This window comes from Talpa occidentalis, unplaced genomic scaffold (genome assembly GCF_014898055.3).
Source record: "Talpa occidentalis isolate TD23 unplaced genomic scaffold, MPIMG_talOcc4v2.1 talOcc4.3, whole genome shotgun sequence".
Classification (NCBI taxonomy): Eukaryota; Metazoa; Chordata; class Mammalia; order Eulipotyphla; family Talpidae; genus Talpa; species Talpa occidentalis.
In genome coordinates, this window is record NW_023603184.1 from 24,768,733 (window position 1) to 25,057,090 (window position 288,358).

General features: G+C 45.5%; 8 protein-coding genes across 16 annotated transcripts in view; 2 read left to right on the plus strand and 6 right to left on the minus strand.

Moving 5' to 3' along the window:
- Positions 1–1,818: 1,818 nt before the first annotated feature.
- LOC119254570 (olfactory receptor 10A3-like) lies at positions 1,819–2,763 on the minus strand. The gene has a single exon (XM_037521680.1). It carries the CDS (start codon positions 2,761–2,763, stop codon positions 1,819–1,821), a length of 945 nt encoding a protein of 314 aa, XP_037377577.1.
- Positions 2,764–9,903: 7,140 nt separating this feature from the next.
- Positions 9,904–10,848, minus strand: LOC119254572 (olfactory receptor 10A3-like). Its single transcript, XM_037521681.1, has one exon. It carries the CDS (start codon positions 10,846–10,848, stop codon positions 9,904–9,906), a length of 945 nt encoding a protein of 314 aa, XP_037377578.1.
- Positions 10,849–22,459: 11,611 nt separating this feature from the next.
- On the minus strand, positions 22,460–23,404 carry LOC119254573 (olfactory receptor 10A3-like). The gene has a single exon (XM_037521682.1). It carries the CDS (start codon positions 23,402–23,404, stop codon positions 22,460–22,462), a length of 945 nt encoding a protein of 314 aa, XP_037377579.1.
- A 12,673-nt stretch (positions 23,405–36,077) lies between these two features.
- Positions 36,078–37,022, minus strand: LOC119254574 (olfactory receptor 10A3-like). Its single transcript, XM_037521683.1, has one exon. The coding sequence runs from the start codon at positions 37,020–37,022 to the stop codon at positions 36,078–36,080; it is 945 nt and encodes a 314-aa protein (XP_037377580.1).
- Positions 37,023–64,062: 27,040 nt separating this feature from the next.
- Positions 64,063–70,875, plus strand: EIF3F (eukaryotic translation initiation factor 3 subunit F). Its single transcript, XM_037522604.2, is given in 9 exon segments — positions 64,063–64,318; positions 64,321–64,500; positions 67,076–67,146; positions 67,386–67,465; positions 67,908–68,045; positions 69,225–69,316; positions 69,688–69,824; positions 69,962–70,075; positions 70,642–70,875. Coding segments are annotated over 9 exon segments (1,131 nt in total). The 5' UTR covers positions 64,063–64,077; the 3' UTR covers positions 70,720–70,875.
- A 33,749-nt stretch (positions 70,876–104,624) lies between these two features.
- TUB (TUB bipartite transcription factor) lies at positions 104,625–167,890 on the plus strand. Its single transcript, XM_054699349.1, is given in 14 exon segments — positions 104,625–104,666; positions 104,669–104,781; positions 105,340–105,387; positions 151,828–151,879; positions 152,349–152,511; positions 155,776–155,919; positions 157,163–157,330; positions 158,343–158,461; positions 158,811–159,008; positions 159,288–159,400; positions 160,194–160,311; positions 161,788–161,886; positions 162,102–162,273; positions 162,739–167,890. Coding segments are annotated over 14 exon segments (1,683 nt in total). The 3' UTR covers positions 162,873–167,890.
- Positions 166,990–227,476, minus strand: RIC3 (RIC3 acetylcholine receptor chaperone). 7 transcript variants are annotated; one of them, XM_037522612.2, is made up of 6 exons: positions 225,325–225,471; positions 198,737–198,963; positions 197,771–197,843; positions 195,533–195,626; positions 188,213–188,361; positions 166,990–167,541 (listed from the first exon to the last, which is right to left on the minus strand). In XM_037522612.2, the coding sequence occupies exons 1-6, from the start codon at positions 225,446–225,448 to the stop codon at positions 167,528–167,530; spliced, it is 681 nt and encodes a 226-aa protein (XP_037378509.1). In that variant the 5' UTR covers positions 225,449–225,471; the 3' UTR covers positions 166,990–167,527. The 7 variants fall into 7 exon arrangements, with proteins under 7 accessions (XP_037378509.1, XP_054555325.1, XP_037378507.1 ...); XM_054699350.1 differs by lacking the exons at positions 166,990–167,541; positions 225,325–225,471 and adding exons at positions 175,073–177,978; positions 227,386–227,476; XM_037522610.2 differs by lacking the exon at positions 166,990–167,541 and adding an exon at positions 175,073–177,978 and having other exon boundaries at positions 188,213–188,358.
- A 33,928-nt stretch (positions 227,477–261,404) lies between these two features.
- Positions 261,405–288,358, minus strand: part of LMO1 (LIM domain only 1) — a 133,411-nt gene continuing 106,457 nt past the window's right edge. For all 3 annotated transcript variants that reach the window (XM_037522614.1, XM_054699353.1, XM_037522613.1), the window contains 3 exons: positions 266,277–266,490; positions 263,440–263,565; positions 261,405–261,820 (listed from right to left, as the gene is read on the minus strand). In XM_037522614.1, the coding sequence (XP_037378511.1) occupies positions 261,715–261,820; positions 263,440–263,565; positions 266,277–266,490 (446 nt within the window). In that variant the 3' untranslated portion in view covers positions 261,405–261,714. The remainder of the gene's footprint in view (positions 261,821–263,439; positions 263,566–266,276; positions 266,491–288,358) is intronic.

Genomic DNA, 288,358 nt, shown 5'->3' on the forward strand with positions numbered 1-288,358 from the left:
TTAAAGGAAAAATTTTATTTTTATACTGTTGAGTATGACATTAGTTTTTAATATGTGGCCTTTATTATACTAAGTTATGTTTCTTCTATTCTCATTTTATTGAGAGTTTTTATCATAAGTAGGTGCTGAATACTATTAAATGCTTTCTCTGCATCATGTGATTTTTGTACTTCTTTTTGTTGATGTGGTATATTGCATTTAATGATTTGCTTATGCTGATCCATATTTGCATCCCTGGAATAAATCCCACTTTGTAATGGTGTATGATCCTTTTGTTGGATTGTTAAATTTCATTTGCTAGTATTTTATTAAGAGTTTTTGCATGGTCATTAGAGACATTGGTCTGTAATTTCTTTTGTGTGATGTCCTTGTTAGGTTCTGATAATTTTATCTTCATAAAATGTGTTTGGAAGGATAGTTATCTAAAAAGACACTTGTTATGATTGCAATCTTCATAAATTTGTTGTTGTTTTATATCCCAACACATGATCAATCCTTGAGACTATTTCAGGTGCTCTTGTGAAAAATATAAATTTTGCTGTTTTGGAACGGAATGTTCTATAAATGTCTATTAAGACATACTGGTCCTGGTCATCATTTAATCCACTTGTTTTCTCATTCATTTTCTGTATAGCTCCTTTTAGAATTCTCTTTTTAGCCTTAATTTTTGCTACTTTCAATATAATGTGTTTGGTAAGTGTCTGGGTTTGTTTTTGTTTGGAATCCTGAGCTTCTGTATCTAAATGTCATATTCCCCATGTTAAGGAACTTCTTGGCCATTATTTCTTCAAATAAGGTATCTACCACTTTCTCTCCTTTACTCTTCTTCTGGAACCCTATGATACAAATGTTATTCTTTTGATGGTACTCTGTAAGTCTCATGCTATTTTTTGTATTTTTTTTTTATTTTCTCTCCCTTTGCTGGTCTATTCTGAGAGTTTCCACTACATTGCCTACCAGCTCACAAAAAGTTGGGTTAAAAAATTTATAATCCATCCGTGTATCTATGCCTGTTAACTGGTGAGTTAACCATTAATATTTAGGGTAATTGCTGAAATATAAGTACTTGTATTACACATGGAAAATTTTTAAATCAGAAGTCAAAAGATCTGAACTACTTAGTATGATGTGAAGAAATCATTTAGTTTCTCTGGTCTATTATTTTCCCTATGAAATAAATGTTATCAATCTCATGAGATATAGAAAAGATTGAAGAACTCAGGGGTTAGTAAACTGGCTTGAATTATTAATGAGACCATTGGCTCTGTTTCAGCATGGTGAAGAGATGACCGCATCTAACTCTGTCCAATCTGGATGATGTGACCAAATGCAGGTTACCTTGTCTTCCTCTTAAGTTTCTTCCTCGGAAAAGTTCCTTTCCCAAGGAAATCACCTTCCTGGCACCAGTAAGGCTGCCAATAACAGTTAGAGATTCTTTCTGCAATATCTAATCTATGCCTGCCAGTTATCCTGAGGAATTCATCATACAGAAATAAAATTTCAGTACATATAAACATATGGAGCTAGATAATTTATTGAAATTCAGTGATACTAGTAAGAATCCAGAAATGGTCTGGATATTCATATTAGATTAACATATAAGAAATTCTTATAAATATTACCTCAAAACATATGCATCTTTAAAAATCAAAAGACAATCGACTATCAAAGCAGAGGCATCACCAATATATGTTCAAACTTTATAACTCAACAAATAAAATGTATTCATATGAAGAAATACAAACTCTTTTCAGCATCAGTAAAAAGAAATTCAGTTCAGTCAAGCAATAACCAAATATTATGTGAATTTCAGCACAGTCAAAATGTATGTAAATCGACTCTTCTTCGTAATAATTTCATGAAAGCTCTTTTCATCTCATTGTTTCTCAAGCTATAGATCAGTGGATTCAGCAGAGGTGTGAGCAATGTGTAAGCCAATGACATCACTTTCTTGGTGTCTGGGGAGTAGCCAGATTTGGGCTGTAAATAGGTCATAATGGCCGTGCCATAGAAAAGGGTGACAGAAGTCAGATGGGAGGCACAGGTGGAAAAGGCCTTCTGCCTCCCAGTGTTAGATGGCATCTTCAGGATGGCAAAGAGAATTCGAGTGTAAGACAGGAGTATCAACAGGAAAGGAATCAAGATAATCAAAATGGTGCCAGTGAATGCATAGATTTCAAAAAAAAAGATGTCTGCACATACAAGTTCTAGTACTGGGGGAGTCTCACAGAAGAGATGATTAATTTCATTGGAGCCACAAAAGGGAAAACTAAATACCCATGTGGTCTGCACAGTAGCCACCATGATCCAAGTAGCCCATGAAAGCATTACTAATTTTCTGAAAACACTGTCATTCATAATCACTGGGTAGTTCAGAGGATGGCAGATGGCAGCGTAGCGGTCATAAGCCATTGCCCCCAGGAGAAAACATTCAGTCCCACCAAAAAAAAGAATACAGTACATCTGTACAAAGCAGCCTGCAAAAGTAATTGTAGTTCTGGCAGTGGAGAGGACCACCAGCATCTCAGGCACAATGGCTGCAGTGAAACCCACTTCCACCACAGACAAGTTCAAGAGAAACAGGTACAAGGGGACATGGAGGCTCTGCTCCATGGAGATGACAACTATAATGATGGCATTTCCCATCAGAGTCACCAGGTAAATCACCAAGAAAACCCCAAAGAGTTGCTCTTGCAGTTCAGGATAGTTAGAAAAGCCCAAGAGGATGAATTCAACCACAGAGCTCTGATTCTGCCTTTTCATTTCAACAGCTGAGTATTATTATGGACATAGTAATGAAAGTATGAAGTCACAATCCCGTATTTCAGAGTCCACCTCTTCATTCACCCCATAGTCTTGGCCGAATTGTTAAAAAGGAGCCCATCCCCACAGAAATTAACTTGGTGATTTTGGAGACTAGCCAACTAATCAGATTAATGAATCTTTCAAATAAAAATGGAGAAATAAAGAAGTCTGGCTCAGAAATCTTGTTCAAAAAGTATGAAGTAATATCAAAATTCTATTGCAACTTGTACACTATGTAATTTGAGAATTAAACTAGCCTTAAACAAATAGAAATATTTGTACTTAGGTCCCATTCATATCACATTGTTAAAGGTATCATCTATTTTTTTCAACTCGATATTAATAGCACAATAAAAGAAAGGTCAATAGGAAGCACAGACATTCAAATTGATTAAAAAATCTGATAATTAAAAGTATAACAAAGATGATATAGATGTATATATATACATTATAAATATTCATCAGCTCAAAATAACTGTACATAACCTGGCTAAGTGTGATAACACTCAGTAGAAACAAACAACAGGGGTTGTATTTTAGGTATTTCTATTTTAGGTGATCTGTAAATTTTGCAGGTTGACTTTTGGTTTGTTGAGTTTTACTCCGGCTGTATCTGGAGACTATAATGAAGTTGAAAAGAAGAGAAATACTAGCGGCCAATTCTCTAGTGTTTACTTTTATGACCATCATGATATAAGAAAACCCTTTTTTTAGTCATTGTAAACTTGCATTTTAAAATTCCCCTACTCTCTTTGTCTCTATTATCTTGCCCCCATTAAATTTCTTACCAGTTTTCACTTAATCATTAATTATTCAACAAATACCTCTGCAGCTCCTAGCATATTTTAGACTCTTAAGATCAGACATACCTTTGATACCACAGCTCAACAGACAGTTGACAACACTACTTAAAAGGAAATAGGATCTCACTCTTAAATGCAGTCTTTCTAACTCCCAGCTCTTATACGTGGCTCTCTTTTTTCATTGTCTCTTACTTAAATTTTATTTAGATGTGCAAAATCTAACTTCTTCACTATAATATACACTCAGCACAGCAAAGATTTTCTTTTGTTCTTTGCTATATTTACAATGTGGTAACAGTTAACAAATGCTAAACCATTATTTCCAGAATAAATGAGGGGGGAAAATAGGAAAATGCAGACTATGTAGGATAGCGTATCTAAATAAAAAGAAAAAGCAACAATGTTGAAAAGCAAGTGTAATAACAAGCGCTTTAGAAATTTCAATGAGAGAAAGACTGGTGCTGAGTGGGGAAGAAGACTAAAACCAGTCACTAAAAGCTCTGGGTAGAAGGGGCATTCAAAATAAAGAAAGATGATCACTGACTTGCTCAAGTAAAAAGCATTTAAAGGGCCTCCCTAGCGGTGCTAGGGGTTAAGACGCAACCTATGAAGCTATTCGCAGCCACTGCAGCACGAGTTGCAGCACAAGTTTGATCCCTGGCCAGGGAGCTACACACATGGCGCAGCAGACCTCTCCTGACTTACCCGCTGCTCCCCTCAGCAGTGTACTTCAGTCAGTCTGCCTGTTCTGTTCCCCACTCTGTCTCTGGTGAATCTTCTCACCCCCACATCTCTGGCCTGTACCCTAGTTCTGGTATACATAAATAAATAAATCTTTTTTTAAAAAAAAGCATTTAAGGACAGCTTAGCATTAGAATGCATACATACTGGTCATTGTGTGATGTTGTCAGAACCAGTGGAAGTTAACTGTGAGTTTGGGAAACCAGGAAGCAGACTGGTCAAACCGAAGACACAACGTTGTCAAGTGCAAGTCACTGGAATATTAGTAGACAGTAGACATCAAGTTGACTTGTTTCTGAGCATCACCACAGTCATTTCTATAATCAAATGTGTGTATTAGCCTTAAAAATTATTTTGTTGTCAAAATCTCCTAAATTAATACATATGCTTTAGAAATTTAAGTATTTAAACTCATTTCTAACAGACATAAAAAAATGTGTATTCAGATACAAATATTAAAAGTGGATATGTTTTCAAGGTAGAATATGTAGAGACTCATTTAAACAAAAACAAAACCTTTGACTAAATTAAAGCAGGTTAAAGTAACAGAACTTTTGTGCCCAAATACACGAGTGGATGAGGAAGATAGATAGATAGATGATAGATAGATAGATAGATAGATAGATAGATAGATAGATAGATAGATAGATGATAGATAGATAGATGATAGATAGATAGATAGATAGATAGATAGATAGATAGATAGATAGATAGATAGGATAGATACACACAAAAAGGAATGCTACTTAACTATCAAAAAAGATAAACTCTTGCTATTTGCATCAACATGAATGGAGCTGGAGGGGATTATGCTAAGCAAAATAAGTCAGAAGGAGAAAGACTAGATGATGTCACTTATATGCGGAACAAAGAGAAACCCCCCAAAAATCAGATAAAGCCAAACTAAGAACTAACCATAGAAAGCTGACTACAGAACAGAAGCTACCAGAAGGGTTTGGGGGAGAAAGCGTGAGAGTAAGATGGGGAGGGAGCATAGTAGACAGTGGTGGAGGACTATGGTGTCTTGCCAGTGGGTACAGTGTGGTAATGACACCTGAGTGGGGAGAGCCTATACTTCTAATACACAGACAATTATATAAACCAATGTTACCTCAGTTTAAAGAAAAAGGGGGAGGGAGAGGAGACTGACACACACTAAGGATTGAATGTTAGTTGCCGTTGTAATCACATGCAAAACAGGTTTTGTCATGGAAAAAGCAGCTGACATACATGATCCACATTTTCTCTATAACAAATTGTCTTAAAGGACTCACTGGCAGAAAATATTTGGGAAGGCCTCTCCATTAAAGGATTGCAGTCCCCCGTTGAAAAATTTAGTAATTGGACTATTCACCAAGTTCCCTTCTATTTGCAAACTTAAGATTCAACAATAAGTGTATTAAAGCACTTATACCACTAATGTTGCCTGAAACTTTTTCTGAGAAGAGAAAAAGAAACTGACCAGCATCAAAACCAAGTGACTCAAGTGTTTCAGTTGCATCTGATGATTCCTGAGGACAGAATTATCACTTGAACAACCTCTCCCCTTATCAGTAAGACTAACTGTAAACAAGCCCACTGTCACACATGCAGAATTTGCACTTTCTTACCTATTGACTCTGTCTCTTTAAATATCATGCTACTATATCAGAAGTTTTACCTCTAGTCAAAAGTCAATTAAATGATTAAGTGCGATGATTCAGAACATTATATATAAACACTGACTCATGAATCATTTGCCCTGGAGCATCCATCCCTAGAGAACTTGGAGTCACTTCATAAACATTTTCCAGTATTTTTGTGGGATAACTAAAGATACTGGAACTCACCCCCTCAGGTGAGAAAGCTCAAGAGCATAAACCTGGAGCATTCTTGCTTCGTAGTCCTAAAGGGAATAAATGTTTCTTCACACAGGAGACTCAGTTTCACCATGACACCTCCCAACAGCAGGTTAAAGTAGAGATTGAGTAAATACTATGAATGGGGAAATAGAGAGCATTGGGAGGAGGGTGTGAGCAAAAGCAGATGAGGTAGAAGTTGAGGAATAATGGGATGGTGTCAGCTCATAGGAGAAATTTCCCCTACCCTTTTGGATTATTCTCAGGTTGGACAAGCAAACAAATTACACCATACAGATTAATTGGGGGGGAGGGACCAAATTTAATTGTAAATGTATTGAGAATTTATAAGACTGTAATTCTAAAGTAAATACAACAAATCACGGGTTTATATCCTGAGCTGAGGAATGGGGTTGAAATCTGTGGTCGAGAGAAAGAAAAAAGAGTGACTCCTCTTGAGAACACCTTGCCTCTAGATGTTTGCCCTGCCCTCAGATAGGTTTTTATTAAAAAAAGAAAGGTTATTTCTGGAAATAACCCTGAATCTTGGCAATCTAGGGTCATAGTAAAAGTTCTCCTGAGGTCCATAGGGCCTTTATTGACCTTAGTTCTGCAGACCAAGGTTACACTTACTGGAAAAAACCCACTCTGGACAACTTACAGAAAGCCTATCTAAACATTTTTGGGAGGTCAGTCCTACCATGGATGGAAAGCCCTACCATGGATGCTACATTTGTAGCAATGGTGGAAAATAAGTCAAGCCAAGGAGATTGGTGCTTTTTACTAGAAAGCATGCGCGTTACCCTCACCTCATCCAAAAGCCTGTCTTTTTGAATTGAAATGTAGAGCCCCTGCTATGTTTGAGGAAAAAAGTCTTGGAAATTGACTTCAAAGAGATGTTTTAAACTAAGGGTCGATAGAGTTGGACTAGCTGGCATGAATTGAGCACATCATTGAATTTCCTGATGCTAAGACATTCATTGTAGACCAACACAGTGTTACTAGTCTTGTGGAGTATATGTGAAAACCAGCAAACCTGTTTGAACAATGAGAACATGACTCAGTCCAAACAAAGCAAAGAGATGAATTAATGTGTAGGCATGTCTTTTTCTAGAACCAGATGCTGTGGCTCAGAGGGATTACCTTCACTTTTTAAGGTGTTTTCCTGGAGTAGTTCCATTCTCAAAAAGCTTACCTTTCCTGACAGCTGCCAATAACACATAGGGATTCATTCTTTTTAGTCTATGTCCATGCTAAGTAAACTGGGTGTCAGTTACCCCAAGAGAAGAGTTTTCATTCACAGAATCCAATCCATTCCTTCATGTCATCATGTGGGATGATAACCAACGTATGAGCCAGTCACATAGGAAATCAGGTTAATTTAATGCCTACTGCCGTTTGTTTCCCCTAAAATATGCTGCCCCTACTTTATGTATGTTAAATTAGCTCCATGCATATTGCATATACAATTTATATTCATAACCTGCTACAGTTTCATATGTTTTTCTAGTATTAGAGGAAATAATTGACATATGATATTGTGTTAGATTAAGTTTACAATATAATGACCAATGCATTATATAAGGCAAAGATAAGTTACATCCGTCACCTCACATATTAAAATTATTTTTCTTTTGTAGAAAACTTCTAACATTTAATCTGTTAGCACCATAAAAATATAAAATACAGTATGATTAACTCTAATTTCATGCTGTACGTTATTTCCACAGAAATCATTTCTCTCATATCTTGGAAGTGTGTACGTTTTAACCACTTTCTGCTTTCTTCCCCTTCTCCACCCTACTATCACTGGCTGTTTCTGTTAATCATGATTTGTGCTGTTACTGGACTGTTGTTTTGTTTTGTTTTTTTTTTTAATTCTACACCTAAATGAGATCTTCCAGTATTGGTCTTTATCTCACCTATATCATTAAGCATAATGTCCTCAAGGTCCATCCATGTTAATCTAATACTAGACTTGGCTTTTATTATAACTCATTAGTATTCCACTGTGTATGTGTGTACCACTATCACCTTCTTTATCCATTCATCCTTTGATGAACACACTTAAATTATTTCATGTCATGGCATATATAACTACCTCTGTCAGTGTCTCATTCCTGAAAGTGACAAGCATACACAATACTCAAAGTAGCACGAAATCAGGTGGTAACATGACTTGTAGACTGCATCTTGACCATCAGGCTAACTATGTAGACTCTCTCCTTTTTGTTAGGAGAAGGAGGGCAGAAATAATATTGCAGTGGTTTCACCCACTGGGGACAAAATTTCTTTTTGTGAAATCTGATCAGTTTTGCATTTCCACTTTTCATTTTTACCAGAGGCAATATGAAATAAAACATTGTTTTTCCCAACATTTGAATAACAATAAAAATAGTATATAACTCCTTTGTTACCACAACAGGAACATAAACTAAGGACATTAAGCATTTTGTGATATAGATTCAATAAAAGAGCCCTCTTCAACTTACTAATAAAAAGTTAAAATAGAAAATAAGGATTATGTTACAAGTGTGGCAAGATGAGAAATTATTTGGGGAAGATCACACAGCTACACTGTGACTCAGAGAACATAAACCACATATACAAATAGTTAACAACTGAGTTATAAAAATTAATAAATCATCTCTGTTTATAAACAAAATATCGGTAGGCATTTTGCACCTACAAATGGAAATATGACAAAAGTCTCTAAAAACAGAGTTCTGTAAATGCAAAATACGATTCTATCAACTGAGATGTCAGGGGAAATCTCATGTAGTTCTCTAGTAATGAGTATTGCATAAATATATGAAAAATACCAGAGAAGTATTGTTTGGAAAAATAATCTGTATGAGCCCATGAAGTGGAATCAGTTTGGTGTCCCCAAAATAACTGCCCTTTGTTTACAAATTCATGGAATAGATTTTCATTCCACAAATAAATAAATATCTATTGTTTGTCTCCTGGAGTCTACCCTGCTAGTGAATAAGAGTAGAACTTAAGGTCCTCCCTGGCGCAAGGGACGGGACACAATCTATGAAGCTATCCACAGCCTCTGAAGCACGAGTTCGATCTCCCACCAGGGAGATACCCACATGGTGCAGCAGACCTCTACTGACGCGCCACTGCTCCCCTCAGCAGTGTATTTCAGTCAATACACCTGTTCTGCTCCCCACTCTCTCTCTGCTAAATCCTCTCACCCCTCCCCCACACCACTGCCCTGTACCCCAGTTCTTGTATGCATAAATAAATAAATATTTTTAAAAATTCATCTTATTAAAAAAAAGAATAGAACTTAAGATCAGTCTGAAGAAGTTAATATGATTATGAAAAGCAATTCTGTAGGACCTAATATTTCTCATTCCATCAGTCCTACATGATGCATTCAAATATCACACAGAAATAAAACATCAGTACATATAAAAATAGGTGTTTATTAAGCTTTATCTACAATTTTTACATTCTCCAGTAATGACCAGGTAAAACACATTAGAGGAGGTAAATAAATTGTTCTATTATATTTTAAAAATATTGATTTACAATAAATTAATGAAAACAAACACTATCAAAGAGATAAATTTATAATATATTATTGAACATAGAAAAATCAAAAAATCAAATATATTCTTATCAGAAAAGGCAAATGATTGGTCATGTATTAAACTTAGCAGATTTCCATGGGTAATGTCCAAATACAGATAACTTCTCAGCTATCAGAATGTGTGTAAATTCACTCTTCTTTGCCATAATTTTATCAAAGCTCTTTTCATCTCACTGTTTCGCAAGCTGTAGATCAGTGGATTCAGCAGAGGTGTGAGTAACGTGTAAGCCAATGACATCACTTTCTTGGTGTCTGGGGAGTAGCCAGATTTGGGCTGTAAATAGGTCATACTAGCTGTGCCATAGAAAAGGGTGACAGAAGTCAGATGGGAGGCACAGGTGGAAAAGGCCTTCTGCCTCCCAGTGTTGGATGGCATCTTCAGGATGGCAAAGAGAATTCGAATGTAAGACAAGAGGATCAACAGGAAAGGGACCATAACAATCAAAATGGTGCCAATGAAAGCATAGACTTCAAAAAAAAAGGTGTTTGCACATGCAAGCTTTAGCACTGGGGGAGTCTCACAGAAGAGATGATTAATTTCATTGGGGCCACAAAAGGGAAAACTAAATACCCACGTGGTCTGCACAGTAGCCACCATGACGCCTGAGGCCCATGAGAATGTTACTAATTTCATGAAAACGTTTTTGTTCATAATCACTGAGTAGTTCAGAGGATGGCAGATGGCAGCGTATCTATCATAAGCCATTGCCCCCAGGAGAAAACATTCAGTCCCACCAAAAAGAAGAATGAAATACATTTGTGCAAAACAGCCTGCAAAAGGAACTGTGGCTCTTGCAGTGGAGAGGACCACCAGCATCTCAGGCATAATGGCAGTACTGAAACTCACCTCCACCATGGACAAGTTCAGGAGAAATAGGTACATGGGGACATAGAGGCTCTGTTCCAGGGAGATGATGACTATAATGATGGCATTTCCCACCAGAATCACCAGGTAAACAACCAGGAAAACCCTAAAGAGTTGTCCTTGCAGTTCAGGATAGTTAGAAAAGCCCAGGAGGATGAATTCAACCACAGAGCTCTGATTCAGCCTTTTCATTTCAGCAGAGATGTATTGTTTCTGTGGCCGTTGTACCTAATTAAGGAAGTCACAGTCCTATAGCTGAGGGCTTCAATCTGAAGTTCTTGACAGAAGATGCAATGAGACCACATTGTGATGGATCTTCAAGTAGGCAGTTTTGAGAATGGTCAATATGTTGGAACAGTGAATCTTTCAAATACAAACGAAAAAGTGAAGAATTCTGACTAGCACCTTCTTTTATTTTTTTAATTTCTATATGCATATATTTTACATCATAGCACCTTTTTTCAAAAGTATAAAACAATAGCAGTATTCTCTGGCAACGTTTACTGCTAGCTTGAAAATGAATTCTACTCTTACACCATTCATAGGCATTTAATTATTTAGACTCCATTCTCTATTACATTGATGTATGTATCTCTGTTGTTTCGAGTTGTATATGTACATGATTTTTCAAATGAAATGTTGTAAATAAACAGCAAAATAAATCTGGAAAAAATTATAACTAATAAATTTAAAGCAAAAATTTTGATAAACATTTGTTAAAATACCAAAGTCAAAATAGTTTTATATTTCTTTTGTTTAAAATGAAATGTAACAGAAGGACACAAAACAAATACAGAAACATTTAAAGGGGGTGTATTTTGCATGTACTTATCTCAGATCAGCATAAGTAAATAGCTTCAAGCTTATTGATGTGCTCATAGGTTCTCCAACTAATTATACTAGAATTTACCTTGATGGGAAACTTTAGAGATGAGTTTTTCCTGCCCTATCCTTGTCACCATAAAATGAATTTAGGGCTATAGAAAATATCATTTTGGTTCTTCCACTCCCTCTCTCTTTGCCTCTCCCTTTCTGAATCACATTTATTCACACCCTCGCCCCAGACTCACATTAAGAGTGCATTTAAATATTAATCACATTTAATGTTTTAATTAGTCATTCAATATATACTAATTTAGTATCTACAAAATGGGTGCCTATGTACCCTAGATGTATTAATCAAACCATAACCTCAACAAACATCCCATGACCATGACCACAATGATAAAATAATAAACATTTATCCTTACCCCAGCTCTCCCTGACTCACGTCACCCATGTTTATATTTTACCATTACAATCAGCAGCAAATTAAATAGCACATAATTATTTAGGTGCTATTTAGGTTAATTATTTATGCTAATTAACTAACTCTCCCTTCTGAATGCAGCTTCAGGGGCCAGGATATTTTTTTATGTTGACTACAGATCATAAACAGCATAATAATATTCACTGAAAACCTAGAGGAATGAATTTCAAAATTAGGAATTTAGAGTCTGAGGGAATAAAAAATCAAAACCAAGAGAAGGAACAGCACCAAAATTAATCCACGCTTTGGTAGAAGTTTGAGACCCTGAAAGCACTGGAAATAGCACTGATCTGGGGAGTTGGGTCCAGGCCTGACTCTGCCATGACCTTAATTGAGTACCTGCCTCCCCCTGGTCCCCCTGCACTCTGTTCCACTGGTTGGTGGAGCAAGAAAATAACACCAGATCCTTCAGGCTCTGGCATGTTCTTAGAAAACTGTGGGTTGCTGGGCTTGCCTTCAATGCAGATGATCGCCAGAGGAAGTAGGTGGAATAGTGGTGGGTATCACCAGGAGGTTCACATTGTGCCCAAGTCCTTTGAGACCACCAGCCCCTACACAGCTGACCTCTCCCTCCAGTTCAGCTGCTCTTCCCAAGAGCCCTCTGGGCCAAGCACTTCACTTCTCCTCCATTCCCCTCCACACTTGCCAAGCCAACTCTATGTCCCCAGTGTTCCACCTACTGTCAGGCCCATGGAGTCCATCTGGCCTCACCCAATTCAGCCCAAGTGACGCTGCCCAGCCCACTGCCTCTATTCTTGCCCTCAACCCCCCATCACTAAATGGTCTCTTAACTGACTTCCCAAGTTTTGGACCTTATTCTCCAATCTACCCTCATAGCTCTGCAAAATAGTATTACCCCCATCCGGAGCCGTCAGATTCTCCTGTATCCTTCTCAGGATGATTTTTTTAAGAAACCAGAGTGGTAACAATTGCCTTAGGGACTCAATGAGGGAAAAATAATTTCTAAATGCAGTAGAAGAGAGAAAAAAACATAACCACAGTATATCATGAGTGTAAGGGCAAGTAAGTGGAGGGGAAAGGCTAAGGAAAGATGACTTGCTCAAATCAAAGGTCTTGGGTGATGTTTAGCATGAGTGTGGAGGCCTGCTGGCCTGGGATGCTGCTTTGAACTGGAAGATTTCACTGTGGGACACAGGGAAGACAGCAAGCAGAAGGACAAGCAAACCCAAGACTTGCCATGTTTTCTCAAGCCCAGATCATTAGGACATTGGCCTAGGGCAAAAAGGTGTTTTAATTTACTTTCACAATGTGATAGGTCAAAACAAATGTCTGTATTAACTTATTCTATTTTCAATATCAAAACATCACCAGACATTAGTAATGTGAACTCTGCAGGAAAAAAAAAAAATTAAATGCCATTTCTAATGTACAAAAGTAGAAAATTACATATTAAAACCCAAAGGACTAAAGAACAAGTAAAACTTTAAAATAAGAATAGTTAGAGTATCCTGTTAAAACAGGTATATATTAGGAGGCTGTGAAAGTTATGGAATAAAATAAACAGGGAGTAACTAAGCTTTAACAGGAACTACTGCCTTCATGAAATATTCAGAAACCAACAAATGAATCTTGTTGCACCACTTTTTCCCCTAATTCTGACCTGACTGATTCACTAGCATGTCCTGATCACTCACTATGACTTTGAGCCAATCACTTCCTCCTCTAGGGTTCAACTTCCCACATGACTGGTCTTGCTTCTGACCACCTTCCACCCAGCTGCTGTCCTCCATGAGTGGATGATAGATAGCGCAGGCAAACTACTCATTGCTCCAATGTGCTCTGACTTTTCTTTGAACGTGAAAATAAGTGTAGTTGGCATTCTTACCTGAGTCCTGAGTTCTCATCCATAGTCATCTCCAACTCTCAGTGAGAACTATAAGCGGCAACCCCACCAACAGTTCAGACGCAGGCCCTTCTGTTCTTACCTACCGCCTGCCTCTGATACTCATCCTGTTTAATCAGATGTTGCATTCCATTAGTTTAAGATTCCCTCCTAAGTACAACCCATTTCAATACACTGATACTGTAGTAGTTTATGGCATTGAATGGTTTGCCCTGGGAAAAGCCTTCTCCAAAGAACTTCTCTCAATTTATACAGGCTTCCCCATATGAACAAAAAAGATCAATTTCACTGATGTGAAGCAGCACTTGAGGTTTCTGTAGGGAATAACACCTCTTCACTCAAGAGACTCAATTCCACTATGACATCTCCCATTAAGAAATGAACGATGCATGAACATTAGTAAATAAACAAACAGAACAAAAGAGGAGGGTTTGAGCAAAGACAAATAAGCTTAGAAGGAGGGACTGTTTCTGCAATGATAGGAAACATGTTAAGACATGTATATAGACTGACACTACTTTGTGGAAAGCATGGATGCCTTACCAAAGGCTTTTATGTTTTCCACCAGGAAGATGGAAACACTGAAATTTGTGGAAGAGCAAGGTGATGTCATGCAGATAATTATGTAAGTGGGGCTTTTTAACTTGAAGACAAAACATCTGGACTAGTTGTCTGATCGAGCAGTTACATTATGTCTCTGGTTCTTTTAAAATGCTGGCGACGTTATCGATCTCACAGGAATATGTAAGAGACAAGAGGCCTTAGAGTTCAGTCTGTACCGACTTGAGCTATCTATGAAGCCACTGGCCCATGCCAGCAAATGTGAGGAGAATGAATCTTCAGGTTTTGTTTCATCAAAAATTCAGATGAGATGGACTCAGCCTAGGCTCCCTTTCTCTATTTCTCCTTTCTGCTTTCCTAGAATAAGTCCCAATCTCAAGGAAATATCCCCCTCCTAGAGGCAATAAGGCAATCAACAATAGTTAGGGTCACATCCTTTCTCATCTGTGTACAGCGAGTTACCAGTCATCTAGTGGGGAAAAAAAGGTTTTAATTCACTAAAACCCCAAGGAGGACTCCCACACCATTCACTGTAGCACCGTAACATGTGAAACTATGAACCACACATGGTGACTGTGACTGGGATGGAAATGTTGCTTCATAGGCACTTTTCATGGTCTACCCCTAACTGGAGGTGGCATCATCCTAGCCATACATGCCTGGAAAGGTTTAATAAGGAAAAAATCTTAGGGGCCTCCCTGGTGGCACAGGGGTTAAGCACTGCACTATGAATCAGTCCACAGCCTCTGTAGCACAAGTTCAATCCCCAGCCAGCCAGAGGGCAACCCACATGGCGCGGCAGACTTCTCCTGACTCACCCTCTGCTCCCCTCAGCAGTGTATTTCAGTCTGTCTGCCTGTTTTGTTCCCCACTCCGTTTCTGGTGAATCCTCTCACCCCCTGCACCTCTGGCCTGTACCCCAGTTCTTGTATGCATAAATAAATCTTAAACAAAAATCTTAGAGAAATCAAGGCATTGTTGGCAGAACACTCAAATACCTCTGTACACATGGAAAAGCATGTTTCTATTTTTTGTATTTTTATTGTAATTTGGGGTTTACATTTTTCTCCTCCATATGAATAAATGTTTTCCACCCTTCACCAAACCACCCAGGTCAATAGTCATCTACTTCCTTCTTCCCATCCTTTCTTCCCTCTTCCCTGTGGCAACCAATAAATTTTTTCACTAAGTCCAAGATTTCTTTTTTGCTGCAATTTGCCATTGTAAATTTTTTGTTTTGTTATATTCCTTAGAAAAGTGAAACCATCTGTATCTGTCCTTCACTGACTAATTTCACTCAGCATAATGACCACACAGCCCACCCATTTTGTTCCACAAGCCACTATTTCCTCTTTTCCAATAGCTATGTAGTATTCCTTTGATAATATATTCTACAGTTGCCTTATCTTTCAATAAGCATGATTATGAATCCTAGATGTAGGAATGCAAGGAAGTCAAATCAAATGTCATCCTTTTTTTTCATAAGAGACTGGAAGTAATATGAATAGGGTTGACTGATGAGCAAAACAAGAAATGTTCTAGAGGGTGCGATGACAGTCATGGAGTACATCGATACAGTAGGTGAAGAGGGAGAAATATTCTAGCAGAGGAGCTAAATAGACACTTCGCCAAAGAAGACATACAGATGGTCAACAGGCACATGATAAAATATTCATCATCTTTCATCAACAGGGAAATACAAATCAAAAGCACAATGAGATACCACCTCACTCCTGTGAGAATGGACCATATCAAAAAGACAAGGTCAAATGTAACAAGTGTGGGAGATCGTATGGAACTCTAGTATAGAAAAAGGAACTCTAGTATACTGTTCATGGGGAGGTAGATTTGTCCAGGCCCTATGGGAAACTGTATAGAGGTTTCTCACAGCGTTAAAAGTAGATTTACCATATGAGCCAGCAATTCCACTCCTAGGTATCTACCCAAAGAATGCAAAAACTTATTCAAAGAGATATGTGCATTCCTGTGTTCATTGCAGACCATTTACAATGCCCAAGTTATGGAAACAAATGCCCAAGGACAGATGAGTTGTATCCATACTACCTTGTAGAAAACATTCCTGGAAATGTTTCCAGAAGTCTTCTCTAAAATAAACAGGAAAAAAGCAAAGCATAGATAATATTCTCCATACAAATTCATTTGGACAGGAGGACAAAAGAGAAAACCTAAACGAATTTGTTGTTTTTTAAATTCTGTAGTGTTCAGGTTTTCCAGCATACTTTATTCCAAGTGTTGATGATCAGGCCTCTCCCAAAAGAATAACCAGTGATATGAATCTGGAGCAAAGAAAACAGATATGAACTCCAGATTTCAAGATCGTTGTCATATAGATCCAGCTACATCGCTAACAACAGAGAGCATCTCCTAAAGTTAATATGTATAAAGAGAAGGAGGAAAACAAAATCATGCTGACATTTAAGTCTCAGAAGCTAGAGAAGGTACTGATCAGAATCTGCAGAACTAGACCAGCCTAGTCTCCTGAAGTCTCAGAAAGTTTCACAAAGGAAGAGAGGGTCATGTTTACTGTCTCCCACCCTCTAGGAATCCTAAGTCACTTTTTCTATTAAAAAAAAAAAGGAACTAATTTCCATCAGGTCATTTGCCATAAGAAATTATAGCATGATTGCATGAATTGCATAAGAAATTATAACATGAAAGAAACCCTCCAGTTGTTTCTGTGCAGAAAGACATAAGAGTCCATCAAGGATGGAAAAGAGAAAGTCTACGCCTTGGGCATTTTCCAGGAATGAGACTCACAGCATTCAAAAGTGACCCTAAAATGGCAGCTGCAATGAAAACCCCATTTCAGAGCTGTGGACAAAAATCTTGACCTCTGGGTTGAAACAATGGAAAAGAAAAAAAGAGATTAGACTCACACAGTATTTGGGACTAGAAGGTCTGTACTTGGTGGTGCCTATGTGCACTGGGAAAGAATAAAAACTTATAACCAGTTTTGTGCCTCTGTACTCTGGGTCTGGAAAGTTTAATTCCAATTTTACACACATCTGTTCACATACTGACATGGAAAAGACCTACAAACGGCAGGAAATAGGAGCATTGGGTGAACTTTCTCTGTAAGTGCCAAGTGACCTTACATATATGCAACTTTTATATCCCCTGTCATTCACTCCAGAGCTGGCGTCCATGTCACCCCTACCCTGGACAGTGCCACAGTTGTCATGTGGAGCACACTGTCCCTTCCCAATATGCCTGTGAATTTACTAACACATTTGATTTATGAATCTGGGCAACCCTCCCCCAGATATTCACAAGATACTCACATGTATTCACATTTTTTAACTTGCTACAGGAGCCAACCATTTCATAAGTTCCACAAGAGGATATTTCCATTTAAGAGTCCCAGGAAAGGTGAGGAGAGGCAGAGAGGATTTCAGAAACAATCGGGCCACAGCAGCTGATGTCTTCCTCCACAAAGCAAGGGGCTACAGCAGCTGCACCCCCACCCCACTCTCCCCACTTAGAGGCCACAGACCAAGCAAATAAAAATACAGGTCTCCTAGTTCCATTTGAATTTCAGATAAACAACAAGTAACATTTTAGCATAAGTATGTCCCAGAAGTTTCAGAAAAAAATTATCATTGTTTATCTGAGTTCAAATTCAACTAGGCATCTTGTGTTTTGTCTGACACCCTCCTCCCCAGTCACTCTCTAGCCCTACTCTTTCAGAAGGGACGGCCACGGCTGTTTCCTAAGGAGAGTTTCTTCCTTTTGACCACAGTCTCTCTTTCCCATGGTTCACAGCTCCCACTCCCCATTGGGACGCTAAGTAAAGAACATTGGCCCAAGAGCAGACCCAGCCTCTCTGAGCCCCTGAGGTTGCTGCTTCCTCTGACCACGGAGCCCTCAAGCCTGGCTGCACTCAGCTGCCCAGACTTCTGAACAGAGGAATCTCACTGCCCATCAGACACAATGTATCTTTACACATAGTTCTCTGCTCAGAGTCCTCCATTTGGAGACACTTGCATTCTCTGTGTTTCAGGGGTGTTTCTCCCTCCCTTAAGATGTGACCTAGGCTGTGACACTCAGGCCTAACCAGTTAGAGAAGTCCATCTTCAGACTACAGAGATCATTCAAGGCCTCGCCTCTTCCCCGGGTCAAGGTTATGGTCCTCGCTCAATGTTTCTGCTAGAAACACTGATAAAGACATTCTCTTCCTTTGCTGTCATTGACTGTGCCATTGGCTTTGGATGACACCCCTTGTCAATATCTTCTCTGAAAATAGAGGTGACTCAGACCTAAGAGCAAATAAAAGGAGCAACAGAGGAAGTTAAAGTGAAAGTCTTAATGCCATTGTTAGAAAGAGCCAGACATACCAAAAACTAGAAATCAAGGTGAGTGTGTTTGTTTTTTTTTTTAATGAATGTAATTGGGCCATTTCATTTTTCATTGAGTTAATTTTAACTGGATGGGACTTCTTTTTGAAATGTCATATCTAAACTTCAGTTAATGTTAGATCCTTGTTTTTTTAAATAGCCTCCTCTGTCCCATGAAAATCCAGAGTTATAGAGTGGGTGTGTTTTTGGTTCCCAAGCTCACTATGACATTCGGGAGTTGGTCTGTGGGTAATTCCCACCTCTTTAGGGAGCAACATAGCCTAGCTTGGTGGGTGCTTACCAGCATCCTCGGTAATCCAGTTCAAATTTGTCTCTAAAGAGGCAGCTATGCACACCTGCAGAGCATTGCACACAGTCTAAGTGCTCAACATAAGAGGTGGAAGCCATCAAACTTTCTGTGTGAAGAAGAGGTAATAGGACTTTGTGTCGTGGGTCCCAAATACATCTCTGAAGGCTGAGTTCCTTTGAATTAAGATTTCTGAGTGCATCCAGCAGATTGGTACACATAGAACAACTTGGGGGGAATCGTGACAGCAACAAAATATCTGTAAAGCAAAAGGTGGGGTGTCTGTAACCTTTCTGTGGGACACTGAGAGTTCAAGGCAGCCACAACACTCTCAGCTGTTTTGGACTCAGCAGCAACACCTGGGACCATGTAGGTTTGCAGTGCCTTAACAGATGATCCCATTTTCTTAATCCCTTCATCTGCTAATGGTGACTTTTAAGTTGTTTCTATTTTCTGTCAATTGCACATAATGGTCCAATGATCATGAAGGTTCAGGTAGGTCTTCCAGATAGTGATCTTATTTCCTTCATATAAATATCCAATAAATATAAATATTACTGTTCATATCATAGTTCTTCACTTAATCTTTGGCGAAATCACCATACTTTTTCCATAGTGATGCATCAGTTTTCATTCCCACCAGGGAAACACAAAGGTTCACTATTTTCCATATACTCACCAATACTTATCTCTAGTCATTTTATAATAGCCATCTAAACTGGTGTGAGTTGATATCTCACTGTGTTGTTTTTTTTTTTTTTCACTTCCCTGATAAGCTGTGGCATTGAGTATCATTACATGTACCAGTAATTTACTCATCAAATATATGATTTATTTTTTAAATTTATTTATGTATATAAGAGACAGAGCATTAACTCATCAGATATATGATTTGCAAATATTTTTGACAACTCTGTAAGCTGCTTATCTTTTTGCAGATGGATTCCTTTGCTCTGCAAAAGCTCTTTATTTTGATATAGTCTCACTTGTTTATTTTTTCCTTTGTTGTTTTTGTTTTGGATATCACATCCAAAAAATCATTGCAAAAATCTTGACAGATGTCAGGATCTACTCTCATTTTTCACTTGTAGGAGATTTATGGATTCAGTTTTCACTCTCTTGTCTTTAACATTTTTAATTAGTTGTTGGATGTGGTGGAAGTCACCATTTGCATGTAGTTAGTCAATTTGACCAGTACCATTTATTAAAGAAACTATCCTGTCACCATTGTGTATTCTTGGTTATCTTTTCAACTATTCATTAATTTTATATATTTGGGTTTATTTTTGGACTCTTTTTTCCATTTCTTTGATCTTTATGTCTATTTATATGATGTACCATACTGTTTTGATTACTGTACTTTGTAATATAGTTTGAAATCAAATCATGTGATACTACCAGCTTTGTTACTTTCGCTCAAAATTGCAAATGTCACACTTTTCTCAGAGATTCCCCAGGCCAACCAAGAGTCTAGCCATTTCTTTTCCGCTAGGATACCTCCACTGGATGATCCAGACTCCCTGTTTGGTTTCAAGAAGATGTTGCCAGGCCAAGTTGCCTTCAGAAGGTTATTCCTGCCCATTCACGTTTCAGTATTTTTTCCTTATCCAGGGGTTTGTACACCTACCTCTGTCAGTGTCTCATTCCTGAAAATCACAACAAGCACAGACAATACTCAAAATAGTCTTGAAATCAGGCAGTAAAATGACTTGTAGATTGCACTAGACTAACCTAATAGATTGCCTTTGGTAATGTGGAATATAGATACCTTCCATAACAGCAGGGTGCTTCAATGATAAAAGATTTCAGAAATGGTGACTGGCGTTAACTATGGAGAGAAAAGTATTAGGCAGTTCATTGATTCAAGTTTGAAATGCATGAAAGTGGGCAAGAGTAATATTCCTAAAATGGCTTCAATCATTGATTACAAAATTTCTTTTTGTGGAATCCAATCTATTTTTGTATCTATGCTTCTCATTTTTAGCAGAAGCAATAGTAATTTAAAAATTGTTTTTCTAATGACACGAAAATAGTACTTAATCCCTTTATTACCACAATTGGAGCAGAAACTAAAGACTTTAAGCAGTTCTATGACATAGAAACAATAAAGAGGTCCCTTTCAATTTACAAATAGAAAAATAAAATAGAATGCCAGGATTAAATATTACAAATGTGGCAAAATAAATTCTATTGGGGGGCCCTCCTTGGTGGCTTAGGGATTAAAGTCACAGTACTATCAAGCTATTGCTACCCACTCCAGCATGAGTTTGATTCCAGGTCATAGAACTAAGCCACATGGTGCAGCAGACCTCTTCTGTCTCCCCCACTGTGCCCCTCAGCTGTGTATCTTAGTAGATCTTCCTGTCTGCTCCCTGCTGTGTCTCTAGTGAATCCTCTCACTCCCCTCCCCACACCTCTGGCCTACACCCCAGTTCTTGTATAAATAAATAAATAAATTTAAAAAATAAATCTTTTTAAAAAATGTGTCTAATGTCTTCATTGAGATCTAAATAAATAAATAAATTCTAATGGGTTATAATGTGACTCAGGACCATAAAAAAATATGTAAAAACCATTATTCACTAATTTTCTACAACAAATAATAATAAAACATTTTTGTTTATATACAAAATGTTTACAGATATTTTGGATGTATAAAAGGAAATATAACAAGTTCTAAAACACAGTTCTATAAGTGAAAAATGTAATTGTATTATCGACTGAGATGTGAAGAAAAATCTCATGTGATTCTCTATTAAGGAGCATACATGAATATACGGGGAAAAAAACACCAAGAGAAGTACTGTTTTGAAAAATAATCTGTGTGAGCCCATGAGATAGAATCAGTTTCATCTCCCAAAAATAACTGTATTTGTGTACACATTCATTGAATATATTTTCATTCTACCTCATCTATTGTTCAATAAATACCTCATCTATTACTCAATCTTGAGGTCTACCCCACTAGGGAAAAAGTGGGACTTTAGATCAGTCCCAAAATTGTTAAATGATTTAAAAAGTAATTCTGCAGACTATTAAATTTATAGGTGCAAACACTCCATCCCAAAAGACCTAAATTAAGGCATATACAGTACAAAAATAACACATCAGAAGACAAAAAATAAGTGTTTATTTCATCTATGTCTACTATTATGATAATTGAGAGTGATGACCTGGATGATGACAACAGAGAAACAGATAAAGAAGGTATGTTGGTATATGTTATGAAAATTTATAAAACTATAAAATATTAATGAAAATAGACACATTAAATGAAGAGTTCCCTAATATGGTATTGAACTAAACAAAATAAATATATTCATACAAGAAATGCAAAAAGTTGACAATATATTAAACTTAAGCAGATTTCCATGGGTAATGTCCAAATACAGATAACTTCTCAGCTATCAGAATGTGTGTAAATTCACTCTTCTTTGCCATAATTTTATCAAAGCTCTTTTCATCTCACTGTTTCGCAAGCTGTAGATCAGTGGATTCAGCAGAGGTGTGAGTAACGTGTAAGCCAATGACATCACTTTCTTGGTATCTGGGGAGTAGCCAGATTTGGGCTGTAAATAGGTCATACTAGCTGTGCCATAGAAAAGGGTAACAGAAGTCAGATGGGAGGCACAGGTGGAAAAGGCCTTCTGCCTCCCAGTGTTGGATGGCATCTTCAGGATGGCAAAGAGAATTCGAATGTAAGACAAGAGGATCAACAGGAAAGGGACTATAACAATCAAAATGGTGCCAATGAAAGCATAGACTTCAAAAAAAAAGGTGTTTGCACATGCAAGCTTTAGCACTGGGGGAGTCTCACAGAAGAGATGATTAATTTCATTGGGGCCACAAAAGGGAAAACTAAATACCCACGTGGTCTGCACAGTAGCAGTAACAATCCCTGAGACCCATGAGAACAATACTAATTTCGTGAAAACATTTTTGTTCATAATCACTGAGTAGTTCAGAGGATGGCAGATGGCAGCATATCTGTCATAAGCCATTGCCCCCAGAAGAAAACATTCAGTCACACCAAAAAAAAGAATGAAAAACATCTGTGCAAAACAGCCTGCAAAAGGAATTGTGGCTCTTGCAGTGGAGAGGACCACCAGCATCTCAGGCATAATGGCAGTACTGAAACTCACCTCCACCATGGACAAGTTCAGGAGAAATAGGTACATGGGGACATAGAGGCTCTGTTCCAGGGAGATGATGACTATAATGACGTCATTTCCCACCAGAATCACCAGGTAAACAACCAGGAAAACCCCAAAGAGTTGTCCTTGCAGTTCAGGATAGTTAGAAAAGCCCAGGAGGATGAATTCAACCACAGAGCTCTGATTCAGCCTTTTCATTTCAGCAGAGATGTATTGTGTCTGTGGCCGTTGTACCTAATTAAGGAAGTCACAGTCCTATAGCTGAGGGCTTCAATCTGAAATTCTTGACAGAGGATGCAATGGGAGCACATTGTGATGGATCTTCAAGTAGGCAGTTTTGAGAATGGTCAATATGCTGGAACAGTGAATCTTTCAAATACAAACGAAAAAGTGAAGAATTCTGACTAGCACCTTCTTTTATTTTTTAATTTCTATATGCATGTATTTTACATCATAGTACATTTTTTCAAAAGTACAAAACAATAGCAGTATTCTCTGGCAACATTTACTGCTAGCTTGAAAATGAATTCTACTCTTACACCATTCATAGGCATTTAATTATTTAGACTCCATTCTCTATTACATTGATGTATGTATCTCTGTTGTTTCCAGTTGCATATGTATATGATTTTTCAAATGAAATGTTATAAATAAACAGCAAAATAAATCTGGAAAAAATTATAACTAATAAAATTAAAGCAAAAATTTTGATAAACATTTGTTAAAATACCAAAGTCAAAATGGTTTTATATTTCTTTTGTTTAAAATGAAATGTAACAGAAGGACACAAAACAAATACAGAAGCATTTAAAGGGGGTGTATTTTGCATGTACTTATCTCAGATCAGCATAAGTAAATAGCTTCAAGCTTACTGATGTGCTCAGAGGTTCTCCAACTAATTATACTAGAATTTACCTTGATGGGAAACTTTAGAGATGAGTTTTTCCTGACCTATCCTTGTCATCATAAAATGAATTTAGGGCTATAGAAAATATCATTTTGGTTCCTCCACTCCCTCTCTTTTTACCTCTCCCTTTCTGAATCACCTTTCTTCACACCCTCCCCCCAGACTCACATTAAGAGTGCATTTAACTGTTAATCACATTTAATGTTTTAATTAGTCATTAAATATATACTAATTTAGTATCTACAAAATGGGTGCCTATGTACCCTAGATGTATAAATTAAACCATAACCTCAACAAACATGTCTCCCATGACCACAATGATAAAATAATAAACATTTATCCTTACCCCAGCTCTCCCTGACTCACGTCACCCATGTTTATATTTTACCATTACAATCAGCAGCAAATTAAATAGCACATAATTATTTAGGTGCTATTTAGGTTAATTATTTATGCTAATTAACTAACTCTCCCTTCTGAATGCAGCTTCAGGGGCCAAGATATTTTTTTATGTTGACTACAGATCATAAACAGCATAATAGATGCTAAACTAATATTCATTGAAAACCTAAAGGAATGAATTTCGAAATTAGGAACTTAGAGTCTGAGGGAATAAAAAATCAAAAACAAGAAAAGGAACAGCACCAGAATTAATCCACGCTTTGGTGGAAGTTTGAGACCCTTTAAGCACTGGAAATAGCACTGATCTGGGGAGTTGGGTCCAGGCCTGACTCTGCCATGACCTTAATTGAGTACCTGCCTCCCCCTGGTCCCCCTGCACTCTGTTCCACTGGTTGGTGGAGCAGGAAAATAACGCCAGATCCTTCAGGCTCTGGCATGTTCTTAGAAAACTGTGGGTTGCTGGGCTTGCCTTCTGTGCAGACGATCGCCAGAGGAAGTAGGTGGAATAGTGGTGGGTATCACCAGGAGGTTCACATTGTGCCCAAGTCCTTTGAGACCACCAGCCCCTACACAGCTGACCTCTCCCTCCAGTTTAGCTGCTCTTCCCAAGAGCCCTCTGGGCCAAGCACTTCACTTCTCCTCCATTCCCCTCCACACTCGCCAAGCCAACTCTCTGTCCCCAGTATCCCACCCACTGTCAGGCCCATGGAGTCCATCTGGCCTCTCCCAATTCAGCCCAAGTGACGCTGCCCAGCCCACTGTCTCTATTCTTGCCCTCAACCCCCCATCACTAAATGGCCTCTTAACTGACTTCCCAAGTTTTGGACCTTATCCTCCAATCTACCCTCATAGTATTACCCCCATCCGGAGCCGTCAGATTCTCCTGTATCCTTCTCAGGATGATTTTTTTAAGAAACCAGAGTGGTAACAATTGCCTTAGGGACTCAATGAGGGAAAAATAATTTCTAAATGCAATAGAAGAGAGAAAAAAACATAACCACAGTATATCATGAGTGTAAGGGCAAGTAAGTGGAGGGGAAAGGCTAAGGAAAGATGACTTGCTCAAATCAAAGGTCTTGGGTGATGTTTAGCATGAGTGTGGAGGCCTGCTGGCCTGGGATGCTGCTTTGAACTGGAAGATTTCACTGTGGGACACAGGGAAGACAGCAAGCAGAAGGACAAGCAAACCCAAGACTTGCCATGTTTTCTCAAGCCCAGATCATTAGGACATTGGCCTAGGGCAAAAAGGTGTTTTAATTTACTTTCACAATGTGATAGGTCAAAACAAATGTCTGTATTAACTTATTCTATTTTCAATATCAAAACATCACCAGACATTAGTAATGTGAACTCTGCAGGAAAAAAAAAAATTAAATGCCATTTCTAATGTACAAAAGTAGAAAATTACATATTAAAACCCAAAGGACTAAAGAACAAGTAAAACTTTAAAATAAGAATAGTTAGAGTATCCTGTTAAAACAGGTATATATTAGGAGGCTGTGAAATTATGGAATAAAATAAATAGGGAGTAATAAGCCTTAACAGGAACTACTGCCTTCATGAAATATTCAGAAACCAATAATTGAATCTGGTTGCACCAACTTTTCCCCTAATTCTGACCTGACTGATTCACTAGCATGTCCTGATCACTCACTATGACTTTGAGCCAATCACTTCCTCCTCTGGGGTTCAACTTCCCACATGACTGGTCTTGCTTCTGACCACCTTCCACCCAGCTGCTGTCCTCCATGAGTGGATGATAGATAGCGCAGGCAAACTACTCATCGCTCCAATGTGCTCTGACTTTTCTTTGAATGTGAAAATCAGTGTAGTTGGCATTCTTACCTGAGTCCTGAGTTCTCATCCATAGTCATCTCCAACTCTCAGTGAGAACTATAAGCGGCAACCCCACCAACAGTTCAGAAGCAGGTCCTTCTGTTCTTACCTACCGCCTGCCTCTGCTACTCATCCTGTTTAATCAGATGTTGCACTCCATTAGTTTAAGATTCCCTCCCAAGTACAACTCATTCAATGCACTGATACTGTAGTAGTTTATGGCATTGAATGGTTTGCCCTGGGAAAAGCCTTCTCCAAAGAACTTCTCTCAATTTATACAGGCTTCCCCATATGAACAAAAAAGATCAATTTCACTGATGTGAAGCAGCACTTGAGGTTTCTGTAGGGAATAACACCTCTTCACTCAAGAGACTCAATTCCACTATGACATCTCCCATTAAGAAATGAACGATGCATGAACATTAGTAAATACCAAACAGAACAAAACGGAGGGTTTGAGCAAAGACAAATAAGCTTAGAAGGAGGGACTGTTTCTGCAATGATAGGAAACATGTTAAGACATGTATATAGACTGACACTACTTTGTGGAAAGCATGGATGCCTTACCAAAGGCTTTTATGTTTTCTACCAGGAAGATGGAAACACTGAAATTTGTGGAAGAGCAAGGTGATGTCATGCAGATAATTATGTAAGTGGGGCTTTTTAACTTGAAGACAAAACATCTGGACTAGTTGTCTGATAGAGCAGTTACATTATGTCTCTGGTTCTTTTAAAATGCTGGCGACGTTATCGATCTCACAGGAATATGTAAGAGACAAGAGGCCTTAGAGTTCAGTCTGTACCGACTTGAGCTATCTATGAAGCCACTGGCCCATGCCAGCAAATGTGAGGAGAATGAATCTTCAGGTTTTGTTTCATCAAAAATTCAGATGAGATGGACTCAACCTAGGCTCCCTTTCTCTATTTCTCCTTTCTGCTTTCCTAGAATAAGTCCCAATCTCAAGGAAATATCCCCCTCCTAGAGGCAATAAGGCAATCAACAATAGTTAGGGTCACATCCTTTCTCATCTGTGTACAGCGAGTTACCAGTCATCTAGTGGGGAAAAAAAGGTTTTAATTCACTAAAACCCCAAGGAGGACTCCCACACCATTCACTGTAGCACCGTAACATGTGAAACTATGAACCACACATGGTGACTGTGACTGGGATGGAAATGTTGCTTCATAGGCACTTTTCATGGTCTACCCCTAACTGGAGGTGGCATCATCTTAGCCATACATGCCTGCAAAGTTTAATAAAGAAAAAATCTTAGGGGCCTCCCTGGTGGCACAAGGGGTTAAGCACTGCACTATGAATCAGTCCACAGCCTCTGCAGCACAAGTTCAATCCCCAGCCAGCCAGAGGGCAACCCACATGGCGCGGCAGACTTCTCCTGACTCACCCTCTGCTCCCCTCAGCAGTGTATTTCAGTCTGTCTGCCTGTTTTGTTCCCCACTCCGTTTCTGGTGAATCCTCTCACCCCCTGCACCTCTGGCCTATACCCTGCTCTTGTATGCATAAATAAATCTTTAAAAAAAAATCTTAGAGAAATCAAGGCATTGTTGGCAGAACACTCAAATACCTCTGTACACATGGAAAAGCATGTTTCTATTTTTTGTATTTTTATTGTAACCTGGGGTTTACATTTTTCTCCTCCATATGAATACATGTTCTCCACCCTTCACCAAACCACCCAGGTCAATAGCCATCTACTTCCTTCTTCCCATCCTTTCTTCCCTCTTCCCTGTGGCAACCAATAAATTTTTTCACTAAGTCCAAGATTTCTTTTTTGCTGCAATTTGCCATTGTAAATTTTTTGTTTTGTTATATTCCTTAGAAAAGTGAAACCATCTGTATCTGTCCTTCACTGACTAATTTCACTTAGCATAATGACCACACAGCCCACCCATTTTGTTCCACAAGCCACTATTTCCTCTTTTCCAATAGCTATGTAGTATTCCTTTGATTATATATTCTGCAATTGCTTTATCTTTCAATAAGCATGATTATGAATGCTAGATGTAGGAATGCATGGAAGTCAAATCAAATGTCATCCTTTTTTTCATAAGAGACTGGAAGTAATATGAATAGGGTTGACTGATGAGCAAAACAAGAAATGTTCTAGAGGGTGCCATGACAGTCATGGAGTACATCAATACAGTAGGTGAAGAGGGGGAAATATTCTAGCAGAGGAGCTAAATAGACACTTCGCCAAAGAAGACATACAGATGGTCAACAGGCACATGATAAAATATTCATCATCTTTCATCAACAGGGAAATACAAATCAAAAGCACAATGAGATACCACCTCACTCCTGTGAGAATGGACCATATCAAAAAGACAAGGTCAAATGTAACAAGTGTAGGAGATCGTATGGAACTCTAGTATAGAAAAAGGAACTCTAGTATACTGTTCATGGGGAGGTAGATTTGTCCAGCCCCTATGGGAAACCGTATAGAGGTTTCTCACAGCGTTAAAAGTAGATTTACCATATGAGCCAGCAATTCCACTCCTAGGTATCTACCCAAAGAATGCAAAAACTTATTCAAAGAGATATGTGCATTCCTGTGTTCATTGCAGACCATTTACAATGCCCAAGTTATGGAAACAAATGCCCAAGGACAGATGAGTTGTATCCATACTACCTTGTAGAAAACATTCCTGGAAATGTTTCCAGAAGTCTTCTCTAAAATAAACAGGAAAAAAGTAAAGCATAGATGATATTCTCCATACAAATTCATTTGGACAGGAGGACAAAAGAGAAAACCTAAACGAATTTGTTATTTTTTAAATTCTGTAGTGTTCAAGTTTTCCAGCATACTTTATTCCAAGTGTTGGATGATCAGACCTCTCCCAAAAGAATAACCAGTGATATGAATCTGGAGCAAAGAAAACAGATATGAACTCCAGATTTCAAGATCATTGTCATATAGATCCAGCTACATCGCTAACAACAGAGAGCATCCCCTAAAGTTAATATGTATAAAGAGAAGGAGGAAAACAAAATCATGCTGACATTTAAGTCTCAGAAGCTAGAGAAGGTATTGATCAAAATCTGCAGAACTAGACCAGCCTAGTCTCCTGAAGTCACAGAAAGTTTCACAAAGGAAGAGAGGGTCATGTTTATTGTCTCCCACCCTCTAAGAATCCTAAGCCACTTTTTCTATTAAAAAAAAAAGGAATTAATTTCCATCAGGTCATTTGCCATAAGAAATTATAGCATGATTGCATAAATTGCATAAGAAATTACAACATGAAAGAAACCCTCCAGTTGTTTCTATGCAGAAAGACATAAGAGTCCATCAAGGATGGATAAGAGAAAGTCTATGCCCTGGGCATTATCCAGGAATGAGACTCACAGCATTCCAAAATGACCCTAAAATGGCAACTGCAATGAAAACCCATTTTCAGAGCTGTGGACAAAAATCTTGGCCTCTAGGTTGAAACAGTGGAAAACAAAAAAAGAGATTAGACTCACACAGTATTTGGGACTAGAAGGCCTGTACTTGGTGGTGCCTATGTGCACTGGGAAAGAATAAAAACTTATAACCATTTTTGTGCCTCTGTACTCTGGGTCTGGAAAGTTTAATTCCAATTTTACACACATCTGTTCACATACTGACATGGAAAAGACCTACAAACGGCAGGAAATAGGAGCATTGGGTGAACTTTCTCTGTAAGTGCCAATTCACCTTACATATATGCAACTTTTGTATCCCCTGTCATTCACTCCAGAGCTGGTGTCCATGTCACCCCTACCCTGGACAGTGCCACAGTTGTCATGTGGAGCACACTGTCCCTTCACAACATGCCTGTGAATTTACTAACATAAATTTGATTTATGAACCTGGGCAATCCTCCCCCAGATATTCACAAGATACTCACATGTATTCACATTTTTTAACTTGCTACAGGAGCCAACCATTTCATAAGTTCCACAAGAGGATATTTTCCATTTAAGAGTCCCAGGAAAGGTGAGGAGAGGCAGAGAGGATTTCAGAAACAATCGGGCCACAGCAGCTGATGTCTTCCTCCACAAAGCAAGGGGCTACAGCAGCTGCACCCCCACCCCACTCTCCCCACTTAGAGGCCACAGACCAAGCAAATAAAAATACAGGTCTCCTAGTTCCATTTGAATTTCAGATAAATAACAAGTAACATTTTAGCATAAGTATGTCCCAGAAATTTCAGAAAAAAATTATCATTGTTTATCTGAGTTCAAATTCAACTAGGCATCTTGTGTTTTGTCTGACACCCTCCTCCCCGGTCACTCTCTAGCCCTACTCTTTCAGAAGGGACAGCCACGGCTGTTTCCTAAGGAGAGTTTCTTCCTTTTGACCACAGTCTCTCTTTCCCATGGTTCACAGCTCCCACTCCCCATTGGGACTCTAAGTAAAGAACATTGGCCCAAGAGCAGACCCAGCCTCTCTGAGCCCCTGAGGTCGCTCCTTCCTCTGACCACCAAGCCCTCAAGCCTGGCTGCACTCAGCTGCCCAGACTTCTGAACAGAGGAATCTCACTGCCCATCAGACACAATGTATCTTTCACATACCTCTCTGCTCAGAATCCTCCATTTGGAGCCACTTGCATTCCCTGTGTTTCAGGGGTGCTTCTCCCTCCCTTAAGATGTGACCTAGGCTGTGACACTCAGGCCTAACCAATTAGAGAAGTCCATCTTCAGACTACAGAGATCATTCAAGGCTTCGCCTCTTCCCCTGGTCAAGGTTATGGTCCTCGCTCAATGTTTCTGCTAGAAACACTGATAAAGACATTCTCTTCTTTTGCTGTCATTGACTGTGCCAGTGGCTTAGGATGACACCCCTTGTCAATATCTTCTCTGAAAATAGAGGTGACTCAGACCTAAGAGCAAATAAAAGGAGCAACAGAGGAAGTCAAAGTGAAAGTCTTAATGCCGTTGTTAGAAAGAGCCAGACATACCAAAAACTAGAAATCAAGGTGAGTGTGTTTGTTTTTTTTTTAATGAATGTAATTGGGCCATTTCATTTTTCATTGAGTTAATTTTAACTGGATGGGACTTCTTTTTGAAATGTCATATCTAAACTTCAGTTAATGTTAGATCCTTGTTTTTTTAAATAGCCTCCTCTGTCCCATGAAAATCCAGAGTTATAGAGTGGGTGTGTTTTTGGTTCCCAAGCTCACTATGACATTCGGGAGTTGGTCTGTGGGTAATTCCCACCTCTTTAGGGAGCAACATAGCCTAGCTCGGTGGGTGCTTACCAGCATCCTCGGTAATCCAGTTCAAATTTGTCTCTAAAGAGGCAGCTATGCACACCTGCAGAGCATTGCACATATACACTCTCTATATACACACAGTTTAAGTGCTCAACATAAGAGGTGGAAGCCATCAAACTTTCTGTGTGAAGAAGAGGTAATAGGACTTTGTGTCGTGGGTCCCAAATACATCTCTGAAGGCTGAGTTCCTTTGAATTAAGATTTCTGAGCGCATCCAGCAGATTGGTACACATAGAACAACTTGGGGGGAATCGTGACAGCAACAAAATATCTATAAAGCAAAAGGTGGGGTGTCTGTAACCTTTCTGTGGGACACTGAGAGTTCAAGGCAGCCACAACACTCTCAGCTGTTTTGGACTCAGCAGCAACACCTGGGACCATGTAGATTTGCAGTGCCTTAACAGATGATCCCATTTTCTTAATCCCTTCATCTGCTAATGGAGACTTTTAAGTTGTTTCTATTTTCTGTCAATTGCACATAATGGTCCAATGATCATGAAGGTTCAGGTAGGTCTTCCAGATAGTGATCTTATTTCCTTCATATAAATATCCAATAAATATAAATATTACTGTTCATATCGTAGTTCTTCACTTAATTTTTGGCGAAATCACCATACTTTTTCCATAGTTATGCATCAGTTTTCATTCCCACCAGGGAAACACAAAGGTTCACTACTTTCCATATACTCACCAATACTTATCTCTTGTCATTTTATAATAGCCATCTGAACTGGTGTGAGTTGATATCTCGCTGTGTTGTTTTATTTTTTTTCACTTCCCTGATAAGCTGTGGCATTGAGTATCATTATATGTACCTGTAATTAACTCATCGATATATGATTTATTTTTTAAATTTATTTATGTATATATGAGACAGAGCATTAACTCATCAGATATATGATTTGCAAATATTTTTGACAACTCTGTAAGCTGCCTATCTTTTTGCAGATGGATTCCTTTGCTCTGCAAAAGCTCTTTATTTTGATATAGTCTCACTTGTTTATTTTTTCCTTTGTCGTTTTTGCTTTGGATATCACATCCAAAAAAAATCATTGCCAAAATCTTGACAGATGTCAAGGATCTAATCTCATTTTTCACTTGTAGGAAATTTATGGATTCAGTTTTCACACTCTTGTCTTTAACATTTTTAATTAGTTGTTGGATATGGTGGAAGTCACCATTTGCATGTAGTTAGTCAATTTGACCAGTACCATTTATTTTTTTAATTAATAATAAATTTTATTTTTATATTCCCCATATAATTGCAACCCCCCCATTCTGACCCCAGTCCCTCCCCTCCTGCCTCCCACCCCCAAAAAAGTGTCTCTGGTTCATAGTTTTTTTGTTGATTTTGATTTTCACTTTCTTACAGTTATTCATTTTCCTGGTCCCTTATTTAAGTTTTCTAGATTCCTGCTATGAGTGAGACCATCGGTATTTTTCTTTTTCTTCTGGCTTATTTTGCTGAGCATGATCCCATCCAGCGCCATCCATGTTGCTGCAAATTGCATGTGTTTATCTTTTTTGAATGCTGAGTAATATTCCATGGTGTATATGTACCACATCTTCTTGATCCAGTCATCTATTTTTGGGCATTTGGGTTATTTCCAAATATTAGCTATTGTAAATAGAGCTGCTATAAACATAGGGGTGCAGGTGTTCTTTGGAATTGATGTTTCTGTGTCCTTTGGGTAAATACCTAGGAGTGCAATTGCTGGATCATATGGAAGCTCTATGTTTAGTAGGTCAAGAAATCTCCACACAGCTCTCCATAGTGGTTGGACCAGTTTGCACTCCCACCAACAGTGCAGAAGAGTTCCTTTTTCTCCACACCCTCGCCAGCATTTGTTGTTGCTAGCTTTTTTAATATGTGCCATTCTCACTGGTGTAAGATGGTATCTCAAGGTAGTTTTGATTTGCATTTCCCTGATTACAAGTGATGTTGAACATTTTTTCATATGCCTGTTGGCCATTTGCATTTCCTCTTCAGAGAAGTTTCTTTTTAGCTCTTCTGCCCATTTTTTGACCAGTACCATTTATTAAAGAAACTATCCTGTCACCATTATGTATTCTTGGTTATCTTTTCAACTATTCATTAATTTTATATATTTGGGCTTATTTTTGGACTCTTTTTTCCATTTCTTTGATCTTTATATCTATTTACATGATGTACCATACTGTTTTGATTACTGTGCTTTGTAATATAGTTTGAAATCAAATCATGTGATACTACCAGCTTTGTTACTTTTGCTCAAAATTGCAAATGTCACACTTTTCTCAGAGATTCCCTAGGCCAACCAAGAGTCTAGCCATTTCTTTTCCACTAGGATACCTCCACTGGACAATCCAGACTCCCTGTTTGGTTTCAAGAAGATGTTGCCAGGCCAAGTTGCCTTCAGAAGGTTATTCCTGCCCATTCATGTTTCAGTATTTTTTCCTTATCCAGGGGTTTGTACACCTACCTCTGTCAGTGTCTCATTCCTGAAAATCACAACAAGCACATACAATACTCAAAATAGTCTTGAATCAGGCAGTAAAATGACTTGTAGATTGCACTAGACTAACCTAATAGATTGCCTTTGGTAATGTGGAATATAGATACCTCCCATAACAGCAGGGTGCTTCAATGATAAAAGATTTCAGAAATGGTGACTGGAGTTAACTATGGAGAGAAAAGTATTAGGCAGTTCATTGATTCAAGTTTGAAATAAATGCATGAAAGTGGGCAAGAGTAATATTCCTAAAATAGCTTCAATCATTGATTACAAAATTTCTTTTTGTGGAATCCAATCCATTTTTGTATCTATGCTTCTAATTTTTAGCAGAAGCAATAGTAATTCAAAAATTGTTTTTCTAATGACACGAAAATAGTACTTAATCCCTTTATTACCACAATTGGAGCAGAAACTAAAGACTTTAAGCAGTTCTATGACATAGAAACAATAAAGAGGTCCCTTTCAATTTACAAATAGAAAAATAAAATAGAATGCCAGGATTAAATATTACAAATGTGGCAAAATAAATTCTATTGGGGGGGACCTCCTTGGTGGCTCAGGGGTTAAAGTCTCAGTGCTATCAAGCTATTGCTACCCACTCCAGCATGAGTTTGATTCCAGGTCATAGAACTAAGCCACATGGTGTAGCAGACCTCTTCTGTCTCCCCCACTGTGCCCCTCAGCTGCGTATCTTAGTAGATCTGCCTGTCTGCTCCCTGCTGTGTCTCTAGTGAATCCTCTCACTCCCCACCCCACACCTCTGGCCTACACCCCAGTTCTTGTATAAATAAATAAATTTAAAAAATAAATCTTTTTTTAAAATAAATTTTATTTTTATATTCCCCATACAATTGCAACCCCCTTATTTTGACCCCAATCCCTCCCCTCCCCCCCCACCCCCCAAAGAGTGTCTCTGGTTCATAGTTTTTTGTTGATTTTGATTTTCACTTTCTTATAGTTATTCATTTTCCTGGTCCCTTATTTAAGTTTTCCAGATTCCTGCTATGAGTGAGACCATCCGGTATTAAAAAATAAATCTTTTTAAGAAATGTGTCTAATGTCTTCATTGAGATATAAATAAATAAATAAACTCTAATTGGTTATAATGTGACTCAAGACCATAAAAAAAATACATAAAAACCATTATTCACTAATTTTCTACAACAAATAATAATAAAACATTTTTGTTTGTATACAAAATGTTTACAGATATTTTAGAAGTATAAAAGGAAATACAACAAGTCTCTAAAACACAGTTCTATAAGTGAAAAATATAATTGTATTATCAACTGAGATGTGAAGAAAAATCTCATGTGATTCTCTATTAAGGAGCATACATGAATATATGGGGAAAAAAACACCAAGAGAAGTACTGTTTTGAAAAATAATCTGTGTGAGTCCATGAGATAGAATCAGTTTCATCTCCCAAAAATAACTGTGTTTGTGTACACATTCATGGAATATATTTTCATTCTACCTCATCTATTGTTCAATAAATACCTCATCTATTATTCCATCTTGAGGTCTACCCCACCAGGGAAAAAGTGGGCCTTTAGATCATCCCCAAAATGTTAAATGATTTAAAAAGTAATTCTGCAGACTATTAAATTCATAGGTGCAAACACTCCATCCCAAAAGACCTAAATTAAGGAATATACAGTACAAAAATAACACATCAGAAGACAAAAAATAAGTGTTTATTTCATCTATGTCTACTATTATGATAATTGAGAGTGATGACCTGGATGATGACAACAGAGAAACAGATAAAGAAGGTATGTTGGTATATGTTATGAAAATTTATAAACCTATAATATATTAATGAAAATAGACACATTAAATGAAGAGTTCCCTAATATGGTATTGAACTAAACAAAATAAATATATTCATACAAGAAATGCAAAAAGTTGATAATATATTAAACGTAAGCAGATTTCCATGGGTAATGTCCAAATACAGATAACTTCTCAGCTATCAGAATGTGTGTAAATTCACTCTTCTTTGCCATAATTTTATCAAAGCTCTTTTCATCTCACTGTTTCGCAAGCTGTAGATCAGTGGATTCAGCAGAGGTGTGAGTAACGTGTAAGCCAATGACATCACTTTCTTGGTGTCTGGGGAGTAGCCAGATTTGGGCTGTAAATAGGTCATACTAGCTGTGCCATAGAAAAGGGTAACAGAAGTCAGATGGGAGGCACAGGTGGAAAAGGCCTTCTGCCTCCCAGTGTTGGATGGCATCTTCAGGATGGCAAAGAGAATTCGAATGTAAGACAAGAGGATCAACAGGAAAGGGACCATAACAATCAAAATGGTGCCAATGAAAGCATAGACTTCAAAAAAAAAGGTGTTTGCACATGCAAGCTTTAGCACTGGGGGAGTCTCACAGAAGAGATGATTAATTTCATTGGGGCCACAAAAGGGAAAACTAAATATCCACGTGGTCTGCACAGTAGCCATAACAATCCCTGAGACCCATGAGAACAATACTAATTTCGTGAAAACATTTTTGTTCATAATCACTGAGTAGTTCAGAGGATGGCAGATGGCAGCATATCTGTCATAAGCCATTGCCCCCAGAAGAAAACATTCAGTCACACCAAAAAAAAGAATGAAATACATCTGTGCAAAACAGCCTGCAAAAGGAATTGTGGCTCTTGCAGTGGAGAGGACCACCAGCATCTCAGGCATAATGGCAGTACTGAAACTCACCTCCACCATGGACAAGTTCAGTAGAAATAGGTACATGGGGACATAGAGGCTCTGTTCCAGGGAGATGATGACTATAATGATGGCATTTCCCACCAGAATCACCAGGTAAACAACCAGGAAAACCCCAAAGAGTTGTCCTTGCAGTTCAGGATAGTTAGAAAAGCCCAGGAGGATGAATTCAACCACAGAGCTCTGATTCAGCCTTTTCATTTCAGCAGAGATGTATTGTGTCTGTGGCCGTTGTACCTAATTAAGGAAGTCACAGTCCTATAGCTGAGGGCTTCAATCTGAAGTTCTTGACAGAAGATGCAATGAGAGCACATTGTGATGGATCTTCAAGTAGGCAGTTTTGAGAATGGTCAACATGTTGGGACAGTGAATCTTTCAAATACAAATGAAAAAGTGAAGAATCCTTGCTAGCACCTTCTTTTAAAAGTACAAAATAATAGCAGGTATTCTCTGACAACAGTTACTGCTAGATTACTCTTACACTATACACAGGCATTAAATTATTTAGAATCCATTGTCTATTACATTGTCTTATATCTCTGTTGTTTCCAGTTGCATATGTATATGAATTTTCAAATAAAGTGTTATATATTTTTTTTTAAAGATTTATTTATTTATTTATATAAGCACTGGTTATAGTCAGAAGCGCGGGAGGGTGAGAGAATTCACCAGAGCCAGAGCGGGGAGCAGAACAGGCAGATGGACGAAGTACACTGCTGAGGGGAGCAGCGGGCGGCAGGAGAGGTCTGCGCGCCATGTGGGACCCTCCTCCGGTGGCCGGGGAGCAGCCAGGGATCGAACCAGCGCTGCAGAGGCTGCGGGGAGCTTCGCAACCCAGCGCTCAACCGCTGCGCCACCGGGGAGGCCCTCAAATAAAGTGTTATAAATAAACAAATAGCAAAATACATCTGGAAAAAAATAAGTAATAAATTTAAAGCAAAAATTTTGATAGGGCCTCTCTAGTGGCATAGTGGTTAAGTCTCAGTGCTATCACCGTGAAGGCCTAGTTGGATCCCCAGCCAGGGAGCTAACTCACGCATGGTGCAACAGACCTCTCCTGTGTCCCCTGCTACTTCCCTCAGCAGTGTATTTCAGTAGATTCGCCTGTTCTGCTACCTACTCTGTTCTGGTGAATCCTCCACCCCCCGCGACTCTGGCCTATACCTCAGTTCTTGTATGCATAAATATTTTTTTAAAAATCTTAAAAAAAAGTTTTTGATAAACATTTGTTAAAATACCAAAGTCAAATGTATTTATATTTCCTTGCTTAAAATGAAATATATCAAAAGGACACAAAATAAATACAGAAACACTTTAAATGGGGTGAATTTTACATGTACTTTTCTCAGATCAGCATAAGTAAATAGCTTCAAGCTTATTGATCTGCATAGCAGTTCTCTGATTAATTATATCAAAATTAGTTTTAATGGGAAACTTTAAAGGTAAGTTTTTCCTGACCTATCCTTGTCACCTATTTTCTAAAGGGCTATAGAAAATACCATTTTGGTTCTGCCTCTCCTTCTCTCTGTGCCTTTCTGAACATCCTATGCTCCCACACCCCACAGACCCACATTAAAAAATACATTTACCCATTAATCATTCAATATGTACTGATTTATCACCTATGAAGTGGGTGCTTATGTACCCTGAATATACATTTAGCCATAAATTCAACAGATATGCCCTTCCTGACCACAAACCATAAAATAATGAACATTAATCCCTACTCCAGCCCTCTCTTCTCCCAACACTCTGGTGTATGTTTTACTATAACACTCAGCAGCAAATTAAATAACACATCTATTTAGGTTTTATTCTAAGTATCTATGTTTCCCTCCTGATATTTAGCTCCAGGGGACAGGAACTTTCTTCTGGTCTTTCCTGTATTCTCATAAATAGTATAATAGATGCTAAACTAATATTCATTGAATACCTGGAGGAATGAATTTCAAAATTAGGAATATAGAGACTGAGGGAATAAAAAATAAAAAACAAGAAAAGGAACAGCACCAGAATTAATCCACAGCTTTGCAGAAGTTTGAGGCCCTGATAGCACTGGAAATAGCACTGATCTGGGGAGCTGGGTCCAGGCCTGACTCTGCCAAGACCTTAATTGAATACCTGCCTTCTGCTGGTCCCCCTGCACTCAGTTCTGCTGGTTGGTGGAGCAGGAAAATGACCATGGATCCTCTGGCTCTGACATGCTTGTTTACTGAACTGTTCTTTAAAAACTGCGGTTATAGGCTTGCCTTCTATGCAGATGATCGCCAGAGGAAGTAGGTGGAATAGTGGTGGGTATCACCAGGAGGTTCACATTGTGCCCAAGTCCTTTGAGACCACCAGCCCCTACACAGCTGACCTCTCCCTCCAGTTCAGCTGCTCTTCCCAAGAGCCCTCTGGGCCAAGCACTTCACTTTTCCTCCATTCCCCTCCACACTCGCCAAGCCAACTCTAAGTCCCCAGTATCCCACCCACTGTCAGGCCCATGGAGTCCATCTGGCCTCACCCAATTCAGCCCAAGTGACGCTGCCCAGCCCACTGTCTCTATTCTTGCCCTCAACCTCCCATCACTAAATGGTCTCTTAACTGACTTCCCATGTTTTGGGGCTTATCCTCCAATCTACCCTCATAGCTCTGCAAAATAACATCACCCCCAACTCCGGAGCCATCAGGTTCTTCTGTATGGATAAAATACAATGCTCCCTTCTCAGAATGACTTTTAAGAGAAACCAGCAGAATTTCACTGTGGGACACAGGGAAGACAGCAGGCAGAAGGATAAGCAAACCCAAGACATGCCATGTTTTCTCAGGCTCAGACCATTAGGATATTAGCAAAGGGCAAAAAGGTGTTTTCATTTACTTTCACAATGTGATAGGTCAAAACAAATGTCTGTATTGACTTAATCATTCTATTTTCAATATCAAAACATCACCTGACATTAGTAATGTGAACTCTGCAAGAAAAAAATATATTGAAATGCCATTTCTAATGTACAAAAGACAAAATTACATATTAAAACCCAAGGATATAAAAACAATAAAACTTTAAAAATATAAGAATAGTTAGAGTATCCTGTTAAAACAGATATATATTAGGTGGCTGTGAAAGTTATGGAATAAAATAAACAGGGAGTAACTAAGCCTTAACAGGAACTACTGCCTTCATGAAATATTCAGAAACCAACAAATGAATCTCGTTGCACCACTTTTTCCCCTAATTCTGACCTGACTGATTCACTAGCATGTCCTGATCACTCACTATGACTTTGAGCCAATCACTTCCTCCTCTAGGGTTCAACTTCCCACATGACTGGTCTTGCTTCTGACCACCTTCCACCCAGCTGCTGTCCTCCATGAGTGGATGATAGCGCAGGCAAACTACTCATCGCTCCAATGTGCTCTGACTTTTCTTTGAACGTGAAAATCAGTGTAGTTGGCATTCTTACCTGAGTCCTGAGTTCTCATCCATAGTCATCTCCAACTCTCAGTGAGAACTATAAACGGCAACCCCACCAACAGTTCAGAAGCAGGCCCTTCTGTTCTTGCCTCTGATACTCATCCTGTTTAATCTGATGTTGCACTCCATTAGTTTAAAATTCCCTCCCAAGTACAACTCATTCAATGCACTGATACTGTAGTAGTTTATGGCATTGAATGGTTTGCCCTGGGAAAAGCCTTCTCCAAAGAACTTCTCTCAATTTATAAGGCTCCCCCATATGAACAAAAAAGATCAATTTCACTGACGTGAAGCAGCACTTGAGGTTTCTGTAGGGAATAACAACTCTTCACTCAAGAGACTCAATTCCACTATGACATCTCCCATTAAGAAATGAACGATGCATGAACGTTAGTAAATAAACAGAGAGAACAAAAGAAGGTATGAGCAAAGACAAATGAGCTAGAAGGAAGTGGAAGTTTCTGCAATGATAGGAAGCACAAAGCCAAGTCAAGTCCCAACAGAGCCTGCAAGATTAGAGGTCTATGGAAAGACATGCCTCATTTTCAACATGGAAATTCCAGAAATTTCTACAAAGATGGGTAGCAACTACTTAAACAACAATTAATTATAAATACAGAGTGAAAAAGACAGTCCGTTATACCATAGTATAGCATTTCCTTTAAATGCCAGCATTGATATCCTTTACACTATCCCATCTTACAGAATGAGTGCAATTCACCTGTTATTATATTAAATAAGTAATTTTTCATTATTTATTTAAGAGACACTGGTTTCTTAAATAAACTAGAGATAGGGAGTAGAGCATTATGGCCATAAATTACCTTATGAGGTATTTCTATTTAAAAAAAAAACCCCTTGTGCCTCCCTGGTGGCACAAGGGGTGAAGTCTCAGCACTGTGAAGCTAACTGCAGCCATTGCAGTGCAAGTTCAATCCCCGGCCAGGGAGCTACCCACATGGCAAAGCAGACCTCTCCTGACTCGCCTGCTGCTCCCCTCAGCAGTGTATTTCAGTCAGTCTGCCTGTTCTGCTCCCCACTCTGTCTGGTGAATCCTCTCACACACATCCCCACACCTCTGGCCTACACCCCAGCTCTTGTATGCATAAATAAATAAATCTTTAAAAGATCATAATAATAATAAAAAAAAATCCCCCCTCTTCACCTCAGCTGTCTGCTCCTTCAGCGGGAGAACCCTAGAACTCTGGGGCACTGAGCCTCCCAAGGGCAGAGGACAAAAGTGACAAAGGGCATATAGGAGGCTTCACAGGGGAGAGAAAGCTCAGTGCAGCCCTGACTCCCCTGTCCCCCACCATCACACTCACTATTAAGGCAGATGTGGCTGAGCTGATCCATGAGTTCCAACAGGTTCATGACTTTCAAGACATTGAGGATCTCTTTCACTGCCTCATGGGCTCCATACATTAAAATCAGTCGAGAAGCCAGGTCCACCCGACTCAGGCGCTCCAACTCCCCCCGGGCCAGCTGGCACTGGCCCTCAAGCAGGCTTCTATCCCGCAAGTGGAACTTTAATATCTTGAAGTTGTTCTCCTCAAGGTCACTCAAGGCCCAGAGCAGTGCCTCATGGGGACTGTGGGCCAGGGCCATGGTGTCCCAGATGAAGGGCCCGGGCCAGACGGGGCACCTGGAGAAGTGGGCGGAGGAGACGAGAGACAACTGCTGAGGCAAGAGCAGCCTGAGATGAGGCAAGTCACCTTCACCAGGCCTGCTTTCTGGTGGCTCTGCAAGCTGCTGAGTGAGGACCAATGAGAAACCAGACGGGAACAAAGCTCCAAGGAAGGCGAGCAGATGAGCTGCAGAGGAATTTTCTTAGCCGTTCCCCTCTCTGACAGGTGACACGTGTGATTATCTGTGTTGGCAAATAGGTAGGTATGTGGGTGTGTTGATAGCTCTTAGCTACCTATCTCTCTCACCCCTCCCCCTCCCTCTCACAAATACTGTTTATTCAGCCCTGCAAGCCTCTATAGACTATATGGGTGGAGGGGGAAATGTACTTAGATAGCAAAAAGACACATGAAAAAATGTGTTTCATCACTTCTCATCAGGGAAATGCAAATCAAGACCACAATGAAATACCACCTCACACCTGTGAGAATGGCCCAAAGACCAGGAAGTGCTGGTGAGAATGTGGAGAAAAGGGAACCCTCATACACTGCTGGTGGTGATGCAGATTGGTCCAGCCTTTATGAAAAGCAGTACGAAGGTGTCTCAAAGATTAAAAATGGATCCATCATATGAGCTAGGCATCTACCTCTCCTAGGCATCTGCCTGAAAAATTCAAAACTGCTAATTCAAAAGGAGATTTGCACTCCCATGTTTACTGCAGTGTTATTTACAATAGCCAAGATATAGAAACAACATAAGTGTCCCAAAACAGATGACTGGATCAAGAAGTTGTGGTATATATACACAATGGAATACAACTTGGCAATCAAAAAAGATAAACTCGTGCCATTTGCAGCAACATGGATGGAACAGGAAGGGATAATGTTCAGCAAAATAAGTCAGAAGGGAAAAGATAAATACCAGATGGTGTCGCCAAGGTAAGGAATATAGAGATACCAAACTAAGGGTCAGAAAAGACAAGCTTAAAAACTAACCCTTGAGGCCTCCCTGATAGCACAGGGGTTAAAGTCTCAAGCTATCAAGCTATCAAGCTATCAAGCTATCACTAGCCACTGTGGCATGAGTTCAATCTGGGCCAGGGAAGTGACCCACATGGCACAACAGACCTCTCCTGTCTAAGGAGAGCAGTGTATTTCAGTAGATCCACCTGTTCTGCTCCCCACTTTGTCTCTGGTGAATATCCTCTCACCCCCTGTACCTCTAGCCTACACCCCAGTCCTTGCATGCATAAATAAATAAAAATAAATCTTTAAAAAAAAAACTCATCCCTGAAAGTTGGCTATAGAATGAAGCATGTAGAAAGGGAGACAGGAGGCAGGATAAGAACAAAAAGGGAAGGAAGCACAATGGATGCTGGTGGTAGTACCTGATAGGGGCAACATAATGTTACCTCAATTTAAAAAAAGTAATTTATTTAAAAAAAATAAATTAAAGAAAAAAATGTATTTTTAAATTTTAAAAGTGAGTCTCTCCCTGTCTATGTAAACCTGTACAGAACTTGTATATATTTGGGGAACCATTGAAATATGGCAAGAGGATAAAAAAAAAAACCTATCCTTATCAGTTCATTGACTTCACATATCAGCCTCATGGACTCAGTAACACACAGGATTTCAAAACTGGAAGATTGCTAATTCAGATAAGGATTCAAATTCAATAATAAAAACAGGTGCTCATTTTATGCAGAGTGATTTCTATAGATTAGCCCCTTTGATCATTAAAACTGTCTCAGATATCATTCTAGATAAGAAATGTGGCAGTAAGATAAAAATGGTTTCCAGAACTTTCCAGAACTAGATCAGTAGTCAAAGAGGCAAGATTATTTTTAATAAATTTTATTTTTATATTCCCCATACAATTGCAACCCCCTTATTTTGACCCCAATCCCTCCCCTCCCCGCTCCCCACCCTCCATAAAGAGTATTTGGTTCATAGTTTTTTGTTGATTTTGATTTTCAGTTTCTTATAGTTATTCATTTTCCTGGTCCCTTATTTAAGTTTTCTAGATTCCTGCTATGAGTGAGACCATCCCGTATTTTCCTTTTTTTTCTGGCTTATTTTGCTGAGCATAATCCCTTCCAGCGCCATCCATGTTGCTGCAAATTGCATGTGTTTATCTTTTTGGAATGCTGAGTAATAATATTCCATGGTGTATATGTACCACATCTTCTTGATCCAGTCATCTATTTTTGGGCATTTGGGTTGTTTCCAAAGCTTAGCTATTGTAAACAGTGCTGCTATAAACATAGGGGTGCAGGTGTTCTTTGGAATTGATGTTTCTGTGTCCTTTGGGTAAATACCTAGGAGTGCAATTGCTGGATCATGTGGAAGCTCTATGTTTAGTAGGTCCAGAAATCTCCACACAGCTCTCCACAGTGGTTGGACCAGTTTGCACTCCCACCAACAGTGCAGGAGAGTTCCTTTTTCTCCACACCCTCGCCAACATTTGTTGTTGCTAGTTTTTTTAACATGTGCCATTCTCACTGGTGTAAGATGGTATCTCATGATAGTTTTGATTTGCATTTCCCTGATGACAAGTGATGTTGAACATTTTTTCATATGCCTGTTGGCCATTTGCATTTCCTCTTCAGAGAAGTTTCTTTTTAGCTCTTCTGCCCATTTTTTGACTGGATTATTTTCTTTTCTGTTGTTGAGTCTCATCCGCTCTTTGCAGATTTTTGTGATCAGTCCTTTATCATTAGTGTTGGGTGCAAAAATGTTCTCCCAGTTGGTGGGGTTTCTCTTTGTTTTTGTTATTGTCTCTTTTGCTGTGCAGAAGCTCTTTAATTTGATGTAGTCCCAGCTGTTTATCTTTGCCTTCACTATCACTGCTTTGGGTGATGTGTCTGTAAAGATGTCTTTGATGTGCAAATCCCGTAGTGTTTCGCCTACATTTCCTTCTATATATTTTATGGTTTCAGGTCTTATGTCTAGTTCTTTAATCCATTTTGAGTTGATTTTTTGTGTATGGTGTGAGGTAATGGTCAAGCTTCATTCTTTTGCATGTAGCGACCCAGTTTTCCCAGCACCATTTATTGAACAAACTTTCTTTGCTCCAATGCATAGTCTTTGCTCCTTTGTCAAAGATTAGTTGACCATAAATCTGTGGGTTTATTTCTGGACTTTCTATTCAATTCCATTGGTCTGGGTGTCTGTTCTTGTTCCAATACCATGCAGTTTTGATGATTATGGCTTTGTAGTAGAGTTTGAAGTCTGGGAGTGTGATGCCTCCATTCCCTTCTTTTTTTTCAGGAGAGCTTTGGCTATTCGGGGTTTTTGGTGATTCCATATGAATTTCATCAATAATTGTTCTATTTCTTTGAAGAATGACATTGAAATTTTGATTGGAATAGCATTGAATCTGTATATTGCTTTTGGTAGGATGGCCATTTTAATAATGTTTATTCTTCCAATCCATGAGCAGGGGATGTCTCTCCATTTCTTTGTGTCTTCTTCTATTTCTTTTAACAGTGTTTTATAGTTTTCTTTGTATAGGTCCTTTACCTCTTTTGTTAGATTTATTCCCAAATATTTGATTTTTTGTTTCAATAATAAAAGGGATGGTTTTTTTGATTTCTTCTTCTTCAGATTTATTGTTTGTGTATAGGAAGGCTACTGACTTTTGCGTGTTGATTTTGTATCCTGCCACTTTACTGAACTGATTGATGAGTTGAATTAGTTTTTCTGTGGAGTTTTTGGGGTTCTCTATGTATATTATCATATCATCTGCAAATAGTGATAGATTGACTTCTTCTTTTCCTATTTGGATTCCTTGGATGTCTTTCTCTTGTCTTATTGCTCTGGCTAGGACTTCCAGTATTATATTGAAAAGCAGTGGTGAGAGTGGACATCCTTGTCTTGTTCCAGATCTTAATGGAATTGCTTTCAGCTTTTCACCATTGAGAATGATACTGGCTGTTGGCTTGTCATAGATGGCCTTTATGATGTTGAGGTATGTTCCTTGTATCCCAAGAATTTCAAGGGCTTTTATCATGAATGCATGTTGCACTTTGTCGAAAGCTTTCTCAGCATCGATTGATATTATCATATGGTTTTTATATTTATTTTTGTTGATGTGTTGGATAATGTTGATTGATTTTCGGATATTAAACCATCCTTGTGTCCCTGGAATGAATCCTACTTGGTCGTGGTGAATTATCTTATGGATACATTGTTGGATTCTGATAGCTAAAATTTTATTGAGGATTTTTGCATCAGTGTTCATTAGGGAGATTGGCCTGTAGTTTTCCTTTTTTGTGTTGTCCTTGTTCGGTTTTGGTATTAGTGTAATGTTGGCTTCATAGAACGTGTTTGGTATTGTCCCTTCCTTCTCAATTTTTTGGAAGAGTTTGTGAAGGATAGGCACTAATTCGTCTCTGAATGTTTGGTAGAATTCATTTGTAAATCCATCAGGTCCTGGGCTTTTGTTTTTGGGGAGGTTTTTGATTACCATTTCAATTTCGCTGCTTGTAATTGGTCTGTTTAGGTGTTCTATTTCTTCTTTATCTAGCTTTGGGTGATTGTAGAGTTGTAGGAATTTGTCCATCTCCTCTAGATTGTTAAACTTGTTTCCATATAACTCTTCATAGTAGTTACTGATTATTCTTTTGATTTCTGCTGTGTCCGTTGTGATTTCTCCTCTTTTATTTGTGATCCTGTTTATTTGTGCTTTCTCCCTTTTTTCCTTTGTGAGCCTGGCTAGGGGTTTGTCTATTTTATTGATTTTTTCAAAGAACCAGCTCTTGGTTTCATTGATCTTTTGGATTGTTATTTTAGTTTCAATTTCATTTATTTCTGCTTTGGTTTTTATTATTTCTTTTCTTCTACTGGTTTTGGGATTTTTTTGTTGTTCTTTTTCTAGATCTTTGAGCTTCAAGATTTGGTTGTTTCTTTGAGTTCTTTCTTGTTTCTTGATGTGAGCTTCTATTGCTATATATTTTCCTCTAATTACTGCTTTTGCTGCATCCCATACATTTAGGATATTGGTGTCCTCCTTGTCATTCAATTCAAAGAATGTTTTAATTTCTTCTTTGATCTCCTCATTAGTCCAGTGGTCTTCCAGTAGTGTGGTTTTCAATCTCCATGAGGTAGGAAAGTTCCTTGCCTTCTTTTTATGGTTTATTTCTAGTTTGATGCCTTCATGGTCAGAAAAGATGGTTGGTATGATTTCAATCTTGGTGTATCTGTTGATGTTTGTCTTGTGCCTCAGTATGTGATCGATCCTGGAGAATGATCCGTGTGCACTTGAGAAAAATGTGTACTCCGTTTTTTTTGGGTTTAGTGTTCTATAGATGTCTGTTAAGCCCAAATGCTCTAGATCCTTATTTAGAGCTTTAGTGTCTTTACTTATTTTTTGTCTTGTTGATCTATCCATTGTTGATAGTGGTGTGTTGAAGTCTCCCACTACATATGTGTTTTCTCTGATGTCTGTTTTCAGAGATGACAATAGTTGTCTGATATATTTTGGTGCTCCTTTGTTTTGTGAATATATATTAATGAGTGTTATTTCTTCTTGAAGTATTGTCTCCTTGATCATAATGTAGTGACCATTGGGGTCTCTTTTTATTTTTTTGAGTTTGAAGTCTGTTTTATCTGATATAAGTATAGCTGTTCCTGCTTTCCTTTTTGGTCCATTTGGTTGTAGGATTGTTTTCCATCCTTTAACTTTGAGCCTATTTTTATCTTTTGTAGCTAAATGTGTTTCCTGGAGACAGCAAAAGGTTGGGTTTTGTTTCTTAATCCAGGCTGCAACTCTGTGTCTTTTTATTGAAGTGTTTAGTCCATTTACATTTAGAGTTAATATTGATATGTTAGCATTTGTATTTGCCATTGTGTTTGTCTTTCCTTGGATTTTATTTATTTATTCTTTCAATAACTTTTTTTTTTTGGCCTTCTTTCGTTATTCGTCCCTCTGAGGTTCTAGCTTTAGGATTCCTTGTAGTATTTTTTGCTGTGGGGGTTTAGTCATAACGAAATTCCAGAGTTTCTGTTTGTCTGGGAAGGTCCTTATTCTTTCTTCATAGAGGAAGGAGAGCTTTGCGGGATAGAGTATTCTTGGTTGGCATCTGTTTTCTTGGAGTCTGTTGACTATGTCCCTCCACTCTCTCCTTGCCCGTAGTGTTTCTTCAGAGAAGTCTGATGTCAGCCTGATTGGTTTTCCTTTGAATGTTATCTGTTTCTTCCCTCTTGTCAGCTTCATTATTTTTTCCTTGTCCTGGATTCTTGGGAGCTTCACTATTATGTGTCTTGCTGTATTTTTCCTTTCGTCGTGGAAGTTTGCTGTTCTTCTTGCTTCTTGTATATCAATTTTCATCTCCTTCTTCGCGTTTGGGAAGTTCTCTTCAATTATCTCTTGGAATATTTTCTCTGTTCCTACATCTCTCTCCTCTCCTTCTGGGATTCCTATAACTCTTATATTTCCTTTCCTCATGGAGTCAGATAGTTCCCGAAGTCTTTCTTCGTTCTTTTTCCTTTGTACTTCTCTTTCCTTTTCTGTTTTGGTTCTTTGTATTTCTGTGTCTTCAAGAGTACTTATTCGTTCTTCCATTTCATCTATTCTGCTTTCATTGCTTTTCCCAGAGTTCTTTAGTTCCTCCATTAATTCTTTGATCTCCTGTGTTTCTTTTGCTTCCCTCTTTAGGGACTCAATTTCCTTCTTCTGATCATTGTTTTCCTTTATGAGTTCTGTCATTTTTTTTAATCACGGCACTTTTAAATTCTCTTTCTGGAAGGCGCAGAAGTTCTTCCAAGTTACTGTCGTTGCAATCTGGGGGGTGGTTTTCTTTTTGTGGTGTGCTTCTTTCCTGAGGAGTTGTTAGGTTGCGTGTGGTTCTTCTACTCCCTACTGTCTGTTTTCTAATTTGTCGTATGCATTGGGACACTGTGTTGCTCGGACTGGCCGGCATCTTGGGTGAACTTCTCCGCTCCCCTCTGGCTCCTCCAGGAGCCATCTCTGGCTTCTGAAGGAGCTTTCTGCTGGTTTCAGGCAGTCTTTACTGAAGAAATGTCCCTGTTCTAAAATGGCGACGCGGGACTCAGTCCCTGAGCATCCGGTCTCAGGCACACTCTTCTGCGCGCCCGGTCTGCCCCGGCCATGGGTGCCTGTTCCCTCTGTGGGCTCAGACTGCTGGTCGGAAGGGGCCTGGCGTGGGCTAACTTCCCAGCTGGCCACTGTCTCCTCCGGGAGCCTTCTGCCCTTTCAAGCAGTCTTAAGAAATTTCCCTGTTCTATGGGGTGTTAGTGACTTTTTTTTCTGGTCGCTAGGTGGCACCAGAGATCTCCTATTGTCCTTGGGGGGCTGTTTTCCCCCCCCCCCACCCCGTGGGGCAGGGAACAGAGCAGAAATGGTAGGGTAAACCTCAACGGCTTTGGGGTGCTATGTCTGCCTTGTGCCCCACCATCGTGGAGAACCCACACCCCGAACTTTGTGCCCCGGGTCTCAATTCCAAAGCCCTCAGGACGCGGGCTGTAGCCCAGTTCAGTGGCGCGGGAATGGCGCCTTTTGCACCCGCTCCCGTGCCTGGGCGCCTGGCGCCAGGTTCCTGCTTACTCTGTGAGGGACTTTCACCTCAGTGAGGGCCTCTGCGCGTCTCCCTGCAAGCCTAGGTTGCAGGCGCGGGGACCTGGGCAGCCGCGATCCCGATCTGCGTTTGCTTTTCAAGCGCACCAAGCGCGCTCCTTCCCCCCCCCCCCCCCCCCCCCCCCCCCCCCGCCCGCAAGCTTACCGGCCGGCCCGGGGCTGTGTGCAGGTCTCCTCCAGAGTCTCTTTGTTCTGTAATGGCGCCGGGAGCCGTTCGCTCACCGCCGCGGTGAATCCTGCAGGGTTCTCCACAGCTCCAGTTCACGGGGTGTGGTGGCTGCAATAGTTCCTTTCCACTCACAGTCCCGCTTGCTGTGTAGTTTGTTCTTGTTGGTCGTTTTAGTTTGTTGTTTTCCTCCTCTCTGCTGGTCGGAGAGTGCCGACTCTGTGGGTGGGGGAGGGGAGCAGGGTTCTGCGCTTTCCTCCCTTCTGGTCCTCTTTTATAGCAACTTTCTTCTTCGGGTAGTTTGTTGGAGTCGTCTGTTTATCTTCCGTGTCCCAGTTCTCCCTGGGACCTGCTGCTTTTCCTCTCTATTAACTTTTTTTAATGGGAGATCTTACTCGCAGCGTCTCCTCGCCGCCATGTTGCTCCACCCTCCTATCAGCTATCTATTTCTTGTTTCTTGATGTGAGCCTCTATTGCTATATATTTTCCTCTTATTACTGCCTTTGCTGCATCCCATACATTTAGGAAACTGGTGTCCTCCTTGTCATTCAAGTCAAAGAATTTTTTAATTTCTTCTTTGATCTCCTCATTAGTCCAGTGGTCTTCCAGTAGTGTGGTTTTCAATCTCCATGAGGTAGGAGAGTTCCTTGCCTTCTTTTTATGGTTTATTTCTAGTTTGATGCCTTCATGGTCAGAAAAGATGGTTGGTATGATTTCAATCTTGGTGTATCTGTTGATGTGTGTCTTGTGCCCCAGTATGGGATCGATCCTGGAGAATGATCCGTGTGCGCTTGAGAAAAATGTGTACTCCATTTTTTGGGGGTTTAGTGTTCGATTGATGTCTGTTAAGCCCAAGCGCTCTAGATCCTTATTTAGAGCTTTAGTGTCTTTACTTATTTTTTGTCTTGTTGATCTATCCATTGTTGATAGTGGTGTGTTGAAGTCTCCCACTATGTATGTGTTTTCTCTGATGTCTGTTTTCAGAGATGACAATAGTTGTCTGATATATTTTGGTGCTCCTTCGTTTGGTGAATATATATTAATGAGTGTTATTTCTTCTTGAAGTATTGTCTCCTTGATCATAATGTAGTGACCATTGGGGTCTTTTTTTTTATCTTTTTGAGTTTGAAATCTGTTTTATCTGATATAAGTATAGCTGTTCCTGCTTTCTTTTTTGGTCCATTAGCTTGTAGGATTGTTTTCCATCCTTTAACTTTGAGTATATTTTTATCTTTTGTAGCTAAATGTGTTTCCTGGGGACAGCAAAAGATTGGGTTTTGTTTCTTAATCCAGGCTGCAACTCTGTGTCTTTTTATTGAAGAGTTTAGTCCATTTACATTTAGAGTTAATATTGATATGTTAGCATCTGTATTTGCCATTGCGTTTGTCTTTCCTTTGATTTTATTTATTTATTCTTTTAATAATTTTTTTTGGCCTTCTTTTGTTGTTATTCGTCCCTCTGAGGTTCTGGCTTTAGGACTCCTTGTAGTATTTTTTGGAGTGGGGGTTTAGTCTTAATGAAATTCCAGAGTTTCTGTTTGTCTGGGAAGGTCCTTATTCTTTCTTCATAGAGGAAGGAGAGCTTTGCGGCATAGAGTATTCTTGGCTAGCATCTGTTTTCTTGGAGTCTGTTGACTATGTCCCTCCACTCTCTCCTTGCCCGTAGTGTTTCTTCGGAGAAGTCTGATGTCAGCCTGATTGGTTTTCCTTTGAATGTTATCTGTTTCTTCCCGAAGAGGCAAGATTTAAACTGTGGTTTATGGCCCGGGTAGGAAGAGAGAGACAGAAAGAGAAGACAAATATATAGAAACCAGACTCAGAAACCAGATCATTAGGCAAAGGACTACCTAAAGACTGAAGTCATTTGAAGATACTAAAGAAACAGAGAAAGGAGAGAAGGGTCTCGAATTGTGTTTAAAATACAGAACTAAAATGTTGGCAGGGAGGAAGTCTTCAGAAGGAGAAAAACAATTAATAAAAATCTCAAGTCCAAGGGGCCTCCCCGGTGACACAGCAGGTTGAGCACCACGCTGTGTAGCTGTCTGCAGCCTCTGCAGTGAGGATTCAATTCCTGGCCAGCCAGGGAGAAACCCACATGGCATGGCAGATCTCTCCTGTCTCACTCATTGATCCCCTCAGCAGTGTCTTTGGTCCATCTGTGTGTTCTGCTCCCCGCTTTATCTCTGGTGAATTCTCTCACCCTCCTGCACCTCTGACTGTACCCCAGTTCTTGTATAAATAAATAAATCTTAAAAAAAAAAAAGCTTGAGTTCAGGTTTACAGCAGTGATCTGAAGCCAATGTGGAATCCATCTCACAGCAAAATAAGAGGAGCAAAAGCTATTATGAAATGGCAAAATTCATTGAGGTTCAAATACCATTGTTTTAACTCTGAACCCAAAAGAAAGAGAAGTTTTAAGAATATGTTAAGACACACGGGATTTTGGAGGAAAGTTATGAGGCAGAGTGGAAAACTGGCCTGTCAAGGCAGAAACAATTGACATAAGTCCTCAGACTCCCATGAAAATCTATGCTGTTGACAGAGCTAAAAAAGCAACACAAGACAGCACTAGAGCTTGTCAAGAAGCAGTCTAGGCTGTTGGATCCACTCAGATTTAGAGAGCTGGAGTTGATGTAGGATGACTCAGCTCCTTGATACAGGAACCCAGAAAACAAGGTCCTGGGAGCTGAGCTGAAGCACATCTGGGTTTCTGCTCATGCAGCTCCCCAAGTTTAGGCCCACCTAACCCAAACCCACTAGTTCACTTCTGCTTGGTGGTGCTGGTATTAAAAGGATGGGTGTGACCACCCAGACACCTCCCCTTTGACATCTAACAGGCCCTGGTACACATGGGGTTGGGACAGATGGAGGACACCATACAACTTGGAGAAACAGAAACACCTACACATTTCATCTGAACATCAGTGGATGAGCCATGGTCACCAGTGAGGAACTTGACGTCATTCCTCCATTTAATAAAGTTGAAAAACAAGGGAGGGGCTGAGGGAATCATCGTTTCTGCCCCTAAGAGGTTAAAGACCCAGTATCCCTCTCAGAAACCCCAACCCTTTCCTACCAGTGACTCCAGTCCAGGCCAGGGCACTTTGACTCAAGAGACAAATGAACCAGGCTGTTGTCACCAACATGTCCTGAACCATGGCACCATTTCTTTAAGTTGTTCAAACCATTGGAGGATGGGCTCCAACGAAGTAGGAAAGTACAGAGACAGGAGCACTATGAAGCAGGAATCCAAGCTGGGTCTCCTGGTGGCCTAGGGGTTAAGTCTCTGTGCTATCACTGCTGTATTCTGAGTTCAATCCCTGGCCAGGGAGGTGACCCATACAGCACAGCAGACCTCTCCTGTTTCACCTGCTGCTCCCCTCGGCAGTGTTTTTCAGTAGATCTGCCTGTTCTGTTTCCCATTCTGTCTTTGGTTAATCCTCTCACTCCCTGCACCTCTGGCCTATACCCCAGTACTTTTATGCAAAAATATATAAAATTAAAAAAAAAAAAACAGGAATCCAAGCAGGAAAAATGAGTCCTACCAGGCAACAAGTCAAAGCACCCAGAGATATGTCAGAGGAGAATGGGGTCTCCAGAGAGACCACCTCCAGGGGACTAAATGGTTGACAAATTAGCTGATGCTACTGGCCTTCTAAAAGATCCTAGTGAGAGGCCAGTAGAAGGTATGGAGAAAACTATCAACACATACCAAGAAACCAGACAAATGAAAGTCAAGCAAGGAAATCACTAGCTGGAAGAACAAAAAATAAGAAAGGCAGAAGTTTACTTTAGTAAACTACAACATTCAGGTATGAATAAACTGCACAGAAATCATAACATACACCCTGAGTATTAGCCTTATGATAATGTATAACACATAATGAAAGCATAGCAATAGAATGCACTGGCTGAGGGAGTCCACAGATGATGCCTACAATTGATAATTCAAAAGGTTGCAGTATCCATGTATCATTTAGAAGTGCAGAAATATAAAAAGAAGCAGTTAAATATCTAAAGTAGTCACAGGGAAGAGGGACTGGGCATATTGGAGGTGAAAGGTAGACCAAGGAACTATTACATTTAGACCATAAGATTTTAATGATAATTAACCTTTTTAACTATGACCATATATTACTTCGATAATATAAAATTCAACTCAATAAAGAAAGAATAGGAGGTAAAGAAGTGGAATTAACAAATACAGACAAGTCTTTCAGGGAACTTGTGAACAAAAGAAATCAAATCTTTTTTTTTTTTTAAGATTTATTTATTTATGCACACAAGTGCTGGGGTACAGGCCAGAGATATGGGGAGTGAGAGGATTCACCAGAGACAGAGTGGGGAACAGAACAGGCAGACTGATGAAACACACTCTGAGGGGAGCAGCGGGTGAGACAGGAGGGGTCTGCTGCGCCATGTGGGTTGCTCCCTGGCCGGCCAGGGATCGAACTCGTGTGCAGAGGCTGCAGATTGCTTCATAATGTGGTGCTTAACCCCTTGCACCACCAGGGAGGCCCAAGAAATCAAATCTTAAGATGATGTGGAAGATGTGGAGTCAGAAGATTTTGTTGGCTTTCACATGGGATAGGGTAGAAAAAATTGGACGTTGATAAAAAGCATTCAACAGAGAGGGCAGGTTAGAAATTCAGGAGATGGAAAAAGGGAGGGAGCAAGGAGTGGGGGTGTGGGGGAGGGAGAGAGCAGAGATGGGAGGAGAAAAAGAAGAAGAAAATGGAACTGAGGATGTGGCTTGGGAGAGGATTTTTTCCATTCTGTAAAGATTCATTATTTCCAAATTATAGTGAAATAAACGAGATAAATTTCCGGGTTCTGATTTCTATTTTTGCTATTGGACCAATGTTCTATATGAATAATTAGGATGTAACCACTGAACACTCGAGTTGAATATGTCTGTGATGATCAGCTTCAGCACGGTCACTACCGTATTACATTCTGCAAAAGGGACAGGATCAAAAGCCATTCACTGCAACATGGATGGAGCTGGAAGGGATTATGCTAAGTGAAGTAAGTCTGAAGAAAAAGATTAATATGGGATGGTTTCACTTACATGTGGAATATAGGGAAACTATACAAAGGGCCGGGGGAAAAAATGCAAAACTTGCAAGCTGACCACAGATCTGAGGCAGACAGCCTGGGAGGGGCAGAGAGGAGGGGAGAGCATGGGGACTGTGGTGATGGATCACGGGTGCTACAGTGGTGGGAGAGCTGCAGGGACCACACCTGAATGGGGAATCAAATACTGTCCAAAAATGAACAAAAATATAAGAAAATAAATACATAATTTAAATATATATATTTTTTATTTATACAAGCACTGGGTACAGTCAGAAGCGCAGGAGAGTGAGAGAATTCACCAGAGCCAGAGCGGGGAGCAGAACAGGCTGACTGATGAAATACACTGCTGAGGGGAGCAGCGGGCAGCAGGAGAGGTCTGCGTGCCATGTGGGAACCTCGCCCAGCTGTTGAGGATCAAACCAGGGCTGCAGAGGCTGCGGGCAGCTTTGCAACCCAGCGCTCAACCGCTGCGCCACCAGGGAGGCCCTTAAATATATATTTTTTTAATCATGCAAATGCAAACAATTGGCCTTTGACGCAGGATGGAGACATTCTCCACCCTTGCCTGAGGAAAGTGAAAAAGGGTCTATTTGGCCACAGAAGTCGGGTCTGTGTGTTTTATGGTCAGAAGCTGAGGGTAATCATGTCTGGGTGGCTCTGAACCCTCTATGAAGGATGAGTAAGAGCATCTCCCAAGGGGGAGAGGGCTAATCAAAGAGGGGAGAAATTAAGAAGTGGCCTCTGGGAGTCTCGCTCCAGCCAAGACCTCCATCACCTATAGGCAGAAGTGGGAACAGGAAGAAGTGGGAACCGGCCTCTCCTAGAACCTTAGCCAAGCTGAGGCTAAAGACAGAAGCAAGGAAGCAGAGAACAAAGCCCAGACCAAAATGGGAAGCTGCAGGAAACATGGCCATGTAGGCCAGGTGACAGGGCAGAGAGGACACTTACTGCGAAGGCTCTGGGCTTGGCTTGCCCTAGAAGTCTCCAAGTCTGGAGATACCAGGGCCAGGGATAGAAGGGGGTAGAAACGAGTTTCAAAAGAACCCTTTTTAATTGGAGGGTGGAGGCAGGAAATGAAATTTCCCTCTCTGTTAACTCTGGCCTGGCTGTGAACAAAACGAAAACTGGAGCAATGGAGTCCTAAAAGGGAAGGAGTGGAGACAAAAGAGGCAGAGACTGAAGCAGAAATAGAGAAGAGATACAGAGACACGAGAGAAAATGAGCTGACAAAAATGGAAAGTTAAACAGAGATAGAGACAGAAAAATGAAGCTTCTGAGGGGTATGGGTCTCTCTCTCTCTCTCTCCCTCTTACACACACACGTGCACACACACATACATATTTATACACTCACTCCATAAATAAGGATTTTCTTCACAGCACACTCTCAAGAAACAAGGATAAGCAGAAATATATGTGGAGGTATTTGAGTTTCTAAGCCAAGCTACCAGAGTTCCCAGCCTATATTACAAACTTTCCCCACCTCTGAAGTCAGATGTCAGAGCAAAGTTGAATATACATCTTCACCCTCCTGCTTCCAGGCCTCTGTCTACTTTACACAGGCAGGGACACCAGCCCCAGTCCACCCCTTCCGTGTAGGGGGCCTTTTGAGAAGGTGCCCTCAATCGCTCACTGGTGGCAATTTCTTCCTGTACACCTTGCTTAGATCTGGTGGAGTTAGCACAGAGGGAGGCTAAGCTGAAAGGAGTTTTGGAGATAGGATCCCCCTTGGTCACTGGGAATCTATCACTGCAACTAGAGGTTGCCTTTTCTCACGAATAATGTCACATGGCCTTGGAAGAAAAGGAAATCTGCAATCTCACCAATGACTTGGCAACTGCTAGCAAGACAGTGGTTGTGCTTATAAAAATGCTCATAATGCTGGGCAGCTCTGATGCTTGCCTTCCCTAGAACGTCCCTGAGTCCTCAGAATGAAAGATAACCCCCTGGCCCGCAAGTACTTGTCTGTGTCCAGACAGAGGAGCAGTGTTGTGACTTGCTTGGGCTGCTTTCCTGAGGCATAGTCACAGGATTGAGGGAAGCCTGATGCAGTTACAGCCTGCACTGCGATAAAAGGCCTTTGTGAAGATGAAGCCAAGAGGGGTTTCCCCAAAGAAGCCAAGTCATCATTGTCATCACCATCATCTGTAGGAAGAATATGAAACCCAGTCAAAGAGAGAAGCTGGAGATAAGAGCCAGATATGAGAGGCAGCACTCGTAAATGTGAAACGGAATTGAAGCAAGTGGAGAAAAGTCATCTCCCCAGGAAAAGAATGCAGAGATCGGAGAGGGCTGTCAGGGCCTGGCAGGGCCACAATGAGACGTGAGGTTTTATGCTCACAGTTCATAATGTCCCAAGTGAAAGGAGCCCTGTGTTAAATGGTTCTCTGGGGCCAGCCCGGCAGGGTGGAGAGACACAGAGAAGGCAGCACCCAGTGTGATTCTCCAGGCAGGACCGCCAGCATCCAATGGGGATGATCACGGCAATAGCCATTACCCTCTAATATTTTTCTTTACCTCCACGATGAGTTTTGGCAAGAAAGTAAAATGATACAATCAGTTTGAGAGTTCCTATAAAGCTAAAGCCTCACCTACCCTATAACCTAGCCAATTCCACTCCTAGGTATTTACCCAAGAAGATGAAAACGTATGTTCTCGCAAAGACATGAATATAAATTTCACAAGAGCTTTATTCACAAAGACTGGAAAAAAATCAAGTTTCCATCAACAGGTGACTAGATAAACAAAGGGTGGCATGTCCACACAATGGAACGATATTCAGCAATAAAGAGGAATGTCCTATTGCCACATGCAACAACACTGATGGGTCTCTGCAACACTGCACTGTGCAAAAGAAGTCAGACACGGTATTGTCCATTTAGATGTAAACTAATCTGCAGAGGTGCTGAAAAATGGTTGACTAGATTCAGGCACAAAAAAAGACATTGGCTGCAAAGGGACACAGGGTGTTTTGGGGGGCTTTTTAAACTTTATTTTAATGTTTTATTATGATAAAAAACATATCATGAGATCTAGCCTCAAATTTCTAAGTGTATAGTACAGTACTGTTAATCATGTATGCACTACTGTACAGACAATTTCTAGAAAGTTTTCACTAGCACAGCTAAAAGTCTACCTACTGAACAACAGCCCATTTGTCCCTCTCCACAGTCCCTGGCAATCACTATTCAACTTTTTCTGCATCTATGTGTTTGACTACTTACAATAGGTCATGGAAATGGAATCATATAAATGTGCATTTTTACAACTGGCTTTTTTCACTTAGCATGATGTCCTCAAGATTAATCCATGTTGTAGCATATGACAACATGGATTAAGGTGCTTTAATGTCTCCACACAAGGCGTTTTTGAGGTAAAGAAAAATTCTTCTGTCTTGATTGTGGTTATGGATACACAGAACAAAACTTTTCCTAACTCGTTGAGTTATACCCCTGAAATGGAAGCAGTCTATAATACACGATTATACCTTGATAAAGTTGATTTTTAAAAAAGAATGGGCTCTAACAACTAAGCCTATTGCTCCTAGTATCACTGCTGATACTAAAAACTCCCATTCATGGGCCTCCCTGGTGGCACAAGGGGTTAAGACGCAACCTATGAAGCCATAGCCACTGCAGCACAAGTTCGATCCCCAGCCAGGTAGCTACCCACATGGTGCAGCAGACCTCTCCTGACTCACCCGCTGCTCCTCTCAGCAGTGTATTTCAGTCAATCTGCCTGCTCTGCTCCCCACTCTGTCTCTGGTGAATTCTCTCACCCCCCCACACACACACCTCTGGCCTGTACCCCAGTTCTTGTTACGTCTCAGCACTGTGAGGCTATCTGCAGCCACTGCAGCGTGAGTTCAATCCAGCCAGGGAGCTGACCCACATGGCTCAGCAGACCTCTCCTGTCTCACCTGCTGCTCCCCTCAGCAGATTTGCATGTTCTGCTTCCCACTCTGTCTCTGAATCCTCTCACTTCCCACACCTCTGGTCTACACTCCAGCTCTTGTATACATAAATAAATAAATCTTTAAAAAATAAATAAAAATAAAAAAAGAATCGTCTACCCAGGAAAAGTGGCTTTCAAGAATGAAAACAAATGATAGTTATGTTTTTTAAAAAAATCTGGACCACCAAGGGAATTGCTCTACTAGACTTACTAAAGGATTTCAGAAGAAAGTCTTAGAGGCAAAAAGAAATAGTGTACAGAAAAAAATGGTAAGTATATAGATAACCCAAACCTGTATTATCCTTATAAAGTCATCATACTATCAATAGTGTTTATATCGAGGTGTTTTTTCTCTTGCAGGGAAAATAATGAACAGTGTATAAATCAGAATAGGAAACATCAATGCTAAGGCATTTCAAAGTCCTTATATCATTGGTAGAGCTACTTAAACTGAGAAGTAATGAGTTAACATGCATGGTAACTTCTGTGCCCACACTGCCAGGAGCACCACTGCTCCATCAGTCAGAGAGGAAGTCCATGTGTTGAGAAGACTAATTACCATGACCTGCAGTGCTCTGACAAAGTCTCAGGGACATAGCCTCTCACCAAGTCTCTGCAATTTGATATTATAGGAGTTTTCCATTGTAGGGGGGAGGTTGCAGCTGTGGCTGAACCCAAAAAAAGAGGCATAATTATGATTTCATTTAAGATCTTCAGACAAAGAAGGTCGGTATCTTTCAGAGTATAAAATGATACTAAATTTCAAAGAATATCTTTGGATGGAATATGGAAGTTTGTCACTGACCTATGTTTCAGAACTATGAAACATGAATATGTAGACGAAGGAATAGCTACTATTGAAAAACAAGCAATTAAAACATTTTAAACACATGGTAAAATTCAATGAAATAATAATTTAAATGTTAGAACTTGAACATGAAGTTCCTAACTAGTAGAAAAACAAAAAAAAAAAAAAAGAAAGAAAGCACGGTCAATCGAATAATGCACTAAATGGCCAAATATAAGGGGGGAAAGAACATGTAAAAGTGGAGCAATAAAAATTTAAAAATAAAAAGTTAGAAATTAGTCCAGTATGTCCACACAGAAAATACTAATCAATTAGGTTTGTCAGTTCAAAGAAAGAGACTGTCAGATTGGCCTTTTTAAATATTTAGTTGTATGCTATTTACAAAAGATATACCTAAAGCATGATAATATGGAATGCTTTCAATCAAATGAATGGATAAAATATATATGAAAACAACAAAGCAAAAACAGACCATTATAAATCAGAGACATCCTGCAGGGGAGGAGGAGGGAGAGGGATCAGAGGGAGGGAGGGAGGAGCACAGGGGACTGAGGTGATGGTGCACGGGTGCATGGGTGAAGGAAGCTCTATGGGGACTCACCTGAGGGCATGGGGGGAAGCAAATAGTGCTTAAAAATGAACGATGATGTAAAATATAATTTTTAATGTGAAAAAATACTAATGAAGGGAAATAGTGTAACTATATTTTATCAGCTCTAACCCCAGAGTTTCCATTTATAGAATTCAGACTGCTTGCACCCCTCAGCCATTGGAAAGTTAGGATATATGTATATTTCCTTCTCCTGGTCAATTAGCATCCCAGGGAAGGTCTACCAATGCTCTCTCCTCCCACCCCTGAACATGTGACTAGAGAAAAATCATAAAAGCTGACCAGATCCCTGAGCTCTCCAGGCTCAGCCAGGCCCTCCCATCACGGGCCAATGCCTTTGCTGGCTCACTTTCAGTGCCTCTCGCGAACACCGTCCATTTTCCCAAGGCTGAACCTTCCTTGGCATTGCCATTCTCAACAGATCACCTGCCTCCACTGCCCTGAGTGCAACAGGGTGGTCCCCAGGAAAGGGGGAGGTTCCCTGCCCCACCCAAGGGAGGGTGGAGCTGAGCAGGAAGAGAAGAAGCTGCAGAAGAGACTGAGGAAGGAAGCAGGATGGAGCCAGGAGACCTGGAGGAGGCGCATGGAGCCTAGAGACATGTGAAGAAACTGCGCTTGTTTTTTGGTCGTGGACTGGGTGACACAGATGTGGGTGAGACCCGTGGGGAGGTGACAATGGCAGCTTTTATCTTGATGTTGATTTTGCTCTTTTCCTTCCGGGCTTGTCTGGTTGTTTGTGACCCTTTGCTGTGGGTCCCCACTGGAAGATGCTTTAGACTTGTGGCAGGCTTTGGGGCCTTGTTCTGGGCCGATCCCATATGGATGAACTTTTACCCACGAGGGGACGGGTAACTTTGGGTGCTTCATTTAGAAACTAGACTCTTTGCCTTACCTGTATTGTTTCCTAGTTGTATTAAAGTTCCTTCCCATTAAAGTCTCATATGTTTTGTGTTGATGCGGCGGATGGCAGAACCCATTTAGAATAGGCAGGTTTGCGGGGCTTGGGCTGCCCCTCTCCCTGTCCTATAACATGAGGAAAATGTCATTTAACAGGAGCCCCTGCAACTTCCCTTCTCACACCAAGTCAGTGTCTGGGATTCTTCACTTGTCCCTATCAGCTTTCCTTCGAGAGAGAAACACCTTTCAGCCATCGATACAGAGGCAAAATTTGTAATGATGAAGTGTCCAACCAAATTCAACCCAACGTGTGGATATGAGGTCCCAGATGTGCAAGAGCCATCATTTGGGGGCTCCAACACGTCTTCATGGAGGGTAGCTCCCTCCTCTGCTCTTCTTCCAATGGGATGTCAAGGAACCAACCCCAGCTAAGGCAAAACTCCACGAGGCACCCACGGGAGGTCATGGCCCCAGGCAGGCTCTCCAGCATGCCTCATCCTGTGTGGGATCCTCCCTCTCATTTAGGCTTCTCCTACCTTGTTTGATTGTTTGATTACATGGTTCCCCTTTCTCACATTTTTATATTCAAGCTTTTTGCTTCTTCAGATCCTTACCCTTCATTTACAATACACTTAAAGTTCTTCCATTCTAAATTGTCCCACTTTCAATCCTGCTAATCCTCTAGCATTGCCTTAAAAGTTTCCTTTCCTGCCCAGGCAACGTCCTTGAGAAAGTAGCTAAGGTAGACCTCCACTAGGCACTGCTTGATCTTAACACTTCAACCAAATAGCTTCCTCAAACACACCAGCTTGCTCCTGGCAGAAGGTCTTGCACTCACGGTGCCCTCAACCCGCAGGACTCTTTCCCCCAATAATGGTCACCCCCCTCACTTCCTCCAAGTCCATTCAGTATCCCATTCTCATCCTGACCTATCCTAATTCCTCACAACTCCTGATTCCCCTTAGTCTCTGCTGCTTTTCCCATTTTTTGTAACACTTATCACCTTCTTGCATACTACATAATATAAATACTAATTTGTTTCTCTTAGCTAGAATGTAAACTTTTCAAAGGCTTTTGTTTTGTTCACTGATAAATCCCAGCGCCTGGCACATACTCAAGGTGTTGAATGAATAAACCACTGTAATGACACCTTATGACTCCATCAAGCACAAAGCTCTTTATTTTATTTTGTTTTTTTAAATTTTTTACATCATTCTTAAACAATATTTGCTTCCCCCCACCCCCTCAGGTGTAGTCCCCAGAGTTTCCTTCACCAATGCACCCGTGCACCATCACCTCAGTCCCCTGTGCTCCTCCCTCCCGCCCTCTAATCCCTCTCCCTCCTCCTCCCCTGCAGGATGTCTCTGGTTTATAATTGTCCGTTTTTGCTTTGTTGTGTTTTGTACTGTTACTATTTGTTTATACTGACGTTTTATTGGGTTCCCTACACTACTGCTACAAGTGAAACCATCTGATATTTTTCTTTTTCCTTCTGGCTTATTTCACTGAGCATAATTCCTTCTAGTTCCATCCATGTTGCTGTGAATGGCATGAGTTTATCTTTTTTGATTGCTGAGTAATATTCTATTGTGTATTTATGCCACATCTTATTGATCCAGTCATCTATTTTTGGGCATTTGGGTTGTTTCCAGGTTTTACCTATTATGAGTAGCACTGCAATAAACATAGGGGTACAGGTGTTCTTTTGAATCAAAGTTTCTGTGTCCTTTGGTAGATCCCTAATAGTGGAATTGCCAGGTTGTATGGTAGCTCCATTTTTAGTAGACTGAGGAACCTTCAGACAGCTTTCCATAGTGGTTGGAGTAGTGTGCACCCCCAACAGCAATGCAGGAGAGTTCCTTTTTCACCACATCCTCGCCAACATTTGCTGTTGCTTGTTTTTTTTTGATATGGGCCATTCATACTGATATAAGGTGGTATCTCAATGTGGTTTTAATTTGCATTTCCCTGATGATAAGGGAGTTGAACATTTTTTCATATGCCTGTTGGCCATTTGCATTTCCTCTTTGGAGAAATATCTTTTAAGTTCTTCTGCCCATTTCTTGACAGGATTGTTTATTTTGTTTTTGTGAAGCCGTGTGAGTTCTTTGTATATCTTTGTGATCAGTCCCTTATCAGTTGACTGGAAGCACAAAGCTCTTTATTTTTTTTTATTTGATCATTTCACAAATATACATGTATTTATTAGGTGAAATCTAAATTGCAACATTTTTCAATAATAATTATAGAGTATTTAGTAGTCTCTCAGCCTGACCCAAGATGACACGTGTATTTCACATCTTATCATGGACCAAATACTATTTTAGACTCTGGGGATACAGTTACAATCTACATAGATACATTTGGTCTCCTGCATTTGTTTAGCAATTTCCAGTAAGAGAAAATTTTCCTTTTCCTCTCCAAGTCTAGGCTAACGACTCGGTCACAAGCTCTTTATTTATTTATTTATTTATTTATTTATTTATTTATTTATTTATTTATTTATTTATTTATTTATTTTAATAAATTTTATTTTTATATTCCCCATACAATTGCAATCCCTTTATTTTGACCCCAATCCCTCCCCTCCCCGCCCCCCACCACCCATAGAGTGTCTCTGGTTCATAGTTTTTTGTTGATTTTGATTTTCACTTTCTTATAGTTATTCATTTTCCTGGTCCCTTATTTAAGTTTTCTAGATTCCTGCTATGATTGGCGGTCACGCTTCCATGGACCTCTGAACCTGAATTAAGACCTTTGCGCTACTCTCTGGCTCCATCTGGTGGCAGCTGCGCAGACTGCGTTGATCCGCTTCCAGCGCGGTCCCAAGTTTCTCGGAACTATGCAGCCCAATTATCAGAGTGCGCACCGGACCGAAATCGAGAGCACAAACGCCGGAAGAAATTACAAGCAGAGCAGGAAACCATAGTGCCCCGAGAAGCCCCGTCAGCAGCCAATAGGCACCGAGACCCGGTTGACTGAGTGGCCGTCCAGCCTATCGGGCTCCCGATTCTCGCCCTCTCGCTCCCTTCCGCTCCCGACTCCGTCTCTTCTCGCCAAGATGGCCACGCCGACGGTGCCGGCGAGTGCTCCTGCCGCCACGCCAGCCCCCGCTCCGGCTGCGGCTCCAGCCTCAGCCCCGGCCCCGGCCCCGGCGCCGGCCCCGGCCCCCGCCCCGGCCTCGGCGCCAGCGGCCGCGCCGGCTTCTGCCCCGGCGCCGGCTCCAGCCCCGACGCCGGCCCCAGCTTCATCCGCAGACCCGGCGGCGGCGGCGGCTGCGGCTCCGACCGCGGCTCCGGGCCAGCCCCGGCCTCGGCGCCGGCCCCCGCGCAGGCCCCGGCGCAGTCGCTGCCCGGCCCTGCGCTCCCAGGCCCCTTCCCGGGAGGCCGCGTGGTCCGGCTGCACCCGGTCATTTTGGCCTCCATCGTGGACAGCTACGAGAGACGCAACGAGGGTGCCGCCCGGGTTATCGGGACGCTGCTGGGTGAGTGATGGGAGGAAACTGACGTTCTTTTACCTCGCGCCTCCCTTTTGTCTCACTGCGCTCTCCTCCCGTTCTCATTGGACTCTTAACCGTGTCTCCATCCCACCTCTCGCTGCCACTTACCTTCCTCAGACATCTCTACTTTCTTGCAAATTGCTCTCACTTTGGGCGGCATATAGTTGTATAAGCAGTAGTTGTTTATGGAAGAAATATTGTGTGCCACGTGGCCTATGTTTTCTTTTTAAATCTTCCCAAAAGTATTGACAGTCAAATATGACCAGCCCAAGTCTACCAAAAATGAATTCACCGGCTAAGAAGACTTGACTGCCTGGGCCCAGTGACCACGTTTTTCTCCCTTAGCCACTGACCAAAATGTCTTTATTTTCCAGAAGTAAATAGAAGTTAATTACAAATATATATATATATAGCTAGCCACTGTGCAAAGGAGTGGGATAATGTTGGTTTACGAGTGTTGCAATAATCTGCTTTCCTAAACATTTAAGCCTGATGCTCTTTTTCCCTTATCAGAACTGTGTCTGATTCCCCATTTGATGCAAATGCTATTGTCTGTTTATGATATTGCTTAACCTTCAAGTCAAGAAATAACCAGTTCTCTCCCCATTTCTTAAACTTGATGGATACATTTTATATGGTCAAGTAACCAGTAAAACTGAAAAGCCCCAAAGAGGGATTTTTGATAATAATCCCTTTCCCTGGGGACTTCTGATCCCATCAAATTCATTTTTATTCCATCTTAGTCGTAGATTTAGACAGGTTTGTGAATCCACTCTCATCAATTACATATTATTTCTTTGTTTGTTTGAACGTGCCTTTTAATGTAGAAGACAGTTGGTGTATTGCAAAGAGGGCAAAATTTGTAGACATATTCAGCCAAATATTAGCCATATAACTTGGGACAAATTACCTACTCTAGTTCCTTCAGGGGCTACCTGAGGCTTAGTCTTTGAGAACTAAATTACTACAGAGAGCAGCTAACAGCTGGTGCACACTAGATACGAAATAGCTGTTGGTAGCCATCCTCTACATCAGGCCTTACACCACCCCTAATACATGAATATCCTCCCTTTCTTTATCTATCTTTGAGGGATATCTTTGAAGCATTTTACAGAGATTACCTTCTAAATATTGCATGGTTTTTCTCAGTTGAAGCCTTGTATTCTCTTTGTCATGAGTGTCTTTCCTGCTCTCCATTTAAGTTCCACTCATCTTCCAGGTTCCCAATTAAAGTTTCCAGTGTCCAGTATCAGTTCGCAAACCCTTGCCCTTGTCAGCCTCCCAAAGTGTGAGTGTGGTCTGTGGCCATCCTCTCCTTTGAACTTCTGTAAAAAATAGTTGTGTGTCACTACCTTGGCATTTAAAGCTATGCTATGCAGATCTTCCTAGCTCACTGGAGGTGTTTAACTAAAGAAACAACTACCCACCCAAGGTTTATGTCAGTGTCCCGAGTTATAGCAACAGTAATCTAAAGCGTCAGATTCTAGACTGGAATGAAGCATAGATTCTGTTTACTAGGAACATACAGATTTTCTCAGATGATTCATGAAGCATTTCATTTGGTTAAATAGTCACTGATGCCTCTTATGTGCCATAAATCTGTTAGGTATTTAGAGTTCAAAATTTAATAAGATGTGCTCTGCTTTGACTTTAAATCCAAGGTAAAGATATACTCTCACACATAAACAGAATATAGTGTGATAAGTGCACTAACAGAAGGTAGCATGGTAGATGGAAATACAGAGGACTTTGCTATTTCAGAAACTTAAAGTGGTCAAGTTTAAATGCTGAAGAAAATTCTAAGGAGGTAAAGAATATCTGTTGAATTTGGGGACACAGTTTCAGCTAAAGAAGCAAAACCGTAGTGAAGTAGATTGAGTCACTAATGGAGATAGGAAACATGGTCTTTGATGGAGGGAGATGCACTTAAAGCTTGTGGTGGGAGGTGCCGATAGATTAAGGAAAAATGAAGATATCAAGGCACCAGCAGTTTTTGTGAAGTCAAGAGAAAAAAAATGGGAGTAAAGGTTTCAGAACCCAAAGAGTACGAGTCAGTGGTAGAAGACTGACATTGGTGTTCCAGGTTCAGAGTTGAAGGTCTCTGATGATCAGATGAATATTCTGACGATTGCATCAGATTGCTAAAGGGAGATGCAGATAAAGCTACCTAAACTTGTGCTCTGAGACTAGGCTACTGTCTGGGTGGTCTTTGTAAACATTAAAATCTTCTAGTATCTACAGATTAAAGAATAAGGAGATGATCTGAAAACTAAAAAGTGAAGTTCATAGGGTGAAGATGTGGAGCAGGACTGGTAGCAGGAAGTTGCACATAGGAGACCTTGCGAATGAAGAATAGACCCTGTGTGTTGCTGGCTAAAAGGAGTTGGAGGTGACTCCAGAGTTTCAGTTCTCTGGAGAACCCTGGTCCTATCGATGTACATGGCTGAACTTAGGGCTAATGAGTTCAGTGACTTTGAGGAGACCTAAAGCATTTGGAAAGTGGTTGGTGACTGTTGGGTGCCCTACGGTTATAGAACTCCTGGCCACTTCTCTCTCACAGGAACCGTTGACAAGCACTCAGTGGAGGTGACCAACTGCTTCTCAGTGCCACATAATGAGTCAGAAGATGAGGTGAGTGAGAATTTTGAACTGGCCTGGTGACATCCACAGCTGTGGGTGTGCTGGGCTCCCCTGCCGGCCCCTTCCAGACATTTGCTCATTAATAGAGCTCCTACAATTCAAAGAACTTCCTCTCTTTTATGCATACACCCAGGTCTCTTCTGTCTTTTGGGGTCACCTCTTGTCCCTTGTTAACACATTTTTGTACGGACTTACAGTTTCTTAGCTTCCTTTCTTGTCTTCCTTCATAGGTGGCTGTTGACATGGAATTTGCTAAGAACATGTATGAATTGCACAAGAAAGTCTCTCCAAATGAGCTCATCCTGGGTTGGTAAGTTGGGGGGGGGGTGGCGGTGTCGGGGCATAATACATAATTGTCTCAGTGATTGCCAAAGTCTTCTGCACCAGAGTAGATAAAATATGCTCTCTTTGGGGACAGTGTTGAAAGCATGGTGGCTCAAGAAGCTATGGATTGAGTGTGTTTTGCTGGCAATTCTGACACTGAGGCCAAGGCCAAGAATTTTTCTCTTGAATTGTAACTTACTGAGGAGGTTTCCTTTTTTTTTTTTTTTTTGCCTTGCTGATGACTTGGCATCTTCAAGAGCTGTAAGTCAGCCTTTGATGTGATACAGTCAGTATTTTTTTTGTTTTTGGTATTTGATGTCTTGCTGGGTATCTCTAGCTTCCAGTATCTAGAGCTAGCCACACCATGGCCTTATTTGGTATTACTGTCACATTTAGACACAAGTCTACAACCATATTGCCTTTTCCAGGTACGCTACGGGCCATGACATCACAGAGCACTCCGTACTGATCCACGAGTACTACAGCCGGGAAGCCCCCAACCCCATTCACCTCACTGTGGACACGAGCCTCCAGAATGGCCGCATGAGCATCAAGGCCTACGTCAGGTGACCAGAGTTTTGTGCCACACCAGCATGGAAGGCTGACTAGAGCTTACTGTGCCTGGTGACATCCCCACCTCTACCCAACAAATTTAATCATTCAGCTTGTAACTCACCTGCCTCCTGAGAAGCCCATGCTTGTTCTCAGCAGTTCACATTAGAAGGCTTTTACTGTGACACAGAATCTGTTCCTGAAATCTCACTGATCCTAGTTGTACTCATTACTCTTAAGAAATTTCAGGTGGCAGCTCTTTGGGTAAGCCATCCTGCATCATCTTTCCTAGAGGCCAGCTCTCCACAGCTCCCACAGCCCGTCCTTACATGGTATTCTGCCATATCTTTCAGTGTGTTCACTGTCTTTCTGAGTTACCCTTTATTTTTGTCACTATCCCTGGAGCAGAGCACAGAATTCAGAGTAGTACAGATTAAAAGACAACTGTCCTTGTGTTGAATACGTCTGTTTGCCCAAAATTAGTTCAGTTTTGATAACAATAACTTTGCAGTGTTTACCCATTGAGCTGTAGGCAGTTGAGTGCTTGTGGCAGGGGGTATTGGGAAAGACCCTGGTGGCACACTGATGAGAACTCCTGGGGGAGTTGGAGGGTTTTATGTTTTGGTTGGAATGAAGACATTTGTTAGTGTATCTCTTACACTGCTCAACTGTTGTTTCTGGTCTGACATGAATGGTAACAAGTTAACCCATTATATAGTAGGACAGGTGCTGGATGCCAAGTCCTTGCAGGCCGGTAGTTTATTGCTGAACTGTGACCATTACATCATTTCTTGGCCTTTCCAGATAATTCCTCAAGTTCCAGATGAAAATGGAGAGTTGACATAGTAAAAGCAAGATTACTTTATAGTTACTATTTTACTTCTGGAGAATCTGATTTCAGAAAAGACCCATCCTGTCTCTTCGTTCCTAGGCAGCTAGTTCCACAGGCAAATCTGGTACCTACCCTCTCATCACTGAAATTGCCAGTGTGTGAAGTAACCCTGGCAAGAGACCAGGCCACTTCCAAAAGCTGAGTCCCCTTGAGCGCCTGGCCAGGGGTTTGGTGCGGAAAATGAGCTAAGGAAGAGAGTGACTTGCTAGTGTGATACCCTTGGGGTTCAAGCACCTCATCTGGAGTAGACATGGGAACCTCTCCCAATGCTGTCTGTTTACTTTGATTTCTCTCTCCCTAGCACTTTAATGGGTGTCCCCGGGAGGACCATGGGGGTGATGTTCACACCTCTGACAGTGAAGTATGCGTATTATGACACTGAGCGCATTGGAGGTGAGTAACCTTCCCTCATCCTCTTTAGAGACCTTCAGCATTTTTCATCGTAGGGTTACTGCTCTGTAACAGGACGGAGGCCCTTAGGGCATTTAAATAGGAACCATTGATCTAAATTTTGTGAGGACTAAAGTCAGAGTCATTCTCCTATATACATGAGATTCAGGACATCAGAGACTGAGCCAGTGAATAGCACAGCAGGTAAAGGAGCTGAATTCTTCTCAGGAGAAAAAAGGCTAATAATGGCAGAGCAGGGGATTTTGGGGAAAGTTGACTGAGTCCAGAGGGAGGTGGAAGTTTAGCAGAGTGGTTATCTGAAGGGATGACCGAGTTCTCTGTGTCTCTCCTACCCCCCAAACCCGCTCCCACAGTTGACCTGATCATGAAGACTTGTTTTAGCCCTAATCGGGTGATCGGACTCTCGAGTGACTTGCAGCAAGTAGGAGGGGCGTCGGCTCGCATCCAGGATGCCCTGAGCACAGTGTTGCAGTATGCAGAGGACGTACTGGTGAGGAGGGGAAGGAGAGGCAGAAGGAGGGCATGGATTTCCAGTCTGAAATTGAAATGGCTGAGAGATGCTGGTGAAATGATTGTCCTACTGGTGGGAATTAACTGAGCCTCATGGAGTTTTTGTTTGGTGCTTAGTCTGGAAAGGTGTCAGCTGACAATACCGTGGGCCGCTTCTTGATGAGTCTGGTTAACCAAGTACCCAAAATAGTTCCCGATGACTTCGAGACCATGCTCAACAGCAACATCAACGTGAGTGCCATTCTGGCTTTCTGGGAGCCTGTGCCTTTCTCCACCTCCGCACATACACATCTAACTATGAAGAGAGTTGGGGGAGAGTGCCCAGAGGAGATAGGGCTTTGCCTTTGGTCCCCTTGCAGTCCAGACTGAGAGGAGGAAAGGATAGCATGTGTGGTCACACTCTCTTTTCCTTCCTTGTCTCCACTGGCTCAGGTACTGCTGATGCTACTGTGACTTCTTGTCTCAATCCATGGTTCACAGGAAAGCTAAAACTCCGGGGTTTTGAAAATACTATTTCTTAATTTTCACTCTCTGAGTTATAGACAGTCTACCACATTTCCCCTAACATTCAGCCCTTGAGTCTCAGCCGAAGCCCCCTCATCTGTCAGTTTATCATGGGAATGTGCTCTTAAGCATTTCCTGCCTGTCTTACACCTTCAACTCCAGCTCCACTTTTCCCAGCTGTCATTACTCAGGACTGTCCTTCACCCATTGTTCACCGTGGAGCTGGCCAAAACCAGTCTTTCTGCCCCCTTTACACCCAGCCCCTTACTCATTGTGGTTTCTTTCTCTCCCAGGACCTGCTGATGGTAACCTACCTGGCCAATCTCACGCAGTCCCAGATTGCCCTCAATGAAAAACTTGTAAACCTATGAACGGGCCCCAGGCTGCCTTCCCACCGCTCTGGGCCCAGTGCTAGGACTCAGCATGGAGTGAGGTGGAATGGTTTCTTTTTGGCTTGAACCACACTGCTTATGACTCTAAATAAATATATGCTATCTTTTATAAATGAATTCCATCTTATGTGAGTTTTCTACTTGGTGAAAGGAAGAAAACTATTCTAGAGCCCATAGAGAAATCAGGAAATCAGTGCCCCAGGAAGAAACTGGTTGTGTTTGGCGTGACTTGTCATTAGTACTTGTACCCACAGCCCAAGCCATCTCAGCTGACCCCTGACCAGGTACCTGCCTGAGCACACTGGTTTCACAGGGGTACTTTCTTCTCCTTGCTTTTTTCCTGTGCTCAGAGCACACTGCCTCTTCAAGGGAAAAAAATTTTACTACTGTATTTCTGTTCCATAGCATCTTATTTCCGTGGCAGCAGAGGGCTGCCTTTTGCACAATGCTGGTAGAGATACAGTCCATGCCATGGTGAGGATTAACTGCTTCACCAACTTTTTCTTTTGGTTTTCACTCAGGAAAGGTATCAACAAACCTTTTCTTGAAATTTTAAGAATCCAGGGAGGGAAAATAATTTTAAAAATTGGATACTTGATCTGAACTGAAAGTAGAGTATATGGTCAGTGTTTTACAGTACTTGAATAGCAAGGATGGAACTGTTTGCCGCTGTTGTCTTGGGAAGCAGAATTTGAAGCTGTAGGTTAAGTTTAAAGCTACTTCCCCCAAACCTCAGGAAATGCTCTGGTGCTGTCTGCAGTGATAGTAGCCTTGGGTAATGTTGAGACTGTGAGGTGTGTTATATATTGGAGTGAAAAGTTGAATAAGGCAACTGAGTGTCTTCGGAATTCTGGTTCTGAGATAGGAAACCTCAGGAAGGAAATTTTGAAGGAGCATAATAATACCTAACCATTTGATGAGGAGCATAATATTACATGACCATCATAGCATCGTGAGACTTCAATGAATTAACAAATGTAGATTAGCTCTTACAGAGAATAGTACCTGATACATAGGAGCACAAAGTAAGTGGCAGGGATGTCTAAAGCCAAACACTGTGTGAACGTGATAAACAACACGAAATCTAGCCTGGATCCTAGTTCCAGATACGAGTTTGGTAACATTAAATAGAAGTTCTTGGGAGTCATAAAATGTGGATTGTAATGACACTTTCTACATGCAGGAAAACTTAAATGAGTATAAAATGATAATGCCAAACGGTGAAATTCAAATCAGCATGTACAGTGGGGAAAGGATTTGGAGTGTCTCAGTATTGTGTATTTTGGGTGAGCAGTTGATACCAATTCTAGGTTTTTTTAGTACGCATGGATAAAATTCAAGTGAGAACTGATAAATAATGTAATAAGAAAAAGGGGAGAAACAAAGTCAAGTAAAAAGCATGGGAAAAGTGGGTAAATAAAGCTGGCAAAGGAAATCTGAGTATTACCAGTAATCACTACAAATTATAAAATGATTTAAAAAATCAGACACCAAAATTTTTGAATTTTAAAGCAAACAAACCCTAGCAGTATTTTTCTTATAGGAGACACATCTAAACCTAAGGACGCAAAAAATTGCCCCCCAACTAGAAATAGAACCTCTTACTGTTGAGTGAAAAGAGCAAATCCAAAGACACTACCCATTGCAGTTCTCTTGTAGAGTTCAGAAACGAGTGACATTGAACAGTGCTGTTTGGGTGTATATGTATGGTTGGTCCTCGTGTGTGCTGCGTGCTCTGTAGTCATGGAATCAGCATCTGCTGAACCATCGTTCTAGAAGAGACAAAGGCTTAGCTTCCTTCCATCCTCTGCTCACGCTTTCAACTAACAATGAGTACAAAACCTTGCTTGTTTCTAAAGACATAGTCAGTATACACTGTTGATTCACAGTGAGCTCACAGTCCCTATAACATGTCTGAACAAAGCTTATCTAATACATTTTCTGTGTAAGGCACATTATAGCCTTCTTGTGCTCGGGAACACCAGACAGCCCTTAAAGTGCTACATTTGGGGGGCATTTTAGCAGCAAAATCACCGCCCAAAAGCATAAAGATGAAAAATGTGACACCAACTAGACTGAAAAGGATACTTGTTGACAGCACAAATTGGAACAAGCAGCAGCTGGGTGCACAGTGCCAGGAGGGCACTTCTCTCACCAGTTTAGTATGGAGAGCTCTGGGTATTGACATTGTATTTAGAAATAAATTTTGGCAAGCAGGTGAATTCACAAATAGGGACTCTGAATAATGAGGGTTGACTGTGTCTAGGCCAAGTATATACGGCAGTACCAAAAAGCAAAAGAATGATGAACTAAAATTTCACAGTAATATTTAACCATGGAGGTAGGAGGAGGCTGACAGGTCAATGATCTAGTCTGAGGTTAGACAGTGGCTTCATAAGTATTGGTTATATAATAAATAGCCAAACATGAACCAAGCACAGCATTGTGGTAATACTAAGTTTAATAACCACTACACTTAACAAAAAAAAAAAATTAATACAAATTTTGAAAATAAGGTGAAGAGGATATTTTTTAAATTAGTTTAACCCTGTTAGTATGTTTGCTTACATAAGTCTTAGGTGAAAAACTACTGAACAACAATATTCAGTAAGATGGTTGAGTACAAAAGTAATAGTAAGGAATTGATACCTTGTAAATGCAAATTGGTTAGATATCATCATGATAAATCCATTTACATTAGCAACAAAAAAGGAATAAATAGAATAAGCATCATGGAAATTATATAATTCACATAAGATGTCATTTGAGAACATAGTGCTCTTAAAAAGATTCAACATTATTTTAAACAGTGTCACTTGTCCCTGAGTTAAATGACATGTTTATCATAATTCCAATAAAATACAAAAAAATTTGTGTGGTGGGGGGTGGTTATGGAGGGATTAGGCAAGCTGTTTGAGTTTATATATGGAAAACAAAGATTCAAGAGGATGAAATGGGGAAGAAGGAGAGGAATGTAGGGTATTGCCTGGTTTCTAATGAAAGTGACAAGAGCTGGTGGGATACGGAAGCCCTGACCACTTCAGTGCTATAGAAGTTACCAGATACAAAGAGGTGTCCAGAGTTAAAGCTACAGGGGTTAGTGAGTCTTAAATGCAGCTAAACAGCTGTGACTTGCTTGATAAATACAGGATAGCACCAGTTTTTTTCAAGTCTACAAAATTCAAGTTTTCTATTTGCTCATGCGGTACTTACCAAATGCCAACAAAAATTCATGGCTAAAAAAAAAAAAAATTCATGGTACCTGCTTAGAACCTAAGACAGGCAAGGAGATCATGACATGGGAATCAAAATGTGTTGCAGGTCATAGAAGCCTTCCAGTTAGGAAGTGAAATCTAAGTTGGACTTCAAGAATGAGAAAGAGCATATTGAAAGAGGAAAATAGAGGACTTTTTTCTGATATTTATTTTGTTTTGGAGTTTTTTGGCTTTTTTGGTTGGTTGGTTTTGGTTTTGTTGCCAAGGGGGCTTGAGGGGAATGACACAGGTAGAATGGGTGGCCTGATATGGGGTGGCCCTGCCTCTCAGGCTTGCAGGTGATGGAGAACTCCCCCAGCTAATAATAGCCTGTCATCTCAGGCTGGATTTCTACCTGGTTGAAGGTCCAGTCCTAATAGACACCCACAGGTTTGGACAGGATGCTAATGCCCTGGAAGTGTGACTCGCCATGTAGGGCTTCACCCCTGGCTGCACCCCCTTCTTGGCTTGGGGTGGGAGTGTCATGTCTGCTGCTCCCAGGCTACTCCCCCGAGTGGAGCTGCACCAGCTGCTCTGAGGACGCACCCAGCAGCTGGTCGAGGGCCATGTCACGGTAGGTAAACTTGCAGAAGGTATTCTTTTGCTTTACTTCTACCATCTTGTTAGATCCTCACAAAGCAAAAAAGAGAGCATTTAGGCACAGCTAACATTTATATGCAAAGGCTCAAAGAAAGACAGTATCAACTATTTAACTGCTTTATTGCTGACGCCTGGCTAGGGAGATGTTTGTAGGGAAAGGGCATTCGTCTGTGCTTAGATCGACTCAAAAAGGAATGGCTCATCTTTCTTTTTCAGCCTTTGCTTATGTGTGCTTGAGTTTGTTTTTACTGTGAATGTGTGTTCTCACATTCTCTTTGTATGTGGCTGTGCATATGCTAAAATTTCCAAATGTGTCTGGGTGAGATGTGTTGCTTGAGACCACAACTCCATACTCCAGATTCCCTTCCAGCCTCCCTAGCCACCCCTTTTCTGTACTTTCTCCTGGCCCTCACGTGAGCCTCCCTGAATGTGGCTCCATCCTGGGTCCTCTTCCCTTTCTACCTCACACCCTCCGCCTGGAGGATCTCACGGACACTGGTGACTGATTGCTGCTTGTGTGTCACAGATACTCACCCTTTAGCTATGGCCTATATTCGGAACTGGTTTCCTGATTGCTCACTAGGTAAATGGACACCAGATAGCTCACCTGCATGCCTCGGCAGCAACTTAACTTCCACATGCTCCATACGGAACTCGTTGGCGCTTCCTTCCCCATAAGTTACCTCCTGGATTTCTTTCCTCAAATTCAATTGTCAAAACCAGAGTCCTCGAATGCATGCTTGGTTCACCCCTCCTTTTCCACCATCATGTCTCACTTGGTTTGTTACAATTCTGCCTTCAGTCTTGCCCTCTGGGATGTTATGATATATAATAAATACATATGTATGTATATTCTTAATTCACATTCTTGGCATGCAATTCTTAAAACCTTTGGAATTTCCAAAGTGATAAGAGCTATAAAGGTGTACGAATTTTGTTATTCCTAACAAGAGCTTTTCAGCCACACCTGAATTTATGTGAATCAGGAGATTTTGTAAAGCCCCTTGACCACACGACGGGGGCCGGTTTCTGAGTGAACCAACCACTTGTCTCAAAGCCTCAAGTGAGGGAAAGGGGAGCTGCATTAATTTTCATTAATTGTGGTTTAACTAATCATGCCTACCCAATAAAGCTTCCACCAGAACCCCAAAAGGACAGAGTCTGGATGTTAGCATGTCACTTAAGGGGCACCCAGAGATCCCAAACTTGCACACCCTAAAAATGGGGTCCTGCCATCCACCACGTAAGAACAAAGGAAGCATACTCTGTGAAAAAACTTTAATAGAATGAATGTGCATAGAGAGGACAAAGATAACAGTTTCCCAATGTAATCCCCCAAATTACCCCTCCCCTTGTGGGTAAATGTCCAACAAAACAGGGTTGGCCCAAATCAGGGTTGCTGAAGCCTTAAATATTGACAGATGTTTAAGGTACCGCCCGGCAGGGAACCAAAGGAAAGGGTTGAAAGGGGCAGACATGTCTGGGGAGAAAGGAGCAAAGTCAAAGTACAAATCGAGACAAGAGCTGCCATTGTCAGCCTCCCCACGTGGCTCAGTGTCCCTCCATGCCTCCTTCCCAGCAGTACCAGAGCACCTGTTGGGCCACGGGAACAAAGGAGCACCCTCCAGGCTCCCCTCTGTTCACTTACATACCAAGCATGGTTGCTTGACCACCTATGGTCAAGGTGGTCATATTTCCTGCTCAGGAAATACGGTTGAGGCACCCTAGGACTTGTCCAAGTGGCTGCATGTAAGTGGGGAAAGGAAGCATGTAAGCTTCCCTGAACGGAGGTACATCTGTGACATGGGGAGCCTCGGGTTTGTTGAACAAGAATACACAGGAACCACTGAAGGCCCGTGGCCTTGTTAAATAAAGTGGGCCAAAACCCATTCAGGACCCACTCTGTGAATCCCTACCCCCTCCACCAACCAAGTATTTATATCAGCAACCTCCATATCCAACGTGCGATTCTTTCTTGAATCTGCCCGCAGGAAGAAGTTGCGCATGCCAGGGATAGAAGCTCCTGTGCTCAAGACCCTTCTAGAACTCACCCAAGTGTCTCCCCAGCTCATTCCTATCCTTGGTAATAAATCAGTCATGGTAAGTCAACTTTTTTCCTGAGTTCCATGAGTTGGTGTACCAAATTATTCAAACCAAAGGAGGGGGGTCATGGGAAACCTCCAAATCACACTTGGTTCATCAGAAGTACAGGTGACAACTTGGACTTGAGATTGACATCTGAAGAGAAGAGAGGAAAGTATGGGTCTGACACCATCTCAACCCTGGGCTCTGATGCTGTCTCCAGGTAGCGCAGAATCGCCCCAGGTTCATGACATAAACTGTTCTTTCATAAAGGCCCCTACCTCCCCCTGCTCAGGGAGAAGGTATGTGAGCAAGAGCTACCATTTCTTCATCAGGAATAAGGTTTCCACTTGTTGTGCCAAATTTTGTTTCATTCTATCAACACAAAAGATTCTGAGTAGGACAAAACCAGCCAGGGGACTTGACCCTCAAGAATCTGTAACAATACCTCAGATGAACTCTCTTCAGCAGCGCCTTATTGCCCCTGATGGAGAATTCTTACCAGGATGCTTACTACAGCCTGCAAGGCCTAACATGGCTTTGGCTCTCTGGCTCCATCCCTCGCTATCCCAGCCTGGGCTCCCTTCGTACTTTCTCTGCCCTCTGCCCAAAAATACATTCTCCTTTCTCTGGCTTACTCTTACTCATCCTTTTAGTCCAGATGCGCCTCCTCTTGGAAAGTGCCCCTGTGGTAGGGCCCCAGGGTGCCAAGGGACCCTTGAGGTTCTTGACTTCAGCTAGGAATGATTAATTGTGGGGTCAGAGTAGGTGAGTTAGAAGGGCAGCTTTATTCCAGGAGAGGCCACACTCAAGAGCGCAGGGAGATCCAAGGGAGAATTGCACGTTGGGTCTTAAGGTCGCCGATATAAATACTTGCTTGGTGGAGGGGTACAGATTCACAGAGAGGGCTCTGACGGGTTTATTTAGCAAGGCCACTGGGCTTCACATTCCTGTTCATTAAACCAGATAAGGAAGCTTTACAGCAGTGACGCCCAGAGGGAGGGTAAGAAGAAGTGTAAGCTAATAGTTTGTGTTACCAGTGGTACACCTACAGGGACATGAAACTTACCTCAGTTTCTGTTTACTGACATGGCATTCTGGGCAGGAGCCACTCCAGGTATTACTGTAGGGCTTTGCCTTCATAGGCTGAGGCAGCCAAGATGAGAGTCTCCACCTAGGGCCAGAAAGCTCCAGATGCTGTGGAGAACATGGCTGCTACAGTCTGTGGACACTGAAAGGAAGCAAGTGTGAGTCTTACTAGACTCTGACAGGAAGGAATGAACAGGTAAACTGAATTTTCAAGATCCCTGAGGCAGAAACTGAGACGAGGACTTCAGCAGGGGATCAGCACCTTGTTTGGTTCTGCCCCATAGCTCCTAGATAGAGACTGTTTTATTTTCCAGTACCCACTGAGCTGCTGAGCAGAACCAGACTCAACCCGGACAAGCCTTAATCAGTCCTTAAAGGAGTCTGTTCTTACTGCAAGTTTACTCGGTACAAATTGGAACTATGACACCAGGCTCTCAGCATCTCTGATAGAGAAATTAGCATTTCCAGGAATGTTGAAAGGAGGTTCCTTTGCAGGAACTGACTTAATTCTCATTATAATGTCTAGAAACCCTTGCATGCTCAGTAATGCAAGTCCTTACAGGGCTAACGAAACTCCAGTTGTTCCCCTTTTCTCCTGTGATGTCTCCCAGGGGGAAAACAGTTGCTTATGTTGATGATCTATTTAGGCTAATTACATCTGTTCCATAATTGCCTGGTTCATCCTGGTCTATCTCCTGTTTCATTGGGGTTGTTGCCCCATGTCCCTGTTCCATGCTAATAGTGGACACTGCCCCACAGTGTTGATCCTTCTGTTCATCCATGATAAAGACTACTAATCCCATAAAGAGCATCATCCTTGCTGAGGCTTCCTGAGGCATGGCCACTAGGGGGCTCCCTCACACCACAGAAAGGTGGATGGTTGCTGGTTCACGTTCCTTTTTCCGTGTGGTTTTCCAGGGGGTTGGTGAAGAAAAAAACATCTGTTTTGGAGAAGCTACATTAGTGCAAAATAAGTGGCCATATATGAAGATGTTTCTCTTGGTCCCTTTGGGGCCACAAAGGGATGAAACCAAAGCATCTTCCTCTTCCCTATTTCAAAATCACCTCAAGTAATCACTTGATTATTTCAAAATACAGTTTGAAAACACACCATTTTATGTAAATCTCCTAGGTCTACTCCCCTCCAATCAAATTATAATCTGCAAGCCTTTCTAATGAAAAAATATCTTGTAACTGCCACTTCCCAGGAGAAAGCCTGGCCCAGGCTCTGATGATCAAAATGAGGTTTCTGGGACTTTCATGCAGGGAAGTGGCAGTGTCAGAACTAGTAGACAGCCCTGAGGCCTCTATAAAAGAATCTCCCCACAGGCATTAGAGTTGCTGGCAGGTGAGCGAGGGGGCTGTCAACAAACAGAAGGTTGGAAAGAGTGTGTACAAGGCAGGATGATATTCAAAGAGTCCATGTGAAACAGCTCAGCTGATCGGCGTGCAAGAGGTGGATTGAGGTAGGGTTAGCTGAGAATGGAAACCCCACATTTAGATCTAAAAATTTATCTTTCAGATCCCCTAAAGGCAGAACATGTGACGAGGACTTGGGCTAGGGAAAGTGATCTGCATTAGATTCCTACAACTGTACAAACATGGTGTCTTACCAGAAGTTTATTCTCTCATATTTTTGAAGGCTAGAAGTCTGAAATCAGTATAGTCACAAGGCCATTCCCTCCAAAACCTCTAGAATAGGAATCTTCCTTGGCTTTTTGGCTTCTGGTCGACCCAGGTGCTCTGTGGCTCATAGCTACAGCTGCGGTGTTGACCCTACGGTTTTCTCCTTGTAGGTCTGTGCCAATTTCCCTCATCTTATGGGGACACCAGTCATATTGGATAAGGGCTCACCTTAATGACCTCATCCTAACTTGATTATGTCTGTAATTTATAGATTATGTCTCTGTTTACAAATGAGATCACATTCACTGGAACATATCTTTGGGAGGGCACACTCAACCATAATATGATCTAAAAGGCAGAAGTGAGGGGAGACAAAAAGGGAGAAAAAAACAATACAATCTAAGGTATTAAGTTGGTTATTTCTGTGGCAAATGGGTTCCATTCTACTAAGAACCCTGAGGAACTAACTACAGGAGATTCCCCCCCCCCACCCCCCCGAATCTCCCACTGAAAGACTTGAAGGCCGAGACGTCTAACCAGTTCCCCCATTGGTTGAAGAATTTCTTAGAAAGTGAACTTCCTCATGCTTCTAGGCTCCATCTACAGGCAGACAAAGCATCCTTCTCTAGTTATTTAAGAGCGCGCATGTACATGGAGCTATCCACCAATGGATAGCTAAGATGTGCGCATGTACATGGAGCTATCCACCAATGCTGTGCTGAAGTTGGGAAGGCCATTGCTCTGGGACGTGGGTCCTAAGTGCACAGCATGGGGGTACATGGGCCAGCTGAGCAGAGAGGTTACAGTCAGAGGCCAACATGAGTAAAGGTGAGAGGTGTGACAAGGACCAGATAAAGAAATTAGTCCTTTTGAAGAGGAGTGGCTCAGTTCTCCAGATTCTTCTGCCTTGGATTATTTACATCATTATATTTGTATTTCAGAGGCTCCCTACATGAGTGTGTGACTCTGACTTCTGTAGGACTTTGCCTGAGATCACACTCTGATTCCATTTCCTTTTATTGCATGTCCTCCTACACCCACTCCTGTCCTTGCCTCCCTGGGGACTCTGCAGTACCTCAAGATTGGCCATGCCTAAGATGAGGATGCTGTCTTTCAATACCGTTCCTGACCTGCCAGGTGTTAGGTCAGGGTCACAATAGTGGAAGGAAAGTCTTAGGTACCTATGGCTCTTTGTTTAGGTGAGTAATGTGGCTTCAGCAGTGTGAAAGCACTCTGAAGAAGAGATGCAGGATTTAGAAGGAAAAGTACATCAAAGCTATTAGTAAAAGTCGAAGAGGACAGGGCACACATAAGATCCATGAAAGGGGATCCAGAAGGAGGTAAGTGAAGCACCAGCATTGTCTTGGCTGTCATCACCAAGCTTCAGGCAGCAATTGAGGCAAAGGTGCCCTTAGCAGAACACTCAATCCACAGTAATGAGAGTCTGCTCCCAGGTTGGTAAGCTCGCCCCTATTTAAGCCTATTTTCCACTCTCCCCAGCCCCAGCCCAACACCCTCAAGATCCACCCACACTTGAATTCCCTGTTCCTACTACTGTGTGTCAAACAGCATTGAAGCAGAACTTATCTCTTCAAAGAGGATAAGGTCCTGTGTGCACCTCTTGGTGATGTGTATGCCCTTCTAGCTGAGTCATAGCCCCCTTTTGATATCTTGTAGCACAAATACTAAGATGAAAATTTATTATTTACACATCTTGTATTAGATGATAAGGAAATGGAAAATGAGAAGGAAAAATATTGCTTAATATATACACAGTATATTCATATCAAGGGAAGAAAAGCTATTTCCACTGGCAAAGGCAGCTCAGTATAATTTAGAGGTCCAAGGCCCCTGGCTTCATTAAAATCTGCTCATGTACCCTCATCCCATTTTTCAGGGTCTTGCCTCTTCCCAATCTCTTTAAAAGACTCTGAGAGGTTAAGAATATAATTTGCATTATAATTCAAACACCCAGAGGATTAGTCTTTGGATTTGGGTTTGTAGCTGAAGCTACAGTGGATAACAGTTTCATTCAAGGCAGCTATAGAAGCCAACAACCAACCCCATTATATTCTTTATTTTCATAAACCGTCGATTACCCAAAACCTTGCTTCTATAGCCTTGATTACAAATGTCTACAGATGATCATTGAGTGTCTAATTTTCCCTTCTGTGCCCTGTTCTACCACGGTCTCCTTTACCTGTGAAAATAGGGTCATTAATAATTTTAAACCTCATCAGATCCAATTCTGGGTAACACAGAACCAATTCAGGGCCCATCCTTAAGTCTGTCCCTCTGAAATTACTTCCCACATTTTGATTCAGTCCGGGGGCAATCAGAGATTAGAACATCTATGAGTGGGATAGAATAAGGAACTCACTGTATGAGCTAAAACTTATGAATTCGGAGGAGCTTGTGGAGCAGTCTGGGAGAAGCCTAAGCAGGATCCATGGTGGGAGCTGGAGGGGTTTCCTGTCTGACTGCTGTCCTATGCCATCAACACAGATCAGCAGCATCTGTGAGCTGCTGCAGGCCTTCAGGACACATGTGCACACAAGCGCCCTAACACACACACACTCCCATGTACACATAGCCTGCTGTTTTCACTTCACCTCCCAAATCGCACACAGATGGTCTCTGGGACCATGTTAACAGAACCCCATGGGAGGGATTGTCTAGAAAATGTGGTTCAAGCTTAGCCCCTTAGACACGGTACAAAGCTAGCATATACACAATGGCTAGGTCCTCGTTGGAGGCTAGTGGGAGACTGGAAAAGACAAAATCAGAGGGGAAGGGGTCCCCCTACTGAACTGGTTACTTCTGTGGCAATGAGGGCCCCCTCCTGCACGGATCCCATGATAAGGCGTGCAGAACAGTCAGCCACCAGTTTCACAGCTCCTTGGCGTTTGTCCTGGTGGGTAACTGTTTTGTACTTCCAGTGAGCAACAGAGACCTTCAGTTCCAGCAAGCCCGAAGCATAAGTGGAGTTTATAAAAAGTCTCTATCTCTGCTCCCTATAATAAGAAAAAAAGAAAAAAAAAACCAACAACAGAAAAGCATATAGGCAAGTTATTTTTTCCAAATTCTTTTTTAAATGTCAGTACCTTACCTCCTGATCAGCAACAAATTGTTTCACTGTATAAATAGCCCACTCTTGGCAATTGCTCTTAAAAGTTGTGGTTTTCAAAATTATTGTCTCTACCATGAGTCTTAAGGAGGGTTGGTTTGTTGGTGAGCTTAATGGTTGGACATTCATATTGTCTCCTACCTACTTATAGTCAGCTTTGCCAGCTCTGCCTGGCCCCTTGCTCAGGCTTCCAAACAGCCCACACCAGGTGCTTCCTGACTCAATGAAACCCAGAACTTTCAACCATGGGATGGATCAGCCTGGGAAATAGAAAGGCCTGTTACTGTCTGAGACAGCAGGACTAGGGGTTAAGAAAAGTGACCTGTTATTGACTTCTTAGGTCTCTCCTCTATCCCTTTCTTCACTGACAGAAAGACTTGAAGACTCAGAGAAGGGTGGAGGGGGTACCGGCCCTCCTGCTGCTGTGTGTATCTGGGGTAAGAGGAGGGGTGGAGGTTGATGGGTGACTTTATAATGCAGCTGTTCAGTTTCAGTTGGGCCACCACTCGTGAGTGTGGGAACAGAAATGGCACCTTATTTGGGTGAGATCATTCCAAGTGCCAATCATCTGAAGATGAGGCCCATCTTTCAGAAGCAAAACAGGCATTCCCACCCCTTGACCTAGGGCTTGCAAGTGTCAGGATGTCCAGGGAAGAAATCCTGTAGGAGAGTCCACCTTCTAGAATCAGAGTATCCTGGACCCTGGTTTTGTGTTTTTCATGCGATGGCTTGTTTTCATTTTCCTGTTGCCTTCCTTCTGAAATCAATGAAGTCTTCATTCAATCAGAGAAACATGGGGATTGAGTTCACCAGGACTAGCTTATTAAAGGGGGCACGTTGCCTCTTAAAATAAAAAATGGTGGTAGCAGTGAAAACAGAAACTAAAGGGAAAAGGTGAACCTTTAGGTCACAGAGTGGAGTGTTCTGGTCCAAGCCTTCTGGGGTTCTTTCTCCCGGAATTTTACTTTGGAGTGTATTCAACTTGATTTAGCAAAGGGGGTGATTTCCCTCTACAGCCATCCATCTCTGTACCAGAGAATTTTTCCTCCCAGGGTTTAGTCTCACCATTTTACCATGGTGGACCCTGGGTCCTGGTCCTGGAGTTGGGTTTGTCCATTGCTTGTCTGCTCCCCCAGAAGTGTGCTGGGCAGTTTGGTCTTGCATGGCTGGAGGAGTCCACTTCGCCATAGGGTAGCCACAGCAAATGTCAGGTACTCCCAAAGGGAGTAACAGCATCTGCTTGCATAGCTGGTGTTTTGCTGAGTACCTGGCCCTTGGTAAATACTGGCTAATGAGCAGTATTTGGGCATTTGGGCAGCTCTGTGGGCCAGTTGGGAAACTTCAGGTTATGGAGATGACTGTATCGCCCAGGGTGATAAACTCCAAAGCAACATAAGCTTTAATTGTGAGAGAAGCTAACTGTAGAGTTAGCTACATGTCTGCTTGAAAGAGAGCAGCCCCTTCTCTGCTCTATCCCGCTGAAGGCAGACCCAGAGTTATTAGTTTTCAACAAAGGACAGAGAGCTTGATGTATTAGATATTTCAGTTTTTAAGTGTTGTCAAATTTATCAATGAAAAAAGTTTGCGGAACAAACAGTTGTGGGCAGGATGCCACAGGTGTGCTGCCAGCTGCAAGCCCTGCACCCACGGGATGAATAGGCAGGTCCAGTTGCGAAGGAGTTGCCCCGGATTCTTGGATTAGTGTACCTCAAACCCAACTGTCTTGCGCGCCACCTCCAGGGGACATTTGTCCTCCACCTCCACCCACATCTCAGCAAGTCGGCGCAACCTCCCCTCAGCCGCAACAGCAGCTCTGGAAGGTCCTTCTTAGGCCCCGTGACCTCTTCAAGAAGATTATACCCGTAAATCCCGGGGCCAGAAACCCGGGGTGAGGGGCGGGGAGGGAAAGACGGGAGAGGCCAACCCATAAGCTCCCGGTGGATCGCCCTACCCCAGCCCGAGGGACACTCTCTTGGGAACCCCCTCATTCAAGTACAGACACTGTACCCTACCTGGCTGAGCCAACACACCTTTCCCAAGGGAGATGTAGCAGTAACGAAGGACAAGCACAAGGGAACACAAACAGAGAGCGGGCCTGTAAATAGCAGTGTTTACAGAGCTTCGGCTTTGAAACTCCGGGGGGCGGGGGTGTATCGGGGAGGGGGCCACAAAGTGCTAAAATAGCCGGAACCTGGCGGGGGGGCGGGGGAGAAGCGGGTTTTCGCCAGGATGAGGAGGGGCCTGGATCTCAATAGCCTGAAGAGAGGGAAGGAATCTGGGGGTTTAAAAAAATGACTGCTAATTCGGGGGGTATTTCTGCTCCTCGGAGGGCGGGGGGGCGGGGGAGGGCAATCGGCGCGGCGAGGATGCACCGAGCGCCCCGCGGCGGGAAGACGCCCCGGAGCGGCGGGCCCGGGAGCGCGAGCGCAACTGGGGCGCCCACGCCGGGAGGCGCCGGGGAAGCCCCCGAGCAGTCCCCGTCTGGGGAAGGTTTGAAAGCAGCGGCGCCCCGGCGGCGCCGGAAAAGATGGAGCGGTTGTCATGGCGACGCGGCGCGCTCCGCGGAAAGAAATAAATAAGCAATTTAGGCTGCGGTAGCCGCGCCCCCGCGGGACCCGCGCGCCGGGGAGGGGGCCCCGTGGGTCCGGGCGCGGCCGCCCGCGCGCCTCCGCCATTGGCGCGCCGGGGGGGAGGGTCACCCCCGGGGGGCGAATGGTACAGTCCTCCGCCCGCGCCCCGCGGGGCCGCAGCGAGCCAGCCCCGAGCCCCGCGCAGCCGCCGCCGCCCGCGGAGCCCGGAGCGCAGCGGGCAGGCGGCGATGGAGGGAGTCAGCAGCCACCGGACCCTGTCCTACAGCCGCTGGAGCTACGACAGGTAGGGGGGCGCAGGGGCACAGGCTCGCCGGCGCCTCCGGGGGGCCTGCGCGGGGCCTGCGCCGGCCGCCGCTCGCGCGCCCCAGGGAGAAGCCCGCGCGCGCCGGGGCCGACGCTCCAGACCCCCCGGGGTAAACTTGGACCCTGGAGCTTCTGGGACGCCCCATATACCAAGACCCTCCGCCATCCGAAACCGGCCCCAAGCCAGGGTGGCCTCGCACTGGCGGAGCTCAGAGCTGTCGAAGGCGCGCGCCGGGCACCGGGACCCGCGAACCACCGCGCACCTCCAGCCCCGGCCCGACTCCGCTGCGGGCGGCGCGGACCTGCCTGGACACGCGCGAGAGCGCTCGGGGAGACAGTGGCGCGGGCGGGCCCGCTGGGGGTCGTGAGAGCAGGGGGTGCCCCTGGGCCCAGGCCGCGCCGCACCTGGCACTGCCCTCGCCCCGAGGCAGCTTCCCTCGCGGCGCTGGGCCGGCACGAGGCTGGTCCTGGGCTGGTGGCCCCGCTGGCCGCCCGGGCCGGGAGTCGCCGCCTGCTCGGCGCAGCGGGGTGGCAGGCGGAGGTCGACTGTCGGGGTGCCGGGAGGCTCGCGCGCCCCCGGGGTTGCCAGGCGCCCAGCTCGCCCGGCGGGCATGGGAAGCGCGGCGGGCGTGGGCGGGTTGGAGCCGCGCGTTCCCCGCGCGCTCGCTTGCCGTGGAGGAAGGAATCTTCCTTCCCGGGGAAGTGAGCGAAATCCGTCAGAGGAATGAATTGGGCATAAAGCGGAGTAGAATTATCTGCGTTTGTGTCCTTTCGTGCATTTTCCCCACGGTGTGTTAAATGCCATCCCTCTTCTGAAATGAAACCCTGATGCTAGTGGGTAGTAGGTTTTTGTTTGAAGTTCGCAGCCACGTGTCGATCTCCACGTGTCGAATTCTGGAGTTAAATTTTCTGATCTTTGGTGAGGGCTGGGAAAGAACTTCGTTAATCTCGCTGCTCTCACCTGCCTGTGTTCCTGCCTTCTGCCGCTCTCCTTTTCTTAGCTCTAAACCCCCCTGCATCTTTTCCAGTTTTCAGAATCAGCTGTCCCTCCTGTCCCGGGCTGGTTCCCCGGGGATCCCTCCTGATCTTCCTAGGTCTCGCCTTCTCTTGGCTCCATCCTCAACCTCCGGTCTTGACTGACCATCTCTTCTCAGCCTGTAAACCTGTTCAAGTTTGTCCTGTCTCCCTGCTCAAGTTGGGTGCAACTGGTCCACTCCTTTCTTGGCTTTCTTTTGGGGGAAAATATTATCGGACTTGGTTGATTATTTCCTCCACAGCCGTTCATTGCACAATCTAGCAATGTGCTCGCTTTGCTAGATTCCAGTCAACTCGCGCTTTGGAAAAGCAGTGCTCTTTATGGAGAGGAACTCTAAACTTATTGGGGTATTCAGCTTAAAATAACAAGCTTGTGTTCAGATCCCAAAGACACATTCATTCATTCATTCGCTTATTCAACAAACGTGCATTAAGTGCAAACTATGTGCTGGGCTCTGGAAATAAGGAAATAAAAAGACATCATTCCTTACCCCAGCTGAGCTCACCATCTAGATTCTAGTGGAATAAGTGGTAGCATCAGCCAAAGGTCTGATGAGGCCTTTGTATGTGGGGGAGGGGATATTAGAGATCATTCTGTATGGTCACTGAACTATTTTTTCTACCAAAACAAACACAGAGGTAGCAAGACTCTGGAATTAGCCAGCCTGGAGTCAAATCCTGACTCTGGCTAGCTAACATAGAACTTTTCTCTCGGGAAGTATTATGAGTATTAAAAGGGAATAAATATATAGGACTTAGCATTCTGTTGGTACATAGTGAGGGGAGGTGCCTTTTGCTGTTTTATTAATAAATGTGAATGTTTCTGGGAGCCCTATCCTAACACAGAAGCTTAGTTTGAATGTCACTCTTCTCCTTGTTAGACCCCTAAATAAAGATATTTCTTGGAGTTCTGGTCTCAGACCTTTTTTTTACTCTGACAACCTCAACACCTGGGGAACTGTGTGAGGAAAACAGCTTCCCTGGCCCTTGTCCAAACTCATTGAATCAGAATCTCCAGGTCGATCCACTGTTTGTGTAAAACTTAAGATGATTCTGCGGCAGCGGCTTTGGCTACCCTCTGGAACTATGGATATACCACCCACCTCCATTTTCTACTTTGTGCTTAGTTTTAAGAACGTAAGTATTGAATTACTCCAAAAACTACACAGTCCTTCAACAATGGTGTTAGACATTGTAGGGTAAGTGAAAAAGCATCAGGCTTTTCTACCCTCCCGTCATTAGGATTGATGATGGATCCCTGTGGTCCTGAATGCATGCCTGATGGCGGGCACCTGGAGTAGAGTGTGGGCATGTGTAAGTGGATACACCTGTGCTGAGAGACTGGGCTTATAAGGGCAGCGTCACAGGGACACCAGGAGAGCAGAGACACATAGAGGACGAGAGCGAAAGGAGCAGAGAAGAAATGGCCACGAGAGAACACTGGAGAGCCCAGAAAGAATGAAGATTTGCTGGGGACTGGGTGGCCTGCCACCCTCCCTGCCCCCTGGCACCCCTGCCTCTGCAGACATATTACAAGCATGTCAGGCACAGGTATTAAAAGTAAAATTCTGTGATTGTGCTTCCCGGTCCCCAATCTCAGTCCCTAGAAGAAGACTGCTATTAATCCTTTACTTTCCAGCGCTGTTGTCTGGCTTCTGTCTCTACCACATCTTTGAGATCCCACACTCTTCAGTCCCCGTCAGAGTTGACCTCTCTGCAATGTAACCTGTTCACTTTAGCTATTTTCCCTTTTGCTTCTGGGACCATATATGCATCAGTTATGTACTGCTGTATATGACAGACCAGTCCTAGATTGCATTGCTACAGTAATACCTGTTTAGTTAGCTCAAGAGTCTGTGGGTCAGCAGTTTGGACCGGGCTCAGTTGGGTAGTTTTTGAGATCTGAGCAGGGCTCAACTTTTCTCTGCTGTACTTGCTCATCTGTCTGGCAAGTAGCTGAGGCATCGTTACATTTGCTCTCATTTTCCAGGAGGCTGGAAAAATGCAGGCTCCTTCACATTCCGGCTGGAGGGTTCCCAGTGACAGAACACCAGCTGCTAGGTTTGGTATTGGCACACGGTCGCTCTCCATGTTGTGTTGGTGAAGGTAATTCAGAATGCCCACCACTTTTTAAGGAGTAAAGAAACTCACCTCTTGAAGAACTACAAAGAATTTATGGGCATATTTACAGCTTCCCGCAAGATGCTACTTACATTCTGTTAATTGTCGATTCCTCTTGGCCCCGGCTGCCCAAATGTGAGCACACCCCACAGCGCTCCCCTCTCATTTCTGTTGCATCCTCAGTCTGCGGCCTGGGCTGAATTATCAACTTAGAGCTTTTAACATAAAAATCTGTATTTTCAACTCTAATATTTTTGTGAAGCCCCAGCCCAACATCCCTGAGGGCCTGTGGACCTGTATCCATCCAAACATCCTACCAACCAACCTTAACATGTTCGAAGCCAGACCCTTCACTCATAACTCTATTCTCTATTCAGCATCCTTCTGGCCAGTTGAACTGAAAACTTTGACAGTGATCTTGAACTTTCCAAGTCATTTCATCTGTTTGCTCTTCACTATGTCATTGACTATTATGAAGATAAAATGAAAGAATGTTAGTAAAAGGACTGGCAAAAGGTGCCGTCCAGCCGATGTGTTCTCAACAACTTGGTACTTGGTCAACCTTCTAGTCTCCACTCAAGCTCAGTCATGACCGTGATCTCAGAGGTGTCAGTGCCCCTGTATGTGACCAAACTAACACTTCACAATTTTTGGGACCTTCCCATTCCAGGGACTTCAGTTATTCATGGAATACATTCCTAGACAGTGATACCTTCTAGGTTCTGACATCCTGTTCTTTCACCTCAGGCAAGCTCCTTAATACACTCTCCCACTGCACTCCAGAGAGTCCCGGGCATCCAGGACACAGCGTCTTCCTCCAGCCGGCCTCTCTTCTTTCTCCCCAGCCTTGGCCACGTGGGAGATTATTTGAGTCACTCACTTACCACCACTTTCTCCTTCCTTGAATATGCTTGCCACGACACTAGCCCCAGTGAACCTGTGTTCAAACCTTGGCCCTGCCGTCCACTGGAGGCATAAGAACACTCCCACAGAAACTACATAGCCGTGAGCCGCCCTGCTTTCCTAGCCGCCAGCCGGGCCAGTGCTCCCATCTGCCAGGCTTTTTACTTCTTCCTGGTTAGTTTCATCCCCATGCTTCACAGCAGCTTTTCCTGACATCCACTCTCCCTGACCCTGCACCCCACACTCTTGCCTCATGCTCCTTTGAGAAAACTTGATTACATAGGGCTCTGTCTTTTGTAACTTCCTGACTCAACAGTATGTTTTTCTTGTTCCCATTTCATCATTGTTATAAACAATCCCATGATAAACAATAACATTTTTTTTCCATGTCTGGCTATTTCGTTACACTAAGCTCCTTGAAGAGGGGTTGCTAATTTCAGTTTTGGTTATTTTTGCCAGATTGTCCTCCAGGAGTGAGTTGATTTATAGTCTCACACAGTGTTCTAATTGCAATGTTTTATAATTCTGCTTGTGAGTAAGATCTGGCACACTGAGGTAATGTAGCAAAAATGCTGGGAACTGGGATTTTGGAGTCAAAGTGACTTGGAAACTCAGTCCCCCCAATTATTGGATTTGTGACTTGAGACAAGTACTTTAACCTCCGAGTGCAAAAAGATAATAAAAGTACCTGTCTCTCTTTTTTTTTTAAAAAAAAAAAAAAAAAAGATTTATTTATTTATTTATTTATTTATTTATACAAGCACTGGGTACAGTCAGAAGTGTGGGAAGGTGAGAGAATTCAACAGAGCCAGAGCGGGGAGCAGAGCAGGCAGAAGGACCAAAGTACATTGCTGAGGGGAGCAGCAGGCGGCAGGAGAGGTCTGCGCGCCATGTGGGACCCTCCTCCGGTGGCCCGGGAGCAGCCGGGGATGGAACCGGTGCCGCAGAGGCTGCAGGCAGCTTTGCAACCCAGCGCTCAACCACTGCACTCAACTCAACAGCTGCGCTACTGCCAGCAGGAAGGCCCAAAAGTACCTGTCTCTTAAGGTGGTTCATTCATTCAATATATATTTATTGAATACCTCCTCTGAAATGCCATATTATGTTTTAGAGGCTGGAAGAAGAGAGCAGTGAGCAGAACCTGGTCTCCTAGGTCTTACTCTCTAGTAGGGGGAGATAGACACAGACAAAATGTGTGTGTGTAAATGCATACACATCTAGGTAGAGGAGTGTATAGGTATAAATGTGTATACACACATATGCATATGTAACATGGTAAATTCAAAGAAGAAAATAAAGTGGAGTAAAAAGATACAGTGTTTGATTACCTGGGGCTGAAGTGGTGGTGAAGATGCTGTGTGTTCAGGGAAAATGTGTGGTTCCTGATATGGAGATATTTCAGCAGAGATCTAAAAAGAAGTAAAGGAGTGAAACATATGGCCAATGGGGAAGAATATTTCATGGGAGGGCAAGAGCAGATAACAAGGTCCTGAGGTAGGAAAGTGCCTGTGTACATATGAGAACAAGGATGCTAGTGTGCCCTTGTATTTCTTTATATAGCTTCCTTCCTGCTCTTCTTCTAACTCCCGGCTTTCCCATCCTCAGTGAACCAGACTTACTTGTATTTTTCAGAATTTTATATAAATGGAATCACTCAGTATGTACTCTTTCAACTGGCATAGTTATTTTTTTAAGATTTTTTAAAATTCATACAAGAGCTGGGGTGTAGGCCAGAGGTGCTGGGGGCTGGGGGCGGTGAGAAGATTCACCAGAGACAGAGTGGGGAGCAGAACAGGCAGATCTACAAAATACACTGCTGAGGGGACAGCGGGCATGACAGGAGAGGTCTGCCATGATCGCATTCACTCGTGCTGCAGTGGCTGCCAATAGTTTCGTAGTGCTGAGACTTAACCCCTTGCACCACCAGGGAGGCCCAACATAGTTATTTTGATATTCTTCCATGTTGTATGATTGCTAGTTCATTTTCTTTTATTGTGAGTAGTATTCCCTTATGTAGAGTTACCATACATTTTTATCCATGTAACGGTGAGTCATGTGAGTTGTGTTCACTCTTTGACTATTACAAATAAAACTTGGTGACTCTTCATGAACAAGTCTTTGTACGGACATATGTCTTTATATCTCTTGGGTAAATACATAGTAGGGCAATGACCAGATCATGTGTTAGGTGTACATTAATGTTTTAAGGAACTGCAACTTTCCTGAAGTGGTTGTACCATTTCACATTCCCATGAGTACCATCTGAGTTCCAGTTCTTCCACGTCCTTGTGACAACTCGGTCAGGCTTTTCAATTTCAGCCATGCTTATGGGTAGGTAATAGTATATCACTGTGATTTTAATTTACATTTTCTTCATGACTGATACAGAGCATCTTTTTGAGTGCTTACTTGCCATCCATAGATCTTTTTAGGGGAAGTATATGATGAAATCTCTGCCTATTTTTTTAATTGAGTTGTTTGTTTCCTTACTACTGAGTTCTGAGTGTTCTTTGAATGTTCCGATACATGTCTGTTATCCAATATGTGGCTTTCAAATATTTTCTCCAGGTCTGTTACTTGCTTTTTATGTTCTTATGTATTTTGAAGAGAAGTCCTTAGTTTTAATGCAGTCCAGTGTATCAGCTTATTCTTTGATGGAATGTACTTCTGGTGTCATATCTGAAAAACCTCTGCCTACCTCACGGTGATAGAAGTCTTCTGAGAATGTTCTAATTTTATGTTTAACAATTCAGATTTGTGTTCCATTGTTGATTAACCTTTGTATGTAGTATGAGGCTCATTTTTTAGAGGATATCTAATTGTTCCAGCACCACTCGTTGAAAGGACTTTCCTTTTTCCACCGAGTTGCACTGCACTTATATCAAAAACCAGTTGTCCTTATATGTAACTTATTCCCATACCCTCTTCTGTTCCATTGAGCTGTCTGTATTCCTTGACACTAATGCCACACTGTCCTGATTATGATAGCTTTGCAATAAGTTTGAAATCAAGTAGTTTAGGACCTTTGACTTCTTTCTTTTTTATTTTAACCAGAACATTCACTTATTACTCCACAGTGGTGAACATCTCTTTGTAGTTATTACAGCGTTTATGGCCTGCCCATCTCCAACCCAGAATTAAGCTACTTGGCAAGTAAAATCAAAAGGTTGCTTGGTGAGTGTGGAGTAAAACCAAAATAAAAGGAATGATTTATAGACGTTCTTTCACTCAAGCTCTGGAGGAAGCAGGATGTTCTTTCTCTAAGTTATTTTGACTGTTGTAGGCCCTTTGAAATTTCACATTGATTTTACAATGAAATTTTCAAGTACTATAAATGGCTGCTGGGATTTTGCTTATAATTGTGTTGCCTCTGTAGATCAGTTTGGGAGAGAGTTGATTTTTAAGGATATTGAAACTTCTAACCTAAAAATGTGGTCTTTGTGTTCATTTAGATCATCTTTAATTTCTGTCTGGCATATTTTATAGTTTTTAGTGTATATGTCTTTCATCTTTTATAAATCTTTTATAAGATTTATTCCTAACAATTGCATAATTTGCAGTGATATAGTCAATAGTGTTTTTTAAATTTTAATGTCTAGTCATTGCTAGAATATGACTACAACATGTTTTTTAAATGTGGTGATATAGATAACAAAATTACCCATTATCCTTAGTGATTTCTAAGTGTTCAATTCCGTGGCATCAGTTACATTTACAATGTCGTACAACCATCACCACCTTCTATTTCCAAACCTTTTTCATCACCCCAGTCAGAAGCTATATAATCATGAAGAAATAAGTCCTCATTCACCCCTCTCCCAGCCCCTTGTAACTTATCATTAACTTTCTGTCCCTGTGAATCTGTCTGTTTTAAATATTGCATATAAATGGAATCGTATTTTTTCTTTGGCATCCAGCTTATTTCACTGAACATAATGTTTTCAAGGTTCATCCTTGTGGCATGTATGAGAATGTCACTCCTTTTTTGTCTGCATAATATTCCATTGTATGTATGTGCCACATTTTCTTCATCTACTAATCTATTGATGAATGCTTGGGTTGTTTCTGCTATTGGGCTGTTGTGAAAATGCCCAATGAATGTTGGCATGCTAGTACCTGTTCCATTCCAGTTTTCAATTCTTGTGGGTCTAGACCTAGGAGTGGAATTGTTGGCACATGTAGTAATTCCGTGTTTAGCTTTTTAAGGAAACACCACACTCTCTTCCACACTGACGTCACCAATTTCCATTTCCACCAGCCATGTATGAGGGTTCCCATTACTCCACGTCCTCACCAATACCTGTTCTTTTCCATTTTTAAATTATTAGTGCCATCCTAAGATGTATGAACTGATTTCTCATTGTGGTTTTGATTTGCTTTTTTCTTTGTGACCAACTTTTCATGTGCTTATTGGTCATTCATATATCTTTGGAGAAATGTCTACTTAAGTCCTTTGCTGCTCTTTTTTTGTTGGTTTTTCCAATAAATTTTTGATTGAAGTATAAGCTGCATATGGAAAATGCACAAGCTCTAAATGAAGAGCCTGGTGAATTTTTTGCAAAGTCAATACACTGTTGTAAACAGAACCTGTCTGTGTCACCTCTTCCTGACACAGAGGGCCATTATCATCCAGCTTCCATTAGGATAACTTATACAGCAGAGATTAGTTTTGCTGATTTTTTTTTACTTAAGATTACCAGATGTACTTTGCAGTGTCTTCCTTCTATAATTTAACAGTAGATTCATCCCTGTTTTTGCATGAAGTTGCAGTTTGTTTATTTTTATTGCCATGTATTATTCTGTTGGATGAATTTACCGCAGATCATTCATTCCAGTGATGGACACTCAGAATATTTCCAGGTTTGGGCTGTTGTTTATTTATTTTTAAGATTTCATTTACTTTTGTCTAGAAGAACTGACTTGTAGGCCAGCAGTGCGGGATGGGTGTGTATGTGTGTGAAAGAATTCACCAGAGACAGAGTGGGAAGTGGAGCAAGCAGATGAGCTGAAATACACTGCTCAGGGGAGCAGCAGGTAAGACAGCAGAGATCTGCTGTGCCATATATGGGTTAGCTTCCTGGCCAGGGATCAAACTCGGGCCTTAGTGGTGATACCGCTGAGACTTAACCTCTAAGCCACCAGGGAAGCTCAGGTTAGGGCTGTTAAATGTAGTTTGTAATGCAGTTCTTTTGGTTTATTATTATTATTATTATTATTTAAGATTTTTTTTTAAGATTTATTAATTCATTTATTTATTTATACAAGCACTGGGTACAGTCAGAAGTGCGGGAGGCTGAGAGAATTTACCAGAGCCAGAGCGGGGAGCAGAGCAGGCAGAAGGACCGAAGTACACTGCTGAGGGGAGCAGCGGGCGGCAGGAGAGGTCTGCGCGCCATGTGGGACCCTCCTCCGGTGGCCGGGGAGCAGCCGGGGATCGAACCGGCGCTGCAGAGGCTGCGGGCAGCTTCGCAACCCAGCGCTCAACCGCTGCGCCACCGGGGAGGCCCTCTTTTGGTTTATTATTATAATTATCTTGTTTATTTAATAATTTGCAGCTTTATTGAGTTTTGATGAATGCATAGGAATTATATATATGTAATTTGTACAAATGGATGTTTCGATAAATATATATACACATTATAATCACTGTACTCAAAGTAACTAACATATCCATCACTTCACATAAAAACCATTTTCTTTCTTTCCTTTTCATTTTCATAGTGAAAACAATTGAGGTTGACCCTTTCACTAAATTTTAAGTATATAATACAGTATTTTTAACCACGGTCACCCTGCTGTGTATTATATATCGAGAATTCATTCATCTTACATTACTGAAGCATGTCCTCTTTGACCGGTGTCTTCCCATTCCCCCTGCCCTGCTGCCCCGGCAACCACCATTCTATTCTTCGCTTCAGTGACTTATACTATTTTAGATTCCATGTATAGTGGAGATCATGCAGCATTTGTCTTTCTGTGTCTGGCTTATTTCACTTATAATGCCCTCAAGCTTCATCAATGTTACAAATGGTAGGATTGCCTTCATTTCTAGTATGAAAATAGTGCATTATGTGTGTATGTGTATATATGTAATGTGCACATTATATATATAATAATGTGTATATCTATAATATGTACACACACACACTGTCATGTGTGTATGTACTCTGTATCTTGGGAATTGTGCATAATATAGCAATGAGCATGGGAGTGCGCGGATCTCTTAGCGAACAAATTTGTTTTCCTCTCGACATACCCAGCAGCAGGATTGCTGGGTCATAGGGTATAGTTTTATTTTCAGTTTTTGGAGCAACTTTCATATTGTTTTCCTTAGTGACTGTACCAAGTTATACACCTGCCAGCAGGGTAATAGACTTTCACCTTGATGATATACTTTGAAACATGACAATTTCCGTGCTAACTTTGGCGGCATATATACTAAAATTGAAACATGACAGTTTCCAATTTTGATGAAGTGTAATTTATCTATTTTTCTTTTGTTTTTTATGCTTTTGTTGTCATATCTACAAATCCATTGCCAAATCCAATGTTATGAACATTTATACTGTTTACTTCTAAGTCCCTTGGCTCCGAGCCTGTTCCCCCCATGAAGAGGCCAGCCTGGTCCACTAAGCCCTCTTGTGGTTGTGGTGCTCTGTGTGTGTGTGTGTGTGTGTGTGTATGTCTGTGTCTGTGTCTGTCTCCTGTGCCTTCAGTGTGCTGTGGTTGCAGGGTAAAGGGAGGAGACTAGGGCAGGCTGAGCTTGGAGAGCAGCCTCCAGAGATTGGAGGCCCTGCCCACAGTGGTGCCAGCTTAGGGGTTGCTGGGCAGAGGAGTCTGGGTGGCCACCAACCAGGTGACCAGAGACCTTAGTTTGTTCCAGAGCTTTTGGAGTAGAGCTCCTTTTCTTTTGATGGAGTAATGGCAGTATAAAACTTGGATGACCAGACTGCCTGGGACAGTTGGTATCAGGCATCTATGGAGGAGCAGCCCTGGAGGAGGGCAGTGAGGCGCGGTAGTCTGGTCCCTTTGCCGCTGGCGTGGTGGGGCGCAGTGAGAAGAGGAGTCAGTCATGGTGGTGAGCAAAGACTTGACAAGTCTCTTGGGACTGTGGGACTCTTGCCCACACTGAGGTCTGAAGCCATTCAGTGCTATTGTTTCCCAGGTCAAGTCATGGAAATGCAGAAAGCCCTTGGGCAGGGATATCATGTATGTGGCCAGAGTTGGAAGGAAGGGCAGTCTCTGCCCACAGTGTTGAAGAGTTGCCAGGTAGGGACTCATGGTGCCTATTGAGACCTAGTTCTTCCTGTGCGCTCATGATAGGTAAGTGCCAGCTGAACCTGGTCCCTCCTGGGAGGTCCTGGTCCAAGTGTGTGCTTGGGAAGATACACATCTTCATCTCCATGCTGAGCAGTGGGCTGTCCTGGGCGTGGCGCGCTCAGCTGTCCTGGCCCAGGTACGTGCTGCCAAGCAGGCCTCCTCTGAAAAAGAACAAAGAAACCCTGCATGTGTGGTGTATGTGAGGGCCTGTTGGTGAGGAAGGTGTCACTAGACAGGTAAAGAGCCTGAGGTGCTGTTGACAAGAGTGGTAGATTTCTGCAGGTGAAGGATGCTGGGGACCTGTGCCAGCTGACTGGAGCCTAATGTTAGGGTGGAGGCACAGTCAGGAGAAGGAGGCCCCAGTATCTGGGAATCTTTGGAGTCAGGATGGGCCTACACCAAGGTAGTGGGGACCCAGTATTGTCTTCTCACAAGGTCACCTTCCTCAGCAAAGACTAATCCCAACCTGGCCCTGGCACTGCAGACCAAGTGAGTCCCCTGGCAGGAATGCAGCGTGCACCAAGAGGACGCCGGCCTTCCCTCCACACTCTGGTTTGCCCGGGGTGTGACATTCTGAACATTGCTCCTCTCCACCACCTGGTGTCAGGAGCAGGTGGAGGGATGGGATGGGCCCCTCTGGGAGAAGGATTCTGTGCGTGTTTCTCTTTGTAACTGTATGTGCACCAGTAAGAGTGTGCCTAGGGCAGGTGAGTGTTTGCGGGGAGCGTGTGCCCAGTGTGTACTGATGACTTTGCACGTTTGCCGGGAGGAGCATGTGTGCTGCCCAGAGTGGCTGTGTGGATGTACGTGGGAAGCAGGTGGGGTGTGTGTGTCCAGCTCCTTCCCTGGCTTCCATGCTTGGGAAGTGGGCAGAGGATGAGTGCTCTGGCCCAAGACTAGGCATATGTAATCGGGGCCTTTAGGCAGATTCTTAGGGCCAGGGAAATGTTCAATGTTCTAAGATTAAGCAAGGCCCTGCTGAACCAGAGGGCTTGGCCCGCATGGGGCTCTGGGACACGCCAGGCCCCATCAATGTTGAATGAGCCAGCACTGCCTCTGTGTCGCCTCGATACCATCTCCCTTGGTCTCACTTTTAGTGTAACTGGAGTGCCAGGTGACCAGCCCCAGCTGGGGACTGGCGAGATCGCCTCATGACTGCGCCTTCTGAGGAGGGACCGGAGCTGGGGTGGGGAGGCTAATGCAGGTTCCCGCGGCGGGTCCTGGGACTGGGAGGGGACCTGCCCTGGCCCAGCCTCCCCAGGTGGTTACTTCTGCCTGGCCTCTCCTAGGCCCCTGAGTCCAGGTGCCAGGTTACATCTCCTCCCTCCTGGGGCCACCTCGCCTTCCCTGGGGTGTCATCTGTCCGGCACTGTGTCCTTGGGCCAATTCAGTCCCATCCCCTTGCCTGGTTTGGGGGGTTTCCTGCTCAGGACAGGGCTAGAGGGGCATCAGCTAGAAGGAGAGAGAGCCCTGAGGGGAAGGAAGGGGAGTCGCAGCAGCTGCTCAGAGTTTCCCTCTTCAGGTGAGTGTGGGTGCCAGTGTGGGAACCCAGAGGGCTGGACTGAACCTGGGGAGCCCCACCGACCAAACCTCTCTCTACCCTGACCTTTCCAGTCCCTGTATCTATGCCTTGTCACACTGCCCGCCCCCACCGCCTCCACTTGTCCACACCCTTTAGTATGATTATTCCTGGACTGAGCTCAGCCTCGTGGAGGGGCGAGGACAGCCACTGTGGTGGGCACTTGAGTTTGGGTTGGCTTGGCAAGCTATGGCCAGCGGGCTGGCAGCCTGTTTTTATAAATAGTTTCGTGGAACACAGCCACGCCTATTTGTTTACACAGAGTCTGTGACTGCTTTCACCCTGCTGTCTCAGAGTTGAGTACAACTCACTGCTGCAAGCCTAAAATATTTATATCTGGCCCTTTAAGAAAAGATCTGCCCACCCTGCTCACACATTCCTGGGGTGCCTGCACCCCTTTACCCTGGAGTCCTTTCTCTTCTCTCAAGCCTGGACACACTGCTTCCCTCCCCGACCCTTCCACTGCCTTCTTGCAGCCCTCTCACCGCTGACTCACCCCAGGCTGAGAGCAGGGTGGGCTGTCCTGGGGTTGGAGTACTTGGGTTTCCACACTTGGGAACTTTACTTTGGGGACCAATCTCTCCAAATCTCACCACTACTTCTTTCTCTGGCAAGAATTAAAAATGGTTGTGGGCAGCAGGCATTCTGAATCCAATAGGCTCTCTGAGAGCTGAGGGTCAAACCCAGGCAGCACCATTGCCTGATCCCAAGTTGAAAGTGAAGCCCTTCCTAGACCACAGGAACAAGGTGAGCTTGCTGCTGCCCCTGTCCTCCCCACCCCCCCATAGCACCTGAAAGGCTGGGCAGTTTGTTAGGAATTCCTCCTACTGTGGGCCAGGTCAGGAGCCAGTGACAGACCTGAAGTTTCCAGGGAAGCAGATACTTGTAGGGTCCACAATACCCTGGAGAGCACCTGGGAGTTAGAGAGGGCACAGCCCCACACATCTCTTCTTGCTCCCTGCAGCTTCCAGACTGTGAGGCCTATTGTTCCCCCCTTTCCTTGAAGCTCCAAAATATTATCAACAACGTTCAGTCCTTTTCCTTGGGTCCTCTTTGTTCAGCTGAGTTCAGGAGTCCCTTTTAAGGGAAGCATAGGAGAGCAGGGAAACCCCAGGGTGGGAAGGCAAAGCTGCAGCCCTGCGCTACCGTCACTAGGTGGCACCCTCGAGGTAGCAGCCTATGCTGGGAAGGACACTGAGTGTTTTCACGCTTTTCAGTCATCCCGTTCCAGCCTGAAAAGCTGTGATCACACACTCTGAATCCTACCAGCTCTGTTTGCCTCCCTAGACAGCTCATTGACCCCTCCAGAACCTTCATTTCTGGACATTTTACTTGGGAACATTTAAAAGGGGCCATTAGGGCCTACCTGCCTTTACAATAACCTGGAATTAATTGCTTGTTCATTTACCCTCCTCCCCACAGGGCCCCTTGAGGGCCGGAACTTTCTTTCTCTCCTTTGGGCCTTGGGCCTGGCATAGAAGGTGTTTGGTGGTGAATGATGTGCAAACAAGAAAGTGTTGCCATCACTATTTGCCATCACAATGTGTCCGCTGAGTGCCTTGCCAGGAAGCCGGCAGTAACAACCCAAGCATGAGGGGCCCTGGGATGGGAACTGGTTCAGAGCCAGGCTCAGCCTCCCCACTCTGACCCGATCCTAGGTGATGCCAGCATTCTAGGGGGACTCTGGATAGGATGAGGGGCACCAAGGAGACTCAGGCAATGGCCAGAAAATACTGCTTGTTTCCAGGGATCTGCTTGTTTCCAGGCACACCTGGCCTTATCTGGCACTGGGAATAAGCACATGAGCATCACAGATGAAGACAGGCCTGGGATGGGCTCTAGCGCCTAAGGCGGCTTTGCCCCTCTCACCTGGCCCAGCCAGGGCCCTTCCAGGGGCCTCCCTGTCTTAACAGGAAACAACTATGTGGCTATGAGGATGGCATCTGTGTTAGGGAGGATAGCCCACTCCCAAACCCCTAAGCAGCTGTTTTGGATAGCTGGGCACAATGTCAGCCAGAGACTGTCACCAGCCTAGGGGGAGACAGACAGTGTGAGGCCCGAGGTCTGGATTCTGCTCAGAGACTATGGCTGAGGGATAGGTATCCCTTCCTGCACCAGGCCCTAGGAAGGAGGGTGGCTATTCCTGTTGGCTGTGTCCTTTTGAGTCACTGGAGGCCAGGCCAGCTTGCTCTTGAAGTGACCTTAAGAAGAGGGCTCTTGTGACTCCTCTCCGTGATGAGCTGATTCCAACATGCAGGTGCCATTCCCCTGCCTGGAACAACAGGCTGCAGAGTTAGACTGGCATCACTCACCAGGGTAATTACTGGTTTGGGTTCGATTCCCATTCAAAACAGTAATCCCAGGTTGAGCTGGGTGTCAGATCTGAAGGTTGATTATTAGTAACATTTATCAACAGCCTCTCTCAGCTTCAGGCAATTACAGCTGATCTGCCATTTCTGCTCCCAGTCGTGCAAAACTGCCAGCTTCTTCTTGCCCGCCCCCTCGTTCCCCTCTTCTCCCCTTAACAGCCAGCCTAGGGGAGGGCAGGAGATGGGAGCCACCTCTGAGTCACTGTCACCCCCATAAGTAGGGGGCCCATGTGCATTGGAGGCACCTGTGCTCCCCAAAGGCAATCTGCATGTTGCAGAATCTTGTGAAATAGGAGTTTGCTGCTCTCAGAATGGAGAGAAACCCCTGCAGTTCGCAGACATGAGTCCATGTCTCCTGGCTCCTTGTCATAAGCAGCAGGATCCCTCCTGCCCCGACTCAGTCTGTCCTCCCCTCTGGGCCTGAGACTAGATGAGGCGGATGCCTCCAGGACAAAATTTAAGGGCCAGCCCCAAAACTCTGGAATCAAGATAAATAATATGTTAATGTAATACTGTTTAAAAATCCAAATCAATGCAGACACACCCATAGTCAACATTTCAACCGACAGGATCAGCCCTGGTTTGCAGGTCTTTGCTTCACTTGCCTCGCCTTGAGTCCAACTCCATTAAACCATGTCTTTGTGTAAATTTTTGACATTTTGTTTACCAAGGACATTTTGCATGCAGTGAAGATAAGTATTATTTATGTTGGCCACTGAGTTTTGGGGCACCTCTTTAGTCTTTGTGCCCTAGGCTAGTACTTTATGCCACCCATCCTAGCCCTGACCCTGCTCCCCTACTTAGTGTTGGGCCCCCATGCCTGCTCCCTTGGGTTCTCTGGTCTACTGTCTCAGGGTGGGCCTGCTCAGCTTCTCTCTGAGCTGGGTTCCCCACCATCAGCTGGCCTTGCTGGGTGCCCAGGCCCTACTCCATCCCTCTAGACCCTGCTTCAGCCTTCAGACACCTCCCAAAGGACCAGCAGGTTGCTATGGTAACTGCTATGGTGATTAGTGGACAGAACGCACTGGTCTTACTTCTCTGCTCTAGCCATATCCAGCCAGGTCTGCATAAATGCCTGGCAGTGTCCCTCCTGGACTGATCTCGGGAAGCTGAAGCACTGCTCGGCCCCTGTGAGATGGCCTCCCCCAAATCCTACCTGGGAAAAGGACAGCGTGTCGCTAAAGGAAGACTGTGACAATCTCTCTGGGTGGGGGAGTGGGGTGTGGAAGTAGACATGGACACTTGCTAGCCAGCCCTCTGCAGAGGGCAGGTCTAAACACTGAAATGGGCTCCACAGAGCCCGTCTGTCAGCTGAGGCACACTGCTCACCAAAGAACATCCACCCTGCCCGTCCCTTGGGCTGTGCTCAGCTTGCCTAAGGCCTCCCTTCTGAAGCCAGAACAGCACCGCAGAGCTGGCCCACTCTGGTCACCCTGGGCCTCTCTGCCACTTGCTGGGCATGCCACTGCCCCTTTGAGCCTCAGTTTCCCCCCACTGTGAAGTTCCTTTAAGGGGTGTGCTCATTCATCCCTTGGTAGAGAGCTACTGTAAACAGAATGCTCTAAAACTGCCTTGTGCTGTCACAGAACAGTCATGTTCTGTGGGCTCAGAACAGAGCTGGAACCGAAGGGAAGTGTGTGGGCTTGAAGTGAAGAAGAAATTGCCGACTGCAGAGGTGGCGGGATCACTCGGGAAAGAGTGAGCACCCGAGGCTGGCAGTGTGCGAGCAGGTTTCATAACCACCAGGCCATCAGCTTAGCTGTCAAAGGGCTTCCTGCCTCCAGAAGGTGTGACCCTTGATGGCTAAAGGCTGTGCAGCCCAAGGTTCTGATTCTTTTTGTCTGTTTGTTTGTCCATCCTTCCCCAGGCTGCCAGGCAACCAGGTCTTATTATCCTTGAGGTGAGGATGGGCCTTCTTAGAGGAAGCTGGCTTCCCCCACAGTAGATATGGCCTGGTCCACTTGCCTGTGGACCAGTGGATAGACCTGAGAGTCTGGCCAGGAAGGGATTCTGGGGGAACACCGTGCTGGCGAAAGTGCTGTCCAGGGCCCCAGATTTGAGATACCCTTTGACTCTAATGAGAAAGTTCCATTCTGCGAACAACAGGACAGAAGATAGCTGAAAGGGATTATTATCTGGATTATTAAGATATCATGAGAGGTGGGAGCCAGGTGTCTGGTCCCAGGGCACATACCTATGCTTCCCCTCCAGGAGCTCCTGTGTGTGGTGTCTGTACAAGCACACTTTGTGTGGCTTTCTCCACGCTGGCTTTGGAGGAGGGAAGGGCAGACAGAGTTGAGCGACTGGCTTACCTTCCTCCCTCTGAGCCTGATTCCCATCTGTGGCATGAAAGGGGCTGGGGGATGCCCTTCTCAGCTGACCAGCTAAAATTCTTTTTTCTGCAGGCCATGAGAGTTGACATAACGAGCCCACCTTTGCTTTCTCCTCCCTGGCCACTTAGTCTTCCCATGAGGCTTTTCATGTCTGCTTGGTAGACCTCAGGGTCATGCTCTTCAGAGTCCCATCAGGAAGGGGTCAGCAATATCTGGTTTTACATCCTGCCATCATTTTCACTTCAGAAATTTGGGATTGAATCCCAAATATTCCTAATTATTATTCTAAGCTCTCATTGAAAATCTCATTGTAATCTTGATGGATAAAGAGAGGGAAAAGTAGGATTGGAGATAGGAAGAGGAAGGCAGAAGGTGACAACAATCCTGGAGCCCAGAGGGTTCCAGAAGGATGTGGACCAAGCACAGTCCCTTAGCCTCTGTCCTCAGGCAGTGGGGAGCTTCTGAGGGGCTTAACAGGGAGAGGAGCCATGGTCACATTTGCATTCAGAGTGCTCAGTTGAGTACCAGTTAGAGAATGGATTTGAGAAGAGCAAGCTGGAGGCAGGCCCCATCCTGATGCAAGGCCCAGGTAACAGGCTGGAAGGCCTTGTGGAGGATGGCGTCTTGGGAAGAGGGCTGTTGCATGGAGAGAAACTTGCCCAGGTCATTAAGAAGGGCTCGACTGCCATCGACAGCAGAGGAAGGTAGACAGGAAGCTGTGATGGTGCTGAGGGGAGAGGGGCAGATATGTTGCTCACGGAGACAGAATATTTGAGATGGAGGCCCAGATTCGCAGGAAGTCAAAGCTGCGTACCTCAGCATGAGGTGCTATGAGCACTCGTAGGGTTGTGTGCCAAGAGTAGGCATATGGAGGGGGTCTCAAATTTAGTAGCGTGATGGGCCCACAATGCAGATGTGGGCGTTCTCCATGTAAGGGTTGTGAGAGGTGCAGCCCTGGACAGGGATAAGATCACTCAGGTGTACTTCAGGTGAAGGGAGAGGACGAGAGGCTGAGGACACAAACAAGGACATCCTAGACCCCCCCAATCATTCCCCATACAGGGAGAGCCTGTGTACCCCAGCGTAGGGCCTGCGCCTGACTCCTGGCACGGGGCTGGCCACACAGAGGGCATCAGCCAGTGTGTCCTCTGGCTGTGGTTCCTCCCAAAGGAGCCTTTGTCCTCAGTGCACCTGGCTCTGCCTGGGTTGCTATAGTAACCACCAAGGCAGGGATATACAGTCTCTGTGTTGCTGTGGAAACAAGCAGTTGGGTGTCCCCGAGTGGCATGGCTGCTGAGGACTTGGGATTCAGTCTAATCCTAAAGGGCTTGGGAGGGAAAGTGTGACCAGAAGAGAGGATTTCCATATCCTAATGAATCAGTAATGATGGTTCTTAATCTGACTGTTGCTACGGTGATGGAGGAAGACACCCCGGTGGGCTTCTGCTCGCTCCAGCACTGAGCCGGGTGACAGGGGATTGCAGGAGGCTCCAGGTCTTTGTGTGCAGCATGGAGCAGGACTAACCCCCAGACTTACCCCTCCTCTGGCCGCCATGGGGGCCAGGACACCTTTGCTTTCTGTATGGGCTTGCACCCTTTTGCCAAGACAGGGATTTTATTCCCAGGAGGCACTCCCCGGCCCATGGGATCTCAGCATTCCAAGCAACACGGGAAACCCGGGCCCCTGAAACAGGGCCATCGGAGAGACGGGTAAGCACTCAACACCCTGCTGTTGGCCCTCAGACCCCCCACCCCCATGTCCAGACGGCAGCCCACCCTCACTGACCTTTCCCTTGGAAGTTCCCAGGCCTTCCCTTCCTCATCACCTCACGGGGTCCCACAGGTGGCCCCTCCCAAAGCCTTGGGCTCTAGATAAGTGGACAGAAGTGCAGCTGCCCTCCTTCTATGCCCAGGATCTGCAGGGGGTGAGTCCACCACAGGAGTGAGGTCTCTGCCCTGACAGCCCCACGCTCCCGCCCTCTGCCTCTTTGGGTGGGCTACTCCTTTCAGCATCTACCCGGCCCCCTCTTCATTCCCATGGCTCCAGTCACTACTCCCTCACCTGGGCTGCCTGCCTGCTGTTCTAGGCCCCACTGAGCAAGCACCAATGGCAGCCCTTCCGTCCTGATCCCACTTACTTCCCATCTGAAGTGACTGAGACCGAGGCCCTGAAGGAGGCCTTGAACGACCAGGTCTGGCCAGACAGAGGGCAGGAATGGCAAGGTGAGGCAATAAGGGCATGGAGTTACCCCCTCTTTTTCTCCTCAGGAGAGCAACCAGAAGGAAATACTGGAAGGAAGGAAGGGAGATCGCTCGGTGAGCTGGCACGGGCAGGGTGTGTGCTGGGGGTGGGGGGGTCACTAACAGCTCAATGACCGTGGACCCCAAATATGTGGGAGGGAGTGTGAAAGGGGGCCCTGAGGAGGGTGGTCACACCAGGCAAAGTCTGTACTCACTGTAGCTGTTAGGCCTTGGTTTGTTCCTTTTGGACCCTCCTATGGTCCCTTTGACCTAATTCCTATCAGGTGATACTGTAGGAGGACCCAGATTCCGGGGCTCTGTTCCCCGTTTGGTCCTGGGCCTCTCAGCCAGGCCTTCCCAGAGGGGATATGGTCTCAGCTGAGGACCACTAAGGAATTCCTTTCCATTGTCCAAATCCCCTGGTTGGTACCCCCAGCCTGGCTGGCACCCCCAAACTTGTCACCTACAGTCACCAGATAGGTTAGGCATCCTGGAGAGGAAGTATCTAGGACCTAATTTGTTCCTTACAAATGCAGGATCCCTGGGATGTATTTCTGGACCCAGGGTAAGGGCAGAACAGCTGTCTGATGAAGGAGGGGCTCAGCCTTGGGTACACATCAAGCAGGATGATGGCATTCCCTCCCCAGCCCTGGCATGGCTTCTGAGAGTCCCTGGCACACGCGGAATCTACCTGTCCTTCCAGGGACCAGGCCAGAGAAATTGGGGGTGAGGGGTGCACCTGGGGTTCTTCTTGCTCCATGGATTTGGGTCCTGGGTTTCTGATGGGGTTCATGGTGATGGAGTCCTAAGAGGAAAGCTTTGGATAGTCGTGGGCCTCAGGGGTGGCCCATGGCTGGGGTTCTCCTTTTCCACACACAGCCTCAAACCAGATTGACTTTTTCACCTAAAGAAAACCTCATGAAGAACAAGCAAGTGGTATGGGGGTGTATCACCAACTTTCAGAGGCTCTTGGGAAAGAGAGGGAAGGAAGGGGTACAGTAGTGAACCCCCAAGGGATGACTCCACTGCATGACTCTAATGAGACTTGAAGACTTCAGCTCATTTGTCTTCTGCAGCAGGTGCATTCTGAGTGATGGAGCTGCTGAGTCTCCTTCCGGCCCTGCCCCTGTAGACTATTAAGACTGCAGGAGGCGTTGAGACCCCACACCCAACTCCTTGTTCAACAGGCAAAACTGGGCCTCAATGCAGGGTCACACTGCAAGTTCATGGCAGAGCCAGGCCTGGAACCTGGGTCCCCTGCTCAAAGCTCTTTGTGCTGCAGGCTAGGGAGCCAGCCTTGCTGTGTGCAGTCTAAGACTCGCTGGGAGTGAGTGATCCCTTGGGTATCACCTCGCCTTATGTGGCTAGAGGCTCTGAGCTTGGTGTGACTATATCTGCAGCTGATGGCTGGCTGGCAGGGACTCCTGGCTTCCTAGTTTTCTGGGATGAACTCAGTTCTCAGAGTTGGAGCTTTTCCACCCAATGCAGGGCCCCAACCCTCTCTGGCTCTTCCTGGTTGAAAGTCTCTGCCAGTATCTCTTAAAAACTAATTCAAGATGGCACCAACAAGCGTGACACTTCACCCATGGTGGCCAGTTCCGTTTGGACCCATGGGGCTTGTTTGGACAATGAAGGTGAGGAGCCAGGCAGCTTCAGGGTTAAAGGCTGAGTTATAGGGACAGATATCTGTAGGTTGGAATTGGAATTAATGGAATAGATGGTCCAGCCATATGGGGCCGCAGAGAGAAAGAACCTTGTCACTGTGTTTTTATTCTGGGCTTTGCCGTCACTCTGGGAATGTCTGTATCCTGAGGACAGTGCCCCGTCCCTAGCGTCTGTGCTTCTTTTTGTCTTTAGCTCATGGAATGTCCCCTCCATATGACCCGCCTGTTACTGGGACCTCGTCATCTTTTGAAATGATTCCACCTCTGAAGTGTTACTCTCTGTTCTGCAGTGATTCTCATCCTGAACCCAGCAGCCACTGTACCCCCTGTGCCTTCTGTCTCCTCGCCTCCGCTATACCTTTGCACAGAGACCTTGGGCTCCTGCTCCTTCTTTTTTTGTTTTGTGTTGTTTTAAAGATTTATTTAGTTATTTATGCATACAAGAACTGGGGTATAGGGCAGAGGTGCAGGGGGTGAGAGGATTCACCAGAGACAGGGCGGAGAGTAGAACAGGCAGACTTGCTGAAATACACTGCTGAGGGGAGCAGCAGTGGGGGAGACAGGAGAGGTCTGCTGCACCATTCGGGTCAGCCAGGGGAATGTCATGCTGCAGTGACTGGGAATAGCTTGATAGCACTGAGACTTAACCCCTGCACCACCAGGGAGGCCCCTCCTGCTCCTGTTCTTCTCGCCTTGGATTAACCCTTGTTCCTTTCAAGTGAGCCCTAAGGTCTGTTACATCAACTGCTCACCCACCGTTTGCCAGCACCCCCTGAGTCCCCCACACCAACACTAGGACATGGTAGCTGCCTGCCTTCTCTAGTCCTCGTTTGTAGAGCTGGACCTGGGGGTCTCTTCCCGAATTCACACTAGTCCCCATTCATGGATCGCAGCCTCCACGAGCCCACAGCCACCCTGCTGCCCAGGCTCCTCCAGCCCCACCTCAGCTATTGCAAGGGTCTCACAGACCCTCCACTTTTCTGCACTGCTCCTTCCTCATTTATTCCCAGAAACCAGCGGGACTCTCTCTGCAAAGAAAAGAAAACTTCTCAGGTGTTCTCTCTGCCCTGAGCTCCAAACTTACCTGCACCCATGCCATCCAAACCTCTGGCCCCCATCTTACTGAGATGGGTGTCCCTCTTCCAGCTCGCCTCTCCAGCAGGGTGCCCCTCCCATCCAAGCACCTCCCTCTGTTGCTGCTCCTCACTTTCTCCTCATTGCGCCCCCTCTTCTGGCTTCTCCCAGCATAACCCAGTTTAAAAACAAAACAAAAATAGGGCCTCCCTGGTGGCGCAGCGGTTGAGCGCTGGGTTGCGAAGCTGCCCGCAGCCTCTGCGGTGCCGGCTCAATCCCCACCTGCTCCCCGGCCACTGGAGGAGGGTCCCACATGGCGCGCAGACCTCTCCTGCCGCCCGCTGCTCCCCTCAGCAGTGTACTTCGGTCCTTCTGCCTGCTCTGCTCCCCGCTCTGGCTCTGGTGAATTCTCTCACCCTCCCGCGCTTCTGACTGTACCCAGTGCTTGCATAAATAAATAAATAAATCTTTAAAAAAAAAAACGAACAACAAAAAAAATACCTTTGTATTTCTACAAACTCCTGTCTCTCCTGCCCTCCCCAGCAAGCCTGTGGCCAGTGTTTCTCTCCTCCACTTCCTTCTCTCCCGCTGAGTCCTTAATCCACAGCAACCTGGCTCCTGCCCACACTTCACCACCCTGCTTGCTCCCTGGGCTGCTGCAGCGATTCTCACCGTGAACCGAGCAGCACGTGTAGTTCCTAGTTTGCCTCTCAGTGGCATTTGACATTATGGAGCATGTTGTGCCTTTGAAGCGATTTTCCCTGCATTCCTTGGCCTCCCTCTCTCCCTCTTTTCCACCTACCATTCCGATAAGTATTTCTCAGTTTTCATCATGAGAGTTACTTCTTCTGTTCACCCGGAAACACCGATGCGGGTCCTTGATTCTGTCCTGCTCTGTCTTCTCCCTACACTTGTTTCTGGAGATAGCCCTCATCATGGCCTCCACACCCATCTCTAAACTACTAGAGCTGCCCCTAGACCTTTCCCCTTTAGTTTTTCTTTTAAGTTCTTCTCAGTTTTTGCTTCATGTGTATTAGCGTTCTCTGGTCTTAGGTACATAAACATTTAAGGTGGTGATGTCCTTGCAAGAAGTTAATTCCTCATCAATATGAATTGTCCTTCTTTGTCTCTGCTGACCTTTCTTGTTTTGACATTCCATATTAATATAATCGCTCCTGCTTTCTGTTGATGTTTATGGGGCTTATCTTTTTTATAAGATTTATTTTATTTATTTATGCATATAAGAGCTGGGGTGCAGGCCAGAGATGCAAGGGATAAGAGGATTCACCAGAGACAGAGTGGGGAACAGAACAGGCAGACTGGCTGAAATACACTGCTGAGGGGAGCAGCGGGTGAGACAGGAGAGGTCTGCTGCGCCGTGTGGGTAGCTCCCTGACTAGGGATTGAACTCATGCTGCAGTGGCTGTGGATTGCTTCATAGTGCTGAGACTTAACCCCTTGAGCCACCAGGGAGGCCCTTTTTCCCCCACTCTTTTATTTTAACCTCTTTGACTTTATATTTAAAATCAAATCTATGCTTTTTAGAAAGCATATAATAATTGTTATTTTTATTCCATTTGACAGATTTGACCTTTTCATTGGAGTGTAGACCATTTACATTTAATGCTGATATTGACACAGCTGAGTTTAAACCTACTCCTTTGCCACTAGCATCCTATTTGCCCACTTGTTCTTTGTTCCTTTTTTCTTCTGTTCTTCCTTTCTTTGAGATCGAGCATGTTTTATTATCCCACATTATCTCTATTCTTAACTTATTGATAGTAATTCTTTTGTTTGTTTCTGTTCATTTCTCTTAGTGCTTGCTGTAGGATTTACATCTTCACCTTGCCACAGTCCACCTTAAAGCAGTGTTACCCTCTTGGTGACTATCCTAAGAACCTTACAACAGCGCACGTTCTTCCCCCTTCTTGTCTTTTGAGCTATTGTTGTCATGCATTTTTTGCTTTTTAGCTATGATATAAATCTGATAATACATTATTATTTTTGCTTTAGTCAATCTCTTTTTATAAAAATAACATCTTTATTAAGATATAATTCATATGCCATGCAGTTTACCTATTTATAATTCAATGGGTTTTTAGTTGTATTAATCACTAGTATTTTAGAATATTTTCATGAATCCCCCCCAAAAAATACTCTTGTACTCATTAGCAGTTCTCCCCTTTCCTCTACCCATCCCAAGCCCTAGGAAACTGCTCATTTGTTTTCTGTCTTTATGAATTTGCCTGTTGTGGGCGTTTCATGTGAATAGAATCACAGCACACTGTCTTTCATGACTGGCTTTGTTCCTTAGTCAGAACAGATGATGTTCTCAGGGTTCATCCACGTCGGGAGCATGTCTCTACTGCATCTCTTTCACCACCAAGTAATATTTCATTGTATGCCTGTACCATACTTTGCTCATCCATTCCTTGGATGATAGACCTTTGGGTTATTCCCAAATCTTTGGCTATTAAAGTGCTGCTGCTGTGAACATTTGTGGGCCTGTTTCCTTTCTCTTGGGTATGTAGCTAGGAGTAGAACCCCTGGGAAACTCTACGCTCAGTCTCCTGAATAACTGCCAGACTATTCCAAAGTGACTGTACCATTTCAAGTTTGCATAAGCCTGCAGTTTCTTCACAGCTTTGCCAGTATATATGTGTTATCTAGCAAGTGTGAAGGGCTATTTCTTTTTTTTGTTTAAAGCTTTATTTATTTATGCATACAAGAACTGGGGTGTAGGCTAGAGGTGGGGGTAAGTGGGTGAGAGGATCCACCAGAGACAGAGTGGGGAGCAGAACAGGCAGATCTACTGAAATACACTGAGAGGAGCAGCAAGCGAGACAGGAGAGGTCGCTGAGCCATGAGGGTCTCCTCCCTGGCCAGCTGGGGATTGAACTCATGCTGCGGTGGCTGACAATTGCTTGATAGCACTGTGTCTTTAACACCTGCACCACCACGGAGGCCCTGAAGGGATATTTCATTGGTTTTGACTTTTATTTCTCTGATGGCTGAAGTGACTAATGACTGAAGTGACTAAAGGCCATTTGTAAGTCTTTTTGATTTTTTGAAAAATCTCTATTGAAACCTTTTGTCCATTTTTAAAATGGGTCATTTGTCTTTTTGTTATTGAGTTATAAGCATTCTTTATGTTCCAGATACAAATACTTTATCAGATAATGACTTGATGAAATATCTTATCCTATTCTGTAGAGGCTGTATTTTCACTTTCTCCTTGTTATCCTTTGTAACATAAAAGTCTTAAAACCTTAAAGTTAATGAAGCCTAATTTATCTCTTTAGTCATTATTTGTGTTTTCGGTATCTAAAGAGCTCATTTGGCCTGCCTCCTGGAGCAGCGTCCTCTGAGGACTCTGCCTGATGTCCCGTGTGGTGGGGTGGGGGGGGCTCTCCACTCAACCCTCATGGCCACAAGCTATCCCCAGACTTCTTTGAGTTTCTGGGTTGTTCTACCTACTCCTATCTGGTGATTCGCCCCCTCTGCTGTGTAGTTATCTTACATCCAGTCAAAAAAAGAGGGGGAGCCCTCTACAAAGAGGGCTTTCACTCTCCCTTTCTCTGCCCCATGCATGCTCTTTTCACTGGTATTTTGTCCATCAAATTCTAGCTGTTTTGGTGTCGCTGAACTCTGAGCTCAGTGAGACCACAGGCTCCATCTGGTTTTTCCCTCCATAGATCAGGGCTGTAATAGGGCAGTTATGGGGTTCATCTCACTTATAATTTCTTCCCTGAGGCATCATTGTTCTGGGCTGCCCTTTGGCCCATGTCTGAGAGCTGTTGTTTTATATGTTTTACGTGGTTTTTAAATTTTAAGGCAGAAGTGAATACAATCCCTTTAAATATAGTTATTCCATGGTGACTGGAAACAGAAGTCTCTCCTTGGTTTTGGGCTCACAATTTTTTGAATTTAATTTAATTTGGGGGTTACATTTTTGTTCTTCCATATGTGCGCATGTTCCACTCACCCTCCACCAAACCACCCATGCCAATACCCCATCTGTTAGGCTCACAAATTTAACTGCTTTCCCTACTTCCCCACTGGATATAACACAGACTCCTCAAATCTCAAACCTGAACCAATGTCTACCCCCCCAACTTTTTCCTCTATTACATCCTGATTTCACGGGGGTTATCCAGGCCCAGTTGTACAGAACACCATGGCCTCTTTTTACCCACCACTGACATCTAATTTAAATCCTGTCAATTTCATATTCTCAGTTATTCTCAACTCTATACATCTCATTTTATCTCTCTGGTCACCAGATCTGGGTGGGCCCTCACCATTTTCCATCTAAATCACTACTGCAGCCTGTAGATTTCCTCTTTGCCTCCAGCCTTATCTTACTTCAATCCATCAGGTACCCTGAAGCTGGTGGTTTTTCCAAAGCACAGATGTGATCATATCGTCATAACATATTTTTTGCAATGTTGTGCATAAAGCCTGATGTTTAGTGGAGATAAAAGACTTTACTCTCTATTTCCAGTAATGCTCCCCACCATCCTCTCATCTCCTGCCTTCCCCCACCATCTGTACCAGTCCCCAAACTTATGCATTCTCTTCCATTTCTGAGCTGCACCTGTTTCCTTCCATATCTTTGCCTGGTAAACGTCTCCAGAAGCCTACTCGGAAGTCCTCAGTCACACGCTGTGCTAAAACCTCTATCGTACATCTTAGTCAGCTTTAAAGATTGCTATAGCTAAGTCTGCTTCTGTACTGTGGCTTCTCTGTTTTGCTTGGCTCTGTAACCTTAGTGGAGGCCATGCCCCAGTGCATGCTCAGTAGAAACACACTGGATGAGTAAGAGCTGGGTGTGGGACTTGGATGGCAGCAATAAGGAGACCTAAGGCCAGCTCTTTGCCCAGGGCCTGGGCATCCCCAGCACTGTCAGCCCTGGAGCAGGAAGGCTCAGTGCAGCAGAGCTTCCCTTCCAGCACTAGCCAGCACCAGACTCGAGGGCCTCTGCTGTGTCCCTCTGCTTCTCAAGGGCTAGACTTATGTTGGCCGTGGTGTGGTCGCGTTTATATCTGTTTCAGAGAGCCCTGCTCCTCCCTCCTGTCCCGCGAGAGCCTGACTGCAGGGAGGTCTCGGAGCTGGGCTTTCAGCTTCTCACCTGAGATGTCTCCTGCCAGTGGGTCAGAAATTGCCACAAGGAGGCTGATGTGTCATTGGAACTTCTTATTGAAAAGGGATCTTAGAATGGAGGTGATTACTTTGATGACTGGATGTCACCACACAATGTATCTGTTAGAAAAGGTCTCAATTGCCCATTCCTGGAAAATGATATACTTTATCATCATTCAATTACAGACCCCATAAAGGCAGAAGCCATATCTGGTTTTTCATTTTTTTGTCCCCTGTCTACAGTGCATACATACATGCGTACACAGTAAGTGCTGCATAGATACTTCTTGAATGGACAATAACAGCCAGAGCTAATTGAGAACTTAGAGTGTCCCACACATGGTTCTAAGTCATTTATACATATCAACTCATTGAATATTCATGACCTCTCTCTGATGAGAAGCTATTATCATTCTTTCTCTGCAGATGAAGAAACTGGGACAAGTGGTCCAGTAGATTGCCCAAGGTCGCATGGTCACAAAAGTAGTGAGACAAGCTTTCAAAGACTTGTGCCTTTAACCTTTATTGAATGAACAAATATTTTTATTTATAGTGTCTGCAAAAGGAACCTGTGTTAAAATTTCTACCCCTCTGCAAAAGGTATTTCTTAAGTCAACATAAGATTTAACATAATTTGGACTCTCCATAAGCTGTATCAATATGTTTTAATATCCATTAAATATCAGTTAAGATATATTAATGTAATGGCATATAAGTATACATAATGCTAAATATATATAAATATGTAACTATAGTAATACAATAGCTGTATAGCTTTGTGATCCTATTGCATGCCAGATTTTGTATTAAAAATACATGCATTGTCTTATTCAATGTTCATAGTTCTGTGAAGTCAGTGATCGAATCCCCATGAGTCTCTCTGATGTAGGTTCAAAGAGGCTAAGCCCAGAGCTTATTACAGAGCAGGAGTTGAGCCCACATCTTCTAGTCTCCACGTTGTGCTCTTGCAGGCTTTAGTGCACTCTCTTTCCCGTGGTCTGGCCAAGGCAGGACCTCCCTTGGACTCCCCAAGCCCTGGCCCCTCCAGGAAGCTTCTGAACCCTCAAGGTGGTTCTACCCAAGAGGAACAGTTCCATGCCAGAGGCACATTCTCCCAGCCCCTGTCCAGAGGGAGAGCTTCCGCAGCTCCGTGGTTTCCACAGTCCTGGTGTCTTAGACCTGGATTACCTTCAACTTGTTGGAGCCCATCCCCAACCACCTGACTCAGGGTCTCTGAGGTGGGGCCTAACAATCCGAATTTGTAAGTAGCTCTGTTGGTGATTCTAATGCCCAGACAGATTTGTGAATCTCTGGCCCAGGCTCAGAAAAGAGGAAGGTGGTACTCCTTCAGGAAAAGAAGTGAAGGTCTCTTGCCCAGTCCCACTCACAACACCTTTTACAAGCATGGAGTCATCATGTGGCGTGAACATATATTGTAAAATAGCTTTAAAATTGTCTGCAGAACATATGTTGACTGCACATTTGAAGTCCATAAAACAATGTAAGGGGAAAAAATAAGATTACCTCTAATCCAAACATCCAAAGATAAATCCTATCAACATATTGATTTATTTTTGTTTTATATCCCTTTTTTTGAAAGTATATATAATATACATGATACACAAATTTTAAGCACAGCTTCTAATGAATTTTCACAGCTAACCACAACAAAGTCAAAACCAAGTAAAAGATCCTTGCCCAGCACCCTAGAAGCCCCCTTTGAGACACTCTGGTTATCCTGACTCCTAATATCATAACTTTGCCTGTGTTTCTGAACATTTATGCAAGTGGGACAAATTGCCATCTCCTCTCTGAGTCTGACTGACTGTGCTCAATATGCTGTGTGCAAGACCCATCTGACAGGCCTGTAGCGATCGATATTGTTGCTGTATTTAGTTGTGTGACTATAGCATACTTTATATCCGTTCTACCGTTGATGCACATTTGGAAAGTTTAAAGCATTTGACAGTCACAAACAGTGCTGCTGTGGACACTCTCATAGGTCTCTTCGTGCACGCACTTCTGTGGCCTCTGTACCCTGGAATGGATTTGCTGAGTTTTCTATTCAGCTCTGGTGGATACTGCCAAAATGGTTCTGCCAGTGCACAGTCACCATCAGTACAGGAGTTCTGGTTGCCCCACATCCTCACTAGAACTTGTCCCTTTCCATCTTCGTGACTTAGGCTTTCCACTGAGTGTACAGTATGGTGTGGTGGTCTTGCTTTCCTCTCCCTGCTGAATAGTGAAGTTGAGCTGCATTTTTTTCATTCATATCTTCTTAATCTTTTACTTACGTGCCAAAACGTGCCAAAAAGAATGAGTGAGGTCGAAATGCTGTTACCATAAAGCAACAACAAATGGGTAAAGTATTGTTACTTTTCCCATCACTGAAGACCGTTATCTTAAAAACAAGTTTTGTTGAACTGTAAGACTTAAAATATGTGCTCTGCTCTGGTGTTAGCTCTTTCTTCCTATGCTTTTCCCAGCGATTTAATTTTTCATGTTTCACCAACAACATTTATCTTTTGGGGAAGCATTTTTATGTGATTTTCACTATTGTTCTTCAAAGAAATGCCATTGTGACAAAGGACAAGCTTCAACTGAGAGTGAGGAAGGAAGCATTGGGTAGAGGGTGCCCAGAATTAGTTCCTATGGTTGTTCCACTGAGAGCAGTGGGGAGCTTTGCAGAGCAGAGTACAGAATACATGGCAACAATAAGGTAGGTTTGGTTTGTGCTGTGTTGCTACTGTAGATAATTGCTACTTGAAAAAAAGATTTAAATTCTCCCTTTGTGTGTTTGTATGTGTCCTTTTAGCAAAGTTGCATAGGCTGTTTTAGCATCTAACTTTTTCATGTAACGCATATGCCTGTATCACTATATATTATTAGACAAATGTTCTAATGATTATATAACAGCTTTTAAATATTTATGCATACAAGAACTGGGGTACAGGCCAGAGGTATGGCGTTGGGGGTGAGAGGATTCACCAGAGACAAAATGGGAAACAGAACAGGTGGATCTACTGAAATACACTGCTGAGGGGAGCAGTGGGCAAGACAGGAGAGGTCTGCTGTGCCATGTGGGTCACCTCCCTGGCCGGAGATCGTACTCCTGCTGCAGTGGCTGAGGATAACTTCATAGTGCTGCATCTTAACCCCTTGCACCACCAAGGAGGCCCAATAGTTATTTTTATGGACTTATTGAAATGTATTTAACCATCTTCTTATTTTGGTTATTCAAATACTTTCTAAATTCTCAGTAATGAGCATCTTTGTGCATAAATCTCCATGCTTACCTGGTTGCTTTCTTAGAATAACTTCAGAGAAATTAAATTAATGGTTCCAGTAATCTATGAACTGTCTCCTTCCTTACTTTGCATTTACTCAAATTACAGTGTCTTTTGCCACATAAAAGAGTGTTGTTTTTAACCTAATAAATTCTGGCCTCTGGACTGAGGAATGTGATTAGAAAAACCCCTCAACACTCTACTCATGATTAGGAAAATATGCTCTCACATTTCTGTGTGCAGTTTTGTTGTTGTTTTACAATAAATTTTTCATCTATCTTTTGTTTTGAGGTGAGGTAGAGGTATAGCTTCTTCCCCACTTTCCAAATGACCTCTTAACCATACTAAACAGTGCAGTATTTCTTCAGTGTTTTGCAATGCCATCTTTACCATAAACCAGTAGAGTCCTTCTGCAGACATGAGTTTATTTCCACACTGCAATGGTCTGTTTGGTCATTGTCAGGCCACAATCACTATTTTGGTATTTCAGATGCATTTGATAGCTGATATGACCATTGCTTCCTTATTCTCTTGCTTTTACAAAATTTTCTTGGCTTATCTTGGAAAACTAGCTATTTTTTTGAGATGAATTTTGGAATAAATATATCCAGTTTAAAAAAATCCTGCTGCACTTGTCACTAGAATGACATCAAATGCATAATCTCATTTGCCAGAATTTCAATACCATACAGGAACAGAGGCTGTATCTTCTTTTTTAAAGGATGTTTGTTTAGGTAGGCTTGTTGTTTGTCTTACTATAGTTTCAGGATGTTTTCATGTATGTCTGAGACGTTGCTTGAGAAGTTTTCTTGCCATGTTATTTTTTTCATTGCTTTTGTGAATAGACTCTCTTGTTATATATTTAGCTAAATGTTTCTGATATGAAGAAAAATTATTTAGAGTTGGTATCTCAGAGCCAAAATCTCACTTCGCTGAGCCCCCCAGATCACTGAGGCCAGAGAATGAGGTTTCACCCCAGGATACAAGGGAGTCATGGCCAAACTGAGTCTGGAGTCCGGGCCCAGATGCCTGGCCTCTGTCCCCTGGACTCCCCAAGCTAAACATAATGGAGAAATTGTAACTTTTCAATCAAGGACACCAACTGCAGTTGCCATGGAAACCTGAAGGTGGTTTTCTGCGTGATCCAGGCTGTAAAGTCCAAAGAGAAAAAGCTACATTAGGGTGGGGCTGGTCTAGGGTGGTGTGTGTGCACGGCCGTGTGTGTGGTGGGGGGATACTAGGGGGAGAAAGAGGAAGAGATGGTATGGTAGCATTTTCTAAAGAGGGAGGTCCCCATCTCAGCACCATCCTCTAAGGCCTGGATTATTGCTGAGAGGTGCTCTAAGAGGGGGTGTTCTTAAAGTGAGCTGGAAGTGTTCTTGGCGGAAGAGCTGGCATCTGCCCATCATGGGCCCCTAAGCCCAGCTGGCATCTGCTGGACACTGTTTCCTCCTCTCTCCACCCAGGTGGCACAGACACTGGGGTTATGGGAATAAATGCAAACCCCTCATCCCAGGACTTACCTCTGCTGCTGTTGGACTGGGGCCATGGACAGTGTAGGAATCAGGAGACCCCACCTTCAGGTGTTGGGACAGCCAAGGTCAGGGTATATCTCAGTACAGCTTCAGTGTGGCCAGACAGAGAAAGGGATACCCCTGGTGTCCTACGAGCATCTGTGACATATGTAGCTGGGAACCCACACTTCCCTAGTCCTCTTCCTGCCAGGTCCTCCCCCAGGATCCTGTGCCTCTTGCTTTTGATCTGTCCTCTTGAGCCCAGAAAAGCCTGAGCTAAGCACTGGCTGCAGTCTGCGCATGGTCCACAGGACCCCCACTTCCACCCCCAGGCCTGCGCTTGCCAATATGGGAGGGCCTTTGGAAGCAATTGGGGCATCTTGGTTTGGGGTGCTAGGGAGAGCAGTTGGGCTGCAGGAGACCTCTGTGGTGCCTGAGGTTAGGTCTGAAGGAAGCAAGGGTGATTAGTCACGTGCCTGTCCCATCCCTCCCCTGTCCTGTGTCATCCCAGCTGTGACTCAGGCCAGGGCTGGATGTCCAGGGAAGGGAGCTGTACCTCAGAGAAGCTCACCTCACTTTTCCCACCTCATACTGCCAGGGTCCCCCTCAATGCTCCTTGATCCAGAGGGTGGGCTTTGAGGACTAGAGGTGGGGTGTCTTTTGTCTTGGAACATGGGGGTGATATGAAAATGCCTTGAGAGTGAGTTCTGTGGATGCAGGTGGCAAGTGTGAAAGCCTGTGATGTGCAAGTGCGGAGAGAAGCAGGTGGGTGACGGTCTACTCACATAGACAGCATGTGCAGAGAGGAAGTCTGAGCAGTATGTCAGGAGGGATGGGTGTGGTGGGTAGGACAGCAAGATGTGTGAGATGCCTTGAGGGGGCTAGTGGGCACTGGTGAGTATGAATGTGAGAAGCATGTGAAGGCGTCTGTGTACATATGCCTGTGTATTTGCGGCCTGGTGGACTGGGCATATGGATATGGAGTGTATAGGAGATAGAGTTGGAGACAAAATATGTGGCGTGTCTGTGGGAATGTATGGAAACAGTCGTTTATGTATGTGTGATAGAGGACGCGCTGGCATGTTTTTGCATGTGGTGAGATTTGAGAGGGTACAGACTGTGTGGGTGCAAAACACGTGGATGGTGTGTGAAAAACAATGTGTGTGTGTGTTAGGATGATGGAAATGGATTAGCATGTGAGTGTACAGTGTATGTGGAGAAGAAATAGGCCTTGGCAGGCATGATTTTTCTGCTCCAAGTTGAGGCTGAATAGGGGAGACAAGCACCCACAACATGGTCTCCAGAGGGTTAGGAGAGGGACTGACCCCTCTCCTGGGCTGATGGGTTATGGCGGGTAGTGTTCAGTTCTTTAGGGGTACCTCCTGGAGCAGCTCTGTTGGTTCACAGAAACCAATTGCAGAAGAGGGAAAATTTCTGTAAGCTAGGTGTTAAATATAGTCTTAAGAATTAAAGTATATATAAAGTTCAACCTAAAAAAATTACCTTAAAAACAGAGGTGATAAATGCTCAAAACTCACCACTTCCTAGTGTTTCGCTATGTTTTTCTACATCTGTGCTTTGAGGTGACTTATGTCTGTTGTGCCTGGTGGTGGAAATACTCTGCTGCAAGGAGCTTGTCTTTCCCCAGTCAAGCGTTCAGTCACGTCACAAAGTCAGCCGTGGAAGGGACATTGACTCCAAGGAAGTCAGCAAATATCACAAATTAAGACTTGATTTATTGTTTTGTGGATTGTCTAAGCTTCAGGGGTAAGGGGGAAGATAGCATTCCTGTAGAAAAACTTTGAAGTTTGTCCTTTCTGCAGCTGCTACATTGTGGATAATACAAAACATTGACTAGTCTTCCAGGATTCAAAAACCATTAACCCATTCAGCAAAGAGCTCACTCAACTCAGTGTCGAATGACTGAAGTTCTGACATGTCTTCATTATTTCACTTTCATCTTATTTGTTAAACAAAATCCACCAACATTCAGGTTGGAGCTACACGCGTTTGTCACTGCAGGTTGGCTCCAGGTCAAAAGCAAGGCAGAAATTATTGATTTCTGGGATAACCACTTGACTGTATGGAACTTTTATTTGTAAATATCAGAACAGCTTATGGTAAACGTATGTATACGTGTATGCAAATATTTTTTGGAGAACTGGGAATTAAACATCACTGTTTAAGGCTCTCAGTGGGGACTGTGTTACAGCCTGCCCCCCCCGCCCGCCTCTATTGAACCTGAGTGGAGGGGACAGCTGCAACCTGCAGCCTTCAGAGGCCCTGGGATCCACTTCTCAGGTTTCCAGATGAGCTGTGACTTGTCACAAACAGGGTGTGATCTTCTGGACCTGGGCATTGGGGCTCACTGAAGGCCCCATTCATAATGAGTTAGGCACTCACTAAGCCCCTTTGCTGTGCCAGGTGCTAGGGACTTACAAAAGGGGGAAGATGAGGCCACTGCCCCATGGAGCTCACAGCCCAGAGAAAGAGATGCAGTTGCAGCTAGTCTCTCCCTGGAGAGCCTGGGGCAGACAGCAGCCCCTTACCCAGCTGCAGAAGGAGGAAGGCCTGGACAAGAGAGATGGCCTGATAGAGGCCTTCCACCCAGAGCAGCATGTGGTGTGCAGTACCCACAGGACCTCTGTTAGAAATGGAGAGAGTCCTGCAGTAGGTCAGGGCAGAGCAGTGCCCCGGAGCTAGCAGTGTGCTCTGGATGGTGAAGTGGGTGACCCCTGGGGCACAGTTGGAGAAAATTCATTGGGGGAGAGGAAAGGGTGTAGGCAGAGGCTGAGACATGAGAAAGATGATGTTGTGTTGGGAGATCTGCAAGGAGACTTTTTTTTCCCCTAAAGAATATTTTTTAAGATTTATTTATTTATTTATACAAGCACTGGGTACAGTCAGAAGCATGGGAGCGTGAGAGAATTCACCAGAGAGGGGAGCAGAACAGGCAGACTGACGAAGCACACTGCTGAGGGGAGCAGCGGGCGCAGCCATGTGGGACCCTTGCTGGTGGCCAGGGATAGAACCAGCGCTACAGAGGCTGCAGGCAGCTTCGCAGCCCAGCGCTCAACTGCTGTGTCACTGGGGAGGCCCAAGATTTATTTTTTTATGCATACAAGAATTGTGGTATAGGCCAGAGGTGCGGGGGCGGGGGTGAGAGGATTCACCAGAAACAGAATGGGAGCAGAACAGGCAGATTGATTAAAATATACTGCTGAGGGGAGCAGCGGGCAAATCTGCTGTGCCATTTGGGTCTCCTCCCTGCCTAGGGATCGAACTTGTGCTGCAGTGGCTGCGGATAGCTTCATAGTGCTGCAACTTAATCCCTTGCACCACCAGGGAGGCCCCTACAAGGAGACTTTCAATGAGACTGGAGCAAAGCTGAGGAGGGCCAGCCTGGGGTAGGTTTGGGCCAGAGTTCGGCAGGAGATTCTGGGAATCAGCTCTCGATCTGCCCTGTGGGATATGGATCCAACAGAGGATTCTTGTTAGCAGACAAAAGAGATGCTCAGCCTGGCTTTGAAAAGTGGTGCACTTGGCGTGGACAGAACTAGAGGTAGGGAGACTGGAAGGAGGCTAGGGACAAAGGAACCTTGAACCCAGGCAGAGGCATTAAGGAATAGGAGGTGGGGTCAATAGGAGGGCACTGCAGGTCTGATCCCCAAGGCTAGAGGGAGTGAGGAGTTGAGTGGCACCTGGGTCTCTGGAGTGATGATTGAGAGGATGGTGGGGCCAATCGTATTGCCAGAAAGCACAGGAAGAGTAGGTCTGGCATGAAAAAAGTTGCTTGGGATCTGGAGAGTTGAGGTGCTTCTGGAGGGGTCCAGAGGCATTTGGAGCTCAGGGAAGGCATCATGAAGTAGACTTGGGAGCTACTGTAGAGGGGTGAGGAGCTTTGGAGATAACCTGGGGGAACACAGATCTAGTCCTAAAGAGCCAGGAGCTCAGGTGCTTGGCTTCGTCTCACTTCTGGGAGTGTTGACACAGCCAGGTCCTCCCATGCAGGAGAACCAGAGAGTGGGCAAGCAAAGATTGGAGTAGTTCCTTTGTTGAGATGGACGCCATAATGGTTAGGAGTCATGGGTCCCCAGTTCTAGCTCCAGGCCTGGCTCTGCTACCAACTTGCTGTGTGACCTCTGGCAAATTACTACCCACTCTGGGCTCAGATTTTTCACCTGAGAATGAAAAAGGTTGGACCACACCAGTGACTTTCAAATGACATTTGGAGCCACAGGGTCACTCAAAAGTATCTCCAGGAATGGGGGGTGAGGAGATGGGAGAGGCTGAGGGTGTGAAATTCCATCCCCTGCCCCACCCCTGGCTTCTTCTAGGGCCACTTGCTTTTCTGATTTCTGTGTTGACTGACAACTGAAAACCGCTGAGACAGAAAGTCCCAAGTCTGCAAAGCCTTTTCAACAGAGATAACTGATGTAGATTGAAGAGTAGTAAAACACAATAAGAAAACCAAGTATTCCCACCAGATGTTATGTGAACCTCAACACTCTTTTCCCATCTCGCACAGTCAGGGTTATGCCCCTGGTCACATAGGACTCAGCTCGGCCTACTTATTGGTAATTTCAGCAGTTGACGCAGCCCCACTTGCTCCCTCCTTCTGGTGGTGGTCACCGGCCTCAGTCACACAGTGCTCCTTTAGGGTCTATGTGACCCCAGCCCTTCATTGCTCCCAGGGCCAAGCAGAGTGAGCCTGGCTGTGAAGCAGCAAGTTGGCCTCCCTGCTCCTTGATGTTCTCTGACCATGGTCTCTGCAAAGATAGAGCAAACACTGAACAGGACACAAAATACTTGAGTTCTTCCTAATGCCGAGCCTCAGTGAGGATGCCTCTCCTTGCTGGAGGTCTCAAAGGGTAGTGTCACCGAGCTTTCCCCAAAGGACTCTGACAGCTGGGCATTCTCAGTGAACTGGAGATGAAGCTGGGCCTAGGCCAGAGTGTGGGAAGGCCCAAGATGGGAGCCGAAATGCCCTTCTAGTTGCCTCAGTGGAGAAGATGCAGACCTTTAGGTGTCTGCAATCCCCCATTCCCAAAAAGTCCACATCTGACTACCTCCCTCAGACCAGGGCCTCTGAGGTGGGGAGGGGCAGCTGCCGCACCCATGCTCTGGGATCTTGTGGTGAGGGAACAGAGTGAAGGCAGACGGCTCAGAGGGGCCCAAGATCATGCACATTTATCCCAGGCCCTTCAGCCCAAGCTCTTGTCCCAGCGCATACCACTCTTACTTCCTCTGAAGTTGTGCTTCCCCTATTCCCTAGGGGACCCAGACCCCCAAATCAGGCTGTGCTAGGCCCCAGAATCTCAGGTTTGAAGACAGTGCCTTTGAGGAACTCTCTTACTACTTTGGGAACAATTTGGAGAAAAGCTCAGAAGTGACCACCTCAACATCTCAAATAGGCCTCAGAATATTGCTCCAGGACCCCTGGGAAGAGACTTTTGCCCCAGCCTGGGTGATTTGAGGGGGACTTGGGTGACGACTCTCGGTGTTTCCTAACAACAGGCTGGGGGACTCAAGCACCAATGTGAAGCTGAAGAGTGTCGCGGAGACAGGGGGCAGTGAGATGGAGTCTGCCCAGGCCACGCCAGTGGCTGGGGTGTGGCCCTGGGCCTGGGGAGGGTCGCTGTTTGAGAGGAGGACGCAGCTTTATAAAATGACTCCGTAAGTATCACCTGGGCAGGTGGGGCCAGAGGCCCCACCTGGGACTTGGGAGTGGACCAGAAGTACCTGCAGCAGGCAGCCCTGCGGCAGGCCGTGGGGGACCTAGGGAGCTGGGAGGTTAAGGGTGTTAGGGTAAACAAGGCCCAGGCTAGCAATGGGCCTCTGGGGAACTCTGGAGCCTGTGTGCTTTCAGGAGCCTGTGGAGCACCCTCTCCCAGGCTTTAGGCTTTAGGCCTTGGCATCTTCCCCTGGAGAGGAGGGGGGTGTTATATGTGTGTACACATGAGGGACTGTGGTCTCTGCCATGACCACCAAGTGCAAACTGGCCTCTGGCCCAACAGAAAAGCCCTCCAAACTCAGGAGCCCAGGAAGACAGGACTGTAAACTTCTTTCTTAGGCATCAGAGGCTCTACAACAGTTCCTTGCCTCATGTGAACCTTCAGAAGGGTTTAAAAAATGCATATTCCCTAGCCCCACCCCGTAGAGTCTAGGAGAGGGCCCAGGTATTTCTGTTTTAAAAGCTCCCCAGGAGAGTCTGATGGAGAGCTGTAGCTGAGTAGAAAAACCATCACTTCTGGGGCACCACCTGTGGCCCAGATGTGGGGGAGGCCAGGCCTCTGTCTGCAGTGCCACCATTAGACACTCATACCTTGGCTCTTCAAGATGTTATAGTCATCCAGAGTTCAGGTAAGGGAAAGACCCAGCCAGCTTTTCAGTTACCTCTTCCTGAGACCTGAAAGAGAATCATGAGTGTACAGGGCAGGCCCTTGAGGACAAAAGACTCAGGAAGGAGAGGGAGGGCTCCTAATGAGAAAAATTGCTGCAGCATAGTGTCTGGGGACTTACAGGGCTGTGGGCCTCACAGCCTCCTGGTGCAGGGCACTCTGGGGACACACCAGTCCCTATACTGCTCCCAACCAATTATCTGGGGAAGCCTGGCTCTTTTTGCCTGGACACAGGGAAGAGAAAATAGTGGTTAGGGAGGTGAGTGTGCCCTAGGTCAGTTATGAAATTTGGTAGATGGAGTTCCTTTTTTAATGAGTTTAATGTCTTTTAAAAGGAGAATCCACTTAATTTAAAGTGACCTTTAAAGCCTGCCTGATTAATGTGAAGGGTACAGACTTAGGTGAATCATTATGAAGGGAACAGGGAGTACCTGCTGAGCACTGACGTGGGGAAATTGGTGCCTAAGCTGTGTCTTCCATCCTACTCCCAGGGCCAGCCTCACCCCACCTGGAGCACACGTCCACGCCTCCAGGCTGACAGGCAGCTGAGGTGTTCACTTGACCCAGTTTGCTTAATCAGTCCCCAAACGCTGAACCTTTGGGCTCTTTCCAATTTCTTGCTATTATAAATATCACTGCTATGAATATCTCTGTGCAAATTACTTTCCCAGTATTTTACTGGGAAGCAGCCCCCACATGGAATTACTAGGTCAAAGGGCAGAAGCAATTTTATAGCTCCTGTCACATATTACTAGATAGTTCTCTAGAAATATTGAGTCCGTTTTCTATGACACCAATTATGTAGGGCTGTCCCATCAGCCTTCCACTATTATGGAGCATGACTTTAATTTGTTTGGGGTTGTTTTATTTTGTTTGGTCTATTCCTCATTTGTCATACTGGTCAGGAGTAGGGCTACAAAGATGTTTTCTGTAGGTATTGCTGTCATGATTGGTGAAGCGGGCATTCTCCATAGGTCAGCCTGGTGGGCATCCTTGCCCCGCAGGGGTTACATACGGTGAGATCAGTCCTGAGTCAAAGAACTGAACCAGAGCTGGAGATGCAGTTTTGAGTTCCTAAGAATCTTCACTCCTTAGCCATAAGCCAGCACACACCCCGGGCCACGGTTCCAAATGCTCAGAGGCGTTTGGAGTGTGCTTTAAAAGCAGCAGCCCTGGTCCCTGGAAGAAGCCTGGGGTGAAGGGCAGAGGGATGCCCACGGCCCTTGCCTGACCAGTGCTCTCTGCTCGAGCACTGCACTGACACCTGCTACAGGAGTGGCCATAGGGACAAATCAGACATAAGGCTTTGTAGCACACCTCCTGTTGTTCTGACCCTGCTGACCACTGGGGAGCTGCGCCGAGCATTTGTCTCCCTGTCAAACCGGGACTTTGGTTTATGGCCAGAGAGCCTGCCCTGGGAAAGGCCAGGAGATCTGGGTTCAGGTGTCTTGGCTGAGGTTTAAGCATGGTGAATTTGGGACAAGGAGTGCTTGAGGGACCATGACCCAAGTTCGAGCCCAAGACTGCAGCTTGCAGATAATGTTGGGCAGAGACTCTTAAGTTGTATCAGGTACAGAGATGATGAAGTTCAGGGGCATGAGACATGGTGATGCACTGGATGCCATGGCTGTTGTAGACAGGGCCACAGGACATTTTGGGATCTCGACAGACAGGAAGAGAGTGAGTCTGGACTAATAAAACATAGAGTGTGAGGTCAGCTGCCGAAGTCAAGTTATCAAAGTCAGCAAATGAGAGTCAAACTTGGACATTCAAGGTGCTCTGAGGAGGGAAGGACACAGGACAGTGTGTGCTACAGAAACAGGACTCAGCCTCTTGGGTGTTAATTGGCAGAAGCTAGTCCTGGGATCATCACTCCAGCATAGCTTCTGGGTTAGGGCTTCTTGTGCACCAGCAAGCCCCTGTCACAGACAGCAGGCTGAGGGTGAAGCCTGCATGTTGCTGGGTGGCAGGAAACTGTTCTGAACTCGCCAGGGTCCTCCAGGTTTTGGGAAGGAAGCAAATCCCCTTTCCCTGTCATATCTGGCCTACTGCTTATAAAGACAGCGTTGGGTTGGGTTGGGTTGGGTTGGGTTGGGGCAGATGGGTAATGGAAGAGGAGACAAGGCAGGTGCTCCAGACTCCCAAAGGCCTCTGGACAGAGTGAGAAGTTGTTTGGTGCTATAGAAATGTGGACTTTAGATCTAGAGGCCTGATCTGCTCCTGGCACTGTGCTTTATTGTGACCTTAGTTTTATGTTCCTAAGTCTTAGCAGCCTCTTTTATAAAAAAGTTTTTGAGCCTCAATTTCCTTATATGAAAAATGGTTATAGGTTACCGGCTAAAAAGATTGCACAGATAACTGTTGCTCAGCAAATGGCAATTTCCTTCCTTTTGCCTCTTCTGGTACCTACAGCAGAACTGAGTATTTATGTAGACCTGGATGTGCTCCCACCTTAGGCCAAAAGGGCATTGGGTGGGATGTAGGGAGTTGGGGGAAAGGTAGAAGGGATCGCGTGTTGTCTGCTAAGCCCAGGAGAAGAGCTGGAATAGAACTTCAGCTGCTGAGTTAATATGACCTGGGGGTCATGGTGAATTTAGCCAGGTGGATGTACAGTGTTTAACACAGGGAGCAGCAAGAGGATGGGTTACAGTCTGGCAACTTCTTGAGCCTCAGTTTCCTTATCTGAAAAATAGGTATATAAATGTGTGTGTGTCACAGATATATGAATACATGGCATTTGTGTAAGTCTGGTTTCTGTGGCTACCTATGTTACCTTCAGAATCACATCACTCTGAGGAGTTAGTATGAGGGGTTTCTCTGTGTCACCCCAGGGCCTAGCTTGGAGTTGGCAGACATGGAAGAGGCATATGCATGGTGGTTAGCCTCTGGCCAGTCTCTGGCTATTCATGTCATCCTAGAGTTGGCTGAGGAGGGGAAAGGGGCAGCAGGAGGTGCCCTTAGCTCCCCACACCTGTAGAGGCTGCAGGGTATGGCCAGGATTGAATGTACTCAGCAGTTTCTTTTCACACAAGGTGTTCTGAGAGTGGCAAGTGCTAGCAGGTCTGCTCAGGCATTAGGCAGAGGACTCATTTGGCACCTGGTGGGACAGCCTTGTCCCCTGCAAGAGTATTACCTGAGGCAGGCAGCATGGAGACCAAAGGCATCTGGAAGGGTCCAGCATGGCTTGGAGGTGGGTAAGGATGGGGGTGCCAAGCAGGACTACACAATTCACAGGGATCTGGTGCTGGTTTTGACCTCGGGACAGAGCATCTATCTGTGTCTTGGCCCCCATCCCAAGCCTGGTCTCTTACAGGGGACTAGGTGATGAACATTACCTTCTTCTGTGGACAGGAGGACCATGCAGAGTTCAGATAGTCAGAGAGAGTGAGGCTGAGCTGTTTCAGCCTTGCTCCAGGGCTACCCTACTCTGGGTACCACAGCTGTGGAGCAAGAGGATTCCTGAGTTCTGAATCCCAAGCAGGAAACCTGGGGCAAGTCTAGGCTATCCTACCCTTCATCTCTCTTTTTGGAAAGTGTCAGATGCAGTACTTGTGCTGGGCATGCAGCAGCGGGCAGAATCAGACCTGATCCTGGGTCATGGAACTCACAGTTCAGGAACGACTAGTGATTACATATAACTGCTGGTATTTGAGGACTTCAGGAATGGTTATACAAGTACTTTGAAGGGGTGTGAAGTACCTGCACCAGCTTGACCCCTGCCAGGTAGGCAGCCCCTGCACTTTACAAATGGCCTCTAGTCCCCATCTCACTAGGACAACCCTGAATCTGTCCGGACCTGCCTGGGTCCTCTGGTCAACACTTCATTGTATCACTGAACCAGTTGGTGCATGAGACAGAATTTAGGAACACAGTTAATCGAACCAGCTGCCAGTCATGGTGGCAACTTTGGTTTTTTTATGGCAGAACTTGGGTTTACAAATCATCTTGGAGCTTGCATTGAGAACCTGTTTAGAACAGAACAACCTATTCTATTTTCCCATCTAGTCCTACTGTAGAAATCAGAAATGGGAAATGATTCCCAGATTGTCAAATCTCAGAATGACTGAGCTGGAAGGGCCAGTCCTCTGCCTTAATCTCATATGTTTGATATGTTGGACTGAGGCCCAGAGTGGGGAAAGACTTAACCCAGGCTCATTCAGCTGGGAGAATTGGTGACTAGAATTCAGATCCTTGCCTCTTGCTCAGTATTCTTTCTGCTTTACTGAACTATCTTTGCTGTTCTACATAAAATACCCAGAGAGAGTCAGGCTGAGCTGCTTCAGACTTCCCCCAGTTAGTAGTCTGTAATACTAACCATTCAACTGAAAACCATCCCATGATGGTCTTCCAGACAACCAAATACATACTTTATCTTACATCTTTGTCATCACAATTTTGTACCTTTTCTTACTTTGTATTCTCTTTCATTTTTTTGGTAATTAAAATTTAAATTAAGATCTTATAAAGAATGTAGTATATTTCTGGGTTATTTATTTTCTTCCATTAAAGTTTCATGTGAGCTCTGTGTCCATCACCACACTGTTTTAGTAGTTGTAGCTTTATAATATATTTTCATATGTAATTGAAACTGTTGCTCTCACTAATCATGATTATCAGGATCTCCTTTGTGTTTCTTACCTACATTTTTTTCTTCTAGATAACCTTTACCTGAGTTATCTAGAGGAATTAAAGGCAAGGAAATAGTTTATCCCAGGCTGCCCTAAACCAGACACTCTTAACTCATGCCTGTGAAAATGGAAAAGAGGCCCATTGATTGGGTGAAATAGGCAAAAAAGAAAGTAGTGGCACCATCTCCTTGGCCCACTTCCCTCACCACTGCCCCCTATTCTGCCTCCTGGTAGGATGCCTCACAGTGTAGACTCACTTCCTCAGGATATAGCTGGTCCTGGGCTCTCAATGATGGGGCTCTCCCTGAGACTGGGAGCCCCTCAACTGCTTCCTTGTGGAGTAGGCAATCTGGAGGACAGGCCCAGCTCATGCTTCCTTTGAACATGCACCTGTGGCACCCACACCTATCAGCAAGGGCACATACCTCCTGTAGAGTCTGTTCCACCTCTACATCTTTTTGCTTTGGTGCAGAAGTCTGCCTTTCACTGCCTTCTCTCTCAAAGTTGTTACCTCAGAAACATCTCTTATTAGCCTATTTATTCCTAAAGCACACTCACTTGTGCAGAATTGATACTTGATTGCATCACTGAGCCAGTTGGTGCATGAGACAAGTTCAAGAACACAGTTAATCAAACCAGCCAGACAGTCAAGGTAGCAACTTTGGTTTTCCTATTTCAGAACTTGGGTTCACAAATCATCTCAGAGCTTGCACTTCATTCCTTAGTTTATCTCCAATGGGAACCTTAAGAAATCCTGTCCACCATCAAGTTTTACAATCCCCTTTTGATTTTGATTTGCACTTAAAAGAAGTTAATTAGGGCCTCCTCTGGTGGCAAAGGGTTTGAACGCTGGCTGCTTCGAAGCTGCCCACAGCCTCTGCAGCAACAGTTTGATCCCCGGCCCCCCAGCGAGGGTCCCACATGGCACACAGACCTCTCCTGCCGCCCGCTGCTCCCCTCAGCAGTGTGCTTTGGTCCTTCTGCCTGTTCTGCTCCCTGCTCTGGCTCTGGTGAATTCTCTCATTCTCGCATGCTTCTGACTGTACCTAGTGCTTGTGTGAATAAATAAATAAATCTTTTAAAAAAGAAAAAAAAAGTTAATTTAGGAAGAATTGCTATCTTTAAAACAGTCTTTATCATGTAGGATAAGACATACGTTAGGAATTTCCATTTAATTCAAGTTCTTTTTTTTTTTTAATAGAGGCATGTTTTATTTATTTGCTTGTTTGTTTGTTTGTTTGTTTGTTTTGTTTATACAAGCACTGGGTACAGTCAGAAGCGCGGGAGGGTGAGAGAACTCACCAGAGCCGGAGAGGGGAACAGAACAGGCAGAGTGACGAAGTACACTGCTGCGGGGAGCAGCGGGCGGCAGGAGAGGTCTGCATGCCATGTGGTACCCTCCTCCGGTGGCCATGGAGCAGCTGGGGATCAAAACGGTGCTGCAGAGGCCGCAGGCAGCTTCGCAACCCAGCGCTCAACTGCTGCACCACCGGGGAGGCCCTAATTCTAGTTCTTTTTACAGCTCTCAATCATATTCTATAATTTCCTTCATATGGATTACAAGTAAGTCTCATTAATCTTATTTTAAAACATTTTATGCATAATTCTGCCATTGGCAATGAGATAGCTTTTATATTTCCATTCTGTAATTATTTCCATTCTGTGATCTATATAGAAATGTTTATTTTCTTTTTATCTTTTCATCTGATGACCTTATTGAAGTTTTTGATTCTAGAGTTTTTCTTATCGATACCTTAAGTTTTCTCAGGGTTCCAGCACAGTGTATCATTTCCAATAGCATAAATTATGATTTCACTTTTCCAATGTGGTAGACTAATGCCTGTGCATCAGTGTCACACGCAGGAACTTAAAAAAAGTTGTTGGTCAGAGTCCCATCATCATCCCCACTGAGCCACAACCTCCAGCTCAGCAGTAGGTCCTGAGACTGGGAGGGGTGGGTGAAAGGTAGATTCCAGGCAAAGTCCCCCCTGCAGAGGAGGTGGCACACAAGCCCAGCTTGTCTGAATGCAGATCAAAACCTGATCAGCCTTGTAGACACTGAGATTTTCTTTGGTTTGTGAGCAAGGGAAGTTGGTGAAAGCTTTTAAGCAGCAGGTGCAACGGTAGAATTGCATTCTGAAAAGATGACTCTCACTGCCACGTGAGAACAGACTGCAGGGGACCAGCGGGAAAGGGGTGCAGATCATTATGTAACAACAGCTAACTCGTGCAGCTTTCTCCTGACTATGTGCCAGGCACTGTTGAAGTGATTTACATATATTAACTAGGAAGTCCTGGGTGCACAGGGAGTTTGTGGCAAGGCCTGGTTTAAAACCAGCAGATCTGGCTGCAGGCATCACACCCTGAAGCAGCCCAGTGTCCCACACCACAGATGAAGTAGTTTGACAAAGGTGTTGGCGCCAAGATGGTAACAAGGGGACAAATTGGAAGTGATACATAGGATCTAATATCAGTAGGGCCTGGTGATGGGTTGCATTTGGGGCGACTATCAAGGAACCAGTTTTTCCATATGTTTGTGGCCATTTGGAGGTTTTCTGGGACTTTGTTCACTTTTCCTTTTGGGTTGTTCATACATGCTTACTACCTGTACCCATGTGGACAGAGGGGATTCACAGCCATTGCCAGGGAGCATTTTGAGCCTCACTGCATCTGTCTTCTGACTGTGACTGGGCAAGGGGGGGTCTCTGCTCACCATAGCTTTGGCTTGGTGGTATGAGAGCAAGGTGAGTTTAGTCTGAGTGTCCCCCACTCTCCCAGGGCAGTTGGGTTGGAGGTGAGACGTGGATAATCTGTTTTATGTCAGTTGTCAGATGGGGCTCTAGATACTGGGAGCCTTAGACATTAATCCATGCCCCTCATCTTATAGACTACTACACTGAGACCAAGAAAACTGGAAAGAGATTTGTCTGCACTCAAGTAGGAGACGAGAGACTTGGATCTAGAACTCAGGTTTTGCAACATCCAAGACTCTCATGGCATCTCCAGATCAAGTGAGCATATTAGCCAGTGACATTAGCAAGTTTCTGGTCACCTGCTTGGGTGGGCAACCTGGGGAAGAACCAGTTGTGCCAGACCCAAGAGTATGGTAGGTCAACATTAAGAATAGTTTGGGTTGAGCCAGAGAAATGGGTGCTAATAGCTCATGAAAGTCAGACAGGCTAAGGTTTGATTGTGGAGCACTAGGGCCCAATATAGAGACCGGGAGTATTGTGGAGCAGATGGCAGGAATCTGAGGCAAAGCGCAGGGTAACCTGGACTAGAGGAACACACCAGGACACCCCAGAAGTCCTTGTGAGTGTTAGGGGTTGGACAGGGTCAACTCTCAGGAGATGTCCAGGTCAAAATCCAGGACCAGTCCCACAGAATAGAGCCCCTCTCCCCAGGGCACCCATTCCTGCCACCCAAGGCTGGCAAGATCAGGAAGGATGCAGTAGGGAGGGTGGTGCCTGCAGAGGAGACTAGGAGGAGGGCAGACTGTGATGAAAGCCAGAAATCAGGGAGAGAGATATAGAGGGAGGCCTGGAGAAAGGCAGGGAAGGATACTGCCCCACACATCCCTGGCAGCCTGGCAGATCTCACCTTAGGAGGCCTGGAGGGACTGCTCTCAGAAATGCTGGGGCTGGGGGATGGAGGGAGCACCCATCCTCTTCCAGAGCTCAGGAGGGCAGCACTCCCAGAACTTCCTCTTCTCATTCTCATCTGAGATGCCCCCAGACCCATGGCATAGGCTTTGGCTGAGGCTGAGTAAATCCTTGCTCTTGTGACCTCCCACAGTGCTAGTGCTTCTTTCTGTATAATAGCTCCTCCTGGTAGCTGTGAGCAATCAATGAGATAATACACGTAATGCTTAGCACAGTGCCGGCCCTACATGCGGGCTCGATAAGTGGAGCTCTAATTAGGAAATACTGTCACATCTCCAGGGGCTTGGGACTTTTGACACAGTGGTCACAGGTTCACAGTCACCCTGTGCAGCAGACAAGGCATGCATTGCTCCCACTTAATGGAAGAGGAAATTGAGGCGAGCCCAGGTGATTGGTCCCTGGTCATCTAGTGAGGGGGCAGAACAGAGAGGACAAGAATTTAGCAATCCTAAATCTGGTATGTTTTCACTGCTGTGTTTCTGCTATAAAATATAAGACTCTCGTTCTTATTTCTTAGTTGTAGAAACTATAATCATCTTCCTGCATCTCCTAACTGCAAAGAGTCAAAATTATCAGGGAAATTTAGCGCTGAGAGGTAACCTTCAAGAATGCTCTATACCCTAGACTTCATGAGGCATAGAGAAATAAAAGACTCCGTCAAGGTCACACAGCACATTTGTGACAGAGCCAGGATTGAAACCTGGGTCTAGTATTCTTTTCTTTCTGCTTTCATAGGTCTTGAAACTTTAATGCCTATTTCAGAGCTGGAAAAACCGAGCCAGAGAGGTGAACTGACTTAACTATAATCCTGTAGCACCTGCCCTTCAGGGCACCCTTTCTTCAGTGACTTTGCCATTAGAGCCTGCTCTTTCTAACCCATCAGCAGTAGAAGGGGAAGGGCCATGGAGCAAGACGGTGGTGTGTAGGGGCAATAAACTTTGTAAATAGTTTAAATTGTATTTTAGTATCTGATTCCTCTTGCTAGAGATTATGGTTTGTGAATTCAGATTAGGATTGTTTAAAATTCAGATTAGGATTGTTTAAAATGCATTTCACATTTAAAAACCATGGTTTTCTTAGATAAGGGGAGAAAAACAAGTCAAAAAAGCAACCTCATAGGCCTTTCCGAAAGGTTACAAAATAAAATGTTCTTTGCTGGAGGATATAAAGGCAGTGGCTCTGTTTGACAAAGGAGAGGGCTTTGCTAGATAAATTCTGTGTTATGAACGAATGAAAGCTCTCTCCCTCTCTTTCTGATCAGCTTAATTCCTTGTTGCTTATCTGCAAATCCAATAATGCTGGTAAAACAAACCCCTCCTGCAGTCTGTGCACAGGGACCCGGGCTCCTCAGAAGCTTTTTCCTATTTATAACCTCAGCCCCTGTTCCTTGGAGACCTGGGCTTAGCTGTCAGGTGGGGAAGTGGGCGGAGGACTTGGCCGTGGAGCACGGGACCAGGACACTGTGTTTCCGCTCCGAGCCTCCCCTGCCCGTCTGGTCTCTGAGCAGTAACCGCTCAGACCCTCAAAATGGAGCAGGGGAACTAGGCAAAGAATAATCCCGAGGTTCCGCATCCTTCCCGCAGCTCTCTAGGCCCCTCCAAGGTAAACAGATGGGCTCAAAATTGCAGATGTTTTTTATGAATGAGAAATGCATGCATTTCAATGTGGCCACCTGGGCATCACCTTAGTAATGCATCACGCCAGCTGACTAAGGATATTCCGGTTGCTTAGTGAATGGATGCTTAGTGACCCATCCTGTGAACATAGAATTATTTACTTTCCTGAGTCCCACTGGACAGACACCGTGTAGCCCTCACTTTCGCCATTTCTCCCCCAGCTGGAAATAAAGCTGTGATGCTCATCTCTGTCCATAAACTTGACTCCAATGCATTTTTCTCTTGACTAGATTCACAGAGCAGGAGTGAATGCATCAAAAGCTCTGCTCTCATCATTTGGTTTTCTCTAGAGGGTAGCACTTAAGGCTGTGGACTCTAGATCTCCCCACTGTCTGAACCCTGGACTCTTTTTTTTTTTATAATAAATTTTATTTTTATATTCCCCATACAATTGCAACCCCCCCATTCTGACCCCAATCCCTCCCCTCCCGCCCCCCACCCCCCAAAAAGTGTCTCTGGTTCATAGTTTTTTGTTGATTTTGATTTTCACTTTCTTACAGTTATTCATTTTCCTCGTCCCTTATTTAAGTTTTCTAGATTCCTGCTATGAGTGAGACCATCCGGTATTTTTCTTTTTCTTTTTGGCTTATTTCGCTGAGCATGATCCCTTCCAGCTCCATCCATGTTGCTGCAAATTGCATGTGTTTATCTTTTTTGAATGCTGAGTAATATTCCATGGTGTATATGAACCACATCTTCTTGATCCAGTCATCTATTTTTGGGCATTTGGGCTGTTTCCAAAGCTTAGCTATTGTAAACAGTGCTGCTATAAACATAGGGGTGCAGGTGCTCTTTGGAATTGATGTTTCTGTGTCCTTTGGGTAAATACCTAGGAGTGGAATTGCTGGATCATATGGAAGCTCTATGTTTAGTAGGTCCAGAAATCTCCACACCGCTCTCCATAGTTGAACCCTGGACTCTTACTTATGGCTTTGAGCAGGTTGTGTAAACTCCAGTTTCTTCATCTGTAAAATGGGGATTAATAATCATACCAATCTCAGAGCATGATGGAGTGTGGAGAGAAGCCATGTGTCACTGATAGGTGGGATTGGCATGACTCGGGAGATGTACTCATATAGCAAACTGTTTTTGTCTTCCATATCTTATGGGTTTGTTTTTTCCTCCTCAACCTAAATGAAACTGAGGGTAGGTCCCTTGACTTTGGGGGGCATTTTCAGGCAACCAAAGGTCACCCTGTCAATAATTAGGATGTCCTGTCTATTGGAATAAAAAAAAAAAAATTAAACCTCAGCGTTATACCTCCTGGCTGTAGTAGAGGATCCAGCTTACAAAAGAGAGTTTGATCCATTCCGGGAACCAAGGTGAGGACAGGCAGGGGAAAGAGGAGAGGGGCAGGGAATTTCTTCCCCTGCTAATACTCTAACGAGATAATGTCACACTCTCCTGGCCTCTCTCTCTCAACGGCATACTTTTATAGGTCCATGGATGCTGTCCATCACTGGGCTATTTCCCTAAATGCAGCTCCCTTGATGTGGGTGATATTTTCCCCACCCCCCCAATAGATCCATAGGACACAATGATTCCGTCCTCAGGCCCTAGGAAACCTTAGCTTATACCTTCCACCAGAGTCAGCTCCCCTTCAAACAATGCTTATGACTGGGATCTACGACAATCCCATTTGCTCTCATACTGGGGCTCACATAGGTCCTCAGGAAACACTCCTGTATCCTTTGTCCCACAAACCTGGGTACAAAGGCCTTCTCTGAGGCAGCAGCACCCTCTCGGCCATCAGGGCAGCGAGCTGCCACCCCATTTGTGCAGCTGCCAGGTGTGAGTCAGAAGGCCATCCTCTGTGGCCCCAACTCCGCTGTAACCACATATTAAGGCCTACTGTGTGTGTGTGTGGGGGGTCTCCTTTAAGTCAGGCCGCACTCTCTAGGTTTCAGATGAACAAAATACAACCCTTCAACCCCCCGTTCGTCCCACTTAGGGCTCACTGGACCTGAGGGCCCTATCTAGAATTCTTCTTCGACCTCCAACACCCCTTTTTCCAGCTGCTTTCATATTTCTTAGGTACTAGAGGCCCAAGTCACATTGGGACCCATCTCACTTTTGGGATCTGAATTCTGTCATCATGGAGCCTGAACTAGAGAGTTCCATTTTACTGTTTCTGGCCCATATTTACTTTTATAAAACAGTGGCGCACGTGGCAGAGAGGACTTACTTGACAAATGATATTCACATACGATCCGCTCTCACAGGCTCGCCTTTTATCACTTCTTATCATTGGTTTTTCTGTTACCTTACTTTATGCTTTAAGAGTATTTTTTTTTTTTTTTTAGATTGTGCTGTTTGTTGTTTGTTGAGTTTTAGTTGCTGCCTTTGGCAGTGACTTGAAAAATAGACATGCTAGTTTTAATTCTACTAGTGGTTACCATACATTTTTTTCAGAGATATCAATAAGCCCGTTGACCTCATTTTACTCATGTAATGGGGCAATGATCTTTAGATGTTCTAAGTTACTCAGTGGGGAGTTCAGAGGGCACACATGACATCTGTCTGACAGTGTTTAAAGGCACTGGGCTCTAGTTTAGGCCTGCTTGTCTCTGTTTTGGAGTCATCCAGGAGTTTCCAATCCCTTTCGTCCCCCACTGTCTCCATTTTGCTCCCAATCAAATCTTTCTGAAAGGTACAGCTGGGCAGGTTACTCTTGGCATAAAATCCTCTAGTAGTTCCCCATTGGCTGTAGAATAAAATCCAAACTCTGTAGCCTGGAGTTCAGGCTGCCACGTGATCTGAGCCGATCTTAGCTTTCCAGAATCATGTCCTGACACACAGGACCACTCCCCTAGGACAGGCTGTTAGGGGGAAGTGATGTCCTGAGTTAATCCCATACAGGATTAACTTTGTGGACTCCACCCCCACTCCAGACTAAAGCCATCAAGACTCTGGGAAAGACAAATCCCATCACCACCAAGGGAGAGTGGCTGGGACCTGAGGGTGGAGTTGGGCAGCCAGGTTGGATATAAAAAACCAAACACGTGGGCCTTGGGCTCTCTCTGGCTTGCGATCGCTCGCCTCCTGGCTTCACCGCTCCTGGCTCGCGGCCAGCTCTCAGAGCGCCATTTTGGGATTCCTAATCGGCGGATCGGGTAGGACTCATTTAAAACTTTGTCTCCCACTTTTTTCCCAGAGTTGTACATTTCCTCATTTCCCCTTCCCTTGTAAATAAACCTTTTATTAACCTTTCACGTGTGCCTGCAGTAGAGCATTGATAAGTCCTTTTAAGCGCGCGGGTGAGGACCCACAGTCAGGCACCCCGTTTTGTATTGGGGTTGCTCTACAACAGTTTGGCGCCCAGCGTGGTTTCCAAGTTACACCCGCGGTTGACCAGCCCAAAGTAACATTCCTTGCGTTGGTCACCATAAGCGCACTAGTTCTGCAGGACTAGCAGTGTAATATTTGTCTCTAGTCCTGCTCTACAACAAGGCCACCATACAGGCTGACATCTTGTTTTTCAAGTGTGTGGGTCACATACCCTCAAAACCCCCATGTTTTTACTCATGCCATCCTCTCTGTCTGGAGAGCCCAGCCTAGTGCCTGGTTGGTTGTAGAATCTCAGTAACTGTTCATCTTCTCCCTTTACTCTTATCAGTCTGTCAACATTCTTCTCATCCTTCAAGGTCACTCTTTTTCATTTCCTGGAAAGGCTTGTCCTAACCTGCCCCTGCCCCCTCACACACTGTACACTAGCACTGTTGTAGAGCAACCCCGATACAAAACAGGGTGCCTGACTGTGGGTTCTCACCCGCGCGCTTAAAAGGACTTATCAATGTTCTACTGCAGGCACACGCGAAAGGTTAATAAAAGGTTTATTTACAAGGGAAGGGGAAATGAGGAAATGTACAGCTCAGGAAGAAAAGTGGGAGACAAAGTTTTAAATGAGTCCTACCCAATCCGCCGATCAGGAATCCCAAAATGGTGCTCTCAGAGTTCGCCGCCAGCCAGGAGCGGTGAAGCCAGGAGGCGAGCGATCGCGAGCCAGAGAGCGAGCAAGGCCCACGTGTTTGGTTTTTATATCCAACCTGGCTGCCCAACTCCACCCTCACATCCCAGCCACCCTCCCTTGGTGGTGATGGGATTTGTCTTTCCCAGAGTCTTGATGGCTTTAGTCTGGAGTGGGGGTGGGGTCCACAAAGCCTGTATGGGATTATCTCAGGACATCATTTCCCCCTAACAGCACCATGGTATCTGGTGTCTCCCCTAATGACCCAAAGTGCCTGACGGCAGCAAGACCACCGTGGCCCTGCCTTTGCCTTTGAGCTCAGTAGGGTCTAGTCCATGTTTCACTGATTGAATTGTTTTCTGAGACTGCAAGGATACAAGTAGGCAGGTCCCTTGGGACTCGTTGAATACATATTCATTTATTATTCATATCCTTTGGCTTCCAAAATTGACTAGAGGTAGCCTACACGCAATAAAACTTAAATTAGAAATAGAAAATTGAATAATTCACATGGAAGTAGCAAGGTGCCAATACACTGGGTGGTGAACTGGAGCTGCTGAGGGGAGCTTGCCTGAGGTTTCCCAATAGGGGTGACATATGAGGGTGTCTGTTGGGCTACTTCAGGTCCCACACATTCCTTCACTTACAAACTCCCCTTACAAACTATTTCCATGTTTGAAAATTCCTAAAATGCAGTAAGAATTGAAATTCATAGCAAATATCTCATCTTTGAAGGATTTGGATAGGTGGGGGGTGGGGGGATGAGGGGATGAGCTGGCAGCGCTTCAGTAGAGATAACCTTGTCCTGGGACTAAGCCTGAAAAGCTTAGGTGTTTCCTCAAGGGCCATTGCACAGTATGGTTGTGCCTTAACTGGGACCTAATACAACGTTCCTTGATTGGTGCGCTGGAGTGGCTTTTGATAGAAGCTAAGGAGATATATTTAAACTGTCACCCTGGGAAGCCATTGGAGCAGGAAAACCCATCTCCAGTTCTTAGTTGAGTGTGTGTATACACACCCCTCGGAATTCACAAAAGTGCACTTAGATCTTCCCCACGCACATACATCAACACCCCACCCAACAAATGTCCTCATGGAGACCCATTCAGACTGCAGGGACACCCCCCACAGATACACACTCACCCACACTCATACATCCATGGGCACACAACCCCACTGGCTCCCCCACATCTCATAAGCATATGTACAACCTCCGCAGGAAGAGACATGGGGAGCTCTTATTTCTTCACCTCCTTATGCCTCCAGATTTTGCTCCCTTAGGACAGAACCTAACATGTCTGTTTAATAGATTCAATTACTCCAGACTCCTGAGACCTTCCAACTCATTTCTGATTGTGTTAAGGTGTCAGATAATTTGGGAGTAACGGGGGGAAGCAAACTCCAATGCTTGAAGATAACTCATAGGCTCTAGTCTGCTCTGAAGTGGTAGCTCCTGATTCCAACTCAGGGAGCAATGGTCTGGAGGGTGGGCCAGCCTCTTGCTTTGAGGCAGCATTCTGTCCACCAGCCCTGAGGACAGGCCCTGGGGTAATGCTTATTCTGCTGCATTGGCCTCCAAGGTTGGGACAGTTCCTTTCTGCTGTCCTTTCTGAGTGCCTGAGAAGGGTGAAAACAGGTCCAGGCCCAGTGTCCCAGCAGGCAAGGAAACCGCCCTACTTTCTGCCTCCTGCATCCCACTCCGGGGTGATTTATTTTGTCTGCTCTCTGTCTCCAGTAACAGCGATAGCTCCTGAAGGTTAATACAAAATCAGAGGTAACAGCTCTCAGCATGGATGTTGTGTCAGGGAGAGATGGGTCTGATCTGATCCTGTACTTGGGAAGCCTGGAGAGAGAGGCTGGGTGTGTGTGCTGCATGAATTATGATGGAAAGCAGGCTAAGGGCAAGGGCTGTGGACCCAAACTGCTGATATGTGAATTTCAGCTTCACCATTCCATTGACCAATGATGTGATTTGAGCGTCATCTTTGCCTTCTCTGTGCCTCAGTTTCTTCTGTTATAAAATGGGTCTGTTAAGGGAATCTACCTCCTATGGTGGTTGTGAGGAATGAATGATTATGGTATGTAGACACCTTACAGCCAGGCACCATATGATTGTTTTTTAAAGGTTAACAGATGTGGCAAGGCTGAAGAGGGGAGAATCTGGGGCTGGGGAGTTCTGGCTTTGGACCCAGGGCAGCAGGGTGGGGCCCGCCCTCAGCCCAGCTGGCAGTTCTCTTGCTCTCTCCCACAGGTCATGCAGTCATGAGGGCGGCCTGTTTAGCACTGGAGGAGCTCCACCTGTGCTCCTCTGGCCTAGGGGGAGAAAGGGGTGGGCTGATGAATCCAGAGTGCTCTTAAGGGGAGACTGTGCCCTCAGCAGATCCCTCCCTGATCCCCTGGCCTCTCCACCACTCCTTTGTGCCCCCCTTAGCCTGGCTGTGGCTGCTGTGCCTGCACCTCAGCTTGCCACGCCTTGCTTTAAAGTTGGGGCTCCTCCTAGCCAGGACCGCCTCAACACTCAGACTTTAACACCACCTTTGACCAAGGATTTTGCCTCCCTTGGATTTTAGAGGCCCGGAGAGGTGATTCCAGCCCCATGGCTTCCTAGCTTTATGTCCTTGGGCATCTTAACATCCCGGAGGCTTTTTTCTCTGAGAAACAGGGATAAAACAAAACCCTCTCAAGGCTATTGTGGAGATTAATATTATAAATTTATAAGGATTGGGATTGCAATAGGCAGTAAACGTTATTTTCCACTAGACTGCTATAGCTTTAGCCGGGAAGGACTCTGGAAACACCTCCTTTACCAAAACCAAATCGAAGCAGGGAAGGGTGCATGTGAGAACTGGGGAGCGAAGAGCAGCAGACAGGGGTGCAGGACAGCCTCCCTATCTCTGACCTGAAGGCTCCCCGGGGGCCTCTCTCGGTCCTTACCGGCATCATCCATCCCCTTCCTGCACACCTGGATCACCCTCCCCTCTGCCCGCACGCCCCGCGGCCCCCAACCTGAGGTGTGGTCCCCCAAATCCTAGCGGAGATCCGTAGGCTCAGTGGGTAGGTAGGTGTCAGGACTCTCCCCGTTCCCAGAGGAGGAAACGGAGCTGGGAAGTCTGGGGACCCGCCCAGGGCGACGCTGCCCTGCGCCCCGGGGGGCGCGGGCGCGGTCACGTGGTGGAGTCAGGCTGCCGGTGGTTTCGGGGAACGGGGCGGGCGCCGTCCTGGGGGAGGGGTCTCGCCGGGGGCGGAGCGAGGGAGGAGGGGCGGGCCGCCGCCGCCGCGCAGAGCCCCGGCCTCGGGCGCCGGGACCGAGCCCCCCTCGCGGCGCCGGGCGGAGCGCGCCGCCCTCCGCCCGCGCGCCCCCCGCTTCGCCCTCCGCGCAGCGCCACGCAGGCAGCCGCTCGCCGAGCCCGCGGCCGGGGCCCTGGCGTGCAGTGCGGGCCTCGGCGGGGCCCAGCGCCCCGGCCCGGGAGGATGCGGCCCGGGGCGGCCCGGGAGCTGAGCAGGGCCCCCGCGCCGGCCCCGGCGGGCTCCGGCCTCCAGAGCCGCAGCCGCCGCCCCGCCCCCGAGAGACATGACTTCCAAGCCGCATTCCGACTGGATTCCCTACAGGTACGCGGGCGCCGGCCCCCGCCTTCTCTGCCAGCCGGGGAGTGGGGTGGGGCGCGGCTCGGCCACCCCTCCACGCTGAGGGTGTAGGGCAGGGTCGAGGGCGCCTGGGGGCACCTGGCCAGGGGCGCCCCCCACCCCGGAGCGCAGGCTCGCTGGGGACACCGGGCCGAGGTGCCAGACACCTGTACCCGCCACGTCTAGCCCCGCACGGGGACGTGGTTTGGAGGCATGGGTCCGACCTACCCCAAGTTTGGGAGCCCCGGGCGAACCCAACCCGCCTGCCTTGCTCCACTCCGTATCCACTGGGGACGCTGGAAGGGGGGTAGCTCTGGGCCAGTGGGGTCCTTGTTGGGTTCGGCAGCGCCCTCTGGGAGGAGGGAGTGCACGCTGCTCTGAGCCCCCTCGGAGACTGGGGATTAGGGTCACGCGCCCTGGCCGTACCACACACCCCTACATCTGCAGGCATGCTCCCACATGACTTCTGCTTGTTGGGCTGGAGACACTCCTGCTGGTCAGTTCACTCATTCAGATCATGAATTCCTCGAGACAGTTATTCTGACCCAAGAGCACACAGCTGCTCATATACATATGCAGCATGTATTTACACACACACACACACACACACACACACACCGAGTCTTCGGCACACACAAGCACACTCCTACATATCTGTGCACATACACATCCTGTATTTGAAGAACATCTGACACCTACTACCCACTCACAAGTACTACTCCTGTCTCTCAGAGACTCTGATATTCACTTCTAACAGGTCTATATTCCGGCACACACCAGCTCACAAGACAGAACTATCTTTACATGCACAGGGGCACTCAAGAACCCTGGCACACTCAGGGAAGCACAGCTACCCTGTGTTCCAGACACCCAGGGAACCTTCAGGTTTGTCCCAAGGACATCTGGGCCTTCCTACCTGCATGGGAGTGGCTCGGGGTGGGGGAAGCTCTGGACCTCACACAGGTGCAGGCCTTTCCCCATCCACTCTACTCCCTTCTCCATTATCACTGAAAGGAGCTCATTGCCATGGCAGCACCAGATCCATGGCCACCCATTGGCTCTTTGGTTGCCATGGGCTACGAGGCTGCCTCTTGGCCTCCCGGAGAGACATGTGTGTAAGAAGGGTGCTGGACAGCTAAGGTCCACTGTGTAACTGCCCTCCCTGGTGGTAGGAACCGATCCTCGGAACCCACCTCGCTATAGTCTGATCTCAGTGCGGGACCTGATTCTAGTCACTGATGGAAAATAATTTTGACAGAGCTGTTCAATGAGTCTGTCCAGATAGCATCCAAAATGGAAACCAGCCGAAACCGCCTGAGGCTTGTTAAAAGCAGATCCTTCTCCGAACAAGCACCTGTCACTGGAATTCAGGGTTTACCTTGAGAATCGTTTGTTGCCTAATCTCTGATTCTTTGGGGCTCTAGGGCTTCCCAGGTTAGAATTTGTGGGTGCCCTTCCTGCCAACACAGACACATGCACAAGAAGTCACCCATAGGACTTTCTGCAGACACATGTAGTCACACTTCAGAGTCTCAAATAGAACAAGGAGATTTTCCCATCAGGGCACTGGGCTCAGCTGACTCAGAAGAGCTGCCACCTGCACAGGGCATCTCGGGTGGGGGCACAGGGGGTTGCTGGGGCATCCTGGCCTTTCTGAAACGTGGGCAGGGGGCCTTTAGGAAGTTAGTGCAACCCCACAAAGTGCCACTAACTTTTTCTAGCCACCCAGCAGAGATGCCCTGGAAGTGCCCATGGGCTGAATGGCCCCCAGTGCTGTAGAAGTATCTATGTGGGGGTTCAGATGGCAGGGTTGTGGTCAACACTAAGGTGGGGGACAGGACCTGTACTGTGGCTATGAAGAAGGCTTGTTTAGGGTCTGCAGACTGGGGACAGGCTAGGTCATGGTTTAAGGAAGCCTCTTTCAGGAGTCAAGCAACTTATAAAGTGAGTACACAGGTCTTAGAGAATGTCAGCCTCAAGCTGGCAAGGCTGAAACTTGCCCCTGTGAAAGGGACTCTGCGGAGATGGGGTTTTCTCTGGGAAACGGCTCTACCTCCCAGCAAGTGCCAGGACACTTAACATCCTGCAAGGAATGACTCGGCACTTGTCCAGCACAGCCCCCCTCCCCCTCAGCTCTGAGGAGCAGCCCAGCTGGGCCGACCCCATTATTCTGTCAGCCTTGCCATCTTGCTCTGGGGCAGGGAGGGTGAGTGTCTGGCTGGGAGAATACTGTGTTCAGAAGTTACCAGAATCTCTCCTGCCTTGCTGGGGTCTTTTCTGAGCATGCATGGAGCCTGGGAATGCACTGAACTTGGGATACAGTCTTCTAGAATGGGGAGACCTGGGCTGCGAAGGCAAGTTGCAGATTGCCTCTTGTATTAACTGGGCTGTTGGTTGCTGTCAAAGCCAGTCAGTGGCTTTGGAGTCTGTCTGATCACAGAAAACTGGGCAGAGAGCAGGCAGGCAGTCTACTTGCAGGTGTGGGGGATGGGCACCTGTATATGTGCTTTGGCCTTAGGTTTCCCTAATGTCACAGCATGTCAGACCTGGAATGTGTCATCTGTTTTGGGGGAGAAAGATCGGTGGATTTCTTGTTAGCAGTGCTGGTAGGGATTCTGTTCCTCCGTGTTGGTTGCACCTGCATTCCCAGGGCTTGGGTCAATTTCTTTGAAGTAATGACAGGTGGTGATAATCTAATGGGTAATTGTGGCTCAGGTTGTAGTGATCATGGATTAATCTCACATTCTCTCTGGGAAGGGTGTCAATTAGCTTATGAGGTTTAACAAATGGAATCCTTTTTTCTTTCTTTTTTCCTATTACTAATTCCTTTTCTGATATATTCCTTTACCTGTCTTCTTGGGGGGGTATTCTAGACCCCTGGTTCATGACTTTACTACCTTACTGAGTTGTAGGTGGCACGCTGAGAGTCAGGAAGGACGGCTGCCTGCAAACTCATTGAAGGACCCGTCATCCTCAGTGATTTCTGCATGGTCCTGTGCCCACAGCCTGGCATCTTCCTCACCAGCCATGAACTCTTGGAGAGCAGGGGGCTCATCTGGTTGTTGGCTGTGTGCCTAGCATGACCCAGCAGAGAAAGATGCCCGGTGCTTGCTTCTGCAGGCCCACCCGAGGGATCAGCTGCTCTCCCGTCATGGTGGGGTTTCCTGGAGTCCGTCTGGGAAGGCATAACTCCAGGTCACAGAAGGAGCTTCGCAGGCCATCCAGGCCTCTTCGTGAACACTTCCCGTCGCATCCCCTGCCCAGTGGCCTTGCATCAACTAGTGTGACTCTTCCAGAGTTCTTCCTTGGGTCGCGCCTAAGCATGTCTCTGGATTTCCCCTCCTTTTGGCCCTTTTAGGGCCCTTCCTCCACGTCTTCATTCAACTTCCCAGGAAGCAGAAAGATTGCTGCTTAACTAGAAGCGCCCAACTCTTTCATTCCTCCCTGTGTGTAGCTTCAGAGGTGCTCTGGGAGCCTGGGCCCACTGCTGGCAACAGGCAGAACTAGCAGAACCTCTGCTTCTAAGCCTGTGGTGAGTCTCTCCACCCGAACTCCAGGCCCCTGTGAAATTGTTCTTGCATTGCCTGGGGTGGGGAGAGCAAGAAACACTAGATTGATAGAGAGGACTCATGGAGAAGGGCCCTCATGGATGCCCCCGGGTTGGTCTCTGCCCTCCTGGAGCCGCGTGCTGTGTCCCAGGGGTGGCCATTCCAGCACCAGGCAGAGCAAGGGATTATTTCCTCACTCAGGACCCCTCAACCCTCACCATCATGTGGGGTGGTGTAGTACCAGGATGGCATAGTGCAGGTTTCTATGATGGAGCAGACAGGTAAAAGAGTCCTGGAGTCCTCGGTGGCTTTTCAGGCTTTTATTGTTTTCAGGCTTTTATTGGGATTTTACCAGCTTATTGGCAGGCAGGGGTGCTGGGGGGCCGGGAGGGTGGCCGGCCTCTCAGCCCCCAGCAAGTCTTCACTCTTTCTGAGCTGTCCGGCATTCCCCCGTGTTCTCATTCTCTTGCTTCTGCTTCTCCTTCTGGCGTCCCCGTGATGCCGCCCTTATAGGCCCAGTCTCAGCCCAGGTGAACCCACCTACGCATGCCCACACCCCACTCCAGGTGTCCACTGTCAGGCATGCATTCAGGACCGCAGGGATCCATCATCAATCCTAGTGGCAGGAGGGCAGAAAAGCCTGGCAATCATTTACCCTACAGGTGGCTCCGACACACGGACCAGTCACTCCCAGCCCTCTGAGAACAAAACACCCAAGTCTTGATTTCAGGCTCATCAGGCGACCTACCGCCTCTGTTTGCCTGTGTGGGGAAGGGCTGGGTGAGGCGCCCAACATGTAGGACTTGACCTTCTCCCGCTAGGGTTCTGCTTGTTGCACACTCTCCTAGCTTTTCACTGTCTTCTTCCAAGGAATTCACACTGTCTTAGTGAATAGTTTAATATCTCTTCTACCTTGTGCTATCTGTAAGTTTGCCGAGAGGCTGCTTTGTCTTCAGGTCATGAATAAACATGGTGACTGAGAGACGCGTGATGCTGGAAACGTTCCTTGGCTGTGGCATGACTTGTTGCAAAAACCCTTGAGTGTGTGTCTGATTAGACTCGCGTGCCCCTTACGTTGCTGCCCGCGGCCCATGAGTTAGCATCTCTGGGCTCTGTGATTCCATGCGAAAGGCTGGCTGTTGCCCTGTTTGTTCTGATAGGCCAAAGGACAATGTGCCATGACTGAGAACTTGCTCCTAGTGGCCTGGTGTGTTAGACTCTGTAGCAGCGGGATGGCATAGAGCAGGTCTTCTATGATCCAAGCAGACGGGTAAAGGAGAGAGTCCTGGAGCCCTTGGTGTCTTTTTCAGGGTTTTATTGGGATTTTACCAGGTACCTAGCAGGCAGGGGTGACAGGATGCCTGGAGGCTGGCAGGCCTTCAAGCCCCGGCAAATCTTTACTCTATCTGGGCTCTCTGGCGTTTCCTCGTGGTCTCGTTCTCTCTCTTCTGCTTCTCTTTCTCTCTTGTTTGTTCTCTTAGTCCAGTTCCATTCCGCGACGCCGCCCTTATAAGCCTCATTTCAGCCCAGGTGTACTCACCTATGTATGCCCACACCCTACTCCAGGGGTCCAGCATCAGGCACGCATTCAGGGCCACAGGGATCCATCAGTCCTAATGGCGGGAGGGCAGAAATGCCTGACAGTCATTTACTTTACACTCACTCATCTCCAGACTCTTATTCCTTCCCCCATTTGGACATAAAGGCTGCATTTCCAGCCTTCCAGCCTTAGAGGAACTCTAGTTCTTTTTCGCGTCTTCAGAGCCCACCAGCTGTGGCTCATGGTCTCCATTTCCATGGCTGAGCATTACCATCACCTGCGTCAGCGAGGCAGGGGATTGTTTCTAGGTCATCTGGCAGCCATTCTGAGCTACCACATTAGGGCCAAGCACCCTAGAGGTTTTCATGTACCTGGTGAGTATGGGTGCTAGTGGCTGCAGTGGAGGTGCCCATCCAGGGAGGCTGGAGCTCCTGCCAGGAGTAGCACCATTGTCTCCCTTCTGGAGCTGTCCCAGTTCTACCCCCATCGTTTTTCTGCTGCGCTCTAAGCCACCACTAGGCAATGGAAGCCATAGAACTGACATTCTGGGGGTCTGGCATTGGCATGGGGTGTGGGTGGGATGCACCCAGGTACCCTGGGTGATCTTTTCTCCTCTGACAGCCCACTTCCCTGACTGCCTACATTCTAGCAGGGCAGATTGCATTGCAACTGAGGGAAACATGTGAGGACAGGGACGGGGAGGGCAAAGTGCGCTTGGGGAGTGGGGTTGCCCCTAGTGACCTGACCTCCAGGCCTCTGGTCAGTTCTGGTGGATTAGCTGGAGCATGTAGTGTGGAGTACACAAAATGAGGAGGATCTGAAATCGCTTTCCCAATTCATTGGCCATAGAAGATGTGCCCTCTGCCTCCCTGCCCTCATTTGTTGTCAAGTATGGTTCACTCTTCAGCTATTGTGGGTGTCTTGGGGAAGTAAAGGGCTACTGAAGGGCTGTCTCCTTGGAGGTGAGGGTGCCACTTTGTGGGCCCTGGGCAGATGCATGGATTGGTGCATCAGCACACTGGGTTTCTCTGGCTCTTGTGATCCAGTGGCCTGTGCTTTCCTGGGCCTCCCTAGTCTCACTCCCCAGAAGGAGGCGACACTCCAGAATAAAGGAGCCACCAGGGTCAGCTGGAAGACCCATCCATCAGTGTCCCGTCTCCTTATCCGAGTCTCCTGGCGGGGCTGCAGCTGGCAGCCTTGGGCTTGGCAGTGATTCCATAATTGGAGCCCAAGTCATTAAAAAGCCATTACTGTCTCCTTGTGGTTATCGTTTAGTGCCGCCTAGGACAGCTCCGGCTGGCCAAAGAGCATTGGTGAGAGAGGATGCCTAGGGGAGGTGCTGTGTGGGAGATGAGAGGCAGGGCCCTCTGCTGGGGGCTGCGGGAGGTGCTGAGGCTCTGCTCTCCCTGCAGTCAGCCTTCATTGTCACTGTTCTCTAGCACGCTGCTGCTGTCTGCAGAGGAGTCTTTGCTATTCATCAGGACAGATGTTGTGCGCTCCAGGTACATGTCAGGTGGAAACACCCACCCCGTGCAAGCTTGTCAGTACAAGCGATTGGCGTCTACCGCCGTCCTTTTTGGTTCTCCCAGAAATGCGGCTGCACCAGGCATCTGCTTGACTCTGTGCATGGATGCCCCCTCACAGCAGTCCTGTGTGGGTCTTGCTCAGCCAGGCACTTTCCTCTTCACCAGGCACAAGTTGCTCCCCTGTTCCTCTCCTCCCCCACCAGTTGCCGCCTCCAGTCAGGCCTGCTCTTTCCTTGCATGGCTCCAGCAGGCCTAGTGGTGACTGAGGGGGCGGGCTGCTCTCTAGGCACTTCCAGGGTATCTGAGGTTTCTGGAATCTCTTTTCAGAAGCCGTTGCATTCATCCGTCCTTCTCTGAAGGTCAGTGGTTGAGTCCATTCTGCCTAAAATCTCACTGGCAATCAGTGTTACTAAAGCCTGTGGCTCCTCATCACTCTCCCCCAGCAGGGAGTGCAGGGGACAGAGGAAGAGGAAGTCATGTTTGCATGAAAGCATGAAAGCAGCCTCCCTTCCCGGGGCGTCACTGGGAAGTTCGTGGCAGTGGGAGAGTGGGGGGTAGGAAATGCCCCGCACTGCCCAGATAACATCATTGGGAGGCCAGGCAGTGAGAACACTGTGGAGGGCCCACCTGTTGACACTTGAGCAGCCAGTGACCTAGCAGTGCAGAGGCTGCTCTGCCGGTGGGGCCCCACCTCCCAGCTAGATGTCCTGTTTTCTGAGTGACCCTGGATGTTAGTGTCAGCGCCACAGAAGCCCTCTTCTTCTTCCTTTTTTTTTTTTAAAGATTTATTTATTTATACAAGCACTGGGTACAGTCAGAAGCGAGGGAGGGTGAGAGAATTCACCAGAGCCAGAGCGGGGAACAGAACAGGCAGACTGATGAAGTACACTGCTGAGGGGAGCAGCGGGCGGCAGGAGAGGTCTGCGCACCATGTGGGACCCTCGCTGGCGGCCGGGGATTAAACTGGCGCTGTAGAGGCTGTGGGCAGCTTCACAGCCCAGCGCTCAACCTCTGCGCCACTGGGGAGGCCCAGAAGCCCTCTTCTTTGTCCTGCCCAGGGAAAATGTGAGTGCCCTGTATCATCCCAGGAAACCATGAAATGGCCTCTCCTGCGGGCTGAAAGTGGGGGGTGGGGAGTGGTGTCACATGGGCTGCTGTGGCCAGGCCACTAGCACGTGACTGTGAGAGAGCAGGCCACCCCGTGCATGCCTGGCACAGAGCTTGGCAAGCAGAGCATAGCTGGCCGGGGCCCTGCGGCTCCCGTCAGCCAGGTGCATGCACAGCCCAGTCTGCAGTTGCATCTCCGTCCTGGAAATAGTGGATCGGCACATGCTGCTTTTGCAGCAGACCACACTCACAGTGGTTTGGGGACTCATCTGCGCAAGTTAGTGTGGAAGCAGATGTTTTGCCCTTGATCATTCCATCAGGCCACCATTTAAGGTGGAGAGACGGTGACAAGAGTTGTAGTGTCTGCCTGGCTCACCCCGTGCCTTCACCCTTTGCCCTCCGGCCTGTGGCGCCGCCTTCTGTGATCAGACACTTTCCAAACCAGCAAGCTTGAATTTATAGGAGCTGGCTCCCTGTCCTCCATCCCGGAGGTGCCTTCGGAGAGCCCCAAATGCAGTGGTGTACCCTCTCTTCTAGAAGACCGGGGCCTTGACAGAGCAGCCCCTCTGTCAATTAGTGTTTTCTCCCATGCTCTGGCCGCCAAGGAGCTGGTGAAAGAAGCTGTTGTGTGCAGAGCCCAGATCCCAGTAGGGGCTCTTCTGAGTGCAGAGCAGCCCACGGTGTCAGGAAAGGTCACCTCAGATGCCGAGTAGGTAGAACAGCTGACAGCCAAACATAGACAGTGTCCTCATAGGTTGTGGCCAGGGAGGCAGGGTGGGTGAGGCCTGAGGGGGTAGGGACTGCCTGTAATCTGCGGACTTCCTGCCATTCCCTGGCTGCCTTTCCCCAGCACAGAGACACAAGTAGTTTGGATGGGCTAAAGGAACGTTTCAGCTTGATTGTTCCAGCTGCAAAGTGCTGCTGCTGTCCGGGGAGGTGGGCAGGGTTTCGCTGTGTCCTCTGGGTGATTTGACCTCATCTTTCCCCCTTACACACGGCACCTTACTTACCTGCACACAAGCACGCCCTCTGTGCCTCTGACACGGGTATCTGTGTGCAGACGAGCCAGGTCTTTGCTCACACAGGCAGATGCACTCGCACCGTTGGCCCCTCCTGCATGTGTACATGTGGGAGATAAAACTCCTTTAGACTTCCCTCAACCTTGAACGTGAACCCAGTGCACTCGGGTATGCCTGTGCAGGTGACCCCACCCCTCCCATAGGTATGGGGTGTTGTTCAGGGGTCGACTCCAGCATAATTAGGCTAGGGCAGCCCAGGACTGTTCCCAGAACTCAGGTCCTCAGGCTCCATCTCCCCTCCCCCATGCAGCTGGACTCTGTTGACCTCAGCTTTTACAAAACATGGGTGCAGGTCTCATGCATGTCATGGGCTGGGAAAAAAGCTAAGTGGTTTGAGTTACCAGCTTCCTGCTTGTTATCTGTCTTCCTAGGAGGCAGGGCCAGTCTGTGTGAGATGGGGCAGTGTGTCCCAAGGCCCCGGGGACTCAAGGGTCTGATATCCTGCTACTCCCGCACCCTGTCTGTGGCCTGCTGACTGCTTGCCTGCGGGCTGTGCACTGATGAACTGTTACCCCCTGCAGACACCCCCACCAGCCCTAGCCCTGCCTGAGGGCCTGGCTGGTCTCAACCTCCTCCCAAAGAAGGGGACCATCAGTCTTGGAGCATTGTCAGCACCGCTCATTGCCACCTAGAGACCCAGAGGGGGTCTGCCCCAACCTCCTCCGGAAATGATAAAAGATGGAGGGGGAAGATCTGGTGAGATCTCTGGGTTTGAGATCTGACCTTGGATCTGGTTGCACCTAATGCCTCTGCACAGGGTCCCCTGGATCAGGCCCCACTCATGGGCCCATGGGGAAAGTCTCCTCCAGGAGCCATTCTCACTGGTAGCCCTTGGGCAGCAGAGATCACAGCAGGAGTTAAGTTCCCAAGTCACAGAAAAAAGCTGAAGCTTTTTTGTCTGAGCCGACTTCCAGCTAGTAGTGTCCCCCCTCTCCCCTTCCCCAGGTGGGCTCCCCGAGGCCCAGGAGTCACTACGGGAGGGCTTAAAGAACCCAGTTGTATTGGGGCAGGAGGGACTCTGGGCTGTATCCTGGCACCTGGCGGGCAGGCCCTGAACGCCCTCTCTCCCTCTGCAGTGTCTTAGATGATGAGGGCAGCAACCTGAGGCAGCAGAAGCTTGACCGGCAGGTAAGTGAGGCTGGGGCTGGGCAGTGGTCAGCGCTTGTCAACCTGGCCAGAGCCCAAGCCAGGAGTTCCCAGGGAAGAAGGGAGTGGGCTGTCCTACTGTCTGGGGTGATCTTATACGAGATGAGAGGAGGACCCCCAGAAGAAAGAGGGGTGTGCACTCTCATCAGCTCAGTAGTTACATTATCCCAGTTCACAGGGCTTCTGCCTGCCAGGCAGTTGGGGGTGCTGCCGACAGGGGGCCTGACATCTGCTGTGAGCAGCCTCCTCGGCTGTTTTGCCACCTTTTTCTGGACCCCCAAATCATGGGACAGCAAAGACCACAGTCCAGTAGGCTGTGGATGCCATTGCCTTCTCTTGAACCCTGCCAGCAGGGCCTTCAGTCCCATGTGGAGGCCCCGCCCTCCAGGTGGAGGTGGTGGGCTGCCCTCTCCAGGCACCCCAACCTCTGTGCCATCTGCCATCTCTGTAGCGGGCCCTGCTGGAGCAGAAGCAGAAAAAGAAGCGCCAGGAGCCCCTGATGGTGCAGGCCAATGCTGATGGGCGGCCCCGGAGTCGGCGGGCCCGGCAGTCGGAGGAGCAGGCCCCCCTGGTGGAGTCCTACCTCAGCAGCAGTGGCAGCACCAGCTACCAAGGTACACCCTGCCTGCTGCCCCAGGGACCACCCAGCTGGGTGGCCCCTGTGCTGCAGCTGCACACCTCCCCCCCCCCATGCTTTAGGGAGCCCAGGGACTTCTTGCTGACCTTAGCTGGGGACGGGCTCCTGCCAGGCTGAAGGTGGCTCCCAGCCCAGGTGGAGCAGGGCGGGCAGGGGGAGGCTGGAACCTGGAGCTTGGGCTGGAACTTGATGGGTCTAGGAGTTGAAAGTTCATGGTTCTGACTGGAGTGATTCGCTGAGAGCCGGAGGCCGCTGCCAGGAGCTGAGTCTGCTCCCCGCTAGGGCTCTGCCTCCCGAGAGGAACCCCTCTCTGCATCCTGCCCCACACCAGCAACACCCCTGTTCCCTCCTCTCCGTGGTCTCTCCACACCCTTGGTTTACCTGGCACTGACCTGCAGCCTCCAGCTCCCGTCCTTGCGCTTAGCAGACCCCCCTTCGGGGCGAGTGTCTGCAGCGCATCCCGGGAGGGGGTATGGACTCCACTGCCTCCCTGTGCTCAGGACCATCGCCTGCTTAGGTTACGCGTACCTCGGGTCTGCCAGGGGCTTGGTCTCTGAGCCTGGAAAAGGGATTCAGACCCAGTCCACACTGCCCCCTGTGGGTGTCAGCAATCCTGGCAGCTTCCTCACCCACTGACTATCGTGGCTTTTGCAGTTGGGAAGAACCTCAGCGACCTTGGTGCCTCCTTCTCTAGCTTCAAGATGTGGAGCCTCCAGCCAGGGCAAATTGCTGATCATTGCCTTTTATCAGACAGCGTTGTCAGCTAACTGCTGGGCCCCTCTTTTCACCGTATCCCCTGGCCCACAGCCTCTCAGGTTCTACTAATGCAGCCCTTAGCCCCCTGCATCCCCTTGTCTGCCTAGACAGACAGCTGTGTCTTGTCTGCAGCTTTAGACCCTCCCCCAGCATGCCAGTGGGGCCCTCTCTGAAGAAACCCCTAATAATAAAGGATGACTCAGTATTTCCCAGTGGCGGGGCATGGCACTAGCTGCTTTGCCTGCATTGTCTCATTCACAGTCACTCACAAGTCCCACATGATCAGGTAGGAGATGGCTCTGCGGATTCAAGAACTTGCCCATGGTAGGCTTCTAGAAAGCAGCGGGGTGAGCCCAGGAACCCAGGCCTGTCTGACTCCAGGCTCCCTGAGCGGACCGTCCACAGTAAATCCCCTGCTAGTGCTCCCAGCTCAGCACTGGCTGTTCCACGTGGAACTGGCCCCAACCCCACCCTTTCCCAGCAGCCCCCTTGTGTGCCTCTGTGGATATGCCCAAGGCTGGTGGTGGTGCCCTGCAGAGAAGCCACCTGCTGCCCTGTGGACATCACAGCCCCTGCTCTGCCAAGGCTACAGCTGGACTGGGAGTGGCTCCTAGGGCCTTGGGCCCTCGCTGTCTGTTATGCCAAAGGCTGGTGTCACCAGGCTTTAAGTCTGCAATTTGTCATTGTGCAGGCTTTTTGGTAGTTGTTTTGAGAGTGCCGATGGTGCCAAGCAGAACCAGGACTCAGAAACTAGTGCCTCTGGAGGGAGCACCACCCTTGTCAGAAGACAGGGTTTCTGGTCTACTGGTCCCCTGCTCCTTTGTGACTGAGCAAGTCACTTTTACCCGCTGAGTCTGCTTCCTCCCCAGTGAAGTATGAAAAACTCTGTCTCAGGGCTTTGAAAGTTGAAGCAGCCGCCGGTGTGGCCAGGGCCCAGTTAGCCGAAGGCTCTTCCTTGGAAGACTGCAGAATAAGCTGGTGGTGCTGCTTCTCCGGGCCCAGGCTTTGCCAGCTCCGAGCGGAGGCTTGGGGATGCTGCTGCGCATGTGGCTGGTGACCTGGGGCTGCTGTTTCCAGGAGCATCCCTGCCGCCTCCAAACGTTAGCTGCCCACTGCACTGCCCTCTGCTGGCTGCTGGCCTTACGTGCACGGGACTCTTCCCAGAGGCCAATGAGGGAGTTGGACATGACTCTCATGTGTCCTGGTGAACAGTTTTCCACCTTTTGGCCATGCGCAGTCACTTATACATTCATCCATTTTTTTTTTTTAACTTGAGAGTAGGTTCAGCAGGTTTTTTTTTTTTTATATTGGGATATAATTGACCTAAAATATATTAGCCTCAGGTATAGTAGGAAATGATTCTCTATTTGTATGTATTGTGAAATGATCACCACAGTAAGTCTAGTTAGCACTGGTCAGCATACCCAGTTACACGCATTTCTTAAATATTTATTGAGGGCCTGCTTTGTATCAGGTTCTGGATTAGAAGCTGGGGGTCCATGGTGAGACCCTGGTCTCTGCTCTCTCCTGAAGTTTAAGATCTAGGAGGCGAGAGGGAGTTAAGCAAGTCTGCTCAGGTGTGCAGAAGCAGCCAGGCCCTGCGTGAACCACAGCCTGATCCCGGAGGGGAGTCAGAGAAAGCTTCCCTGAGGTGGGAATCACCTGAGCTGGAATCTGCAGGATAAGAGGGAGTTAATGGGGCATTGGGGCCAGGGTGGGGGTGGGGGTGGGGGTGACACAGTAGTGAGGGCAGCCCAGGCAGCAGGAACAGCTAGAAGAAGGCCCCTGTGGACAGAGGGAGTCCAGTGTGAGCAAGGTGCTGAAAGACCCTGCAGTGGCAGGGAGTTGTGCGCCCCGGGGGTGAGGGGTGTAGTTAGGCCAGGGTGGGGGTGGGAGGTGGAGGCTGGTCTCCATTATCAGGACAGTGAGAAATCAGACTAAGCCTTTCAAGGACTTGTCCAGCTGTGACCTTCCAGACCTTACTATTGGTGGATGCTGTTCCTTATATCCCCTAGTTAAGCTGCTGCCCCATGGCTCATCCCCAGAGGGCCTATGCAAACTCCCTAGAGCACTTGCCTGGTGTGGTCTCTTGCAGAAGATACAGCCTTTCTGTCTCCACCCACCATCTGCAGTGACCCACATCCGCCCTCTCTGCTTCCCTGCCCGGGCTCAGTCTGTCTGTTGGTGCAGGCTTGGGCTGTTCTGCTTTTCAGTTGATCACAGCTTGACCAGGCCTTTGACTGATGTGCTGGGCCATGCTCGGTTGTCCCAGGTGCAGATGAGCTGGCGCTGACTCTGTGGGCCCAAGAGGCGTTCAGAGGCCCTGTGGGGCTTGGGTGGTGGTGCGGGGACCTGGGAGTGCTGTGATGGAAGTGTGTTCCAGCTGGAGCTCTGGTCTCACCTCGTGTCCCCTCTCCCTCTCTCTTCTCCCCTCCCCTCCCCCCTCACTCCCACCCCCCCAAACCTTGGGCTCTCTCCTGAGCAGTTCAAGAGGCCGACTCACTCGCCACCGTGCAGCTGGGAGCTGCTCACCCGACAGCACCAGTCACAGCCAAGAGAACCAAGGCAGCAGCTGCAGCGGGGGGCCAGGGTGGGGCCTCTAGGAAGGACAAGAAGGGGAAGCATAAAGGTTGGCTCCTCTTCACTACCACCCATCCCTGGAAGTCTGGCCCTCACTCTTGGTTGGGGGGTGGAGTTTTACCATCTTCCAGACTTAGAGGTGGGGGACAGCACAGGAGGCCCCAGCGAAGGTACAGAACGGCACGCGGACCCACCTCGCTGGCTCATAGGACCTCCAGGCTGGCTTCTGGGTATAGGCATGCCCGCCTTACTGCCAGGAAGTGAAGTCCAGCTCAGCTGTGACTCAGAAGCCCTTCTGCTTGGCCTGAGCTCCCTCTTCCTCCATCCTGACTACTGGAGATCTCATTCAATCTGGGCTAGGACACCCACCTCACTCCCCCAGGCAGCCTGCACCATCTTGTGCAGTGCTCACTCTTCACGCATGCGTCCTCAGCTCTGCCGTAGCTCCAGCCCCACCCTGTAGGTCTGTGGACCCTTCTGCTCCCTCCACTCCTCTCTCTCTCCAGAAAAGACTCCCAGAGAATAAGGACAGGTACGGTCACCCCCACCCAAGTCCCATTTCTGCTGGCTGGATGTCTCGTTTCCTGAACCCTTTGTGCAAAGGGCACCATTTCCAGGCAATGATTTCTGGGCCTCCAGGTCACAGCTGGGAGTGGCGTCAGGCTTCACAGGTGTCCTGAGCTGAGTGAGCATGTGGGACACAGCCCCCTGAACAGGGGGCGCCACCTGTGTGGACCCAGCCTTCTTTTGCTGAAGCTGCAGCCCCTGAGCAGAGAGATCCACATGGGGTGGAGGGCCTCCATGGGGAAGTGGTATATGCCAACCGCAGTCTTAAGAGATCCAACTGTTTTTTTAACAGTGTGTGTCACTGTGCATGTGTCTGTGTGTGTCTATGTATGTGTGTATGTGAGAGTGTGTGAGAGCAAGCGAGGACCAGCGCTGGCACATGGAGTTGCCATGGCTGTGCGCAAGTGGTGGCCTCTGCTGTGGTCTGGATCAACCCTTTCTTCCAGCCTGTTTTTTGCCACATGCAGTTGATCTTGTAGAAGGCTGCTGTCGCCTAGGGAGGCGACATTCACAAGAAATGAAGCCCATGTTCCTTCATCACGTACAGATCGTGAAGAGGCTGGCAGCTGTCATTAGCTTTTTTAAAATCAGTTTTGTGAATCAAGTATTTCAGAGAGTCTCCCCAGCTCATCCCTCACCTACTTGCTGGACATCTGAGGATCCAGACCCTCTCTCACCCCTCCCTGCCCCCCCAGCTGGGACTCAGGAATGTCCCCGGCCTGCAGGCACTGGCGGGCCAGCAGAACTGGCAGAAGACAAGTCTGAGGCCCGAGGCCCGGTGCAGATCCTGACTGTGGGCCAGTCAGACCATGCCCAGGACGCAGGGGACACGGCAGCTGGTGGGGGCACACGGCCCAGCGGGCAGGAACTCCGAACCGCGATGCAGAGGAAGGGTGAGCCCCGCGGGGGTCCAGCGACACCCCCTAAAGCTCAGTCCCAGGTTCTCATGTGTATCCTCTTTCAGGATCAAGGCCCTCCTGTATCTGCACCAGCCCCTCCCCGGCCCTGGTCGGGGCCACACTTGGAGACCAATAAGAAACTTGGGCAGGGGCTCCTGATAGGGGTTCCTCCAGGCCAAAGGGAAAGAAATATGCACTAGAGTACCCAGCTCTCGGTTCTGCCCACCTCCACCCTCATCTGCGCCAGGAAGGCCCAGGTTTGAGGAAAGATCCTCCCTCCCTTTGTCCCTTTGAAAAATCTCCCTGTGCAGAAAGTTCCCCTTATGTCAGATGAACTGGGGGAGAACGGGGCCAGGATGCCAAGAGGAAGGAAAAATCTAAGAAGCCTGCTGCCCTGATGACTTCCCTGTAAGCCCTGCCCTAGGCAGCCTCGTGTGGGGAGCAGAAGGGACCCAGCAGAGCCACACACACTCCATATCTGGGATGGCTTCCTGGAGACGGGGTGGTCCGGGCAACACGGGGCAGGGGATGGCATTCTGGGTGGGGGGAGCATGTAGGAGTTGGTGGGCCCACATGTCAGACGGAGTAAGAAGCTGAGCCTTTCCCGAGCAGATTCCATGGTCTTGTGCAGCCAAGCCTCTAGTGGGCCTGAGTCAGAAATGGAGGTTCCCAGCACAGGATCAGGTCAGTGCAGGCCTGGCTACAGAGGAGACAGGCCCTGCCTGCAGGAGAGAAGGGGCTCGATGGCGGGGCTGAGCTGGAGGTGGGGATGGAGGGGCACATCCTGAGGATGGTGACCAGCCCCAGTCACATGTATACCTGAGATGTGCCCTTGTGTTTGTTTGGCTGTGTGTGTGAGAGAAAGTGTGTGTGTGAGAGTGTCTCTGTGTGTGTGTGGGGGGGGGGGACAGTGTGCGCGGGTGTGTCCACAGCTGTGCGTGTGTCTAGGTGGGTGGCCAGTGCATGGAGGTGACCGCTTACCCTTCCTGCTCCTCTTCCTGCCCAGGCATGTCCAGCAGCATGAGCTTTGAGGAGGAGGAGGAGGAGGAGGAGAACAGCTCCAGCTCCTCCCAGCTGAACAGCAACACACGCCCCAGCTCCGCCACTAGCAGGAAGTCCAACAGGGTGAGCGAGGTGCTCCAGCCCGGCAGGAGGGCGGACCGCAGTGTTCACAGGTCATCGGGCCGGAGGGACATGACTGAGGGGACATGATGGCCTGCCTCCCCTTCTCTTCGGCCAGGCCACGAGGGTGGGGTTGCTGGAGGAGCTGGAGTTGGACATGACGACCCCTGAGAATCTGCCTTAACCCCACCTCCACCGCAGGGACTGCTGAGGCCAGGGCAGGGATGCTGGGCCCATATCCCAGGGTCCCTGCCCCGCCTCCCACCACATCACCAGACAGTTTAGGGTCCCAGACCACCAGTTCAGCTGCCTAGGGTCTCTGGGGCTTAGGGTGCCCTTTTCTCCCCTGCAGGAGGCTGCCTCGGCCCCTAGCCCAACAGCCCCAGAGCCATCAGTGGATGTCGAGGTTCAGGACCTTGAGGAGTTTGCCCTGAGGCCAGCCCCCCAGGGTATCACCATCAAGTGCCGCATCACGCGGGACAAGAAGGGGATGGACCGGGGCATGTACCCCACCTACTTCCTGCACATGGACCGTGAGGATGGCAAGAAGGTGAGGTTGGCCTGCACAGGGCTGTCACCCAGGCTGGTGTGTAGTCCCGGGGCCAGACTGTGGCTAGAAGTGTCAGGTCTCACACTGACCTTTCAGTTGCCCAAAGGAACAAGCACCTCCTTGTGGGCCCAGCATGCACCTTTGTGTTAGCCAGAGCACATGTGCGTGCATGTGCTCGGGAGCTGGAGTTGGGGGGTCACGCGTGCTGGAATAAGGGTAATCGGTGATTGTGGGCCAACCAGAGGCGGGTCTGGAAAGTGACCTACTCCACTCCCCAAGGTGTTCCTCCTGGCGGGAAGGAAGAGAAAGAAGAGTAAAACTTCCAATTACCTCATCTCTGTGGACCCAACAGACTTGTCACGAGGAGGGGATAGCTACATCGGGAAACTGAGGTACCTGCCCTTCCTGGAAGTGGGGGGAGAGGGGGTAGGTCAGGCTCTGTGAGGGCAGCTCCTGTCCCCAAAGGGCCGCCTGTGTCCATCAGATCCAACAGTGGCCCGAGGTCTGTGCCAGCCCACAGCCAGACTTGGAGTTATGCTTTGCATAACCTGCCTGGGAGGTGCAGGTCCCCCGAGAGGGACTGACTATACCCCAGATGTCGCTGATGATGTAGCCACCATGCAGAGCTGCCTTGGCCCCATGTTCAGTGCCAAAAGACAGGGCTTGAAAGAAAAGAGCCATAGCGACCTTGGGACTGGGGAAGAGCCTCAGGAGGAGGGAGGGCTTGCTGAGAAACAGGGCCAGATTTGGGGAGCAGTGGTCAAAGCTTAAAGTAAAGGAGCTAAAGCTGGACATAGAATTGGCTCAGATCACAGGCTGCATGGGAGAGAGGAGACCATCCCATCTGCTTCCACAGCGTGCCGAGTCCCCGCTACAGTCTTGCCGGATGCCATTCTGCTTGGTCTCCTCCCATTAGGGGAGCACCTCATTTCTGTGGAACCCACATGTATTTCCCTGAATTTCCCTCACTGATCTGAGAGGCCCTGTGGTTAATGCAGAACAAGTCCAGCTGGGCCTCTGGGCCTCTGCCTATGAGCAACTTCACAGATGGGGACCCAGTGAGTCCCCTAGATCTGCCCCTGGCCCAGCCCACAATGCTTTGTGGCATTTTGTGGGAGAGACTGAGCTAGTGTGGCTCTGGGGCAGCGCGTACACGATCCCGTCCTGATTGTGCCTGCCCTTCAGGTCCAACCTCATGGGTACCAAGTTCACGGTTTATGATAATGGAGTCAACCCTCAGAAGGCATCATCCTCTACTTTGGAAAGTGGAACCTTGCGTCAGGAATTGGCAGCTGTTTGCTACGTGAGTGTTGGGTTCTGGGTCTCTCCTCTCCAAGTTAGACCTAACACCCGGGACTTGCTGCCTGATCTGGAGACTGTTCATCTATCTTGGTGGGTGAACAAGGCTGTGCAGAGGTGGGCAGCCCTTGCCTGGACGGGGGCCCTGGCCCTTTCCTCCTAACTTATAACTCAGGCTCCCATCTGCCTGGGGAGCTCTGGGAACCTGAGTGCTCCCAGGGAAGGAGGCAGCAGGAGGCCCATTCATGTTGGTGCCTCTCCAGTCCTCCCTTGGCATCCCGTCCTGTCCTGCAGGGACTACAGGCCTTTGCATAGTCGTCTCACTGGGTGCTCAGCATGAGCTCGATCCTGTTTTTTTAATCACGTAGATAAGGAAACAGGTTGGATCACTTGCCAGAGTGACACAGCTCATCAATGACCAAACTGGAATATAAACACAGGGCATTTTTTCACCTCATTTTTAAAATGAGGGATTGGTACCCCCAGCAACTTGCAGTGAGGTGGTTCTTGGAGGCTGAATGGGAATCCATAGCTATTTGTGTGGACCTATGATGCCACCTGCGGGTCAAGCTTGGGAAGGCAACTTGAATCTCCAACAAATAAGAACCCCAACTACATCCCAAGGACCTGGAGGCACTGAGGATGTAGTAGTGATCGAAGCAGACATCCATTTACTCTCTTAGGGGGAGAGTGGGGGAGACAATCTACAAAATATAAAAATTAAATAAATTCTAGAAGGAAAAAATGAAGCAGGGAGGAGGATCTGACAGGTCCAGAGCTTTTAGGAAGGATGGTGGGGGCATCTCTCTAAGCTGCCACGTGGGCAAAGTTCAGAAAGAAATGAGAGCCCGTGTGTAGGTGTCGGGGAGAACACAGCGAGCACGGAAGTCCCGGGCACTTGGTATGTAGGGGGAGAAGCAGGAGGGCAGGGTGAATGCAGGGGAGAGCAGAGGGAGGTGATTGGGCCATGATCATTTCAGGCCTCACAGGTCAAGGTCAAAGCCAGCTTTTACCCTGACACAGAGACCGCGTGCTGCTGTGTGCGGAACAGATGGTGGGAGTGGAGGCTGGACGGGGCCACAGAGGGCAACAAGATCAGTTAAAGGCTCTCACCATGGCCTGTGATTGGTGGTGCTGGTGAACCATGGTCAGACCTTGGTTTTAATTTGGAGGTCGAGCTGACAGCATTTGCTGGTGGATTAGAAGTGGGTGTGAGGGAGAGAGAGGAGCCGGGAGTGACTCCAAGTAGTTTGCTTGAGCAAACGAGAGGTGAGGAGGACTCGGAGCAGAGCTGCGTTTGGCAGCTGGAGACTCAGGACCTCAGTTCTGGACAGGGTGCGTTAGAGATCCTGTTGGACCTCCTAGTAGATGGTGAAAACCAGTTCATCATCCTCATTCCCTTTCCCCCACCCCAGTCTCCAGTAGGCAGGCAGAGTCCTCAGATGGCCGGTGCTGAGCTCTGTCTCTCCCTCTTTCTCAGGAGACTAATGTCCTAGGCTTCAAGGGGCCACGGAAGATGAGTGTGATTGTCCCGGGCATGAACATGGTTCACGAGAGAGTCTCCATCCGACCCCGCAATGTGAGTCTCTGCCCTGCCCCACCCCTTCCTGTCTTCCCAACCTCTCCATGAGCTTCTAGGACAATTCCTGCTTGTGCATGGAACGTAGGAGACACAGTGTGAGGAGCCCCAGGGTTCTAGGGAGATCTAGGGACCCTCGCCCCCGGGACAGAGCTCTCTTTGGGGTGGTCATGATGCCACAGCCTGGGCGTGGCTCAGGTAAGCTGCCCTCCCAGGAGCATGAGACGCTGCTGGCACGCTGGCAGAATAAGAACACAGAGAGCATCATTGAGCTGCAAAACAAGACACCTGTCTGGAATGACGACACCCAGTCCTACGTGCTCAACTTCCACGGTCGTGTCACTCAGGCCTCCGTGAAGAACTTCCAGATCATCCATGGCAATGACCGTGAGTGTCTGCCCCTACTCTCTCCCGTCCACATGCTACCTGGCCCCCTTCGCTCAGATTAAGCTCACCTAGCCCGGCCCATACAGGCCAGAGTTTAAAACTGGTTACACGGCTTAGGTTAGATATGAAGAACTGTGTAACCACGACTGGGAGGGCCTGGAAGAACCTTCCCTGGAGCCCTGCCCCTCTCATCTGTGCACTCGGCAGTCCTGTGTACATGGAGGCACCCTCTGAATGTTCTTTCTCCTCTCCCCCATCTCCTGCTGTCTGTTCGCATCTCTCTCCTTTGTCATCTCTCTCTCTCCCGCCCCTCCCTCCGCTGCTCTGTTGTGCCCACTTTTAATTTCCTTGGCATATCTCTGTCTCACTTCCTTTCCCTCCTTGTGGTTTGGGTGTCTGTCCTTCCACATCTCCACCACCCTTGCCCTGGCTCTCTGTCTGTCTTCCTGTCCTGCCCGGCTCCAGCGGACTACATCGTGATGCAGTTTGGCCGGGTAGCAGAGGATGTGTTCACCATGGATTACAACTACCCACTGTGCGCGCTGCAGGCCTTTGCCATTGCCCTGTCCAGCTTCGACAGCAAGCTGGCCTGCGAGTAGAGGCCTCCTCGTGCCCCTTGGGGTTGCCCAGCCTGGAGTGGAGCCGCTGCCTGCCGTGGAGACAGCCCTGCCTGCTCTCTGTACATAGGCCTCCTGCCAGATGAACCTCTGGTTCTCAGTGGGCTCCGTGGCCCAGCCAGCCAGGATCTGGCTCCTCGGTCCCCTCTGCCAAGGCAGAGGAGTCGGTGGGTGTGTGTGAGGAGGGACCAGAGTGTATTATTTGTGAGCCCCAAGGTCAACACACACCCCACTCGGGTGGGTCCTGCTGCTATGGTGTTTGCCATGCGGGGAGACCCCTTCAATCGGGAAGGCAGGAAGTGGTGTAGAGGGAGAGGAAGCACAACGCAGGGCTGAGGCCCCACCTTCCCTGCGGCCCAGGATTCGGAAGACAAGGGGACCCCACAGCAAGGGGCTCAGTGAGTGTGCGTGTCCGTGGTGGGCGGTGTGGCCACGCGACCCAGCAGAGTGCATGCTGACCAGGTTGGCCCTTCCAGCTGCAGAAGTTCTCCAACTTCAGAAAACCTTAGCCAAGACTGGGAAAGGTTATGGGGGGCAGGGGTGGGGGAAGGCGAGTGGAGGACCCTGCCAGGACCGCAGAAGCCTGGCTGTCAGTGACTGTGGGAGCTGGCCGCAGGCTCTGGCTCAGTTGATGTCTCTAGGTTTTCTCTGTGCTCTCAGGCAGTGGACAGCTGGCCCTTGAGGCCCAGCGTCTGAGAGAACAGAGCCTGCAGGACACAGCCTCCCTCCATGGGGACTGACCGGGAGCCTGGTTGGCTACCCCTGGAGCGCTCTGCCCAGCAACCCCTGCACAACCCCCAGGAAACAGATGGGGCCCGGGCCCCCACCCCCAGACTGCACACAGATCAGTGCGCCGGGCTCCTGTTGGCAAGGCACCTTTCCTGGGCCATGGCACGCTCCAGGAAGAACTGCTGGTCTCAGGACAGACCGGCTTCAGGTACTCTTTCCAGCCCTTCAGCACCCAGTGTGGCCAGCTGAGGTCGTGGATGCCGAGGCTTGTGTGTGGTTCTTCTTGGGTGGGAATAGTACAAGTCGAAGACGGCAGGGAATATTTTGGACCCAAGGAGATCAGAGGTGGCAGGACCCTTAGAGCTCAGCTAGAACCATCCTGTCACTTCTGGTCGATCGTGCTTGGAAAGTGTGTCACCTGGTTGGTTTAGTGGCAGAGTTCAGAACCCAGCTCTCTTGGTTTCTTTGTTCCACAGTCTTCCCCGAGAAACAGCTCTCCCTGGCTCTCTGGCCTTCCTGGGACCCAGATCACATATCTTCCTCCTCTCGCCTATGCCAGAGAATTAGGACTGTCAGCACTGATGCAGGAAATTGAAACCATTTCCATGGGAAGCTGGGCAGTTCCCTGCTGAAAAGCTGCCTGGCTTTTTACAGGCCAGTCTGATCAGCACTGGCTCTTGTCCAATTCCTCCCTGAGGGCAGGCCCTGCAGGGCGGCTGGCCTGTCTCTGCAGGTGATGATGGGGTGGAGTGTCCGGGGCTGGGCCTATCTCTCCCCCCACCACATTTCTCCATAGAGGGCACCAGCTACCCTGCATGCTTGGAAGCTCCAAGCTCTCGCCTGCTTGTCCCTTACCCCATCAGAGGCTACTTACCTCGTTGGAGATCCGTGGGAAGCAGGCAGGCGTTATTCTTCACTTCTTCACTTCACTGCAGCCTGTTTGGACAGGCTACGTAGGATTTAAAAAAAAAAAATAAAAAGCATATTTGAAACATGCTAGTGAGGCTCCGTAATGGGTGCCGAGGTGGTCTGGGCTTGGGTGGAGGTAGTGTGCTCTCATTTCCTTGTGATCTACCTTGAGTGCTTGAAGACAGGCCTACCTATTCCAGCTCGGACCTGCCAGCACCTCGGGCCTGTGTCTTTGTGAGAAGCCCCTCCAGTGATCTAGTTTCGTTCACATGGTGATCTGGCTTCTAGACAGCTCTAAACTTGGGGACATTTTGAGGGCACTGGGACTCCACACAGGTGGGTCCATTTCCCAGTGAACTACTGTGGTGCCCCCTTCCCTTCTATAGTCCCAGCTTAGCTCTTCCTTCCCTGACTTCAAGAAGACACCTGCTGACACGTGGGGTGATGGAAACAAGATTCTCTAAAGGCTGCTCAAGTTGTTTCTCTTCTGTGAACCGGCTGATCTTGGGTCCTAGTGAGAAGGGGGATCCAGTGGCAGAGTAGAGAAATCAGAAGCACAATGGAAAACTCTTGGCCTCTACTTTCTTCTCGAGTTATTGGGAGAAGGATTGGTTGGAACTTTCAGTGAGGTTAGGAACGTGGACTGAGCTTCCCAGCCAAGGCATGGAGAAAGGTTAGCCTTGGCATCAAAGCCCCTTTTGGGCATTGAGTGACAAGCGAAGTCAGCTGAGTCACCTGCTCAAGACTTAGCCTCACGAGGTCTATTCTTGAAACCCTGTTCCTGTGATGCTGATTTCCTCTGACCACTGGCCTCACAGCCATGGTCCCAAAGACATAAAGCTGCCAGGGCCCCTGGAGACCACCTGGGCTCAGCCTCTCCCACCCTCCACACAGGTGGCCCTTGGTCAAGCAGAAAACTCGATGGCGTGAGTAATCCCTAGGCGTGTTGGGCAGCGGGGGGCTGAGGCAGCTCCTCTGTAACTGCTCCTGGCCCTGTGACTCCTGGAGCCGCCCCCCGAAATTCTGCACCCTCTGCTCCCAACAACTCTGCAGAGTGGTGAAGTTCACTTCCCCAGTTCTAGCTTTTCTTTCCTTCTGGCTTCAAGGTGCTCTGTGTCTGTCTGTGTGTCTGTCTGTGTCTGTGTGTACTCGGGGAAAAGGGCAATCTGCAAACAATCAACTGAGGTTTCTTAAGATCACATTATGAGGACGAGTAGGGAAGGAATAGGATGTAGCTATGATCACCTGTGGCTTTTGTTCATTTCACGCCCTTTAACCAGAAAGCATACCTGGGAAAGTGCCAGCACTTTCTCCCAACATCTCTGACCAGGAGGACACTGTCCACTGAGTTTTCAGTCCCCACTCTGCATTCCCTAAAGAAATCAGTGTGTTGCACAGCATGCTTTTGGGTGAATTTGAACATATTCTAGTGAATGTGCCTTAAAAATCACGACACTAGTTCAGAAGCAGCATGTAAGGACCACACCCACGCTGAGGACGGGCCGGGAGCCGTGGCATGTGATAAACACAGAAGAGAACCATGGGCGCCCACATGCAGTGACAAGAAAGGTAACAGAATGGTAGAAGCAGAAGTCCTTGCTTTCCTCGCAGCGGGCCTGCGGTGACGGAGGAGGCCAGGCTGGCCATGTCCGTGGCTGTTCTGCAAGCACAAACCCCATCCTAGGTGGAGGCCCTGGCTTTCCCTTCCTGCGGCAGCACTGGCCTTCCCCTCTAGGATCGCTCACCTTGGTCATGACATCTCTGTGACCTCAGGATGCCAGGTGGCGCTCAGCACTTTCTTCTTGATGGCTGTGTGCTTTCTTGGGATACCCAGCTGGGCGGGCTTGACTCCCTGTACCTGGGTCTGGAGCTGGGACCCTGCACGGCCCTGGGTCCTGGCTGGTAGGCCTGAAGCTGCCTCTAGAACAGGCTGAGGGAAAGGCTCTTGTCCTTCCATACCTCCAGTTTGCAGTTTTCTGTCATTTCAGGATAGCGGGGAAGAGGCATAGCGGAAATCCCGGGACGGGTTTGGCTTCCAAATTTTCCAACCAAGTTGAGAGAGTTAAGTTGGTTTTACAGGAAGCCCTGCCGCATTCGGCAGCTTCTGAGGTGTTGAGCAAACCATGTAATGTCTTTAGGTCTGTTTTCTCATCTACAAAATGAGGTTGGACGGTCAAGCTTGTAGCAGGCCTCAGAGTGCATGAAAGTTGAGCCTTGCTTTCATCACTCCCTTTCTAGCTCATCACGGTGCCTTTTTCCTTTCCTCAGACAGACGTCCCGTCACCCTTTCTCCTGCCCCTCCCGGTCCCCCCATCAAGGTCCAGGCAGAGCTGGAGAGGAGGCTGAGCCCCGGAGTCTCCTTGAGGGTAACTCAGTGACTCAGAAAGGGAAGGCCGAGTCTTGCCTCTTTAATCCTGCACTTGGTGACGGAGGCGACCTGGTCAGGATAGACATGGGCGTTTCTCTCGCGGGGAGCATCCAGTGAGCCCGTTTCCATAATGCCTAGAATGTGTGTGTCTATTTGCACAAGATTGTCTTTTCCTATTTTGGAGTGGTCAGACATTTTATTTTTGTTCAAAATTATCTGGAGTTTTAGACAAACTTGCAAAACTGTGCTTTTATTAAGTGACTTTTTGAATAAACTCTTTGGTATTCTGGAGCAAATGTATTTATTTATTGGTTTGTGCAACGACAAAGTTGGTATTTTCCCATGTTGACATTATGTATGTTGTAGAACTTAGTGTTTGTCTAAGTACAGAACGTATAGCAACGAATTAAACTTGAATTGTTTCAACACTGCTGTGTGCTTTTTTAATCCCCACCCTGCCACATAAAATGGAAAAAAGTTCCCTGGAATGTTATTCCTATGTCTCTCACTCCTTCAGTCCCGACTCGCCGAGGTGGATAGGAGGGTGGTGGTAACAAGGGGGTGACTGCAGGGATCTCATGGCAGGTGAGTCAAAACTGCTCTTGACCACGCCCTTCCAGTTTCAGCGGGGTCAGGACTTGCAGGCTGGGAAGGACCAGAAGAACAGAGAGACTGAGGTAAGATTTACTGCCGTACTCCTATGCTGTGCCCACTGGAAGACTGCGCTGTCGTTCCCAAGAACGCGTCTGTGGGCCTGGCATTTGAGAACAAAACAAGCCATAGAGCCGGGAAAGGTAGGAAAAGCCCAGGTGGCAGAAAGGAGATCCAGCCACTTGGTCCCACCGGCCCTCCACAAGCCTCACCTGTATAAACAGTGTGGCCATGTGTGGGAATTTTCTTTTCAGCTTGTGGCAGATCTGAAGCCAAGAGCAAAGGCTACAGTAGTGACCGGGAGCAGACATAAAAGATGAAGGAGGAGGTCCAGACTAGTCGCCCAGAGACTACAGGAGCCGATGTGCTGCTGGGCCCTTCCCGGCCAGGGGGCCAACGGTGCCAAGTGTCACAGCCCGGCAGCCAGGCCTTGGACAGTGGTGATGCTTTTGATGATGCTGTCACAGGCACCTGCCACGTACTGTACCCTGGTGTACTTTCTCAGAGTATCTCATTTAACCCTAACAGCCTTGCAAGGTAGGTATTATTCCATATTCATAAATGAGGAAAAAATTGGTGCTTGGAGCAGTCAATAAATGAGCTAATGCAAATTAGCCCTATTTGCGTAAAAAAAACAGGAAGGAGAAAATGAAGGTTGGGTTGAGAAATATGTATAAAAACGTTCAAGGCAAAGACATGGACACTGCATGTTTTCCTTCAGCACTGCTGGGTAGCTGAAGCACTAGGTTTTTCTTTGGAGTACTTTCTGGGCTATGGGGAACTTCATAAGTAGGGCTGTTTATTACACCAGATTTTGAGTTTTTATGGTGCTAGGAGCATGTCCAGCCTTAAGCATGGCCTAAGGCCTGCAGCTCTGTACATGCAGTGCGATACTGAAAAGGAAGGAGGGTTAGTTGTTTAGTGATCAGGTTAAAGGCAATTGTTTTTAATTCTTTTTTGTATTTTTTTAAAAGATTTATTTATGCATACAAGAGTAGAGACACAGGCCAGAGATGTGGGAGGCAAGAGGATTCAGCAGAGACAGAGTGGTGAACAGAACAGGCAGATCGATGGAAATACACTGCTGAGAGGAGCAGCGGGCGAGACAGGAGAGGTCTGCTGCGCCATGTGGCTCCCTGGCCACCTGGGGATCGAACTTGTGCTGCAGAAGCTGCGGATTGCTTCATAGTGCGGTGCTTAACTCCTTGCTCCACCAGGGAGGCCATCTTTTTTGTATTTTTGAGGTTGGGATACCTTTATTATGGTGTAATTGACATACAGCATTTCAGTTTCAGGTGTACCGCACACCTCAGCATATGCATGCACTGCAAAATGACCATTGCAGTAAGTCTTTTACCATCTTAGCAACTTTCAAATTTGCAATGCCTTGTTTTTGATTATATTCTCCATACGTTTCTGTGATATATTCCGTAACTGGAAGCTTGTACCTGTTCTTCCCCTTCATACCCACTCTACTCCCAACCCCTCTTCCTTCTGGTAACCTCCAATCTGTTCTTTATCTCTATGAGTTTGATTTTCTCTAGGTTCCACATAGAAGTGAAATCATGCAGTATTTCTCTCTCTGGCTTATTTAACATAATCCCCTCAGGGTCCATCCATGTTGTTGAAAATGGCAAGATTTCATTCTTCTTCCCGACTGAGTAATATTCCTCTGTGTGGATGTATGTATCACTTTCATCCATTCATCCACTGAGGACACTTAAGATTGTTTCCATATCTTGGTTGCTACATGCTTCAGTGAAAATGAGGGTGCATTTATTCTTTCAAATTACTATTCTCATTTTCTTCTGATAAATACCTAGAAAGGAAATTTGAGATATGGTGGTTCTATCTTTTATTTTTTAAAGAACTTCCATGTTCTTTTTCCATAGTGGCTTTCCCAATCTATGTTCCCACCAATGGCACCCTAGTATTTTCTTTTCTTTACATCTTTACCCACACTTGTCTTTTTTTTTTTTTTTTAAGATTTATTTATTTATACAAGCACTGGGTATAGTCAGAAGTGTGGGAAGGTGAGAGAATTCACCAGAGCCAGAGCAGGGAGCAGAACAGGCAGAAGGACCGAAGTACACTGCTGAGGGGAGCAGCAGACGCAGCAGGAGAGGTCTGTCGTACCATGTGGGACCCTCGCCCGGAGGCCAGGAATCGAACCGGTGCTGCAGAGGCTGTGGGCAGCTTCGCAACCTAGCGCTCAACTGCTGCACCACTGGGGAGGCCCTTGTCTTTTTTTTTTTTTTTTAAGATTTATTTATTCATTTATACAAGCACTGGGTACAGTCAGAAGCGCGGGAGAGTGAGAGAATTCACCAGAGCCAGAGCGGGGAACAGAACAGGCAGACCAACGAAACACACTGCTGAGGAGAACAGCGGGCAGCAGGAGAGGTCTGCACGCCATGTGGGACCCCCGCTGGTGGCCGGGGATCAAACCCGTGCTGCAGAGGCTGCGGGCAGCTTCGCAGCCCAGTGCTCAACCGCTGCACCACCAGGGGAGGCCCCACACTTGTCTTTTTGATGACAGCCTTTCTGAAAGCTTTGTGGTGATGTCTTATTGTGGTTTTGACTTGCATTTCCCTAGTGATAGTGATGTTGAGAATCTTTTCATGTGTCTGTTGGACATCTCTATGTCTTTGGGGAAATTGTTGTTTCCCTACCCATTTTTGAATTGCTTTTGATTCATTGTTTTTTGAGTTGTAATACTTGTTTTAATGCATTTTGGATTTGTTAATAGTTTTCACTGCTATGCAGAAGCTTTTTAGTTTGATGCAGTCCCACTGTTTATTTTTGTTTGTTCCCTTGTTGTTTGAGTCAAATCCACATCACTGAAACTGATGTCCAGGAGCTTATTATATATTTATATATATATATATATATATATATATATATTTTGTAGTTATCATGGTTTCAAGTCTTAGTCTTGAGTTAACCTTTGATGATGATGTAAGACAGTGGTCCATTTTCATTTTTTTCCATGTGGCTGTTCAGTTTTCCCATCACCACTTACTGAAGAGACTGTCCTTTTTCTCCCATTGTATATTTTTGTCATCTTTGTCATAATTAACCATGTATTTGTGAATTTACTTCTGAACTCTCCATTCTGTTCCACTGACACTGTTCTTATGCCAGCACCATGTTTTGATTACTACAGCTTTGTAATACAATTTGAAATCAGGGAGCATGATGCCTACAGCTTTGTTTCTCAAGAATGCCCTGGCTGGTGGAGTTTTTTGAGGTTCCCTACAAATTTTAAGGTTTTTTTTTTGGTCCTATTTCAGTCAAAAATACCATTGAGATTTTGATAGGGATTACATTGAATCTGTAAATTTCTTTGGATAATATGGACATTTGCATAGTGTTAATTCTTCTAATCCATAAACATGGAATGTCTTTCCACTTTTTGGTGTCACTTTAATGCTTTTCCAACAATGTCTTGCAGTGTATGGGTCTTTTACCTCCTTAAATTAAGCTTAATCCTAGGTATTATTTTCAATGCAAATGGGATTGATTTCTCTTTCTAATACTTCTTTGTTGGCATATAGGGACACAACACACTTGGTGTATTGATTTTTTACTCTGAAACTTTACTGTAGTTATTATTTCTAACAGTTTTTTGGTGCTGTCTTTAGGATTTCCTATGTATTAGATTGTGTCATTTGCTCTGTCTAGAACTTCTAAAACTATGTTGAATAAAAGTCGTCAGAGTGGGGTATCCTTGTCTTTTCTAGATCTTTGAGGAAGTTTTCAGTTTTTCACCATTGAGTATGTTAATTGTGCATGTCATATATAGCCTTTATTATGGCCATATTTATAACTTCTTGGAGGCATGTCCCTTCTCTGCCCACTATATTGAGAATTTTTATCAAATGCCATTTTTTGCATCTATTGAGATGATCATGATTTTTATACTTCATTTTGTTAATGTAGTATATATCACATTGATTTTTTAGATACTGAACCATCCATGTATCCCTTGAACAAATTTCACTTGATTATGGTGCATGACCTTTTTAATGTATTATTGAAATTTCATTTGCAAATATATTGTTGAAAAATTTTTATCAATGTATATTAAGGATATAAACCTGTAATTTTCCTTTATTGCATATTTTTATCTGGTTTTGGCATCAGCAAATGCTGGCTGCCTAAAATGAGTTAGGAAGCATGCCCTCCCCTCAATTTTTGGGAAAAGTTTGATAGAATTCACTGTTGAAGTTCTGGCCCTGGCCAATTTTTAAATTTTTTTTTTTTTTTTTTTTTGCAGTTTGTGGTTGTACTGTTTCAATCTCCATACTAGAGGTTGGTCTATCCTGATTTCTACTTCATGATTATCTTGGAAGGTGGTTTCCTTCTGAAAATTTATCCATTTCTTTCTGGTTGTCTAATTTGTTAACCTATAGATATTCATAGCAGCCTCTTCTTTGTATTTTTGTAGTGTCCATTGTTAATTCTTGTTTGGTGTTATTTGAAGCTAATTTTTCTTAGTCTAGCTAAAGCTTTGTCAATTTATGTTTTAAAAGATTCATTGATCTTTTCCGTTGTCTTTTTGGTCACTTATGTCTGCTCTGATTTTTATTTACTTCCTACCACTGACTAGGTTTTCTTTTTCTCGTTCCTTTAGGTGTGAGGTTAGATTGTGTACTGGGATTTTCTTATTTCTTGAGGCAGGCCTGTCCTGCTATAAACTTTTCAGAGTACCCACTTAACACTGCATTCCATAGATCATATGGTGTGTCATGTTTTCATTTGTTTCCAGGTACTTTTCCTTGATTCCCTATACCTAATATTATTAACCAAATTGTTTAATTTCCAGTATCTTGTTTAATCTCCATATTGGCCTTTTTTTTTTTTTTTTGGCTTTCTCCTTGTAATTGATTTCTGATTCCATACCATTGTGGTAGAAAAGATTTGATATGATTTCAGTCTTAAATGATATATGATTTGTGTTCCAATAAATGATCTATCCTTGAGAATGTTCCATGTGTACCTGAGACTATGTATCCTGCTTTTGGACAGAATGTTCTATGTGTATTAAGTTCATCTGGTCTAATGTGTTATGTTAAGATTGATGTTTCCTTGGATGATTCTGTCTGGATGATCAATCCATTGACATATATTGGGTATTTAAAAGTCCCCTACTTTGACTTGTGTTGCTTTCAATTTCTCCTTTTAGGTCTAATAATTTTTGCTTTGTTTTAGTGTCCTATCTTCTTGGCGGACTGACCCTCCTGTCATTAGTAATGTGTAATGTATATCTTCTACCTTGTATTAGGCTGACTCTGCAGATGACTATAATGATAGTAATTTTTTTTTGAGGCAACATTAGTTTACAACACGTGTTAGGGGTACAGCCTCCCACCTCAATATCTCTACATCACGCCCACCAACCAACCAACCCCTCTATCTGTTCCCTCCCTACTTTTTCCTTCCTGTATATCAGCCGCCTTTTTCTGTCCCTTCAATTCTAGTCTGTTTTCATCCTTACATTTTAAGTGGGTCTCTGATTGGCAATAGGCAGTGTATAGATGGGTCTTGTGTTTTAGCCATTAAGGCACTCTATTTTGGAGAATTTAATCCATTTACATGTAAAGTAATTGTCAGTAGGTACATATTACCGTTTTCTTGTTATTATATAGTTCCTCTTTTCCTTTGTTCTTGTTCTTTTCCATTTGAAGTTTGATAACTTTTCTTAGTGTTAGGTTTAGGTTGCATTTACACTGTTTCTACTGTAGATTGTTGCTTTGTGGTTACCAGGAGGTTCACATATGACCACCTCTGTATATAAATGTATATTGTAAATCCATTATAAGTTGATAGTAACTCAATTGAGTTCATTCTAACAGTATTTTTACTGTTCCTAACCCATTCTGTTTTTGATGTCATTTAAAAAAAAAAAATTTGTCATGTATCCCTTGACTGGTTATCGACGTTTTCGTTACTAATTCACTCTCCTTATACTTTTAGCAGTGAGATATTTTTCCTTCCTATGTTTCCGTGTTACTAGTCTTGCGAGGCTAGATGAGTGAAGTTGTTTAGCTTTTGTCTGTCTGGGAAGCTTATTTATCTTTTTAGTTCTGAGTGCTAACCTTACCAGGTAGAGTATTCTTGGTTGGAAGTTTCTTCCTCTCAGTACATTGTGGACCAGAGGTAATGGCATAATCAAAGTTTCTGATGAGAAATGTGCTGATAGTCTTATGGGGGTTTCTTCTGCCATTTTAATTATAACATGGGCCTATTTGGATTCATCTTGTCTGGGACTCTTAATAGATTGGGGTGTGCTTCCTTCCCTGTCCTCCCTTCTTCTGGTACCCCTATCAGTATTTTACACCTGATGTTGTTCCCTATATTCCCTTAAGCTATCTCTTTTTAAAATTCTCCTTTGCTGTGCTACTGCTATGATTTCCATTGCCCTATTTCCCAAGTCATGATTCTGTCTCATATATTCTGTTGAACCCCTCTCTTGTGTGCTTCAGCTATGGCTTAATTACATTTTCTTTTTGTTGAGTACCAGGTAAATTTTCCCTTTTTTTCCTGCAGCTTTACCTTTTAAAGATTTATTTATACAAGCACTGGGTACAGTCAGAGGCACAGGAAGGTGAGAGCATTTACCAGAGCGGGGAACAGAACGGGCAGACTGACGAAATACGAGGGGGAGCAGTGGGCGCAGCAGGCGAGGTCTTGTGCCAAATCGAGCCCGGCGGCCGGGGAATCGAGCCCGGCGGCCGGGGAATCGAGCCCGGCGGCCGGGGAATCGAGCCCGGCGGCCGGGGAATCGAGCCCGGCCTGCGCGCCATGGGGCACCCTCGCCGGTGGCCGGGGATCGAACCGGCGCTGCAGAAGCTGTGGGCAGCTTCGCAGCCCAGCGCTCAACCACTGCGCCATCAGGGGAGGCCCAATATAATTAGGTTTCTTAAAAGCTTTGAACATTAACGCTTTGAACCTGTGCTGCTGAGGCTGCAGGCAGCTTCGCTAACCCAGTGCTCAACCACTGCGCCACCAGGGGAGGCCCCAGCTTTACCTTCCTTCATGTGAACATTTACCTCTCTCAAAGGACTGGACTTGTGTGGGAGATGAGCTTTATTGTTTAACCGTGTGCTAGTTGTTGGTTGTCTCTGCTAGTGTCTTGAATCAACTCTCTAACAAATCTTTTAAATGGACAAGATGATCACATATCCAAGATGGTTCTGGTTTACAACCATTGCATAATTACTACTAGAGCTGTCTTTCTTCCAGAGTGTCCCAGTTTGGACCATAAATTGTTTGATCACCCAAGCCATGGAAGGTACGGAGTATGGTTCTCACAGGCCTCCACCCCTCAGTATACCCTCTGAACTCGACTTCTAGAGCATAAAGATAACTAGCCCTGAGCAAATGACACACTTTCCTGCTATTACCAGGGAAGGAGATCTTCAGGCTAGATCACCCACCTATTTCACCGACTGTGGATCCATAGGATGGACTTGTTTTCTGGGCCAATTACCTGCTCCCAGAGGTAATGACTTCTGTGCTCTATAGCTATTCCCAGGGTACTGATCAAATTGTAGACCAGTTCAGAGAAATGAAGACCATGAGGAAAGAGGCAGCAGGCAAAAATACGAATACCAGACCCTTTTTTTTTGGGGGGGGGGGGGCATCCAATTTGAAATGATTGAAAAGAACAACAAAATTTCTGAAATTTAAATATATAAATATATTCCTGATATACATTAGCCAAGCAGAGCCATTTCTATTAGACAGTTTTCCCCAAAGAACAACATGTCAGAATAGTTATGTGATATCTTACATACCAGACTCATTAAAATACCTGAATACGCTTTCTACAGCACGACTTTCTGTCAAAAATGTCCTTTCTCATCCTTGTGCATCTCCTCTGTAAAGTTTCTTGGAAATACTTTGCTATATGGATCTAGATATACAGGAGATAATTTATGCTGTAATTGGCAAAAACATTAACTACCACTTAAATAGTTATCATTTATTACAGGACCAGTGCTACTTTATAGGCACTGATTATTTCATTCATCCTCATAACCAGTCCATAAGAGCTAGACTTACTCCCCACTTTAAATATGAGAAAAATAAAGGCTCAAAGTTAAGGAGCTGTCTCAAGCTTCTACAGATAGCATAGGCTGGGTGGAATCAAGCAACATCTCTCTGCCTGCAAAATTCACAATCTTGAACCCATTCATAGTTCATGTAAAAGTAATGGATGAGGCTCCTACATGAAACTGCATCTTTTTAAAGATGGGAATTGAGCCTCCTTTTTCCAATGCCTTTCTGAGTAATGTGTACTAAATCACTGAATAGGCTAAAAGGAATCTAACATGTAATCTCTAATCAAGAAATCCTATCCTTAAGCCAAAAAGAAATTTGAGCCAGGATTCTCCTCATAAATATACCTATCATGAATGAAAAAAAAAAATGAGAAAATAATTTATCATAACAGTAAAGAGCACCTACATTTTTGTTTACCTTTAACATTATATGTACATTGCTTTCAGTACATTTTAAACTACATTCTTTATAAGTGAATCAAATGTTCCACATGGAGACAGATGCAAAAATATTTTCTATAGACTCACTTTTCAGTGACTTAACAAGAATGCCTAGTATATGGCATTATCTTCCTATGATTCCACACCTAGCAGCAGTTGGTAAGCTTATATATGCAATTAAAACTATTTTCCAGACATCTCATTCATACCAATTGTGCAGGGCATGATGGAACTCTAAAAGCCACATATGCCTTTACATAATTTTCAAGCTTTCCACATTTTATTACTGGGACTGTTCTTAGGAGTGTACTCATTTTAAACTCAGGTCTTACAGGTAAACTGAATCCACTCATCCTTCTTAGGCCCAGAGCTGCCATCTTATCTCAAGAAGAGACCTAGCAGCGTAGAAACTAGGCCTTTAGTTTGGCCAGAATCCCTCCAGTTCTAATCTAATTCTTACTTTTTTCCAGCGCTACCAAATGAACCAGATATCCAAATACCAAAACAAATGGTCTCCCCCTCTGGCACAGCCACATTGGAACTCTGCCACTTCCCTGCTGGGCTGGCACACAGTACATGTGGTCGTAAGAACATCCCAGGCATGACATACAGGTAAGTACAGTCCATCAGTACACAGTTCTCTCCCCTGTCACCTTTTGAGCATCTCATGGCAGGACCACTACCCAGGGCAGGCTTTCCTGCAGCCTCAACATCAAACCTTTGCAGGGCAAGAACTAAAGTTTACCTAAACTTCCTCTGGCTGCTGAAGGTCAAGAGGTACAGTGGTGCTTCTGGATTTAGCAGTTCAGTTGAGCAGAGCAGAGAGAAGCTAGAGACCCAGGCAATATATGAGCCAAACAGTGCCCCAACAGGCCTCTGTGTTCATTCTCAGGTCAGTGGGAAGTGCTATTCTGGAGCAATGGTTTCTGATGCCATCTCAGCTTTCTTTTAAAGCAAAAACAAGGCCCTCACTGTGAGGGAAGGGGCTTCAGCTCAAACAGTAGTCTTAACGTCTGGTCCCACTGTCCCCACAAAAATGTTTTCCCAAGCCCAGGGACAACTAACCTGCTCAGGGCCCACAGAATAAGGCATCTTGAAATTGAAATCTTCATTCCTGCAACCGTTAAGTCCCCATCATGTGTAAGCTGATGTTTGTTCACAGGTAAGCCATCTGCTACTCCTAGAATGCAGAGCCAGACCTCTGCCCCCACCTCCCACCTGTAATCATAGCAGATCAAACATAATTCCCTGGTGGATCAACTCTGAGGAGGAAAGACAGAGAAGACTGAAGCTGTCTTGTGCATGCTGATCTCTACGATGTTTTACAAGATGACAGGTGTGTAAGAGACATGATATCTGTGGCGGTAACTGGCTATGATATGTGAACACAGGGGTGAGGTACAGGGCACATGGCCAAGGATGAAATCAGAGAGAAAAGAAAGGTCACCCCGGGACCAGAGGAATGGATTTCACCAAACTGGCTGTTTTCATTCTAAACCCTGAGGGTTCCGCTTCCTCAACATATCACCTCTATCTGCTGTCTTGGTGCTGGCACACAAGCCTTCATCTCTGCAGTCTTGAGGCCGAACTTCCTTGGTGGTTTCCTCCTGCTCACTCGAACTGTCTGTACCAAATACAGCATTCTCTGCCAAAACAGCAGGATCCTCTTCTTCATGAAAACAGCAGGAACATGTTTCTGGCTGTGAGTCAGAAGAGGGAACAGAAGGATCCTCCTGAGCAGTGGGGTCAGTGGGCAGCTCCCAACCCAAAGGGTCTGCGTCTGCCGTGAGCGCTCCCATTTGCTCAGCTAGCTCTTCAGCAGAGGGTTTTCTCTGGTCAGGGCAATCCACCAGGATGCTTTCGTGCCTATGCCTTATGCAATCTGAAATGTCGTAAACTGGGTAAGTCTCTTCAGGGTAACCTAGAGAGAAAAGGAGTGCAAAGTCTTGTCAAGACTTGTCTAAAGAGAAAGAAAAGACCAGCCTCAAAGAATACTCTTGGGTAGCAGCTGTCCTAGCCCAACAGATTCATTTAAGAAATCTCTAAGACAACACTTGTTTCACTTGAGAAAGTTCTTAAAGATCTGGTTGACTATGCTGGCGCTCTTTAAAATACAAACCAATTCAGATGAAGATCCCTCCTTAACTGCAGGGTGCTTGGGGCAGAGTGTCAGTCTCACACCTCAGGCTTCTGCAGCAGTGACAAAGATTAAACAAGAGCCTCAATTTAAAAAAAAAGCACTAAACACCAGATGGAGAGTGCATAGCTCAAGGCTAGTGTTTAGAATTTCTATTGGGAACAGTTTCCAAATCTTCTTGGGGTGGGAGGTGAAAGGGGAGGAAGAAAGGAAAGCTGAGTGAGCACCATGAAGCTTTCTAGTTATCAACACAATTGAAACGACTTGCAAGTGTCAGAAACAGAGACGGCTTCAGCAAGACATGCCCAAGATCCCAGAGGACAAGCATTGCATTTGCAGAATACAGAATTCCCGTTGTTGGCTGCTTCGTCTTCACAAAATGGAACAAAAGAAAACAACAAGCTGGGAAACAAAATGAGTAATGCTGGTACTGAATCCCAGCTATGATAATGAAGAAAGAGAAAATGTTGCCAAATTAAAGAAGGAAATGAAATAAGTCTGTGTCAGCCAAGCCTGTGCAGCAGATGGGCCATGCTGAGCGCCAGTGCCAGGGCTGGCAACAGCCGCTGCCCACGGCACAATGTGAAGACGCTGGAGAACTCAAGTTCCATTTGCACGTTGTGATAATTGGCAAATTCAGCCCTAATGTAAATCATTTTTGCCTACAAATTCTCAAGAGTAGGGATCATTTTTGGTGAAGTGTAGAGCATGGAGAGACATTTTTACAACATTTACTGGTTTTTTTGTGTGTTGTAAAAGTCATGCAGACTCACTTAAGAATTTGAATAAGAAAATTTGGGTAAGTTTTAAAAAGAAAACACTAATAATCTGTTGCATTGTATTAGTCTGGCCCTTTTATCATATATAAACATTTTTACTCTTTCTAATGAAGATCATATTCTACATAAAATGTTGTGTGTACCCTGATTTTTTATTTTCAAGGGCATTTCTCCATGTAATCAGGCATTTTAAACTTGACTGCAAAATTATCCCCTCATACAGCTAAACAAGCGACAAGATTTATCATGTCTCTTCTTTAAGACAGACTAACCATTTTTTTTTTTTTTTGGTTCTATAAGAGGCACAGCAGTTGAGATCTCCAAATATAAATCCATGTACACTTCCCTATTTCTTTAAGATAGACCTCTAGAATTATGAAGACCAAGGGGAATGGCCATTGTAAAGGTCTTTTACACCCTGCTAAATTATTTTCCACAAGAGTGGCACACATTTTTATTCTGACCAGTGATATACATCACTCTGTCCTTACCAGCACTGACAGGAATCTTGCAGATGGGATCTTGGAATTGCAAAGCTTAACTTGGCTGCAGATGGAATGCAAGGTAAAAGGGAGCTCAAGCAGCTTCCTTGGCCAAGGGCAGGTGCTAGGAGGTCTACTTACTAGTTGGCTCTCAGCCACTGAATGCTTAGGAGGACTTTCTTTTGTGACATGTGCTTGCCTTCTCCCCACGCCAAGAACAAACCTTACCTTTGGATTTCCACGGCTATTTTGCTTTAAGGTGGGATGGCTTGCTGAAGAAAATCAAATAGTAACACATGCTGAGGTACCTTGTATCAGCCAACATGAATGGTTACTTGTGGACTTCATTAAAAATATGCAAGCAACAAAAATTCACTGGTCATATAAGGAAATCAACAAAACAAGAAATTTTTCCTATGCAAATGAGTAAATAACCCCTGAAAAGTAGTCGATACAGGGAATAGGGATTAATGTCAACTTATAATTAGATCTACTTAATACTACTTAAGAGGGCATTGCATGGATAAAGCCAAACCATGCTTCAATATAAAGGGAGGAAAATGAAATAAGCTATCAGGAAATCATAATTATGAAATAAATTTAAAGTTAACAAAAGAAGAAAAAAGATTGAAATGGACATGACTGAAAACCAAATATAAGTCCAAGTTGAGGCATTATCCTAGGCTAAATATACAAATGACAAAAATAACTTCAGAATATTCAATCTTGGAATTATTGGAATTCTACAATGAAGGCAGAGTAGGTTACACAGAACAGATCATCCAAGAAATTGTAAAAGAAAACATCTTTAGTCAAAGAAAAACTAATTTTCAGGTGGAAAAAAATACCTAGCAGTTAACTAAATGCTGGGCAAAGATACTGTGAAAAGTCCATTAATACATACTCACAAATGCCAACGAACCTGCTAAAATTCAAATTTTTATAAAACAGAAAAACTAGGTAATTGAAAACAGGTTGCTTATTGAGAAAAACAATCACACTAGGGTAAGATTTATTTTCATCAAATGAAAGTGAACAAAGCAATGGTTTCAGACTTACAAGGGAAAATAGCATGACCATATAATTTATGTCCAGCCAAACAGTGGTTTGTATTAAGAAAAAATTATATGTACAGATATCCAAGTACTCAAAATGTACACCACTCTATATTAGGGGGTGGACGTGATATTTAAGTATTATGAAAAAGAAGAAAGTGGTAACAATCATTAAGAATTATTGATATAAAATCATTGAAATTGCTAAAAATTTAATATCATTGCTAATACTTAAAACAGAAAAGACTGATATCTTCAATATCTTTAAAAGTTGGTATCACGTGCAGTTAAAATTTCACAAACTGGTCAATAAAACCTAAGGTAGAAAGAAAATAAACATGATAGCATGTCATGTAGTGTTTTGCCTATATTTCCTTCTATATATTTTATGGTTTCAGGTCTTATGCCTAGTTCTTTAATCCATTTTGAGTTGGTTTTTGTGCATGGTGTGAGGTAGTGGTCAAGCTTCATTCTTTTGCATGTAGCAACCCAGTTTTCTCAGCACCATTTATTGAACAAACTTTCTTTGCTCCAGTGCATATTCTTTGCTCCTTTGTCAAAGATTAGTTGACCATAAATCTGTGGGTTTATTTCTGGATTTTCTATTTGGTTCCATTGGTCCGTGTGTCTGTTCTTGTTCCAATACCATACCATGCACATCAAAGACATCTTTACAGACACATCACCCAAAGCAGTGATAGTGAAGGCAAAGATAAACAGCTGGGACTACATCAAATTAAAGAGCTTCTGCACAGTAAAAGAGACAATAACAAAAACACAGAAACCCCATCGACTGGGAGAACATTTTTGCACACAACACTAATGATAAAGGACTGATCACAACAATCTATAAAAGAGCTGATGAGACTCCATAAAAACAAAGAAAATTATCCAGTCAAAAAAAATGGGCAGAAGAGCTAAAAAGAAACTTCTCCGAAGAGGAAATGCAAATGGCCAACATGCATATGAAAATATGTTCAACATCACTTGTAATCAGGGAAATGCAAATCAAAACTACCATGAGATACCACCTTACACCAGTGAGAATGGCACATATTAAAAAAACTAGCAACAACAAATGTTGGCGAGGTTGTGGAGAAAAAGGAACACTCCTGCACTGTTGGTGGGAGTGCAAACTGGTCCAACCACTATGGAGAGCTGTGTGGAGATTTCTGGACCTACTAAACATAGAGCTTCCATATGATCCAGCAATTCCACTCCTAGGTATTTACCCAAATGACACAAACAATAATTCCAAAGGGCACCTGCACCCCTATGTTTATAGCAGCACTGTTTACAATAGCTAAGATATGGAAACAACCCAAATGCCCAAAAATAGATGACTGGATCAAGAAGATGTGGTACATATACACATGTAATATTACTCAGCAATCAAAAAAGGTAAACACATGCAGTTTGCAGCAACATGGATGGAGCTAGAAGGGATCATGCTCAGCGAAATAAGTCAGAAAGAAAAAGAAAAATACCGATGGTCTCACTCATAGCAGGAATTTAGAAAATCTAAATGAGACCAGGAAAAAGACTAATCAATACAAAGTAATAATCAAAATCAACAAGCAACTATAAACCAGAAACACACTATGGGGGGAGGGGCAGGGAGGGGCAGGGAGAAGAAGAAATAGAGTCAAAATAAGGGGGGGGTGCAATTGTATGGGAATATAACCAAAATGAAAATGCATACATTGTGCAAAGATGAAAAATAATGTAAGAATTACATAAAATTAAAATAAATTCACCAAAATAAAAAAAAAAATGAGATACATCACAAAAAAAAAACAAACAAACAAACAAAAAAAACCCCCCAAAAAAACGTGATAATGATTTTACCTTACTTGGGAACAAGGTTATATGATGATTTGTAAATGTAGGAAACAAGGAATCAGGGAATTCCAATTCTATCTTATTGATTACTAATGAGCTTGAAATAGCTCATGTTTTGCATTTGGTTGCCTTTTTCTTTTGGGCATTTCTTATCCAGGAGGAACTGTATTTTAAATAGTTGATTTTATAAACATACATTTTTTTTAAAGATTTATTTATTTATACAAGCACTGGGGTACAGTCAGAAGCACAGGAGGGTGAGGGAATTCACCAGAGCCGGAGTGGGGAATAGAACAGGCAGACCGACCGAAATACACTGCTGAGGGGAGCAGTGGGTGGCAGGAGAGGTCTGCGCGCCATGTGGGACCCTCGCCAGCGGCCGGGGATTGAACTGGCACTGCAGAGGCTGCGGGCCGCTTTGCAACCCAGCGGTCAACCACTGCGCCACCAGGGGAGGCCCCACACACATATTCTTATATTACAAATATTTTTCCAGTTTAATCTGGTTCTTAAACTGCGGCTCTGTGATACATACACAGAAGGTGAAAGTTTTGTGAATTCAAGCCACATTATCTATTTCTTGTACTGCTTTTAAGAAGCTAATCTTATTTAAAATAACTGAATTCACATGTAGTTTCAAGAAATGATACAGAAACACCATGTAGCCTTTACCCAGTTTTTTCCAATGGTAACGTCTCACAACCCCACAACATCACAACCAGGATATAAACACAGAACATTTCTGTCACCACAGTGATCCCTTCTATGGTGATAATTACTCCCTCCCACCCCACCCTCTCCTTAACCTCTTCTGGCAACTACTGTCTACTCTCCGTTTCTGTTTTGACATTTCCAGAATGTCACATTTTAATAGAACCACACACTACGTCATAACCTTTAGGAATTAGCTTTTTCATCATTCAGCATAATTACCTGGAAATTCCTCCAGGTTGTTGCATGTATCAGTAGTCAGTCCTTTATTGTTGAGTTAGTTTAACATTTACCAGCTGAAGGATGTTGGGTTATGTGGAGTTTGAGGCTACTACAAATAAAGTCTCTAAATATTAATGTACAAGTTTTGGGGCCTCCCTGTTGGCGCAGCAGTTGAGCACTGGGTTGCGAAGCTGCCCGCAGCCTCTGCAGTGCTGGTTCGATCCCCGGCTGCTCCCCGGCCACCGGAGGAGGGTCCCACATGGCGCGCAGACCTCTCCTGCCGTCCGCTGCTCCCCTCAGCAGTGTACTTCGGTCATTCTGCCTGCTCTGCTCCCTGCTCTGGTTCTGGTGAATTCTCTCACCCTCCCGCACTTCTGACTGTACCCAGTGCTTGTATAAATAAATAAATAAATGAATGAATAAATGAATAAATAAAATCTTTTAAAAAAAAAAATGTACAAGTTTTGTGTGAACTAGGTCTTACTTTTTTTGCTCTCAGGAGTGTAACAGTTTGTATAGCATTTGCATGTTTCATTTTTTCAAAAGTGCCTGAGCATGTGTACTTGTTTACATCCCCAGCAGCAACAGAGGAGTGAATCTGGTTTCTCCACATCCCCAGTGGCATTTGGTGGTGTTACTGTTTATCAATTGATAGGTATGTGATCCTATCATTGCAATTTTCATTTCTTTAGTGACTAAATGTGAACTTCTCTTCGCTTCATATGTGCTCATTTGCAGTTGTGTGTCCTCTTTCGTGAAATGTCTACTATTGTTGAGTTCTGAGAGCTCTTCATATATTTAGTCCTTTTTTAAAGATGTGATTTGAAAATATTTTCTCCCACTGTGGAGTTCATTTTTTCATCTTAACAGAGCAAGTTTTAATTTTGATCAAGTACAATTTACCAATCTTTCATTAAAATACTGTGCTTCTAATGTCAAGTTTAAGATCTACCTAACCCTAAATCCTAAAGATTTTCCCTTTTTTTCCTAAGGGTTTATAAATTTTACATGTTGCATTTAGGTCTATGATCTATAATTTTTGTATAATGTATGAAACATAGGTTGAAGTTTCATTTTTTGCTTAGGATGTCTAATTGTAGCATCAATTGTTAAAAAGAGTCTTCCACTGAACTGTTTAGCACATTAGTCAAAGTTAGTTGTGCATATTTCTGTTGGTCTATTTCTGGGTTCTCTGTTCTGATTCCAACAATCTATATTCCTGTACTAATACTAAACAGTAATTACTGTATTGCATAATGTTGGAATCAGGCAGATTGGCTCTTCCCTATTTCTCCTGTTTCTCCAATACATTTTAGAAGTATCTTGTCTGTATCTACAAAGTATCTTGCTGAAATTTCAATAGGGATTATGTTAAGGCAGTCACTTTGGGGGAAAAGTAACATTTACACTATGTTGAGTTTTCTAAACTATGAGTGCAAAATATGTCTTCCACTTATTTTATCATCTTTAATTTCTTTCATCAGTTTTTCTTTTGTGTATAGTTTTCAGCATACAAGTCCTGTATGCCTTACTAGTAGGGTTTTTAAAATAGCCAGAGTAAAGGCTGTTCTGGATTCACCCTAAAAAAATCTAAAAAAATGACTTGAAGGTCCAACTAATATACTTGAAAGAAGTCCAACACTATTCAAAATACTAAAAAATCAACATCCAATGTAAAATTTACAATATTCATTATCCAATCAAAATCTATCATGTGTGTAAAGAGGGATATAACAAGAAAAGTAATCACTAGAAATAGATCCAAAAATGAAACCAGTAAGATCAGTAATCAAGACTACTCAGAAATTGTTAGAAATATGCCTTATATGTTTAAAAAGGTAGAAGAAAATATGAGTACATTAAGGGAAATCAAAGATTTAAAAATGACCCAGAAGGAACTTCTAGAGATGACAATACAATATCTGGATTAAAAGTACACTGAAAGAGGTTAAAGGTAGATTTATATACGGCAGAAGAAAATAGTAAACTTGAAGACATGGCAAGAAAAAAAGACTGCCCCCACATGGCGTGGGGGTAATATCCAAGAATCAGAGAGACAGAGCACTAGTAAAATAATGACCAAAAAATAGTTTGAAGATCAAAGTTTCCACCTTAAGAAACTAGAAAAACAATGGAAAACGAAAAAGAAAAAGGAACGAAATAACAGAAATCAATGAATAGGTAACAGAAAAAAAATAGAAAAACATCAAATGAAACTGAAATATAGTTCTTTGATAACAACAAAGTTGACCTCTGGCTAGGACAAAAAAATTAAAGAACAAATTACCAATATCACGGATATGACTGCACACCTCTCACAAGATCTTGCATATATTAACTTTGTACTAATAATTTGGCAATTTGGAGAAAACATGTAAGTTCCTTGAAAGAAAAACTATCAATGCTCACTAAAGAAATAGTTAATAGCAATTCTAGACAAACTTCCAGAAAATAGACCCTATCCCAATGCATTTTATGAAACCAGCATTACGCTGAAATCACAATGAGGTAATATTGCTCTGATTTTCCACTCCTGTAAACACAAATAAAGAATCCTTAGCAAATTGAATCTAGCCATATATATCATGAAAAAGCAGAATTTATTCTAGTAACATAAAGCTGCTGAAACATTCAAAACCAATGTAAATCATCTTACCAGACAGAACTGCAACCCTCTTGATTAAAAAGCATTCATAATTAAAAACTCAGCAAAATAAGACTAATAGGAGCTCCCTCAACCTGAAAAAGGATGTCCATGAAAAACCAACAGCTCACATCACTCTAGCGGAGAAAGTGAATGTGTTTCCCCCTAAATATCAGGAAAATATACATTTTTGTTCTCACTAGTCTAGTCAGTGCAGTAGGTAAAATATTTGTTGGAAAGGAAAACAAAACATTTTTCATTCAGATAATTTCATGATCAATGTAGAAAATTCTAAGAAATAAATAATTATCAAGGTTCACGCTATAAATTCAGAATACAAAAATGTTTTTCTCTACAGTAGTAATAGTTTTAATGTCACTTATGACAACAACAGTATGAACTGTTTAAAGATAAATTTACAAAAATGTTCTACCTATGTGCTGTAAACACTGCTGAGAAATTAAAGGTCTAAAAATTGATGGAGATATCAAATGTTCATGGACTAGACAATTCAGTATTATGTCAACTCTTTTCAAATTGATCTAAAGATATAATGCCAGTCCAAATCCCATCAGTTTTTCTTTTTGAAGAAATGGACAAAATGATTCTAGATTTAAATGAAAATGTTAAGAGCCTAGGATAACCAAAATAATTTTGAAAAAGGAAACAAAGTCGAAGAACTTGGGTTGCCTGATTTCAAGACTTAATATAAAGATACATCAAATTAAAGACATTATGATACTGGAAAAATACAGATAACCCAATGAAACAGAACAGAATAGACACACATTCATGGTCAACTGATTTTCAGTCTAGTGGGAAGGTAATTAAATGTAACAAAATCACTTGGAGCCAAGGACAATATGGGGAAAAAAGTAATCTAACTCAAAATGGATCACAGGTCAAAATATAAGAGCTAAAACCATAAAATTTCTGGAAGAAAACATAGGGGCTAGACAAAACGTAGGCAAAGATGTGAATAGTAAGAATGGTAAACTGGACTTCATCAAAATAAAAACTTGTTCTTTGAAAGATTATGGTAAGAAAATCAAAGGCAAGCTATAGGTTAGGAAAAATATTTTCAAAATACATAACCAACAAAGAACTTCTAACCAGCATGTATAAAATTCTTGTATATCTCAGTAAGAACACAACCCAATTTGAAACATGGCAAACAATGTGAACAGATGCTTTGCCAGAGATATATGGATGGCAAACACATGAAAAGGTATTCAATATCATCAGACATTTGGGGAATGCAAATCAAATCACAACTGAGATACAACTATAACTAGAAAAGCTAATATTTAAAAGACTGACACCACCAAGTGTTAGGAAGGAGTTAACTTCCACATGGAGTTAGGAGTAACTCCAATTCTCAAACACTGCTGATGGGGCCTCCCTGGTGGCGCAGGTGGTTGAGTGCAGTGCCATGAAGCTATCTGCAGCCTCTGCAGTGCGGGTTTGATCCCGGCCGGCTGGGGAGACACCCACATGGCGTACCAGACCTCTCCTTTCTCACCTGTTGCTCCCCTCAACAGAGTGTTTCAGTAGATCTGCCTGTTCTGTTCCCCACTCTGTCTCTGGTGAATCCTCTCACCCTCCTGCACATCTGGCCTGTACCCTGGGTTCTTATATGCATGAATAAATAAATCTTAAAAACTGCTGATGGGATGGTGAAATGGCAGAGCCACTTCAATTTCTAATAGTTAAACACACTTAACCATAAAACCCATTCCCAGGTATATACTCAAAAGAATTATAAATACATATCCAAACCAAGACTTGCACATGAAAGTTTATAGCGGCTTGATTCGTAATAGCCTAAAGCTGGAAACAAACCCAAATGTTTCCAAACTGGTGAATAGAGACAATGATATAGCCATACAACAGAATATTACACAGTAATTACAGAAAACTGATATACTCAGCACATGACTCTCAAAAGCATTACAGTAAATCATAGAAGCCAAAAACAAAGAGCATGTGCCATATGATCCATTTATATAGAAAAGGCCAAACTATAGGGCCACAAAGCAGTTCTTTTGCCAGGAAATCAAGAGTAGGTACAAAGGGGGAGGGAACTTTCTGAAGTGATGGCAATCTTCCGTATTATGACTGGGATGATTACACAGCTCTATATTTGTCAAAAGTCTTCTAACTGTACACTTAAAATTGGTGAATTTTGTCATATATACTATATCTCACCAATAAAGCTGTTCTTTAAAATATGTGTAACATCTCTTTTCTGGGCTGATAAAGGAATGAAAAGATGTTGTTTACCTTCCCAGTCCTCCATGTAAGGGGCCTCCTCAGCTTCTTTCTCTGGAGTGGGTCTGTCAATGAATTTTCCTTCTTTCATAACCCTTGTGATTTCTCGGAGCTGATGCAGTAACCGTTTTTCTTGGTCAGAAGTCACGGTGTGTGCTCTGCTTAGAGACAGCAGACAGTCCAGCCACTTAGTGTAAATACTCAAAGGCAGAGAACATAAACATCGCTAAGACCTGTCTCCTAGAAGTCCAAAAGCAGCAGATAATTATTCCAGCAACTGATCCTGGAGTTGCATAGTTGGTAACTGGACGTGTTAAGGTCAATGTTTTGATCCTATAAATGGGAAAATGAAGGCCCAGAATAGATCAAATATTTGCCTGCAGTCCCACAATGAGTTAGCGTGAATTCTGGGATCAGTCCCCAGATGTTTCAGGTGACTGTTCAGTGTGCTTTTAATATACCTCTCTGCTTGGATTCTCAAATCGCCAAGCAATTTCACTGTTACATTACTTCATTTACTGCAAGGCACTTTTCTCTAAAGCTAGGCCATCAAAAGGAAAAGTGTGCTGGGCCATTAGCCTCAACTAGTGAAAAATATGCTATGAGGCCAACCTTAGATGCTTCAGGCTTAGTCTACATGTTCAGAAATAAAGCTATATCCTAAATTATCAATTGGATCGCTGCGATCAATCATCTAGGCCAGAGAAATTGGGGAAAGTGAGGCCCACAGAAGGGAATTTATACATTTACAGTATCCATTAGCATATCAAAATTTATCTTGCAAAAAGGGACTCACAAGAAAAAATAATCACTAGAAACAGATCCCAAAATGAAACAGATAAGATCAGTAGTCAAGACTGTTCAGAAGTTGCTATAAATATGCCTTATATGTTTAAAGTGGTACAAGAAAACATGAATATAATGAGGGAAATGACTTTGGGTTTTTAAGAGCATAAATGGCCTCTGTTAAATGCTGCTATTGTATAAAACTGGTCCCAAGTGAGAGTTCTCTGCTTTTCTGAATAGGACTCAAACTCTTAATTCAAAGGGCTGGCTAGCTGGTGTCAGCACTCTAAAGTCTCTGGCCTTGTGACAGCATCCTGTGCAAATCCTGAAGCACAGTGCTCAAGGTCCATCCACGGTTGAAAAAAAGCTGAGTTTCATCCTAACTTGGCTGTGTGGATCTGGGCAAATAACTGCAAAAGTAAGAGTGGCTCAAGGTTAAGAGTGTGACTATTTTCTTTGAAAGGCTCAATCCTATTTCTCCCTCTTACAGTCATGCCCTCAAGAAATTGACTCTGTATTACAGATTAAACCATCACTCAACCCAGATGTCCAGGGTAGGGCAGACAAGGCCCTACGCAGAAAACTGAGAACGCTGCTCTGGGACGAGTTTTATACAATAGCAGATTTGACGAGGCTATTTATGCTCTTAAAACCCCAAAGAACTCAAAGTCAATACTACACTCATGAGGGAAAAATGCTAAGTTCTGTGCCAGCCGTGTGGATGTGCCATCTATTTTTCCAATCAGCCAGTCCTCAGCCACTGTATTTAGCCTAATAAACTTCAGCCTTATGTCTGAGGGAAAAAGAACTTAAGATATGACTGATGACAGTGAAGGTATAGCATTTTCAGACCTCACTGGGAGGAAAATTAAAAACACCAGGAGTTCCACTTTGACACTAAATGGCATCAAAGTCACAAGCTGAAAAAGTCTGTTGCATATTCAGCTAAAAATATATTTATTGGGCCTCTTGCAAGTCTACTCTTCCCACAGGAGTCCTCCAGCACAGGAGTCCTGATGTCATAACTGCTCGTTGCTCCACATAACCCCTAATTCTTATAACAATCCACTTTGCGGAAAGCTGCTGGGGCAGCTGGGGGCCCAGCCAGAAGACACTATATGCTTATCACAAAGTTCTTGCCCACAGTCTGCACATTACTTTTTTGGACTGCGCTAAGTGCATTCTGATTTTTCCCTGAAGGAAACAGTCTTGATTCTCTGTTTCCTAACTCATGGAAAAATCAGAACCCTTAATTAAAAGAGGGATGTCTCGGTTAGGAGAAGCAAAAACTGAGAGAAACTTTCTCTAAGAATTCCAAAGCAAAGTGCCCTGTTTTACATCTTGTGTACTCTCAATTTCCATACCATGCATCAGGCAATTAATCATGGCCCACTTTATGTAGCACAATGAATGTTGCATGGATTCTTTATTGTCTTGACTTGGTATTAAACTCCTGGAGGGCAGTGATACGGTCATAACACAGGCACAGTGCCACGTACATTTTAAGTGCTCGATTAATTTAGTTTGGCCTCTATCCTTCTCCACTCGTTTTCTACCACCTCCCTAAAATTTGGCTTCCCATTCATCATTTTACCAAAATTTTTGTGCCACTCTACTCTCAAATCCAAGTCTTTTTCTCATATTTCATTCTTTCTGACTTCTCTGTACTGTGGACAGTTTGCTTGAATGTCCTCCCCTGGCTATTAACACACGTGTGGTCATCCCAAGTCTTTAACCATTCCAGTTCCCTAAATCCTGTTCCCTAAGACCCTTTTCCTCTTATTTCTGATCCTGGCTCACTTTCTTCTTCCTCCCTCTTAAAACAATTTTCCTGAAGGCTCAATCCTATTCCTCCATCTTACAATAGTGCTCTCAAGAAAGTGACACCATACTACAGATTAAACCATCACTCTACACAGATGTCCAAAGTCTGTCTAGTTCAGACTTTTTACACATAACTCCTCTTATCTCCTGGGCACTTCCATTAGGAAGGTTTGTCATGAACAAACCTTAAATTCAACTTAAATTCAAAACAGTTTCTAGTTGGCCCAACATCATGAGCAGCTACATGAATGGCAGGCTAGGAGAGGCTGGGAATGACAGAGTCCAAGATGTTAGAAAAATAAAGAAAGTGGAAGATAACCTCATTGGACTTTTGAATTCCAGAAACCCAGAAGAATCAAATTCTGAATCTAAGCCTTAATCACAGAGGGAATGAAATTGTTTCTTACACCACCATTCACAGAACAGAATTCAGGTCAGCAAAAGACTGCAGGCTGCCACCACATGGTATGATATGCCTTAAGGACATTCCTCAACTTTCCACAAGACCCTTTTCCTCTTACCCTGAGCCATTTGACTTCTAAACGTGTGTCCTCTGTTCTTTCTTTACTGCACAAATATCCATTGTTGTTCTGTATTATATATGGATGTTCTGATGACACCTCAACTATAAACAAGGCTGAACCCATGATCCCTAACCCAAAGCCTTATAGCTTCTCTCCCTTATATCATTTTTATCTTGGTTGATGCCATAATCTTCCTTCTAATTTGGGCTGTATAGCTCCAATTCCTCTATCTCTTCTTCTTCATGTTCTTATTTAATTAGTAATTTTCCTGTGGAGAACCACCTCTTTTTCCACTTACAGTAAAGGCTGGGATCAAGCCTTCCATCCCCTCTTTCTTCCCAGGGTAGCCATGTGGTCCCGCAGCTGCAGTGGTTAGTTTGGTGATGCAGGTCTAGGACTCAAGTGGAACCAACTGTACTTTCTCCTAAAATTGGATCTTGAACACAGTGAAACCTGATCTGAAAATTTTTCTTGTTAATTCATCCTGGCAGCAGTTGAAGGGCCTGTTCATTTGTTCCTGTTCCCTAAATCCCCAGTCACTCTAGCTCCCATTCTTTCTGAAACCTTGATCTTCAGCTATACCTTTGATATTGTGACCTACACACTATCCTCCAATAAATTCTGCTTTTTGACCCTCCAAGTTTTGCTGCCTGTGATTGGCTGCTTGCAACCAAGGACTCCTGATAGAAGTCTGATTTTTTTCCTCCATGAAGTCCTGTTAAAATCTTCCTCTTTTCCACTCTTACTAGTCTATTAATTGCTTTTTTGCTAAAACTTTTTAAATAATATTCTGACATGCCACCCCTATACATGTAACTTTATTTTTCCATAGCACGAGTAGATCATGACATTTCTTCTCAAAAGCCTTCAGAGGGTCAGTATCTATAAGATGCATCCAGTAAGACTCTATATAGAGTTCAGAGATTAGGAAATGAAAAGAAAGATTTACTAGGGAATGGCCATGATTTATTGTTCTACCATGATAATCTACAAATGCTTATATCAAAAGTGAACTATATTCATTTTCAACATTAAGTACTTATTTGGCAACTATTATGTAAACACAGTGAACAAACAGATGAAGTTTGTCTTTAAAGGGTTTATATCACAGCAATGGATGCTAGAAATCTATAGTCCTACATACATATTCAACCTGCCTGTCCAGGTGATTTGCTGCCAGAGTTTGCACTCGAACTTCTCCCCTCAAGTAATCCCATGCTTTTAGGAGGTGAATCTACAATTTCCATGAAGGAAATTCTTCTGACCCTAAGGATAGAGAGGGGGAGACACATCAATTACGATTCCTAGATCTTTTCCTTAGTCTTTGTGTCCTTAGGCTGGATACTGATAATATCAACTTCCCAGGAGGCTTTATTATTTAAAAATGTTGACAAACTTACACTGCTCACAGGGAAAAGTTCTATAAATACAAAAAAAATTCCCCTTCAGAATCCAAACTATTACAACTATTATGGAAAGCAATCTAGATTTACCTTAAAACTAAAAATGGAAATACAATAATGCCATATGATCCTGCAATCCCAACTTGGGCATATATCCGAAGACTATGAAACCTCCACACAAAAAAGCCCTATGTCCACAGTAGTCACAGCAGCATAATTTACAATAGGTAGGAACTGAAAGCAGCCTACATTTCCACTGACAAATGACTGGATCAAGATGATGTGGTATACCCACACCGTGGAATATTATGTAGTCCTAAGAAAGGATGAAACAGCTATTTTCAACAAACTGGAGGGAATTTGAGAGGATTATGTCCAGCAAAGTTGGAATAAGAAAACAATTGCTTGACAGTGGACAATGTAACAATGTAAAACACTTTCAAAAACTAGTGGACATCAGTAAACATGCTGAGGGCTCCAAGGTTAAGAGGGAAAGACAAGGGGGTACAAAGGATGGCAGTGGGGGTAAAAAAAAAATATATATATATATATATATATATATATATATAAAAAATCAAGTAAAGAAAGATTAGCAAATGGAGTAGAAAAGGACTGGGTTAGAAAAAAGTAATTTAAAATATCTTCCCATATTTCGATTTTTACATAAGCATTAAGGTGAAGTTTCAGAAATTATCCATTTATTAAGTTTCAAACAAAATCTTGAGTTATGGATAAATATTATATAAAAGAATTTAGAAGGCTTTATTTTTTATTTATTTATTTATTTATTTATTTATTTATTTATTTATACAAGCACTGGGTACAGTCAGAAGCGTGGGAGGGTGAGAGAATTCACCAGAGCCAGAGCAGGGAGCAGAGCAGGCAGAAGGACCGAAGCACACTGCTGAGGGGAGCAGCGGGCGGCAGGAGAGGTCTGCGCGCCATGGGGGACCCTCCTCTGATGGCCGGGGAGCAGCCGGGGATCGAACCAGCGCCGCAGAGGCCGCGGGCAGCTTCGCAACCCAGCGCTCAACCACTGCGCCAACGGGGAGGCCCAATTTAGAAGGCTTTAAATGAAAATGTCTTCTTTGTGTTAAATTCTCTCCTTGACACCCTCCCCCCCACCCAGAAACCTGAAAATGTGGTAAGATCTTAAGCTGACAGAAAAATATAGGGGTATCTTAGGTTCTTCTAATAATCACAGAAACTGAGACATGTAAAAGGACAAATGCCACAGATACTGAAGTTAAGAATGTAAATAGGGCCTCCCCGGTGGCGCAGCGGTTGAGCGCTGGGTTGCGAAGCTGCCCGCAGCCTCTGCAGCACCGGTTCGATCCCCGGCTGCTCCCCGGCCACCGGAGGAGGGTCCCACATGGCGCACAGACCTCTCCTGCCGCCCGCTGCTCCCCTCAGCAGTGTACTTCGGTCCTTCTGCCTGCTCTGCTCCCTTCTCTGGCTCTGGTGAATTCTCTCACCCTCCCACGCTTCTGACTGTACCCAGTGCTTGTATAAATAAATAATCTTTAAAAAAAAAAAAAAGAATGTAAATATTAAAGGGAAAACAAGGTAAAAACATGAGGCTACCTAGCCCTTACAGTTTGAAGGCAGACATTCTATAGGATCTAACTGTGAGTATAAAAGGTGTCAGGCCACATCTTTATCAACAGAAAAATGACAACGTTGGGAGAGAGTCTCCTCAGTGGGAGGAGAGGTGCTCCCTGGTTTCTGAGAGGTACTGTGGAAAATGTTTTATGCAATCTTTGCCATGTGGCAGTCTTGAATCTATTTGTCCTCAAGGATGCTGCATGTCAGCATCTTATAAGGAGTAAATACTTTGAACTAGGTCTGTGGGTCCAGAAGCAACTAAGTGGCACAACTCTAGCTACAGGGTAGTGAAAAACTACTGCTTCGCATAGAAAACAGGGAGAAGTCTAGCCCAAAGGGGACCCATAGTAGTTAGGGGGTGTGGTATTCGATGGTTAGCGTTAGATGACGGGGTCATTTTATCTGAGGGAAGAAGTCTGAACAGTGGTGAAAAATAGTGAGAAAATATTTTCATGTGGCTTCTTACTCAAAGACTCAGGAGTTGGGTCTACCAAGTGGGAGGCAGGGTTTTCTGAGGCAAAGACTCCATTGCCTGCAGGGCTACAGGAAGGGCCTTTCAATACTTCCCCTGCAGGGGACTTTGCCACTCACCCCCAGTTCTTCCTCCAGTTTCACACAGAAGGCCTAAGTGAAACTAAATCTCTCTTTGTTCTAATCTCACATCTGGTGTTTCCTCCCTGGCCTTCCTACATCCATGTTTTCATAGTTGCTACCACTTCATCAACCTCCAAAAGCTGCCCTTTGAGATCCTATAGCAAGAGGAGTATGTCTCCCTGCAGGGTATCGAGAAGGCTAGTTAGGTCCTGACACCTATTACACACCTAAGTTTGTGCTGGCATAGTCAACACAAAATGTCATATTTGCTCTCTTCTCTCATTGTGTCTCATATAGAAAGCTCAATATTTAATGATCTTAGTTCACCTAAAAAAAGAGAAGAAATTGTCTTTCTTAAAACCTGGTCATTTTGGCCTGCAGGAGTTACTCATAAATTTACTCACAGTAAATGTCCATGACACTGAACATATACTTTCGACAACTGAGACTGCTTGATATGTGGAAGTGCTAAATAAGTGAGAAGTAAATTAAGTTGACAATTACATAAAATGAAAATATTAATGACTCATAAATCAAAGAAAAGCAATTTTTGGATTTTCTCAAGTAGGAAGGAGTCCTGTTATGTGAAAACCTACCTCTCACCATTAGGCCCCACTCTGTTGATTAATCTTTCCATGGCTTCCTCTGTCTCTTTCAGTTTTTCTTGCAGTTGAACAAGCTCAAAATTGGCTGGAAAACAAACATCAATCTGAGAACCACAATATGTAAAACTCCCCAACCTTTTTTATGAAACACGGCTGGTTATGACACTACAATAATACAGGCTGGTTCTGAGACTCAGAAACTGAGAGTCTGTCCTACTTATCCAATCCAGAGGAAAAGGGAAGTGAGGTATAGGCACCAAGACCTAAAGGATACATGTAAGTTAGTGATGAACAAATTGCTCTCACACACATGGAAATACAGCAGGACATGGTAAAGAAAAGACATAAGAGTAAAAGCATACCCCCCCAGTCACCCAAAAAGAACTAAAGAAAATAAACACTTTTTAATCCAGATGATGTTTAAGATCAAACTACCAACTGTATAAGACACTTTAGAAAAGGAGTAAAGATCTTGAAATAAGCAATATTTCACCTGCAGCTAAAGGTTTAAAAACATACCTGAAAAACAAGTTAAAATTTTAAGCATCTATAATAGATAAAACCTTAAACTATGACTAAGATCTCCCTGCCCAAGGCTTTCTACCCAAGTCACCTGGAGTAATGTGGGGTAACCTTGCCTCCCAGAGCAGTTTTCTCAACAAGGGTCAGTAGTGAGCCTATCTACCTATTGAAACTAACATTAAGACCCCAAAAGTGGAACAGAAAAATAAAACAGTCATCACATGAAATGAACTTTAAAGTAGGAAAATAAAATGTTCACTATGCAGATAATCAACAGTTTTTCTATTTTACACCTAAGCATCCTTCTACCCATTTAGAGGGTCATTGCAAAATGTAGTATTTCAAAGGCCTTTTAATACTTTTACCAATGTGATTAAAATTTGAAGAATAAGAAGCTGATGTAACTTATATATACATTATAAAAGCAGTTGCTCTTAGGAATTCATTTTATTTACTTTCGTTTTAAATGCATTAAGTGACAACTTTCAAAATGTGATACTCTTTAAAGCATCCTCAAATCTTTGAAATTATTTTACTTATGCATTTATCAGCACTATTGATTAGACACTATCTCTATTAAGGACATAGCATCGGGGCCTCCCTGGTGGCGCAGTGGTTGAGCACTGGGCTGCTAAGCTGCCCGCAGCCGCTGCAGCGCTGGTTCAATCCCTGGCCACCGGCGAGGGTCCCACATGGCGTGCAGACCTCTCCTGCCACGTCCACTGCTCCCCTCAGCAGTGTACTATGTCAGTCTGCCTGTTCTGTTCCCCGTGCTGGCTCTGGTGAATTCTCTCACCCACCCATGCTTCTGACTGTACCCAGTGCTTGTATAAATAAATAAATAAATCTTTTTTTTTTTTTTTAAAGGGACACCGCATCTTTCTTAAAGAATTCTTTGAATATTTAAGATTCCCCAAAGGATGCAGAATTGTGACTGGGATATCTATTTCCATGCAGAAGCCAGGAGTAAGTCTCACTTCATTTGGCTTTTATTTAAAAACTTCTGAGGAGGCCTCACAGTGATGAGACCTTCATCACTATGAGTTAACCTACCTATTTTTTAGGCCTTCTCTCTCATAGCTATAGCTATGTCAGGCTATATTTACCCAGGCCATTCTATGTGACAGGCCCTCCTCCACAGCCAGCCAGCTAGATGTGATTTCCCGTAAAGCTGTCCTTTCTTTCTAATAGTAAAGTTTCCACAAGTTACTTTTCCTGACATCCACTCTAGATGATACACTTTTACAGGGAAGGACCATGCCATACACATTTCATTTCTCCAGAGAGCAAAGAATACTCTAGTTGGTCAATAAATATTCGATGACCATTTTTCAAGAGTCAGAAGTGTTAAAACTCTATCCCTAGATCTACTGACTGACTCTGGCAAGGACTTGATCTCTCTGTCTCAGTTTTCCTCTCAGAAATAAAGATATTTGCTACAAATAATCTGAGTTCTGGAAATGAGAAGTAACCCAATCCAAATGTAAATACAAATTTGCCTATATAAAAAAGTGAATGCATGTTCTTATACTTTTTCTATCTTTGCCATGCAAATCTAACTTCAATATGGAAACTTTTGTGAATTCCCAGAATTCAGGGATCAGATTAACTTGGCATAGCGTTTGAGAAATGCTTTGAAGACATACCTACAGATTGTCTCTTGCTTTAATAGCGCTGTCTGACTCAAGCCTTGAAAGAGGCACTTACTAATTTTCCTGTGGGCATTTCCAGGCGAGGCGATAGAGCAGCTCCGAGCCTCTGCAGCTTTCCCCTTTGAGAGCTGAGAAGTGAAGGGAGTACAGACATCAACAGCAACTCAGAACCTCAAAGTCATGGAACCCCTCATAAAAAATGAAAAAATTAAATCATAAATCAAACAGCAACACTGGAGAAAAATTTCACCAACAAAACAAAACAAAAACAAACAATACAACAAAGTAACCAAACAGCCCAGGGAAAGTATCTAAATAAAAAAATAATCAAGACACAAGGGAAAAATTTTCTCTAAAAGGGGCACATGCAGCCCCCAGGGCATTCTCAGAGTCAGCTTGGACTGCTAGAGAATCTCCTGGGCCAGAAGGAGCTCATGTCTTATTCTAGTTAGGAGGGCAAAGTGAAGCTTCTCTCTCCAATTCCAGTGCTTAGGCCCATGACCTGCCAAAGTCTGCCCAGAAGTGAATCTTAATTTGGAATCTGCTTCCCCAGAACTAGAAAGTATCAGACTTGGTTTTAGTGCTTGGTGGTTCTGTTGCAAGAGAATTACTGGAGATGATAAAAACAGCACTTTCCTGGGGGAGGACAGAGTGCAAATGGTATAGTCATTATTTGAGCTCATGGTGGCTACTTGTAAATCACTGTGCCAATCCTAAAAATAAAGGTCTTAGAATATTTTTGTGTCTTTTCGGCTTGCAAGGATGCTCAGTCCAAAAAAAAAAAAAAAAAAAAAAAATTGGCAGTGGGTATGGACAGACTTTGAAGTCAAGTGCTCACTAAATTAGCAACTAGAAGATCAGGTTCAAATCTTGCTTCTGAATTTTCAGTTGTGAGTTCTGGGAGCAGTCATTAATTCTTAGAGATTTTATTAAATCTTAGAGATTTTATTCAATGTTGAAAATAATTTTTTATTATATTAGAAATTCATTGATGTAATATAAACAAGGGGATTCCACTTACCTTAAATAGAATGTACAATATATATAAAAATATCCCGAAACCATAGATTGGAATAATCTGCCCCATCAGGCCTCTTCCACTGCCTCCTCCTCCAACTCCTCCCCCTGCTGCCTTGGCCTTTGTGAAGGCCTCCGAAAGGTGAGACCTCTGGAAACGAGCCCCAGGGGTCTGGCCATCCAAGGGTGCCTGGTGATGATGCATCAGAGGTGGGAATCGGCCCAACTTTCCTGAGAAATAAAAAATTAATCAGACTTTATTCCTTCTGTTTTAAATGTGGCCATTATTAAAACACCTCCTATCCTGAGGTGTAAGTAACAGAATTCAGGACAGTTACTCTCACATTCTGTTTCAGTCTTTTTCCATTTCTATGGGGTCATAAGGCTTTTTCCCCTCTGTGCCTATCTCCCTCATTCCTTCCCTGCAGATCATTTCTGTAAGATTCTTTTTATGTGAACATGGAGGAAGATGGTCACCCCCAAACTCCTAAATTCGTATGACTTTCAAGAGGCCAACAGAGATTAGTAATTCCAAATTCCTTAGGGAAAGATTTTGCGTACTTGCTTGGTAGGTATGCACCCCTTTCCAACCCTCTGGCTCAGCAGACGGGACTTACACAGTACAGACAGCGTCACAGAGGCTCTTCTCTGAGCAGAAGAGCACAGCTTAGAGAAAAGAGAGTGCATTGATTTTCTTGCCATTTTTTCCTTCCATCAGAAGCAGCCAAACATTAACACCAAATGCCAAGCCTCCTGAGAGCCACAGATGAGAAAGGAAAGATCTCTCTCCACAAGGCCATGTACACAGAGTTGTGTGGGGGAAAAAAAAAAATCACTGGGAGGTAACAGGAGAGGACAGAACATACTGGGAAACAGACTTCACAGACATACTAAAAATACAAGCTAAGCTATACAGTGAAAAACTGTTGGGTTTGAAAACAAATTTATGAATATCTGTTTAACAAAGAATATAAAGATACAGGACAGAAGCAGCTTTCACAATATCTAAAATTGGCAAGGAATTAAGTATCTAGAATGGACAAGGATCCTGTGAGACAATGCGAACTTTATAGGCAATCCAGCAGAAAAATGGCCAAAAGAAATGAGCAGGGAAATCACAGAAAGAGAAGTTTAAGTGGTTAACAAGAATATAAAGAGATGATCAAATGCAAAGCAAAACCAACAGGTAAAATACAAATTAAAGCAATGAGATCACACTTATCCCTATCAAAAGGGCAAAAATGAGAAAGGTGGGTAACAGCAAGGGTTGGCAAAGACGGGAGGAGGCAAGAACTCTCATGCACCGGGGGCAGGAGTATAAAGGAACATGGCTGTTCTGCTAAGTGATCTGGCTATGCTGAGTGATACTTTGTGCCTCGTAATCCAGGGACACCAGCCTGGGGGATAAAGTCCAAGATGTTTTCATATAAAACTGTCTATATCCAAATCCAAATTACAGACTTTATATACCTGTGTGAGAATGTTTGCTGTGATGATGATGTAGCAGGGAGCCTGAAGTAACTTTGATTTCCACAACAAAGAATGGAAAATCAAAATGAAAATGATACAAAATATGGGTAGTTTTTAGAAATCACACATTAGATGTGCTGACAGCAACATGAATAGATCATAAAAACACATACTGTAAGAAAAGACCAGTATGGACGCTGAAGTCACACCGTAATTATACCATATAGCTTTGAGGCCTGAAACAAACATTTCAGAATGGGGTGATATGCACGGGAAAGTGAGTGGGCTGGCACGGACACTGAAGATTAAAGGTTACAAATTTAAAAAATAAAGGAAGTGTGTGCTGATGGCGCCAAGAAGGAACTATGATCTAAGGACTATCTTTAAGGTAACGTTCTGCTCCTGAGGAAAGAAAGGCTGGGGGTGGGCAGCAGGGAAGCCCACGAGCCATGTGGAAGCCGCCTCCTGCCCTGTGTCCTCTGCAGCCATACGCCACTACTGCCCCCTCCTTTCCCTCTGGGTGCAGACTTTGGGTGACATGGAAGTTATAGAAAGAAGGGTGTCGACATTTAAGGTTGTGGACAGAAGCACAGCTTCAGACAGGAGAAGGAAATCAGGCCATCACTCCTATGGGGGGTGCTGGTGACTGTTGCTATTGATTGTCAGGGGACCTTAACCTATTAAAAGGTGATACTGGCTTTAAGGCTATAATGCACCTTCCAAAAATGCCCAGCCAGCATCCAAGAAGCTAACCTTTCTCTTGGGAGACGCTGCTATAACAGGTGCATAGTGTAATAAACTAGATTTAATATTTGTTGTAATGTGCTATTGAACGTCACAGTATTATCATAAGGACATGGTCTTCAAAATTTGGCATGAAACCAAAAAATAAAAAATTAAAGCCAGTTAATGGCACAAAGGCATTGTTTTGCATTTCTAAAACTGAAAAATGGTGATGCTAAACATTACCTATCTCCCCCCCAAAACTTGTATTGATCTGTCAGCCAGGAAGATTTATTGGCAGCTATTATGTTCAGGGCTCTGTGCTGTAGGTGGGAAAGAAAAAGAGGCATAACCGAGATAGGACAGTTCCCCCATGGGACAATGCTTTTAAAAAGTAGTACAACCGAAACAAAAAAGTGCAGGATATCATGAACCTTATTACTAACAAACTAAATGTCTAAACAGTGAAAGAATCACACAGAAAAAAAGTGGGGGGAAGGAGAGAAAAGGTTTCAATAATTGAGAATGAGACTGAGCAGCGCGAGAAGCAAAAGCACACCACAAAGAAAGAAGTGTGTGTGCAATGAGAAAGGGTTGAGAACAAAGAAATAAGAATAAAGACTAAGTCAGTCTAACTGTCATTATGGAGCACCATTCAGGGAAAAAACAGATGAGGAATGGGACGAGGAGGAGGAGTTTAGATGCTAATCCATGGTGTATAAAGTTGATACTACGGGGTCTAAGGTCAGGGAGTGACATAACAGAAGGGTCCCGGGGGAAGATTAATCTAGGAGTTGAGTTAGGGCCTTACCAGAAGGTAACCAAAGCCTGGGAAACCAGCCAAAAGGCAGCCATTCAGCTGTGAGGTGCAAGAGCCTGGCTACAGCTGTAAAGAGGGAAGGGTACATCCAGGGATCTTATTACATCATATTCAGCATCATTTAATATTGAACAGAATACAAAGATAAAGGCAGGGTGGATCAGAAAATTCCAAGTTTAGGAGTTTAAGAGAAGACAATGAAGAAACTGGGAGAGCTATGGTTTGGGGAAGATTAAATACACATTTTTCAGATACTAAATTCCAGGTGTCACTCTCACATTCAGAGGAAATTTTTATTGTCAACTATAGTTAGGTTTAAGAAACTCTAAGCTGGACCTCCCTGGTGGCTCAGGGATTAAAGTCTCACTGCTATCAAGCTATCCTCGGCCTCTGAGGCATGTGTTCAATCCCAGGCCAGGAAGCTAACCTACATGGGGCACAGACCTCTCCTGTCTCACCCGCTGCTCCCCTCAGCAGTATATTTAGTAGATCTGTCTGTTCTGCTCCCCACTATGTCTCTGGTGAATCCTCTCACTCCCCACACCTCTGGCCTACACATCAGTTCTTGTATGCATAAATAAAAAGAAATCTTAAAAAAAAAAAAAAAACAACTGTAAGCTACATAAAGTGACAAAGCTAGTTAAAATTAAGTGCATAAATAGTTTCCATAACAAAAGGCTGGAAGGATATATATACTTATGTGGAAAAGAGGAAGAAAACCTCCAAAGAGAACCAGAGCAAACCAGTAAAAAGTCAAACCACAGAAGTCAAAGGAAGATAGAAAAGGCAACTGAGAAGTCTAGAAGAAACAGTTATAAGACTAGTGGCAATATCTGTTTTTAGACACAATGTATTCATGGAAAAAAATGACCATCTCATGAAATTCTGACTGTTTACCTGTTTAGACAATAGCAACCAATATACTACAAAACATTATAGAATCTTCAGAGTGAGAAGGACCTTAAAATCCACCAAGTCTTTCAACAAACAGCATGGGAACAAATAAACCTCCACTTGCAAAAGAAAGAAGTTGGACCCCCAGCTCATACCATATTCAATTTTTAAACATTAATTCAAAATGAATCAGAGGCCTAATGAGAGCTAAAACTATAAAACTCAGAAGAAACAGTCTTCATGACCTTGAATTAGATAATAATTTCTCAGATATGACACCAAAAGTAAAACAACCAAAGGAAAAATAGGTTAAGTTTGACTTCATCAAATTTTAAAACTTTTGTGCTACAAGGACAACATTAGAAAAATGAAGTCAATCCAGTGACTAGCAGAAAATATTTATATATCATATATGTGATCAGGATCTAAGTACCCAAAATACAAGAACTCTTACCACTCAACAATAAAAAAGAAAAACTTAATTGAAAATGAGCAAAGGATCTTAACAAGCATTTCTCCAAAGACGACAAATAAATGGCCCCAAAAAGCACATGAAAATATGTTTAACACCAGTAACCATCAAGGAAATGCAAATTAAACCCACAATGAGACACTACAAGGATGCTATAATCAAAAAGACAGATAATGAAAAATGTTGGTGGAGATGTGCAGAAAATGGACCTCATACTCTGCTGATGAGAATGTAAAATAGTGCAACAACTTTGAGAAACAGTTTGGCAGTTACCCAAAAGGATAAACATTTCTATATAACCAGCAATTCTTTTCAGTATATACTCAAGAAGAATATGCTCACATAAAAAGTGTACACAAATGTTCACAGTACCATTATCTACAATAACCAAAGTCGACCACTAGCAAATGGATAAACAAAATGTGATAACTCCATGTACTGGAATATTATTTGGCTATGAAAAAGAATGAACATTTTATACTATGATCTTTGAAAACATGAAGCTAAGTGAAAAAGAAGCCAGTCATCTCCCTACCCCCAAGAACACAGTATCATATGGCTCCATTACTATGAAGTGTCCAGAACAGGTAAATATACAGACAGAAAGTAGATCAGTGGTTGCTTAGGGCTGAAGGGGTGGGGGAAGAATGACTACTGTGCTAATGGGTATGGGTTTGGGGTGGAGGTTGGGAAGGGAGTGGTAATGATAAAATGTTCCAAAATTGATTGTGGTGATGATGGTACAACTTCTGACTATATTGAAAATCACTAATAGGTCCGGACTGCTGAATACCATCAAGGAGGAAACCCAGTACTTCCCCCAGGAAGTTCATGCATCTCTCTACATCTCTGACTGTTAAAACTGTCTTCTTTATACTGAGTTAATGAGTAATATGAGGTAGAAAGGAAGTACAATATAGGGTTTCAAAAGCAACAATGAATGAATCATAAGGCAAGAAGTAGAAAGCCATTATAACTGATTAGAAAATTAATGACAAAGACATTGAAGACTGGAATCAAAAGAGGTGCTGAAGAAGCAGAGGATACTATTCTCAAAGGTAAGAGGCCAACTGGAGATGCTAGTGGGAACAGAGACTAGATAGTAAGAATATTCTATATCCTAGGAGAAATCTGAGCATTTTATAGTCAGTGTAGTAGTTCACATACTGAACACTGAAGTGTGCCAGTCACTGTGCCAAACACAGATTAAAATGATAGATAAAACAGAGTCCCTATCTTTAAAGTTTGCAGATATGCAGTATCATCACGGCAACTGTATCTTACCCACCAAATCCAATGGCTTTTTCCTCAGTTCTCTCTTAAGACTCCTCTGCAACACAAGAAAGTGATTACCACACACTAGTCATTCTGTAACCGTTGGATTAATCTGAATAAACTTCCCTGCCTTCGTCTTTTTGGCACCTCACTCTCCTGAGCTCTTCTCTTCCCACAGACCGGCCCTGCAGCCTATTCCTTCTCAGATTCTTTAATCTCCTTCACCCAAGCTATTTGTCTCAAATGGTTCTTTATCCTTTTTCTTTTGGCAAAATCATTCATTCTCAAGGCATCCATTGCAATTTCCAAAATGTACACATAGCTCTAATTCTGTCCTCTCCCTCAGCTCGTCTCCCTTATCCCTATAGTATACAGGTCCTTTTGGATGTCTATCTGCAAATCTAAAAACATGTTTACCTTCAAAACTTGGTCTCCTGTATTTCTTTTCCTTGTAGTCATTCTCTGACCTTTATCCTGGAGACCTATAACCTCTGCCACCTGTGACCAATGGCCACTTGAGGGGGTCAGAATGCCGAATCTGGAAGAGACCTCTCTATGTCAAGTTATGTTTCCTCAACAGGGAACAAACCACTTCTTGGATCTTGATACCACTATGTTTTTTTAAGACTAACACCCCAGGATGTCTTAAAAAGTCAGTGACTCAAATATTTGGAGATGTATAATTGATTTTTTAAATACTCCAAATATACAGAAAAGACAATAATATATATGCACTCGTATATAGGCTTTTGTAACTGAACCCTGTGTGTGCCCTTTTTCCTACCCTCTCTGAGGTAACTACAACTCTGAATTTGGTGCTTATTAGAATGTATGCTTTTAGAATTTTACACCTTAAGTATATATCCATAAACAATACATAATATCGTCATGAATGTTTTAAGATTTTATCTATGGATAGATAATGTAATGCAATGTATAACAATGCATAAATATTTAATGAATGCCGCTGAACGTTCACTTAATGGTTATAATGATCAATTTTATGTTCTATATGTTCATATTAGGATGTCATCCTGTACTTATGCATCTGCAACTTTTTTCCTGGTTGGTAATAAGTATTTTTTTTAAGATTTATTTATGCATAGACGAGCTGGGGTACAGGCCAAAGGTGTGTGTGGGGGCGGTAAGAGGATTCACCAGAGACAGAGTAGGGAACAGCAGAATAGGTGGATTTACTCAAATGCATTGCTGAGGGGTGCAGTGGGCGAGACAGGAGAGGTCTACTGTGCCATTTGTGGGTTAGTTCCCTGGCCGGAGATCGAACTCAGGCAATGGTGGTGATAGCACTGAGACTTAACCCCCAGGTCACCAGGGAGGCCCATGATCAGTATTGTAGCCTAGAAATGAATCCATCTTGATATATAAAGTTCTACTTCAAATTGCCATAGAGCATCTCCATGTATATAAATATAATTTATTTTCCCATTCTGCTCCAGGTGATAAAAATTATTTCATGAAGGTTATATGCCACTTTTCACTACTACAAACATTTGACTTTATAGCTACATTACACCCAGGATTTGTGGGGTTTTAGTTTTTCAGGATTTGTGGTGTGTTTTTTTTTTAAACTGCTTAGAAAACAACTGCAGAGATCAGAACATTAAAGATATTAGAACACTAAAACTGCAGACTTTTCGAAACAGAAAACAGCTGTGTTCACTATCTCTCTGTGTACTTAAGTATTCTATAAAATGGAACTTGACTAAATCCTAATTGTTTATTGAAAGCTTTCCCCATATTTAGGTTTATTTAATTATTAAAATTTCACTTAGCATATCATTTAAGCTTGACTAAAAACTTAATGGATTTTACAGAGTGAAGGTCTACTTTCCCTTGTTAATAACCATCCCTGTCGCTAAAAACAAAAACAAAAACTCTAGCACTGTTAACAAAAGAGCTTTCTGAAAGCAACATTAAACCATCTGCAGCATTTCATTCTTAGGGCAAACAAATCAATAAAGTACTGGATGTGTTTATATTTCTGATTACCACAATTCAAGAAAGATCTTAATGGGCCAGTTCCTAAAGATATGTAAGTTTTCCCCTTAATACTGAGGAAGTCCTAGAGGCCATACTTAACTCAGCATTACTCAAAGTGCAGGCTGAGATGACAGCTCTATTTCTTCCTCCCTAGTCTACTCCAAGGGCCCCATCTTACTACATTTCCCTCCTACCTAGCTCTACTTTCCTGATCACTGCTGTATTTTCTAGTTTAAGCAGATCTCCATCTTGTACCAGCCCCTCTACTCTCAATTCATTCTACATATTACTGAAAGAGGTATTTGTGTGTCTATATTGCTTAGCATACAGGGGCTACTTCATACACTCAACACCTGTTAACTATTACTATTTTGTTGCCACAGTCATCTTCCTAAGGTATAATTTTAACTGGTCTTGCCATTTCTCTGGTGAAAAGTTTCAATGGTCCCCTTTGATGACAAGTGGTTGTGTTACAGAGAGCACAGAAGAGGGAAGTAAAAGGTACCATCTTTCAGGTCAGAGTTATTACAGTCATGGCCTGTGTCTCCAACTATTTGAATGGAGTTAACCTTTCTAGAGCTCATTTCATCATTTACAAAAATGGTTAAAATGATACCTCCTTCTCAAGGCTGTTAATATGTATTCCTTGTAAGTAACATACACAAAGCACTAGAGTAGATACTGAACAAATTCTGATGTTCCAACTCTGCAAACTGAATTCCTAAACAAGTGAATTCTATATTTTAGCCACAAAATACCTCTTCATACTCCGCCCCCACCCCCATTATATTACTCCCAATTCAGCCAAACTAGGCTTCTTACCATGAGCCTGCCTTGGGATTTCTTGCCTCTAAACCTTTGCTTACGCCATTGGTTTTGCTTTTCTCTCCATTTCCACATATCTAAATCTATCCTATCTCTGAAGGCCCAGGCCAAATACTGCCTTCACCCCAAAGTAGGTTCTCATATAACCCCTATGCACTTGGGATACTGAACCTCTAATTGTACTTACTATACCTACCCTTATTCAAGTTATAGTTATGTGTCTTGCAGCTCCTACTTGAATGAATTGGAAAACAGAAATAAGGTTCCACTAAATACTATTTTTACCCAAATTTTCCTAGAGCTCACTGAAGTCAATATATCACATTCTGAGAACAGGAGAAATAGTCTTTGCTATCCAGAAACTGGTCTGTACTATCAGCTAAGCACTGGTATTACTCTAAGCTGGCGTGGCACTAAGTTAAACACAGCAGTTTCAGAGTATCAGTACCAGACAAGGCCATTTTGTGACTATGACAGATCAACACAAACAAGACCACTGTGAAATCTGTCTGAACATAGACAAAGCATCATCAGTGTCCTAACCAAAAAAATATCAAATAGTCCCCATTCCTAGATAATTGAGTGACTGCTGCTTCAGAAAAGTTGTGATCTTTCTGTAGTCTGTTCTTTAATTTTAAATTTTTTATATTTTTTTATATCATTGTTCATATTTAAACAATATTTGCTTCCCCCCAACCCCCTCAGGTGTAGTCCCCATAGAGTTTCCTTCACCAGTGCACCGCACACCCGTGTTCCTCCCTTCCTCCCTCCCTCCCTCTGATCCCTCTCCCTCCTTCTCCCCTGCAGGATGTCTCTGATTTATAATTGTCTGTTTTTGCTTTGTTGTGTTTTGTACTGTTACTATTTTTATTACACTGATCTTATTTGGTTTCCCTATATTCCTGCTTAGTGAAACCATCCGATATTTTTCTTTTTCCTTCTGGTTTATTTCACCAAGCATAATTCCTTCTAGTTCCATCCATGTTGCTGTGAATGGCATGTGTTCATCTTTGATTGCTGAATAATATTCTATTGTGTATTTATGCCACATCTTCTTGATCCATAGTCTGCTCTCTCTTTAGATAATCTCTGCTTCCTGACAGTATCCAGTGCAGGTCTAAACCCTGTATCTTAAACCTTCTTCAAAATCACCTAACATGAGCCCAAGTCCTATACTCTCTTACTGAGAAGCCACAAGCTTCCCTGGGGTGTATATTCTCCCTTGCTGCAACAAGTATTAAACTCAACTTATTAAATTACAAGTGTGCTCCTGGCAGTCCTCAGCTGGAGGACAGATTCAGAGCTTCCTGAATAGAAGTTCATTGTTTTCTTTACACTTGGATCCCTACAGGGCATGCTCTGGGGCCTGCTGCACACCCTGCCAGAGTGACCTGGGTGGCTCATGCAATGCTTATGGTCTTATCAGAATCTCAAGACCCAGCCCAGCCATGTGCAGGGCTAAGACTGAAAACATTCAGGATAATGAAGTAAACAATCTGGTTTTGAGAATATAAAATGGCATTTGGGGTGATTAATCAAGATACCCCACATCCGCCACGTAAGTTTCTATACTTGAAAAAGGGCCTAATTTACATGCATTCACAGGCTCTCAAATTCTCTCTTTGAACACTCTTTTGGAACAGATAACTGCTGTTTTCATTAGGAGAAAAGAAAAGGTAAGGAACCAAAGTAATACACTTGTCCTCAGATGCTTATACACCAACACATAACAAACAAATTTAAAATAACAATTATGCATATGTATGTTATGTAAGTATGTACATGTATATACACACATATATCTCCATGTGTATATGTACTTTCACATCTCAGAAAGCTCAAGACTTAGTGGCCAGGAATCACTTGAGGGCAACATGGTAATAAAGATGCTATACCGAAATTGTGGAGGGGGCGGAGCAACATGGCGGCGAGGAGATGCTGCGAGTAAGATCTCCCATTAAAAAAAGTTAATAGGGAGGAAAAGCGGCAGGTCCCAGTGAGAACTGGGACACGGAAGATAAACGGGTGACTCCAGCGAACTACCCGAAGAAGAAAGTGGCCATAAAAGAGGACTAGAAGGGAGGGAAGCGCAGAACCCTGCTCCCCTCCCCCGTCCACAGAGGCGGCACTCTCCGACCGGCAGAGAGGAGGGAAACAACAAACCAAAACGACCCACAAGAACAAACGACGCAGCAAGCGGGACTGTGAGTGGAAAGGAACTATTGCAGCCACCACACCCCGTGAACGGGAGCTGTGGAGAACCCCTCAGGATCCCCGCGAAGGTGAGCGAACGGCTCCGGGCGCCATTGAAGAGAGACCCCGCCCCCGGGGAGGAGCCCAGTGCCAGCACACAGCCCCAGGCCGCCCGGTAAGCTTGCGCGGAAAGGCGGCGCGCTGGAAAAACAGGCGCGGATCGCGGTCAGGATTGCACGGAACAGCAGCGCGCTGGAAAACCAAGTGCGGATCGGAATCGGGATCGCGCGCGGAAAAGCAGTGCATTGAAAAGCAAACGCAGATCCAGATCGCAGCTGCCCAGGTCCCTGCGCCTGCGACCTAGGCTTGCGGGGAGACGCGCAGAGGCCCTCACTGAGTGAGCAGGCCCAGGCGCCCAGGCACGGGAGCGGGATTCAAAAGGCGCCATTCCCGCGCCACTGAACTGGGCTACAGCCTGAGTCCTGGAACTGAGGGCTTTGGAACTGACACCCGGGGCACGAAACTAGGGGTGTGGGTTCCCCACGATGGTGGGGCACAAGGCAGACACAGCACCCCAAAGCCGTTGAGGTTTACCCTACCATTCCCGCTCTATTCCCTGTCCCACGGGGTGGAAAATCAGCTCCCCAAGGGCTCCAGGAGAGATCTCTGGCGCCACCTAGAGACTTGAAGCCAGCAGAGGCGCCTAGAGGAGCCAGTGGCCAGCTGGGGAGTTAGCCCACACCGGGCCCCTTCCGACCAGTAGTCTGAGCCCACAGTGGGAGCGAGGACCCACAGCCGGGGCAGACCAGGCGCGCAGAAGAGTGTGCCTGAGACCGGACGCACAGGGAGTGTGTCCCACATCACCATCTTAGAACAGGGACATTTCTTCAGTAAAGACTACCTGCAGAAGGCTTCCTCAGGAGCCAGAGGTGAGCGGGGGAAGTTCACCCACGCCAGACCCCCTCTGGCCTGCAGTCCAAGCCCAGAGGGGGAGCAGGAACCCACCGCTGGGGCAGACCAGGCGCACAGGGGAGTGTGTCCCCACATCGGCATTTTAGAACAGGGACCTTTCTCCAGTAAAGACTGCTTGAAACTGACAGATGACTCCTGGAGGAACCAGAGGAGAGCAGAGAAGCTCACCCAAGATGCCGGCCAGTCCCAACTACACAGTGTCCCAACGCATACGGCAAATTAGAAAACAGACAGTAGGGAAGAGAAGAACCACACGCAACCTAGCAACTCCCCAGGGAAAAAGCACACCACAAAAAGAAAACCAGCCCCCAGATTGCAACGACAGTAACTTGGAAGAACTTCTGAGCCTTCCAGAAAGAGAATTTAAAATTGCCGTGATTAAAAAACTGACAGAAGTCATAAAGGAAAACAATGATAAGGGAAAAATAATCAACGATCAGAAGAATGCAATTGAATCCCTAGAGAGGGAAAACAATGGTCAGAAGAATGAAATTGAGTCCCTAAAGAGGGAAGTAAAACAAATGCAGATCAAAGAATTAATGGAAGAACTAAAGAATTCTGGGAAAAGCAATGAAAGCAGAATAGATGAAATGGAAGAACGAATAAGTACTCTTGAAGACACAGAAATAAAAAGAACCAAAACAGAAAAGGAAAGAGAAGTACGAAGGAAAAAGAACAAAGAAAGACTTCGGGAACTATCTGACTCCATGAGGAAAGGAAATATAAGAGTTATAGGAATACCAGAAGGAGAGGAGAGAGATATAGGAACAGAGAAAATATTCAAAGAGATAATTGAAGAGAACTTCCCAAATGTGAAGAAGGAGCTGAAAATTGATATACAAGAAGCAAGAAGAACACCAAACTTCCACGACGAAAGGAAAAATACAGCAAGACACATAATAGTAAAGCTCCCAAGAATCCAGGACAAGGAAAAAATAATGAAGCTGGCAAGAGGGAAGAAACAGATAACATTCAAAGGAAAGCCAATCAGGCTGACATCAGACTTCTCCGAAGAAACACTACGGGCAAGGAGAGAATGGAGGGACATAGTCAACAGACTCCAAGAAAACAGATGCCAACCAAGAATTCTCTATCCCGCAAAGCTCTCCTTTCTCTTTGAAGAAAGAATATGGACCTTCCCAGACAAACAGAAACTCTGGAATTTCATTGCAACTAAACCCCCACTCCAAAAAATACTACAAGGAGTCCTAAAGCCAGAACCTCAGAGGGACGAATAACAATGAAAGAAGGCCAAAAAAAAAAAAAGTTATTAAAAGAATAAATAAATAAAATCAAAGGAAAGACAAACACAATGGCAAATACAGATGCTAACATATCAATATTAACTCTAAATGTAAATGGACTAAACTCTTCAATAAAAAGACACAGAGTTGCAGCCTGGATTAAGAAACAAAACCCAACCTTTTGCTGTCTCCAGGAAACACATTCAGCTACAAAAGATAAAAATAGGCTCAAAGTTAAAGGATGGAAAACAATCCTACAAGCAAATGGACCAAAAAAGAAAGCAGGAACAGCTATACTTATATCAGATAAAACAGATTTCAAACTCAAAAAGATAAAAAGAGACCCCAATGGTCACTACATTATGGTCAAGGGGACAATACTTCAAGAAGAAATAACACTCATTAACATATACTCACCAAACGAAGGAGCACCAAAATATATCAGACAACTGTTATCCTCTCTGAAAACAGACATCAGAGAAAACACATACGTAGTGGGAGACTTCAACACACCACTATCAACAATGGATAGATCAACAAGACAAAAAATAAGTAAAGAAACCAAAGCTCTAAATAAGGACCTAGAGCAATTGGGCTTAACAGACATCTATAGAACACTAAACCCAAAAAAAACGGAGTACACATTTTTCTCAAGCGCACACGGATCATTCTCCAGGATCGATCACATACTGGGGCACAAGACAAACATCAACAGATACACCAAGATTGAAATCATATCAACCATCTTTTCTGACCATGAAGGCATCAAACTAGAAATAAACCATAAAAAGAAGGCAAGGAACTTTCCTACCTCATGGAGATTAAAAACCACACTACTGGAAGACCACTGGACTAATGAGGAGATGAAAGAAGAAATTAAAAAATTCTTTGAATTGAACGACAAGGAGGACACCAATATCCTAAATGTATGGGATGCAGCAAAAGCAGTAATAAGAGGAAAATATATAGCAATAGAAGCTCACATCAAGAAACAAGAAAGAACTCAAAGAAACAACCTAATCTCAAAGCTCAAAGATCTAGAAAAAGAACAACAAAAAAACCCCAAAACCAGTAGAAGAAAAGAAATAATAAAAACCAAAGCAGAAATAAATGAAATTGAAACTAAAAAAACAATCCAAAAGATCAATGAAACCAAGAGCTGGTTCTTTGAAAAAATCAATAAAATAGACAAACCCCTAGCCAGGCTCACAAAGGAAAAAAGGGAGAAAGCACAAATAAACAGGATCATCAATGAAAGAGGAGAAATCACAACGGACACAGCAGAAATCAAAAGAATAATCAGTAACTACTATGAATAGTTATATGGAAACAAGTTTAACAATCTAGAGGAGATGGACAAATTCCTACAACTCTACAATCACCCAAAGCTAGATAAAGAAGAAATAGAACACCTAAACAGACCAATTACAAGCAGCGAAATTGAAATGGTAATCAAAAACCTCCCCAAAAACAAAAGCCCAGGACCTGATGGTTTTACAAATGAATTCTACCAAACATTCAGAGACGAATTAGTGCCTATCCTTCACAAACTCTTCCAAAAAATTGAGAAGGAAGGGACAATACCAAACACGTTCTATGAAGCCAACATTACACTAATACCAAAACCAAACAAGGACAACACAAAAAAGGAAAACTACAGGCCAATCTCCCTAATGAACACTGATGCAAAAATCCTCAATAAAATTTTAGCTATCAGAATCCAACAATGCATCCATAAGATAATTCACCACGACCAAGTAGGATTCATTCCAGGGACACAAGGATGGTTTAACATCCGAAAATCAATCAACGTTATCCAACACATCAACAAAAAGAAATATAAAAACCATATGATAATATCAATAGATGCTGAGAAAGCTTTCGACAAAGTGCAACACCCATTCATGATAAAAGCCCTTGAAATTCTTGGGATACAAGGAACATACCTCAACATCATAAAGGCCATCTATGACAAGCCAACAGCCAGTATCATTCTCAATGGTGAAAAGCTGAAAGCAATTCCATTAAGATCTGGAACAAGACAAGGATGTCCACTCTCACCACTGCTTTTCAATATAATACTGGAAGTCCTAGCCAGAGCAATAAGACAAGAGAAAGACATCCAAGGAATCCAAATAGGAAAAGAAGAAGTCAAACTATCACTATTTGCAGATGATATGATAATATACATAGAGAACCCCAAAAAGTCCACAGAAAAACTAATTCAACTCATCAATCAGTTCAGTAAAGTGGCAGGATACAAAATCAACACGCAAAAGTCAGTAGCCTTCCTATACACAAACAATAAATCTGAAGAAGAAGAAATCAAAAAAACCATCCCTTTTTTTATTGAAACAAAAAAAATTCAAATATTTGGGAATAAATCTAACAAAAGAGGTAAAGGACCTATACAAAGAAAACTATAAAACACTGTTAAAAGAAACAGAAGAAGACACAAAGAAATGGAAAGACATCCCCTGCTCATGGATTGGAAGAATAAACATTATTAAAATGGCCATCCTTCCAAAAGCAATATACAGATTCAATGCTATTCCAATCAAAATTTCAATGTCATTCTTCAAAGAAATAGAACAATTATTGATGAAATTCATATGGAATCACAAAAAACCCGAATAGCCAAAGCTCTCCTGAAAAAAAAAGAAGGGAATGGAGGCATCACACTCCCAGACTTCAAACTCTACTACAAAGCCATAATCATCAAAACTGCATGGTATTGGAACAAGAACAGACATACAGACCAATGGAATCGAATAGAAAATCCAGAAATAAACCCACAGATTTATGGTCAACTAATCTTTGACAAAGGAGCAAAGACTATGCATTGGAGCAAAGAAAGTTTGTTCAATAAATGGTGCTGGGAAAACTGGGTCGCTACATGCAAAAGAATGAAGCTTGACCACTACCTCACACCATGCACAAAAATCAACTCAAAATGGATTAAAGAACTAGACATAAGACCTGAAACCATAAAATATATAGAAGGAAATATAGGCGAAACACTACGGGATTTGCACATCAAAGACATCTTTACAGACACATCACCCAAAGCAGTGATAGTTAAGGCGAAGATAAACAGCTGGGACTACATCAAATTAAAGAGCTTCTGCACAGCAAAAGAGACAATAACAAAAACAAAGAGAAACCCCACCAACTGGGAGAACATTTTTGCACCCAACACTAATGATAAAGGACTGATCACAAAAATCTGCAAAGAGCTGATGAGACTTAACAACAACAAAGAAAAGAATCCAGTCAAAAAATGGGCAGAAGAGCTAAAAAGAAACTTCTCTGAAGAGGAAATGCAAATGGCCAACAGGCATATGAAAAAATGTTCAACATCACTTGTCATCAGGGAAATGCAAATCAAAACTACCATGAGATACCATCTTACACCAGTGAGAATGGCACATATTAAAAAAACTAGCAACAACAAATGTTGGCGAGGGTGTGGAGAAAAAGGAACTCTTCTGCACTGTTGGTGGGAGTGCAAACTGGTCCAACCACTGTGGAGAGCTGTGTGGAGATTTCTGGACCTACTAACATAGAGCTTCCATATGATCCAGCAATTCCACTCCTAGGTATTTACCCAAAGGACACAGAAACATCAATTCCAAAGAACACCTGCACCCCTATGTTTATAGCAGCACTGTTTACAATAGCTAAGCTTTGGAAACAACCCAAATGCCCAAAAATAGATGACTGGATCAAGAAGATGTGGTACATATATACCATGGAATATTACTCAGCATTCAAAAAAGATAAACACATGCAATTTGCAGCAACATGGATGGCACTGGAAGGGATCATGCTCAGCGAAATAAGCCAAAAAGAAAAAGAAAAAAAATACCGGATGGTCTCACTCATAGCAGGAATCTAGAAAACTTAAATAAGGGACCAGGAAAACGAATAACTATAAGAAAGTGAAAATCAAAATCAACAAAAAACTACGAACCAGAGACACTTTTAGGGGGGCGGGGGTGGGAGGGGAGGGATTGGGGTCAGAATGGGGGGGCTGCAATTATATGGGGAATATAAAAATAAAATTTATTATTAAAAAATAAATAAATAAAGATGCTATACCATTCCGGGGGAACAAGACTATTCATTTTTTTTGAAGATTGATTTATATATGCATAGAAGGGGGTGGTTTTAAAAAAAATGCCTACTTAGAGGCATTCAAAGTAAGACACTCACTGAAAAACACAGGCAGGCAGGATCAGCAGGAAAGTTGCCAAAGATGACATTATTGTTGGAATACCACAGGCCCTGAAGCCAATTCTAGAATACTAGAGTACAAGACTCACCTTAGGTGGATTCAACTACCCTCATACCTGGTCAATCTCAGCTAACATTGACCCACAGGAGCTCTTGACCTCATGTGCTGATTTTTTGCATGTTCCACAGGTACATAAGGTAAATAGAGAAACTGATATTCTGGTCAAAGGAGAAACTAATTGGTGAAGTGAAAAGAAAACCACAGGAGAAAGAGAATGTGCCATCGTAGTATCTGCTGAGACAAAGCGAAGTGGTATGCCCAGAGAAGAGAGAATGAAGAAGTTCTAGAAACAAAAAGATACAGTTTCTCCTCTTATAAAAGCATTTTTGATTGACCATTTGAAACCTTCTGAAGCAGGTTAGAATGGAGGGAAAAGGGGAGATGTGCAGGGAACTCTTCTGAAAAAACAGACAAAAAGTTGAATAGAAAGACTAAGCAATCAGCATGAAAGAATGGGAAGACCAGGGAGAACCACATGAGGTGGCCAAGGTCCAAAATAAAGATTCACAAAAAGGCTAACAAAAGCAAAAGGGGTATTTTTAGAGCAAAAAGGCCATTTGCCTGATTATCCAGTACACTGCAGAGAAAGCAGAACTTCTCAGCCTCTACTGTGCTTCTATGTTCTCTTCAAAGATAAAGCATTTGTGGGGTGTAGGGAGGGAAAAGAATTAATCTTAAATGGGGGGATGTTCCAGGTGAATGATAAAGTAAGTTCAGGTCTATTCACTAAAATCCCTACCACAAGATTGCTAAAACTTGCTAAGTGTAAAAGTTTAAGAAATTATGCTGATAAAAAGAGAAATCTTCAAAGAATGTAGATAGATGACTAAGGTAAACTCTTCAACTACAGAGAAGTAAGCACATCCTAGTTCTTGACTATATCGAAAAGTATTCATTTTTTTGAAGATTGATTTATTTATGCATAGAAGAACTGAGGTGTAGGCCAGAGGTGCAGGGGGCGAGAGGATTCAAAAGACAGAGTGGGGAGCAGAACAGGTAGATCTACTGAAATGCGCTCCGAGGGGAGCAGCGAGTGAGACAGGAGAGCTCTGCTGCACCATGTGGGTTAGCTCCCTAGTCCGGGAATCAAACTCAGGTCACAGTGGTGATAGTGCTCAGACTTAACCCCTAGACCACATGGGAGGCCCTCTTTCATTCTTTGTTTTTGTTTTTGATGGAGTGATAGGGGAGGGAAAAACTATTTTTTCTGATTATATAAGAAATGCATACCTATGGAAAATTGAAAAAGTACAGAAAAGTATAACATAACAGCCACCTATAATTCCACAATCCAGGAAAAAAAAACACTATTAAAATGTTTACCTATTTCTTTCTAGTGAGCATCTTCAACTTTTTACTGATAGCTTATTTCTCCACATCATTTAAAACTTTTCATAAACATAATTCACTGGATTCTCTGCCACATGGATGCACAGTGATTTATGTACTATAAAGAATGTAATAATTACAACAACCACCACTCAATCTACATTCCAGACTTCACTTTACTGAGACTGCTCTGGCCAAGGCAGCCACCTTCCATATTGGCAAATCAAAGGCACATTCTTTTACCTTTCTATTATTTAGTCTCTCAGCAATATCCAAAAGTCAGTCATTCTTTAACACAACCTCTTTTCTTGGATTCTGTGACATCCCACATTTAACCTTTTCTTGTAGTGCGTTTTGCTGGATCTCCCTCTTCCTCTAGTCAAGCAAAGAGTAAATAAGATACTATATGAAAACAGCTAGAACAGTTCATGGTAAATACCCCACACTCCATAAAGAGTACCTATTATTATTTCTGTGTCCTTGTGGCATATTTTTCCTTTTTTTTAATCCTGCTTTGATTTATTTTTAAGTTATTGTCTAACCTCTAAATGTTATTCCTCAGGACTCAACTCACTCATTCATTCATTAATAAATATTTGTTGCCTCTGTGCGTGTCTGGCTTAAAGCTGGGAATACAGCAGTAAACAGTCGAGGATCCCTGTCCTCATGGACCCTCCTTTCTAAGTCGGGAAAGAGAGAAAAAAGATAATGATGAATAGTGAGGGGGAAAACAGAGCAGGTAAAGGAGATAGGATGTGTTAGAGGAAAGTTAACGTTTCAGCTGGAATGGCCAAGGAAGGCTCAGATTTCATTTGCGTGAAGACTAAAGGAGAAATGAGGAAATTCACAAGGATAGCCAAGAAGGAGCATTTCAGAGGAAGCAAGCACCAGTGCAAAGACCCTGAAATGGGAACATGTCCATCATGTTCAGAGACCAGCAAGGAGGCTGGCGTGGTCAAAGCAACAATGAGAAAGGGAAAAGCAGAAGGAAAGGGGATAAGGACTGATGAGGGCCTTGGAGGCCACAGAGGGGCTTAAGGTCTTTCCATCTGACAGTGTCAGGAGGCCACTGGAGGGTTTTGTGGAGGAAAGAGAGTTATACATTAACAGCATCAGAAGGGAGGAAGCTGGTCAGCCATGGTTAAAATAGGCAGAATAAGGGGGAGTAAAGAAATCAACTGACTAAATGATTCTATAAAGAGGTTTCAATGAAGAAACCAGTTCAACCCTAATGCAGTTTAAAATGACTGATACTTTTTTTTCAAAATACTCTGATCTACCAAGACACGCTGGTCACAAACCAGGGTGAAACTGTGAAAGAAGAGAAGGGGGTTTGCAACAGACCGTTGTCCCATGAGCTCCCTGGCTTACATGTGCTGTTATTCGCCTCCCTCTGCCCTATGAGGAAAGGATGAGAGAGCTGGGAATGTTAACATCCGAAAATAAAAGGGGATCTCAGAAGGGTTTTCAAATACCTGAAGACACCATCTGTCCCCCTTAACCACCTCTTCCCCTAAACCAGTAACCTGAGAATAATCCAAGATGCTGCCTTCTCCCCTTCCTTCCACTTCTATTTTAAAATGTCTCATAAAATTGATTTATTCCCTCCTGCACAATGTTTGACAGCCTCCCATTTCACTTACTCCTCCTTCCTCAAGTGCCTCTATTTCCCTCTGGGAGTCACTCTCAACTCCACAGTGGTTAATCAGCAGAGTCTTCCTACCCACACCGCAGCAAGTATGCTAAAATTCAGGTCCTTAAAATGGGTACCACTGAACTGGGGGAAGAATCTAGGGAGGAGGGGAGTAATAGTGAGGTAGGAGTAAAGGAAGAGTTTAAAAGATACAGTCTCTTTCTCTCTATCATGGAAAGTGGGCTGTTATCCATAACTCTGCCAACATTGTTGCTCCCCCAAGAGAGCAGTCAGAGGACAGAGCCAGCTTCAAAAGGAACCCCAACATGTAAAAACAGAAAATCAGAGCTGCAGGCCGAGGAGTTGTGAATCTCCACATCAAAGGACACTGGGAGCCAGTTCTAACACAGGGTCCTTTAGTTTATACAAGACGATACTTTTGTCTTACGACAAGCTGAATTCTGTGACCTGCCAGGGGCATCCTAACTGATGAGCCCCATAACACTGCTTAGTGTGCTTCAGGAAGTCTCAACTGGACAATAATCTTCCTGAAGAAATCCTCCCAACGCAGCCTCCAGGCTGCCAGGGCACCTTCTGTAAACCAGAATGACCGTTTTTCTTCTACTTACAAAGTTAGACGGCCTCCTCTGTCTTCAGAATAAGTGCTGTTAAGAATGGCAAAGCACAGCTTCACAATTTGGCCCCTGCCACCTTCTCTTGTCTCACCTCTTACGGCTCTAAGGCTACTTCAAGGCTCCGGGTTCCCTCTGCCTGGAATGCCCTTCTTAATCTGGCTGACACACACTTGAAGAGTGATCTCCTCGAATCAATATAATCAAAATGACTATCCTGCCTGAAACAATATATAAATTTAACACCATCCCCATCCAAAATATCTACAATATTTTTCAAAGAAACAAAAAGCATTGAAATTTATATAGAACTACAAAAGGCCTCAAGTTGAAAACACAATTCTGAGAAAAAAGGAGAAATGGAGGTATCGTGTTACCTGACCTCAGACATTACCATAAAGCAACAGTAATAAAAACAACATAGTATGGACACTAAAATAGCTACATGGATCAATGGAATAGTATCAGAAGCCTAGAAATCAATCCATGTACATTTCAGTATCTAATCTACGATAAAGCAGTGTACAATGAAAAAGGGACAGTCTCTTTAAAAAATGGTTCTGGGAAAACTGGAGTGACATTGGGTTACTCTGACTCCGGCTTAAAAAAAACTCAATGGATTGAAGATTTAGATACAAGACCTGCAACAATAAAATACATAAAAGAAAACATTAGAAATGCATTCCATGACATCAATGATAAGATGTTTTTGGAGATTTGACCCCTGTGGCAAGGGAAATAAAACCAAAAATAAACAACAGAGATTACCTCAAGTTAAAAAGTGTTTACACGGTGAAAGAAAATACAAGATTAAAAATACATCTCATCAAGTGGGAGAAAATATTCACACTGCACACACATGCATACACATACACAAGGTTAATATCCAAGACATGTAATAAAACCTCACGGTTCAACAACAAAAAATCCAATCAACAAATGGGCATTATTTATGAACAGACAATTCACCAAAGAGGATATCCAGAAAGTGAATAGGTATTTTAAAAAATGATTATCCTTGCTTCCAATCAGGGAGATGCAGGTTAAAACCACAATACCATACCATCTCACATCCATGAGAATGACACATATTAAAGACTCCAACAAGTGCTGGAGACGTTGCAGAAAAAGAGGAACGCTATTATACTGTTGGTAGGAATGTAAACTGGCACACTATTATGGAAAGCAATCCAGATTTACCTTAAAAAACTAAAATTGGAAATACTGTACAGCCTAGTAATCCCACTCTTGGGCATCTATCTAAAGAATATGAAACCACACACATACACAAAACCTAAATACTCTACAATGTTCATAGCACCATTCTTTATAACAGTTAACATAGCAGCTTAAATGTCCATCAACAAATAATTGATCAAGAAGTGGTATATCCACACTATGGAGTACTATTCAACCAAAAGGAATGATGAAATGAAGCAATTTTCAGCAAAATGGAGGGAGTTTGAGAGAATCATGCAGTAAAGCAAATCAGAACGAGAAAAACAAATACTGGACATCTACACATCAGACAATTTGATAAAGTAAAATACTTACCAAAAATAATGGACATTAATAAACACTGAGTTCTTGGAGGTTAAAAGTTCTCTGAGATTAAAAGAGCAGCAGGGGTGGGGTGGACAGGACAGGACAAGAGGATACAAGAATGGTGGTGGGGGAAAAAAACAAGTAAAATTTTAAAATATATAAATTAACTTTTAAAGTATATTAAAAGGAAATCATTGATGAAAGAGTAGGAGGCATTCAATCCCACATTAAAGGATTGAAAAATTATAAAACTGTATTTTCAAAGTTGTGACAGGATATGAGAGTTACTATTGGATCTAATTCTGGGGAAGGCAGTAAGAAAGTTACTGTTTTCTATACAACTTTGAAGTAGGTAACAAGCTAATGTATATTTGAATATCTAAAAGAGGAATGTATGCAATACGCAGAATTCTCAAACATGGAATTTCTTGGCAAAACAAAATAATACCTCACATAAACTAAAGAAAGAAGTTTGGAAAATACTGGCTGGCATTGAACAAAATTGCACTTGAAGGAAGGTTTAAGTTTTCTCAGTAGGTTATTTATAACATGGTCAATATCTAAACATATTGGCAGGGTGCCAAGTATTTACTTCCAGACATAGTTGAATATTTATACTCAGATGTCCTTACTTCTCGTCCCATAAATATGAACACCAATGACCCTGCTTGGATGTGCAGCGGTGGAGAAAGAAACCAAAGGAAAATCTAAGTCGAGCTGGATGCTGGTCACTGTGCACAGAAAACACAGTTGCAGGATATAACTGTATATCTATTTCTAGTAATGGACAATGTGACAATAAAATAATTTCATTTACAACAGCATCAAAATGAAAAATATAGTAATATATTAGACAAAATAAGACTTAGGCACTGAAAGCTACAAAATTAAAGAAATTAAAGTCCTATTTTTTTTAAAGTCCTGTGTTCATAGACTGAAAGTTTTTTGGTTTTTTTTTTTTTTTTAAGATTTATTTATTTATTTATTTATGTATACAAGCACTGGGTACAGTCAGAAGCGCGGGAGGGTGAGAGAATTCACCAGAGCCAGAGCAGGGAGCAGAGTAGGCAGAAGGACCGAAGTACACTGCTGAGGGGAGCAGCCGGCGGCAGGAGAGGTCTGCGTGCCATGCGGGACCCTCCTCTGGTGGCCAGGGAGCAGCCGGGGATCGAACCCGGCGCTGCAGAGACTGTGGGCAGCTTTGCAACTCAGCGCTCAACCGCTGCGCCACTGGGGAGGCCCCACAGATTGAAAGTCTTAATATAGATGGCAATACTCCCCCAATAAACTACAGACTCAACATAATCTATCAAAATTCCATGGGGATATAATTGGCTTTTTCTATTTGCTGAAATTGACAAACTGTTCCTCAAATTTATATGGATATACTGCATCATAAGACTGATAAATCAATCTTGGAAAAAAAACAAAGTTGGAAGATTCACATTTCACAATCCCAAAACTTACAAAAAGCTACAGTAATCAGGGCCTCCCTGGTGGCCTGGGTTAAGGCTCAGTGCTACCACCAGAGGGCCCATCTCACCATGCCTGCTTTGGATCCCTAGCCAGGGAGCTAACCCACATGGCACAGCAGACCTCTCCTGTCTCTCGCCTGCTGCTCCCCTTAGCAGTGTATTTCAGTATATCCACCTGTTCTGCTTCCTGCTCTGTTTCTGGTGAATCCTCTCACCCCCCTAAGCCCCCGTACCTCTGGCCTACACCCCAGTTCTTCTATGAATAAATAAAATATTTTTTAAAAAGCTATAGTAATCAAGATTTAAGGGCCTCCTCTCTTGTATGTACAAGAGAGAAACAAAAATAAACAGAAAAAAACAAAGTCAAACATACAGAGAACAGATTGGTGGTTGCCAAAGGGCAATACTATTAATAATACTGTAACATATATTTGAAAGTTGCTAACACAGTAAATCTTAAAGTTCTCATTATAAAAAAAATTTGTAAGTGGTGACATGGTGATGATGTTAAACAGACTTACTGTGATAATTGTTTTGTAATATGTACAAAAGTCTTATTTTGTTTATCTGAAAGTATTTATATGCCCTAATGATTTAAAAATGACAGTATGGTCCTAGGATAAGGACAGGTACGTTTGATATACACAGTATACATTCTAGTGTGTGTGTGTATATACACACACACACAAGTACATGTTGATATATCTAGAATATGTATATACACATTCTAATATATGTATGAACCAGAACTGAGATTCCAAAAATAAAGTCTCACCTATCTAGTAAACTGATTTCAATAAGGGTGTCATAACAATTAGGTGTAAAAAGAACAACCTTTTCAATAATGATGCTGAGATAACTGTATATCCACATGAAACTGAATTTCTACTTTACACCAAAGACTTAAATGTAAGAGCTAATATTACACTATATTTGAAAACAGACATAAATCTTCATGACCTTGGGTTTGGTGATAATTATTTGGACATGACACCAAAAGCAAAAGCAATAAAAGTAAAAAAAAAAAAAAAAACCCCACAAACCAGACAAACTAGACTTTATTATTAGAATCTTTTCTTCTTAAAAGGACATCAAGAAAATGAAGAAAGTCCACTGAATGGGAAAAATGTTTGCAAATTATACCTCTAATGTATTTAAAAATATATAAAGAACTCTTACAACCCACCAATAATAGACAAGTAACCCAATTTTTAAATGGGCAAAGGATCTGAATACACATTTCTCTAAAGAATATATAAAATACCAATAAACACACAAAAAGATGCTCAACGTCATTAAGCATCTGAGAAATGCAAAGAAGATAATATACCATTCACATCCACTAGGATGGCTACAATCAAAAAAAGAAAATGAGTGTTGGCAAGATGTGGAAAGTTGGAAATCTTGTATACTGCTGTTGGGAATGTAAAATGGTGTGGTGACTTTGGGGAAACAGTTTACCAGTTCCTCAAAAGGTTAGCTATAGATTATAGATTAATCATATGACCCAAAAATCACACTCTTAGTTCCAGGCACGCAAATGTTTAGATTACCCAAATGTATGTACCCAAAAGATGAAACATGTCCACACTAAAATTATACACAAATGCTAGTAGTGCCTTTATTTATAATAGGTGAAAAGCAAAAACAACTCAAATGTCTACAACTGATGAATGGATAAACTGTGATATAGACATACACACACAGAATATTACTCAGCCATAAAAAGTAATAAAGTACTGATACATGCTATATTAGAAACCTTGACAGCTTCATGCTGTAAGTGAAAGATGCCAATGAGAAGTGATGACATGTTATATGATTCTATCTTCACTCTACAACATGCAGAAGAGTCTCTCCCATTCACATTCAACAGAACTTACTCAAGCTAATTCAGCATAATGGGAATTCAATTAATTAAAATAGTTTAGAAGAATATTCACTGTAGAGGGTCATCATGAATGTTTTTCTTCAAGGCAAACAATACCACTGGACAAAATGAGTAAAAGTTTTAGGATTTTGTAATCAGAAAACAAACATGCAAAGATTTTCTAAAAGTCTCTTTTATGTAGATGGTTTTGCAAGCATAAACATTATAGGACAAATTCCAGAAACAGAACTTTGGGTTCAATCTGCCCTCCACTCCTAGAGCTGGGTGCTTTGCTCTAGGGGTTTTCATACAGTAAAGAAGGTGGGACTACACCCAGCGTGCCCAAATTAGAGGAAGTGAATTTCAGTTCAAAAGGAGCTGTCCAATAAGCAATAGTGTGGATGTGTAAATGCCATCTCAGTAATGGAAATTTGGGCTATTAAATCTTCAAGTTATATTTTAAAAGGCACAAAAGAGCCTGGAACCAGAGAGAGCCCAAAATCAAGTTGAAGCCACAACGAATTAAAACTAACAATGTCGACTCTGACGCTTGGTGACCCGAAGGAGGGACATCCATGGGGCGCCTTCTGGACGCAAAGGTAGGTCAGTGAGGGGAAGAGGTAAGGAGTGTAGAGCAAGAGGTGTGTGCGGGGCCACCTAGAGGGTGCCCAGGCACGCGCGCACCCCCAGCCCTTCTGCAGCAGGACCCGGGAGGCACCTGCTGGGGTGGGGCTGCTCCCTGCTGATGCAAAAGGGAACCTCGGGGTTTGGCACCTTCCCAAAAACCACTCCGTCCACCTTCTCCACAGCCCGTGTCACAGATACCCAGGTGGGGCCTGGAGACTCCCGGAGCGAGCCCTCCTGGGAGCATCATTCTCCCTGAGGCGACGGGAGGCGCTTGGCCCCGCAGGTCCGCGCTCACCTTCAGGAGCCGGGGGCGGCTCCGGCCGCTTTCCGCGCCACAGGAGGGCCTTGGGCAGCAGCAGCGACACCGCCAGAACGAGCCCCGAGGCCAGGGCGACCCTCTGCACCGTGGAGTAAGCCATGGCCGCACGCCCTCGCCGCTGGCGCAGCCTCCAGCCGGAACCGGAAACGGAACCGCAGCGCCTGCGGCCTCCCGCGACCCACCAGACCGCGGACTGCGCGACGCGACGGCGGCGCGCGAGGGACAAGAGCGCGAAGTGCCTCCCACTCCGCGCAGGCCGCGGGGCTCACCTGCCCCTCCCGTAGCTGTGATTGGTACCTGCCCCTCCGGTTAGAACAGTCTGGAAGCTCCTTCGCTCGTTCCCCGCGCCTTCGGAGCACTCTGTACCCAAGTCGCTGGCAGACCCCCCACCACCACCACCACCTCTGCGCGCAGCCACCCCGGGCCACGCCATCCATTTCCTCATCACTGCACCCAGCTCCAGCCTTCAGCGCCTGCCCACGCCCCCTCATCCACTCTCCACCTGCAGCCAGCCCGGATAATGCCAACATGCAATTCTAGTCATCGCTCCCCACAGCTTAACACCTCTCGGAAACTTTTTCCTCAGATCAACGGTGAGACCATAATCCCAAGGTGTTGCATGATCTGGTCTTACCAGTGCTCTCTCCAGACTGGACCGTTTGTTATTTTCTGAGCATATTCCTAGGAAACAAGCTTTGCTTGTCCTGTTCGCTGCCTGGAATATTCCTGACCATCTCCACCTGTTAAAAGTCTCTCTGAAGAACAGCTGAAAAATACGACCCTTGTGAACCATGTTCATCAGCCTCTCCTTCCCCTGTATCTCCACAGTTCTTTCCTGATGTTCTTTATTCCTTCATTTAATAAATACCGTTTCAGTTCCTGCTATGTATCAAACCCTGACCTGGCATATGGGATCTGATGAATAAGATAAGAGATGGGGATAGGTAACTAAGATAAGATAGGTAAATAAGGTAAGATGGGGATGGTAACTAAGCAAGAAAATGCAGGAAATAGTCTAGATATTGGAGCCATCAGCTCACTGGAGTTGGAAAAGCTTCTGAGAGTGAGATTTGAGTTATTTACCTTTTCTTTTCTTTTTTTTTTTTTTTTTTTTGTCTTTCAAGGCTAAGTTACTAAGCTTACAGATGGGAGGAGTTAAAAGGCTCTTCTAGGAAGAGGACACAAAGCAAGAGCTTGAAGTTTCCTGGTGTGTTCCAAAAACCATTAGTAATTCATTTTGGCTGTGACAAATTCATTTCACAGGATTGGTGACAAGGCATGGAGTGATAAGACTACAAATATAAGCAAGGGCTAGACTGTGAAAAGGTTAGATATGACTTCCAGTTAAACATGGCAGATGGAATATACCCATTTATCTTGTCTTTCCCCCAGACACCTCAGGAAAATAAACATAGATAAGAGTATCAACTACAACACTAAAGAGAATGGAAGAAAACATGATAGTAGACAAGAAATGTCAAAATTTTGTAAGCAGCAAAACATTGTCCAATAGAAATATAATGCCGGAAACACATAATTCAAAAACTTCTAATAACCACATTAAAAATGTGAAAATAAACAGAAAAAAAATCTCATTCCTCAATTAATGCCCTGCTAGTATCACTTGGGCATCATCATCATCCATATCACCAACATCACTAACAGTTGCTCGTGAGTAGTTTCTTTATTTTAGAGGAGCAGTCGTAGCGGACCCTCTAGGCACACTGCTCAGTGCTTTTCATACAGAATACAAACTTCCTGAATAAATGCCAGCTCTTATTAGTAACCACTTGATCTAATTCTATTTTTTATTGTTCTATTCTCAGAATAAACCTCTTTTCCTCTCGCCTGCAGTCCCACTGCACAAAACTTGGAAAGTGCTCCTTAGTGCCTCTCTCCTAGATTACTGGCATTCTTATCCCCATGCTAAATTGCCCTCCCAACATTCCTGATTTACCTGCTTTCTGCTTTCTTGACACCCAATTTCAGAACAGAAAAACTCTTCATGGACCACAAAGCCCAGAAAGAAGAACCTACCTTCCTCTGGTTACTGCAGGAAGCAGAGAGGGGGCTCTCCTAGCCATAGGCCCGAGAAGGGGAGGATTCTGACTTCACCCTTCTCCCAGGAATCTAGTTCCACTCTGCCTTGGGATGATTGGCAGGGCTCCTTGATATAAGGTCCATAAGGCTTAGCAGCGGGAGCCACTTACCTGCAGCTGCTGTCAATTACTCATTGACCATCATTTGACCTTTAGCCTACTCAAATAGGTTGTTGACTAATTTCTGTGACTTAACGCTGGTGATTCTCAAACTCGGTTTTTTTCTGAGTAGGAGTGGGAGATAGAATCAGAATAAAATATATATTGAACAGTATGGAGATGCACAGCCATGAGAAGATGGGAGGTCTGGTAGGCTTGGGTGTAGGATTGTGGCTATTGGGTAGGGATCATGATCACATTCATCCCCTGCCTGGAGTAAGGTGGGAACACAAAGTTATGGTTGTAACTTTGCAGCTATATTCATCGCTGCAGATAGGTGGGGTGATGGCCTGGAGAGGGGAGGTCCTTCTCAAAGATGCTCTAGGCAGCTCATGGTGTGAGGGAAGTTGGGGCCTGGAGTGGCTGCTCTCTGGTCACTGCTGGTATTGTGGAGCCAGGAGTACATTGTGATTCAAGACCTCTTGGAAAACCCTGATCTTATCACAAAGCTAGTGCTCAGATTTTCCAATAAATTATTGATGGAGAACATATCAGATATCTGATGGCTATTGGCTGAAAAGCAAGTGTACAGCCCACTCTGGTTAATTTTATGCACCCATTTGGGTGGGTCACAGTGACCAGATGTGGTCAGACATATGATGGATGTTTCTATGTCTTAAGATGAGATTAACATTTAAATAGGTGGAATTTGAATAAAGCAGACTGTGCTCCAAATGTGGGTGGGTCTCATCTAATCAGCTGAAAGGCTGAATAGAATAAGAGACCAACACCCTCAAGTGTAGAGACCAAGGAAGGTTGGTCTCTCACCCTCAAGAGACCAACCCTGCAGCAGGCAGTCTTCACATTTGACATGCAGCATGTTTCTTCCCGGTCCCCAACCTGCCAGCCCACCCTGAAGATGTGGATTTGCCAGCCTCTGCAATCACTTCAGAGGAGCAAGTTCCTTAAGAGAGAAAGACACAGCTATACGTATACATGATAGAGGAGATTCCCACAATGTACCTTGGACTCTGAAAACAATTTTAAAGAAAAGCCCATAAGAAATCCACAGCAGCCCCATTGTAGAGAGTCAGTGACTATTACTATTGGCAGAAAATCAGGGTGGTTAGCAGAGAAATGAGATCCAGATACCCAGGACACTGAGCAAAAGAGAGTGAGGCCTCTGATTCCAAAACCCAGACTGAAGAAGCTAAAGAAGGAAGCAGGAGATGGGGCAGGACCTGGACAGGATTTCCATTGGGGAGAAGGAAGAGGTGCTAAACACTTCTCAGCTGTGGATGTACAAAATTTTTGCCTATCCTTTTTTTTGATGTCATGCATCAAAAAAAGTGGACTCACATTCTCAGTATAGAGTCCAACAAGCTTTACCTCCCTTTGCCCCTGGGGTACAGACACATCACTGTTTCCCCGATCACACCTAGCATGCCTGACTTGGGCTAAGAAATTATCTCTGAGAAGAAACAGAAACACCTGTGCTGCCCATTTTCTGGCACGGGTGGCAGCAGAGATGGATGTTCCTGTGGCTGGTGGTGGACACAGCTTCCAGACAGGCAGGGCAGAGACCACACAGGTTTGGGTCAGGGGTAGCAGGATCCCTTACAAGTCAGTTCTTTGGCATAGTTCCAGGAGCTGTGCCAAGCTCTAGAGTCCCAATTTCCTCATCTGTGAAATGGAGACTGTGCTGCCTCCCTCCCCTGAGCTAGCAAGTGTGATGGAGCCTGGAAGGCAATCAAGTGTGAGACCAGAAAAGCAGCAGTTGCTCCAGCAAAGCAGGTCAAAAGAAAAGAAATGGAATCAGGAAAGGGAAGATAGTTTCAGAGGAAAACCTATCTGGAGGAAGCCTCTAGAAGGCGCATATTCCTTATCTTAAAGAGTCACCCATCTGGGAGTGGGTGGGTCAAGGCTTCCTGGTGGTGAGTATTCAAGGTGAGAACATGGTGACGGCTCCCCTCATGACCCCTGGTGGAAGCAGAGCAGAGAGGAGTCACAGTTGGATACCTTGGACCCGTTCTGCCTTGAATGAGAAGAAATAGTCTTTGGCTCCAATTAATTAAGCAAACTGATAGAAATTCCCCGCTTAAGTCACACTTTGCATATCCATAATCTCTGCACTACATTTTCTGTATACTTTACTCCTGGGTAAAAATTGGTGAGCATTTAAATGCTTCCTCACATAATCTTGCTAAAGCACATTCTTGTCTATAAATATTCATGCCACTGCCAAAACATTTGCAAGCTTTCCCCAAAGGTGAAATGTGTGTAATGTACTTTGTCTTCTGGGTATAAATATTATCCAATACATTTTGGTTAATATGAATACACTAATTATTCCTGTAACCCTTTTAAAAAGGGTCATCTTCATGATGTGAATTTTTAAAAAATGTAATTACAGTAATTGGATACTTAATCTAATTAAAATTTGCTTTATCTTTAATGGGAATTTTTCTAAAGAGGCAGAATGACAATTGGCTTTTTGATAATGACTGTTTTCTTTCTGCAGAGGGATCAAGTTGGTGAAAAATGTAGAACTGGGCAGTTTTGTGTCTGCCAGTGCCCTGGTTGCTGGGCAAAGCTGAGTGAGTTTTTCTCCTATGGCTCAGTACGTAAGTAGAGAATAGGGTTTTCATTATTGCAGAGGGTAGGGGAAAAGACTAGGGGAATCTTCCCTATGAAGCACCCTTCTGCCCCCCACCTCCTGGAATGTGATCAAAGCTGCTGGACCAGGGTCCTCCATGAAGTTTGGGAGAGCTGAAGCTGGAGAAGTCACTTCATGCTTGTGTGAGGGGCCATGGAGTTGTAGTGGATATTATGGGTGCCCCACCCATATCCCGTGAGGTCACCTTCTGGCAGTTCCTTTATCCAGCTTGGGTGCTATCTCTCTGCAGAAGGTTGTCTGGCTTGGGAGAGAAACTCTCAAAAGGTAAAGGAGGGTCCGAGGCATCCCAGTAGTCCTAAGCTCTGTTGCTGTAGCTGGAACCTACCCATTCACTCACCCTTTTGGCTTCTTCTCCCTCCTGCCTCACTGCCCCACTACCACATCGTGCTTCCTGAAATCATCTCCTGAACCACCCATGCACCCAAACTCTTGCCGTAGGCTCTGCTTTGGAGGAGCCCAAACTAAGACAGATGCAACAGAGCGTTCCCAGGTAGCTGTTTTCTTTGCCTTAGTCCTGTCTGAACACGGCAATAAAGCCAACAGAAACAAGCAGAGAGGAGATGCATAGAGAGGAAGGCTGGTATGTGAAATCCCCGATCTACTCAATCCCAAGATGCCCCAGGCTCCTCCTTCCATTCTGAGAGCTGACCTGCCCTTCACAACCAAGTGAACCGATACATTCTTCCTGTTGGTGTGTGTTTAGCTTGCTTGACTAGATTCTCTATCTTGCAACCAAAAGTATCACTGATAAAAGAATAAGGGCTAGGGATAAGGGAAGGGACTTTTTCTTGCTTGGAGCAAGGGACTCTTGTCTTCTAAGGCCAGATGGAGGTGGCAGAGTTGAAACAGTAGAGACTGCTGATTCCAAACGCCAAGGTGCCTAGAAGCGATGTGAATGGAGGGCTCTGGGGTGCCAGGTAAAAGCAGAGCAGCAGACTGCAGCGTGTCTAGTCAAGAAAGCACTTGAGACAAAGGTTGTTTCAACCAAATACCCTGAAGAGAGTGATCTGTGAAGAGGCAGAGAGGGATTAGATCCTGTTGGGATGTGACTAGGGGTCCCTGAGGAGCTGACTCATAGATATAGTCGACTGTAACAAAGCACCATCACAGGCTGGCTTATAACTGACAGAAACGTTCTTCTCACAGTGCTGGTGCTGGGAAGCCCAAGATCAAGATGCAGGTAGATTTGTGTTTGCTAAGAGCTCCCTTCCCTGTTCCGAGGCCAATGTCTTCTCCCTGGGTCTCTCACGTAGAAGGGCAAAGGCACTCACGGGGTCTCTGTTATAAGGATACTAATCTCAACCGATAGGCTCATCATCCCCACTTAACCACCTTCCTAAGCCCAGCACATTGGGGCTCACATTCCAACATGTGAATTTGTGGGCAGGAGACACAAGAATTCAGTCTAGAGCAGCACTTATTATCTTCTATATCTTCTTATGTCTCTCTCATTCCTCTCCTCTACAGTGTAACTAGTAACACACTCTTTGGATAGTTGAATGAAGATGACAATGTCTAGATTCTATAGAGTGCTTTGGAACAAAAACTCCCCAATTGACTGAAAATAAGTTTATGGTATATTATATGGCAGCTGAAAACCACAACTGGGTCAATGAAGGGGGAACAGGTTTACACTGAGTGATTGATCAACCTTGTTCTCATGTTTGGCTTCCATGGTACGCACCATGGCTGTAGCTAAGTGGATTTTTAAGGGTTGTTCTATAGACTCTCAGGTGCTGCAGGGCATCCTCCATCGTTCATTCTTCACTTTATTTTCAAATGTATTTTTAACTATTTTGAGAATAAAGCACATACTAGAATGCAACATATACTAAACTTGAATACACTGAACAGTCCTGATGTGTTAATTCATACTGTCAGGTTAACATATTGTTTAAAAAAAAGTAATCTGAGAATAAAAATTCTTCTGCCATTTCTATAATTATATTTCAGTTTTTAATAAATGTGTCCAGAAGAGATTTTATAAGCCTGGAATTCTTCATGTATTAAGCAATACAAGTAGTTAGATAACTTTGATGATTCTCTATTACTTTTTTTAAAAAACAGTTTTAAAAAAATATATTTTACTTTTTATATACCTGTGGTTATATCCCTATTTTATATATTTGTGCTTCCTTGCTACGTTTTTGATCGGATAACTAGTAACTTGTTTATTTTATGTTTTTTTTTTAAATCAATTGGGCAGTTAACAAATTGCTTTTAATGAGTTAATTTATTTTATTATTAACTTCTTACTGCTTTTCTTAGGATGATTTTGTTATTCTTTCCTGGTTTCCTTAGGGGGGTGTTTAAGTCATTTATTCTAATTGTTTCTTATCTAATGTTGAATATGTGAGGCAGTGTTCAAGAGGCACATATGTGCTGTCTCCCCGCATGTCACAGCATATCCCTTCAAGTGTGGTTTCAACCATGTAACTACTTCTAGACACTAGACTATGAATAGAAGTGAGATATGTTTTCTCTGAACTGAGAATTATGAATCAGTATGTTTTCTTCTTCCTTTTCCTTTCCTCTTTTAACATAGTCTTATAGACCATGTGTTCCAGATGGTCCAGTGACAAGCTGGAAGATCCCCCATTCATTGCATTTCTAAGTGACTGAACTATGCTTGTAGCATGAACCACTAATAGCCTATACTGTGCTAAGTCACTGAAATGTTGGGTTTTGCAGTTGTACTAGCTATCAGTTACTTATCCTGTCTAATAATATAGTGGAGACTATGACTCTTCCTTTGAGTACAGCTTTAGACATACCCAAAGTTTTTTGATATGTAATTTAATGATTTTTGTTTGCTGCTCAGACATATATGTACCAATTCCTCTTTTGTTCAATCTCATAGTTGCAGGCTATATATGCTCAGCCCCATTCTTGAAATCCCAGAGTGGCCATAACTCCAGACCATCCCACACTACTTAAGCCTGTCTATAATACAAACTATGCCTGCCATGCCCCTTCTGAGCCTGCTTCATTGTTCATGGCTCACTTCTCCTCAAAATCACACCCCACCAGCTAAGTAATTCTTGGCTCCATCTGTTTCACAAATCTTCTCCTGTGGTCTTGGCATGTGTAACCCTTCTCTCTGATGACTTGAGTCTTTCCTATCAACTAGCTTGAATTTGGCTCACTTTCTTCAGATGGTCTCAGACACCTAGTGGCCCAACTCAGACCTACCTGCCTAACTTAGGAAGGGAGTGCAGGGCAAATGCATCCTCAGGAAGATCCTCAACCACGCTCATTTCTCCTCTTCCTCCATCTCCCTCTACAGAGGTTCAAATGTGCATGCTGCACTGAGTGTGTCCTTGGGTTGTCTCGGTGGTCCCAACCTTCAGCTTGGCATATGAGAGCTTTCTGAAGCCCGTTAAGAGGCTCAAAGGAGGATGGAGATATAACTGCTCCACAATCGTTTTCATAGCTTTCAACAATCTGTATTCTTGGGCCTTTTCCTTAAGAGGGAGTGTGGGAATACATATGATTTATAATGTAAACTATATACACTGACAGGATGTGAATGAATAAAAGATGAATAAATAAAAGTGCAGGAATAAATAAGCCTCCTACCTTGGCCTTGCTCTGAGCAACAAGGGAAATGGCAGGAACATCATAGCAGGACAGGGCTGCCGTAGCTGCTGCCTCAGCAGAAGGAGGGAGGGCCTCCCTGCCCACCCCTCCCTTCTGTCTTGAAGTAGATCCTACGTTAGGTGCTGACCTCTTCATGCTGGGACAGTCGATGCACACACACACACACACAAACCACAAACACACAGGACATTGAAACTTGTACAAGTCAGCTTCCCTCCTTCCTGCCTCCCCCCAGGCCTTGGTTTCCTACCTATAGGCCAAAGGATCAGACTACATGTCCTCCAGGTTCTTCAGGAATGCATTTCACAGCCCCTCTGTAGGCAGGCAGACTGAGGAGTACCCTGAGACCCCCAAACTTGTACACTCTAATGGGATTCAGCCTTTCACCATATAAAGACAAATCATACTTGTAGGTGCAAAAACTTTAATTGGATTAATGTGCGCAGGAAGAGAAGAGAAGAAAGGATAATAGTTTCCCATTAAATCCCCAAAGTTACCCATCCCCTTGTGGGTAAATGTCCAATCAAACGGGGTTAACCTGAAACAGGACTGTTGAGGACCAAAAGGCTGCCCCCAGTCTAAGCCACCTTCTAATGGGGAAACATAAAAAGAGGGTGAAAGAGACTGGGCAAGTCTGGGGAGAAAGGAGCAAAATCAAAGTATAAAGCAAGACAAGAGCTGCCATTGTCAGCCTCCCCAAGTGGCTCTCACCCACGTGTATCTTCCAAGGGTCTCTATATGGCTCAACACCACATGTCTCCTCCCACCCTCCAAGTCCTTCACATCTCTCTGCTCCACGTGTCTCCCACGTCTCTCCTCCATGTCTTTCCAAGTGATCCAAAGATTCAACTGGCCACTGAGCTCCACCCCTGGCTGGCTGGGGTGGAGGTTCCCTTGTTGCACCTCTAATCAGGAGAGTCAGGGTGAGGCACCCTCTGTCTCAGCACAGTTTTCTCATCCCTAGAGTGGGAGTTTCTGATAGGAATGTCAGAGGACTTTTCCCTCTCTGGTGCTTCTGCTAAGTGGCGTTTACTTCCCCGACTTCCTCTCGGGGTTCACAAGGAGGAGAACCCCCCAACCCCGCCACTCGTAGGTCAGGGCATCAGAAGCCATATGTCCATGTATCTCCCTCCTGGCACCCCCAGACCTACGACAGGTTGCACCTGGGGCCCTCTCCCCAGCCTGGTCTGCTCGATGGACGGGCATCGTCGGACCGAGCATCCGCGTGCCCCAACGCCCCTGCTCTGTGCCTGAGACTGGATCTGTCCTCAGGGAGCAGGTACCAAAGTGGGGTGTTGGAGAAGAAGATTCGGGACTGAGAGGAATTTACTCCTTGAGGGAGAGTGAGAGAGGGCTGGGAAGGCCAGAGGAAGCAGTCATGGAGTCAGGGAGGTAGGCTGGGAGCCTTCGGGCTGGGACCAGTTGGAGAGAGACTTTCCTAGGGCAGTGACTTCCACCTTGGGCCGCCTCTGGATTCTCCTCTGTCCTCCCAGCAGATGGCAGTGTGCGTATGGGAACCAAAGCGACAGCTCCTGGGATCACCAGCTCAGATTTTGCAGGCTAGAAGGCAGGAAGAGAACCAGTGGCCCATATTAAAGAGAGAGGTGACCAGATAAGAGGTCTCTATCCTGCTGAAGAAGTGACAACCACCCTGGTGAGCTACTAAGGGGAAGCCTAGGAATGCTGGGCCCCCGGTGGTGGGTCCTTTCTCTCTACCAGGGCCCAGACCCACCCTGCCTGGGTACATTCAGTATTGACCATGGGCCCTCAGGCCAGCACCACATGAAGGAAGCCAGTCCCTGCTCTGTGGCGGCCACTTGTCCCCAATTCTCAGGTTAAAGATACTCTCAGTAGCTCTGATCCCTTCCATCCCGCTTCCTGAGCAGCATGGCTAGGTGGTATGTGTCTGAGCCTCTCCGCACAGCTCCCACAGCTCAGCATCACTGACCAGGCCCCCTCCTAGGCCCTCTCTTTGTGTCTCCCACTGGGTTCTGAAGAATGGGGCCCATTCTGAAGAATGAAGCCGACAGAATTCTCTAGTTGTTCCACCCTCAGAGCCCCTGGCTGCTCCCCACCCCTGCCCAGACTGCAGGAAGGTGAATAGATGGGCGGTGATACCGTTTACTGGATTTTGGCTCTGTGAGGCCTTGGGTCTTGGGGAATAAACTTCTTCTGTTTTATGCCAGAGATTTTGGTGTGCAAGAAACAGATCATCCCAAGTCATAAAGGAAAATCAGTAGAGACTATGAAACCCATGGTTTGGCGCAGGGCATCAAGAGCCTAGGATGGAAGTTGGTTCCAGTTCCCTTGTGGCTGGAGGACTTCAGAGGATCTCAATGGCAGGTGCTCCTGTCCCCCTGCAGTGCTCTGTCACTAACCGAGCCATTCTCTGTGTGTCCCTTCTTTTCCTACTTCCTCACTGTGCCTTTGCAGTTCCAGAGCCCATTTATTCATAATTTCTCAAATTCAAAGAGCTTCTACACAGCAAAAGAGACAATAACCAAAGCAAAGAGAAACCCCACCGATGGGAGAACATTTTTGCACCCAACACTAATGATAAAGGACTGATCACAAAAATCTGCAAAGAGCTGATGAGACTCAACAACAACAAAGAAAATAATCCTGTCAAAAAATGGGCAGAAGAGCTAAAAAAGAAACTTCTCCAAAGAGGAAATGCAAATGGCCAACAGGCATATGAAAAAATGTTCAACATCACTTGTAATCAGGGAATGCAAATCAAAACTGCAATGAGATACCATCTCACACCAGTGAGAATGGCACATATTAAAACAAACTAGCAACAACAAATGTTGGCGAGGATGTGGAGAAAAAGGAACTCTCCTGCACTGCTGGTGGGAGTGCAAACTGGTCCAACCACTATGGAGAGCTGTGTGGAGATTCCTCAACCTACTAAAGATAGAGCTTCCATATGATCCAGCAATTCCACTCCTAGGTATTTACCCAAAGGACACAGAAATATTAATTCCAAAGGGCACCTGCACCCCTATATTTACAGCAGCACTGTTTACAATAGCTAAGCTTTGGAAACAACCCAAATGCCCAAAAATAGATGACTGGATCAAGAAGATGTGGTATATATACACAATGGAATATTACTCAGCAATCAAAAAAGATAAACACATGCAATTTGCAGCAACATGGATGGAGCTGGAAGGGATCATGCTCAGCGAAATAAGGCAGAAAGATTAAGAAAAATATCAGATGATCTCACTCATAGCATGAATTTAGAAAACCTAAATAAGAGACCAGGAAAAAGACTCTAATAAAGAAAAAATCAAAATCAACAAGCAACTATAAACCAGAGACACACTATGGGGGGGAGGAGAGGAGGGATTAGGGTCAAAATAAGGGTGGGTGCAACTGTATGGGGACTATAACCAAAATGAAAATGCATACATTGTGCAAAACAAAAAATGATGTAAGAATCATATAAAATAAAACATAAAAAAAAATTCTCAACTTCAGCTTGCCCTAGACTTTCAGAACTCATGACCTTGAACTCAACAATAATACCTTCCTGGATGCATTTTTACTTTCTTATCATCCAGATTTCCAGTAGCAAGAAACTACTTTGCCAACTCCTGGTCAGAAACCAGTTCTTGTCCAATTAGCTATGTTGGGGGACGGCATAGTACGACACGTGCCGCCTGCAGCAATTTGTGATGGCTTGCAAGGAGGCTGCTTTCAGCTGAGCAAGTGGGGCTCTGCATGAGGTACCTGGCTGAGGGGGCAAGTGGGGACGGGCATTCCATCTGTATTCTGTGGCAAGTTCACAACTTTGTGTAGGACTGCATCAGTCCAGAGGAAGGGAGAAAAAGGTGCTTTTGGCAGGAGTATCCTGAAATGTGTCAGATATTATGATGAGCACATAATCCTTTTATTAGTTAAGACAATGCATCTCTTACTCCTATCCAAGAGAAGACAGGAGCAAGCCAAATCAGACCACACTTGAGGAAAAATAAAAGTTTATGCACTAAAACACTTAGAACAAGTGCCACATGGATAAGCAGTTGAGGAAGGAATAAGAGTGGACGTGGGTGATTTTTTGGAGCAATCTTGAAACATCAAGATCATTTTACTTGGTCTTGGGGGCCATATTCCAAAGGGTTGGGTTATGAATTAACTTAAATGCACAGGAGATACAAGGTGAGCCAGGTTTTCCCTGGATTCTCTGAGGAAATGAGGATGTTCTTGAGAAGAGGGGAGGTGGCTGGGGCATTCTGCCTTCTTGCCTGGCCTTTGCTTCTCTTTGATACAAGCATAGAGCTGACCATGGTACCTGTGCTTGCTTCCCTTTCTGCATCATGACAGCCAGACTGAGTTCAGGAGGAAGAAGGCAGAGACGCGGGATTGTGACAGTATGTCTTACACATCCAGGATGTCCTGCAGGACAGTGTGTAACACACAGTAGGATTTCAATTAATACTTGATGAATGCATGCTAAGTGACTCATATGAGTGTGGGCAAGTCTGGAAGATTATTTGTCTATTTGTTGCTTGCTTTGTTTGTACCCTGGTTTCTTGAAGATTCATACAGTGTGGATCCCAAAGACCAGATGAGCTATACCTTATTGGTACCATACCAGGTCAGTACTGGCAGAGCCAGAATTCTCCTCCCATCTTAGGAGGTAGTGTGCTTTTGTGGGAGGAGTTCCTGACTCAGAATAAAACACCGGTATCAGGGTCCTTTCACCATTACTCACTTTTTGAATGACCTTGGAAAGATCACCTACTCATGGAGCCTTTGTTCCCCTGGGAACAATTATCTCTGCTCTCATAGGGTCATTACAAAATTAAACGAGCTAATGAATTGAAAGAGCTTTACAAGTCATAAAACATGGTGCATGAGAGGGGAATAGGAGTGATTGTGGCATCCAAAATAAGGTGTTATCCAGGCAAAATGTGCAATCTCTCTGAGGCAGATCATGCGGGTGATTCTTTTCTTTAGTGCCCCAGGGCCCAGTAGGGGCAGCACATATATACCAAGTAAGCTGTTGAATAGAACTGAATTGCCTTCTTCAGAAATGTCTTAGTAGTGACCCAGATCTGGAGGTCTTAGACCTAAGGAGGCTGATAATCTATCACCTGCCATTCCCCAGGGAGTAGCTGTTCCTCCTTTTGTTCCAAGCCCCCACCCCTCTGGGCCTCAGTCTGGAATCTGAAGTCTCCAACTTCACCTCAGTCTGGAATCTGAAGTCTCCAACTTTGCCTCCACTCTCCACAGATCAACACCGTGTGCAATGTGACTGGCTCCCCAAGGGAGCAAAGCATACTGTCAGCACCTGCTAATCAATCACTTCCTTTCAGAATCTACTTAATGTAAAACCCAAAGCAGCAACTATACTAACAACATTCATTTCTTATATTTGGAAGCCACTCAATAAGGTGGTTAAAATTATTGTGTGCTTATGCCAATTTGTAGTTTTTAATTACTTAGTTACAAGTGACCAAAATTCGAAAATACATAAATTACAGTACAACCTGCTGATTTATACCAAGCCTAGGACCCTGGGGTAACCTGGAGCTGATGTGACCACATGCCTTTCCCCTCTCCACAGCTGGCCTGTCAATAAGGTTACCCAACCCTGGGCCCTTGGGCACTGTCATTGGGCAACGTTAAGGCAATAGGAGAAGTTGTAGGCTTAGGTGCCCAGGAGAAGGCAGATTTGGTTTGAGGCTAGGGAACAGAAGTGGGGTTCAGAGAGAATGGACTCCAAGTGCTCAGGAAGAAATGGATATGGCACAAGGATTCTCTGATGTGAGTAGGAATTTTACAGCTGTTCACAGCTGGTCTGGACAGGGAAATCCAGATCCAGGAGGATCTACTAGCCCAAAATAATAACAGTGGCTCATGACATGAAGGTTCTGACTTCTCTTCTCCCCCTTTTTCTGCTCCTTTAAATTGGTCCACTGTCCTAGTGCTCCACCTTAAAAGTCATACAGTTCCTAAGTACATCTGCTTTACCACCTATACCTATACTCCTCTAGTCGTGTCTGTGGGGGAGGGGCTATCACATTGGGAGAAGAGACTATGAGGAGCCTTAGGCCAAGAGTTTGATGGCTCAGCAGTGACCAGCCAGGCTGCCCCTGTGCACTGTTCTGATGCTGGAGCCTCACGCATCCCTGAAATCAGTTCTCTATCATCCATACATTTAATATGAATGGCTGCCTCCTATGGGTCCCCACTGGAAGGTGCCTGAGACTTGTGGTAAGCCTTTGGGCTTCAATTGCCCTGCCTTAGGGCAACCCTGTTTGGCTGGGCACTTACCTGTGAGGGGGTGGGTTATTTGGGGTACTTTATTGGGAATAGTCTACCTTCTTCTCTACTCTCTCTATGCACTCTAATTCTATTAAAGTTCTTTGACTCTAAGTCTGCTTTGCCTTTGTGCACATGGATGGCCAAATCCCTTTAAAACTTGCAAGTTTGGGAGTCCTGGGGTACCCCTTGGTCACGCACAAATACTAACATTTGGAGACAAAGCTCTCTCTAGCACCACCAGGAAGGTTTTGACTCAGGGTTTACATGCTCAGTGGATTTATTTCACTCGAGCCTGGGGGACAATCTTGTCAGGGCAGCAGTGACTGATAACATATAAAGACTAGCCCAGGAGTGACCTAATTGTGCTTAGGAGTTGGCATTTCTTTAAGTCTTATTCAAAGTGGTACACAACAAATAAAGTAACAATTAATGCTAATTCATATTCTCTCCATTATTTTAACAGAGTTTCATTTCTAGGAAATCTTAAAGAAATGGGTATTGTCTCTACATAGGCTTAATTACAGATCACCTGTCCCTGCATCACCAATACATTTTTTAAAGATTTATTTATTTATTTATTTATTTATGCACACAAGAGCTGGGGCACAAGCCAGAGATGCGGTGGAGACAGATTCACCAGAGACAGAGCGGGGAACAGAACAAGCAGACTGACTGAAATACACTGCTGAGGGGAGCAGCAGGAGAGACAGGAGAGGTCTGCTGCACCATGTGGGTTACTCCCTGGTCTGCTGGGGATCAAACTTGTGCTGCAGAGGCTGCGGATTGCTTCGTAGTGCGGTGCTTAACCCCTTGCGCCACCAGGGAGGCCCCACCAGTACAGTTCTCAAGTGCTGGGAAGAGGCAAAAGCAGAAGCATGCTTATGAGCTGAGAAGAGGGCAGTTTTCAGTGGGAGGTGGGAGGAGAGTCCGTTTCCCAGAAAGCCTGAATCCAGGGGAACAGAGAACCTGGAAGTCAGGGCCCTGGACAAAGCCCTCCTTTCTTTGCATCTTTTTCTACTGAATGACCTACTCAAGCGGCGCTCCACTGGAGACATCGGGGTTCTGCTCTGCAGAACCCAGCCCCCCAATCGTGTTCAGAGACAGCAACACTAGTTTTTGTTATGGTGACCAGAGGTGAAGAGAGAACCGGTGCTGGCAGCTTTTCCACAAGCACCTTGTGGGTGCAGCAGGCTTCTCAGTGCTTTGTGAATTTTTTTTCAGTGCCTCTAGGGCTCCCCTTACACTCCCTCCAGCCAGGACACACTTCTTAGTGTTCAAGGAAGTGATGCGAAGCTGCTAGCTCTGTCATCTCCTGGGACCTCCTGACAGCAAAAACTAACCAGTGTCTGCTGCAGCTGCAGCCCCTTCCTATTTGTCCTCACCTCCCCCCTCCAGCATGTTTCCTGCCCTTAGAAAGCATATGATGGGGACCTGGATTCCTTTTAGCTTTTAACCAAGGGACCATATTTTTATTTACAGAGTCAACAAGATGAGAGGCAAAGAGAAAGCAAAAACACACTGTGGTTTGCCAGCCATTGCCACGGAGCAGGAAAGCCTCCCCCTACCCCCACATGTTGCACAAGAGGCAATGGAAGCTCAGAGAAGGGGAGGGGTTGGCCCAAGGTCACACAGCCAGTCTCTTTTCCTTGCTCTAATAAGCTTTTCTTTCCACAATTTTGTATTAAGTGCCAAACCCTAGGCCACCCCCAGAGAAGAAGAACAAGAGAACCAATCTCAAAGTCTGCATCTCAGCCATAGAACCTTCTGTGTTACGAGGCCCCAGGGAAATGCAGCCCCCCCCAAGTTTGAAGTGAGAAGGCTCCTTCTTAAAAAATCAGTTTAAATGCCCTCCTTTATGCACATGCCAACTTTGACTTCAAAAAGACTTTATTCCCAAGGATAAACAACCCCATGTTTGTGTAATATAATTAAGTGAAGGCATCTTTAAATGTCATACTAGCTTGTGCCCATTTCAAATTGTTATGCATCAACAGAACTTAACGAGATAGCCAAGCCTTCTCCTTGCTGCGAGACGGAGATAAGCCACAGCACTGTGGGCCCTTTAATAGATTGCCAAAATAAAGCATTTTCTATGCAAATTATTCATGCAGTGGGACAGCTAATCGCTTGCCAAGAGCCCGCCCACTGCCTCTCTGCAATTAGTCGTGAAGTTGAAGGAGCGCCAAGCTCTGCAGGCACACTCGGGGCCTCCTGCTCCTGTGCCTGCTTTTCAGGTGAGCAGGAAGTTTCTTTCGCCTGGTGGGGGGGTCTGGACTCTCCTCCCCCCACTGGAACCAGGTGAGAGGCGAGAACAGCAGCCAGACAGTAAAGGCGAGGGGGAATCCTGCAGTGTCATCCTGGCCCAGCCCCCGACTTCCCGTGTGCAGTGTGGGCTGCGGCCACCTCAGTTTCCTCATCTGGGTCAGGGTGCGTGGGAGGAGGCTCCCAGTAGTCTGGTGTCTTAGGACAAGTGGCAAAGGGCGGTGGGAGAAAGCGCCTTTCTTTCCTTTCTCCAGGACTACTCGGGGCTCACAGGACGCCAGAGGAGGGGTTTGGAACCAGGAAAACCTGCAGGGCCCCGGCCAGCCCCCACTCGGTCTGGCGAGTAGCCTCACTATCCTCACAGACACAGGACGTCTCGGGGGCAGCCAAAGGAGAGTCGCGGGTAACGTAACCAACAACGATGAGCGCGTCCCTCGCACTCACGCAAACACACCAGCTCTCTGGACGCCTCTCTCCCAAGTCCGTCTCTGCGTTTTGCAGTTTCTCAGCGTCCCAATTGCCATGTCTCGGCGCTCTTGTTGCCTCTCACCATCTCTCTCTCCCACTCACCATCTCTCTCTCCCACCAACAACTGGCTGTGGGCGACTCTCCAAGGGAGGCTCAGCCTCCTGAAGCAGAACCAGAACAGATTTGACCTGGGAAAGGGAGGCTGAGATGTCTTGCTCTTGCACGGGTTTGTGCAAGATCTGATGAGATGAGCCAGACCCCAATTGTCCAAAAGAGCTGAATTGCTCCGTGAGGGATAAAGGGGGCGCCGCGAGGGGCAGTCGTACTGGACATGCATACGGGCGACGAAAGGAATGTTTTTGATGCTCTGGGCAGCCTTAGAGGTAAATTTCTCATTTGACAGGTTAACCCCCAGGTTCTCAAGTCAGTGCTTTACTTACTTAACAGAAGGCTGTTTTTTTTATTAGGATATATTAATACAGCAAAACGGCAGCTAATTAACTGAACGTAGTGGTGATTACGGATACTGGCCTTGGGTGTTCGACACCTGTGGTCTCGTGTGACGCAGCAGGCATTACTCTAGCCTTGTTCAGTATCACATCTGGTCTCTATAAGAGGTCCCAGCGCTGATCATTTCATCCCAACATGTTACGGGGTTCAAGATCCACTGGCTCCCCTCCCCAGGATGCCATTTTCCTAAGCTTCGAGTTGTCCTGATCTGGACCAGCTTTGCCTGCCCACAGACCCTCTAGCTGCAGTCCTGCCTGCTGCTGAAGCCCAGCTCACCTTGCCCCTGGACCTGACTCCCCATCGCCATGCTCCTCCACCTGCAGACCCCGCGCCGCTCCTTAGGATCGGGGGGCATTGAGCCTGAGCTGGGTGATGCTTGCTACCTGCCCCCTCCTGGTGGAACCCTGGCTCCTAATGCTTAACTCCCAGGCAGCCCCTGAGAGAGTAGGATACAGCCATGCAGGCAGACTCTTCCCACTTGCCCTAGACTGACTTCAATTCAGATCCTTCTACATCCTTCGACCTCAGTGACTCCCATGAGGAGACATGGCCACGCTGCTCCTGTGTGCCTGTGACTCTGGACACGCAGGATCTGGGTCGGGGTGGCAGGGAGAAGGCATTGCTGTGGCCTCTGAGAGGGCAGGTCTGCTGCCTGCACTGAGACAACAGGCTAGCGGCATGAAGAGAGAAGATGGGGCAGGATGGGAATGCAGATACGTTGCCCTCCCAGAAAGTAGCTCTGTGTGAGAGCCGTGAGAAGAGCGCTCCTTCCCTGACTTTCTCTACTCCTTTCTCTCTCCTTCCTCATCCCATGAGCCCTGCTAAGGGGGTGTGCCGAGACTCAGCTTTGCTGTAGGTCTCATCAGTGTCCAAGTGCTAGCGTGGGGACCGCTCCTCCCAGGCGAATGTCACTTCTGTAGGAAAGTATCTGAACACCTAATGGCTCCCAAATGGGTTTCTGGAGCCCAAATCCTATCCAGAGCTTCTCTAACACTGTTCGTTGTGTGCAGCCCATTCCGCACTGGATAGGTCCTTGATGGGCCATGACCTGGGTCCCTGGCTCTTGGCAGGTCAACCCTAGTGTAGAGTAAATGAAGTTAAAAATCAGTCTTTCATGCCCTCCCGCTGCTTGCATGGATGCCTGGGGTCAAGAGGCGTGGGCATGGGGCACACGCACCTTTGAGTATGGACACCTGGGCCCACAGAGCACAGGAGTGCGCGTGTGTGAATGCTCACACCTGTGCCAAGTCGTGCGCTAAAGGCGGTAGCGGCAGCACAGAAGAAGGACCACTCTGGGGCGAGACCACCAGACAACACGAGACTGAGAATGCCAGAGAAAATGCCAGTGAGAGGACAGAGAAAGAACACATAGATTCATGGGGGGCTGGAGGCTCTGTTGCCTCCTGAGCTTCCCGTCCCCTGTGCCTGCTGCCTTGACTGCCCAGCCTCCCTGCCTGGTCTGCTTGTGTGCCTGGTTCCCTGAGAGCATGAAAGGCCAGTAAACCCCATTGAGGACTCTAGGACTTTCTTTATCCATCTGCCTGAAATGGCAGTGAACCTGCCCTGTGCGTGTTGGCACCGTCTGCTGTAACCGCTGGTACTCAGGGCACACACTTCATGGGTGAGCGAAAAGTGACTCTAAACTACATGGCCCAGGAACTTTTACATGTGTCCCCTTCCCACAGGTGATTCTAATACACAGACAAGGGTAGAAACTCTGATGGTGTCAATGATTCTTAAACTCAAGCATGCATCAGAATCACCCAGAGAACTTGAAGAAACATAGATTCCTTGGCCCCACCCACCGAGGCTCAGTTTCAGGAGATTGGAGGGGAGAGACTGAAGAATTTGAAGATTCAGGAGATTGGAGGGGACAGACTGAAGACTGGGAGCTCCAAACAAGCTCCCAGCTGATGGATGCTGCCAGTCCCTGGGCCACACGTAGAGAAGCAAGGATCTGGCCCTTGCTTCAGGGCAGGGGATGCTGGCCCCATGCAAACACCCGTCTATGAGGGCTGGCTCTCCACTTGAGGAGGGCAACAAACTCAAGCCAAACCCAAGCAGGTCACGTTGCCACGTGTTGGGCTTCCTGCCTGGCCCAGATGGCAGGGGCATCAAGAGTGTTAGCCCTGCCATTGGCTGGTCCCTCATTGACAGGCTGTCATTGACGGGAGAAACTTGGCCAATGGCAATCAATCAGGGGGCCCGCGCTGCCTTAAATACCAGCAGAGCAAACAGCCTCAGACAAAGCTGCACCATATATCAATTACCAAGAGGCTGCATGCTCCTCTGGGCGGGGGGAGCCCGAGTGAGCGGCCAGGGCTGCTGCCCCAGCTGATAAGGGCCTGCATTGTTCAGGGACAGCTGGCAGCCCGATAAGGGCCTGCTCGCTGGAGATAATGGCAGTGGGCAGGCGCCTCGCGGCAGTTTAGAATTTCTTGGGTCTCCAAGAAAGGTTCTATTAAGCCCACTGACCCCAATTGAATATTAATTAGCTAATTAACGGATTTATTGTTCCACGCCATTTCTGGAGAGGCCATTTTTTTCGAGTGCCATTATTTTTGTAAATGATTTTTCGCATTGTGCATAATTGAATCTTTGCAGCTGCCAGCATCTTCTGCATGATTTGGCAAAAAAAGGGAAGCAGAAGCACTTAGGGTTTGCCCCCCCCCTCGCTCTCTGAACAAATGTTTTCAGCCCCTCCTGTTAATGCTGGAGTGAGGGGGGAGTGGGGAGAGGCTGGCTCTGTTTCACAGGTTTGTTTTTTAAGCTGAACTGCGACGTTCCTTTTGTAGGCAGCTGAGGGCTGAGGCACTCCGGGCGGTCCCGCACCAGGTCTTTGTCTGGCTGTCTTCTAACTGGCCAGACTTCGCTTTTCCCAACCAAACTCCTTAAAGCGCTGTGCTTTATATCAGGGGTTGGGTAGTGAGAACAAGGTCTGCGCAGCTCATCCCACCCCAGTTCACAATAGAGGGAGGCCCACTGTGCCCTGCAGGACAGCGCCCCCTAGGGACCAGCCCCCGTTCCTATCCTTACCTGTCCAGCCCCAGCCTGGTCTTCCCTTGCTGGAGCCTAACCAGGGTCTGGTTGCTCCAGGCAAACAGAACCCCAAGCCAGCACCTCTCTGCTGCTCTTAATATATCTTTGCTCCAATTTCACACCAGGGCTGCCTGACTCCCTGGAGCTGGCATCTGCCCATAATAAGTTGACCCGAATGGTCCCAGAGGCAAATGGCTGATTGAATCAAGTCCATTCTTCAGCAGAGGGTCTGGAATAGGAGGGGGTACTTGTGCTGGGGTGGGGCTGGCGTGGATGGTGCGCCAATATTGTCAGGCAGCACTGGGGAGCCCCGTTGGACCTCTCAGCACCTTCAGCATCGTTAATGAAGCCAGGGGCAGGCAGAGGCTCTAGGAATATTAGTTGGGGCCCCCCCAGTGGGCGGGTCTAAGGCAGGCAGGTGCCCAGGACCTGCCCTTGGCCACCAGGGGCTGCAGAGCTTTATTGGGATTTTTTATTAAGCCACCTCTTCCTGCCCTCATCCCTGTTCCTATCCTGCCGCTTGTGCTCAGAAAGAGGAACTCTGAGGACTTTTCTAAGTGGAGAGATGAGTCAGGATGGAGTGCGGGCATCGTCTTCTACAGACATTGGCTGGAACCAAACTATCTGCCCATTTCCTTTACTCTGGGCTAGAATAAAGTCCCAACAGATAAACTGGCAAACTGTGAGGGGCATCCTCACCAGGTGCAAAAGCTATGGCAGGGATTCCAAAAGTTTGGCTAAGAACTGAAAGTGGCCCTTAGAGTTGGGAAGAAGGTCCCCCCATCTCTGTTTGAACATCTCCAAGGCTGGGGAGCTCACAGCCACTGGGGAACTTGATCACCGCCAGAGTCTCCCTCTCCCCATGGCAACTATTCACCTAAAAACAGTATTAATCACAGTATCTAATATTAATTGAGGAACTACTATGACACATATTAGCATTAATTGCCTGTCACTCATCACTTCATTTAATCTTTCTAATACCGTTGTGAGCTAGGTAAGATTCTGAGGCACAGGCATGTGGTAACTTAGGCATTAGATTCCAAATCTACAGTGCTTGATCCCAAAGCCCCCACTTCTGACCTCTGTTCCATCCGTGGTCCCGAGGCTGCTCTTCTGGCAGGTAAAAAGCTTCGCTGCTGCAGATGCTTCTCATCTAACAAGCTCTCTCCTCTCTGCCCTCTGGGGCCTGCTTCCTGAAGGTCAATGCCTAACCCTGGTGGCCTGGTCAGGAGAGCGCAGAGCAAGCCTGTCACCTTCCCCATTTTTGACACTATACTGTTAATGCATCCTGGTGGGAAGGAGACTCCTCAGCCAGGGGCCAGGCCCCCCCACCACCACCTCCCACTCTCCAAGTTCACTTGTTGCTTTGAAAAGGAGCCGAAAGGATCATCCTTTTCAGTTTCCTGAATTTAGAGGAATTTGGCCTGATCCTCCCAAAGCAGGTCTGCTACATCCCCAGAATCTGCACAGGGACCCCTTCTCTGGCTCTAGTGAGTGGACAGCTGGAGCCCTCTCAGAGAGTTAGGGGTGTGAGAGAGGCCACTGAGGCTGCACAGGCCTGGTTCTACCCTCCCAGACCAGAATCTGAGCCCTGTTCTCTCAATGCAACCCAGGCCGTGTTGGCAGAGCGCCTCCTGCTGGCTACCCTGGGGGCCACAGGTGACACTGGGTCTTTGGGGAGAAATCCCTATTTCTTTTTGTAAAGAGGAGAGGGGACAGACCTGTTCAAGGTCACCCAGTTTACACTAAGGAATCAGGATCATATCCTGTTCTCTGCCACAAGGGAAGGAACATGGATTCGGGAGGCCAAAGGTCCTATGTGGCTCAGAGGACTAAGATCACCCCCTCTTAGGAGCCTGGTTCTCTGGAAGGAGTATCCAGTGACCCACCTGCTATCTCAGTCAGGCTGCCCAGAGGTCTGCCCGCAGGCCCATGGCCACATTTTAGGAGTCACTATTGCTTAAAAGCCATCTCCCTGCTCCTGTACCTCCCTGACATGATGTTCTGGGGGCTCTCAAGAGGAATCCTTACATCAGATGGGACAACGGGCTCCAGTGGGCAAATCTATGGCCTCCTGGAGATGTTTCCATTGACAGGGGTTTTGGCAAGAGTCTCAAACCCCTGACTCAACACTCAGGCTCGAGGGCCTTGGGCAAGTCACATCTCTCTGAACCTTAGTTTCTTGGCTACTGAGTAGAAATAATAATGCCAGTCTCATCCTATGAAGTTGCTGGTGTTACAGGCTGTGGCCCAAAAGAGTGAGTCCTTTGCCCTCTAGGGGGAGAACTCACCAGAGAATTTGGTGTAACTGAACCAGGCAGAGCTTTATTAGAGACTCATGCAAGCGGGAACCCATGCTGGAAAGAAGAACTCAGCCTGTTTCCTCAAAGGGAGTTAGGAGGAGATATTTAAATGGCAAATCCATGAGGTGGGGCAGAGGAGAGCAGCGTCACAGCTTGTTCTGGGTTAGGCTACTCCTGGGCATGCACAGAACAGTCACATTCCAACTGCACATGTGGGTTCTCTGCCCCTCTCTCTCCAGAACGTTGTGAGATCATCATTACTCATTATCAGAATCTAACACTTTCTGCTAGCATGGCAGCTCCTGGCCAGTGTGGTGGGCCAAACTGTTTGGACAGAGCTCACCAGTCTACGATTCAGTCCACCTCTTAGAACAGGGCTTAGGGCGACTCACTCTACCACTCCCAATTTCTTTTACCCAGCCTGTCTCATTGGGAGGGCTGAGCCAAAAGAAGGTCTGACTGGGGTCCAGTGCTGTGCTGGGGTTAGGCAACATCACAGAACAAACATGGGCTTCTTCAAGAAAAAAATTAGCAGAAAGGAATTTAAAACATGTGTTCTGGAAACCATACATTGCAGACTGGCAGGATGGAGGTTATCTTTAGTGGGTTATTTACTGGAAGGGGAACGGAAGGGTCTCTCAGGTGCTGATAATATTCCTTTTCTTCCTTTTCTTTACCTGGATGCTGGTGACATAGAGATACTCACTTTGACAACTGAGTGGGCTAAACATTGATTATTTGAGCACTTTTGTCTTATATTTAAATTAAAAGCATAAAAGGATATATTACTTGAACTATAATACAAAGATGCATGTGAACTTCTAAGGCAAAACATGAAAATGAAAAAATCTTGTGCATATGGCAGAGCACACCTCGCCAAGGCTCCTCTCCTCTGATAAATGGGGTCTCAGAAGAAAAGTGTGAGGCTCACACATGGTGATAGGGGGCAGGGGTGCCCCAAAGTCATGACTACTAGAGGCAGAATTTTGGGCTCCAGGTAAGAGGGTTGGGGAATATTCTGTGTCCCGGGGGAACCCCTCTCTAGGTCACAGAGTGAGGCTCCCATTTCTCCTGTAGGCAGAAGCACTGGTGAGTGCCCAGTCACCAGAAGCAAGAGCAGTGCGGGATGGGCAACCTCAGCTCTGGGCGAGCAAAGACCCTGTGGTGGCCTCTCCCAGGAGTCCATCTGCTTCCCACAGGGTGACTCAGATTTGAGGAAAAAGATCTTGGCTACACAGAGGCTGAAAGGGAGGGAAGCAAAGACACAGAGAGAGAGACAAAGAGGAGACAGAGTGGGAGTTACAGGGATGAGACAGAGAACATTTAGTGGGAAGGGCTTTTCTGCGGGCAAGGCTAGATAGCAAAGCAGCCAGCATGGGGCATCAGAATCTCTTTCATGAGCCCAAGGCAGGGGAGGGGGAGGGGCGGAGAACAGCTCCGATGACATCCACTGTCCCAACTGGACCGCGCCGTGTTGCTAGGGCAGGCTGAACTGCAGGTGTTACTTTCAGGGCCCGCTTTTAGGAACCAATCCAGCTGACCTTCAGCCTAAGAGAATGGTGGCTTTCAGATTTTGCCTGCCTACCAGGTGGCCCCCTGGGGCACTGCCCTTGGGATTCATCTTGGCTCTAGTTAACCACAGTGCATCTTCCAGTTGCTACCTGCACATACATGGCTCCTTTCCTTAAGCAATGAGGTCAGGGAAGGGGTGAACATATGGGGGGGAGACTGAATATATTGCTACCTGTGGACAGGACAGCCACCCCTGGGGTTCAAGGCCCTCCTTTTTGGCCCTCAGGTAGAGTGAATTCATGGTTTGTTGATAATCTTTTGAGAGGAAAATCAGGAAATTATCCCTCGGACAGTAAGACCTGGGAATCTGCCTATGGTCTGAAATCTTTCTGGGCAGTGGTATCCAAAGGCAGGTCTAGGATGGAGAAAGTCCTGCCCTTTCTTTGAGTGCCACCTTGCCTGTCTTCCTCGGGTCCAGTACATACCCGCCTCCAGAGGATGGACTTCTGAGCAGTTCTTCTATGGAGGGGTTCAAGTACACACACAAATCAGTATAAAAAATTGGAGAAGTATGGCTTAAGGTTTTATGCAAACAATAAGTTCCCTTGGATCATACCAAAGAATATGAGATTTCACTTTTGGAGTCTTTGAGAGTATAGTGGTAAAGAAGCTTTAGGTTACACATAGCAAAAACTCCTGACTTAAAGGGACTTAAAGAATGAAGACATGAGGAGTAGGGCAGGCCCCGAGTATGTATACCAGCAGCTTAATGAAGCCATCTTCATTGAGATGAAGACATAAGTGTTTTATTTCTCCATTCTGCCTTCCTAGATTTCAGCTTCATTCTGGTTTCCTTTGTGGTCATAAGATGCATACAGTAGCAAAGAAGGCTACCTTTTTCTTATTCACATACAAAAATAAAGACACAAACCTCTTCTGTCATAGACTGTAGATTCTTTGGCCGATCAGGACAACTCGAATACCTACGCACTCTGGACCAATAATAGGTGCCAGGTACACCCTTTTGATTTAGATGGCTCATCTGTGGAATGGAGATTGCAAATCAACCCAATGTCCACCCCAGAGGAGGTCTCTTTTGTTTTCATGAGCTAGAGGAAGATATACATGCTTTGACTTCAGTTCAATCTCTCAACCAGACATGGATGCATTGCTTCCTCTTGGATTTATCTAAGAAAAATTCACCACTGTACAAAATTGATTCTCAGCAGAGCAATGAATATTCCTCCCAGTAACCAATTTTTATTTCTCTCCGATAATTCTGACCTGGAATTATTGTACCAAGGAATTGTTTGACTCATTTCTGATCCTGCTTTTATAGAAGCCTCCATTCTCAGAAAATGCCCCCACAAGAGAAGTTTGGATAGTGATATCATTCTCCATTCATTTCTCTATGAGGCTCAATAGTCTTCTTTTGAAATAGGGAGCTGGGGAGGTATCCAGTTTGACTCCTCTCCTAGGAAATTGTGGGCCCAATGTGAACACCCATTCTTTGGGCATTTTTTTTTCCTCTGAATGCTGCATTCTGTGCTTGAAGATGCCTTAGGAGCAGAAAAGGGGGAAAAGTTCTTGGGAGGAGATCTGGGAGGCCAGGTTTTCTGAAAAGGGAAAAAGCAGACCTCGGAAGCTACGGCTCTATCCCCAGGAGGATTCTAGTGTACATTTTTTGAATGGCTATAAAAATAAAAAAGCCCAGCAGGGGCTCACGAAGAGCAAGTCATGCAAAACTCATTTCTCACCTGGCAATTGAAGCTGCATGCCTCCCCCTCCCTCTCCCCCTAGTCTGTTCCCTCTGATTCACCCTTTATATCACCTGAGTGATCTTTCAAAAAGTGCAGATCTGATCATGTCCTTGTTCTACTTACAAAGCCCTGACATTTCCCTGTTGCCTAGAGGATAAAGGCCCATCTCTTTAGCCTAGCATGAGAGGCCCTGCCAGCAGCACTGTCGCTCTCCCTGAGGGCCTCTGTGCTCCATGCTGCAGGCACACCTAGCTCTGGGAGCCCTCCATTCAAGCCCCACTCCCCCCACTTCTGTGCCTTTACCCACTGCCAGCCATGCTCACATCCCTTGTTGACCAAATCAAGTATCCTTTCCTCAGAAGCTGTCTCACCTGCCAGGCTGAGTCAGTGACCTCCCTCCCTTCTATCTGAAGCCTGTCTTCAGGGCTGTAGTGACCCTAACCACACTGAGCTGTGACTCTTTTACAGGCTGGCTCCCATCTCCCCTCCGTTTCCGTAAGAGTTTTTGAGGGCATGGGTCTTGCTTCATTTCTTTTGGCTTATTCTACCTTAGATATAGCCTACATTAGATAGATAGAAAGGGGGTGCAAGAAGGATTGGAAGGAGAAATGAAAACAATCTCACTTTTTTTCTGCCAAGGTCACTAGACTGCTATCATGGATGCTCTGCAGTGTCTGGACTTTTTATAAACTCTTTCATAACCACCTCCATGTCTGTGGTGGAAAACGGTGTTTGACATGGTATAACCCAGCTGTTTGAAGAATCTCACCCAAAGAGCACCAATTAATGGTAGCCTGATGGGAAGTAGTAGTGACCAGCCCCAGGGATCTGCCTTAGGTCATATCATGCTCAATTTGTAGCTAAAAGACTGGACATCTCCTTCACAATCAGTGATATTACCCCTTAGCAGAGGTGGCATTTAAAAATGTCGCCCTCCTTGTGCTGAGCTCTGCCACCTGATGAACCCTTCTGGTTGATCAGGCCTCAGAGTTCTCCCCAATAAAGGGCACTCCCTGATCCCAACAATGTGCCTTGTTCCCCAAGTTTGAGACCATCCAATAGCTCCATGAACTATTACCCATTTCTGGTAGCTTCTCTTCCCTCTAGGAAGCCTCCCCATGTCCCACCCAGCACACCTGGCTGCCTCCTTTTTCCTGAGCTCCTCCAAGCACTGTGCCACTGCTAGGCCTCTATACTTGCTTCTGTCTCAGATTTTTTTTTGTCCTTTCTCAATATCTCCACCCAGACAAATTCTAGACCCATCTCAGGTGAGTCAATTCTGTTTTCTGGGCCCAATCTCCCCGAAAGACTTCTTCCTTGGTACTCTAGCTTCCCTGCAGGCTCTTTCCTAAGGCAGAAATTTGGTAAGTGATGTGCAAGGAGGTTCTCTGTGTGGTTGCAGGAAAGGATATGTTGAAAGTGTCCACAGGATCCAAGACATAGAAAACAGAGAATTTATGTGCCGTACCTGCTCAGAAACCTACAACAGCTCTCTATTGCCTTGTACATAACAGCTTCAACTCCTCCACTCAGCTTCCACTTGCCTGTCTCCCACCTCAACTCTAAACACATCTCACTTCTTAATGTCTCCTCTTCTATTTCAATCAATCAAGATTCCAGTCCGACCCTTGTACCTGTAGGCCTTTTCTCATATCTCTAACTATTCTTTCTACATGAAGGAGTTCAGTACCTGCCTGGAAGATATTTTGTGCCACATGGGCCACCTCCTTCTCAGAGTTCTCACAACATAATACTCACTTATTCACTCTCACCATATATTGCTGATAGTAGTGGTGTATACTTGAGGTACCACAGAGCAGGTACCTTGCCCCAAGATGTGGAAGAGCTGACATCTCTTTCCTCCTCTGCACCACCATTTACCTTCCGGTGCATTTTATTTCCTTACATGTAAAATGGGATATTAACCTGTGTATTTGCAAGGAGGTTGTGAGGCACAATATAGCAATAGGGGTGACAGGGCTGTAATATGCTGAAGCATTTATATTATAGAGAGTTGTCACTCACACTGTTGGATGGATAAGTTCCCAGAGGGAATGGAGATTTCCTGTGGGGAACAAGAAACCCTTCCTATCCTCTCTCCAAAGTCTCTTGGGCCCAAACACATTATTTTGCTGGATAAAGGGACTACTGATGACCCAAGTGGATAGGTGGAAATGTGAGTATTCCCCTTGGGGATGAAGACAACCAGAGTGTAATGGGGATCTGGTCACCACCAAGATGGGGTCAGGTGCCTGGAACATATCTTTGTGGGACTCTGGAATCTATGCCCATTCCTCTCTGTGGAGTTTTTTCTTTAATCTATTACTGTTTTTCTACAAATATCAGAAGGCAAAGCTGGAAGGTAGTGCAAATGAAGGGGCATTAGAATGTGGTATCTCACTCTTCAAAGGGCTGTGGATGATGAGAGTCAGCTGAGACAAAATCAGTGGCAGAAGGTAGAATCTGACCCCTGTTTGGCCCGAGGAGAGCCCAAGGTTTGCACTTCAGAGGCCCTGGGGCCCCCAAAAGAACAGACAGTGCCACATCTTTTTCTCATATTCCTACTTCAACAAGGATAAACATTGGTGTGCATCTACTGGTGGGGCTGGGAAGAGAGCTGCAGTGACAGCCCACCACAACATGTCATCGAAGGACTCTCAGAATGAAGGAGAGAAAGAAACCTCAAGGATTATGTAGCACAGCCCCCATGGGGAGCAGAGCCATATAGAGTTGGGAGTCCAAGTTGGAGGCCCTAGAAGTTAAAAATTGTTAGGGTACCGGGCCTCCCCTGGTGGCACGGCAGTTGAGCGCTGGGTTGCGGGGCTTCCCGCAGCCTCTGCAGCACCAGTTCAATCCCCGGCCACCGGCGAGGGTCCCACCAAAAAAAAAAAAAATGTTAGGGTACCACTCTATGATTTAAATAAAAATACTATCTAAAACAATATATTTTAAATGAAAGATATATATATATATATATATTAAAAATCATCCCTTTTTAGGCAGTTTAATTTTTTAATTTGGCTTTTCCACCTTGCAGGACCCAGGCAGGAGGCAGAGGGGAAGAAGACCAGGGTCACAGTGAAGGGCAGTATTGGCATCATTTCCTGGAGTCAGAGAGGCCTGAGCAGGGAACTCCTTTTTTGGAAGTGATCTGTTTCTTAAGGTGGTGAGCTCAGATTTTCCACCCAGTATTTGGGGTATTTTCCACATAGTATTTGGAGATGCCTCCATTGCCCCTTACACTCTGCATCTGTTATGAGCAAAAGGGTTCGGGCTCAGGAACTTCAGGACCATGGAGAGCTCCAGGCAGTTTGGTGCCCCTGCTCTGGTTGTGTTCCCTTGGGTGTGTTCAAGCTTTGGACTTAGGGCTGAGTTCTGCCATGCTGAGGCCACAGAGAGGCTGGTGGTCACCATTCAGGACAGGTTTTCTCTTTCTCCCGCCTCCTCAACATCTCTCTGTCCAATTCCAGCCTAGGCCTGACCTCCCCAATCTTCTCCAGGCTCTGCCTTCCTGAACTCACTGGGAAGACTTGGCTGGAGAGATAAGAGCCTCTGATGCTTCTGCCTCCCTTTCCAGCAGGCTAGAAAGGCTTCTGTGGGAGCCACTGCCTGTGGTAGGGCTGGGAAGGAGGGCGAGGAGCAGGGTCCTTCTACAGATGGGAGTATGTGGTAATTAGCCTGAATGGGGCTAATTGCAGGAAAATGGGAATTTTAAAAATCATTTTAAGGACTGTGTCAGCTCTAAAATGGCCTATAGCGGGGCCTACAATGGACTGATAATTAACTCTCTTGTCTTTAATGAAAGCAGGGGAGCAGCAGAAAGGTCCACTTAATGAGCATAGGTATTAGTTTCAAATGGGTCCTAAAGAAGGCAGCAGGTGCAGGGCAAGAGGGTGAAGGACAGTCAGTGCCAGCTGAGGGGAATCAACCCATGGAAAATTGTGAAGAGGGACCAATGTCCTCTGAGTCCCACAGAAACTGTGCCCACCTCAACGCTTTATGAAAAGTCCCCCTCATTCTTTCCCTGTGAGAAGCTAGGGGTGGATGGTGGTCCCAACCTAGAAGAGCGGGCTCTACTCTGGGCCAGATTCTGGAAATCCATAACCCTAGTTGAAATGCCAGGATGAAATGGGAAAGAGGAACCATGGAGTCTGACACAGCAACCCTTCCTCTGCGGGCAGCAGATGGGGCATGTTGTAGGCAACAGACAGGTGCCCCTACACCTTGACCCTGTGATACAGAGCCCCTCTGGGCTTGCCCCCCGCCCCAACGACCCCAGAAGGCAGCAAAGTCCATCAGGAGCCTGGGAGCTGAGCCTCAACCTAATCCCGTCAGAACAGACAGCTGGGCTGAAGGCAGTGAGATTTAGAGAAATGGAAGGGAGCACCTCCATGCCAGATCCATTGTTCTGTGACCTTCTGGGCATCGCCAATTCCTGCTGTTATAGCAAATCCTTTTTTTCCCTGGAAAACTGGTCATGCGGAGTCTGCAGAGAAACCTACTTTCTTGATGTATCCACTGTGTAGGACAGAAATTCCAGAACAATCAGGCTAGAATCCCCAGAAGCCACAGATCCAGCCAAAGTGTCCCAATGAAGTGGCATTATGTGGCAGGAGACCAATGATGGCAGCCAAGAACTCAAGCCCAGATTTTGATATTTTAAGGAATATGTCTCTTTTTTCAGTATTTATTTTTATTTATTTATGCATAGAAGAACTGGGGTGTAGGCCAGAGGAGTGTGGGATGAGAGGATTCACCAGAGACAGAGTGGGGAGCAGAACAAATGGGTCTACTGAAATACACTGCTGAGGGGAGCATTGGGCGAGACAGGAGAGGTCTGCTGTGCCATGTGTGGGTAGCTCAGGCCACAGCAGTGATAGCATGATAGTGCTGAAACTTAACCCCTACACCATCCTAAGGGACTATTTCTTATTAACCTGGAAAATAAAGGAAGAGAGCACTGAGCAGGTGTTAGGGCTTCGTGGTGCTTCCCCCCTTGGCCCCCATCCTGTGCGCCTGAGCAGGAGCTGAGGAGATGCAGTCTGGAAGTCTGGAGATGCAGGAGATAGAGCCTGGCTCAGGTGGAGGCTCAGGTGGAGATGCAGTCTGCAAGTCTGGAGATGCAGGAGATAGAGCCTGGCTCAGGTGGAGGCCATGGAGGCCAAGGATCCAAGGACCCCAGGATCCCAGTCCAGACTGGCTCCACTGTGCTTCTGGCCATCACTCCCTTTCTGGGCCTCAATTTCCCCAAAGCGAGCCCTTTGTAAAGGATGGTTGCTAAGAGTGGGAAAGAAAAAGTCATTCCTGCCTACTCTGTCTGAAGTAAACCTCCCTCTAGTCACTCAGAGCTCTCAAGCACTCTCTCTTCTCTGCCCCTTCGCCTTCCTTTCCCCTCTCTTCTCTATCCCACCTCCCTTCTCTCTCATGTCTCCCTGTCTCTACTCCTCACTTTATCTCAGGTCACTGTTCCATCTCAGATCCCTGCCCTGTGGTGACAGACGGGAAGGAGGCAGGAGAAGGGGGTCACTTTGAGGGTCCTTGGACCTGCAGTGGGGGGAAGAGACTCCATGTTTCCTAAGTGCAGCAGAGAGACCTATTAGAACAAAAGAGGTAGCCTGAAACCTGTCTCAGTCCCTCAGCACCTCCAGACTCTTCTTTGTCCTGCTACAGCAGTTTCATAGTAAGGCCCTCCTGTTGCCTGTGCCCCAGCAGCCCTGACAGATGCTTTCAGCAGCAACTGCATTCTCCTTCCTAGTAAGTCCCTGGAGAGGGTCGTGAGTGTCCAACTCAAATACAAGTGGCCCCAGCAAGAATGTCCTGTGCTCCAAGAAGGGGGTGCAGGAAGTGAAAGGGGAAACCACAGGGTGGAAAAGAAGGTGAAACTTTCATGTGATCACTGAACCCAGTGCAGAGGGAAGGGCTGGTCGGGGCTGGAGACCATGAGGACCTCTGAGGAGCAGGCAGGATTGGAGAAGTGAGGCCAAGCTGAGGACAGACCAACTGGTAGGAGGGATGTTTCTGGGCCACAAAAAATGGTCCCAACAGGAGGGAATCCAAGAACAATCTACTTTGCAGGTACCAAGAGTCTGAGAGAACCTCATATTTGGTGGGAGGAGGCTTCCACAATTGCTGGGATAAGGCAGTAAAAAGTCTTCCCAGGGGTCAGGTGTAGAGATGAGACTTGCTCATGAGGTTCCAAGTTAATTAGCATTCTTCTGGGTTTTAGGTGTATGTGTGTGTGTTTGGGTCATCTGATAATTTTTTCATAGGAAACCAGGCTTGAACAAGCATTGTTACAGACCAACTCATCTTTGTATTAGCCCATCATCATTCATTTTGGGGCATTATAGTTTTAGATTTAACATAAAGTATTGACTGACAGACTGACAGCGTTCTCCCACTGAATTTTTCAGCAACAATGATGCACAGTTGCAGTTACAGAGCATCTTTTCTGAATCTACCCTCACTTGGTGGCAGCATTCCCAGATGGGTGATCCTGTAATTGAGTCAGGCCATGACCATCTCTGACAGCTTTAGAGAACCATTTTCTCCATAGAGAGATGAGATTTCCCATGCAGGAATTTTTTTGTGGATTCTGCCTGTGGCCCCTAAATGTCCCACGCAGAGCAGGCCCAGGGGAAGAAAGGACCCATGTGAAACTTTATGATGGGCCTGCAGCAGTGTCAAGACTGGAATCCAACTTCTTTCCATATGTGACTCCATGGTCCCCCTTCAGGCCAAGGAGTGGTAGCATACTCCTTGGGTCCCAGACCCACTGTTAGGGTATCTCTGACACAAGCCACCAAGGAAAGTAGGAGAGAGGATGGGGTCCCATGGGGGAAGAGAGGACTTGCACATAGCTACACTACAATGTCTGTCTCTATCTGCACCACCTCACGCCCAGACTGAGGGTCCAGTTACTACAGCCTCTTAACAGTGCATGTTTAGTGCTCCCTGGCGCCCCCCGCCCAGTCCCACCTCAGGTGGTACCACAGCCCCAAGGAAACCTGAAAGGCCCATTCATGCCCTATACTGAGCCAAGTGTCCCCATCACCGTGGCTGGGGAGAGGTCAGGCTTCTCCTGGGCCACCCCTAGGGGTAGTCAATACTCTCCAGGTGCATCATCCCAGGCACCCAGTAGTCACGGTAGCCCTGCCTCAGTTGCCCTGCTATAGAGAGCCCTTGATCGCTCTTCTGTTCCTCACACCCCCTTATTGGTTCTTGTGTGGCCTCTTGGAGGAGGCTGTGGACTTTTTGGGTGAAGAGTACCCTACTCAGGGCCTCATGATGTCCAGGTGGTGACCTCAGCTCATGTAGGCACACTTCCCCGTGTAGATCTGAGCCCCGTGTTGCTCTGGGAAACAAATCACCCCCATTTCCTGGATGAGGATGGTGAGACAGCACTCATGGGGCGGCGATCCTGGACTTGGCATGCTCGAGGCCACGTGGCACTGAGGCAGTCCCCTGGCCAGGTCTGGTTTGGGCAGAATGAGTTTGGGATCCTCTTAGAAGGCCAGCTCTTGGGGGCTTTTGAAGCCCGGCTGCTGACTTTAAGTCTATCTCATTGAGAGTGAATTAATTGTTGTGCAACCTAGAGTGGTGAGACAAGTTAATTACATAATTACTGCAAAATGACATGTTATTTCATGGCTGCAATATGGTAACTCTGTTGGAAACAATTGTAATTGCCCAGAAACTGCATTCGAGTGGCTCTGTTATCTCTCGATAACCATGTAATTAACTTGTGTTACGACTTTATCTGCAGCAAACTCTGAAGTTGGGAGTTGGAGCCCTTAGGGTGGGCACAGTCACCCTAGACCTGAGGGACCAGGCAGGGTCTGGCTTTGGGGGAATCTCCCACAATCCAGGAAAATCATTGGCTTTTTTTAGATTGAGTGAGAAAATGCCTCATTAGGGACTCCAGGCCTCAAACTCATTCCTAATCTCACACGGTCACAACCAGACAGTTCCCCGGTTTCACAGTCACCTCAGACTCACATCACAGAGGCCAGTCAATCTGGCTCTTTGCTCCTTTTCACTTCACACATGCAGGTGCAGCTTCTTCACAGTAAGTGGATGCCTCAAAGTTGAGAATTATGCTTGGCCCTAGCGATCCCATCCCACAGATGGGGCCACTGGCCACAAACTGCAACTTGGAGATGAAAACTCATCCCAGGGCCCATAAATGCCCAGTCGTCACCCACCTAACTCAAAGTGGAGGGGCAGCCTGAGGCAGTGGGACATGAGGTCCAGGCAGCCAGGTCCCTGCCCAGCGGCTGACAGAGCTTGAAGCCATGGGCCGCCCCATCCACCCTGGGCTGTGGCCGGCACAGGAACATTTCCTGAGAAAGGAGGAGCAGGGGCCTGCAGGTGTCCATACAGCCTTGGCTCGTCCAGGCTTCAGATGCAAAGAGCCTCTCTTTAATATGGTTCAGTGATACGTTTTCAGCTCCAAGCTGCAGCCACGACCCAGTGGGCAGCCCTGAGGGTGAGCAGCCCAGCTTAGCAGGTGGATAGAAAGTGCGCTGTTTGACTCTCTTCTGCCCTGAGTTGGATGCCTGACAGACTGTCTGTCCTGTCTCTGTCTACTCACCATGTGCTTGTGAGCCCATTTCTCCTGCTGGCCAGGGCATGTATCTGCCTGATTGTATATCCATTAACTTGTCTGTCTCTGACTTAAGCTCATGACCAGTGGTCCTGTGTCCACAGGAGGGAGCTGGCCTGCCCCAGCTTCTCCCTTCTGTGTTCTATCCATTGCTTCCCTTGGCTTTCTCCCTTCTCCTCAAGGGCATGGACTGTATCTGGTCCATAATTCATCCCAGGGTCTGGTGCATGGGGGTAACACAGGATGGATTAAGGATTGCTGACTGAATGAATGAAAGTCTTCAGTCTGCATGGGCTGAGTGACAGTGAAAGAAGATGGTTCTGGCTCACCCAGGAGAGCAGAAAGTTGGGTCCCAGATTGGGACCAGGCTTCTGGGCAGAGACAGCAAATGCTATATGTCACCCTGAAATGAGGAGGGGATTAAGGATGGTACTCGCATGTGAGGGGGTCAGGATTTGGGGTTCTACTGTGGAGGAGACCAGGGCTGGGGCCTGGGGGTGTCAGGGGACCATCCGGGGATCTTGATGGGGGAATATCACACAGAAACTCAAGGAAGGGCAGCTTCATCTTGGTCCTCTTCATCTTGGGGGCCTGATCAGGGCCAGGGCACTTGTTTAGCCAGGAAAGGGGAGGCCGCCACAGTTCCCACCTCTGGGTAGAGATGCTCGGAGTCGTCCCCTTCGCTCCATCTTCTTCCTCCTCAAGCAACTTGAGCCCCCCACCATCCAGCAACAACACACACTGGAGCCCATGCCCTGCTTCATGCACCCCCACCCCGCCTGGTTGGAAGGGAGGCCCCCGCCCCACTTCCAGCAGAGGGAAGGGCCCCAAGTCTGTGTCAGTCATGTGATCAACGCAGAGCAACCTCCCCGGAAACATTCATAAGTTTAATCCACGCCAGTAATAAAATCGCATTACATTTCTCATAAAATAAATGTTCCCATTTATATACAGAAGACAGACTGTACAGGCCCAGCCCGGCCCCAGGAGGGGTCACACACAGACAGGCGCGGCGAGGAAAGGCCGCCCCTCCCATTGAGGACGGAGGAGTTCTGACGCAGCAGGAGAGTGGCTGGCCAGCTGGGCGAGTGGGCGGCGGGCAGACGGACAGATGGACAGATGAGCCTGGAGGCCAGGCGCCAGGCGGGCGTTACTGAACTTGGGATTCAAAGGTGCCATTGAGCTGCCCCTCCTCATAGTCCATCTGACACAAGATCATGTTGTTCTTCAGGAAGAATTTGTCTCCCACACAAAATCTGGAAAATCCAAGCAGGAGAGAGAGGCCATGGAGGGTCCCAGTGGGTAGCGTGGGCTCCAGACAGGACCCAGACTGGTTCCAGAGGTAGACATGGGAGAAGTGAGGTCCTGGGGTGTTTTCTCCTTGAATTTTCCAGAGGGAATCCCCCAAAAGTCCCATAGTAAATCTGGCTGATCACCCTGGGTCAGCCGAGCCCTTGACCAGACCCTGCACCTTAGGGTGAAGGACAGAGAGACAGACAGACAAGCCTGGGCCATGGGCCTTCCATCGTCTGGTCTCCAGTGGAGGAATAGGGTTGGTAGGAAGATTGAGGAATAATTCACCTCAGTCCAAGAGAAGGAAAAGAGAGAGGACAGCGAGACAGAGGACGAAGAGAAGAGAGATGGACAGAGGAGAGACGGGGATGAAGGAAGGATGAAATGGTTGATTTTTCCACCGCACTCTTTCCTTCCCCTCGTGAAGAGGACGGCGCGGTGGCAGGCCTCTTCCTCTAAAGAGAACCTGGGGCTTCCCGGAGCATCTTTCCAGGAGGAGATGACCCATTTTCCATCCTACGCAAAGCCAGATTTGGCCCCGCCTTCCAGTCTTTCTCAAGTGTTAGAGGATTCAGCCCTTTCTCCCCAAAAGTCCCCAGTCAGTTGAGGTCTTCAGAAGGACCCCAGGGTCACAAGCCCAGTCCCAGCAGAGCCCAGTCCCACCACCAGGTGGCACTGCAACTTCACTGAGCCCCCCAAGCAGTGAGTCTGACCCCGGCTCTAGGCTGACCTGGGCCCTGCAGATCTCTCTGGACCTCACCCTCCAGGCACACTGTTGTATGAGCTCTTTCCTGACCTGGGGGCCCCTGAGATAGGTCCTGCCTACGGGTGCTAGGCCTCCACCCAGGAAGGTTCTGGTTTGTTGGATACCTGGGGGTGGACAAAGGATTGGAGCACAGAGTAGACCTCAAAGGGAGGCTGAGCTGGAACCAGAATCACAGGAGTGGGGTGAGCAGTAAATGGCCTTTACCTGAAGGGATCTTGCCCTGCAGGTCTGGGATTCCCTTCTTGCTAGAAGGTACATGCGTGTGCATGCACATACGCAGGGCATAAGGCATACATACAGAACACTGTACACACACATTTCAAATACACATGAACATGCACGCTGGTCATGCTCACACAGCAACACACGCCCGTTGTACATGGATGCTTGGAAGCACATGTGCGTGTGCCTATTGATTCCATCATACATACATGTGGGCGTGACATTTAAAAACACATAATGGTAGTATGGCTGAGCGATCTAACTATGCATACATGCATGACGTTTTCACACTGTGCATGCACAAGAAGCCCCTGCACATCCTTTCCATTCAAGCAGGATGCACCCATGCACACGCACATGCAGTACTGGACTGCACATGCAGTACTGGACTGCACACACAGGGCTAGCCCCAGGGCTGAGTTACACCAAGCACACATTTCCACGGGCATGCTCACGGCCACATGCACACACAGCCGCATAAACACACAGAACCCACTTTGGACTGCACGCCTCTACTGCAATCCAGACCCATCCCAGCAGGCATCAGCTGGGGCCTGGTGTATGTACTAGGTCTACTACCAGTCCAGCACTCACCTCTGGTTGCACAGCTGGCAGGCAAAGCAGTCGAGGTGGTACACATTGTCCCGGGCCCGCATCACCATCTCGAAGGCCGGGATCAGCTTGCTGCAGGCGGCACAGTTTCCTGTGGTGCCAAAGAGCCTGGGAATGGAAGGTGCAGAAGGTTCAGGGGCCAGCCAGAGAGCCAGAGGCGGGCGAACAGGGGAGCTGTCTCCACCCAGGGATCCACATACCCTCACCTCTATGGCCTGAACAAGGAGGGAGGGGCGTGTAGTCAGCCTGGAGCTCAGGCTTCTGAGAATCAGCACATTCATCCAGGGAGGGCGGGGTAGGGGCTTGGGGCTGGGCTGACAGGCTCCCACTGAGGCCCCTCAGGGGCCCACGAGGCTAGACCTTGAGCAGGACTCCAGACTCACTAGCCTGAATTTAGACACAGTTCGCCCATTACAGGCTGTATGTCCTCAGTCAAGTATCTCTGAGCCTCCTTTATTTTAACTATAAAAAGGAACTGAAAAATCTTTCACAGACTTGTGAAAACTTTTGCAAATTCCCCATCACAACTCACTTAGGAGACACCTCTATTGTGTGTTCCATGTGCCAGATGCTATTCGAAGGGTTTTACCAAGATCAACTCATCACGTCCTGATAACAGTCCTCAGAGGGGATCATTTTACTCTTGCCTGTCCCTTTTTCCTTTCCCTGGGTCTGTTTATCCTTCTTTATTTTTTTTTTCTTTTTTAAGATTTATTTATTTATTTATACAAGCACTGGGTACAGTCAGAAGCGCAGGAGGGTGAGAGAATTCACCAGAGCCAGAGCAGGGAGCAGAGCAGGCAGGAGGACCGAAGTACACTGCTGAGGGGAGCAGCGGGCGGCAGGAGAGGTCTGTGCGCCATGTGGGACCCTCCTCTGGTGGCCGGGGAGCAGCCGGGGATCGAACCAGCACTGCAGAGGCCGCGGGCAGCTTCGCAACCCAGCGCTCAACCGCTGCGCCACCGGGGAGGCCCTGTTTATCCTTCTTTAAAATGAGGGTGCGGAATTAGATGGTCTTGTTCAAAGATGTTTCTTAAAGAGGCCTAATACCAAAAGGGAGCTCCAGGCACATCTGGCCTAATGCCTCTGAGTCGGAGACTCCTCCTCTTAGCTTCTGGTTGCAAAACCAGGCGGAGGCCCAGGGCGCTCAGTCCCTCCACATGCAGGCCAGTTCTTGGCTGGATGTTCCAATGGTCTGAGCCAGCCAGGCTCCTCCTCATTTCTTTTCTGCACACTGACAGAGCAAGCCCCATATGCAGCAAGGGAGCTGAGAGGCAAGCAGGAGGCCCCTCTAATCCCTGATTTGTCCAGCTCAAGCTCAGGCGCCTGCAGATGAGCTTGGTTCCATTATTCATCAGCCTGAGCTGCCTGGTGGCTCAGATTAAGGCAGACAAAGGCTGGGCCACAGCATCTGCCTGCAACAGGGGCTTTCTCGCCCAGTCCAATGAGCCATGGCTACAGAGTGGGCTCTGGATAGTTTTCCTCTGAGGTTGAGCAGCTCAAGGAAGCCCCACCCTACCTGGCCCACTGGCCTATCTGGCCACAGGGTCATGCGTTGGCCTCTGCCAGAGCCCAGGAAAATACCTTCAGGCTCTAGTAGCTGGCAGGGCCCAGAATGTGTGGGGGTGCTTTGCTCTGCTGACAAGCCCATCCTGCACCCTGTCCTCCCTCTCTGGGTCCTGTGTCTACCACCTCCCCTTAGTCTGGTTGCCCCCAGGTGATGTCCCAAATCTCTAGACTTAGGGGCCCTTTCCAGGCCACTCCCTTCCCAGGAGCATCCTTCCCTAGCCCCTCTCCCTGGCCTCAGCCACTCTCCTTCACCCCAGCCAGGAGCTCTGACTCACAGATCCCGGCTTACTGCTCCGCTTTAAGAAAACCCCTGCAAAAGGCATAAGCTAAAAGACAAGGAACAGCACATAAATCTTAGGTTCTTCAGGAAAATAGAGGTGCCTCCTCTGATAACCCTATCCCCAACATGCCCAGACGTGAGCAGAGGGAGCCCCACAAAACCCTTGCCCTGCCTGACCTATTAATTAACGCGATGGGCTTCCTCCCCCCAAGGCCGGTCACCACCCAGCAGACTGCGTGCAAGCCAAATGCAGATGCTGGGCTTCAGCCAAGGCCCCTGCTCTGTGGCCTCCTTCCAACCTTGCTGATGTCATGAATGGCCTAAGGGAGGGTTTATTGGGGAGGCAGCCCCAGGGACTGCCATCCAGGCTATGGGGGAGGTAGGCTCGAGCACTGAGGAACACACGGCCAGAGGGTTATTCTTTTCACCACTTCACGGAACAGTAAACTGAGGCTCGGAGGTTAGAAGCCAAAGGCTCAGATCACATTCAACCCAGACCTTGAAGCTCTAGAAGCAGACCTTCTCCCAGGTTCTGGCTACTTGCCAGGCTCCCCAGACACCAGATGCCTAATCCCAGGGCCCTCCTGGAAAGGGGGAGAGGTGGGAAGGGAGACTTCAAGCAGGAAGGGCACAGGAAGTCTGAGTTTCCCCACCTGCTCCTGGAGGCTCCCTAAGTATCCCTTCCCAGACTGCAGGGACAGGGGCAGTCAGAAGTACCTGGCGGAGGCCGGGCAGAGCCAGGTTGGTACTGTCAGGAAGCCTGGCCAGGACCCATGCTGGGCAACAAGTCCAAGGTATTAAAGGCATGATATTAAAGCCCCCTGGCCTCAGGGGCTCTGTGGGCATCTTTGGGCAGGGCAGGGGGTGAACAGACACACAGGCCATGCGCACAGCTGGGTCTAGAGTCCCAGCAGGCTGAGGCTGGACCTTGGAGGAAGGGGCTTTCTGACAGCAGGTGGAGGTGGCCTACCTCAGGTAGTCGCGCCGGCACAGGATGAGGTTGGCCTTGGTGTACAGGGTGGAGCCCACCTCGCCCAGGCGGCAGTCGCAGCAGGCACACTTGAGGCAGTCCTCGTGCCAGTACTTGTCCAGCGCCTTCAGCAGGTAACGGTCCTTGATCTTGCGGTTGCAGCCCGCACAGCCCTTTTGCTTGCCTTTGGGCTGGACGGAGAGCATCGGCACACCTGCAGATGGACAGGAGATAGACAGAAGGATGCCAGTTGGGCCTTGCAGCTCTGGGCCTCGGGGTGTTCCCAGGAGACCCCACTTCCTCCCCAGTAGCCTCCTGGGTGATATTCTTCGCACTGCCTGCCACAGTCTGTTCCCCTGCCCTGTGAAGGACCCTCAAGAGGCTGTAGGCAAACTTGGGGAGCCCAAGTGTGCTCCGCAGCAGGGCATATGTCACCTGGAGACCTGCCCACTCCCCTCCTTGCCCATCCGGTCACACCCTCTGACATGGTCCAGTCCACGGTGGGCCCAAAGGCCTCCTTGTGCAGCCAGCATCCCTGACTCTCTTAGCAGCCTTAAAGCAGAGTCTCATAAGAGGCTTGAGGTCCCCTAGAGCTCCAGGACCCTTCCTCCACCTCAAGACTTTCTCACATTGTGTGTGCATTTGACCATTTGGGCCCAAGAGCCAGGCTTCCAATCTCTCAGTCTATTCATGCAGCGCCAAGGAAGTGTCAAAGGCAGTGTGACACCCCCGTGACAGCCCCAGTGGAAGCCAGCTCTGGAGCCCCTGCAGGTACGGGCAGAAGGTGGTGAGGCCTGGCCAAACTGGGGTGCTCCTCGGCAGTGCTTCCAGCTAGACTCAAACCGCCTGCCCCGACCTGAGGGAGAGGAGGCTCAGAGCTTCAGGAACATTGCTCATCCCTTCAGGATAAGAGTCTCTGAGCCACTGGCCTTCCTTCAGGCCCCTGCAAGCTTCCTGACATGACCAGGTACCTAGTACAAAGGGCACTCAACATGGTGTTCACGCAGGGAGGGACAGGCCTCCTGTCAGGCGGGTGCACTCACATGCACCCATGCGGACAAGGCCCAGTGCAGAGGCGTGTGCACAGCAGCACAGGTTCCTTGTCCCCAGCCTCAGTGACACGGGAGTGACCACAGGGAAGGACAATTGCAGAGATGTTGGGACAGACGTCCTCCATGAGCCTGAGCGTCCATGTGGAACCCTGAGACTCGAGTGTTGGGGAGACCTGGCTTGGAAGGGAATGCAGCGAGTCTCAGAAGCCCCAATCTGAGAGCTCCTCCTGGAGGGGAACCTGGGTTGATAAGAGAGGCCAACTCTGGAAAGTTCACCCCTTTCTTCCTGCTTAACTTTCCAACAAGCCCCTGAAGTCTGTCCTCCTGGCCCCATCCTCTCGAAAGGACCCCTTATGTTCTTGGACTCTGGGTTCAGCTCTCATCCTCTCGCATGACACCCCCCTAGGGCTTCCATCCCCACTGTCCCCAGCCCCGAGTCTCAGCTGCTTGGATACTTGCCTTCCCTTTCTCTCCCTCTTCCTGGGGTCACCCTTCCTCAGGGGAAACCAGCCACCAAGGAGCCTCAGTCTCAGAATGCACAGGTGTCAGGTTAGCGGGTTTCCAGGCAAATGCTCTCATTTTATGGACAGGGCAACTGAGGCCCAGGCAGTCCCAGGGGTCACATCAGTGACCTATCAGGCTGGCCCTGGGTGTGGAGCCTTCCCTCCTGTGTGCTTTCTCAACCTCACTGCCTCTCAGATTTTTCTTAGAGAGGTGGTGACCCTTGGCCAGGGTACCCCTCAAAACCTAAGAGCAGGAGGGCAAGTGAGGGCAAGGAGGAGGTGTCGACTGCAGGGGGCTCTCTCCTTTCTCCCTCCTTAGCCCCACAGGACCCATCTGCAGCTGGGAAATATGCCGCCTAATTTCCCTAATGCAGCTCTAAAGGTTAATTGGTCTGAGAGAGTGGCAGGGCTCACGATGGCTGTTCTCAGTCCTGCCCATGTCTCCTCTGTATGGCCCAGTGTGGTCAGAGACTGCTGAGAAGGCTGCAGAGGCCAGCTGGGGAGCAGGCATCCTGGGAGCTAAGGCCTAGTCTAAGGACCTGGTTTGTGGGGAGGTCCGGGGACTCCCAAGGTAGGGACTATTGTACCAGGGGCCCCTGGAGGAACAGCTAGTCAGCACAGCTATGCATAGAAATACCAACCTGGAAAATCTCAGGCCTGGCCTCTAGCCTAGCACCCCCAAGGCTGATTCCTCATTGCTCACCTGGGCTAGCAGCATGCCCGTTCCCTTCCCAGCTGTCCTGTACTCTCAGTAGTTATCCTTTGCTATCAATGGGGGGATGGGAGGGTGGTGTGTGTGTGTGTGTGTGTGTGTGTAAAATCCATACTTAGGAGATATACCTGGCCTGTTAAGTTACACCTCAAATGAAGGGGGACCCCAGCACGAGAAGCATCTGTTTGCTCCATCTTCCATCTGGCTTGCTCCTGGAACAGGCTGGCCTGCATGTGAACTGCAGCACTGGCCCCAATTCCACCACCAAGGGGACCTGGCACTACAGGGCCCCTGAGGCCATGAGGAATGAGGCTACACTGTCTAGCTCCCTGCCTGTGCCGGGGCTGGACCTGGCACATGCAGGGCTCTATAAGGCTCTGACCCCCGGCTCTAGGGCACTCAACTCTGCTTCCTGGGCCCTGGTGAGCCCACAAGAGCCAAGTATCTGCCAGGGTCTGACGTCCACCGAAACATGAAGCACCATGGCCAGCCTAACTGGAAGGCCCCCGAGCATCTGCAGGACCTTGATCTTTCACTGCCTGGAAAGGCTGAGGTCCAGGTGAAATCTGACTCACCCCTCCCTTCTTTACAGAGCACCCCCACTATGTGTGCTCTCACTGGGCTAGTCCAGGAGGCTTGAAAACCTGTAGGGAGGTACAGGGGCCTTGAGGTGACATCTATGGATTTTTGCTACCCAAACGGAGTGAGATGCTCCCCCGAGGGTCCAGGCTGTCCCTCTCTGCCTTGTCTCCCCAGCCCCCCACTCAGCCTGCTAGTCTGCCCCTGCAGACACCTCTTCTCTCCCTCCCTCCCTTGGCTGGCTCTGGGAGCTGAGCCTCGGGCCATGCACTTTCCATTAAGGAGATAGCATCCCCTTGCTGAAGTCCATTTGGGATCCATTTTAGTGTTATCTAAAAATCAAATCTACATGGTAATCCTTTTAATGTACTCCTGACTTTAGAAAAAAAAACCAGCTTTGCGCTCCTTCAGGAAAGGTTTTAAAGCATTACCCAGTAATTACTACTCACCCATGAAAACAGTGATATTTTACAATAGGTGATGTTTGCACCTACATGCACACACAGGAAGTAGCTCAGATGCACACACAGGACCCAGCAAAATAAACCAGTTTACTAACCCATGTGTTTCCCCACCCAATCTCAGGGTATTGGGGGATGACATTTGAGGGGAAGTAGGCCAAACCCCGAGCCCACCTCTCCCCAGGGCTGGCTGACAGTGGAAGGAGGCAGCCTCTCAGTCTGACTCATCCCACTGCCAGACACTTACCCTCAGCTCTTTAATCTGGGGAAAAGCCAGACAGCCCCGGTGACTGGGAGGGACTGCCAGAGGTCACTCAGCTCTTCCCACATCCTCCCCGCAGCCAGAAGAGAAATCCTCCTCCTCACACAACACCCCAGGGTGACCTGCCAGGTTAGACCCAGTCCTCAGCAATTCCTGCTCACCTATCTGGCCAGGCTGCCCCTAAACACAGCTCATGGAGTGCCCCAAACTGCCAAGCCGGCTAGCTCCTGGTACCACCAATCCCTCCACCTTGGACAGCGGGCTGGACCTGGCTGCAAAGGTCTCCAGTCATCTCCCAAGGTGCTCCTCTAAGGTCATTCCTCCTGCAGAGAATGCCCCACCCAATCCTAGGTCACTCCAGGCTATGCCCTGGGGCTCCCCTGCTAGCAGCCATGGTGGCCACCACTGGCAACGCCACCTGGCATTTGAAGGCCCTCCCATATGCCAGAATGTCCTGCTTGGCACACTGGGTCTTCTCCCTGCAGAATTCTAGAATAATATCTCTTTTCATCCTGAAAATGGATCTTCTTTGCTTCTGCCCCAAGGTCTTCACTCCGTCACTGCCCCAGGAAGAAATGCCTGGGCCAGACCATTCTACACTCCCCTGAAGGTCAGAGTCGCCAATGGGGTTGAAGCTAAGAGCACAGACCTTGGGCCTCCTTAATGGCACAGCACTATGAAGCTATCTACAGCCTCTACAGCACAAGTTCAATCCCTGGCCAGCCAGGGAGCTACCCACATGGCGCAGCAGACCTCTCCTGGCTCGCCTGCTGCTCCCCTCAGCAGTGTATTTTGTCAGTCTGCCTGTTCTGCTCCCCACTCTGTCTATGGTGAATCCTCCCCACACCTGGCCTGTACCCCAGTTCTTGTATGCATAAATAAATAAATTAAAAAAAAAAAAGAGCACAGACCTTGAACTCAGAGAGCCTACTTTCCAGTCTGGGAACTCCAAGTCACTGTGGGACCTGGAGCAAATTCCTTTACCTTCCTGACTTGCATCTGTGAAATGGGGCCATGATAGCTTCTCCAGACAGAGTGTAGTGAGGACAGACTACGGTTATGCCCATGAAGCCACAGCGAGAGTGTGGCACCCAGGAGGCAGAGCACAGCATCTGGGAGTGTTATTAACATGCACCTCAGGATACCTCCTGCTCTGATGTTTGTTTTTCCCTTTAAGTTTTAATCCTGACATAATTTCAAATGTTCAGAAAAGTTGCAAGAATAGAAAGAACTGTATTCCCTTCAACCAGATTCCCTAAATAAAACACCTTAAACCATATTCACTTTATCTTTCCATAGCTATCTACCTACCTGTTTGTAATTTTTTCCTGACTCATTCAAGTGTGGTTTCAGATATGAGCCCTTTCTACCCCTAACCAAGCTGGTGTGTATTTTTTAAAAGCAAGGCCATTCCATCATATAACCACAGTACAAATTCAAAACCAGCAATTATTGCTGACATAATACTATTATCTAGTCTGTAGGCCTCATTCAGATTTCACCAGTTCCCCCAATGATACCTTTTATGGCAAAATAAAAGCATGGATTTGTGCAATGCATTCAGCTGTCAATTTGGTCTACTGAAATCTGGAAGAATTCCTAAGACTGTGTGTTTTTTAAGACACTGGCCTTTTTGCAGAACACAGGCCCATTCTTTTACGGCATATCTTTCGATTTAAGATTGCCTGACACCTCTATATGATTTTACCTGCTTTATGCCTCACTATTCCTGCCTGTAAATGGGTATGAAAGTAGTTAGCCTCTCCTGAAGTGACCGTGACAAGTCAAGTTCATCTATGTGAAGTGCTGAGGACGAACTGCACCTGGCTGGCAGGAGTTGGTTCTGATGAGTGTGACCCTATTCAGCACATGGGTAAGGACCACCTTAGTCACTGCTCCTGCTCAGGTCCCTAAAATAGAGATGGATATTGATTTTGAAGAGGATAAACTGATTGAATGTGCCACAGTGGTTAACGTCACACAGAAACTGGCCGGAATCCAGCATTACCCTAAGGACTGTCTAGCAGTCACTGAAATGTGTGCAGAGGGAGGCCACCCTTCTGTCTGGAGGGCTGTGTCAGTGAACAGTCAAATGGGAAGGGATTGCTTTGGTAGCTCAGGGGGTGACATCTCAGGGAAGTCTCTCTGGCTGCTCTGGGGACAGACTAGGGGACACAGGCAGGGCCAGCCTTGTGGTTTCTTGTAACCTCTCCATGGGCCTTGGTGCCAAAGCAGCACCCACATGGCACAACACAGCTGCCAAGTGCAGTTATGGGGTTCTCCCTCCTCACCATGGGCACCCCTCCCCTCCTCTGGGGCAGGTGGAAGCCTGGGGCTGGGCTTTCCCAGGGCTAACAGCAATTCCCAGGGAGATAACACTGCCTAAACAATCAGCAGTGCTGAGTATAGTGAGGAGAGACTACGGTTATGCCCATGAAGCCACAGCAAGAGTGTGGCACCCAGAGGGGCAGAACACGATTGCCTTAGGAGATCAAGTAGCATGGCTGTTCCCATTTCAACAATGGAAAAACTGAGGCATAAGAAAGGTTATGGCTTTTCATGAGTCACAGTGCGGGGGTTCATACCCAGCCTGTCCTCTGGGCGCAAGCACTGGCCCATCTGCTATGGTGCTGGGCTGTGTGCTGCTAACCTCTGAGGTCTAGCAGACCGACCCAGGTGGGAGACATGGCAGAGACCAGAAGATGCACAAGGTACACAGATGCAGGACACAAGTGCGAAAACACACAGCAGCACAGAAATACTTACATGTGTACACCTAATAGCACCTCGGTCCACGAGTGTGGGGCTGTGTCTTTTGTTCACCCCATGACACTTTTATTTCAGTGCCCAGCACAGAACGAGCAAATAACAGGTTATCAGTAAATAGAACAAAAATACACACCCATGCATCTAGGCACACACATGCATGGTGTTCCTGTGAACACACACCCTTGCACAGATGCACACATATGCAGGAGTAGCCACAGGCATGTTTATACTTTTAGAAAACTGTGTTTCCAAGAAGTAGGTCATAGCTCAAAATCAAGCTCCAGTCTGAGTAAAAGGCCACAAGAGGCCTGGTGCTCTGCCCCCAATACTTCCCCAAGGAAATGGAGGAGTGTGAGCCCCTAGGTTGTGCCCATGAGCCACATGGAACACTGTAAATTACCCAGAAAATCAGCCCCACAACCATCACACACTCTTCAGTTGCTAGGGGAGTGGTGGTGGCAGGGTCAGTGGCCTTTGGGGTCTGGGTCCCTGTCACCAGCTAGGTGCTCAGACCCACCTGGGCTTACACCCGGGCCCAGAAATGCAGAGCAGGATCGCAAGCAGAGCCAGCCAGCCACCCCTCCCCAGCATCAATCCCGTTTAATAAGGAAATTTGAAAGTGTAATCTAATTCTGCAGAATCTCTTTAAATCTCGTTTTCTCAGAAGTAACTTCATTTCACATGGACACATCCAGCCTTGTGAGAAGGCCTCCATTTCACACCAGTTTTATCTCCACAATTTCTCGTCTCACTGCACTCCTATCCCAGGGCCTTGCCATGTGGCAGGCGAGGCCTGAACTAATAGCATTTCCTACTCATTTGGAATCAAAAGCCAACGAGAACAACTGTTGAAACGTGTGGCTACAGTCACCTAGAGCACACTCATTACTGCCCCCTGTGTGCACCCATCTGCAGGGTGTGCTTATTGGGTTAAATGAGGGAGAGAGGCTGACTCTTGGGCCTTCCAACACCCTACTGGGGCAGAGGGAGGGAGATCGGGGCTCAGCTCATGAGGTGGTGGTCAGCTCAATGGAGAGACTGGCACCTTTGACTTAGAGATGCAGGTAGTATAGATACCAAGGCTAGGGAGTCCTCCAGAGACAGCCCCAACTCAAATTCTGGCATTTATTCACTTGCTGAATGGGGATAGTCTAAAGAATTATTTTTAAGGTTAAATTAGGTAATGGATATGAAGTACTAATAACAATGTTTAATCCATTAAACTAAAAAAGTCAGCGAAGAAAATAGAAAAGATCTTATGACCCAAACAATTCTATTCCTAGGTGTTTGCCCAACAGAAATGAGAGCTTACATCCACCAAAGGAGATGTACAAGGATATCCATAGACATTTCTTCAAAACAGTCCCATACTGAAAATAACACAAATGTTCATCAACAGTAAAATGAATAATAAATTATAGTATATTCACACAATGGAATAATATATAGCAACGAAAAAGAACAAACTCACTGAAATACACAACATGGATGAATCACACAGCATAATGTTGAGTGAAAGAAGCCAAACACAAAAAGGTACATAGTGTATAATTCTACTTACATGTAATTCTCAAATAGGTAAAACTGATCTATGGTGATATCAGAATAATGGGTATATTGTCAACTGGCAGCAAGCACGAGGAAACCTCTGAAGTCCTGGAAATGCCCTATATTGACTTGGGTGGTGTTTGAATGGATACTTACACATGTAAAAATTCATTGGACTGAATATTTGAGACTTACACATTTTACTACATATATCTCATACCTAAAATTTTAAAAAGAACTAAGATGGACATCTCTCAGCGAAGACTTTGACTCTGCATACAACCTAAAATTTATCTACACTCACCTCAGCTGTTACCTCAGTGAATCCTCATATTAACGCTGAGATACTAAATGATTCCCCATGTAACAGATGAGGAAAGCGAGGCCCAGAGAGGTTCAAGCCCTTAACCAAGGGCATAAGGTGCAGGTGGCAGGGCAAAGGACTGGAGTCCCAGCCCATCAGACCCAGGAGTTCAGGCTCTTACCCAGCATGTGGCCATGACCTCTTGTGCAGCCTGGGTGAGGAAGGCTCACTGGGCAGCACTGGGTTCCCCTGTGCAGCTGGATGCAAGATGATGTCATAGGGTGAGGAGGGGGCTCAGACCAGGAAAGGTCCACCCGGGCTGGGCACTGTGCCCATGCTCTGGAGGGTCATGGGCTGTTTCCACTCACCTACTGGTGCTTCAGAAACCATGGCTGATATGGGTCCTCAAAAGGGCTTCTGGGTGGGGCCAATAGGGGATTTGGACCAGAAACAAGGACAAAGAAGGTGCAAGGGCTGAGCAGAGGGGAAGAGGGTCTTTTTAAGGCAGAGCTAAGGAGCTTGCATTGCAGCCCTGGGAAGAGAGGGACAAAGAAGCCTTGAGACGGCACATGTCCTTGAGGGAGCACCAAGTTGTGAGGATAAAACGGGTGCTCCAGACATAGAGTCACAATAGTGGTGGGTGCTTGTGTGTGAATGAGGGGGTGAGGGAGTAGGTCCTGGGGAAGAGCTCCTGTGGAGGGGCCTGTCTGGGGTGAGAAAGCTAAAGGGGAGATCCAGCAATGACTGCCTTCTCTAAAACGTGCCAAGTTCTTCCTGGTCTCCACAATCTACCACAGTAGGGAAGGCCAAAGTAAAGCCTTGTCCAGTTGTGTCCCCAAACACCACCATAGTCATGTTCAACCACATGAAAGCACCCCTTTTTGAAGGCCTACGATGTGCCAGATGCTTTACACATATTAGCTCTCATCACCACCACCACCCTGAGGTCAGGGAAATCACACAACCTGCCCAACAGTGAGCCCATTAAGTGGCCACATGCAGCTTCAGAGCCAGATGGCTGGCCACCAAGTGCCACCGCGTCCTGCTCTCCCCTGTGGCCAGAGGTGGCACCACATCAACATTTTTCCTAAGCAAGGGGGAAAGTGAACTTTTGCCTGGACCCAACATGGACTTTGCCAAAAGAAGACCCTCAGGAACCCCGTGCAAGGATATAGCCAAGCAAGACTGGGCCCTGGTCCCCAGTGCTGTTTCCCAGAAGGAATTCTTGCTGTGTGCTTGGGTGGAGGCAGTGCCCTCAGGTCGGGTACGCCCTAACGCATAAACCTGCAGTGACCTTTAAGCATTTGCAGATGAAGGGGCTGAGGAGTTTCCTCACACAGCTCAAGGGGCCTTGCTGTTGAGGGAAGCCAAGGCCAGCATAGCTCAGTGTCAGGCAAGAGCTTTAGGGGACCCTGCTGAGAACATGTATTGGTGAGCAGGATGGTTCTGCATTGAGAGACACTGGAACAGGCGCAAACGGAATCTGTTGTCACAGCCACGTATCATCTTCTGTGGTGCTTCAGGGAGAGGCACTTAGAAACATCAGAGGTTGCATGTGCCCTTTGGTGTTTGTCACGGGGACTAATGTTGAAGTTAATGCACAGTTAGCGGCAGTGTGTAGGCCTTCTCCCCCAATTCTGTGCTTATCTCTATAAAGTTCCAGACCTATCTTAAAACTTTTAGCCCCAAACAGGACTCTAGATCCCTTTCCCAAACCTGGCCCTGTACGGTTACACCCAGGCGCTAACAGCCATCATCAACCAGGTGCTCAGGCCAGAAAATGAGTCCTCTTCATCCTTACCCCTTCTCTCTGCTAATTCCTGCTCCCCAGCCCACCTGCTTCTCTCCACTTCCAGAGCCACCATCCTCTTGCACCCCACAATCAGCACAAACACCCACCAGCTTCTGTGGCCAGTACCTAAGATCCACTCTTCACACTACAGCTGGAAAAATCTTTCAGAATGAAGTAGTCAGATCACTGCTCAGCTGGAAAGCTTTCCATACCTTCCAATGGGCTGAGAAAAACACCCCCTCTCTTCATCAAACGTATCCTCACGTGGTCCCGGCCCCTCCCAGATGGTGCCCTGGCCACACTCCAGGTCTCCCTCCTGCCTCAGGGACTTTGCACACGTCCCTGCTTCTCAGAACACCCTCCCCTGCCTCCTCGTGTGACAGGCACCTTCTCATCTTGGGTTTCAGCGTAAATGCCATCTGAGAGAAGACTTCCTTGACCTCTTAATTTCCTTATTTAAGTGATTTCCCAGTCATTTCCCTCTGAACTTTTGTCACAATTTGTAATTTTTACTTTTCTGGTTTTACTTAAGAAAAATAATTGCTCTCTCTTATAAGAATATAAGGCTCATGAAGGCCTCCAGGGGTGGGGGTATTATCTGCTCACTATTGTGTCCCTAGCACTGAGCCCCATAGTAGTCACTTTTCAACCATCAGTTCAGTTCATGAGTGAGGAGACTGAGTAGAATCTGTCCAGATATTAGTGGCAACAATCTGCTGGCCAGAGTGGGCTGATGCAGACGGGCAGTCTCCCCAGAGATGGAAGCTTTAATCGAACCTGCTGCCCCTGTGCCACACACTCCTAGGTACCTGTAGCTGTGTGACATGACAAAACAGGGCAAATCACATGGTGGTGGTGCCTCGGGTCCTAGGCCACCATCTAGATTTTTGAGCGGTTCAGTCAAGGCTCCAGGTGAGAAATGACAGCTCTTGTGCAAATATAAAACTGTTACCCCTTAGAGAGACAGCAATCCTGTCCTTCAGACCCAGCAGACCCACAAGTAATGAAGCCCCCTGCATGTTCCCCTGTGTGTAAATACTCCATCCTAACCCTCAGGGAGTCTGGGGGAGCAGCCCCACAGCTCAGGTACCTGCATAACCCCAGTAGCCCAGTCTTGCCATTTGCAGCTGTGTCCAAGGCACCCCTCCGTGTCCCTGCACAGACCCAGCCTCCCAGCTCCCCATCTGAGGGTCCTCTTTGACTTACAGACATGGCTACTCCTTCCTCCCATCTGTCCCGGACCTCACTGGGGACCAGTGGGAGGATGAAGTCCCTGAAGTTTTTTACAGAAAAACTCCAAGCCCAGGCCTTTATCTGTAGCCTCCTTCAAGCCCCATTCCACCCTGGGCTGCAGGGCCCACACAACTGAGAAACCAGCAGGGAAGCATCTGGAAGCTGCATTCCCCAGACAGCATCTCGGCAGCTCCCTGGGCATTCTCAAAGCCCGCGTCACCCATCTAATGAAACAGGGCTCCCAAGGGGCCTGCAATCTCCACAGAGGAGGAGGAGGGCACAGACTCTCAGACGAGTCTCAATTTCACAGCATCAGGGACGTGAGCACCAACGCGCTGAACCAGAAAACGAGAGTCTGGCAGGAGCTGCAGACACACCGTGAGCGCCAGGGGATCGGAGATTAGGGCTCTTCAAAATCAATTCAAACTTTTAAATGTGTTCTCCAGATGCAAGGAGGGGACCCTCCAGGCAGGCGCGGCCTAGCCAGCTGCTGGGTCTTGCTTCCTTCTTGAAGCAGCCCGAGCCCATCTGCTAGCCATGGTGAGATGAGAGAAGAGAGGGCAAGGGGCCTAGGAGAGACTCCAGCACCCTGGCCCCGGAGCTGCAGGGACAGAGTCCCTGGGCTCTTGCTGATAGAGGCAGCTTGGTGCCTGCTGAGGTGCTGTTTTGCGGCTTCTTGTCCAGGCCATGGCGGCTGCTCCAGCCCTCCTTTAGGCAGACCTGGACCAGATCCCCTCTCACCCCTGGGTGAGGAAACTCCACTGGATGAAGCCTGTTTCAAATATGAAATTTTGGAGTCAAACAGACAAGAATTTGTATCCTAGACCAGTCATGAGTTCCCGGGGCGAAGATCACTGGTTTAAAAGTGTACTTCCCTTCCAGAAACCTGCTGGGACAAAGCCTGCTGTGAGTGTCCTGGGGTGCAGGCGCTGTGAAACGAGTGATCTGAAGTCCCCCAGTGCAAAGGGGAAGACGGTCGCACGCTGGGGTGAGTCAGCAGGGCAGCCCGGCTGCTGGGAGAGCTGGTGTGGTCACAGGCTACATTACCCAAGGCCTGGCTTCTGCAGCCATGCAGCTGACAATCGTGCTCTCTGTCACCTGTCAGAGCGCAAGTGGAGCACTAAGCAATGTTCTGGGCCTAGCATCGTGAAAAGGACAGAGGTACACAGGGCAGCATGCCTCCTCAGGGGCATGAGCAGAACAGACTAGTCAGCTAAGCTGGAGGAAACCCCAGAGCTCAAACTAGGAGGGCCTTGGAAGGCTTGGGCCAGCAGGGCATTCTCCTGGCAGCTCCAGGTATGATGCCCCCGCTCCTGCCTTCGTCCCTGTTCAGACACATTTGTTCCTCCAAGCATATGATCAGCCCACCGCCGATGGCTTCCCCGTCTCTGGGTGGGGAAGTTAGTCCATGACAAGTCTCTCTAACCTCGATTTACACCACAGCCCAACCCCAAAGATGACCTCCCAACGCTAAGCCACACTCCTAAGACATAAACACAGGCGACTAAAAACCACTTTTCAGCTAAGAGGTAACAGAAGGGGTAGCCGAGGCCTTGAGCCCCACAAAAACCTCACAGGAATCCCCTTCCAGAATGAGGAGCACTGGGGGTGGGCGGGGATTACCAGACCACATATGAGTGAGGAGACAGGGACTCCCCAACCCCTCCCACGCCCCAGCTTGGGAGTCGGTTGCCGGCTCTGCAAGGAAATTACAACATGGGCCTGGGTAATGCTCCTTTTAGTTACAGCATAAACTGCAGCAATAAAGCGTACCTGGGGAATGTTTAGAGAAAGCACTAATGATTTCTTCCCCAGTGGTTAATAAATTCACTTCCAGATCAATTTGTTCGCGATAGAGCCCGGCGAGCGGAACCCGCGCGGCGGGTACAGCCGAGCGTGTCTTTTTCAGTATAAATGATTTATTACGATGATTAGCAGCACATAAACAATTTAAAATACAACGCTAATTAGTTTGGGGAAGAAAGGAGGGGAAAAGCCACCCTGCCTCTCTCCCCATTATGTTCTACTTCCCTAAGTGTGTACTTTTTAATTAAATCCAAATGTCACAATAAATTCAAAGTGTTTTATTACCACTCGGGCTAACTAAAGCAGTCTTGCAGCTCCCACCCCTCCCAGGAATCTGCAGATTGGTCTGGGGGTGAGAGCTGGGGGCACCAGCAGGGTCTGTCCACCAACTCTTCTAGACTGGTGAACTTTCATGAGAGCCCTGAAAACTCCTGATTTCTGGTGCCCCAGGCTGCAGAATGCTGAGACCGCCCTGGAGTGTCACTTTCCCGGGCAGCCCTAGGGCTAGCTCCTCTTAACTCAGACCGTGCCCAGCAGGAAGCCACCCACGTCTCCTCAGTGGCCCTACAGCAGTCTGCGCCCTCTTCAAGCCCTCCTTGTGTACTCTATAACCACTGTCTAACACCTTCTACATGGCTGGCATTAGGCTTGGTACTTCCTACACAACACCTGACCTAGCTCTTATTCTAGGGTTAGGAGTAGTCATTATGGTTTCAATTTTATAGATGGGGAAATTGAGGCTCAGAGAGGTGGAATAACTTATCCAAAGTCATACAGCTAAAAAGTGGACTTTTGGAGAGTCCTTATTCCTATAGCACTGTTCTACCTCAGAGCCACCTCTGGCCATGTCTGAGCCCTGATTCTGAGCACCAAGAATGGGGCATAGAACGTGGTGGCTGCTTAGGCCGAGCTGTCTTGTGTATAGAACTCCACGTTGTCCAGAGACACATTTGGGACAGGCATTCAGGGAGAGACCTAGCCTCTGATAAATCTGGGTTCAAGTTCAGGCTCTGTCATTGTCCTGAAATGTAAACTCAGTCTTTAGTTTCTCTGAGTTTCAGCTTCCCTGCCAGCAAAAATGTGGAGTAATAACACCCAAGTTAGCAACATGCTGTGCAATCCTCAAGGAGTTATGGGAATAGTAATTATTACTACAAGCCCTTGAGATGAGCAGGGACCTGTTCATTGGAAAAACTGAAGCCAGCAGGGAAAGGTCTTATCCAATGTTCTACCAAAACTTAGCAAAGACCGGGAAAGCCCAGCAAAAACCAGGCTGCAGGCAGCCTCCCTTCCAGAAGCTCAGCTAGCCATGGATGTTTTTTCTCCTAAACATTCTTGCACTATTTATTTGAAATAGAAAACATAGAGTTACCACATGACCCAGCAATTCCACTCCTATATATATATATATGGAAAAGAAAACAGATGTCCACAAAAACTTGTTTATGAATGGTCACACCGCCATTATTCACAATAACTAAAAAGTAGAGATCATCCAAATGTCCATCCACTGAGGAATGGAGAAATAAAATGTGGCATCACCTACAATGGAATATTATTTGGCCAGAAAAAGGATTCAAGTTTTGATACCTGCTACAACATGGATAAAAACATTACGCTGGGTAAGAAGCCAGCCATAAAGACCACACATCATGTTATTCCATTTGTGTGAGAATAGGAAACTCCATAGAGACAGAAAGTAGATTAATGGTTACCAGGGAGGGGGGAGTAAGGAGTGACTGCTAATGGCCATGGAGCTCTTTTTCGGGTGATGAAAGGGTTTTTGAATTAGATAATAGCAATGGCTGGATAACTCTGTGAGTATTCCAAAAACCACTCAATTGTACACTTTAAAAAGGTTAGTTTTGTGGCATGAAAATTATCTCAATAAAGTTGTCACAATGCAAAACAAAACAAGCAACAAGAACAAAACCAATATTCCTTTGAGAACATGAGAAGCCAGTTTGTAAAGAGCTAGGTTGTGGGGTCACAGGAGGGAGCCAGGGAGGTCCAGGAGTCTGCCCTCACAGGGGAGCCAGACTCCCTACCCCATCTCCCATAGCCTCTCCACAAGGACAGCAGAGCACCTTCTTGCCTCCTTCTCCAGCCCCACCCCATCCAGAAATCTGACAGTACCTACTTCTGCAGCCCTACTCCCCAGGAAGCTCAGACCCTATTGGATCCATCTTTCTTCTCTGTTCCATTTGCTTCCACCACCCTGTTCACGCTTTATCTCCCCAGACCTCTCTTTGTTGAAACTTCTGCATCCTCCGAGGCCCATGTCCTACCTGCAAACACTTGCTGCAAATTCAGCATGTCCACCGGGGAGAAGTCCCTTTTTCACACCTTAAACTTGTCCTATGTTGGGTACCACAAATGAGAAAGAGTAGGACCACAGTAAGGCCCTCCAGATTCGAAGTCGAGATTCAGTAAGGAGTGCTGTCTTCTCCCTGGATCTGTGAGTTCCCTCTGGGATAGACAAGTGCAAGCTCAGATCCAGGGTAAGAAGCTGGGTAGGAAGATGGCAAGACTGCCTTTGGATCAAATGAAATGGGCTGGAGGAAGAGATGCAGGGCCCAGGCTTGGGAAGGCACCCTTCATGACTAATCTGAGGCTGACTCAAGAAGATGAAGCACCCTGGCCAGCAAGGGGGGCCACATCTATGCTGTGGCAGGGCTCAGGCACCTACCCTCAGCCTAACTTGGGGGACCACCAACTCAGGTTGGTACCTGGGTATGGTACCTCAGGCCTCATCCCAGCAGAGAGACCAGCTTCCAAATCTTCCAGACATGGGGAGAGCCCCACAGAATGGCCAGGACAGCTCTGTCACTTGCAAGAGATATCTGGGCTTTAAGGTAAATGAACATATACTCATTTTCTAAGCGTGAGTCTTCATGGCTTCAGTGTAGGGATGCTGTCTCGGGACACAACCCTTGAGGGAAACCATGTCCATCTTTTCCAAATTCTCTGTAAAGTCCCCTGGAGCTCTCAGGAAGAAGGGGTGGCAGAGGGAGGGCAGACAGGTATCCTTCACTTTATGTAGCCACTGCACTCTCACCAACAATTCCACGGGTGGGCACAGGGCTGCCCAGCTGGCAAAACACATGGAAAAACACCTGCCCCCATTCGAGTTCTGTGCAGCATACAGGGAGGATGTGCTGGGCCCTACTTTATGTTTGAGGAAACGGAGGCTCAGAGAGGGTCACACAACAGACTTGTTGAGATCTCACCAGCAGTGAACGGCAGCGCAGGATGAGAACCAAAAGCCCATCCTTTTTCATTCCTTCCCGAGTCAAAGAAAAATTACCTCAATAGTAAACACCCTCACGCAGCTGACGTAGGTTGTTTGTTGTTTTTAAACATTTAAAGATTTTAAACCTCTGTGTCTGGGGGGTGGGGGTGGGGGGTTTCTCTTCTCTTGGGGGAAGGAATCCCAAGCCTTCACCCTGGAAAGGAGGGCAGAACTCCAGGGAGCACGGGCCAAGGGAAAGAAGTGTGGATTCCTGAAGTAGGACTGAGCAAGCTGGGGGTGTCTCTAGGCTTGGGGCAGACAGGCAGAGTGGACTTTTGTCATTCCTGAGGAGCCCTTTTTGTAGACACAGACCTGAGCTTGAGCAAAAGAGGTGAGTTAGACTCAGAGTGGAGCTGGTCACCAGAAAAACCAAGTGACCAGAGGGTTGAAATTTCAGCCCATCCCAGGCTGGCCAGACACAAAGTTCTACAAACACTCTTGAACAAGAGGTGATGAGTTCTGGGTTGGTGAATGCATACACGTGCCAGGAACGAGGCACATTCTAGTTCCCCAGAGTCAGCAACTCTGGGTTCAGGACCCTGTAGGATCTGAGCAAAAGAGGTGAGTTAGACTCAGAGTGGAGCTGGTCACCAGAAAAACCAAGTGACCAGAGGGTTGAAATTTCAGCCCATCCCAGGCTGGCCAGACACAAAGTTCTACAAACACTCTTGAACAAGAGGTGATGAGTTCTGGGTTGGTGAATGCATACACGTGCCAGGAACGAGGCACATTCTAGTTCCCCAGAGTCAGCAACTCTGGGTTCAGGACCTGTAGGATCTGATGGTGTCTACAGGTGCAGTGTCAGAACTGAGGACAGAGACTGCTGAGAACTGGAGAATTACTTGGTGGTGTTGGAAAAACTCCATAGTAGCCTCAATGATCTAAATAAAATGTAAATTTTCCCTCTCTCTGGGACAAAGTTATCCGTATGTCTTTCTTCTCCTGGCCGGAACTTCTTGACCTGTTAACTCATTCATTCGGTCACTGTTCACTCCACAAATAATCCCCACACATCCCAACTACTAGTAGTGGCTGGCCCTGACTCCTACACTTTATAAGAATTATACCAACATTCTATGTCACTGATGATTTTCCATCAAGAAAGTAGCTCTTAATAAACATCATTAAGTTAATTGGATTCCTTGATCACTTTTCTATTCACCAGTGTTAAACCATTTCTTCCCTATTTCTATTTTATTGGAATTACTTACATTGGGATCATTAAAAACATTTTTTAAGTAACTATTTGGTTCATAATCCATTTTTGAGTCTTATCAAATCTTAGAAGTAGAGCTTTGCCACCACTGAGATTTCTTTTGTGGCAATTATTTCTATCAGAAAATAGTTTCTGAGCCAGCTTCTGCAGATCTAAATTTTATCAGGAAGATTTGTTTTTTTTCTGTCAATTTTTAGTCAATAACATATTTTACCAGGTGCAGCCTTAGCTGTGCCAGCTTTACTTTGTGTTAATTATTTCAACCAATTTAATCTTTTCCTGGATCTCTTTTTTTTTTAATTTTCAATAATACTAATGAGATGCTATTCTCATGTATAAGGCATATTTTAGTACTGATCTGATAAAGCACTCCCAGGATCAAAGAGTAGTGTGAAAACATCCTTGGGGCAAAAAGGCAGGTCAAAACCTCACACTGTGCGCTTGGGCTGAGAACCAGGTTGGAACCTGGTGCCTGAGGGAGCCGGGCCCTCTGCCCTCTGCTCCCCAGAGCCCTCACCCCTGCCAAGAAGATACTTAGCAGATGGGAAACAGTTTCTGACTGGAATGAAAGCAGCTGCCTACAAGAGAGTCTCTGATTGACAGGCATACATGGGGTGCAGCTCTGGTGTCCCGTGCCTGGCTAGACACAGTATCTGCTGGGCCCCAGATTTTTGTACTTTGAAAGTATCTCAGAGATAGCTGAAAGAAGTAGGTGTTTCTCAGTGCCTTAGTTTACTAGAACCAGGGTCCCAATGTCCTGAGGCAGTGACTTCTACTCGCTGTCCTCCAGGCTCTGGACTGTCTCCAGGGGTTCCCTCTGTCTCCCCATTAGGCCATACCTGGGAATAGCAGGGGATAGAACCATCTACCTGTTTCCAAATATGGCAAGATCAAGTGTGGTGGGCCAGGGGCCAAAAATTTTCACACCTGGGATCTCTATCCCAAGAGCCTAAAGACAGGCTCATGGAGGTATCTTTCTCTCTTGGCCTTGGCCTCACTAAGCCAGCTCCCCATCGACAGCCATGTCACACACAGTACCAGCAGGCACAAAGCAACAGCTACTCTTGAATGTAAATGGGGGAACCCAGCCTATACTGGGGAAGGGGCCTGGCCACAACATGCCATGAGGTTGTGATGCAGGAGGTCTGGTTCCAGGCCCTGTGCTCCAGCCCACAGGGCATCTTCCTTGGTCCTGCTCCCAGGTAAGCACCTGTTGGAGCAACCTCTGTCCCAACTACCTCACCCATCAAGGAACTGAGGACCTCAGTTCAACAGCTGTAGGAAAACTAGCTCAGGAAGGGTCCACCCTCACCTCCTCCAAGGGATAGGTCACCACAGAGGGAGAAGAGAGGCCAAGGGCTAATGGACAGATGTTTGTGGATTCCTACTGGCCTCAGCAAACTTACCATCTGTAAAAAAGGGAAATCTGCAGTTCCAGCCCCCCAGTTCTGGCCCCACTATATGTGTACTTATAATCAGTGCCACCCCTCACCACCTGGGCCAGGGAATGTCTTCCTCACCTCCTCTCTGGGTTCATGGCAGGCACAGGCTGGTTCTTATCTGAACTCTGCCCATATACTAACTTGCTGAGGTTTTCCAAGTCCTTCCCTCTCTGGATACAACCCACTCCTCTGCAAAATGGGACTAATATTTGATCCCTCCTTCTCCCAAGGGTGCTATGAAGATGAAATGAAAGGTCTGAGACATCTGTGGTTTTCCCTGGTACGAAGTGGCCCAAGAAGCTGAGGCATTGGGCCTTCCTGGTGAAGTTAGTGGTTCACTCTGTCTGGGGGCAGCTAAACTATTGACTGTTTGGGGCCAAAGGTGCTATTGCAGTGCAGGCCTCTCACACAGACCAATTTCTTAGCCATTCCCTAGTGGTGCTCTCTGCCTCCTGTATCATGCCCTGCGTAATCTCCCCCACCTCCTTGAGGGTGAGCTGGACGTAGTGACTTGCTTTCAAGAAAGGAAATACAGGGCCTCCCTGGTGGTGCCGCAGTTGAGTGCTAGGATGCGAAGCTGCCCACGGCCTCTGCAGCGCCGCTTTGATCCCCAGCCACCGGCAAGGGTCCCACATGGCGCACAGACCTCTCCTGCCGTGCCTGCTGCTCCCCTCAGCAGTGTATTTCGTCTGTCTGCCTGTTCTGTTCCCCACTCTGGCTCTGGTGAATTCTCTCACCCTCCCACGCTTCTGACTGTACCCAGTGCTTGTATAAATAAATAAATCTTTAAGAAAAAAAAAAAGGAAATACAGCAAAAGAGATAGAATATCACATCCATCATTAGATGTGTTATATCTTGTCAAGACTGTGACTTTCTGCTCATTGGTAGACACTTTCTCTCAAGGACCATGTGACATAGACCCAAAGACAGGCAGCCTCTGAGCCACCACAAGTGAGGAATGGAGGCCCTCAGTCCACGGTCCTGGAAGAACTGAATCCTGCCAACAACAAGTGAGTAAGCTTGATTCCCAGGTGAGTCTCCAGGTGAGACCACGGATGTTGGCCAGCCAACATCCTACCACCTGTGAGAGCTTTGAGCAGAGGGCCATGTTAAGGACCCCGGACCTAGTACCCAGGCTCCTGACTGACCCATGGAAACTGTGAGATAATAAATGGATGTTGTTTTAAGCTGCTAGATGGTGAAATAATTTGTTAGACAGCAACAGATAGCTACTACGCCATTGCACAGACACACACATCACACATTCAGAACATGAGGGACGTTTCCTCAGGCCAGGAGAGGGGGCTGCAGACAGATCTCTGTCCCACAATCTGTGCTGCTGTGAGTTTTCTTCAGGCCTCATCCCTGCTCCAGAGCATTATGAGGAGACAAGCCCAGAGGACAGAGCCTCCCCTTTCCACCTGCCCTAGCAGATCCCCTGCTCTCTGCTGGGCAGACTGGAAATGTGCGCAGAGCTGATCCACCTCCTTAAAGCCATGGCCCTGGGTCCTTTCCAAAGAGCAATCTTCCCAAGACTCCAAATCCCAGGTACATCTGGACCACAGTCAGTGAGCCAAAGCACACTCACTTCCGTTTTCTCCCCCGCGCCTAGGGAGAGAAACCCTAGGGAGAAGAGGGAGGTGGAACAGTCATCTCCAAGGCCGTCACGAGCTTTGCCTATTGAAGTCTCAATCGACCTAAAAGGTGGTTGTGATCATACTCATTTTACTACTTAGCATTACTAAGTGACAAGGTGGGATGTGAACCCTAGTCTGCCTGACTCAAAGCCCATGCTAGTTCCATTCATTTTAAAAGTGGAAAAACAGAAACAGAAATGCAGGCGTTCTGAAGACACCCGTAGACAGCCCCCACACAGTACTTCCTGGACACTCTGTCACCAGGCATTGGGAATTGAAGTTTTTAAAGAGTCAGTGGGGAGGTAGACAGGTTGGAGTATGTGCTGACTGGGGGCTCTAGAGGCTTGGGCCTGGGCTGCTCCCACTTATCTGAGAAGAACAGGTCTCCCTCCCCCACTCTATCAAGTCATCACGACAACTGGCAAAGTGGTTGTAATAAAAAATAAAATAATAAAAAAAGTTGAATTATTAAAACTGTCTTCGGGGGTACCACACAGATTTTTCCCCACTGAGACTCAGAGCAGTGGGGCGGCCGCTCCCACCACACAATATTAAAATGTCAGGAGTTTAAGGCCTGCGTTGGTTGAGTCATAAGTTATCAGCACCCAGTGAGGGCCAACAGAATGCCTCCCTTAAATTATTAAGCAGAAAGCGTCAGACTGTAATATTTTGCTAAACCAAAGTACAGACACAGACAAAGATGTCATTTCAATATTTGAAACCAGCAAGTTTAATTTAAAATAAGAGCAAACCAATAAGCTCAGAACATAGCAGCGTATGAGAGGAAAATTATACTGTGAGAGGAAAAAAAGTGGAAGGACTTAAGAAATTTATAAAAGTAATCTCCAAGTGGAAATTAGAAATCAAGGCCTAGAAACAGAATAACACAAAAGAAATATTACTGTCCACTTTCTAAATCAATATAACACTGCTCCACGCCGGAATTACCATGGTAACTCAAGTAAAAAGAATCAAGCAATTCTTATTATTTCAAAATAAAATCACAGCCTGAAGCCTGGGTTTTATTACAACCACTGATAGATCGCTGGCTTGTATTTATCTGAAATATTGCTTTTCAATCAGCTGGTTTATGAATGTACATGGGCCTCTCACCAGCCCACTTACCACCCGGTTTTGAGGCGAGGGGCTAACCAATGAATTGATGCCCGCCTGCCTGCATCTGCATGTATTCCTGGTTTAAATCAGCCCTGGTGACCACAGAGCCTCACACCCTTTCCCAACTCTCCAGTGGCTTTGCAGGCCAGAGAGGACATGACGAGGAAGATGGAGGGGGGGTCCTCAATGTGGTCCCCCTCCCCTGGCGCATGGAGAGCTGACTCTGATGGCAGCCTCCAGCAAACTGCCCCAATAGCAAGGCTCCCCACCATCCCCCAAGTCATCCTCTCCCTGCATCCCCCAAGCCCAAACTCTCCCTGAGGGTCCTTTTTCCCTATCTCCAAGTCAGCCAGCTGG

What these genes read in the sequence shown, in the direction of transcription:
- LOC119254570 (XM_037521680.1), bottom strand. Translation starts at nt 2,763, where the DNA reads ATGAAAAGGCAGAATCAGAGCTCTGTGGTTGAATTCATCCTCTTGGGC.
- LOC119254572 (XM_037521681.1), bottom strand. Translation starts at nt 10,848, where the DNA reads ATGAAAAGGCTGAATCAGAGCTCTGTGGTTGAATTCATCCTCCTGGGC.
- LOC119254573 (XM_037521682.1), bottom strand. Translation starts at nt 23,404, where the DNA reads ATGAAAAGGCTGAATCAGAGCTCTGTGGTTGAATTCATCCTCCTGGGC.
- LOC119254574 (XM_037521683.1), bottom strand. Translation starts at nt 37,022, where the DNA reads ATGAAAAGGCTGAATCAGAGCTCTGTGGTTGAATTCATCCTCCTGGGC.
- RIC3 (XM_037522609.2), bottom strand. Translation starts at nt 225,448, where the DNA reads ATGGCTTACTCCACGGTGCAGAGGGTCGCCCTGGCCTCGGGGCTCGTT. An exon ending in AAATGCCCACAGGAAAATTA is followed by an intron (nt 195,627 to 197,770) that starts GTAAGTGCCTCT and finishes TTTGTTTTCCAG; the next exon opens with CCAATTTTGAGCTTGTTCAA. An exon ending in TTACATGGAGGACTGGGAAG is followed by an intron (nt 177,979 to 188,212) that starts GTAAACAACATC and finishes TTTTCTCTCTAG; the next exon opens with GTTACCCTGAAGAGACTTAC.